Raw genomic sequence first — 288,358 nt, forward strand, 5'->3', positions numbered from 1 at the left:
GTTGTGTGAGTTATTCTATAGAGTGTGTCTGAACTAAATGGCCATATGCCCTATCCTGGTGTGAAGTGTGTTTATCTGTGCAGCAAGCAAGCGTTTAATGAGTAACTACTATGGTAATATAGGTAAAGAATAATGTGATTAAAAAAAGAGGAAGGAAAAAAACAACAAAAACCATGAAATTTAACACTGCATTAGAATGTTCTCTGAAAAACATTTCAACCTTCGTTCTTTCACCTCAAAGTCAGCCTCCAAACACAGAGAAAACAACATGCTTTAAAAGCAAACAAAAAAACAAACAATAGAAATATTCATAGAAACTAAATTCAATTCAATTTAAAAAAGAGTGCAACAAAACAATTGTTCTAATTGAGAGAGGGCACCTTGAAACAGAGTATTTTGAATTTGAAGCACATATGCTTTACTGGGGTATAAAAAATTATTAAAATTGGGGTTATCGGAGAGGATGGTGTGTCAGGTTATTTTTGGCAATTCATTCAAAATAGACTTATCAAAATATTGCATAACTAAAAAGCACATGAATGGCTTTTCTAACCTTTGAATAGAGACATTGAATAACAGGTATTGTTCACCCCCTTTAAAAAAGTAATTTTTCGACCCTTATGGCCAGACTTAGAAAAGCCCTTATAATCAAACTGTAACATTCTCAAACTTTTGCCAATGTGAATAGGTTGCAACACAAAGAAGTTGTGTTATTAAATGGCTTTGGCAAATCTGACCCCTTGATTGGACAGCAACACACAAAAGCATTTGATAAACACAAGCTGTATCCAATCCAGGCCAACACCACAGAGATGAAGTCAGTGCTTCAGAGGTACAGCGAAACAAGACATAGGTGAAGAACAGAAACCAAACAAAGCAGTCAGTGTTTTTATCCATTTTGGTATTTTTGAATAAAATGATAGGAATTGCTAAAAAAGAACAAGGGTGCATACAATTATTTAGCATTTCTATCTAAAATGTTTTAAGGATGTCTTCATTAACTTCCTGTATCTATGGAAATGTGTCACCATTCAATCTATAGTGAAATTTGATTAAAGTTTGAATAAAAACTAATAAAACATAATCACTCCCACAGCTCAATCAGCAGTTGGCATGGGTTAATGTCAGTACAACCAATGACCTCACATATACACAAACAGGTCTGAAACCCTCTCATATGACAGCTGTAAAGTCACATGCCAACATCAGGAGCTTAAAAACACCCAGGCAAAGACCAGCTCAAACTAGCAAATGGCAAGTATGGGCTTCCAAATGGTTCTTTTTATATGAGCTAGTCAAACCTAATCTAATCTAATCTTTTTTTTTTTTTTCACATTTTTGAGTACTATAATCGTAGGTTTAGTCTAATTTGCATGGCTTTGTACACACTAAAAGGGTCCTTAAAGCAATTGTTCACCCAAAAATGAACATTCTCTCATCATTTACCCTAATGCCTTTCTAGATGTGTATGACTTTTGTTCTTCTGATGAACACAGATTTTTAGAAGAATATCTCAGCTCTGTAAATCCATACAATGCAAGTGAATGGTGACCAGAACTTTGAAGGTCCAAAAATCACATAAAGCAGCATAAAAGTAATCCATATGACTCCAGTGGTTAAATCTATATCTTAAGAAGCTATATGATTTTTGAGAAAAAGTTCAATATTTAATATCTTTTTTACTGTAAAATCTCCTTGTGCCCAGAATGTGGCGATATGCTCAAAGAAAGTGAATCGGCAAAAACAAAAGAATGTGAAAGAGAAAGTGGAGATTTATAGTTTAAAAAGTTTACTGTAAATATTGATCTGTTTCTCACCCACACTTATATAGCTTCTGAAGACATAGATTTAACCACTGGAGTCATATGGATTACTTTTATGCTGCTTTATGTGATTTTTGGACCTTCAAAGTTCTGGTCACAATTCACTTGTATTGTATGGACCTACAGAGATATTTTTCTTAAAATCTTCATTTGTGTTCAATAGAAAAAAGAAGAAGAATTTATTTTTATAAAAATCACATCTGGGATGGCATGGGGGTGAGTAAATGATGAGAGAATTAACATTTTTTGGGTGAACTATCCCTTAAATATTAGATCTGCTTTGCATAAAGGCCAATTTTGAAGTATAAGAAAATTTGTTGCACAAAGATTTCAGTAATAGGCCAAGTTGCATAGCTGATGTTACAAAGTTTCAGATCATTTCAAAATTACTCTTAGTGTTTCACTACTAGTTTGATTTTAAACTAAAAAGCTTGATTGAGCTGTTATCCAGGGTTGCAAACCATTGCAGACTGACATAACTGCACATCACCCATCAGTGCAATACATTTTAAATTCACAAGCTGTTTCCGATATTAAACATGCCATGTATCAATTGATGTCACTAGAATGAAAATGGAATTAAGGAAGAAATATGCAGCAACTGTATTCTAGTGCCTCATCCCTGAAGAGGTTGCCAGCCCTTACTGAGAAGAGAAGTAGCAAAGATCTGGGCACAAGTTTACAATTTATATCTACCTCACCCATGCAAACTTTATGATATTGCAAGCTTTCAATGACACCAACCACAAAAGGAAACATTACAGTGAAACACTCAAGCACGTTGAATTCCCTCAAATCCTTTTTATGCCAATGGGTGAATGTAAAGTAGGAAAACTGGACTATGAAAACAAGCATTATATGCAATTGAACATTTAACATTCTATTCAGTAGAATTACACGTGTCATTAACTAATTAAAGTGCCTGGACCTTGGAATTGGAAACAATCTTTTCAGTGATGCAAGCAAGCACATTACGTCAATTCTGCTAAATACAGGTATGAATATCTTACCGAAACAGTGGAAGATCACGCCACAACAGGTCACATACTGTAAACCCACATCCTGTCTACTACCTCATATCTGCAACAGGTGCCTGGGTCAACCGAAGCACTGCGTTTGAACATTCAGCTCTAGGTTGAATCCAGGAAGGCACAGGAAGAGTGAGGTTTCACATCCTGCTAGTATATATAGTTCTGTTCATTCACACTGCTGCATATAACTATCAATCAAACGAGGTAATGCAACTGATTGTCAGAAGGTGGTTCAAGAAAATGTCTACACATGCCTTAACCCCAATAATCCAATATGGCTGACCTCAGAGGTTTGAAACATAACGGTCCAAGCTGGTAGACCAGGTCTCACGTGGAAAAGATATTTTAATCTTAAGAGACTAACCTGGTAAAATAAAGATATAAATAATAAAAAATAAGAGCATCTCGGACCAGCTACAAACACGCTACCAGGTGGTCATACATACTAGTCGATGGTGGCTGGTCGTCCAGCAAATGAGAAGATTGAACCAGCTGATAACCAGCTTGGACCAGAAAGAAACCAGCTCTCATGGATTCAGCGAGTTTAGAAAGCTGGCATGATTTCAGTGTCTTAAAAGGGTAAATTTATTACACAAATTAATGAATCATATAAATGACATAAAAGGCAAACACAAAAGGGTGCCAATCAAGCAGCTGAGATCTCTCTCGCTTTCTTGCATTCTCATACTTAGTCTCTGTGCATCATGATATACGAAGGCTGAGAAATATCCACAGAGAAGCAACTATTAAAAAAGAAGTATTATTAGACTATGTTTCACAACCAGATTATCTAGTGCACTCTTCCAAATAAAAGTACAGGAAAAAAAAAGTGGGTTTGAAGATTATGAAGCTTGCGTGAAAATAACAAAATAAGTGCAGAACTTTAAAATAACTCAAAGATTACAAAAAGAAAAGTGGCAATGTTATCAGCATAAAACCTCTCAAGGCTTGGTGAAGATGTTGGCTCTGTTTAAAATGACGACAAGTGATGCTGAATATACTGGAGCCTGTATTTTCTGAGCAATATAAAACCTTTTAACTGTGTGAAAGTGTGTGGTAATATTATACTTTCCAACAGCAGATCCTTTAGAAGGAGCTTTCAAATTATTCTGTGGCTTAGCCACAAGCTTATGACTACTAAATCCAAACATACAAACAAAAACATATTTTTCTCATACAAAAAGAACGTTTTATGTACAGTGAAACCCCCTCCCTCCTCTACTTGATATACGGTAAGCATTTATACACAAGATAACTGTGTTCGAAATTTCAATAAGCATAAAAATGATAAATCACAGCTCTATAAAAATATTAGTCAAGGGTTTCGAAATAAAACTGTGAAATACATTTATTTTTTACATGCATCAGCTCAAATGCATCATCAATGTCACAGCAAGTTCAATCATCACCTGTGGCCACTTTAAAAAGCACACATTAGGGGTTACGACCCGTTCTTGTGAAGTGTTTCGACTTGTCTGTCTTGTGTAGCTAAATTTATTGAATACAAAAAGCAAACACAGAAAAAGACGGCATGCTTACAGAGCTCTCTCCAGAGCCCCTGTGCTGGCAAAACCATGATCAGACCCCTGTTCTACTGAGCCCACAATGTCACCCTGGCCAGAGTATTGACAGCTTTAGAAAGATGAAAATGGTGCAGTGCAAATCTTCACAGGACAGGCGGTGGGCTGTGCAAGTCTAAACTGGAGAGTTGCTTCAACTAGACTGGGGCTAAGACTGATTGGAGGGCCCTGAAAACATTTATATTTTAATGTTTAAAGGTGCACATAGTATTTTTTTGTTTATGTCATTATGGACTTATACTGACATCTAGACACAAATGCAGCATCAGCAAAAGCAAAGGCATTCAGTTGCTGATGCCATTGTAGAAATGCATTTTCACAGTTTGCCATGGTTAAATTATTCTGTGAACAAAAGTGTCTGATGAAAAAGGGGTTACTGAGATAAAATTAGTAGTATTCAGCTGGCCATGTGATCTCAGAATCATGAGGAAGGCCAGATCCATTTAAAATAAAGCAGCTTTTATTAAGCTACTGATATGACTAATTAGACATCTTCCATCTCATGTGAGTGTACATATTTTTCAAAAGTACAATCAAAACTTTTTTAATGATGAAAAATGGAAGGAGTTTGCCAAAAATGTCAGAATAATAAAGAATCATGCATTTGCATGAAATGATTCCAATATTGTTCCTTTTCATTCATCAATTACATGTTGTCATAACTGAGGATGCAACAGGGTTAATCAGACCCAGAATCACAGTTTATTCACAGTAATTGTGCAATCAATCTCAACTCCAAGGCAGACCCCTGGCCCCATCGCCTGTCCAGTTAAACACAAGGAAAATTGCTTGCTGAATGAGGCTAGCACTTCTGCAAAAGTTTGGATCATGGGAAAGATGGAATGCCAATATGCATTTAGCACTCCAATTCAACCAGGGTGACAAAAGGTGGGCTCACAAATCTCTTGCGCCAAGATCTTACAATGGGCATTCTTTGTCATTCAACTTAAACTTAAATAGCTACCAGCAAATTGTATTAGCTACCAGCATTGAAATATCCATTGCAGAAACAATACTGTACACTGCATCACAAACTACTACATGGCCTTTCCTGATCCAGCTCCAAAAATACATAATATCTTCTCTTCTGCATTATACTCCCCTGACATATCTGTACGAAATTATAAATGATCTCCTACTATATAATTTTCTTAAAAAGAAGAAGAAGCATCCTGGTGTATTAACTCATTTTCTAAGACACAAAGTCAGCAGTTATTTTGCTTTTCTTGTGTCTATACACTGAATTGGACAAATACATTTAATCTAATCTCTATATTTATGTGTTCTACAATTAATGTATGGAGATATACAAAGGACTTGGTTAGTCAAAACAACTTAATCACTAATTAAAGAAATAATCGGTCACACATTACTGTACATTCTATTGCAGCCAGTGTTATAGAACCATCACAAGTTAACATTTTAGACCAAATGCACCTAGGTCTTAAAGGGATAGTTCACCCAAAAATTTAAATTCTGTTATCATTTACTCACCCTCATGTCGTAGTTTGCCTTCAGAAGACTTGGAATATTATACACGAGTCACATGGACCACTTTTATGACACTTGTGGATGCTTTTTTTAAACTTTAAAGTGAGTCACTATCACCTGGCATTGTATGGAAATCAGGGATTGCAACAATCATTGTTAAGTATCTAATTTTGTGTTCCACAGATGAAAGCAAGTCATATGAGTCCAAGAGTGAGTAAATTTGACATTTAAGATTTTGTGGTGAACTGAACCTTTAAGTGTAATGAAATAATGTAAAAGATATGTAAATTTGACTCTCTGAAGAAAAACAATCTGGAAACTCCTCGTCACTTCTGTCATGGGTAAAAACTCTGTTGTGACATTGAGACACAAGATAACATACACTATAAGATAGCAATCATTACAACCCTAAAAATGAACAGGGAATCAAAAAATCAGCTCAGAGCTGATATGGAGAGACTTTGAGATTTTGTCACTTCCTTATTACACTAATGACTTGAGAAAAATCAAATGTTAACAAAATGTTAAAATGTAGGGAGGATTTCAAGCCATGGGAATACATCTACAGTGCTTTAAATGAAGAAAGAAGATAAAATAAGCCTATATCACCTATCTGAAACAACAGCTAATGGGTAACCTGTTAGTCTTAATCTGATCATGACAGGCAGTTAAACATGCAGCATTTTTTTCCTCTGTGAAACTGGTTACATCAAAATAGACAAATTAATAAACTTTAAAATGATGTATTATTTTTCTTAACTAAAGGCAAGGCACATAATATGCTTTATAAAATATCGTGCAAAATAGAAAATGGATCGTTGGATAAAATTCAAAACCAATGTGGTACAAAGGTAATATCCATCCGTGTCATTGGAAGTTGGGGAGCATTTAGCTTCAGAGTTAATACTAAGATTATCTGCCATGCGCCCATGTCAGTGATATGGTGGTTGTTTGAGCTTAATTCTCATGATTTTACTTCAGAAAGCACCATGCAGTTATATATAATTCATATATAGAGATTTCCATGTAATTTTCATATCAGCACCATTAAAACAAGTCATGTTGTATGTATTCTGGGTCTCACTATGGTCAACTCAACAAAATTTGTATGCAAAGCCATATAAAAGGTTAGCTTAAGCATCAGGAGTGTGTGGATATTATTCTTTATCAATGTATGTATTTGAGTGGGTACCTATTGAAGCTCTCATATGTATTGATTTTGTCATGTTCCGGCAGATTACAAGGGGGTAAAATGTGTGTATTTTGATTTCCATAGCCGTCTGTGTTTCTGAAGTTTTAGCCCATGCTAAGTACAGCTGATAAGGCTTGGGGGCTTGCTAGGTCATTCAAATTTCTCCCTGGGTGTAAAAAACCACCCGTCTATGTCTACAACAACCCAAAGTAGATGAAGCAAACTTCCAAGTCTTAAAAAAGCACAAAACATTTTCATAAAAAAAGAATTCAAATGAAAATCTTGCAATGTCTCAGGCACTTTTCATGGCTTCATGATTTGGATTCGGTAGCGTTGCAGAGTAAGCCCTGATGTTATTTCATTAGAACAAATCAACACATTGATTCAACCCATTTCTCAAGCAACCAAGTCACCAACCAGCCATTGGAGACTGGAAGCCACCTCCCAACAAACTGGGCAGCACAGTCACAGACTGGTTTTCTTTTCTTACAGTCATTGTAGAACATTATAGCCCTAGCCTTACTGCTGTGCATCAAATATCCAAATCACTGACATTCCTACAGATTGTGTATAATTTGCTTAAAAATAAAAATAAGTTTCCTGCAATAGAAACATGTGGAAAAGGATAGCCTGCTTGTTTACTTTTGTCTTAAATTACACTGTATGTATAGCACGCCTAAACCATGAGAATCGTTAAAAAAAAAGTAATCACATAAACATGGAGACATTTACAAGATCCGTGTAAATGACTTATACATAAAAATGTTGGATTGTTCTGATCAGCTCCTTAGCTAATAGGAAACCAACCCTCATCTACCCTGCGATCAGAACATGACAAAAAAAAAATTAAATATCTTCGACTTGCAGCATTCCATGTGATTAGGCCAAAAGGGATTTTGCCAACAAGGAAAAATAAAAAATTCAAAGTAGTGCAATGCCTGTAATTTCCAATGCATTTAAACAAGTTACACATAGAGAGAGAAAAAACTATCCTCTATACCCAATACTGTCTTAGTAGTGACAGAACTATATTTCAACTCCCTTTGTCACTCTGTGGAAAAATATCCACTTATCTACATGAATCAAAAACCCTATTCTGTGAAGTCACAGAGATGAATAAGGGACTACCAATGTGAATGAATCAAACACAGGCACACACAAACACACACTTACAGCAGAGTCCAGGAAATACGGGGCTTACATATTGCGAAGAGAAGGTGCTAATTTACCCCAGTATTCCCTGGTTCATCATATGAAGGCTGTATTACAGCTCACACACACCTAGTGTAGCATTTAACAGTACATGCCATTGCTCTGAAGCCTTTATATAGGTGTGTTTGTACATAAGTGTGTGTGTGTGTGTGTGTGTGTGTGTGTGTATGTATGTGTGTATAATCTCTGACTGTAATGTATAATGTCACAGAGGTATCACTAATCATCCTCCGACATACAAAAACATGACAGGCTTCCACCAAAAAGTGGACTCCGTTATAAATGGTAGAGAATGCGATTTAGAAAATATCACCCTCAGAACAAAATCAAGGACGCAGATACATGATTGTCAATAAAATTGGATGAAAAGTAGCCTTTTCGTGCTCCTTGTCAAAATGTGAACGGAAGCATCGACCCGTCGAAACCTTTTTGTTTCTTTTTCTGCTTCATGTTGCCCGAAATTCAGCACACTTAAAAAAGAAAATAAAAGCAGACCGTGCTCACCTCCAAACCTGTGGCAAAATTCTAGCGGAAAACCCCTTCCTCTAGGTTGTCTCTTTCTTGTTTGTTAAGAAAATAAAGGATACTTGTTTTGCATATAGGAGGAAGCTGCACCTGTAGCAGAAGGAGGGGGTTGAGGAGAGGCATTCCATGAGGCAGGGAGTCAGGATGGGCCCTTTCTATATGTCCGTGAATGTACGCTATAGTTCAGGCTGCGCCCTCCAGAAAAAAAAACATCCTTGTTTAATCTCTCCTCGTTTCTCTCCTTTTCTTCCGTTCCATCTATGGCCTTTCTCTCTTACGTTCTTCTCCGTTTCCATTGTATTTTCAAAAAAGTGTATTGAAGCATCTTATACGTTGTTATGCATATATAAATATGTGTGCACATATATCTATACACACATATTGTGTATATTTATATATGTGTGTGTATATATACAATATATTGCATATATATCTGATTTTCCCGCTTGCATCTTGTTCACAATTAGTTTTTTTGTAAATTCCACAAAAAAAATGTTTGAATCTCGAATCCATGTCCGTGCCTTCTCGAGTTTGTCAGTGTGTGTGGGTTTATCAGTTCCCCAGATACCAGGACTGCAAGAGAAAAAGAGAGTCAGAGAGAATAAAAATGATTAAGACATCTGTACAAAAACAAGTAATACAATAGGAGAAGCAGAATGAGATATCCACCTTATGAGAGGAAAATCAGTTTACAGTCTTGTCAATCAGTTTCATCTAAAGTGAATATCTCAGCTTATTAATGCAATTATCTAATCAGTTAATGGTGTGGCAGCAGTGCAATGCGTAAAATCATTCATATACGGGTCAGGAGCTTCAGTTAATGTTTGCATCAACCATCAGAATCTCATTGATTTTGACTGTGGCATGATTGTTGGTACCAGACATGCTGGATTGAGTATTTCTGTAACTGCTGATCTCCAGGGATTTCGAACACATCGAACACTGAGGTGTATGGGCTAAAACTGCAGAGGACCACGTAGGGCACTTTATTAGGACCATAGAGTTCCTAATAAAGTGCTTAGTGAGTGTATAACAAAAAAAATAATCACACAAGTAGTATTTTAAAGAAAGATAGCACCAAAAAAAAAAGTGTGGCTGTGACAGAGGGGCAGTATGTAGTGTCCTGTCCATTAGGACCTAAATATTGCAAAATATTGGACTTGTTCAGGTTCACTGCAATCAGTATCTTATCGGTTAACAGGCAGCAGATACTTAGTCAGCGCCCAGTATGAAGTAATCTATTAAAACTAATGCGGAGTTAAAGATATGAGCGCCAGACATACAGAGAAAGAGAGAGAAAAGAGAAAGAGCTCAGCGGGATCCCACCCAAACCTTTTAAAAAGCATAACAGGATTTTGGCTTCCACTCACAGACCACTGAAGACTTTTTAAATTTGACAAGGTTTAAAAACAGAAAAAGGAGTTCATGCCATAAGCCTCTGGCTCAATATTTTCCACAATGGTTTAAGTAATTTAACAGCAGTCCAACAGACGTCTTTAACTACACCCAGATGTATTGATTTAATAATGCTTGAAAAACACAAAAATTTGTTTCTTTTCCCTATTGAAAAGTTTGTATACATCAGACTGTTGGTTTGATACTTGTGCAGCACCAAACCACAACCTAATGACTCCCCAAATCCACACACAAATATAGTGTACAGATATTATATATTAGCATAAGTTAAGTTGAATTAATTTGACACATTTCAGTATTTAAAAACAGTGTACTCGGCAGTGGTGGCGCCGAGAAGTTTTGGCTATTAGTGCTCATTGATCATTGGTCATGCGACTCCAAAGTGTGTTCATAGCATTAGCATTAAAATGACTAATTACAATTACATCCCTTTTACTCTCAATAGTAATAGATTTCAAAGAAAGGAGTGATTTATAACAGAAAAAGGACAACTTAAGCAATATCTTACAAGCAAGAGTGTAAAGGCAAAAAAGCAACTTTTGTGTAATTCTAAATAGAGGAAGGCAATGGCTTGGAAATGAGAGCATGAACTAAAGTAGAACTCGTAATTTTAAAGATGCAGAACTCTGATGAGATTCTTTACTTTGTTTTCCATCTCTAATGTCCTTGCAAAGCATCCTTAACATCAGTTACTTTTGAAAGAGATGCAGAAGTGAACGTGAATTGGAGCTTAGTTTCACCTTAGACAACCCAGGGCACTTCAACATTTAATAAAAACATTGCCAGGAATTGAGACAAGCATATAATGACAGCAGATGCTGCTGGGAAATGCAAAAATGTTGTTTTTGAGTGATTACTACAGTTTCAGGAGGAAATTTTTCCCAAATCACATTTTGCGTTGATTACTGGATCAAATCTGAGCCCAGGAGAGTGCATGGGCAGTGTGGGAATTGAATTTGTTTTTATGCCTTTTGAGTTTGACAGCACAATTACAGCCACTTCTTTTGTCAAAATTAATTTAATCTGAAGCCAAAAGGGAACTAAAGTTTCCCATTGAATACTAAGGAGGGAAAATTGAATGTTTAAATATATTCTGGAATAATACATATATTTCAGAGCTCTGGATTTCATCTGGACTTTGCGTTATAGTGACCGCATGGCATTTTAGCATATTGTAAATGTCTCTTGATGAAATAAATACACAATCCTTAACCTCTAGAGAGGCAAGATGTGATTTAATATATTTCCAGTTTATGTTTTCGAAACTCAATCCTTTCGTCAGAAGGAAAATGAGCCGCAACATGGCATGTCTCTCTTCTTGGTTGAGACATTTTTGCGATAATCTCCTGTCCCACCTCAAAGACGATTGGCCTGCTTAGTATTTACACTTAAATATGATCAAAACTGCTTATGAGAAGATGTCATGTGTAGCATGTGTTCTTATTATTTATTTGATTAATGTGGCAAAGGTCGACAGATATGGGATAAGAAGTGGGCAGTCATTATCAGATCCATCTATTCAAGTGCTGATACATGCAAACCATTGCAAAACCAAATTAGGCAGATATTTGACATTACCCATCTGTGCCCTGCACACATGAAATCCTACACTGAACTATTTGTTTTCTTTATTGGAGTTCTCTGTGGCCAGCTGAATTACATGAAACTAATTAAGACTGAATGGTAGTAAAATAAATAAATGGTGTAGTGGAAGGTTGGTATGAACAAAAGAACAAAATCCCATACAGGATTAATGACTAGCTAAACTGGGAGCTACTTCATTATAAAACATTTGTTACAATGTTGTTATTAAAACACTTATTGATAAAATAATATTATTGATAAAATCCACTATACATTTTTTGTTCCATTAAAATAGTCTCTAAAAATCTGAATTCAGCCATACTCCAGATATGAAAATTATACAAGGTGAACATTTGTGAATATTATAATTCCTAAAGTATGAATGTATCATTTCCTTTGCAGAATGGCACACAACTGTAATTTTCAATGTGCAAAACTGTGAAGATAGCAAGCAAGTTCAGGTCCAGGTAATAAAATAATATTCAGAGAGTTTATCCATTCCAGCTTGATCTCATCACACTGGTTAGAGTCTAGCATTCCAGGCTTTTTTGCCAGCTGCCAATGTGATATTTTAATTTTGCACCAAGGTGCTATACTGCGGAAACTTTCTCACAGTTTTGGTTTGTTCTGAGGACACCTTATTCATGATAGCGCCATTTTGAGGCTATGAGGGATAGACTTACCATCTCTTTAATGGCCTGCACTACAGTTTAAAGTGTTTTTGGATCATTCTGCAGACAAAACATTGATAAAGTATCTGTCCAAGAACATTCAATAGACAAAAACTCCAGACAACATGAGTTGTGGAAAATCAGATGTGATCTAGGAGCTTTATAAAGCTTTATACCGTGCATGGCATTGAAGAGACTTTTAGTCATTCCCATTAAAAATCAAAGATGGTGCTAGTGTGAATGAGGTCTATGACCAGTAGAACACAAGTCAAGGCTAACAGTGGGTTGGCACAGCTAATTTTTTACACAGTTTTTTGTTTTAGTAACAGTTTTAGCCTTTTGATGAAAATGTCCTTTAAAATGAGTCAATATTTTGTCATGTCATATTCATTCATTTTAGTCATTTTTACACTGACTAAAAACGCACATAATTTTAGTCAACAAAAATAATATCTTTTAGTTGAAGGTAATGTGCAAAATGACAAATATGTGTAACAGACCAAACTTTAATAAAATATTCAAACATTAAATATAAATAAATTAGTTAATTAATTAATTAATACATTTTATATATATATATATATATATATATATATATATATATATATATAAAATATGTAGGAACACCTGTTCAATTTCTCATTAATGCAATTATCTAATCAACCAATCACATGGCAGTTGCTTCAATGCATTTAGGGGTGTGGTCCTGGTCAAGACAATCTCCTGAACTCCAAACTGAATGTCAGAATGGGAAAGAAAGGTGATTTAAGCAATTTTGAGCGTGGCATGGTTGTTGGTGCCAGACGGGCCGGTCTGAGAATTTCACAATCTGCTCAGTTACTGGGATTTTCAATCACAACCATTTCTAGGGTTTACAAAGAATAGTGTGAAGAGGGAAAAACATCCAGTATGTGGCAGTCCTGTGGGCGAAAATGCCTTGTTGATGCTAGAGGTCAGAGGAGAATGGGCCGACTGATTCAAGCTGATAGAAGAGCAACTTTGCCTGAAATAACCACTCGTTACAACCGAGGTATGCAGCAAAGCATTTGTGAAGCCACAACACGCACAACCTTGAGGCGGATGGGCTACAACAGCAGAAGACCCCACCGGGTACCACTCATCTCCACTACAAATAGGAAAAAGAGGCTACAATTTGCAAGAGCTAACCAAAATTGGACAGTTGAAGACTGGAAAAATGTTGCCTGGTCTGATGAGTCTCGATTTCTGTTGAGACATTCAGATGGTAGAGTCAGAATTTGGCGTAAACAGAATGAGAACATGGATCCATCATGCCTTGTTACCACTGTTCAGGCTGGTGGTGGTGGTGTAATGGTGTGGGGATGTTTTCTTGGCACACTTTAGGCCCCTTAGTGCCAATTGGGCATCGTTTAAATGCCACGGCCTACCTGAGCATTGTTTCTGACCATGTCCATCCCTTTATGGCCACCATGTACCCATCCTCTGATGGCTACTTCCAGCAGGATAATGCACCATGTCACAAAGCTCGAATCATTTCAAATTGGTTTCTTGAACATGACAATGAGTTCACTGTAATAAAATGGCCCCCACAGTCACCAGATCTCAACCCAATAGAGCATCTTTGGGATGTGGTGGAACGGGAGCTTCGTGCCCTGGATGTGCATCCCACAAATCTCCATCAACTGCAAGATGCTATCCTATCAATATGGGCCAACATTTCTAAAGAATGTTTTCAGCACCTTGTTGAATCAATGCCACATAGAATTAAGGCAGTTCTGAAGGCGAAAGGGGGTCAAACACAGTATTAGTATGGTGTTCCTAATAATCCTTTAGGTGAGTGTATGTATATATATATATATATATATATATATATATATATATATATATATATATATATATGAAGAATATATCCGGGCCAATTTGGTTGCTTAGGAGACCTGGCTGGAGTCACTCCCGAACTCGTGACTCCAGGGGTGGTAGTCTGCGTCATTACTCCCTTAGCAACCCCTGGCCCCCAGATGTTCTTCATATTTTTAGTTGTAAAAATAGTAGTACAGTCAGTCGCAAAATTTTTTTGAATCATGATTAATCGCATAATGTTTTGTGGTTAATTGCGACACAATTTTAAAATCGTGATTAATCGCATATTTTTGTAGTTAATTGCGATTAATTCGCATTTGAAAATGCTGAAATTTTATTTCAGCATCAAATTTGACACCATATATACTTCTTGACAAAATGCATTTATGTCCAACGCGTTTTAATTAATTCAATTAATTCAACTTTTTTAATTAATCGCATGCGTTAACGCGTTAATTCTGACAGGTCTAAAATACCTAATCTTTTGCACATTTCTCCCTGTTTACCTCATAAGAATGAATAGATGTGGTAACAGGGCTTTGCTTTCCATCACAAGTGTGCAGGGCCTCTTTGCCAACTGAAACTTTAAGCAAAGATGGCAGATTTTTTTAATTTTTTATCTTTTTAATTATTCCAGGGGATCCTGCACCAATCGAACAACTGCCTTTGAATTGAATGGGCAAGAGATGGCTAATAGATTGTTCAGGTATTATAGACCTTCTTGGTGCAAATCGAATGTGAGACAGAGAGCTCAGTGTTAAATGGGACATGTGGGTCATATATAATACAAATCAAGCTGAATTTCATTCAGGATATGACACACTTAGACAATTAGTTGCATATTTAGCAGACATTCTTTGGTCATTTCTGAGGTAATTTATTTGATATGAAAAGATAAATGGTGTAATGGTGTGGGGGATGTTTTCTTGGCACACTTTAGGCCCCTTAGTGCCAATTGGGCATCGTTTAAATGCCACAGCCTACCTGAGCATTGTTTCTGACCATGTCCATCCCTTTATGGCCACCATGTACCCATCCTCTGATGGCTACTTCCAGCAGGATAATGCACCATGTCACAAAGCTCGAATCATTTCAAATTGGTTTCTTGAACATGACAATGAGTTCACTGTACTAAAACGGCCCCCACAGTCACCAGATCTCAACCCAATAGAGCATCTTTGGGATGTGGTGGAACGGGAGCTTCGTGCCCTGGATGTGCATCCCACAAATCTCCATCAACTGCAAGATGCTATCCTATCAATATGGGCCAACATTTCTAAAGAATGCTTTCAGTACCTTGTTGAATCAATGCCAAGTAGAATTAAGGCAGTTCTGAAGGCGAAAGGGGGTCAAACACAGTATTAGTATGGTGTTCCTAATAATCCTTTAGGTGAGTGTATATTAAACATATAAAAGGTAGGCTACATAAAAAATACAAGTTGTGAAAACATGAGCTGCTGATATAACAGCTCAATGAATATAATGAAGTATTAGCTACTTTATTCTGAATTCTTCATGTTATAGAGACTGTTATTCATTATCAATTTTTAGCTATTGTGTGGTGAATGTTTTTTTACGAAAACAGCATATTCACAATGCAAGTTATGCATTTATTGACTAGCGCAAATGCGTACCCAGTGCTGGGTGGATTGCTTGTGAATTGTAATCAGGTACTGATTACAAATTACATGAAAAAAATGCAATCAGTAACACAATCACATAGATTACAGTAACAGTATAGAGATGGGCAAGGAGGATAGAGGAACTGGACGAACTATCAAAGTAATATTGAATGAAAACTTAAACAAAAAGACACAAGCATAAAGATAAACACACACGGCAGCTGTGTATGGCTCTCTCTCTCTCGAACTGCTGCATCTGGCTGCATTTATCCCTCTCCTCGGTTGATTAGCCCGATTGGGGGCTGGGTGTGCATAGTCATGGCCTGGCCCGACCCTACCCTTCTCCTCGTCACAATTACATTTTGGGGTAATCTAATCCGATTATTTTGGATTACTTTTGTCAATTCTATTTTATGTCATATGCATTTGAGTAGAATAATAATTTTAACACTAGAATGTACATTTCCTGAAGAAAATGTGAGTGGTGCTTGCAGTGGCAAAACTCGTCAAATAGCATGATATAACTTGAAAAGAACTAAAATTATGGTCATAAAACGTTGCTGGCATGTGTTATTCATGATGGTTGCATGTAGGTGTTATGTTTGTGTTAACATGATGTTAGCAAGTTTTTAGCATGTTTTAGCACTTCGCTAGGTGATGCTAGCATGTGTTAGCATGTTGCTAACACATTTTTAGCATGTTTTAGCATTTCACTAGGCAATGCTAGCATTATTTAACATGATGTTAACACATTTTTAGCATGTTAGAGCACTTCGCTAGGCGATGCTGCATGTGTTAGCATGATGATAACAAGTTTTTAGCATTTTTTAGCACTTCGCTAGGCGATGCTAACATGTGTTATCATGATGATAACAAGTTTTTAGCATTTTTTAACACTTCGCTAGGCGATGCTAGCATGTTTTTAGCATGTTTTAGCACTTTGCTAGGCGATGCTAGCATGTGTTAGCATAATGCTAGCACATTTTTAGCATGTTAGAACACTTCCCTAGGCGATGCTAACATGTGTTAGCATGATGCTAGCACGTTTTAGCATGTTTTAGCACTTCGCTAGGCGATGCTAGCATGTGTTAGCATGATGATAACAAGTTTTTAGCATTTTTTAGCACTTCGCTAGGCGATGCTAGCATGTGTTATCATGATGATAACAAGTTTTTAGCATTTTTTAACACTTCGCTAGGCGATGGTAGCATGTTTTTAGCATGTTTTAACACTTCGCTAGGCGATGCTAGCATGTGTTAGCATAATGCTAGCACATTTTTAGCATGTTAGAACACTTCCCTAGGCGATGCTAACATGTGTTAGCATGATGCTAGCACGTTTTAGCATGTTTTAGCACTTCGCTAGGCGATGCTAGCATGTGTTAGCATGATGCTAGCATGTTTTTAACATGTTTTTGCACTTCGCTAGGCGATGCTAGCATGTGTTAGCATGATCTTAGCACACTTTTAGCATGTTTTAACATTAGGTTAGGCGATGCTAACGTGTGTTAACATGATGCCAGCATGTTTTTAGCATGTTTTATTACTTCGCTAGGCGATGCTAGGATGTGTTAGCATGATGCTAGCAAGTTTTTAGCATGTTTTAGCACATCGCTAGGCGATGCTAGCATGTGTTAGCATGATGCTAGCATGTTTTTAGCATGCTGTAGCACTTCGCTATGAAGAATTTAGGTCATTACTTATTGGCTGCTTGATAATATAAATCCTCTGACGAAGAGAGAGAGGGAGAGGCGCAGGGCTGTCAGGCCCTTTTTGTCTGTGTGTGTGTGTGAAAACGTGAAAAATAGCACACCTCTCCTGAATGAGCCGCACGATTTGACACCTCACTGGTCTGTGACAAAAGCTGCGGGAGGAGTAGTGCGCCAAACTTTGTGTGGAATAATAATAAGAAGAAGAAGAAAAATAAGTATGCAAGAGAACAATAGTGATGCTTTGCCTTTGGCAAGCACCACTAATAAATGTACAAAGAGGAAGAAAATGCATTCCATTCTTTATTACTATCAAGAAGAGACATTTTTAAAAAGTTCATAAAAAATGACATGAATGAAATAAATATTAAATCTAACAGCAATGACATTCAGGGTTCGTACAGATGCTTCAAAGTTAAATTCAAGGACTTTTCAAGCACATTTTTATTTGTTTTCAAGGACTATGCTCCAGATGTCATTGAAACAAATGTTAATATTAAATAAAAATATTTTATTTATTCTGTTAATTTATTTTTATAAACCACCAAGTAAAACATATCTCAATGAGCATCTTTAACTACAAATTCTTAGTAACAATTCTTGATTCATTCATGACAAAATTGATGTGCAATTGTATTGTGCTCCCTTAAAACGCACTTTGCTTTCCAACAAAAGTGAATAACTGGGTCCGTAAACAGTAGTCCATATGACGCATGTGTTATGTTACATGTTTTCTAATGCCACACAACAGATTTATGTGAGGAACTGACTGAAATTGCAAATGGGTCATTCTCAAAAAAATTTGACTTTCCAACTTACAAAATATTGACATTTTTCATTCAGTTAAGCTTTTGCCTATAAACTGAGGGTAAACATGTTGGGGGTAATTTGATAAAAGTAACGAATGTTACATAATCAAATTACTTTTTTCAAGTATCGAGTAAATTAACACAATATTTTTATTTTAGACCATAATATCTGAGTTACTTTTTAAATAAAGTAATGTGCTGCTTTTATACACCCCTACTCCTTGACTGCAAAAAATCAGGAGTAAAAGTGTGCAAACTTCATGGAGATGACATAGTGCATGATTGGCATTGTTATTCTACCATGTGTGAGCCCAGAGACTATTTAGCAGAGAGAAACAAATCACTTCTATTTAATGAATGGGAGAAATTAGAATGCCCAACCAACGGTCAATGGTTGTAGAAAGGAAGACCCGCCTTGCAGGTAAAAGAGCCTATCACCTTTTAGATACAGATATTGCCTGTCAATCAACTCGATAACACGCATGCACATTTCGTGTACTGGAGTAATATGAGGTCAACATATGGTTGAGTGAAATGCGGTTGATTCACGTGTTAATACTCACTGCATTAAATAAAATCAGTAAATGCATTTAGGCAGAGGGATTATAAGACTAGTCTTCCACTAGCTACGGCATGATACACAGGGTGAAATACTCGCTCAATTACCTGACTTATGCAGCCAAACTGCTCCGTGTAAGAGCTCCCTGTAACACCGTGTCCTAACTACACGCGACGCGATAAAATTCCAGCGACAGCAAGTGTGTCTGTCCACACTAGACGCGATGCGACTGTGAGACGCCACACGAAAATCAAAAATCACAGCCATTCAGAACAGCGTGTGGGCGGAGTCTCTCTGTGAAAGCGCACTGCTGGCCCGCACTCGCATTGGAAATGGTGTGCACAGCTCGGACTACTGTCATTGTCATTGCGACTCCCCACCCTGCCTGTATTTCAGTAGATTGTCTGGAATGACACCCCTGGATACAGGGACACAAATCGTCATGCCTATTCACTCTACTTTACATTGAAAATAAAGCGGAATTTGTTTTATACAGGTTGATGCTTCATTAGTAGCCTACTATAGCTAAATGCTTCATTCATTCGCTGTAGATGAAAGTCTAAACTTAACTTACCATGTGTATTCAATGCTTCAGCTATACTTTTCCAGACGGAATCCTTTTTCCTGATGTCTTTGTGGAATTTGTGGGATTTATCGTAGAGAATTGAATGCCTTTGAACTTCGACAATCAGTTCCTCGTCGTCCATGTTTGATGATTAAATATTCATGACACGCAGAACTTCCATCCAATGAGATCTCTGTGTGGGCGGATCTGTCAGCCGCGACGTCGCAGAAATAGGAACCGTTTCTAAATTAGAAACTTGGCGTGTCGCCGTCGCGTCTGGTTAGGACAAAAACTCTGATTAACATGGAAAAGATACCTTTTATCGCGTGCCGCGGCGTCGCGTCGCGTGTAGTTAGGACACGGTGTAACTGGGAGAATGGGATGAGAAAAGCTGACTCTGGATCAGTGGCTCTGAGCAACGTTTTATATCGTATGCAGAGAAAACGTCTTAAGTTTCTAAACATTTTCTACATTTATGTTTTATAACAGAAAAATACTTTGATTAATGAAACAAACCGTTTTTGTGACATTTTGGTTGCATTAACAACTATGACATTCAAGTTGTATCAAAAGGCGCTTTTGAAGTTGTGGCGTCTGTACTCACCGTGGATCAAACTCAAAACAAGCGTGCACTGAGATGACTTCATCTTTCAGAGAGAAATTCAGACTTATTCCTTGAACATTTTTGACTGGCATTCCTCACTGAATTTTATCCTGACTTTTGAAAAACATCTTAAGTTGACTTTGACATTTTCGCTGGGCAAAGCACATGATGACATATATGATGCAGGTCCAAGTGTTGGACTTTGCTGCTTTAGGAAAGACAGTGGTTACACTTCATTATTCATATTGACTGCCATGTTGATGGAAAAACAAATAATACATATTCATTTTACTGATTCTTTATTAAAAATATGACGTTAAGACCTTCTTTCTAAATATCTGTTTGTTCAGTATGTTGTTTTGACATAAGTGTTGTACAGTAGCTATTATGACCTGTAATGCATGGCTTATTTGTATGGAATGCATAGCATAGCAGAAGAGAAAGTGACCGTGAGAAAATGTAATGCAAAAGTAAAGCTTTAGTTTCCATAAAAAAATTTTTTTTTAATTAAGTTACTTTTTTAAGGAGTAACGCAATAGTCTAACGAGTAACTTTTAAAAGTAATGTTACCCAACACTGCATGTTGACATTATTTTTACTCATAAAGGACAACATTATGAATAAAAGACTTAAAGACTTGTTCTTTCTTTCATTATTTAATTTTGTTAACACTAATGAGTATGTTTGTGTGAAAATATTAGTTAAAATGTGAATTAATAACTTTTTAACATGCTGGGGAAAATCACTATATGATATTTAAGAAGCATCTGAACTTTGACCTTAAAAATAATTTTCCACAACTTTTTGTATTTAATTTTTTTTTTTAAAACATTACAAAGATTTTAACATTGATAACCCTAATGCCATGAAATCAAGGGACAAACGTTCATTTTAAATTATTAATAATAATTTTGTTTAGCATTTCTGTACACTTCTTCGATCTTGCACTAATGCTTGTATTAAAAATGTTAAAAGTTCAAAATAAACACATAAACAACTTTAAATGTCATAGAAGTGGTGTACCAGATGAAGGGGACAAGGATTATTTTCAGGCAATTGACAATTTCAAATATATTTTCTAAAAAATTAGCAAAACAGAGTCAAGCCATTTCATATCATTAAAGGTTAGGTTATAGAATTATATCTTTTTAAAAAAATGTTGTGCTATTTGAAAGATTTTTCATGACTACAAAAGTCAAGGGACATGTTTGTCAACATATTTTAATATTGACCCAAATGTTGTCAGAAATAACCTATTTTGTGAGACACAAAGCTTTCTTTACACAAGGGGGCGCTAGATTGCTCACAAATCTGAATCCGCCCTTGATCTACAGTCCAATCTCAGAACGTTTTACATCTAAAATCATTTCTGCACCCTGGAGAGTAATTTTTAATTAAAACTGATAGTTGCAAGGATTCATACTTGATAAATCCGTCACAGCAGTATCTATAAAATATATTTATTAAATGATTTAAGCAACGTATATTATGATTTTCTATAATTCAAAAACGTTTTAAGCACCACTTGGTAAAAATGGCTATTTTCAAGGGTTTTCCTAGACTTAAATTTGAAAAAGCCAAATTCAAGACACAATTACTTTTAACCCTTAATAATTACTGATAGTCCGTCGCCTATTCCTTAGCTGAGGTGCATATCTTACTGTCGAAATATAAAAGTACAACATGCTATGTTTTAATTTAGTTCAAATTCACGTTTCTTTGGTCCATTTTCTGTGCAGATGTAAATTGTGAAATTACATACTGTATATGTTGTGGATATAGTGATTAATCTAATATATAAATAGGATGTATTTTAGTGAGGAAATGAACCAATTTTAAACTGGTTCATTTTGCTGGTGTTCAGCCCGTTCGCCTCATGCTACTAAAGCTGGGAATTCCAAGGCATACTGGATTATTGGATTAAATTAATCCATATCTAATGTCTTTTTCTATAAACAGATGTTTTTCATCAACAATATGCTTTATTAAAATCGTTTAATTAGCATCATTATCGTTAACGAATCAAAAAACTTTGCCAACTAAGGTTTTCATCAGTGATTTCCTTGACGAGATTACCACTGGTTAGGCGTTCACTCCAAACTAAATATTTAGTTGCCTATAAAAGCTGAAGTCTTTGTCTTGGTGACAGGTGGTTTAGGTTATGAAAATATAAACTGAAACGAGGGCAGACATATTAGACCACAAGGGCCTAACAAATGACAGTCGCTCTCTTTAATTACAAGGCTTCGGTGGAGCTTGGAGGTGAGGCTGAAATGCGAGCGTCCATAAACAAAGACTGTTAGTAGGGTACCAGAGAAAAGAAAACAACAGAAGTCTGTTAAATTTAATTCAAAGACAGAGCAAGAGAGAAATAGGAAGAAAGAAAGAAAGAATGAAAGAAAGAACAAATGAGAGAAAAGAGAGTAATAGGAAGAGGAAAGAAAGAAAAAAATAATGAAGGAATGAACAAAACAAACAAACAAAAGAAACAAAGATTGAATATAAAAGACAGAAATGAATGAAGTAACCAAAGAAACAAAAAACAAACAACAGAAACAAAGTCTGAAAGAAAGAAAAAAAATTATTGAACAAACAAAAAATGAAATGACGAACAAACAAACAAAAGAAACAAATGCTGAAAGAAAAAAGATGAACAAACTAATGAACAAAGAAAAAGACTGAAAGAAAAAAATATATATTTTTTTTTAAAAGAAACAAAGACTGAAAGAAAGAAAGATGACTGAACTAATTAACAAACAAAAACATAACAACCAAACAGAAGATGGAGAGAAAGAAAAGAGATAGAGAGAAGAAAAGAGAGACTAAAATGCATACAAGACCATATTACCCAAAAAAGTCTGGGGAATCGATGATTCACAATCCAGTCTTGGGAAAACCAGAACAGACATCAGTTTGATTGGTCTGTATTGGACTCTTCTATTTCCACTCCCTCAAGCCGAGGTTCATCTGATAATTACATCATGTCTGGTTCCCCTAGCAACCAGACAGCCTTGGACGTGACCATCTCGGAGCAAGTGAACAGGACTTGTTCTCCCCCCCTTTATTCAGTTCAATTATTCTTTTCCCCTCTCTCTCACTTGTCTCTCTCCTCACAGGAGCTCTGCTCATGATACTCTCACAGGGACACAGACAACCGTCTAGTCGAGATCCAGAAAAGTTTTGATTGTCTTTAGTGTACGACTGGAATGAAACATCAATATAACAACAGTAACAAAAGAACGTTAACGGCACTTTCTGTCTATTTGTTGGTTGTTGAGCTGAATGTTTTCATATTTGCAGTTCCATGGAAAATGACTCCACACTCACAGGTATACATATATACACTGTTCTACCCATGCATATTAAAGACAAACATATTTATAAAAGCTAGTCTTCATCGCTCTGTAAAACGGCACCAGTCACAAAAATGCAAAGATGAACAATGACGCTTCTGTACCTAATACCGGTATATTAGTTTTGTTCGCTTAATGTGAGAAACATTTCACATATGTGTTACTTCATTGAATTCTTCTAAATGCATCCTAGATAAACTTCTGATGTTAAATCTTTCAGCGAGGGAGAAGTCATTAGATGGCTTGTGAGTCACAACAGATGTTTCTGTATTAGATGATAGACTGTGTCTGTTAATTTATTTGAATCGCTTGCGTCAATTACATAATCGAGGGTCAGACTGTTATTCTTACCCTTCGACTTTCAATGTTGTAGTTCCTTATAAAGTTAACAGCCACATTTGCAGAGTGGTATTTTTGGAAACTTCTTCAAATATCAACACTAATACACACAAGTACTCGTTGCTCAGTGATCTCTCTTTGTCTCTCTCTCTCTCTCTCTCTCTCTCTCTCTCTCTCTCTCTTATTGCATGCCACAGAGAAGTGCAGTTACACTTTTTTTTACACTTTCTTTATGGAGATGAAAGCACTGCAATGCAGCAGTGTGCTCGGACTCTTGAGCCCTGCAGTTCAGGCTCAACCAAGAAGCACCTCACACTCTTTAGATTGTGTCTTTGCTGCATTCCCCAGCCAAATCAAATGCAACTGCAGTCATTACTTAAGTTAGGAAGAGCTTTCAAGTATTAATATTTGGGGACTGATTTCCTATAGGATTCACAAAGAATCACAAAAGCTTCTAATGCTATTTCGTACCTTGTTAAATTATGATAAATTAGGTTTGGGACTTTGCTGAGCATGCAAAAGTTTAACTGTGTTGGACTGCCGGTAGCTTATAAATATGAAGTTAAGGCTACATTAATAGGATTTTATAGTGTGTAATTCTTCACATCAATGAGTGCTTCAAGCTTTAAGATGGTTTCAAGTGTTAATAGTTTAGCCTTGAATCTGGCCGCAAATCAATTTTCACTCTCTGAATTTTGGTTTGGCTTTTAATGTTCTCCCATCATTTTCTTAAAGGATTGTTAAATAGTAGCCTATATTTCTATTCCACACAGCTATTACAGGCCTAACAGACTAAGGTAGCCTAGGTGATGACAACAAACAAGCCTGTGTTCTTGCATCAATCAAAAAGATTTACAGATATGGTACTGGCTCCCAATGGAGAACATCATTTGGCTAGTGACCCCCCAGTAATTTGAGGCCCTTGGCTTTAGACACAGATTTATGCATGTTCTACATATGGTTAAAATGTTAGTATCTACATTTATTTGCTCTATATTTCATGTGGAAGACTACTGCTGAGGGTCCAGCAGTATAAATACAGTATCTGCTCAACTCTGATCTATTATTGAACACAGAAGGATTTGGTCTCTCAGAGAGTCCAGACCAGCAGACCAGGTGGACTATTTCCTCAGGGCACAGAGATCAAGGGAAATATTCAAGTACTGCTTGAAATCAAGACTGAATTTTGAAAATGCTTGGGTTTCATAATGTTATCATGGACAAGTAAAACTTCCCAGTAGTTAAAATGCAGTTATTCCATAAGTCTATAGTAAGCATTACATTTGAAATTGAGGTGTGGATGAAATTTGTTTTTCTGTGTATAGAGGATTGTGTCGTTATACCTGTGCCTGGTAAAGACTGGCAGGGTCTCGAGATCCAATTCCTACGAAGGAGCGGTTGGCAGGTGGCGTCCCGGGAGCAGAGTATGCTGAGAGAGGGAGAGAGATAAATAATAAAATATTGTTTATGTCTGGACACTGGCCATTAGTTCTAATTCATTTCTATATGTCAGCGCTGTTTCAACGGCCAAGGAAGTAGAGCAGAATTTCTCGAGCCAATCAGAATCCGCAGTAAACTGCAGAGTCCTTTTTTATAGACTATGTGAAGTGCATTATATTAAGAAACCTTAGAGATGGGGTGTTCAAAATCAGCTCGTCAACCATGTTTGAGACTATGTATGGCGTCCCTGTGTTACACACAGATGTTGTACTGATGCAGCATATGGGGCACAGTTTCTGTGATTGTTACTGTCAGATTGTGGAAATAAATATACTGTCTGGTGGAGGCGCATGTGGTCTGGGCTCTGTCTGGTTATGTAAATCCAGCCTCTTGTTAGTGAATGTATGCTGTAGACTAAATAGAGTGCAACAGTTGGGTTAAGGAAGTATACATCTTATTCATTTACTTTACTGTGAAATAGATTTTTAGTGATAATGTATAAACCTTTCAAGACACACCAACCAAGACTTCCGAGGTTGATCAGGGATGATGTATGCATCTAATAAATCCCAAAGCAAGTGTGATTTCAATGTAATTAAATAATAAAAGAAATGTATTGCCAAATTACAGGTAAAGAACTACAGTATCCATAATCCATAGGAGAGATCCACCAATCAGAGAAGTCGCTGTTACCATAGAAATTTAAATGGCTGCAAAAACGTTCACAACAGTAATTGTCCACTAGGCATGTGACGGTACAACATTTTTACATCAAGATAATTGCTGAAGCTTTAATCAATGTATACGGTATTATCATGGTATTAAATTACATTACAAAGACGGGTTGAAAGATTAACACATTTTATTGTTGTTCTCTAATAACAAGTTTAACAACTTTTTCAATACCAAACTAGCCTTTTAAATTAACAGATAACAAAGAACTTTGAAAAGAACACGAACATTTAAAAAATTACACCAAAAAGTTTTTAATAATATATAATATTAATATTTATATAAATATTTTTTTTTAACAAATGTATAAATAAATATTTTAAAATGAAAATTAAGTCAAATAGTCTGTCTCTGTCTTAAAGTGCAAAGCTGAAAAACCTGCAAACAAGTCTCTTTCTGAACAATCACAGTGTTACATTATTTGTAAAATTTACAAATAAAAATCTGTCGTAGTCCTTTTAGTACAGATTAAAATGCAAATGCTTCTCGTACACGTTGTTGTTTTTTTGTTTTTTACATCACAGTGTACATTGTATAATGTTGCGAAATTAGAACTCTTCAAATAAATTAAATGCATTTTTGAACTCCCTATGGAGAAAATGAATAGGAAAAATACTTTCAGATCCAAGACTGCTGAAAAAGTAGGTGGTCACTGTTACGCTCTATTGTAAACATTATATGAGCAATTACAAAGGCTGATGTGCTATCTCATGTAAGACTTTGTTTATTGGGAAATCCCCCCCAACAAATAAGGAATATACACATTAAAAATGTGTTTTGCTTAGTAACAATCTATTCATCCATCTTTATCAAACTGGTCTAATGGCTGACATGATTATGGGACTGATTCTAGCCGAATAATCATAGTGAGCATTGACCATGTGAGATGGTGTACAGAGGCGATTGATCATGGAGGAAATCTGCAGTACAGTGGTCGGTGACCATATTGAGCTGTTCTCTGCATTTCTTAATTAAATTAGAATGATTAATGGACAGGGCAGTGAGCTTTGGCCCATTAAAGCTGATCGACTTGTCCTCTATAAAGTATCTGTGTTTACAGGCTTTTCTGATGCAAAGACACTAGCTGTGTTTCTCTCACACTAAAATCAACATATTCGCCAAAATGTATACAAAAGTGACGTAAAGTGATTTTACCACAGTTAATGGGGTTTTCGTAACTCCGTCTAGCTTTAGGCACACCCCTTAACTGCTGTAAAATCACTGTAAAGCACAGTCTCTCATGGTTTATTGCATTATTTTTGTATATATAGGTTTTGCATTAAAGTATAAACAACAGATGATAAAGTTATGTTAATGATGTAATCCATGTAAATCATGCAATCCAATTAAAAGCAGCCAATACTCTATTAAGGTAGTGATGACCACACCAAAAAGATTAAGTGTTGTTTGTCTTTGTTACTGTTTCAGTGGTTTGTGACATGAGCCAGGCCACGTACTCTGAGCCAGCCATTTTTTCTTTGCTTATTAGATTATCAGATCACTGGTGTAAAGGTTGCAAAGCATTGATGCATCTATGAAGTTATGTTATTCAATTTAACATACCACTTTTTAAGACAGCCCTGCTATTGGTTTCTAGTTCTAATTAGTCTTTTAATAATTTAAAAAGTATATTGTATATGACCATGAGGTTTAACTGTAAAGTGTGTGTGTGTTTGTGTGGGGGGCTAAAGATATGGTGTCCTAGTTGTGGCCCTGTCAGAGGTGGGACAGAGAGGGCGAGCGAACGGATGGGCGTTACAAGTGTCCCACTTACTGGGGGAGGTGGGTGAGCTGGCGCCTGCATCTGCAGAAGTGGTGCTGGGTTTGGACTCGGGGGGTAGCGTCAGTCGGGGCAGGCCAGGGGGAGGCGGGGGGGCCAGCATCTGAGAGGAGATGTAGTGACTGGATACCTTCACCTGACCACTGCCATTCAGCTGCAGAGGAAGAGAGGGCAACAATCAGCCATGGTGGGCAGGGACACCTCACTGCCTCTACACAGCTAACATCATAATACATGCATTTACTGTCTCTGTGTGTAAGTGTCTCTCTCTACCTCTTGAATAAAATTGCATTATCATATGAAGCTTCCCCCTTATCTCTGATCTCTACATTTAGAATTAGAGCTGAATCATGACTGACATCACAGCAGATTGCAACAGTTTTACAGAAGTCAACATGAAATTAAACATTTTACTTTTCAAAATTGAGAATTATTAACTTTTTTAATACATGTTCCTGGTCTTATTCTAAATGATTTATCATTATTCCAAAGAATTACATTTTGTAATAGTCTTTCATCACAATGTATGGTAATAACTTGCTCTGCCTCTAAAAAAGCTCTCTTTTGTCATGTAGAGACAACTTTTAATAATACAATCAATTCCCGATGGATGTAATATACTATTTCACTTAATCACATTACGGAGGTAAAATGGGTTGCAAACTTGTCTTAAGTGAACTATTGCTACTTCCCATTTAACTAGGAAAGTTGGAATTCGAAACTTCTTACTTGGAAATGTGCCATACACATCGACTTTTAACTTGGAAACTTGTGCAAAAATGTTCAAACTCAACTAGTATGAGGTTGTATTGCGTCGCATGTAACACCCAGAGATCCTTTATGTACACAGTTAATGATTAACATTCACTTTTAAAGGGGTAGTTCTCCCAAAATGTAAAATCCTTTCATGATTTACTTACCTTTACGCTATCCCAGATGTGTATGACTTTCCTTCTTCAGGAGAACCGAAGTGAAGATTTTTATAAGTACATTTCAACTCTTTTTGTCCATATAATACAAGCAAACAGATGCCATTAGGTTGCTGGATATTTGGCGGTCCAAAAGTCATATTTAGGCAGCATAAAAGTAATCCACACGGATAGGTTGTGTAAGAAACAAACCAATAATTAAAACGTTCTTAATTTTAAATTGTTGCTTCCGGTTGCTGTTAGTGACGTTCGTTCCTCTGTTATATACAAAGCACACGCTTCCGACTTCTCACATAAACACGCCATTGCGCTTATGTCACTAATGCTTCAACTGCTGGCAGAAAGCAATTTAAAAAAGTTAATAAAGTTTTAATTTTCGATTTATTATTAACACAATCCTATCGATTTGCTTCAGAAGAATTTTATTGATCAACTGGAGTCGTGTGGATTCCTTTTATGCTGCCTAAATATGCCTTTTGGACTCTCAAACAGCCAGCAGACTGATGGTACCTGTATACTTCCACTGTATGACAAAAAAAGCTAAAATGTGCTTAGAAAAATCTTCACTTTGGATCTGCTAAAGAAAGAAAGTCATACAAATCTGGGATAACTTAAAGGTAAGTAAATCATGAGAGTATTCTTTGGGTGAACTAACCCTTTAAGCAAATAAAATGCATAAATGTGCCAAGGTTTATAAAATGTTGGCAGAGACAACCTGAATTCTTTCTGTTGATAATTATACACCTGTAATAAAATATGATTTAGCTTTTTTATAAGTCATTTTCTGAGCATTGGACAACACTATTGTCAGACGCCAGATAATGGAATAAAGCAAAAGCAATTACATGTCTACTTTCACTGGCTCTTACTTGTCTTCCTAAACATTCATTATGAGAGCATTGGCCTCTCTGCTGCCCCCACCTGCTCTGAAGCACCAATTGTGTTTATATGATGTTATTACAGGTGTTACATGAACGTGAGTACATCGTTTTAAACATATCTTTCTTTCTTTCTTCCTTTCTCCATCAGAGATTTTAGCGAATATCCCATTATGCATTGCTTGTTCGTTCTTTGGCCGTGAATTCACACAACCTTTCATCATGCTCCATTTCTCTCTCAGAGGGTTTGGCTCCAAGTTGCATTCTCTCCTGTTAAAACTGCACACTCACTGCCCTGCACAACAATAGCTGCTGAGTGAGTCAGCAGCATTGTGGGTCTGTGCAGCTGTTCTTTGTGACTGTTTGGCTATGGTCAGACTGCAGTAGGGGGAATTTCAATGAGTCTGCAGAAATCAACGGAGCCTGGCTGCCACAGGGCAAGATTCATAAATACGTCTCTCTCTCTTCTCTTCTCTCACACATTCACGATTTCCCTATTTCTATCTCTTCCCCCATTTCGGTGCCAACATCAGCATCACCCCAAGACACAGAGATCTTCTCCCTCTGGGCTGTATTTCCTGTTTCTCTTTCTGACCAATGTAGTAATAGCATATGATCTCTAACGGGAAGCCCTAAAGAGGTCATTCATACTTGTGTTAGCTCCTGTCATTATCAATATGACGTGATTCGGCCAGGGATATTTCTTGATTCACAGTCAGAACTGCTTACCCATCTAATGATATGAGTTATAGGACAACTGCCCATAGGCAAAGCATGTGTAGGGGCTGTTCACAATGAACACCTTTTTGTGTCTGTCTGCACTGTTTGTTTTAAGTGTTTAGCTAGATGGTCATCTTTTGTACGTAACAGCGCATCTCACCGTTATTTGCAGAACCTCACACAGGAGTGTCACGTTTTTTAGATGTTTTGGCAGGTTACCTGTGTTTTGTTCTATTTAATGCTCTGCATCTTGCTTTTTCCCCCTATGGCTGGGGAAACCTTAAGGCTTTGATACAATCACTTTGCTTATAGCTAGAAACAAGGTTGAACAGATGAGCAATGGTACACTATTTACAAATTTTCAAAAACCACCCACACATCTGGGGTCTGCATTTAGATGAGTATTTAATTATGCACTGTCGTCAACAGACTGCATGTAAAACATTGATCAATTTGACAGTAAAATGTGTTATCAATTAGAGGTAGACTGATATGTCGGTTTCACCAATTAATCGGTGCCAATAGTTGCCAATCTTTTTTTAGTTCCACTTTGGCCTCTAAAGGTGAAATAAAATCAATCACTGACAGGCAATATTAATTAATATTTTTATCCTCACTTCAGGGCAAATTTAGTTATTTTGATTAGTTAATAAAGTGTTCTAAATTGAAGCAAGGGCATATAAAGAAAAATCGGACTAAATAGAAACATGCCTTCATAAAATTAAGACATTTTATTCATTAAACTAAAATGATTTAAAATGAATGATTTTGATCATTCTTTTTAGAAAATATTTATATTTTTGGATTAAAACATATTTAATATTATATTAAAATGTCATATAAGTATGTAAAAGTACTGTTATATCAATATCCACATTCAACAATTGAAATAATAATTATAATTTGAGCATATTGTATGGGGTGTGTATTCTGTACACTAAGTAATATGACCTGTAAATATGAGATCTTTTGGCTCCAGAAGGCAGGAAATCTATTTTAAATGTGTTTAAAAAAAATTCTTAGGTATGAAGGACTATACACTTCCACTTCCACTTCTTTGACTTTTAGATTATCCCTGCAGTTAGAGCATCCTCCACCTATTCAATTGCTTAAGACATCCATTGTAAAAAAAAACTAGGCTCATGGCTCCCAGAGAATTAAATCTGGAGATGAGAGTAACACATATACTGAGGAAGCTTTAACTGAGAGGGGAACTCTGATCGAGATAGACTGACTGTTCCTACAAGGCAGCGATCAGCTTTCTTTGGCTCAGATTACATAGGCTATGATCATGTAGGGCACATGATAGCAATCTGTCACTCATCCATCAATCTTTCTGTCCGTCTTGCTCTCTCTCTTGTACACACAAACACACACAGTGGGGCAGAAAGAAAGGAGTCAATCTCTTAATTCACACCTTGTCATTTTACAATAATTGAAATACAGATTCAAACTCTTTTTTAATTCTGCATGCTAACAAAACCAGTGCTGGATATGAATATGAATGAACACGGCAGGCTCAGAGCTATGCTTGGCTCATGTCCCATATTGAGTCCCATCAGAATTAGGGCTGCTGAATTATTGGTTAAGCTGATCAAGTGAGGCTGAGGATTGGGTTATATGCATCATATAGCTTTATATTTGACTGGTGTGAATGAATGGTGAAAGTCATATAACAGGGTGATATAGGAGTGATCTTACCGGGCTGGGCTGTTGATTGGAAGGGTCACAGGCCAGAGAAACCAGGTCCTTGAGCGGATCTTGAGAGCTGAGGTGCGGGGGGTACCGGATGGCCGTGTGTGGGAAGTAAGTAGAGGCAGTCTGGGGGAGTAAGGGGCCACCGAAATGCAGAGACGAGGAGGGATGTGGACTCCGAGAGATACCTGAGCGAGACAAAAGACATTCTACCATTAAGGAATTATTCACTAAAATTCTTACCATCCGTCATAGCTCTCAAATCTCACTTGTGTTCAAATTCGGCTTGTCACGTTTGGTTATATGATGCTGGGTGCTACTGACCTCAAACACGATGCAACAAGTCCTAAATTTAGATATGTGAATGCGCAAATGAGATTTAAGAGCTGTAAAAGAGGGGAAGACTATCAGTAAATAATGATTTAAAGGGGCAGTTCACCCAAAAAGGAAAATTCGGTCATCGTTTACTCACCCTCATGTTGTTTTTTACTTTCTTTTCTTCCATGGAAGACAAAAGTGATGTTAGACAGAAAGTTAACCTCAGTCACATTCCATTTCATTCCATCTTTGTTTGGAATGACATGAAGGTGAGTAATAACGACATAATTTTTATTTTTGGGTGAACTATCCCTTTAAATTTGGTCTGTTAATCACACAAAGTTATTGTATGTCTTCTGAAGACTTGGAATATAGCGCACAAGTCATATGGGCTAATTTGATGGTGCTTTTAGTCCTTTTGGAGCTTTACAGCCTGTGCTCACTGCATCATTTTGTTGTATGGAAAAAGAGCATTGAGAACATTCTTAAAAACATATTTTGTGTTCGACGGAAAATGAAAAGCCATACAGGTTTGGAATGACATGAAAGTGAGTAAACAATAGCAGAATATTGAAATGTCCCTTTAGTTCACGACTTAAAATACAAATTATTTTATTAAACACATCCAAAAATAGAAAAACATCCACCCTTTTTAGTGACATCCCTGTGAAAAGGGACCAGTTTAGACCAGCATTAATTTCAATGCTGTTCAAGGATGGTTTTGCAGTCAGTACTGGTTTAACCTTCTGGTCAACCAGCATGGTTAATATTGGGTGACCAAAGAAGTTATGCTATTTAAGCTAGTTAAAAGCCCTCTTGGATACACCAGCACACCAGCATCCAGACACAACATATGCCAGTCTTTTCAGCAGGAATGTTTAACAATACAACACATAACGCACATCTTAATTAACAAGCTTTGTTCAGATGTCACATCCTGTCAAATTTAACAATCATAACTCTCTAAAGAGTACTTTGTATGCTGTAACACATTGGGCAAGGCCCAGCAGAGGTTGTTTCTGTGCAGGCAGCATATGGCTGTCATGCTCCACATATTCATCAGAACAGCCAGGCTAATTGCTTTATCATAACTCAACTGGCTGTGAGATGACCGATCACTCCTCAGTCTCCCATAAGCAATGACCTGACAGGGACAGTAATGCTGTCGGTTCGACTCTGTTCTCAGCCCAATATAAAGTGTGTACTTCAATGCAATTCACTAGAGGAATTCTAACTGCTTTCAAACTCACAGGGACCAAACGTTAACATGAACAGGTTGTGGATGAACTTAGGGGAGATGGTAGTGATACATTTACAGAAGATGTGTGTCATTTTATGCAGAGAAAACTATGAGTAAGCCATTTGTAGGTTAATTTCCACCAAAAGTGTAAACACTGTGGATCTTTCAAAATATTGCTTTCTTTGTCTGAGTATCTCCATTAGCCTGACAGTGGCTCAACCAATGGTGTGAATCTGAGGTGGAACTTTTTGTTTTCTGCCCAATGACAGATGGGGGATTGTTTTGGGAATGAAATTATTTATTCAAATTTAATTTAGTAAAACTAATGGCATAAATATAATTCAAATGATATAATTGGCAAACTGATGCAAAACATGTACATACGTTTTTGTTTATCAACATCAAGATATTAGGTTCAAAATTATAAGACTACATAAGGGAAAGTGTACGTTTATGTTTTGATTGGTCACAATTTTATATCACCTTTTGACTTCACTTTTTAAATGGTTCTTCAGTTTGAAATATTCATTTTTAAACGTAGAAATATTTAATATAATCTTTAAATTAGTATGGAGGTCCTAAAAGCTGCCCTGCGATGGACTGGCGACCTGTCCAGGGTGTCCCCCGCCTTTCGCCCAATGTTAGCTGGGATAGGCTCCAGCCTGTACACAGGATAAGCGGTTGACGATGGATGGATGGATGGATGGTCCTAAAAGCTGAATGCATAGTAATTTAATTAATAATTATTAAAAAAAAATAATAAAAAGAATAAACAAAAATGCTGTTTAAAAGGTTTCAAATGGAGTACAGCATGTCACACTGCAGGACGCCTAAACTTATGCTCCATACCAAAAGTATTTTATGTCAACTATCCATTTGCTTCCCTAAAAATGGTGACTAGTATTTTGTGAGTCTGCAGTTTTGAGTCGCTAATGACAGAGGCGGCGGCAGTCGATTTTGCCGGGACTTCAGCCCCGAATGATTTGAGTGTAGCCCCGAATGTATTTTGAAAAGTTGACTGACAAATATGAAACCGGACAATAGCTTATGTAAACCCCCGAAATCATAAGCTGCCTTATTTCATTGTGCTTTGGCTTTGCACATACTGCATACAGCCTGTAAAAATAGACAAAGGCATAATCTAGCCTATAGAATAAGTTCCTTTGCTGTCGGTAGCCTATGGGCCACTCCGTTTCTTCCTCTCTGTTGAATATGCAGCAGGTAGGGGAGGAGCTTGCACAGTCGTTGACATCAACTAACGTTACTTAATGGCGAGTTAACAGCAGTTAGCAGGAAAGACAGCAAAAATTAAGCAAATGAGGCTTTGGGGATTTTTCCGAAATAAGTCAGTGGGTAAGAATTCACATTTGTTTTTGTCCTTAAAGTCTGAAGATCATCATCTAGCTGGCTTTCACCCACAGTAGGCTAAACCTCAAGAGGTCCACTACCGACTGTCATTACATGTTGTAGCCTCTAGCCGCCTCGTTAGGGCATCCGCCTCTCACGCCGGAGACGTCGGTTTGAGTCCCGTTCGGAGTATACTTTTCTTGTTTATCAGGTGTTGTTTTCTCTAAGGATAACCAATAAGCATTAGCATAAAATGTATGTGTGACTTGTTTTGTGATATTAGTTTGTAGTAAATATACACTTTGATTTGATTAAATGGTTTTGTAGAGTGTAGCAAAGATGAGCTACAGACTGAGGAGCAGCAGCTGTGCCAGAATCAGGCATGGAAACTGGTAACAATTAATAAGTCACTTTACTTTAGAGAAAGTTAAAAGTGAAACATTGTTTATCCCAATGATCCTAATGAAAGGATTTTGAACATGATGAACATGGAGAATTATATACAGTTCGATGACATGGTGTGTCAATGAACTTAGACTAAAGTAATTCATGTATTGCTTTAATTTAGGATCGTATACATCATTTTGACTATTTATGTCAAAAAATATTAATTATTTATATTAAAAAATTAGTTTTACTTCACTTTACTCACTATAATATAACTCTTTTGTGATGAATTTATGGTAATGTACATGAAAATTCAAGAATCATGATAGATCTTAGGGCAATCCCACTGATCTGCTCTTCCCAATACATTTTCTTCAATGGTATTTGTCCACAATTTCAAATATGTAGCACTTGATGAATTAGTTGTTTGAAGCTGATTTGCAATGTGTTATGTGCTGTATCTGTTCTTCTGCATCACAGATGATTCAGGGAGGAGAGAGGATGAGTTAGTCGAGGATAGTACTAGAGTGGAAGATTTAGGAACTGTACAAACAGGCCCAGCAAGAGCAAAACTCAAAGAATACCCTCTCACCAGCTTTGGACTACAGAGAAGTGGTTGCTAGTGTGAAAATAAAATTGCTAAGCCCCGGATGTCCTACAATGCTGGAAATGCCTCTGGCTAATGACACACAAATGTTACATGCATGTGTATGTGTGTGCTGTCCCCTCACCGCTGTGCACGGCAATGACAGGTCTGTGGTGCTGTGTGAAGCCGAGGCGTGGTGAGCTCTCCTGAGGAGATGGACTATCCATCTCTGTCTTCTTAACAGTAGGGGAGATTCCTGAGTGAAAGAGAGAGAAAAGTCGAAAAAGGTGAAGGAGGGGTTGAAAGAGAGCTCACTTTACTTATACAGAATACGGCAAATTCAGCTCCATTGTTCTACACAAGGACAAACTTTTGAGTATAAAGGAATACTTAGTCAGCTATTTAATGAGCACTGCGTGGTAACTCTCACTACCTCTGTCAGCTCACAGTCACTGCTTGCAATCACTATAACTGACCACAAGGTGGTACTAAGGGGACTAATGTTTACCCTGGTGCTGCAGTGCTTTACAGAGAGTGCAAGTGACTTTCTTTTCTTCTTCAGTCAAGACCAGAGGGATTGTAAGAAAATAAGTCTACAACTGATGATCCATGGTCGTTATTTAAGGTAAAATCCAATATAGTCTCCATATGGATTTTTACAGGGTTCTCAATAATAATACCACATTTAGAACCTTCCCTATATGGATGTTTTTCCTAATAAGAGCATCATATATGTCTTGAGTTCCCAGTAATTGCTTTGTATTTAAAGTATCATATGTGGAGATCTTTCATTCACTGTACTTTCATATTGGTTGTGGTTCATGTGTCATCATTTAAGGACACAAATCATAAAATTCCCCTTAAAATCTCATTTTAAAATGACATATTCATTCCACTGGTTGAGGTTTATAAGTGTGAGTGAGTGAGACAAAATGTGGCTAGTTTTTTCAGTGGCATTTCAATTCTGCAGATCTTAAAAAAAAAAAAAAATATTTACAATGTATTCACCCTCATGTTGTTACAAACCCATATTACTTTTTTTTTAAAATTTATACTTTGTGGAACACAAAAGGGAAATTTTTTGAGGAGTCTACTGATCATTCTTTCTTCAGACAGACGACTGAGGCAGTCAAGCCCCAAAATGACAAAGAAAGCACCATAAAAGTGTCTTAAGAGTGGTCCACACAACTCTATCACCACATTTAAGACTTCTGAAGCCATACAACAACTTTGTGTGAAGAAAAAAGCAGAAACGTATGTCATTATTAACTGAAAATCTTGACATCTATGGGAGTTCATGAGAGAAGTAGCCATGTCCGATTCCAAAGTCCGAGCCTGAAGTTTTCATTGAATATGTTAATCCAGTTCATAAAACTGCTCTGAATGATTTGTTAACAAATTGGACTGATCCGGCTCTCAAGTTCAACTCAATGGTCGCAGCAGTTAACAGCACACTAGAGGGGAAGATTATCAATGAATAATGTTTTCAATTTCAGTCTGTTCCTCACTCAGCCATTGCATGACTTCAGAAAGCTTGAAATACTATGCATGGGGGCCTGGGTAGCTCAGGGAGTAAAGCTGCTGACTACCACCCTTGGAGTCATGAGTTCGAATCCAGGGCATGCTCAGTGACTCCAACCAGGTCTCATAAGAAACCAAACAAATTGCTAGGGAGGGTAGAGTCACATGGAGTACCCTCCTTGTGGTGGCTATAATGTGGTTCGTTCTTGGTGGGGCACATGGTGAGTTGTGCGCGGAGAAAAGCTTGAAGCCTCCATACACGCTATGTCGCCACGTTAACGCGTTTAACAAGCCACGTGATAAGATGTGCGGGTTGGTGTTCTCAGATGCGGAGGCAACTGAGATTCGTCCTCTGCCACCCGGATTGAGGCGAGTCACTACACCACCACGAGGACTTAGAGCACATTGGGAATTGGGCATTCCAAATCGGGGAGAAAAAGGGGAAATGAGAATTAAAAAAATACAAATAAATATATATATATATTTATTAAGCATGAGCAGCAATGTTGGGTGTATCTGATTACAACATAGTTAGTTACAGGATTAGTAACCCAAATATACAATGAAAGCAAATGGGTGCCGTGAGGCTGCTGGCTGTTTGACAGTCCTAAAGGCATATTTAGGAAGCATAAAATGAATCCACATGACTCCAGTTGATCAATGAATGTCTTCTGAAGCAAATTGATAGGATTGTGTAAGAAACAAATCGCTAATTATTTTTTTTTTTAACTTTAAATCGTTGCTTCCGCCCACAGCTGTACTTCTGTTTGAAATGACCTAACTCTCGAGTGACGTTCATTCCTCTGTTGTATACAAAGCACGTGCCTCTGACTTCTCGCATGAACGCACCATTGCGCTTACGTCACATGACAGCTACGTGATGGGTCGACTATTAGCAGGAAGCATTTTTTAAAAGTTGGTAAAGTTTTAATTATCAATTTATTTTTTACACAAACCTATCGACTGGAGTCATGTGGATTACTTTTATGCTGACCAAATATGACTTTTGGACCATCAAACAGCCAGCAGCGTCATGGCACACATTCGTTTTCATTGTATCGACAAACAGAGTTGAAACGTGTTTATCATTTTTTTTTATTTTGTTCTGCTAATGAAGGAAAGTCATACACATCTGTGATTTCTTAAAGGTAAGTAAATAATGAGCTATCCCTTTAATCAAATATCTTTTTAGTAAAAAAACCTGAATGTAACATTATATTTTAAATTCTTGTAATCAGATTACAGTTACTGACATTAAGTGCATTACTTGTGCTAAAGTAATATGCATAATACTTTTAAAATATGAATTAATATGTTCGTGTGTTAGGATTTCTGTGACAGCTGAGGGGTGTGCGACAATGAGTAGGAAATACAGACATTATGAATTATGAAACCAAAAATGTTTCTAGGAAAAGTTATTTAGAAACTAACATAAAAGTAAAATAATTAATAATGTATATTTTTAGAGAAGTATTTAATAATTTGTAGTGGAATACTTATTTTGAGTAACCCAACACCGATGTGTAGTATGGACCACTTTTTGAGGCTTAACAGGCACAGTCTACATTCAATTTATTTTATGTAAATGAGTGGCCAGGATATTCTTCAATAACCCTTATGTTTCCCACGGAAGAAAAAACAGTAAAACAGGTTTAGAACGACATGCAATAAGTATATAATAACAGAATTAAAATTTTTGGGTTAACTATTCCTTTAAGCCACATGTACCTGTAAAGGTAAGGGATAAGCCTTAACCCTGAAAAATCAGCTGGGGGATTGCTAAAGAGAAGCTTGTTCTGAATGTCTAGACAGGAAGTGAGATGGGTAGGGATGGTCCCCCACATGGGCCTTCAGCTGTGCATATTGTGAGTCTCTGATCTGAGACCAGTTTTGTCATTTCATTCATAATATATGGAGTTCAGATGCCAGCTGGTTATAGATCAGTGGGGAGGGGTTATGCAGGTCTCCTGAGATCTTTAGTAACAGTTTTGCCTGGAGGGTTAATGGATATTCACAAGGGTGTGACAGAAGTCCTATGTTATGCAAGGCATATAACGCAAACTCAGCAATTTCCTCATCTCGCAATAAGCTCTGAGGGTTTTAGTCAGATCAGGAGCTACAAACTTGCAGGCTTGTTCACTCTTTTCTCAAAGAATAAATATTAAACTGTATGACCTTTAAAACATTTATGTCTGCACATGAATTTTAAATGTATGAATTTTGTTCCTTTAGGACATTAAAAAAAATAAAAAATGTGACTCTTAATTATAAAGTACTATCAGCAAAATCACACACTAAAAATATATTTCAGCACAAAATGCACAATGTATGCCATTAAAGGCCAAGCCTAATGTTGTTACAAATCCATATGACTATCTGCGCAACACAACAGGAGAGATCAGGAAGAATGTTAGGGACTGACAGCCTCAATCACCATTCACTCTCATTGCATCTTTTTTTCCCTACAAAGAGAGTGAATGGTCACTGAAGCTGTTAGTTCTCAACATTTGGTCTAACATCTCCTCTTGGCTTATATGGAAGAAAGCAAGTCAAATGGTTTGCAAGAACATTAGGGTGAGTAAACAATGACAACATTTTCATATTTCTAGGTGAACTTTCCCTTTAAAACTACACATGCACATAAGAACCACACAAATTCTCCTGACTCATTGTTCTCCATATGTTCTGATGCTTTCTAAAAACTGAACTCCCCCTACACAGATTGCTTATCAAAACGTTCCCCATAAACACCCTCAGAAGTGGATTACAGTATGGTTTCTATACCTACTGCATGCCCTACTTTATCAGCAGTAACTCTAGCTTCCTCAGCATTATAAAAAGAGCTGTCTAAAACGGTTTTAAGTGTTTGCTTAGGGCCTATATGGTATGTTGATGGCTGTCAAAACCTCTTTTAGAAACACTGACGTTTCATACCTGTTTTATTCATTTGTTATGCATTAACATCAAGAGTTATCATTCTCTGTTTTGGCATTCATTGTAACACATGAGTTATTCCCAATGCCCATCTGCCACCTCCGAATAAATAAAAAAACCTCTCTATAATAGAACAAAAAAAAAAAACATAGATTTACATTACAATCAAAGCAGTTAACCAGCCAAACCACTTATTCCAGTCATGAGTCATTTAATTAGATGCACATCACAAAGGATGTTCATGTATATTATGCACAAATTAAGTGATTGAATAGATAATGAATCCCAATGGTCTACTAGTCATCCATCAACCCACTAGTGGATTAGTAAATTCAACTAGTTTATCTAAATCTTTTCAAATTTTTTTTTTTTTTTATAGTTTTTATATTTTTTGAGGCAGTGCTTTAATTAGCTGACAGCGAAGTATGTCTTTGCATGGTACAAACTTTCCATGGTTTGCGTCTTGAAATGATCCCCTTTATAACAAAACCACTAAAGCCATTTAGACCACTACAACCACATTTACACAGATGCCCGTAGTCGTTCAGTCAGCATGTCTAATTAAAAATAGTCAATCTTTTAAAAACCTGCATTGAGACCACTGGATTCTGTTTGAATTCTTGGCAAGATGTCTTCTGTAAATGCCCCCTAAGAAACACGTCTGACCATGGGCAGGTGAACCCAAAACCAACCTGATTATAAAGGGATAATTTGTGACTGATTAGTCAGGCAACTGACTAACTATTCGATTTTGAAAATATGTAGTTTTGCACATAATAATGGGAGGGTCAAAGGTCAAATACTTGAGCACAGTAGAGTGTACAAAAATGGCAGGTACAGGAATTACTGCCACGCTGTGCTACATTTGGAAAATTCTGCTTCAAGATACAGAGAGGACAGCAGAACTGCTTTCTGCAGACTTTCACAAAACTGCGAGTTCATGAATTAATAAAGGATTTGGCACTACATTAAGGAAATTCAAATCCAATTCCACCCTAAGCCTGTGATTTTAGACTTCCTCTACTGGAGTTGAAAACCTGATATGTTTGTCATTCACATTCTTCAAAAGTGAGGACCACAACTGCCTATGGAGATGAAAGTGCACAAGAGGATGCAGCTCAGTGGATGGAGTGCATGAAACCTTAGGTTCAATTCCTAGCATCTCCAAAAGGAACTTGGGGTCAGTGGGGTGGTGTAGTGGTTAAGGCTCAGAACTAGCAAATGCAAGGTTGCTGGATCAATCGGTAATTGGAGGACCATGAGATATCACCAATGTGTTTAAAAGGGATGGTACACCCAAAAATTCCCTTCTCATTTAACCACCCTCATTTCATCCCAGATGTGTATGACTTTCTTACTTCTGCAGAACACAAAGATTTTCAAAAGAATATCTCAGCTCTGTAGGTCCTTACTATACAAGTGAATGCTGATCAGACTTTTGAAGCTCCAAAAATCACAAAGGCAGCATAAAAGTAATCCATTGGAGTCCAGTGGTTTAATCCATGTCTTCAGAAGCATTATGATGTGAGAAACAGATAACAAATGTAAGTCCTTTTTACAATAAACTCTCCACGAATATATGTGAGAGTAAAATGCGAATCACCAAAAACACAAGAGTGCTTAGGAAAGTGAATGTGGAGAATCTATAATGAAAAAGGCCTTAAATATTGATCACACCCACACCAATTATATCGCTTCAGAAGAGAGATTTAACCATTTGAGTCTTATGGATTACTTTTATGATGATGTTATGTGCTTTTTGGAGCTTCAAATATCTGGTCACCATTCACTTGCATGGACCTGCATAGCTGAAATACACTTCTACTACTGTAATAAATTCATAGAGCAGGGCTATGGTGAAAAAAACTGCAACTTCAAGGTGCATCTGTGTTTATATTGCACTGACACAAAACTAATGATACTCAGTTACTGATGTAATTGTAAAAATGCACTCATCACAGCCAGCTATAATGAATTTATTCCGTGAGTGAAATAAATGAAAAAGGGGATTTTTTTAGATAAAGCGAATAATATTAGGTTGGTCATATGATCTCAACAGGCGTCATTTAATTTAATATGTGCCCAGCACCATATGTAGAAAAAATCATCTTTAAAAGCAAATAGACCCATAAACTCTCAAGTACTTTTTACTTGCTTACTCAAGTACTTTTTACTTTTTACTCAAGTACTTTTTACTTGCTTTTACTTTTCAAAATTTCTATGTTCATAAAACTGAACTTACCTCCTTCCATGTCCTCCGGCCAGTTGCGTGAACTGCTGGCCGGCGAGTTGGGAGAGGTGTAGTACTCGCCCCCTGGGCTGGTATCTATATCGTCCTCCATGGATCCTGACTTGTGTCTCTTACTTCTGTGTCAGTAAAAGAGTAATAGGAGGGGGGAGAGAGGGGGCAGGGGAGAAAGAATAAATAATGGAGAAAAGCATTGTTTATTCCAACCACATTTCTTCAAACATTTAACATAATTCTTCACGTGTAACACACAGAAATACACACACCCTCACAAACTGTCTGGCCATGGCTTATGGATGTCCCCCAGCCCTGCTTTTCCCAAGCACTCAGCAACATAGAGCAGATTGCCAACATTCTCCTTTTGTTTTAGCTTTGCAGTGCGTTAAATGGAAAATAAAAGCATTAATCAGGACTGGGGTTTTGGCCAACCACAAATGCAAATAAATCAAATAAACTGCCCTCAGCTGAACAGCAGACATGAACAAGGAGCTTTATATACTGTGTACAGTATACACACTCACTCATTATTCGCAGGTGCATGTAGGGATATAATTCTGTGATGGCTTTATACAGTGTTGTGCTCGGCTGAGGTATGTCCCCCAGTGAAGCTAACAACTTTAGCTCAAAAGGTGTTTGGCTCCCTCTGTCTAATTCTGCAAATATAGCAATTGTGAACGCTGAAATGTGAATTTCTGCACTACTAGCATCAACAAACTAGTTTCTTGAACAGTCCCCAATGGTCACACAAACAGATAATTCTGCCCCTAAATCATCCCATTTGTTGAGCTAATGTTGCTGTGGGTTGGTTGGGATGCTCAAAGAAACAGAGTAATGTTTTAACAACCAAAGTGACTTTAAGAGTCAAAGTCTTTCACTTTTCACTTCACACAGCCAGCATTTATCATGGCAAGATGTTAACAGGCGCATTTGAAACTCTCAAAGCCTTGCCTAACCACCCTGAAATCTCAAGTGCCGCATCCTCATTTCGCTCCTCAGTTTCAGCCTGGTTCTGATAAGTAGGCCAAACCGACTCTAGTTTGGACCAATCAGCAACTGCAGCAGTTTCAATCATGGCAACAAAGAGGACCACCAAACTCAAAACAACAGCTGGAGGACAAAAATCTACATGTAGCCGCTCGCAGTAACTCCTGGTATTGAGGTAGTAAGGTTGGATGTCCCTGCAGCATTGGTTTCAGCCAAAGATGCAAGCTAAATCAACATTAAAAGAACACTCAGAGCTGTTTATTGTGGCAGGAACATTACAAAAAAATTGTCTAAAGCTATAATGCTATAAAGCTGTAATCCTTGTTTTAATCCAAGAGAATTCTGCTTTGAACAAACAGATGTTGCTTCATTTTTGTGTCCTTTTCATTCTTTTTAAAATCACAAAAATGCATTCCTGCAGAAAAGAACAGCTTACACCAGCATGCATTTTTATGTTGGTTCTGGCTGGTTTATGCTAGTTTGGTGCTAGCTGGTGGACCAGCATAATCATTCTTATCACCTATAAAAAATGCTGGTCAACCAGTATGCTCTTCCTAATGAAGCTAGTTAAAAGCCTTGTGGGGACACCAGCACCCCAAGAAGGGGACCAGCACACAAAACACAACATATGCTGGTATTTTTAGCAGGCATGCAGACACGCATATCATGGTGGTGACTTTCCATTTACTTCTATTGTTTTGAGTTAATGATACAATATATCTCCTAAACATACCCCTAAATCTGCCCCTGTATTTTTTAATTTTCATTAAGACATAATTTAATATTTATTAACCTGTTTTCGATTTAAACTATCCTTGTGGGGACTGGACACATACGCACGCATGCACACGCGCGTTAGATTTAATCACCGTCAAAAGTAGCTCAAGGACACAGTGCCTTTGACAAGAGGATATATGCATGCTGCAGCCAGATGTGTGGTTGTGTGTGTGAGCATGCATGCATGCAGGTTTGTAAATGTGCATGTGTGTGTACAGTAAGCATGAGAGTACTGACCCACTAGAGGAGGTGCTGGGTAGGGTTCTTCTCATTCCTACACCTGAAGGATTCAAATCGTAAGCAAGATGCCCTTGCAGCTCTCCGAGAGAGAAGTTCGGCCCTGTACCCGTCACCACCGGTGCTGCACCCACACAGAATTCATGATAAGAACATAATAGTAAACAAAAAATAAGCACATAAAGAGTCAGTCATTAAAAAAATTAACCATTGCAGTTTAAACTTAAAGTGGGTGTTTTAAAAAAAAAAATTATGTTCAATAATTTTTTTCCTTTTCTAGCATAATATGCAGACAACTTTAGTATGCTTCTGCAGTAAGACATTCATAGGAAAATGTATCTAAAGGAAGTGTAACACTGTGGCTCTGTGGAGTTATCAAAACATCGCTCTGCAACCCGACCATCCCGACACAGCAACACTGGCTCAACCAATGGCGTGAGTTTGGGGCAGGACTATCTGTTTGGGGAGAGTTCAGGAAACCTGTACATTTTATTAAAACAGATATACAATTTATGAAAACAATAATTATTTTTGCAACTCTGTTTGGTGACACTAGTGGCACAAAAATTCCACGCTTAAGCTTAAACGCAAACAAATGTACCTTGGTATTTTTATGTTTTTTTTAATGTTATGGTACAATGGTAATACCATGGTATTCTTTGCAATTTTACCATAGTATACAAGTCATTCAGGTAGTCAGTACTCAGTATTCAGTACCATGGTCTATATCGTGCCATTGCATGCCTATGCTTACATGAGCTTACACATTTCTGCTACAATTGCAATACTTTGTGTTTGATTGTACATTGATGGGTTGGTCTATTTGGACAAGGCTGTATTGTATGTGTTTAGCTATCTCTGAATGTTTTATTAGCAAATACAGTGTGGGAAAAATGTGCCTGTTGTTCCAGCATGTACAGTATGACTATTCCCTCCACATGCATTTGTATAACAAAGTGTGAACTCTTATTTTCAATGTTATGTAGGATTAAATCTGGCCTAGTTTGAGGATGCTGGTAAATTGATGATAAAACTAGTAAGCATGCAGTCATGCTTACATTTACTTTATTTGGTTTAATTACGTATTCTTGGAAAAATGGTCAACAAAGGGTTTGGCGTTTAGAGAAAACCAGCATGTCTCTTATGCATAATCATTCTCAAATTAGAACAGTCTGAAAATAAACACATTACACTGTATATGTCAGTCCAAAGCCTCCTGGGCCAGATAATGAGAACTTGAGTCTAAAATGACTAAAAAGTACTTCTAAGCATTCATGTCTCTATTGGTAAACCACTGTCGACAAGCATGAAACCACAACATATTGTTTCTTCCTCAAACAGATGCATTGTCACTATGACATTAGAGTATTCAAACATAAAGAATAAGGCATTTTATTTATATCGGTCCAGCTAACAGATGAATTATGATTCTTTTTTATATATGTTTTCATTCACAATCCATCAATCCTTTTATTAATAAGTAAAACACTGTGATCACACACAGGTGTGAGGTGGAATATACAGCAATCCCATTAGGGCACTTATCTTATTACCAGACAACAGGAAGCCAACTTGGGAGCAAGAAAAAAATTTCAGCTAAATACAATCCATTATGTTGGACAGACTGGCAGCAATCCTTCCCTTCTAAAGAGGTACGGTCAGACCTGACATGAATCAGCTGTGAAAAGTTTCAGATGTGTCTAATATAAAGACAAGGCTGTGTGGGAGATGGGAGGGGAGAGTTAAGGTGCGAGGAGAAGAAAATAAGACAACATACTCAGGTGTTTGATATGCGGCTGAACAAATGCTAAAATAAATCATACCTCCCATTGCTGCTTGAGAAAGCAGAAAAAACATTTTAGGAGAGTGCATTTGAACCAAGCATGCTCGGTTGTTATTTAAAAACAGCGGTGTATCGTTTTGTCACGCTTGGGGTGACCATTCCTGATAAATCACTAAGAAATGTAAATGATTCCTGGTTTATGAACAATTGTTCAAGGTTTGGCTAGGTAGTGTGGCCAGTTAGCCCCTGCTGGTAGATGTCGTCATTACACCATCTGACTTCAAAAAGCTTGTTTCTCCATTGACAGTATTTATGCATTTTTGCAAGCCTTACATAAATCACAAACACTAGCATAGCAGATGTTTTGCCAGTGCCTGTTCTTTTGGAGGTCATATAAAATAAAAATTTATATAATTTAGTTAAAAATGCAGTTTAAAGTGCAAAAATCTGTATAACAGATTTTCTTTCCTATATATATATATATATATATATATCTGTTGTATATATATATATATATACACACTCACCTAAAGGATTATTAGGAACACCTGTTCAATTTCTCATTAATGCAATTATCTAATCAACCAATCACATGGCAGTTGCTTCAATGCATTTAGGGGTGTGGTCCTGGTCAAGACAATCTCCTGAACTCCAAACTGAATGTCAGAATGGGAAAGAAAGGTGATTTAAGCAATTTTGAGCGTGGCATGGTTGTTGGTGCCAGACGGGCCGGTCTGAGTATTTCACAATCTGCTCAGTTACTGGGATTTTCACGCACAACCATTTCTAGGGTTTACAAAGAATGGTGTGAAAAGGGAAAAACATCCAGTATGTGGCAGTCCTGTGGGCGAAAATGCCTTGTTGATGCTAGAGGTAAGAGGAGAATGGGCCGACTGATTCAAGCTGATAGAAGAGCAACTTTGCCTGAAATAACCACTCGTTACAACCGAGGTATGCAGCAAAGCATTTGTGAAGCCACAACACGCACAACCTTGAGGCGGATGGGCTACAACAGCAGAAGACCCCACCGGGTACCACTCATCTCCACTACAAATAGGAAAAAGAGGCTACAATTTGCAAGAGCTCACCAAAATTGGACAGTTGAAGACTGGAAAAATGTTGCCTGGTCTGATGAGTCTCGATTTCTGTTGAGACATTCAGATGGTAGAGTCAGAATTTGGCGTAAACAGAATGAGAACATGGATCCATCATGCCTTGTTACCACTGTTCAGGCTGGTGGTGGTGGTGTAATGGTGTGGGGGATGTTTTCTTGGCACACTTTAGGCCCCTTAGTGCCAATTGGGCATCGTTTAAATGCCACGGCCTACCTGAGCATTGTTTCTGACCATGTCCATCCCTTTATGGCCACCATGTACCCATCCTCTGATGGCTACTTCCAGCAGGATAATGCACCATGTCACAAAGCTCGAATCATTTCAAATTGGTTTCTTGAACATGACAATGAGTTCACTGTAATAAAATGGCCCCCACAGTCACCAGATCTCAACCCAATAGAGCATCTTTGGGATGTGGTGGAACAGGAGCTTCGTGCCCTGGATGTGCATCCCACAAATCTCCATCAACTGCAAGATGCTATCCTATCAATATGGGCCAACATTTCTAAAGAATGTTTTCAGCACCTTGTTGAATCAATGCCACATAGAATTAAGGCAGTTCTGAAGGCTGAAAGGGGTCAAACACAGTATTAGTATGGTGTTCCTAATAATCCTTTAGGTGAGTGTATGTGTATATATATATATATATATATATATATATATATATATATATGAAGAATATATCCGGGCCAATTTGGTTGCTTAGGAGACCTGGCTGGAGTCACTCCGAACTTCGTGACTCCAGGGGTGGTAGTCTGCGTCATTACTCCCTTAGCAACCCCTGGCCCCCAGATGTTCTTCATATTTTTAGTTGTAAAAATAGTAGTACAGTCAGTCGCAAAAATTTTTTGAATCATGATTAATCGCATAATGTTTTGTGGTTAATTGCGACACAATTTTAAAATCGTGATTAATCGCATATTTTTGTAGTTAATTGCGATTAATTCGCATTTGAAAATGCTGAAATTTTATTTCAGCATCAAATTTGACACCATATATACTTCTTGACAAAATGCATTTATGTCCAACGCGTTTTAATTAATTCAACTTTTTAAATTAATCGCATGCGTTAATGCGTTAATTCTGACAGGTCTAAAATACCTAATCTTTTGCACATTTCTCCCTGTTTACCTCATAAGAATGAATAGATGTGGTAACAGGGCTTTGCTTTCCATCACAAGTGTGCAGGGCCTCTTTGCCAACTGAAACTTTAAGCAAAGATGGCAGATTTTTTTAATTTTTTATCTTTTTAATTATTCCAGGGGATCCTGCACCAATCGAACAACTGCCTTTGAATTGAATGGGCAAGAGATGGCTAATAGATTGTTCAGGTATTATAGACCTTCTTGGTGCAAATCGAATGTGAGACAGAGAGCTCAGTGTTAAATGGGACATGTGGGTCATATATAATACAAATCAAGCTGAATTTCATTCAGGATATGACACACTTAGACAATTAGTTGCATATTTAGCAGACATTCTTTGGTCATTTCTGAGGTAATTTATTTGATATGAAAAGATAAATAGACATGTATCCCAAAGACAGCAAAAGCATATTACAAAAATAACTGAAGGAATCTCACTTCTTGATACTTGCACCAACTCTGTTACACTGAAGACTCCCGAAGTAACAAAGCTCTCTTGAAACTCTGGAGCATCTGTAAAACAAAAGAAAACATGGAATAAATGATAGAGCAATGATTACATTTAGTTTTAATTTGCAAGTATCTTTGGATAAAAGCATTTGCTATTTGAGTAAATGTAAATACAGTATAAATGTATTACATGAGGGGAATTTGGGGGCATAATTAATTACAAATGGGAAGTTTTGATCATATTTTAAATAGTTGTCACTGATATTGACAAACACAAGTACCACAAGAACCACAAGCTATCCCATCATCCTCATAATCATCCCACAAAATGGACAAGACTGACACACTGTTCAAAATATCTAGTCTTCCAGTCTTGCAAAGCTGTTGTTCAACTAGTTTACAGTAACTGATCGGCCAGTTGGTTTCCCAGCTGACAAGTGCCCAAAACCACTCTAAAACCAGTGAAGAGACCAGCGCTAAGACCAGTAAACTATCTTAGGCTGGTTTAAGATGTTTTTGTCAGCAGGCCAAGACACCAACCAGGTCCAAGACACACAACATTTGGCTCATATCTAGTGAATTTCAGAGACAGACTTTTATTCACATGTGATACAGAGAAACTGGTGCCTTTTCAGATCCGCTCTGTTGAAACAGCCCTGTGGGTTGGAGTGTGACATAAACTGGGCAGAGAGAGAGAGGAAGAGATGTCTGTGGGTGTGGGTTTGTGTATGTAGGTTGCGTTGGGTAAACAGGATGTTTGTATAGTGCAGGAGAGAACGCTTACAGGACCGCACTGCACTGTACAAATTCTGCAGTGTATGCATGTTTACTGCATGTATTCCTGTATGCGTGGTTGTAAGTATAATCCTGTAAGTGTGTGTTCACATGTGCTCTCTTACCCACGGTGGCTGCTCGACTGTCCTCCTGATCTGAACCGATGCCTGTGCGAGGACTGCTGCTCTGTTCTGCCTCTGAGAAAGAGAGAAAGATAGAGAGTGAGTGAGTGAGGGAGAGAGATAGGAAGAGAGAGATAAGTCCCCACTCAGCATATTTTCTTTATAGATATAGAAAGGCCAAGGGGCCTGCAGAGTTCAGGTCAATGTTCTAGTTTTGCACAGTAATCCCAAACACACAATAGTTAATTAAAGGGATAGCTCAAACAAAAATGTTAAATCTCTCATCATATACTCACCCTCATGCTATCACAGATGTTAATGACTTTCTTCTGCTGAACACAAATGAAGATTTTTAGAAGAATATTTCACAAAGCAAGTGAATGGGTACCAAAATTTGAAAGCTCCAAAACAACATAAAATCAGCTTAAAAGTAATCCATAGGACTCCAGTGGTTCAATCCATATCTTCTGATATCTTCTCATATCATCTTGCGTTATGATAGGTCTGGGTGAGAAACAGATCAATATTGAATCCTATTTTATTATCAATCTTAACTTTCACATTCTTCTTTTGTTTTTGGCAATTAAACATTTTTCATGCATATCGCCACCTACTGGGCAGGGAGGATATATTTGTCTGTTTCTCAACCCCACCTATCATATCGCTTCTGAAGATATAAATTTAACCACTGACTATATGTGCTTTTTGGAGCTTCAGAGTTTTGGTGCTCATTCACTTGCATTGTATGGACCTACAGAGCTGAGATATTCTTTTAAATCTTTTGTGTTCTGCAGAATAATGAAAGTCATACATATCTAGGATGGAATGAGGGTGAATGATAAGAGAATTCTACATTTTTGAACTATTTGGTGAACTATTCCTTTAATAGCTTTTTAAATGAGGTATTATTACACTTTTTATTATGTTTCACCAGGGTTTTCAACCAAGGATCTGTGGACCACTGGGGGCCCCTGAAGGCACTCCAGGGGGTCTGTAAAGAAGATATATAAAATATATAGAACTTTCTAAACTTTTTCTTTGTTTTAATCAGTTACGATTTATTTTAATAAATGATAGTAAATATTTCTGTAAATGTGCCAGTTTAGCTATTACAGCAAATGTTTTGCTGTAGTCTCTGGAAAGGTATTAATAAATAAATGAGAATAGGCTTCTCAACAAACTTTCTAACTTTTCAATGATCTGTTTAACACCATATAATGTAATACATGTTCTTTAAGAAAGTTTTTATAAAATGTTGCCAAGAAAATATAGTTTTTATTTTTAGGGCCCCTGAGTTCGGTAAAGGTTGAAAATCTATAACCCTGATCAATTACAATATAATTCTGTTATATAATAATGTGGTACAGCAAGACTAATGCATAAACTAATATTGGCCAATGCTTAAATCATATGAATATAATGAAATATTATGAATACAAAATATGACATGCAAATACAAAACACACAAAGAACATTCTGTAACTATGCACGGTTTCTATTATGGATGTACTTTGATATTTTGAGTTATTGCAATCATATGCAAACCACTGCAGCATTCATTCAAGACTCCGAGTTTTGGAGATGTGGTTGATCATGTCAGCGATAGCTTTCGTAATCTGACATAAGAACATGTTTCTGCATAAACAGCAGAGAGAAAGCGAATACTCAGTATGTTCTCATAGGTTACTGATACAGGATTACGCACTCTGATAGCCAACAAGGGCTTTGCCAAATGGCTCATAAGCCTCGTAAATGAGAAACACACTATATCAAAGTGCACCAAAACCATTCAAATATTCTCTTTCGTTTCAACTTGTTTAGCAAGGCCGAGCATAATCTCATTGAACCCTCTTCACAGGCAGAGCACTATAAGATTATATTGCCAAAGTGTAAACTTACTGAAGCGACACAATAATGACAAAACAACCTAATCCTAGCATCAAACCTTCCCATTTGTGCGTGTTCCAGCTCTTTGCCACATGGATGTAAGAGGAAAACGCAGATAAACACATAAAATAAATTTGAGTCAAGAAGCAGTGGAGGATTTTCTCAACAGGGAATGAAAGAATGGCAGGGTTACCGCAAGGACTCTGGCAGGCGTTCAAAGAAAAGACCATAAAAAGCTCAAGCTGGATAAATAAATAAGAACGCTCCCTATCAGATGGGCTGCACGCCACTACTAGTTCAAAGCTGATGAGAGTCCAACCGGCTGCACACGTCTGAATGCAACGCTTCATTACGACTCTCACACTCTTTATGGCCTGCAGGACTCTTAAGCCGACCACAAACTACTGCTCATGACACACATACAGCGCATGCAAACACACAAACACAGGCAGCGCCAACATTACAGCGATGCTCGACCAGAGCACTGCACTTATATATATTTTTTCAACAGTTAGCACGTTAATATCATGGCTGTTCTTTGATGTGCCTGCTTGGTGTATTTTTTGCCTGCCACAAAATATTAGATGTTTGCATAAAATATATATGGAAAGTAAACATTTGAATCACATGTCATTCCAAACCTGTATGACTTTCACATACTGAAATTGAAGTTGTTATTCACTGAGATATTTGCCTTTAAAATCTTTCTTGACAGCTGTAGTCACCATTCACTTTCTTGCTGAAAAGAGCAGCTTGAACATTCTATTATAAATAACTATTTTTGTGTTCCACAGAAGGAAAAGTCATGCTGGTTTTTAAAGAGTAAATGGTGAACCATTCCATTAAAAACCCTACATAACCTACATATCTTTTCAGACATTTCAAAGGAGGGCCATTTGCTTGTTGATGTTTTGATTATGAAAAATTGCAGAGGCCTACAACAGTAGGAGACAGATGGATACTGACAGGTCTGGATGCCGTTCCAGAGGAGCAATGTTTGAAAGTGCAGCAAATTATAAAAAATACGAAATAACCCAACACAAAAGCATAAACAAACATGTCTGTCATTGAGTGATTTTGTGCAGGCCAGGATGATTATCCTTGCCAGCTACACAGAGGGACTCACTCCAGTTCCCCCTCTCTTTCAGCTTTTCTCCTCCGTGATTATCTTCAATGTCCTATACATTCCTGCCAAAAGCTGCAGAGGTTTCTAGGCAAGCAGCCTTCAGACCAAAGGAACCGGGAAGGAAAAATAAAAGTGTCAGTTTGAGGGAGATATTGGCAACAAACACCTTAGTGTTAAAAAGGGCCCATGAAGCTGAGGACACCAAAACATAAATAAGAGAGGAATTGCTTCTGAACTCAACCAAGAGGTCCACATTTCATTGTTTCATATATAAACCTATGAACAAAGAAGTAGAAATGCAGATGGAAAATATGATGCAATAATATGCGCTTGAACAACATCCATTTTCTCTCGGCCAATAGAGTAAATGTACGCCATTTTGTAAAGAGATTTTCCAAAAAGATACACAAAACAACCTAATACTACCCAAAAATATGTCCTGTTTGTGCATATTCTAGATCTTTGTCAAACTGTTGTAAGGGGAAAATTAAGATAACATACACAACATACGTAAATAAGAGAGGAATTTCTTCTGATCACAACCGAGAACTCCTTGCTTAACTTTTTATACAAAAGAACCAGAAACAAAAAGTAGAAATGTAGATGTAAATTTGCTAAATTGTTCCAGTGCACTGAAACAATTTCCAGAATGCACTGTAAAAACCAAGGAGCTTCGTTGCTCACTTCCCTTACCGGAAACGTCCTCGTGTCTTCTTAAGTCTTTGAAGTCGTAAGAAAAAGAGCACAAGTGTAAAACTATGAAGTCAAAACCTTATTTTCTCTTTAAAAGAGATGCTGTTTGTCATTCATGAACATGTCTTTCATGACCATGAAAGGACAACAATCTTTTAAATACAGCATAATAGTTGTTAGAACAATTTTCAGAATACACTCTATATTTGTTATTCTTTTATTAATGCAATTTATCTTTCATAATAACACAGTACGTTTGAATATCTTCAATGAAAATGCATGACAGTTTCATTTATACAGCGATTTTTTGTTGATTAATACCAGATGTGCAAGCAGGTAATTGAGTCATAAGTGTTCAGTGGATGAACACCACTGACTGTGCCCGAAGTCGTGTTCAGTGGATGAACACCCTTGCCAGTACCTGAAGTCATGTTTGAATATACTGATTAACAACACAGAAAGCTAGGGAGCTGATTGAGATGCACCGATTTTCTATTTTCTCTGTGTACAAAGAAAGAGTACATCATTTTGGAAAGTGATTTTCCAAAAAGCGTCACAATAATAACAAATCATCTTAATCCAATCATTAAACCTTTCTATTTGTCTGTGCTACAGCTCTTTGTCACATGGCTGTAAAGAAATAACACAAATAACATTTGCAACATAAATAAGAGAGCAATCGCTACTCAGCCCAATCTAGAGGTCCACATTTTATCTTTTCATACATAAACCCAAGAAGTAGTAGTAGTATGTTTTATTTAATGCCATGTCAGCGATCAAAGCTATTTTCATGGCAAGAATTCAATTACAAAAACAAATATCATATAAATACAATAAAAACAAAACAAATATAAATAGCAAGTCATATTATACAATATTTTTTTTAAGATTAATATATGATAAGAAATCCAAAACCTTTACAGGCACAATTTCATTAAATAAGTCCTTTAACGAGGTCATAAACCCAAGAACAAAAAGTAGAAACGCAGTTGGAAAATATGATGCAAAAAAAGTAATTGAACATCGTCCATTTTCTTTCGGCCATTTCTCAAAAAACGTTCCCATTTGTGCCTATTCCCACTCTTTGTAACTCAAAACGAAGTGGAAACTGCAGTAACATGCGCAAAATAAACAAACAAGGAATTACCTCTGAGTTCAACCAAGAGCTCCATATTCCATTTTTCATACATGAACAAAAAAAAATCAGTACATGGACTTGATTTTAATATTTTTATTTGCCAAGCAGACACTTTTATCTAAACCAACTTATAATGCATTCAAGTATACATTTTATTAGTTCATGTGTTCCTTGGCAATCAAATCAATGAACTAGCCGTTGCTAGCGCAATGCTCTACCAGTAACGGGAGCAGAGATACAGAAACAAGTCTACTTTCTCAAGTTGAAATACAGATGGAAAATATGATGTAGCAATTTGTGCTTGAATAGTGTCTGTTTTCTATGTTTATGGAGTAAACGTCTGACATTTTGGGAAAGGCTTTTTCAAAATCAAAATTCCATTATAAAACGTTTTAGTAGTTTTCCTTCAAAAGGCACAACGGAAAGTCAGACTACAACCTGACGTGTGATCTGGACACGTGTTAGTCTAGTCGATTAGTAACCCAAAAAATATTCTCTGACCTATCAAGAGGATAGCTTCCCTCTCCTTCAACAAAACCATATTTTTTCTTGTGTCAAATATGTGCTTTGTTAATATCTTTAGCTTCTTCATGATTTAATGGCCCCAGCGTAAGATCTTTTCGTCCTTGTTTTCCATACTAAAACTGTCACTGCAGTAAAAGTGAGGTCACTTTTAGTGAACGTTGTTGCTATTTCTTTTCATGCAAGTTAAATTTCTAGCCAGGAATCTTTCATAGACATCCATGTAAGTTTTAATTTTTTTTGGCAGACATTTCACGAGCAGAGAGGAGTTTGCCATTGGCAGCCATTTTAGATTGCACTTTCGGCTCTCTCTCTATCTCCATCTCTCACACTAACTCTATCCCTCCCTCTTTCTTTCAAGATATAACACAACAAAGAATAAGTAACCCTACTGAAGGGCACCAGCATGCCCTGTGCAAACTCACTTTGTTCAGGGCAAAAGAGAGGAAGAGATACAGAGAGGCAAATGGCTGCTACTAAATAGTTGGCAGAGTCAGAGAGGATTCCAAAAGTTGGACTGGGCAGAGAGTGAAAGTCAGAGAGAAAGAGAGAGTGAAAGTTTGAGCTGTGGAAATGACCTTATGTAAAAGACATTCCTATGCACTGCCCCAGCTATTAGAGTGACTAACAGCTAAATAACAACATGAGGTATTACACAGACATGGCAGGAAGAGTGAGTGAACTTTCACTCTTTTGGACCTGCAAGAAAATAAACCGTAACGGCAGTTGAGTTTAGAAAGTCTGCAGAATTTTCCACAACAAATCCTGCATATCGACACACAGAAACTCAATTCCAAACACTCCAAATACACCAAATTCATAAGGGGCTGAATTATTAGACTTTCAAATACACAAGAAAGTAAACAACAAAAACAGACTCTTTTTTCAAAAGAGTGCACCAAAACCATTTAAATATTCTCTTTCGTTTCAACTTGTTTGGAAAGGCCGAGCATAATCTCATTGAAACCTCTTCACAGGCAGAGCACAATAAGATTATATTGCCAAAGTGTAAACTTACTGAAGTGACACAATAATGACAAAACAACCTAATCCTAGCATCAAACCTTCCCATTTGTGCATGATCCAGCTCTTTGCCACAAGGATGTAAGAGGAAAACGCAGATAAACACATAAAATAAATTTGAGTCAAGAAGCAGTGGAGGATTTTCTCAAAAGGAAAATTTACTCTTTTTTTTTTTTTTTGTTATTGACAATTTTTATTGATTCCATTCACAAGACAAACAAACACAAAATAAAATATGGAATTAATTACACATTACTACCCCCCCCCCCCACCCCCCATGACACAAACATGCACTACAGTGGTCCCCAACAATTAGAACATAAAACAACAACAACAAAAATAACATAAAAAAGTATTGTGGAGCGGAGGGATAAAGGCGGCCGGTGACGATGGTTCGAGAGAGAGAGAATTATGGGCATGTCTGTCGTGTGTGTTTGTTTATGTGTTTTGGTTTAAGTTTTCATTAAATTATCATTTATATTGACAAGCCGGTTCTCGCCTCCTCCTTGCCCATCCTTGAGCTATTTTACATTGGTGCCGAAAGCCGGGAAGGAGGAGGGATGCCCGTCGCAGAGTCCTCGACGCTGCCGTCCACCCTGGGGAGCGCCGCTGCCATCTTCCGGGTGGCGGAGTGGCCCGACCACCCGGATGCGGGGCAAATGGGGACTGGATAACCCGACTGCCTGGAGCGAGGGAGCCGCTGCCGGGGGCGGAGGAGTGCCCTGCCGTCCCCCGAGACGCGGAGGGGTCGAGGGAGACCGCCGTCCACGAGGGGAGGAGGGAATAATCTCTCCGACCGCCCGGAGCGGTAGAGCCGCTGCCCGGGGTTGGAGCGGCTGTCGTCCGCCTGAGTGTGGAGGAGTGTTCGAGGACCATGCGACGGTACATCGGAGAACCGTTGAGTGAGTTTTTTCCTCTCTCTCCTCTCTCTCTCCCTTTCGCACCGTGTTGGCCTTTTCCCTCGCCTATTTTGTTGTTTGTTTGTTTTTTTTTCTCCCTCTCCTCCCAGGGTGAGGAAGGCGGGATGACCACGCGGACGTAAGATACACCCCGCCCCAGGGATGGGGGTGTACGTCATGCCAGTGGCACCCCGGCCTGAGATAACGCCGGGAGGAGTGTGGAGCGGAGGGGGGGCGCGGCCGATCAGAATATCAGAGGGATAAAGGCGGCCGGTGACGATGGTTCGAGAGAGAGAGAATTATGGGCATGTCTGTCGTGTGTGTTTGTTTATGTGTTTTGGTTTAAGTTTTCATTAAATTATCATTTATATTGACAAGCCGGTTCTCGCCTCCTCCTTGCCCATCCTTGAGCTATTTTACAAGTATACTTTCAAAATACAACAAGAATGCACATGCACATTTAAACCAGAAATCCCTCTACACTGCCCCTCCCTGAGAACCCTCCAAAAAAGCCAAATATCCACTCCATTTCCTATCAAACAAATCCCATTTTCCCAGCCTTCTAAAAATCACCTCCTCAAATGCTGCCACCAAATGTCTGAGACCAAATGCATAATAATAAAACAAAAACTTGGGTAGGCCTAGCCCAACTTTGTCAATAAGCCTACGTAACTTAATGAAATGTAATCTGGGATGCTTACCATTCCGAATGAAGGAGGAGGGACATCTACAGGGAGAGATTGTAGCAGGTAGTTGAATTTTGGAATACAATTCATTTTAATAACATTAACCTTCCCAATCATTGATAAATGTAATGAAGCCCACCTGCCCACATTGCTCGAAAACCTTTTTATTTTAAAATATTCCCGAACCCATATATTTCCAAAATCTTAAAAAGATAATCCTAGTCTACCACATCAAATGCATTTTCGGTGTCAAGTGAGATGGCAGCGACCATAATCTGATAATTTGCCACTGACCACATAATATTGATGAAACGCCTAATGTTATCAGAAGACCTATGGCCCGAATAAACCCCACCTGATCTATATGCATAAGAGATGTCATAACTTTACTTAATAGACAACATTTTTGACAATATTTTTACATCTAGCTGGATCAGGGAAATTGGATGGCAACACTTACACTCGCTTGGATCTTTGTCCTTAATAAGAATCAGACTGATCCGGGCTTGTGACATGTTTGGTGGAAGCTTTCCATTCTTTAATGATTCCATATAGTCTTCTAACAAAAGTGGAGCCAGTTTTGTAGCATAAGATCTAAAAAATTCAGCGGCAAAGCCATCTGGCCCCGGAGCCTTGCCTGTAGGCAAGGCCTTAATTACATCGCCAAGCTCCTCCAAGGTTTTCTCAGAATCAAGAGAAATGTTTTGCTCAGTCATCAGTTTAGGGAGTTCTAATGGTTCCACAATATGTATAATATCTTTATCAGTAGACGAAGATGTGGAGCTATAGAGATCAAGATAGAATACTTTGAAAGCATTATTAATATCAATGGCCGTGGTAAAAATGTCACCACCAGAAGATTTCACTGAGGGAATGGTAGAAAAAGACACTCTGCTTTATAAATCTAGCCAAAATCTTCCCTGCTTTGTCCACTGACTCAAAGTATGAATGTCTTGGCCTGAATAGCCAATACTCCTTCTTCCGCGACAAAATAGTATTATATCTGTATTTCAATCTGGTAAATTCTCTGAGGCCATCAAACAACATTCGGCACTTCAGCTCTGCCTTGGCACTTGTAATATTCCCTTCCAACTCCACGAATTCTCGTGCTTTGGATTTTTTGATGAATGAGGCATACTGTTTGATCTGGCCCCTAAGAACCGCCTTACGTGCCTCCCAAGCCATGCCCTCAGAGGATACTGAGTACCAGTTGGTGTCCATATACATATTGATTTCAGCCTTTAACATTTTTTGGAATTCAGAATTTTGCAAAAGGGATACATGAAAGCCCCAACAATATGATTTATTTTTCTCTGTATGTGGCAACACCTCTAAACTCACCATCTGAGACTAAGATGTTTACAACTGACCAATCAACAACAGATGAAATGAGTTAGATTGAGACTTCTAGAATAAATCTTATGGACTGATGAAAAAAATGTATAGTCCCTAATGGATGGGTTCAAAAGTCTCCAAATAAGACCAAGATTTTCCTGTGAAGTGTTGCTTTAGGGGGCTTACACAATTTTTCTTCACAATGAGCAAGGATTTAAATTTGTAAAACAGAATTACACAACTGAATATAATCTATAAAACAAACCTCAGCCAATAGGTGGGATAAAAACAAAGAACATGTAGCTTCCTCCACATAACTGTCCAAAAGGTGTGTCCCTCCACAAAACAAGGTCCAACCTCTGGCAGAACCAGCATACGCACGCACGCACGCACGCACACACACACACACACAAACACACAAAGGCTGTTCGGTTTCTTCGGACAGTCAAACGAATGTTCAGTGAGCCGACCTATTCAACTGTTACATGAGTGCAACAAATGACCCAATCTCGCCAATGTCCAGCAAGCAAGCCTCCACAAAACAATCTACAACCAATAGGAGGAGTAAGCACAAAGAATGTACAGATTCATCCACAGCACTATCCCGAAGGAGTGCTGCTAAACAAAACAAACTCCAGCCGCTAGACGGAACCAGCACAAAAAGAAACAAAAAAGGTGCTCAGCTTCCTCGGGCGATCAAGTCGATATTCAGTGAGTCTGTTCACTTGGCTGCAACATGAGAACCATAAAATAACTTATGACTTTATGAAGGACATTGCTTACTGGTAACATGTAAATACTTTATGGCCATCCTTAGTATCTATTCTCAATTTGGCTGGGAACATCAGTGCAAAAGTGACCTTTTATTGATGTTAGAGTTTCTTGCATTCCTTGAATCAATCATGTTTCTCTCTTGTCGAATTCTTAAAGTCAGGGAACAAGAAAATGCTGTGGTTCTTCCAAGAAAGCCTTCCTTTACTCCTCGCGTAACAAAAGAGCTTTATCGGATGATCTCACAAATTTGGCCACAATTTATCGAGGCCTGTCTCCCTAGTGGATCGCCTAGCCAGGACCATGCGAGTTTGCTCAATTTCCAGCTTATGGCCTGTTATGTCAAGAAATTCGGAGAGAGCCCATCCTGGAATTCAACCATATTCTGACCCTCTGCTCCCTCAGGAATGACAACAATTTGGAAGTTATTCTGCCGGTTACGATTCTCTACATCCTCCAGCTTTTCCCAAACACACTCAAAATCTGCCTTGGTCGCTAGTAGCCTATTAGTAGCTAATTTCCTCTCTGATGACTCCAGATAATCGATCCATTTCTCGACATCCCCCACTCCTGTAACCACCTCAGTGAATTCCATCTCCATGGCCATGATCGATCGACGTATTACAGCAAGACCCTCCAAGTCAGCAATGACCTTTGTCAGCATTGCCGATAAGTTCAGCAATTCCAGCCGAATTTCTTTCACCTCTCTGGCCAAATCAACTCCCTGGTTTGAGGCCTCCAGAGCGGTAACAGCTTGAGCACACAAGTGTCTTTTAATGTCTCCAGGGCGTGAGTATTTTGAATTCTTTGACATATTGTCTTCCTAGAAAAGTTATGGATCATCAAATCTCACCGGTTTATGACACAAAAAAAATAAGAACTTGCAAAGTGTGCAGAGCTCGCCGTTCACACGTCTGAACCTTGCATGGTGTCACGTGACTCAAAAACTCTTGATACAAAAGCTCTATTGCAAAATCTAGCAATAGTAATTCTGCTATACCATTTATAATGCTGTAGATTTATGTGGGCAAGATTGCTTTATGTTCCTTATACATAAAAGCAATAAGAAACATTGGTTAATGTGAAAATACAGAGTGGGATGCATCTCAAACAAGTCAAGATGGTGTTGTTACAGAAGGTTAGTTGTGTACTTGCTACATTAACAGATAGACAGTACATAGATAAAATAATATGTGCTTACTGTATATTAGCTATTTTACAATCGCTTTGAATGTAGCTCATACAATCAAAATTTAGAATCAGAACTATCTGTCTTATAAAATCTGTTTTTGAGTGTTTAGTTTTTAACTTCTATTACATAATTTAAAGCTAGTTTCGAGCAGACACCAGAATTATAATTTATTAGTTATGAATAACAATCTTTTGGTTTGTGTCCATCAAGTTACAAATAAAAAAAGACAATAATCAAATGAGATGAAGTACATTTAATTTGTAAAGTATATAGTTTACTGGATTACCCATAAATAGGCATAACCACATAATTAAAATATAAAACATTTTGAAATTAAATTTCTAGCAAAAACAACTACATCGCGAAATATACAATAAATATAGTACAATTTCTCCCTACATTTCCCACTATGTTTCTTTCTGTATCACTCTAGCTGTGTACTATAAGACATACACTATGCACTCAGGCATCTACTGTATACATTTTCAATGTGTATTACGGTCCCAAATGGAACACTAACAATTTATTACTATACAGAAGCATGTGCTGTTTTTGGGTGACAGAAGTGATACTTCATCCGCACATGATGTGTTGCCACTAGATTTAGTGCATCAGCCAAACTCAGTTCAACACTTATCTCTCAAATACAGCACATACTCACACAGTGTGGGGTGATGCAAAAGAATTCAACTCAAATTGTAAGAAGCTGTCTTAACAGATGTTTCACTAGTTTCCATATTCACAACTGTTTTGTCATGCCAGCATCGTGGCCAGGTAACCTCACCCCTTCAACTATGTAGCGCAAGTAGTGACCACTGAGTACATGAAGTGTCCAATGTTACACATTCTGTTTTTCATTTCCGGTTAAAATATATAATCTGGATACTTGTAGTGCACTTCCTTTTGGTGCATTTTCTTTGTGAATATACTACTTGCACTACTTTCTCTACAAAATAGCGTAGAATAGTGAAGAATGTGATTTGGGAAGGACCTTCTGTCATTTCTTCCATCTCTTTCATCTCTCAAGATCATTTTCACAGATCTGAATTCATCGCTGATCATTTTTCTGGCCAAACAGTAAATGCAAATCACTATAAAACTCTCTCTTTCCTGTTCTGTCTGCTTCTCTTTTTCTCTCTCTGGTGAGTGTGAGAGCTGTCGGGTTACGAGTTATTGATCCTGACCATCACTGTCTGAGTCACCCAATATGTCTTTAACATTTAGCGAAGAACTAAAGGAGAATGTTAGATTTAGGAGGAGTGATTTTAAAAGAAACAGAGAGAGAAACATAAAGAGAGGCATCGGGAGGGGTTTCTTTGCTTATACAGAAGTCTGGTGAACTGCACTGGCCCCCAGGCCTTCATGGATATGAATCTACTGAAAAACTTTTAATGGGTAATCTTAATATCTTACAAACATCAGTGTTCGGCTAAATTCATTGCAGACCCTATAAAGTGGATGGAGCCATGTTAAAACAGACGTATAGCACAAGAGTGTCAACAAACGCTACTGATGTAAAATATCTGTTTGACAAATATTTGCTGAATCAGGAATCTTACACCCGACAAGAAATGATAGAGATTTTCAAAATCGACTAGTCAGTGGCTTGTCTGAATAACTAGTCGACTAATCGGCCCGAACCTTGTGCAACCCCACGTCCACATGCATAGACATTCTATTTTTGCTTCGCTATACACAACGCATAATTAAAATGAATAAAAACTGACTACGGTTCACAAAACTCTTGACTGTCATTTAAAGGGTTCACTTCGGCCGCACAGTGTCACGTGACACAAAAGCATGCTGTCAAATAAAAGCATATACAAATATAAAAACTAAAAAAGAATGCTAAAAAATCTACAGTAAATAAACTAGTCAACCTTACTTAAAGACTAGATGGTTGTTGGACAACTAGTCAACCATTGTGACCCATCCCAATAGAAAAGGTTGGAGAAACAGGAAGTGCTCAGAGAAAGTGAACAAGAGTGTAGTGTACACTACAAGAGCAAGAAAAAAAGAGATATAAAAGGAGGAAGAAAGAGAGAGAGGGAATGTCTGCTCTTAAACCTTTCTGGGAAGTTGCTGAAGTAAGCAGAACAGGGTCGATGCCGCACAGCTGTCGTTTAATGAAGGAAGCCTTTACTTTTATATGGTCCAACACACTGGTGTCCTATATAGAGTAAGAGAGAGAGGTAAAGAAGATGGGAGGATGGTAACAGTCCTATTTATAAAAACAAATGGTTATTCTCTCAATAATACAAAACACAAAACAAATGCAAAAAAAACCTTCCCAATCTAGATCTTCAGAGCACAGATGTGGAGACAGGATGAATGAAAAATAATGAAAAAGGAATCAAATAATGTAAACATAACTAGGGGTCTTGATGGTCGGCTAGTCGACCAATCATTCAACAAGTGACTAGTCGTTTAGTGGTCGACAATTGTATAGTTTTTCCTTTTTTTAGTTTTGGTAGTTTTAGCGGCAGTGCTTTAATCAATATGCTGACAATTTGCACGATACAACCAACATGGATTATGTCTTTAAATTCTATCCTTGTAGCAGTGCCACTACAGAAATACACATGCAGTCAGACATCTTTAGCCACTTCGTTGTGACCTGTGCTGTTTTTGAGAGCCTCGCGCAATAAGCATAGCATTTTTATGACACTGTGTCTAGTAACAATAGCTCATAATTAGGGCTGTCGATTTAACACGTTAATTCAGTGTGATTAATTTTATTAAAAATAACCCGTTAAAAAAACATTTAATTAAATACAGCACAAAACAGACATTCGTTACGTTCCTGCGTTCAAAACACTTGGAGCGCAAATTCGAATTAAGGGATCTCAAGATGTGTTGTAAGTATTAAACTATATTTAACTTGAAACAGTGACCTAAACGTTTTATGTTTATGACACAACGCACCCGAGAGGCTACACAAGCATGTCTGATGCTTGTTAAAACTGACGTGTTCCTAAACAAGCCCTTATAATAAATCTCAAACTGATTGAAAAATTCACTTGTGAAATGGATTGCTGTGAACTGTATGCCAATGACTGACTTATGATCAATAATATGGTAGTAAACAATACATTGTATTCTAAAGCGAATTTTGTCTTGTCTTATCAATGATTAACTCTTCTGCCACAAGAAAATAATGCATTTGAATTATATGAATATATATCTATATGCAATTAAATGTGATTAATCGTGATTAATTAATCGGGACATGTAATTAATTTGATTAAAAATTTTAATCGATTGACAGCCCTACTCATAATAGATCAATCCGTTTTTGACAGGCTTCCTTAAAGGTGAAGTGTATAATTTCTGTTTTACTAGTGCAACAAATGGAATTACAAAAATAAATGATGTTTATTCCTTTGCCAACACCCCTCATCATTTCACTCTCACAGATTCCCCAAGAACAAATAAGCCATACTGAAAAATGTTTACATTTCGTAATGAACAATACCACTATAACATCTACACACCGGCCAGAAAGCATGGTAGAGGAATCAGGTTGTCCGATAGCATCGCCGGATTGATCAGCAGCTAGGTGAGCATGGGATCCAGCAAATAAAGAAGGACGGTTCTTCTGGTAATTAGTAAGCGGAACGATACATATTCATATTATCTAACAAATTTATCTGGAGCTTGACAGTAATGAGCTAACTTGTGTGGCAATACCTTGAGTGTAGCTTACCTGGCGAGAAGCAAATCGGCAAGTTTGGTATCTCCATCGATACCCCCAAAATTCCCTCAAAGTCCTCCTCGTTGTAACTGCGACATCAATGTTCTCTGGTTTTACTCCGTTCTCTGTCTCTGCATCTTTTAGAAAGTCTTCCAATTTTAGCTTTAACGTCTGAAGACCAAGCTAAATTTCTTTTTGTTGTGTACATTTCTGCCATGGATGTTCATATTCTCCCGGCTGAACAGCTTACTAAAAGTAGCCATGCCCCAAACTCATGGTATTGGTTGAGCTAGAAAGGGATGGGTGTGGCTATGCGGGTCGCTCTAAATATTAACATGAATGTTTGATAGTGCCTAGGAGGCTCAGTGTTTATACTTTTGGGGGAGTTACTGTAACCCCACAAACTGCTTACATATAGTTGTTAATGAACAATAATCTGGGATAGTAGAACATATTTTGACATCCAAAAAATTACATACTTCACCTTTAAAACAGATTAGTTGACTATAGTCATTCAAGCAACCTGCCAACTAGTCGATTTTGAAAATATGTAGTTTTGCCCATCATTGAAAGAACACACAGAAAAACAACAAAATTAGGTAAAAGGAACTACTACAGTATGTTCTGCATATGACTGAAAAACAATATTCAGTGAGGACAATCCCTCACAAATATGCAACAGAAGAGCAGAGGGCAACGTCTAACAGCTGCAAAAGCCAAATGACAGTCTTTACTGTACCAACTTCTGGGGGGCCTGCGAGGAAGGAGTGGGCGTGGAATGGTGAGAGGGACTCACTGTGGGGAAAATGGTAGGTGGGTGTAATTGGTCCAGCTGACCTTTTCTGCAAGATTGCAGCTTCCTGTGGCAGAGGGGCATTATGGGGCTGCCGGAGTCTGACAGTAATAACACACCGTAGCTATTTGCTCAATCTAAATGCCTGGACAAATCACTGCCAGCTGGAGGAAAACAGGGAGGGCTATACAAGTCACACTGCAGGTGCAAACACACATACAGACACATACTGTATGCACACACTGCACATGTTATGTCCTAACAATGACACCTAAGAAGCATATCTATTCTGGATTCTCAAATCTACCCTGAACTCATCTCTATAAAAAAAAACACTTGAAAAATTAAGGCATATATTATTAACGAGAACAAATTAAAAGTTTACAACTGCTTTCAATACAATGACAATCTCTCAATCTTAATATACAATGACAATCACTCGCTCTGCTTGTTTTATAAAAAGCATATCACCTTTTAAACTGAAAACACATACCTAAATTAATTTAGAAAATAAAACCAGGAACATCTGTTGATAACGGTTTCATCAGTTAAAATGCATAAGCTTAATAAATATGCATTGCAATATTAATCATTGCAAAGTGGTGCTTTTCAAATATTTTCATCATATAAAAATGTACTTCTGTTTATTTAGTAAAAGTAACACAAAGAAGTAAGCAATGAATATTCCAGTATTAATAGATGAGCAGAAGGTAATACAGATGACATTGTATTCAAAAAAATTAATGATCTAAATTGCAAATAAGTAAATAATAATAAAAAATTTTATTAATTTTCCTTGATGCTTTCCGAAACAAGGGGGTTTAGGTTCATATCCCATTAAGTGAAATCTCATTTGAACCCTGAGAAGAACCTCTCTGCATGCCTGCATGCATGGTGTTTCCCTAAAACTATCCTGGGCGGATGACTTATCACCCCACACAAACCTAAATAAAAACAAAAGAATGCATTCAAATAGACCAGGTGTGTAAATAAAGTGATGTTTTCTGATGAGACCTATTTTTAGACAACATTACCTGCATCATCAATTGACACCTCACATTCATGAGTGCTCTAGGTGTTATAGCAGCTCAGGAGGCCCTGTACTCTGACTCAGAGTGCTAATAAACAACTATATTTTACATTTACATTTATGCATTTGGCAGACGCTTTTATCCAAAGCGACTTACAGTGCAATTATTACAGGGACAATCCCCCTGGAACAACCTGGAGTTAAGTGCCTTGCTCAAGGACACAATGGTGGTGGCCGTGGGGTTAAAACCAGCAACCATCTGATTAACAGCCCTGCTCTTTAGCCACTACGCCACCACCACTCCACTATAGCTGCAGCCTCCATAACTATAGTTATGGAGGCTGCAGTTGAAGAGGGCACTGTGGGCTTCAGTTGCATTGTGAGTATAGAATTATAAAGCTCCTATTTTTTCTGCTGTTCCACAAGCCACAATATAAAAACCAGATGTGAATGGCGTATCCCTTTCAAGTTATATTTGGATGAGTTTCATAGACATATTAAAATATATATTTATATAAAATGGCTTAAATCACCCACCATAGCCTTTGGAACAGCTATAAAGCACTCTCCCTGCAATTTGAGCATAGCATGTCATTTGTGAGGACCCATGCAGAGTGCACACACGCTGGCACGTGATATAATGATGTTAAATGTTCATTAAAACATATAGTATTTATGCATAGTATGCACACATGCAGTTGTATGCATTTGCATAATATGCATATAAACATGTGCATGCATAGGCACTCAAACACGGACACCAATACCACAAAATCAGTATCCTAACTGTTCCAATACCATGCCCAATGTGTGTGGGAAAGCCTTTAGTGGCTACTAGTTCCTGCCTCCGCCATCCACTATTTCCATGATTACGGGGACGGAATTGAGAAAGACTTAGTATGGGCTTCCATCAAAACATATGCTGACATCTCTAATTGGCCATTGGAGCTAACAAGAGAGTGGAGACTACAGTAGGTCATGGCAGGTGGGCAGATCTCGCAGGGCACACATCCCAGCTCTCCATTCCGAGAGTGGAAGCAGGGCAGGGCTGTCTGGGTGGGCGCTGGGAGGGTGTTTGGTTTGGAGAGGGCTCTAAGGCCAAAGTCGTGCCAGGACCCTCAACACAATGGCCTCACCCTCTGGGCTGCTTCCATCACCCTCCCTGTCTCTTCTCAGCACAGAATTCTTTTCAAATGGCGGCTTCTTAGGCCCAGTGATGCGGTCAGAGATCCATAATAAATAGGAATGTTCCTCCTCTGAGGTCTGAGAGGCTGCAATCCCCTCTGACACCCGTGTCTCCGGTTCCAGCTCTGCTGTAGTGGACTTTACTGGAATGGGCCGGCTGCAGAACTAAAGCCAGTGCACTGAATGTAAAAAAATGCAACTTCAGAGACCACAACAGTACTTGCAGATAACGTGTCTTTTAAATATATAAATATCTTGCCAGTGAAATTTCTCAACTTAGAGTAGATACCCCTCCACCAATGTCAATTGCTGTCTTAAGCAGTGCTTCTTAACTGGTGGGTCAAGACCTAAAAATTGTCTGCATGTCTGTTCTCATAAGGTTGTAGACAGCAATACTGTGGGAATACATTTTGGTACTGTGTTCCCATGTTCAATGTAAAATTTGATTCCTGAAGTAAAACCAGTTGACCTCTCAACTTTTTTGTCTCCAAGAAACCCATGCCCCAATCAACAGATTAAAATTCTGAAACACAATTAATTCAAGAAGTTTCAGAAACTGTCAGTTTATATGTTGTAGGTATACAGTACATATTAAGTTAGAACTTGGAAGTTTGCTGAGGCCCCCTAATGGGCCCTTGCTCCCTGGTTGAGAACCACTGGTCTAAACGATCTTAAATAGCATTAGGTAGTTATTTCGGTTTCAAATTATCTTGATCACATTCGCATTTATGTGAGTGTGTAGTGGAATGTGTGCGAGAGGGCATGGTCACCAATAGGGGGCAGCGTCGGTGGAGCCAGTGCCATATTGATAGATGGTGAAAAGTGTGTGAAGGTGTGCAAAACTACCCCACATTTTTTTTCCCTAGGACTAATATTAAGTTCCACAGGATGTTATTGATCTGCAATATCTCTGCAATTTGTCTTTGGTGTCCTTTGTAACAAAGTACATATATAAAATAACTAAAAATGGCTCTATGCAAATTCAATTCAGTTTCTTTCAACAAAATTAGTTAACGTATTGTTTATGCTTTTATGTCTATTCCAGGAAAAAAAACGAAAAACAAAACCTGCAATAGCCTCATAAACAGCACACAGAAATTTGTCATGCTTGTGCCACATGTCATGTTATGTTTATTCCTCATGTGAATTGGGGGGGAACTATAAAATCAGGCCGGGTGTCTGAGGGTGCGCTAACCACCCTGGGTGGCTTGTATTGTGGTGGAGAAAGTGGTTGTGCTCCTTGTTTGTAACACAAATACACACTGGCCTAATCTCTGTGTCTTTCTCTCTCGCTCTGCCTCTGGGTTGTTTGATCCTCCAGTCCTCATGTGGCAGCCTTCACTGCTTCAGTGTGGCTTGGCTGCCTGCAACAAGCCCTTCGTTCAGCACTGATGAGGGCTTTCCTCATTCAGAAGGCTGGAAATGTACACAGATGGACGTGCAGCCCTAAGAAGTCCTCTTTATTGTTTTGTCTTTTCAAAGCAAATATTTTAGGTCAAATTGAAAGGCCAATAATAGAGATTCAACAATTGAATAGTTTGAAAGAAAAGTTCATTACAGTCTTCAAAGAACCTATTAAATGGCTTTGCGTGTGGTTTTCTTTCCTGACGTAACATATTTCTTAGGTAAAAAAGATTGGGTGGGAAATACAAAGGGTTTCATCCTAATCCATATATATATCCATATATATCCATATATAAACACACGTACACACTGGTGGCCAAAAGTTTGGAATAATGTACAGATTTTGCTGTTTCGGAAGGACTTTAATTCACCAAAGTGAAATTCGACTGATCACAAAGGATAGTCAGGACATTACAACTGATGTAAAAAAACAACATCATCACTATTTTTAAAAAGTAAATTTTTATCAAATCTAGACAGGCCCCATTTCCATCAGCCATCACTCCAACACCTTATCCTTGAGTAATCACGCTAAATGTTTAATTAGGAACTAAAAAAATCTCTTGCCAAGCAATTATTTCATTAAATGAAGCTTAACAATGTCTTTGTGTTTGTTTTTGAGTTGCCACTGTATGCAATAGACTAGCATGTCTTGAAGTCAAATATGGCAAAAAAGAAACAGCTTTCTCTAGAAACTCGTCAGTCAATCATTGTTTTGAGGAATGAAGGCTGAATTCTACCTGCTCAACATCAGTTTCATGTACAACAGTAAAGAGAAGACTCAGGGGGGCAGGCCTTATGGGAAGAATTGCTAAGAAAAAGCCATTTTTTAAACAGAAAAACAAAATGAAAATGTTAGAGTGGGCAAAGAAACACAGACAACAGATAATTGGAAAAGAGTGTTATGGATCTGAACTCCATTGAGCATTTGTGGGATCAGCTAGACTGTAAGATGCATGAGAAGTGCCCGACAAGACAGCAACAACTGTGGCAAGTGCTACAGGAAGCGTGGGGTGAAATCTCATCCGAGTATCTGAACAAACTGACAGCTAGAATGCCAAGGATCTGCAAAGCTGTCATTGTTGCACGTGTATGATTTTTTGATGAGAACTCTTTGAAGCAGTTTAAAAAGTTCTGAAATATTTTTTTCAAACTGTAAAAGTACATTTTCACATTATTAATGTCCTGACTATACATTGTGATCAGTTGAATGCCACATTGGTGAAGAAAAGTTCCAACTTCTTTCCATAAGAGCAAAATCTATGCATTATTCCAAACTTTTGGCCACAAAACATATATATATATATATATATATATATATATATATATATATATATATATATATATATATATATATATTAGGGCTGTCAATCGATTCAAATTTTTAATTGAATTAATTACACGGTGTCCGATTAATTAATCACGATTAATTGCATTTAATTGCATATACAAATATTTGCTGAGAAAGCCCCTCATATAACAATAACTCAATATATAATGATTATACATATTTATATCAATATATAATTATACATAGTTATCGATAAATATTGAAAAATTATATATATATAAATATTCAGATAATTAAAATGCTTTACATTCCTGTAGCAGAAGAGTTAATCATTGATAAGACAATACAAAAAGCGGCTTTAGAATACAATGTATTGTTTACTACCGTATTATTGACCATAAGTCAATCATTGGCAAACAGTTCACAGCAATCCATTTCACAAGTGAATTTGTCAATCAGTTGGAGATTTATTATGAGGGCTTGTTTAAGGGCCCATCAATTTACACCTACGTCAGATGTCTCAGGTGTTTTGCATCATAAACATAAAATGTTTAGGTCACTGTGTCAAGTTAAATATAGTTTAATACTCAATCTTTAAACACATCTTGAGATCCCTTAGGATGCATTTGCGCTCCTTCAAATGTTTTGAACGCAAGAACGTTACGCATGTTTGTGTTCTGCCAACTGAAGTGTTTTCTTCACTGTATAAACTGCGCGTTGCTCACACAGCTGAAGTTTCACTTACTGCCCTCTGGAGTAAACAGGTGGTACTACAAACTTGCATTTCTCAGGAATCTTCCTTATTATGGTCCGGTGGCATTGTGATTAATTGCGTAAAATTTTTTAGCGCGTTATTTTTTGTCAAATTATTCGCACCGAATTAAAGCGTTAAATCGACAGCTCTAATATATATATATATAGGCTTTAGTTTACATCACAGAGATGAACCATGATTTGCTACTTGCTGTTGCTAGTCAATTGCAGGTGGTATTTGGGACTTTTTCATTCTAAAGAGCATTTGTTTGGACAAAATTTTTGAGTGCAAGATGAGTCTGAGTGCAAGATGGGTCATCAATATTTTTAGTCAGTTTTCACAAAAAAGAAAGAACACATTTATAAATGTTAACTTTATTAACTTTTAGGAGTATGCTAACATAAAGATGGCCACAAAGCAAACACACATGGAGTAAAAGCCAAAAAACTCAAATTTAGTAGTAAATATTTATTGTCCTTTCAAAGGGCAATTTTGATTTCATGAGTCTATGCTTCCTGTAGGCCTCAAAACAGAAACGGCTTAGTGGTTTCTTCAAAAACCCACAAGCTTTTAATATATCGGTCCAACAGTGGTACAGTCACGTATCTGAAGGATGACAGTTATCTCTTGCCCCCCATTTTTCACTTTTCACTCTGTCTGGGCCTTGACTTGTGCATCACATCTCTGCAGGTTTCAGGGCGGGTCGACTATCAGGCCAGACAGTGTACTTATCCAGGACTCTGTTCTATCTCTGATTACACTGACAGCACGTTGCAACCGAATGTCTATCTGATTTAGTAGAATTAGGCACCCACAAATCCCCAATCCTGTTGCATGTATAAACAATTTAATTTAAACTAAACCATATACACAACCAAAAAAAAAAATCACTTTGAGCAGTATTTTTTGTCTTCTTTTCCATTAAAATATCAACCACATTGGACAATTGTATTTTCTTATTTTAAGATTAAGAATTATACTTAAAAATATAAAAAAATGCCAATGGGGTAAGAAAAATTAATTTAGGATTACATATTTTTTATAAGAAATTTTACTACAAAAAGTATTTTTTTGCAGTATATGTACAGTATCAAATCCAACAAGTGAACAGCAATGCGACTCTATATAAAGCCTGGCATTGTAAAGAGCTGTACTAAATTCCAAAGGTGGCATTTACAATATGGGTTAAGGAGAACTCTATATACTAACATCCCAACAATGTCAGCTGTAACTTCATAGTGGCTGTGAATATATGCCATTGGCATGGACTATCGTGGGTGCCCCAGAGTGTGACGTGGCACTAGAGTGATTCGGTCCACTCTCATGCTCATTTTAAAACTCTGTCTGCAACATAAAGTGGTAATATATCACAATGAACCGAGTTTGAACTCAGTGGATGTGTTGGTACTGTCAGCAACCATTATATGCAGAGAGAATATGTATTTGTATATTAAATATGATACCGTTCCATTTAACTGGAGACAGAAAAGTGTGTGAGAGACAGGAAGAGCAAACTGCACAGAGATTACAACAGTGACGTAGCACGGCTGTCCTCGCATGCCCTTTCTTCAGTAGAGCCTTTCTCTGCCCCTCCTTTAGCTCACTTTCCCTCACACTCCATCCCATCCATTTTACCTCACTCCCTCTTTTGTTTTTTTATGATATGCTCTCTGCTACAATGCAGCAATGTGGCAAACATTAACATTAACCTCAAGCCATCTGGACTACTCATTATAAAAGAGCGATATCTGCTTTTCACCCCCTCTCCCTCACTCTCTTTTCCTCACTGTTTTGCTCCATTATATTTTCCCTCAAATCCACATTAACCCACTTCAGCAGTTTCCTGAACTTTGTCCAAGTGAACACTGCAATTGATGAAAACAGAAAGAATGATATATCATGAAACGCTTTAAATGCAAGAGTCAATAAGGCTAAATACCATCAATGGTGACTGCTTAATGTGTGTGTGTAAACAACATCATTGCACTCTAAAAGTGCAGTGTTCAGATTTTATATTCAAAGTAAAATACGACTCCCAGCAAATGCATCAAATGATAAGCAACAAGTTACATCCCAAATGTATGAATCTTAAGCACATTTGTTAACTGTTAAAGCTAACTAATAATGTAGCTAATGATTAGCACAAGGCAGGGTAATGGCTAACACCTTAACCACTCTCTGGCTATGATTTAGGCTAACCAAAGGAATAGTGAACATTCTGTTATCATTTACCCACCTTCCAAACCCCTGTGACTTCTCTCTTCAATGGAACAAAAGTTTATCCTGGCTGCTTTTTTCCATACAAAAAACTAAAAGTCTTCTGAACCCATATTATAAAGTCTTCTACACACAAACAACAACAACATGGATTTTTGCTGCTTGATTAATTTATTTAACAAAAATTTAAAAACGAAAGGAAAAACAATTCTAGAACATTTTGTCAACTTGATATTATTGTGTTCTATCCATTTAAATTTGTAAAACGGAAGTTTACTTTATCCATTTGAGTTGGGACTACATGAATGCTTTACATGGGACTGGATAGAGAGAATATGTGTTGAAATTCATTTATAAAATTGTTTTTTTTTTATTAATTGCTAATTCTTTTGAGCAAGGTGTGAATAGGAATTTTTGTGAATGTTAATGTTCTGTTATATAGTTTTTTTTAAAAGAGTGTCTGTTATGCTGGAGGTTACCACTTTGAGGTTACCACTGTTATGAACAATGGCGGTTGTGCTTAGGTTGAAGATGGACTTTGACTTCTGAGTGATACTTGATTTGAGTGCTGCTTAGCTCAGTTGCTTTTAAATTGAAAGAGCAACAGTTTCACTGTCCTTACACTTGTTTACCTGGCATATACTACTGATGAATAAAATAAATTGTGTTCAACATAAGAAAATATATTAAATAAACCTTAGTAAATAGAGTTTGAAAAACCTAATGAAGTTGACTTATAACTACTATAGTACATTAATTTGATGTAATACAACTAAATTATGTTGGCTCAATGAAACTGACTTAATCTTAAAGTAAATAAATATTTTTTGAGCGCATATAGTAATATGCATTATTCAAAGTCTTCTGATGGCTTTGTGTCGAGTTTTGGTCTGTTTGTCACTCAAAGCTGTTGTATGGTTTCAGAAGACTATCATTTGAAATCTAGCATGCTGTTTGTTATTTGTCATTTTGAAGCTTGACAACCCCAGTCCCCTTTCATGTTCTTTATTTAGAATAAAGGGGCCAAGATATATATAAAAAAACCAAATAATAAAAAACACAAAAGTCATATGGGTTTGGAACAGCATGAAGGTGAGTAAATGATGATGATAAACTATCTAAAGCTTTAAGCAGATTTTGTCTGTGGAACATTTCAGTGCAATTTTCCACTTATCACCACAGAGTGTGTTTTCAATGTGGCCTCCATCACTGGTGAGTAATGTGCAGTGGAGCGGACATAACGGTTGAGAGTTATGCCCCTATAGGAGTTTAGGGGCCGGTCCTACAGAGTGCTGCAGGGACCTGAGCAGCAGCACACTGAGTTATAAATAGCACGGAAAACCCTGATCAATATTAGAGAGACAGACAGCAAGAGTCAGCCAAGAAACTTAATCTCTGGCCTCATGCGACATCTGGTCATGTGCACCTCGGCTCCGGCAAACACATGCGCTCACACATGCACAAACATTTGAACACAAACACACATAGCCCTGGAGCATTAAATATTGTGCAGAATTTCAGTTGCCATCTGACGTGGGGTGTGGCTCTCTTGATCCTGTACAGCTTCACCATGGTATAACTACAGCAATTTTTCACATACACAGAAACGGAAAGATGCACCTAGCGCTCTCAACTTTAAAGACCCATTGAAATGGCTTAGTGAGCACAGTTTTATTCCTATGTTGAAATATTTCCTATTGAAACATGAAGTTGGAACGGGGCATTTCAAAGGGCTGGTCCCTTTGTTTTTTAAACAGTAAATAGCATATATTTTAAGTCACAGCTGATGATCTGCACTTTTTATTGCTAGCAGTGGCAGGAGGTATTAGGGGGAGGGATATTCTAATTATAAAAAGCACTTTAATATATAAAACACAGTGGCGAATTCTCAGGGCCAGCAAAGCCTTCTCTGCTGGCCCAACATGCCAAATAAATAAACATTTTTCATCCTTTCATTCCCAATTACTTTTTTTGCATATGTATTTTTAATTGATTTCCACTCTTAATTAATCTACAAACAAATAGAGAAAAATTAAAAGTTTATCCAGTCAGAATTTATTCCTTGATACTTACAAGCAAAGTGTGACAACTGTTTCACAAATCACATGCCCAAAGCACCTCATGGGAGCTCCACCCCCTCAGGCCTTCAGAATTTCATCAGAATTCCTCAACAGTGCATATGAATGAGCAACTAAAATCAGATTGTCAGATTCATCAGCCAATCAGATTGATTTATTTGTTCTTGGTGGGTGTGATCTGATATAGCTGGCCTTGAGTGAGACAATCACGCTTTAAGTGACGTAATTTGAAAACGAGCGCGAGATCGTTATCACTGCTGCTATCACCATTGAGAAAGAGATCCTTATGGATTTACAAACATGAGATGTTCTGCATGACCGTGTGATTGCTTAATTTATTAAACAGGAAAGGAGGACTGATTTTCACTTCAAGTAAATTGGTAAGTGCTTTGTTATAGCAACATCAGGAGTTTTCTAAGTGTAAATTAGGCTGCTGGAGCATTCAGTGTCAGATCAAATTTAAATTCAATCAACAAGTATATTACTTTGTACATCATTAATGGTTATTTTGATTGTTTTGCATTCTTTGCAACAATGTATATACACTCACCGGCCACTTTTTTGTATTAGGTTCACCGGTATATCTACTTATTCATGCGATTATCTAATCAGCCAATCGTGTGGCAGCAGTGTAATTTATAAAATCATGCATATATGGGTCAGGAGCTTCAGTTAATGTTCACATCAACCATCAAAATGGGGGAAAAATGTGATCTCAGTGATTTAGACCGTGGCATGATTGTTGGTGCCAGATGGGCTGGTTTGAATATTTCTGTAACTGCTGATCTCCTGGGATTTTCATGCACAACAGTCTTTAGAGTGTATAGAGAATGGTTAGAAAAACAAAAAACAACCAGTGAGCTGCAGTTCTATGGACGAAAAAGACTTGATGAGAGAGGTCAATGGAGAATGAACAGACTCGTTCAAACTAACAGAAAGGCTACGGTAACTCAGATAAACACTCTGTACAATTGTAGTGAGCAGAATAGCATCTCAGAATGCACACCATGTCGAACCTTGAAGCGGATGATCTACAACACAATAAAGGGAATATGACTAAAATTTCCATTAATTTCAATTCATACAGTCAAGTTTCCTCTGGGCTGTTATCTATCTAGCATGCAGTTTCAGAGCAATTGATGGGGCAGAAATACCCAGAACAGGCTGAGGGTTTGAGCGAAGCTTTGCAGGTGGGGAGAGAGCGTTTCGGAGGAGCTCAGATGTGTAACTCAACCCTCCGAAACAGCTGGTGCCAGATTTTCTCTCTCTACCTAATCCCCCAGAATGCCATTTTACTCAAAATAAACAGCCGTAGAAAATGTTCTATATTTTTCAGGGTGGGCTTTAGCAACTGAGCATAGTTAGGCATAGTTTTCCCTGCCTTCAATCAATTTAATAAGAAATATGACTGAGGGTGAATGTGAGAGAGAGAGAGAGAAAGAGTGGAAAGAGTGACCCTGTCTTTCCAGGCCAATAGTTTTTGGGTCTCTTGGCTGATGCCTATAAAATGTGATCTGGATTATGTAAAGAAAAGTTAAATTGCTCCCTCGAAACACTGTGTAAATGGGACCCTCACACTAGAAACACAAACCCCCACAATTAAGCAAGTAAAATGCTGGGGAGGTAAAATATGTATTTATGACTTTAAATCTCAAAATGTTTCCTGAATTCTTGAATTTCACTGCGTGTGCCAACATCAACAAAATATTTTTATATTCTTTCCTGATTTAAGCAGTCTGTTCTTGCTTAAGACTATTTAAATGCAGCCTGTCAATTAAATAATCTTTTGATGTTTGAAGACATCACCCTCCCACACACACCTGTTGTTTTCCTTTTTGGCTAACGTAAGTAACAAACAAACAACATACGAACATACAAATTATGGATTGATGGATGGATGGTAATACCACTGTTCCATGTCCAAAAAATGTTGTTTATGTTGTTATTGTTAATGAAAGTTTCACTTCACTAAAGGGGGAAGTCTTCATCTGTAGAGCTCATCACCACCAATAACTGCGAAAAGCATGAGTAACCTAATATTACTGAAGAATAATGATTTAGATACACCTTTGTTCAGGTAAATAAGGCATGGTGAAAAACTTTCTCTTCCAAGAAAAGGACATGACAGAATTGCTTTTTCTACAGTATCTTTATTTTTCTTATGCTGTTCTGCTGGGGGCAGGGGAGGTGAGACAAACTGACTTTAAACGAAGCTTCATATTACCAGTCTGTATGTAGATACCTCTCTATGGCATATTAAATCTCTCACTTTATCACTCTCTCTCTCATACACAAACACAGACAGACCAACAATACAATTTCAAGCACTTTTTTTCTTTTCTACCACAGTTGCTGACTGTGATAAAATAGACAGGACAATAAATAATAGGGAAAAGAAGGGCAAACAGCACTAGAAAATTATGCGAGCTGGACTCGAACTCACATTGTCTGCATGAGCACCACAGCTCAACGTGTGGGAGCATGTGTGATGTCTGGTAGGCCATGGCCCGATCTAAAATTTTACGGCTAGAATTCCAACAGCACATTGTGGCTGCAATTCATTAAGAATTAATTGCACCCACTGATAGCATTGTTTATTCGCTGTCTGTGTTGTTTTAGCACCTGATTCAATGAATTCAAGGAATTATCCAAAACAGGTAACGGTGCAAACGTGCCAACAAAATTAGCTCTGAATGGCACAAATTCCCATCTTGCTGGCTGATTATGCTTGCTTGGTAGTGGAGAATGCAATAAACTTCTAGAATCTGGTATACTCTTCTGGGAATGTACAGCATCTGCTCCACCACTGTGGTCCAGCCACCTGAGTTGGCTATTTTAAAATGCTGAAAGTGCTCTCTACTACAGCACGCGTCTGGATATATGCCTGGTTTTAACATTGTTCTCCATCATTTGATGAATAAGCGCTGCCATGATCAATAGAAAATCTGAACAACTTCTATCTTCAAATTAAAGTTTTGTGAATAAGGCTGATTCTTTCAATTTGCATCAAAAGGAGGCATGTTTGTGCTGAAAAGAATTACAATTATTACATTTTAATACTCATGGTGCAGCAGTATTTCATTGCATTTAGCACCTGGTTATACTGAATTGCTGATGGTAGTGAACGTGACATGAACTACTACACACTAAAGTGATGCAACTGTTTCTTGAATTTGTCAAAATAAATATTAATGTTGCAGCATTATTTCAGCGTATTTAGCACTTGGTTACATTGGATAGTTAGGTAGTTAGTAAATCACTCAGGTTTTTACAAGGAAATACTGTGCGCTAAAGTGAAGAAAGTGTTGTGAATTTGCCCCAGTGATTATTCGATTACTTGACTTCTGTTATTAGCTCATTCAGTTTATTATGTTGTTGTGATTTTCTAAGGTCTTTGGGACAGATCCCCACCAGAACCTGTGGTTCAGCTCAGTGTCATCTACAATAAATGGTGTGATGTTCGGATTTGGTTCATGGCGTCACACATAAAACCTCCATAGAACGGCTGGGGGATTCCCTTTGCTCGTTAATATAGATGCAAAAAATCTGACAAAGACGTAGACTGTAGAGTGGGTCTGCTATAGAGCAGTGTAAATGAACAGCAGGATGAAAGCACAGAGCGTGCTCGGGAGTGTATGGCGCACCAGCCTGTCTCTGGAGGGGTCACTAGAATCTCCTCTCTCTCATCCCTGCCCTGTCACTTCCAGGTCCCCCTTTGTTTTCCTCTGTTTCATCCAACTCTCAAAGTAGAAGGACGGGCCGAGTGCCAATCATGCCATCAGAGGCGCTATCATTGTCTTAGTGCCACTAGTGATGCCAGGCAGGCAGCTGTCTGTGGGCAGGGAGCAGAAGGCAAGGGAGGGAACTGGGGATGATTACACATGGCACAAAGAGACTATTGAATGTAACCGGCAGCGCAGAGTTTAACTAAATGATCATGTAAATGGAATGTTTTGTGGGATGTCGGATGGTTAAAGTGGTCTTTCAATGTATTCACACAGAGAAACATTAGTTTATTTCAATGGTACAGTCAATAGAGAACGTAGTGAGTATAATGCTTAATCATTTTATTTTGTACACTTCCACTTAAAAGGTCAAGGACACACCTAATCGTTCTTTATCATAAAATAATAGTGAAGTCATCAAAACTATAAAATAACAAAAGATCGAAGTATAGGAATTATGTAGTGACCTAAAAAGTTCAAAAACAATCAACACTCTTTAGCTTCTTTAAAGTAGCCACCCTTTGACTGGATTCCAGCTTTGTGCACTCTGGGCATTCTCTGAATTTTTATGGAATCTAGTCCAAATCATCCATTTAAAAACTACACTTTTTTTTTATTAATGATTAATCATAAGAAACATAAATCCAGCCACGTGTGTCCACGTTTTTGACTGGTAATGTACATTTAAAAAACAGCACATCATATGCATGCAAACTAATCGTTTATGAGCGCATACCTGACGCCAACAATGGTGCAAGTGTGTTGCTAATGAGCAACTGCTATCTTTTGCAACTGCTCTCGATATGTCCCAAAGCAGATGGACAGCCAACAGCACTTCTGTCCTGTGTAGAGTGCCTGAAATCAGGGCCCTGACTCCTTTAAACCAGCCTGTTTATATGCGAGTGTATAGAATAACAGCATGCAGCGCATCTGTTGAGCATCTCGTCCCTGATTAAGTAATTTTTTGATAACTTAAGAGAAAAACAAAAGACGTATTCAACTGTATTAAATTACAAATGCACAGAAAAAGTATTAAACAACACATGCCTCTATCTTTGTGTGCATGTTCATGAAGATCTATTTGCCTCGGGAGCAGCATCAATCTCTGTCTTATTTAGGCTCATTTAGAATAACGCATTCTATCAAGAAACCTGCTTGATGGGCTCACTGTTACACACATACAAATATTTTTTTGATTTTCTTTTCTGCTGGGGACTTTCCATTAATGTCGATGTATCTCCTACAGCACAGAATGTAATGAAATGCAGATAAAACAATGCAATGCTGAAATAATGTCTGCATTTGTTTTGAATGTTAAAATTCACTTATATAAAATATTATTCTCTATGTTCAAATGTGTGTTTATTACAAACACTAAGATAAGAAAAGAGAGTTTCAATCCTACAAACTTTAGCATGAGAGCCCAGCTTTTCTCTACTCCACACCATCCTCTATAACTTTAAAGGCATGTCATATATAATAACAACAAAACAAGCACATATATATTTCATTATGCTTATTAGAGTTTTTTTTTCTTTTTTAATTAAACCACTTAATTTTAGTCTATTACCAACTAGCCCCACGATAGTATGGGTCATTCTGGTTGGATACCTACTGTACCTCACTATAACACAAAGCTTTCTGCATTTTTTTTGTTTTCTTTAATTATTTAGTGCGCTCATCAAACCATTTTACTTGTGAGGACCATTGGCTGGTCCACACAATGTAGGTGATTTCAGATTTGACCATCCTTGTTTAATATTTGGTCCTCACAACGTAGGTCAAACCAGTTTTACTTATCTAAATGGGGACATACTATAGACTTTTGTTTTTATATAAAACCTAATTACTATATTACTATAATTTTAATTACTATAGACTAAACATAAACCACAACTTAAAGGTGCATTCAGTCATTTTTTTTAATTTGTCATGTTGGACCTAACAGCGTGGATGCAGCATCATTCAAACACAATAGTTTTCAGGCACGGATGCCTTTGTAGACATTTAATATTCACAGTCAGCCATGGTTAATTTAATCAATGAATAACAGGACGGTAACTGAGATTAAGCGAGTATAATTCTGGTCACGTGATTCAAACATGGCAGCCCCCATGTGCGGACCCTCTCCATGTAGAATAAAACAGCTTTTAAAAGGTTAAGGATATGACTGAATTCCTCATTTAATGTGATTGGTTATGATTTTATACATTTGTTTCAAAATTACAATTAATTTATTTTGGAGTAAAACTTTTTTAATAAGGAAAAAATGACTAAGTGCACCTTTAAGCCTACCTTAAAAAAAAAAATGCATTTCAGAATTTAGAGATAAGTATCTGATTTTCCTATGAGGATGTTAATCAAATATTACATCAAATATATCAGTCTGCATTATTTCAACTTCATTCTTAAAATATTATGTTTAATAGAGGAAATCCTGGCAAAGAACAGAAAATATCCACCAATCATAGTCAACCTAAACAAACAGCTGCAAACGAACGCTGCAGCGACCGCCCACTCCTTTGATGCACTTTAAATGACGCAATAGAGTCGTTCTCCCTAAACGTACACTTTACATTTTTTTATAAATCTGCATATTTTGAAATTAACTTAAAATGTATTGTTTCTAGGTGATAATCAACCATTTCAAATGGCTGGCTACTGTTACAATCACTAACTAAGGGGGGGGGTGTTAGACACAGCACAGCTTCCTACCAGCTGGCTACTGTTACACTATGCTAAATGGGATTGTATTTCATTCCCTCATTAAAAATGTTAAGTACACAGTCTTGAACCTTTGTTTTTTTGTCAGATTTTCAAATGCTTTTTGCTTCAAATCAAAGCTTGTAATGCTTTGATTTATCTCAGAGCTGATATGTTTGCTTAATGGCTTAGAACGCTTTAATGAAGAATTTTATGCAATCCCTATGGAAATATTGAATGTGAAAATACTTCTGGAAACAAGACGACCGAAAAAGTGGGCAGGCACTGTGATTCCTGACATTAATGACTACCCCCACCCTCTCATGACTTTACCCTCACAGTACCTTTGGTCCTATTTTATGGCTCCGCCCCTCTCTATACCATTTACCCAGCATACTTTAGGTGCAACGCCAACTACCAATTCGTTCCATCCCACAAACTACTCTCCCTCATTAGAACCAAGAGGACAGCCGTGGCAACCGCAGGCGCTATTAGCGAGAAGGGCAGTTTGGGTTCTAGTACTGGGGTTAGAGTTTAAGCTGCAGGGAGCAGATTGTTTCCAGCACATGTCATTCCTTTAAAACATGTTCCAAGTGCTACAATATAGAGCTACAAAATGGAAGTGCATTTAGGGACCCACACACGGCGCTTGGCGCCGAGTTTTAATGGAGAGCACGATCTTAATGAGCCTTTTCAACGTAAATACGGCATATGCTTGAGTGATGGTAGGAATAACAGACTTTGGCGTGACCGCAGTGGCTCAGCAACAATATTTTGCCACGTTTATCGGTATTGTTATATTTGACTCGAGCTCTCTGTATTTATTGCCTCATTTAAAACTCAATATTGACAATATATCTATCGCCTGTTAGCCCCAAAAACAAAGATGGAAAAAAGGACACTTTAGTACAACCCATTAGTACAACCGTGTATTCCCCTGCAAGAGGCGAAGGGGAAGAGAGAAAAAAATTTTATTCAGAGAGGCAGATGAATAAAAAAGGAGGAATAAAAAACATATTAGAAGACAGGCTGTGAAAAAAGGTAGCTAGGATTGGCATGGAGAAAAAGACCACATGAGGATGGAACAGGGAAAGAAACACAAATAGAGTGAGGGCAGGGAAAATATGATCAAAGCCCTCCATGTGAACTTCCTTTTCTCACATGGGGCGACTTACCAATGCCGCTGCCCATGATGTGACCTCAGGGTTGCTATGACAAGAGTGGCAGCTCCCTATTGAGAGAGGTTAGTCTCTCAACAGGCCAATCATCACACAAGGAGAGATAGATTGATGGTAGGGTGAGGAGCTGTCAATCAAAGTGCATTCTGAGAGAAGATTATGGGCCGAAAAATTTAATGATATAAAGTTTTATTTTCTAGAGGCAATGGTGGCAAACGATATAAAATTACAGCAATTTTGCCCTTAAAAGTGCTGTAAATGCTAGTGTAAGAAAGGAGAAAGCCAGACATCCTGAGTTTCAAACAAAAAAAGAAAACAAATATACTACAATAATGTTCCAGTTTGCAGTCATTATTTGTATTGTACTGTTTACAATTTGAATAATTAAGAGAATGATAAGAGTATTAAAAGGTATAATCTGGGTTTAACAGATATTAAGCTCAATTGACAGCATTTGTGGCAAAAACATTTATTACTGCAAAAATAAATTGGCTTGCCCCTCCTTTTCTTTAAAAAAAAACAAAACATCTAGGTTCCAGCGAGGAACTTACAATGGAAAAACTGGCCCCATTTACTTCCCCTGTAATTGCCTCACTGTAACCTCGGTTTTTGCTTTAAATTGAAATGAATTTTTATGGTAATAAACATTATGCTGCAAATGCTGTCGATTGAGCTTAACTTGTATTGAACCTGAAATATTCTTTAAGAATAATTAAGCTGACAAACATTTGTTTTTATTTAAAGGGACATTGATGGTTAAATAATATCGATCAACAGCATCAGTGGCATGACGTCATTTTCTCCAGAAAATTATTTCAACTCATCACTCAGTTTGTAAAAACAAAAAAATGTGTTGACAGTCACACAGTTACAATGGAAGTCAATGGTGCAAGTGTACAAGAGTACTTCCATTGTAAATGTATTTCTGACACTTTTTTGTGAGTTGAAAGCATTTTCTGATGCTATCGATAAGAGCTTTACTTGCACTAACCTTCAATATTCCTTTAATCTTTAAACAGATTGAATGTACAGCAAATGAATGACGTAATAATGACATTTCTTTTGAAATGATGCAGCCTAATCTTGAATGTATATTTTAAACTGTGAATTCCTGAGAAGAGATCAGAGCAGCTTGCTGATGTCAGACAGGGGTTGACTGATGGCAGCCTGCTCTGTGTGAAAGTCATTGTGAAAAACTCACATTGCTGCAGAGCCAGGGACGGTAAATTAAAGCGACAGTTTGGGTACGTCATACCAACAAACCAGATCGCTCTTGCCCCTGCCAACAGTATGAAGTGCAATCCGTTCAAACCCTGTGTGCAAAATGAGCAAAGGATATGGATTAAGATCTCACAGGATGCTTGCCAAGCATTAGAGAGAGGAGGCGGAGCTGCCTGGTAGAGTAATTGCATTTGAAGTCTGCAAAGACGTTAATTAAGTTTGACTTCCTTTAACATATAATGTGGTTTGAACTATAAATCAGGCAATATGGACTGCATGGAATGGAAAGGGCAGCTGATTTTACCGATAAGGTAATGGTAATGAGTAAAGTATAAAAGAAAAGGGAAAGCCCTTTTGATATCTGATTTCAAGGATCTGCAATATCCTGTGGTAAACATTGTTATTGCGAATGATTTCTACACTGACTTTCCAATGTGAACGATACGTCATGGAATCAGCATTCATACAAACCAGAACATCTGGTCAAGCTTCAAGATCTAGTCCCATTATCAAAAAATAAATAAATGACTGATAATGGAAATGGCAGAAGGGATGAGTTGTGGCGACAAGGAGAGGAATATCAGGGATGGGAAGACAAGCAAGGTTGAAAGAGGAGGGATGGTTCCCATCTGTGCAGTCCGGAAAATTTTGCCATAAAGAACCCTATACTGTTTTGACATCTTCAAGGCTTCAGGTGCATCGTAGGGCACATATACTATACAATACATGTTTTTAAGAATTGTTCCACAAAAATGAAAATTCTGTCATTATTTACTTATATGTTGTTCCAAACCCATAAGCATTTTTCTCTCTCCATGGAACACAAAATGAGAATTTAAAAAATATTTCTCACATAGACCTTGTCTGTCACCATATAAGTAAAGTAGTCCTCACGACTCATGCTCTACATTCAGAGTCTTCAGAAGAAATATGATAACTTAATGTGAGGAACAGATTGAAATTCAAGTCATTATTCACTGAAAATCTTCCCCACGGCTCTAGCTCTCAAAAGTCATGACATTTGGTTACGAGCCACTTAGAAAACAAAGTTTGTAACCAACATCCAGTCTGCATCATCTGGGTGAACTATTCCTTTAAGAAAATAATCCAGAATGTCCAGAATGGGTGATACTGTGTTCAGTAAAAAGTGATGATCAATAAATCTATTATACAAAATGTTACGTCTTTGCTACTAAGTGTGGATTAAAGGTGAATGTAGTAAAAAGCCATTAATCGACCCCTGGAAGACATATAAAAGAGAATCAATAACTAATGCAAGTTTGATACACACATATACTGCTTACGGTCTTTATTCTAGAAGAACAGTTCTTCACGTTTGATCTTCGCACACACTTCATGCAGAGTTTGCCAAAATTCACTGAGTCTGACCCACTCAAGAAAGTCTGGCCAAGCTATTTCAAATGGGGCTCCCACTCCAAAACAACCACTTATGCGTCATTTGGCCGTCAAAGCAGTGGGCAATCTCCCTCTCTAACTGTGGGGATTAAAGCCAGCCTCTTAATTGCTTCCTTTGAGGGAAGGGTGGATTAGATCAGAGGCAATGGTGAGGTGATGAGGACCCCGGCGCCTAAACTGGGTCAAGACTACGGTTCTCCCAGGACTGCCCTGTGCGATTCACTGTGCACGAAGCAATCATTAGGCATGAGACCCAAAAAGGACTTCTGGGAAATCATTTCAAATACCTACAGTATGAGGCATCACTGCTGTCACAGAGCTATTTAAAGTTGATAAACTTTAAGAGTTATGTGCTACGTGACAGTTAGGGGAACTGGTTGTTGAACACTTCAAACTGTACTTTTAAGATGGGCTAGCAATATAGGCTGGTAATCAAAATGTTGTTGGTTCAAACCCTACATGTAATGATCAATAAACTATACTTAAAGGGGTACTTAATGGGATAGTTTATCCAAAAATGAGAATTCTGACATCACTTACTCACCCTCATGTTGTTTCAAAACCGTATGACATTCTTTCTTTCGTGGAACACTAAAGGAGATCTTAGGAAGAATAACAGCCTCAGTCACCATTTACTTTTATTGTATATAAAAAGGTTACACTGTTGCAATGGTGACAGACTAGCATACTGCCTAGCATCTGTTAATTGTCTTCTCCATGGAAGAATGAAACTTTTTGACAACAGATATTTCTTTTTGCATGCTTTGGTGTAAATGTTACATTTAAAATGTAAAAAAATGTGTCCAGGTTACATGTCCCTTAATTAAGCGCACTGCAAGTTGCTTCAGCTAGCAAGCTAAATGTCAAATTAGTAATTAGTAAATTTTATTATAGCTTGCAACAGACACAAAATCCCACATCCTGATCAGGGTGCTACAATGGAGATGGTAACGTACTGTAGTAGAAAGTTATGTTTGGGTGTGCGGTTTAAGTTAGGGGTGGGTAGATGTCCTTTAGTTTCATGCTGCTGCTAGAGAAGGCAGAATACAAGACATTATATAAGTCAAAACCCACTACACAGACACCATGTGTGCTGAAAGAGAAATACACACATCAGATGTGACACAATGGCACCATTTAAAACTACTTGAAAGTAACTTCTTGATTTGTTTTAGACACAAAGAAGTAAATAAATCTGACCTTCCACTGAGATAATATATACAGTATCTTACAAAATTGAGTACACTCCTCATATTTTTGTCAATATTTGATTATATCTTTTCATGTGACAACACTGAAGAAATGACACTTTGCTACAATTTAAAGTAGTGAGTGTACAGCTTGTATAACAGCGTAAATTTGCTGTCCCCTCAAAATAACTCAACACACAGCCATTAATGTCTAAACAGCTGGCAACAAAAGTGAGTACACCCCTAAGTGAAAATGTCCAAATTGGCCCAATTAGCCATTTTCCCTCCCTGGTGTCATGTGACTCGTTAGTGTTACAAGGTCTCAGGTGTGAATGGGGAGCAGGTGTGTTAAATTTGGTGTCATCGCTCTCACACTCCCTCAAACTGGTCACTGGAAGTTCAACATGGCACCTTATGGCAAAGAACTCTGAGGATCTGAAAAGAAGAATTGTTGCTCTACATAAAAACATAAAAACTATTTTACGATGTTATACAAGCTGTACACTCACTACTTTACATTGTAGTAAAGTGTCATTTCTTCAGTGTTGTCACCTAAAAAGATATAATCAAATATTTACAAAAATGTGAGGGGTGTACTCACTTTTGTGAGATACTGTGTATTTTATATACACATATACACACATAAGTTGAAGTCAGAAGTTTACATACACTTTGTTAGTATTTGGTAGCATTGCCTTTAAATTGTTTAACTTGGGTCAAATGTTTTGGGGAGCCTTCCACAAACTTATCAAAATACATTGCTGGAATTTTGACCCATTCCTCCAGACAGAACTGATGTAACTCAGTCAGGTTTCTAGGCCTCCTTGCTGGAACACGCTTTTTCAGTTCTGGACACAGATCTTCTATCGGACTGAGGTCAGAGCTTTGTGATGGCCACTCCAATACCTTGACTGTGTTGTCCTTAAGCCATTTTTGTTCTTTGGCATTCAATCTTTACCCTTTTTCCTCCAAATATAACGATGGTCATTATGGCCAAACAGTTACATTTTTGTTTCATCAGACAAGAGACTAATTTCTCCAAAAAGTAACATCATTGTTCCGATGTGCACTTTTGTTTTTTTTTTATGGTTTTGGAGCAGTGGCTTCTTCCATGCTGAGCAAGGTTATGCCGATATAGGACTTGTTTTACTGTGGATATACATACTTTTCTACCCGTTTCCTCCAGCATCTTCACAAGGTCCTTTTCTGTTGTTCTGAGATTGATTTGCACTTTTTGCATCAAACTGCATTCATCTCTAAGAAACAGAAAGTGTCTTTCCTGAGCGGTATGATGGCTGCATGGTCCCATGGTGTTTATACTTATGTACTATTGATTATAAAGATGAACGTGGTACCTTCAAGCATTTGGAAATTGCTCCCAAGGATGAATCAGACTTGTGGAGGTCCACAGTTTGTTTTCTGAGGTCTTGGCTGATATCTTTTGATTTTCCCATGATGTCAAGCAAAGAGGCACTGTGTTTGAAGGTAGGCCTTAAATTACATCCAAGGGTACACCTTCAATTGACTCCAATTAGCCTATCAGAAGCTAATTGGCCAATTGCCTAAAGGCTTGACATCATTTCCAAGCTGATTAAAGGCAAAGTTAACTTGGTGTATGTAAACTTCTGACCCACTGGAATTGTGATATAGTCTATTAAATGTGAAACAATTTGTCTGTAAACAATTGCTCGAAAAATAACTCTTGTCATGCACAAAGTAGATGTCCTAAATGACTTGCCAAAACTATAGTTTGCTACTATAAAATCAGTGGAATGGTTAATTTTTTTTGATGACTTCAACCTAAGTGTATGTAAACTTCTGACTTCAACTGCATAGATATATATATATTATATATATATAAAATATTCAACCCCCCCCTGGCCAGCAATACATTCTGGTGCTGTGAATTAAAACACAACAACTAAAACCTCAGTAAACAGTCAAAGTTTTTAATACACATTTGGGTGATTTTGAGTTCAGTTTACCCAAATTTAAAAATAAAAAATAACTAATTCTCTCCACAAATGTCATCAAAAACATCCAACTTTTTGAGACAACATATCCCTTGGTGAAGTTTTGCTTTCTTCCACACCCCAAGAAGGTTGCTGTTGTACCATATTTAAAAATTTTATGAATGGTGCTGCCAACTTTGTCTATTGTAAATTGAAGTGCCTTGGAAATGTACTTTTAGCCATGACCTTTCTTGTGTAATGAAATAATCTCCTCTACTATCTTTTGAGACAGTTTATTTTTAATTGCATTTTTTGCATAGAAATACACTTTTGCTTACAACGCTAAACTTTTGAAGTTTATATATATATATCGCTATGAAATATTTGTGATTTAAATGTTGCTTGCACTAAATGTTGTTTCGTCAGGGTACACTGTTACTTTTCAAAACTTGATCTGACACTGAATGCTCAAGCAGCATGATTTACAATTAGAAAACTCCTGATGTTGTTATAACAATGCAAAAAGCACTTACCAATTTACTTGAAGTGAAAATCAGTCCTCCTTTCCTGTTTAATTAATCAATCGCACGATCATGCAATGGGTTTTTAAATCCATAAGGATCTCTTTCTCAATGGCAATAACAGCAGCGATGACAGCTGACTCGTCAGCATCGCATGCTCTTTGATTTCAGATTATGTACATCACTTAAAGCGTGATTGAGTCACTTAAGGCCAGCTAAAAGGCCTGGACTGGGACATATCCTAAAGACCACACCCACCAAGAACAAATAAATCAATATGATTGGCTGATGAATCTGGCAATCTGACTTTAGATGCCCATTTATTTGTACTGTTGAGGGATTCTGTGGGACTCATGCGTTGCTTCGGCTAAGGAGCGTGTGGCATGTGGTTTGTGAAACAGTTGTCACACTTCGCTTGTAAGCATCGAGGAATAAATTGTATTATTATTGAACAAGAAAAATTCTAAATGGAAGCATTTTACTTTGACTTTGGAACCCATTGTAAAACCCTCAAACTTTAAGGTGCTGTAAGCAAATTTAGCTATTCCCTGAAAGATATAAATGAAATAAGTGTTGTAGGATATCTCACCTGTCAGCACTGTGACTGTGACAGCACTAGACACCATAAACAGCAAACACAAATGTGTCTGCAGGCTGTGGTCAGTGCTGCTTTCTGCCTGTCAATCATTTTGCACATTCTCATATTGTAGTTGCAGCTAATTATTGAGGCTTAATGCATTTAATAGGCCATTTTGCTCATAACAGCTGCTGTTGCATTTGACAACCATTTCTGCATGACGTTGATCTAAATAAAGCTCATTTGGTGTCTTTGTAGTGCAGTTTTGGAAAGAGGAGGTGTGGCTTATCAAATGGCTAAGCATGTGGAAATTATTGAATGGCTAAAATCACTTACAGCACATTTAAGAAAGTGCATACAGTATATGACATTAAAAGTGAAATGAGGATTGTGTGTGATGCCAAGAGAGGATGCCAGTCTTGTCTGGTCTGGGAGGTTCTGCCCTCCTCACTCTCCTCCCTGTCTTTCATCTGTCACTTCTCTCTTTCAGCACTTTGATCTGCTGTTCTCTGTCAAACATCTCTCAGCCTTAAGATCTCATTCCTCATTGAGCAATACAAAACACTGGCTTCAAAGTCAGCCAGAGAGAGAGAGAGAGAGAGTGAGAGCGAGAGAACTAGAGTTTCTTTTATCACCTTCCCCTAGCTGAGTAACTGTAAAATATACAATAAATCACAGACATCACAACTACTGTAACTATAGACACTGCAGACCGAAGATGAATGTTGTCAACAGACGGTTTTCCTGTCAATCAACCAGATCAACTAGAAACAACCAATATATTTAAAAAAATATGTAAGAAAGACGAGTATGCATCTCAGATACAGTCACACATTCTGCAGATCATTCGCATGACTAAACACTCGCATGACTGTCGCACTAGCATGACCTTTTTCCTGTGCAACACAATAGGAGTTTTTATCGAAATGTCAAAGCTACTCTGTTCCATTTTCATGCGTGGCGATTAATCAATGCGTCAATATGCGATTAAAAGGTTTGATTTCAGGAAGACTAAAACAATAATTTTATTTGTTAGGCTTTGGCTGTCAAAATCAATTGTCATTTTTCTTTGTTAATTTAAAAGAATACTATATATTAATTTGGGATTTGAAATCAGGTCAAAGACTTTACAACAATACTAACACATCTTAAACTTTAGGGGTGGGTAATATGACCTAAACTCTATATCACGGAGCAAGTAATTGTATATCATGATAATGGTATATATCACGATATAGTTTCCTTTTGGAAAATCAACAACACTATTAAATATCCATGTAACAGGGGTGGGTGATAAGCAAAAAATTATAGGTTGTTATAAAAGTTTTGGTTGATAAATATGAAGATAGGCCTATAGCCTACATTTACATCTATTTTGATGTAAACGATACCCAAAGTAGCCTAATGGTACACCTGCCATGTCCATTGCGATGAAAAAAACTCTCAATCAATAAACTATTATTAAAATAATATTTTATATTCTATGTATTGTTTTTCAATCCATGCAACAACAACAACAACAACAACAACAAAAACAACAAAAAAGAAAAGTTAAAAGAAAAAGGGGCTTCTCTGTAATTGAACATCAGAATTGTTTTCATTTTATTCAGGTTTTTGTTTTAAATTTAGCCTTCCACTGGACAGTGGAAAACCTTTTGGTAACTATTTAACCTGCTAGATATAAATGCACGGTTGACTAAGGTGTCATTTATTGAATAGTTCCTGAAGGAATTTACTCCGTGTGATCACTTCTCTTTATGTGTTTGTGGAGGTACAGATGCAGGTAGGAAAGCTTGATGATGTCAGCAACACTATAAAGAGCAGGAGGGTAAATTTCACACCACGGAGAACGCAGTGTTTTATTACTACACACTTTTGCTGCAAAATCGTCCGGACACATACCACTTTTCTATATTTGGCTAATTCGTATGATCACGTACGAATTTCACTACAGCCAATGAAGTCGCTGGACAACGTTTCCATTTAATACGTGACAATTACTTGCTTCTGTCACACACAATAGCTTCCTACCATGTTTACACACTCTACTGATCGGTTAGGTTTAGATAAGGGGTTTGGGTAAATGCATAATATTAATAGGCATGTCCTTAATTCATCATGCGCGAAACTCGTGCTTAATTCCACATTAGACATCCGGGGATTTGCACTAGGGATGTTAGTCGAACACTCGAGTATTCGTTTTGCGAAAAAGTAAAAATACCATTTTGAATTTCACAAAATGTTGCTTTGCTGGCCAAAAATACAGTGATATGCATGTGAAATCCTGAACACACAAAATAAAACTCACAGTTATAACATAATACACTGTGTGGCGCTGTTGAGTGTGGACACATGTTGATCATATTTGATGTGCGAACCGTTCTGTCAGTATGTTGAGATGGACACCAAAAAGTGGGTTATTGTGAGAATGTGGCTTACTGGGAGAAAGCTGGTTCCTGTTTAAATTTACTGCATAATGCGGTAGCCCATTTCACCTTATTGCAGCCCATTTGTCCAAAATTCGTGGCCGGCCCTTTGGGAAAAGTCCCGGTTATCCTGATGGCCAGTCCGCCCCTGTCCGAGAAAGACTTTGCTAGTGGAGGGACATTCCATCACTGGTGTGTATAAATGAGTATAGTTTTCTGAGCATGTGGACATGCTTGTTTTTCTCCACAAAAACATGACATGAGATACAATATAAACATAACTATTATATGCAGAGTGTTTATAGTCATCCTGTACATTAATTGCGTCAGTCTACCAAGCACAGGACATAATATAAGCTTGTTTTGAATATAATTAGAAGCTTGTTTTTTTTTTTTAAAGGTGATGCAACCTTTATGACTAAAAACAATATTTTACAACGTCTCTTTCTCATTAATTATCTTAATTTAATTAACAGAATATTTGAGTATTACTTTTTTATTAGCTTAAAAATGTGAATACCAAATTATTGATGAATGCCCATCCATAATTTGCATGTGATGAAATCTTACAAATTTATATGAACGAACTTGTACAAAATCATACGAAATAGCCAACTTGTAAAATATGTAAACATTTTCATGAGCCTGAATTGTTTATTAACAAGCTCTTCCTCATTTTCTCTCGGGATGTAAAGTGATCCCTGCCACTGGTTCCCATTCAAAAGAAAAAACATGTGCATGACGCCCCAATCCTAAATTATAGATCCCTGCACATCCATTCAAAATAGCTAAAAGGAACGTTTTTCACAACCTCAGAGACATCAGGGGAAAATCCGATGAAGCCCCCTAAAATGTCAAATGACAAGCAGAAATGCCGGATTCATCAATTCAGCTAAAACAATGGCAAGAGAGGGAATTTTTAGGCTGAACAACATTTCATCAATAGTGCTGACATGACACACCACATTAAAGCAGAATACTGCTGTCATTAAGCAAAGCTTCTTGTAAACTTAAGACACTTGCGTCAGTGAGTGTAAAAGTGCGTCTTTCTGAAGTTTCATTTATGGCAAAGCAGTTTCAATAACGGCATTTCATTGGAGCTGTCAGCATTCAAGAAAAATTAGAGTGGTGCTTCCTGTTTGGGGAACGTCTTCCGTTGTCGTCATTTCAGACATCGTTCTGAGACAAGTTGAGTCAAGATGGAAAATGAAATGATTTAATTTCCCATTTGCGGTTGCAAAAGCATTAAATTAGAGGCATATTGAAAGTAAACTAAATAAAGGGGATTCCAACCCAACTTGAAAAAGCCTTCAAATCTGTTTGAAGTGTGAAACCTGGTTTCAGTCTATGTTTTCAGTTTTGATCCCAGGTTCTTAATGATAGCACCTTGCTTAGTGACTTCTATAGTCACATATTTGAGGTTTAGCATTTATTTTTTAGGTAAATTATGTTTTTTAATACTTCTAAAACTGACAGTTCTGGTCGTTGATGCTAGTTGGTCAATATAGCGTTCCACTCTTGCTAAAATACACAACATTAGAAGCTATGACAAAAAAACACCTGTTCACCTTGCAACTGTGCACAATGCTTCCTAGCACCCATAGAGGACAACTATTAATCTTAGTTTACATGTCATGGACTATATCTTACATTTACACATTTGGCAGACAATTTTATCCAACGTAACTTGCAGTGCATTCTGTGTATACATTTGATCAGCTTGTGTGCACCCGGGAATTGAACCCATCTTCTTGCTGTTGCTAGTGCCATCCTCTATCAGTTACTTAAATTGCTTAATTCAATCGCATTAAATTACATGGCAATTGTAATGTCAAGTAATGTAATGCCCATTCACTTCCATTATTTTTTAAAGGAGAGGGATGAGTCTAAATAATGTTTTGTGGTAATATACATTATACCACAAATGCTGTCGTCTGAGCTTACAATATTGAACCCGACATATTCAAATTGTTTTACCATGTAGTAACTGTTTAATAAGGTATTTAAGGCCATTACATACCGTATTAGATGATTATTACATAGTCTATGTTCAAAATATGGCATAGCCTCTCATTCGTTTTTGCTTAAATATTGCACATAATAAGTTGTTTTTTACAGAATCCCTGCATGAGTGCTTACATGTATGATAGTCTGTTTGCTGAACAACAGAACAGATTATAATATTTTGATTCTCAAAGGGAAATTCAGATGCAAAACAGACACATCAAACGCAAAGTGCACTAACAATAGCACTATACATAGACAAGTGCAAGACTCCCATTGCAGTTCCTGCGACACATTCATAGTGGTCACTGGCAGCTGTGCTGAGGTTAAGAAATGGAGCTGACACTTTCCTTTACACACACACACACACACACACACACACACACACACACACACACACACACACACACAAGCACACGCACACGCTCGCACACATGCATGAACGCACACACAGAGCCAGTAGTGAGCAAAGCAGGGTGGGTTAAGTCAAAGGAGTCGTCTATCTGCAGTGTAACAGCTGGGGCATCGGCATTTCAGAGGAAACATTTTTATAGGGCTTGAGGACACTGTCATTCTGTCTAGCACAAACTCTCGCTCTTTCTTTCTCTCTCTTCTAAATGTTCAAACAGATTCCTTGCAAATATTTACTCACTTTCTCTTCAATCTATCTGAAATTAAGAGTTAGTAACCCAAGACTCCCATAGAGGCTGACCCCCGCTAGAACCTCAAACTCTCACTCTATCTCTCTCTCTCTCTCACACACACACACACACTCCAATTAGTAGAGTAAGTGAGAGTGTGACCATGTTCTCTCATGCACGCAGAGTGCCATAAACATTGAGGATCATATAAAAGAATTCCTTTCATTTGCATCCTGACTACAATTATAAAACAGACAGACTGAAAAAATTGTGTGTGTGTGTGTGTGTGTGTGGGTGTGTTTCCAATCACAAACCTCCTGACCCACAGACAAATACACCAACTTGTCTCACACATACACAAATACATGTGGGTAGCTGATGCAACATGTGACGTCAACATAAACTTTTATTTTTGAATCTCCTTTTCTCCCCAATTTTGGAATGCCCAATTCCCACTACTTACTAGGTCCTCATGGTGGTGCGATTACTCACCTCAATCTGGGTGGGGGAGGACAAGTCTCAGTTGCCTCCATATCTTATCACGTGGCTTGTTGTGCATGACACCACGGAGACTCACAGCATGTGGAGGCTCTCCGCGATCCACGCACAACTTACCATGCACCCCATTGAGAGCGAGATGCACTTAATCACGACCACGAGGAGGTTACCCCATGTGACTCAACCCTCAATAGCAACCAGGCCAATTTGGTTGTTTAGGGCAGGGTTTCTCAACCGGTGGGTCGTTGATAATTCTGTAGGGGGTCGCAAGACTTCAGTGTTCACTAGCACAGGCTTCACAACAGGCTCATTGCAATACGTGCAAGTGCAACAAAATAATCCGTTAGTAAACGCATTGGCGGCTCAATCGGACTAAAAAGCCTTAACACCTAATCATATAAACGCGCACAGATTGAAACAAAAGTTGTGCATGTAAACATAGCCAGTCCTCCAACGAAGAGTTGGGAATGCGTGGCTTCGCGATCCTTTTTCAGTAGATCCAAGTGATGTGGATGTTGTACTCCCCATTAATTTGCAAACACAGTTAGTGGAACTTGCATCTGACGGCAGCCTGCAGCTTGCGTTTCGCACAACAGACCTGAGCTCATTCTGGATTCAAACCAGACACGAATATCCTGAACTTGCAGAACGTGCAACGAAGTTTCTCTTGCCATTTAGCACTACCTATCTTTGCGAGTCAGGATTTTCAACAGTGACTGCAACGAAAACAAAAAGCAGGAATAGGCTGACAACAGCTAGTTTGTGTGCGACACTACGAGTCACAATTTCCCAAATTCCACCGCGTCTGGATATGATTATTTCAGAGCGGCAGTCTCAAGTGTCACATTAACGTGAGTAAAAATTCAGTTTGCCTCATAGTCTGTCTATTGAAAATTTTTCTGTGTTTTTGTGAAATTAATTATAATAAACATAGGCCTACGGAGTAGTAGCCTGTATATCTAAGAGGCATTTCAGTTATTGAATTATTTCCAGCCTTAGTGGGTCGTATGACTAAAAAAAGTGGGTCGCAGTAGGCAAAAGGTTGAGAAACCCTGGTTTAGGGGACCTGTTTAGGGGACCTGGCTGGAGTCACTCAGCACACCCCGGATTCAAACTCATGACTCCAGGGGTGGTAGTCAGCGTCAATACTCGCTGAGCTACCCAGTCCCCAAAAGAAACTTTTTTTTTTAAATACTTTATTTGTTGCCATTTATATTAATAACAAGCTGCTAATTCATTTCACAATGATATTGATCAACATCCATTTAAAACATTCTAAAGAGGTTTTAATGAACATCATGATTTTACAATAAAATGTACAGTATACAAATGTATTAAAAAGGGATTTAGTGTATGTTCTGTATTTTAGGTGTTGTGATCAAGTTTTGGTTTTACTAGTTATTAGTTAGTTTGGCTTCACTAGTCTCTAAATTAATATGTTAATCAAAACTGAATGCATAATAATTATTAAAGTATTCACAAAATGCTGTTTGAAATAGTTGGAGTACAAATTCCCAACAGTATTTCATGTCATATATTTACATTTACTCATTTGGCTCATTTAGCTACTTAATATTTTGACTTGTATTATAAGAAATATACATCATAAGCGATTCATTTTAAGGAGACAGCAGAACAAAAAGGTTTCACTAGCATCAGAATAGTGGTATCAAAACTACCCATAAGCATGCATGAAAACATACAAAAGTTCACAAAGAAGCCATTAACTGTAGTACTGCTCATCACTGAGATCTTAGTATTGACAACATTGCCATCTCCATTGCCAATTTCGATAAAGTTTAAAGTTAAAACATCTGTCTGCCTGAGTTTCACACGCAGGACTGTGTTAATCCAAACCTCTGGTAAATTAGGCCTGCACAGCTGAGATAACTCAGGCGGCCTCTATTAAATCACCAATATGCAGAAATGCCAAAAGACTTCCAGATGGCAAAAACGACGGTGACATGTAACACAGTCTTCATCAGGGAGGCACTGTTTAATCAGTGAGGAGCCATGCCTGGTTATCATCTGTGCTCTTCAGGAGGCAATGTAAGGTCATGCATAGAGGCGTATGAGCACATGCTACTGATCGAGCTGATGTTAACCATCTCCCAAAAATGTTTGTTTAATATAGATTTACACATTGATTAAAGACTTCTATCAATGTGCAAAGCTTTACAACGCATCTATATTGTAATCACTATTGTGTCACCTGATGTTAATATTTATTAGCTAGAGCACAGAGGTTCAATATTTTATTAGAACATTTTTACAGATTAGAACCATATAATACTCACTCAAGCAACATAATTAGCCACACCTGCTAATGGCTGGTGAATTGAGAAAATTGAAAGGACTCTAAACTAATTTTGCCACCAGGTGGAGGATCGGTGATGATCTGGGTGTGCTTTAGCAAGGCTGGAATCAGGCAGATTCGTCTTTGTAAAGGATGCATGAATCAAGCCACGTACAAGGTTATCCTGCAAGAAAACATGCTTCCTTCTGCTCTGACAATGTTACCCAACTCTGAGGATTGGTTTCCAGTCAAGACAATGCTCCATGCCACACAGCCAGGTCAATCAAGGTGTGGATGGAGGGGCACCAGATCAAGACCCTGTCATGGCCAGCCCAATCTCCAGACCTGAACCCATTGAAAACCTCTGGAATGTGATCAAGAGTAAGATGGTTGGCCACAAGCAAATAAAGCCGAGCTGCTTGAATTTGTGTGCCAGGAGTGGCATAAAGTCACCCAACAGCATTGTGAAAGACTAGTAGAGCGCATGCCAAGACACATGAAAGCTGTGATTGTAAATCAGGGTTATTCCACCAAATATTTATTTCTGAACTCTTCCTAAGTTAAACATTAGTATTCTGTTGTTTAAAAATGTATATGAACTTGTTTTCTTTGCCATATTCGCGTTCTGAAAACACTGCATATTTTTTGTTATTTTGACCAGTTGTCATTTTCTGCAAATAAATGCTCTAAATGACAATATTTTTTATTTGTAATTTGGGAGAAATGTTGTAAATACTTTATAGAATAAAACTAAAATGTTAATTTTGGGGGCCTGGGTTGCTCAGCGAGTATTCATGCTGACCACCACCCCTGGAGTCGTGAGTTTGATTCCAGGGCATGCTGAGTGACTCTAGCCAGGTCTTCTAAGCAACCAAATTAGCCCGGTTTCTAGGGAGGGTAGAGTCACATGGGGTAACCTCCTTGTGGTTACTATAATGTGTGGTTTTCGCTCCCGGTGGGTGCGTGGATGCCGCGGAGAATAGCGTGAAGCCTCCACACGCATTATGTCCGCGGTAATGTGCTCAACAAGTCACGTGATAAGATGTGTGGATTAATGGTCTCAGACATGAAGGCAACTGAGATTCGTCCTCTGCCACCCGGATTGAGGCAAGTCACTATGCCACCATGAGGACCTACAGCACATTGGGTATTGGGCATTCCAAATTGGGGAGAAAAGGGGAGGGGGAAAAAAAGTTAATTTTTCAAGTTCAAAAGTTCCAAAAATTCTGCAGTGTTCTCTTAAGTTTATTAGGCTGCAAAATCTGGTTATTAGACTTCTAAAGACTTTAAATCTGGTTCATTATGGATTGCAAACAATGAATTACGTTGCAATTTGGTTAGTGGACAACTGTTAATTTTTTTATTTGCTTGAATGCTAAATTCTATTCATATTTGCTACTAGTCAAGTGTTAATTTTGGACCCTGGCTAAAATATTACTACTTAGTGTGTGCTGTTTCTTGGGTTTCCTGTCCTATTGTGGTCTCTGGGGGTGCTCAGTGTGTCTCATGAGAAGTGGGGCAGTGACTGTGTTGTGAACGGTTAGCACTATTAACTATATTCTGTCCACCTGCCCAACGCATTGATCTGACAGATTGATTACCATACAACTGCAATACTTCTGACTTTCATCTGTGACCTCTCTCAAGCATCCATCCATCCAACCAGTTCTTTCACTTCCAATTAACGTTACAATTTTAACTTTGGTCCCCCTAATCTTAAATGGTACTTACATGGTACTCTGTAGAACTTCTAGGAACACCATGGTATTACCATCACAGTAGTGTCCGAAAATAAAACAAAACCAAGTATTACCATTCATTTTGATGATTTATTTCATAGTAATACCACTTTTTGGTACATGGTAAAATACTCATACAGTATTACGATGCAAGTCCAAGAGAAATCAAAGCTCCATTAAGTTACTGAATATCCTCACATTCCAAGTCCAGTGGAGAGAGCAACTCCGTGGATTTCTCCCTTCAGACAGAGTGGCTACATATCTGACACAAAAGAGCTTACAAAAGTGCTCTCCCTCCACAGCACTGCTCAAAAAGAAAGACAGGACTGTGAGCAGCAAGAGGATTGGTTAACAGTTATTTACTGTAAATACCAGGCTACAGTCTTTCACAGAAACAGCTAAAGATTCAGTAAGGTGTGAAAAGTTCTGTGGTCGATGCAGATATCCAGAAAGCAGGGTGGCCGATAGGTGACCGACAATGCCAATAAATAACACAATTTAAAATAGTAACTAACGTAACATTGCTAAAAATAATAATAATAATAATAATAATAATAATAATAACAATAAACTCTTATTTAGCACTGTATTTACTCAATTTCACACAAAACTTTAACTTAGTAAAAATTTATCTAAAAAAAATTATATTGTATTTGAAATGGTATTTAGCAGTTTCTTCTGATATCTGTTTAGTCATCAAATTTGAGTAATTTATTTGCACACGAAGAAATAGTTAATACAGTTGAAGTCAGAAGTTTGCATACATTAGCCAAATACATTTAAACTCAGTTTTTCCACAATTCCTGACATTTAATAGTAGAAAACGTTCCCTGTCTTAGGTCAGATAGGATCACTACTTTACTTTAAGAATGTGAAATGACAGAATAAGAGTAGAGAGAATTATTTATTTCAGATTGTATTTCTTTCATCACATTTTCAGGTGGGTTAGAAGTTTACATACACTTTGTTAGTATTTGGCAGCATTTGGTTTTACTTGGGTAAAACGTTTTATGTAGTCTTAATTTTGGCCCATTCCTCCTGACAGAACTGGTGTCACTGAGTCAGGTTTGTAGGCCTTCTTGCTTGCACATGCTTTCTCAGTTCTGCCCAGAAATGTTCTATCCGATTGAGGTCAGGGCTTTGTGATGTCCACTCCAATACCTTGACTTTGTTGTCCTTCAGCTATTTTGCCACAACTTTGGAGGTATGCTTCGGTCATTTTCCATTTGAAAGACCCATTTGCTTTAACTTCCTGGCTGATGTCTTGAGATGTTGCTTCAATATATCCACTAAATTTTCCTTCATCATGATGCCATCTATTTTGTGAAGTGCACCAGTACTTCCTGCAAAAAAGCACTCCCATCATGATGCTGCCAACCCCATGCATCATGGCTGTGTTCTTCGGCATGCAAGCCTCACCCATTTTCCTCCAAACATAAAGATGTCATTATGGCAAAACAGTTTAATTTTTGATTCAATAGACCAGAAGACATTTCTCAAAAAAGTAAGAAAGACAAATCTTTGTCCCATCTTTTTTATGGTGGTTTTGGAGCAGTAGCTTCTTCCTTGCTGAGCAGCCTTTCAGGTTATGTCAATATAGGGCTTGTTTTAATGTGAATATAGATACTTGTCTACTTGTTTCCTTCAGCGTCTTCACAAGGTCCTTTGCTGTTGTTCTGGGATTCATTTCCACTTTTTGCACCAAACTGCATTCATCTCTAGGAGACAGAATGCATCTCCTTCCTGAGTGGTATGATGGCTGCATGGTCCCATAGTGTTTACACTTGTGTACTATTGATTGTACAGGTGAACATGGTACCTTCAGGCATTTGCAAATTGCTCCCAAGGATGAACCAGTCTTGTGGAGGTCCACATATTTTTTTTTCTGAGGTCTTGGCTGATTTGTTTTGATTTTCCCATAAAGTCATGCATAGAGGCACTAAGTTTGAAGTTAGGCCTTAAAAAACATCCACAGGTACACCTCCAATTCAGTACACCTCCGATCATAAGCTAATTGGTTAATTGTCTGAAGGCTTGGCATAAATAATTTTTTGGAATTTTAAAAGCTGCTTAAAGGCACAGTTAACTTAGTGTATATAAACTTCTGATCCACTGGAACTGTGATATAGTCAATTAAAAGTGAAACAATCTGTCTGTAAACAATTGTTGGAAAAAGTACTTGTTATGCATAAAGTAGATGTCCGAAATGATTTGCCATGACTGTGGTTCTAATTCTTTTAATGACTTCAACCAAATTGTAAGTAAACTTCTGACTTTAACTGTATATTAGGAAGAAGGTCATAAGAGTACAGCAACCATAGATGGCATGTCCACATTAGCAATAGCATTTTCAAAAAAAAAAAATACTGATTCAAATCAATTGTACATACAGTCCATATTGAATAAGACATTTACTCATAGCATATGTGAATCGCTTTTACCTTGAAGTTGCACCAGTGACTATTTATCAGAGACGGGCCACTTCAATAAAAATGAATGGGGAAAATTTGAATGCCCAACAGTCAGAGGATGTAGATAGGAAGTCCCAACTTACAGGTAAAAGAGTCGATCACCTTTTAGATACAGACATTGCCCTTTAATCAACTCAAGAATGTGCATGCCATTAGCCATAAAAGCTGGGAAAATAGCTTTTCTTTGGCGTAATCTGAGGTAAAGATGCACCATTTATGATACCTGTGTTGTCAGATTTTATTGCTGATTTGAAATATGTTCATTGATTGTAAACTTGATGGACCATTTTGGAGATTTTGGTCTTTCTCCATTCAAGTAAATAGGAGCTGCACTTTCATGACTGGAAGTCTCCTGAGAACGTTCCAAACATGGCCGACAGTGGACTGACTTGCTAGAAAGACTTTAGTCCAGCGCAAGTCTCAATCTCCTGTCAGTTTACACGGTCTGCATCGCCTGTTTGGATTGTTGTCATGATTTGTGAAGAGGAAATTTTATCCTTATTTTTAAGTTTTGATTCTGGCAGATAGAATACATGCTTCAGAGGAAGATATTAGATGAGCGCTCGACGGGAAGAAAACACTGGATTTTCGTGAGGTTCGTGGATTACATCTGTTTAAACAAGATAGCTGTATATTTGTAAACAGTATATAATAGGGGTGTGTGATATATCAGTAGACATGATAAAACGGCACCTCATTCTATTCACGTCACACATAAGTGGTACACATTCTGTCAGATAAATTGTGAAGGAAGGCAGGGCAACTTCACGTGAGACAGAGAATTGAAGAAACAGGGTTTTTCAGGTATGGACAATTCTTCAGCGGCTGCCCAAGCAAAATTTCTGGCCGCCAAAGCAAATTCAATTAATATTTGATTAGGAGATATACGCGTATTTGCAGATGGTATATGATATTAGTTTGATTGATATTTGCCTTTTTATCATTAGACAAGACAGTTAAAAGTTACAGGGAACTGTTGAGGAGAGAGAGGGAGAACGAAACAGGCGAGCACTTTAACATAATTAGCTCAAACGCATCTGCCGTGTTGCACATCGGCCTATTATTGTAGTAACACAATGGCACGTAACAACAAAATGCACTGCGACTGCTAGTTTACATGTCTCTTTACATGATGCTACATCAAGAAACATATTGGCCAAAGGGGAAAATGTATCGGCCGATGCCGACAATGAAAAAAGTTGTCCACTAGTTGACGTTTTCACACTTTGACGTTTCCCTTATAAGGCCCCAGGTTTCAGCCACAAGTGCGCAGGTCTTGTGATGTTTCAGGAAATCGTACCTTTAACTGTTAATCCTAATGTATAACTATTGATTTGTTTTAATATATACGTATATTCAAGGATGTAATCAATTCAGTTCAAGACTTGGGGAGACAAAAAGTACCACTAGTTTGAAAATGGTGAGGCATGCCCCTCTTAACATCTACAGTTTATGTCTATATTTGATGTTACATCTTAAATTATTATAATGTACAAAGTAACATCCGAATAGTAATTATTACTATAACATACATTGGAGTGGTTTTTTTTCTTCACTAAATCAAATGCAAGCAACTTTGTGACCATGGTAACTTCTTTTTTCAAAAAGGTCAGATTTCCTTGCTTCAATTTATGTACTCAAAATGCTTTTTGGAACATTTTCAAATCATGCTGGCATAACAGATGGAATCCATCCCATGCCAAAACGCATGCTGTCATTAAGGAAAGAAGGCATACCAAATCCAAAGACATTCTGTAATTTATTTTAATTTTCAACTTTACACACAAATTGTTATGCTGACAATCTTATTTGTCATTAAAAAACATTAAATTAATAAAGAACACACAGTATAAGTTGTTCCACTAGTAATATTAGACTTTTGGACCCCACAGTACATTAAAGTGAAAAATAATTGAACATCAGTATATTTTAACACTCAGACAAGCTTACATGCTATAAACAGCATGTGCTGGCCCTTTAAGAAGATAAGCATACCAAACACCTCCCCCTGTTGGAGGCCAGCAAAGCTGTGAACTTGACCTGAGCTGACCCCCTTTCTCCCACCCCTCCCAAATTTCCGCTTCCAGAGCACTGGAGCACATTCCAGCTTCACTGTGTTTACTGAACATGTGTATGTGTGCACGTGTGTGTTTGCATTTGTATGCCATGCATATTCCTGCTCAGCTGACTTACAGCACATACTCACATGTGAAACAAATAGAGAGAGACGAGCCTGCAAAACACAACGTTTTTGTGTCTCTTTGTTCACTGTACGTGAGATCTATGCAGGCCCGCAGAGCAAGAATTGGCCTGATATCTCTTCTTTTGCCAGGCACAAAACTTTTTGCCTGCCATCAAACCATCTTTGTTTTCCAGCTCGGTCAAACCACCATACTGTTTGTTTTGACAAGTGTAATATACCATATTTATTGCCTCAGCAAATCTTCAGAGCTTGAGATTGTGAGTTTTAAAAAAGATCACAGGAGGACTGGGGCCCGTGCCAGGTCATGTGACATGACTAGAAATCAATATAGCCTGAAACAAACAGCAGATAAACTTATATATATATACACTGGTTGCCTAATCTTTCAAAAATGCAATTAATTTGATAATTTTTTGAGGGATCTGTTTCACCCAAAGAGACTTGTGGTTGAAGCGTTTGTATAGCAATTAGTCTGAGAGAAAGAGGGCAGTAAGAGTAATGGCCACTGTTTCTCGGTCTGGCTGTCAAGCAGGACTCCCGCCCTGCCCTGCTCTTTGCTCCATTAGCAACGATACCATAACAAACAGCTGCATGTTTCAACACTCACACACACACACACACACACACACACACACACACACACACACACACACACACACACACACACACACACACACACACACACACAGTACAATACAAAAATTCTCTTTTTTTTGGCTTGTTTCCAATAAACTATCTAAACATCCTTAAAGATGCACTCAGTAAATTTGTGTGCAGTATCATTCAAACACAAACATTTTCAGTTACCCATACCATTGATGAATTACACTATTTACAGTCAGCCATGACTAATTTAATCTACGAGTGAAAATGTCCAATAACAGGGTGGTTACTGAGATTAAGCGAGTAGTATTTGGCTGGTCTTGTGATCATAACATGGCAGCCCCCATGAGGGGAGCCTCTTCAAGTAGAATAAAACAGCTTTTATAAGGTTACTGATATGAGTCTTGATCTCATGTGAGGGCTCATAATTTTATACATATGTTTAAAATGAATTTGTTAGGGAGTACAACTTTTCTGATGAGGAAAAAATTACCAACTGCACCTTTAAACAACAAAAATGTATTTGAGAGGCAAAATTGTGTTAAATACAGTAGTAAGACTTTGAATCTTGAATAAAGTTTATTTTTCTATTTTTTATTTATTTATTTATTTTGCCCATTTGTAATTAAGAATTGCCCACTTAAAAGAAAGAAATATATACTGTATATACATATACATACATACAATACCGGTCAAAACTTTTGAAACACTTGACTGAAATGTTTCTCATGATCTTAAAAATGTTTTGATCTGAAGCCTGTATGCTGTATGCTTAAATGTTTGAAATTTGTTTTGTAAACAAAAATATAATTGTGCCAACATATAACAAAAAAAAAATGCTTTTGACATTGGTGACTTGGACCAAATAATAAAGAAAATCAGCCAATAAGTGCCCAACATGGGAACTTCTTCAAGATTGTTTAAAACGCATCCCAGGGTGATTCCTCAAGAAGTTGGTTGAGAACATTTCTGCAAATTCTAGGCAAAGGGTGAATACTTTGAAGATGCTAAAATATAACAGTTTTTATTAATTTGAGATTTTGTTTAGTCACAACATAATTCCCATAGTTCCATTTATGTTGTTCCATAGTTTTGATGAATTTACTATTATTCTAATATGTGAAAAAAAATAAATAAATCTATATATCTATATATCTATATATCTCTCTATATATATATATATATATATATATATATATATATATATATATATATATATATATATATATATATATATATATATATATATTATAATAAAGAATGAATGTTTCAAAAATTTTGACCAGGTATGCATTTATACACGTATATAAAAGTGGCCAAACGTTTGGAATAATGTATAGATTTTGCAAATAAGGAAAGAAATTGGTACTTTTATTCACCAAAGTGGCATTCAACTGATCACAATGTATAGCCAGGACATTAATAACGTGAACAATTACTATTACAGTTTGAATTTTTTTTTCAGAACTTCTTAAACTACTTCAAAGAGTTGTCATCAAAAAATCCTCCATGTGCAACAATGACAGCTTTGCAGATCCATGGCATCCTAGCTGTCAGTTTGTTCAGATACTCGGATGACATTTCACCCCGCAATTCCTGTAGCACTTGCCACAGTTGTGGCTGTCTTGTCGGGCACTTCTCACGCACCTTACAGTCTAGCTGATTCCACAAATGCTAACACTCTTTTCCAATTATCTGTTGTCCAATGTCTTTGTTTCTTTGCCCATTCTAACATTTTCTTTTAGATTTTCTGTTTCAAAAGTGGCTTTTTCTTTGCAATTCTTCCCATAAGGCCTGCCCCCCTGAGTCTTCTCTTTACTGTTGTACATGAAACTGATGTTGAGCAGGTAGAATTCATTGCTGTCAGCTGAGGACATGTGAGGCATCTATTTCTCAAACTAGAGACTCTGATGTACTTTTGTTTAGTTGTACATCTGGCCTTCCACATTTCTTTCTGTACTTGTTTGAGTCAGTTGTCCTTTGACTTTGAAGACTGTAGTGTACAACTTTGTATGAAATCTTAATTTTTTTGGGGCAATTTCAAGCATTGTATAGCCTTCATTCCTCAAAACAATGATTGACTGATGATTTTCTAGAGAAAGCTGTTTCTTTTTTGCCATTTTGCCATTTTTTACAAAATATTGACCTTAAGACATGCCAGTCTATTGCATACTGTGTCTACTTAAAAACAAACACAAAGACAATGTTAAGCTACATTTAACAAACCAAATAGCTTTCAAATGTGTTTGATATAATGGCAAGTGATTTTCTAGTACCAAATCAGCAATTTAGCATGATTACTCAAGGAAAAGGTGTTGGAGAGATGGCTGCTGGAAATGGGGCCTAGATTTTTATCAAAAATTACATTTTTTTTTCAAATAGTAATGGTGCTGTTTTTTACATCAGTAATGTCCTGACTATACTTTGTGATCAGTTGAATGTCACTTTGGTGAATTGAAGTACCAATTTCCTTCCAAAACAGCTAAATCTGTACATTATTCCAAACTTTTGACCGCCAATGTGTGTGTGTGTGTGTGTGTGTGTGTGTGTGTGTGTGTGTGTGTGTGTAGTGTATGTATGTGTATACCATTAATTAAGAGTTTCACAATGAATAAGTATCATTACATGGCAGTCAACTAATAATACCAAGTGACATTTTAAAAACAAGTCCAAGCACAAAAGCCAGAACCAAGCTCTCTAATAATATTGTGTGTATGTTTTGATATTTTACTGGAAAAGACAGGTGCTGCAAAAATAATTTTCCTTATTTTAGTATTTTCTTTTATTGTTTTCCCTGTAAAAATATCCAAACCCATCCTTAAAATATACGTTTACATAAGTTTGTTTGTTTTTTTACTTTTTTTTAGAGAGAGAATATATATTGAATTAAGTCTGTTGGCCCATTGGCAAATAGGTTTTTCTTATTTTGAGCATACTATCAAACTTTAACGAGGTTTGTGCTCAAAACAAAAATACTGATTAAGAATATGATTTTTGTAACGTACACACACACAGCTATTGCTACATATCTAAACACTACTGGCCCTGTTCGACTTCATCAAGAGCGAACTAGAAGCAGGAAATTTGAGCTTGCCTTGCAAGTGAAAGATGGCCGTGCAAGTGTAAATGCTGACAGTATGCCTCTTTCACTCTCTCCTTTTTTCTGCCAATTCCCCTTTCCTTACCTTCACTCCCTCCCTCCTCCTCTGGTACTGCCGTTAGTAGGAGTGAGGGTGCGCGGACACAGTTCCTTATCGGAGTGTTTACAGCAAGGAGTTTGTAGGCTAGGCAGGTCAGGTGACATGCAGGCTGCCTGTCTGACCCATACAACTCAAGGTGAAGGTCAACCAAGGGGGTGGAGAGAGAAATGGGGTGGAAAAAAGAGAGGATGAGAGAGTTAAGAGAGTGAACAAAAGAAAAAAAAAGCAAGCTGCAGCTGTGGACAAGTGTTTAAATGCTTGGCAAGCATTTCTTTCTTTCATATTTACTTACTATGAGAGAACAGACTCTAAACTGTAAAAAAAAAAAAAAAGAAATAGAAAAGCAGCAAATATGGAGTTGTTACCTTTTGGAGCTATACTGTATTTACCTGACCTAAACCTTTAAAATGACTTGTTTAAAATAATGTGATCAGGTTGATTCAGTCCTAATAAATATTATTTTGGCTTAATACCTTAATTTAATATAAGAACACGTCAAATCCTACATCTAATTCATGCCTTACAGCTTTATAAAATGGTTACTATATAACATACAAATTAGCTTTATTTAAGCCAATTTTGTTTAATTTTGTGTCATCCTTTCACTAGAAGTAATAGTCCCTATTATCAATAGCCATCTACACGAAAAGTACAGTAGTTAAGTGAACAGGTGTTTAACGTATGTCATGTTATATGTGTATTCGTTTTAGCACAGCTGGATCGATGTATTCACCAATCAGGATCAAAGATTGGAACTATTCGTTTTATAATTTTGAATTAGCTGATCCAGTGTGAAGTTGTATGCATCAAAGTATGCTTGTTGTTTACGTCTGCTTGTTGTGCATATATTTTAAGTTTCACTTTGTGATACACCAACACACAAACACTAGATGAAGGGAAGGAGGATGCTGTGAAAAACAGGATAAATGTAATTCCTAAAACACAATAATTGAATAATACAGTTAGAACACATTATACAATGCAAAGGGAATTCATGATGCTTTCTTATATACACAGAATGCTGAGTCACTCTGGCTGCTTCTTTACTGAGCAACACACACACACTATCATTCTGACACACTGACCCCTCAACTCATAACGTCAAAGTACCTCAGAATTCACTCAAGGATCCATTTCCTGGCTGGATAGGCAAACTAAAACATTTTACTTCACCCAAAAATGTCTAACCTATTCCCATTAATTTTATTTTATGGTAAAAGTAGCCAGGATATAATCAGAAAATTCAGATCAGTTATTATTTTTGTAATGCCAAATAGAAAATGAGTGGAAAATTTAACTTTCAGTAAATTTGTTTCAATAAAATCAAATTCTACAAAGATTACATTTAACCACAATATAAAAATATAATCTATATCCTTCTAAATTCAATATCCTTCACTATATAAGTTTTCCTGTTTAGGCTAAACTCTGCAGACATGTATCCTCTGAATACTTCCAAAGTTATTATGTTGTCACATTTTAGCAGAGTTGTCTGAGGTGAGAGTTTAGAGGTGGGGGATGCAAGGGTAAAATGGTACATTAGAGAAGAGCAATGGGCCTGTGTGTGTTTGCCAACAGCATTCAGAGAGGATGCGACTTGGCTGGCGCAAGCAGTAAGAGCATCAGCTGACTTCCAGCATTGCTAACAAACAACCAGCCTACCTTCTTTCATACAATACAGTAAATTGAAACACATGCACCTGCCTGCCAGAGCAGACCCACTTATTTTGAACGATTTACAGTGTTAGAGCTTGGCTCTGTTAAAGTCTTAATGAGTGTTCAAACACAGCGATGGTCGGCAGTGACAGAAAAACCTTAAGTCATTCAATAATCACTGAGAGTTGCCGATTTCCAGGAACATAAGCAACAGCATCTGTTAGTGATGCGACAAAGTAGAGCTATGCTGACTACCAATGAGAGTGAAGACAGTGATCTGCCCCCTATTTTATTTAAATACTGCTCTGTTTCTGTCTCTCTGGTTAAACCCTTCTTAATGCAAGTCTTTGTGGTTCAAACGGCACAGTTCTGGTTGAAAAGCTTTACTAGTGTGGTGCCTTATGGTGCATTCTGAGACCTGCAGCAAAGATGAACAGAAGATGAGTCAACAGCTTTCTCAGAAGAATGAGCCAGAGCATCTTCTGTGACTTACACCACAGAGTAAAACAGCATGCTTTGGGTTTCTTTGTACACAACAAGGCTTCCCAGTATTGCCGTCACATTTCAGTGGAGGTGTCGTTCCAAAAATCATCCACTATCCTGTAAGGTGATTGCTGATGTCACCCATACTCAATGGACATGAATTCATTCAAACACACACTTACAGAAATAACGGCTATGTTCAATCCGTTCAAGCGCCGTGTCAATTTGTGCATTAGTCATGAATAACGCCTGTAACCATAGTGACAAAGTATATTCCAAAGGTTGTAACTTCTATAAAAAGTCTTATAAAAATGGCACAATGTTATTTAATAAACAAGTTTAAACACAGCACAATTTCATCTGTCAAATCTTAATTAACCGTCAGCTGTAGCAACAGAACGTGACAAATGCACTATAGATGACACACTTTACTAGGTGTGGCTATCACGCTATACTGGATGTCCAGTGTGTTTCAATTTACCATGGCTGCTACTGCCAACTACTGTTATGGCTGAGCCACAGTTTGAAATTAATATTGCTGAGCAAGTAAGTTTAAGTTAATATAATACAGTATATTTATAGCAACTTTCCAGAATAATAACACGACCAGTTTAATGGCACAGATGTTTGAAGATAACTATGACTCCCGCTTGAGTACTTAGGTTTGTTTCAGCCACAGTAACCAAAGAACTCACATTAAGCATGTTTAACTGGAATGTGCGTTAGCAATGCGGTTGCAAAGCGCTCGTATTTATGAGTATGTTTCTGCCTTAAAACCATATTATCCTGCTGTGTAAACATAGCCAGTGTAGAATTAACATTAATATAGTAGACTAGTAAGCTAACTCACCTCTCTCCTGCACGAAGTAGGCGAGGTAGAGGTCTAGCTCTTTGACGGACACGCTGATGTGATGGGGCTGAACGCATAGGATAGGATTTGAACAGTGGCCACCTTTGATCAGTCGCTCCCCGTCTGTGCTCTCCAGTGGGATGCCCTTGAACAGAATCACCATCACCAGGTCCAGACGCCAGACTTTATCTGCCTGTCTCAGACAATCTATGCGCCTCATCTTCCCCTTCTGGTCCGGATTTGAGAGGACGCAACATGGTTGCTTTTTCCCTGTGATGGACAGCACAAAGTCCTCCCGACACTCTGGCCGTATGTCTTTGCGGAGCTTGGCAAGGAGGCGTGACGCCCACTTCTGTTTGACCTCTGCCTTTTCACCCAGGAGTTCGTCTTTGACGGCGCGCTCCTCGTCCTTGGTCATCCGTTTCTCATGCTTTTTAAAATATTTGCGCTTGCGGGCTTGCAGGTTGAACCAGGTGTAGGCGAAGGCACGCACATGCGGCAGCAGCGCCTCAATGAATGGATGGAATTCATCCTGAAAGAGGAGAGAAAGGGTGGATTATTCATAGACTCAAACTGTTTTCTGAAAACCAATTTCAAATCAACTCAAAAGCAATTTCTGTGCCTCTTGCAGCACCAAACGGAACTGCAAAAATAATGACAGTTTTCAAGCAGGTTTCACAAACATTCGCCACATCAGAAGCTTGGCCTCCCTAAACTAACATCATTGGTTAAGCCAATGTTAATGTGTCGGGCTTGTCTGGATATTCAAACAAACAGAGCAATGTTTTGATCGTACCAGAGAGCCACAGTGTTCACACTTTTTGAGGAAATCAAACTACTGTAAAAATGGCTTACTTAAAGTTGTTTTTGTACATTAAGCTAGTATAGGAAAAATACATAAAAAAAAATTCTTCACCTCAATAAAACAGATGGGATTCATCTTGAGAAGACAAAAGATGAAATTGATCTACTCAAGCTGTTCATTCAAAGTCTATTTGCAAAAACCAACAAACAAAAGCCACCTCTGCAGTCAACTACAAAGGGGAAATGAATCATTCTGGCTCTTTTCTGTATTGATGCACTTCATTGAAATAAATTTTTTCCATTCACTGTTGTTTAGCCAAACAGACAGTGTGAATTCCAGCGTTTTATTTATAAGTCTCAATGATATTCTACAGATTTCACAGTTCGCAGAGTTTTGAGACAATCTATTGCTTCCACAGTCCTCCATTGTGTTCATGCTCACTGAAGCACCATGTGTAGTCATCATTTATCCAATTATGTCTTGTTGACTATTTTCACTTTCAGTGGTAAGTTTTCAACAACAACAACTCACACATATGTACCTCCCAGGCACGTTGTGAACCACAGTCCCTTAACTGTTTAGGGCAGGATAATTCTGCAGCATTCATTTGGTCTGACTAATTACTTCCATATTTGACCATCTCTAAAACCCTAAACTACCACCAGACCATGCTATAAATGTTACTAAAACCCCAACTGAACATTAAACATGCACATCTATCAATTATCAAAACAAGACTTAAAGCTCATCACACACTGCTGTGGACATTTGTGTGTGCGCATGAAACAGTCATAATGAGATTTGTGTTCTGAAGTTCTGTGATAATAATCAGGCACAAAATCCCCACATGCGGATGAAGTTATGTTCAATAGGAGGATTTTGCACTCATGGCAAAATAATGAAACTCAGACTCACACTGAATGATGTCAGCTGTGGGATCAATATAGCATGACATAGTTACCAGCGTGTCACTTTTACTTAGGTATAATGAAACCACAAAGAGTGAGAAAGATGGCTAAGAGCCACTTGACCACAACTATTCAAACGGAGAGAAATAAAAGAAAGAAAAAAGAGAAGAACCGAGCACCCCTCGGTCTGATTGTACTGCAAGCGGAGAGCAGGTTACAGAGAAACATAATTAGTTGGGCTGTGAATCTATCACATTTTTTTAATAATTAATTGCACAGTTTTCTCTGATTCATAACAATTAATCAAGGAACAGTACATGTAAGCCAGTGGACATGCTATAATTAATTTGGTCAAAATCCTCTGCCGTTTTCCAGTGGAATTTTTTTAATAATAGGATTAAGTTTACATTGCCAATGCATTATTAGACACTTCACATACAGATATAAAACAAATTTAATGCTGAAATTAAATTTGCTGAAGTTTAAAATCTCAAAACTATTGTTTTTTTCTGGCTGTCGTTGTCTTCCGCACACATGCTGGGTCTCTCTCACACTCTTTTGCTTTTAACATTTGTTCAGATGACAGCGAATTGGCTTTTTCGGGCAATGCAAAGAGTTATGACAGCTTGCCCGTATCTCTCCCACACCTAGCTTACCACTGGCAAGTGATATTCTCTGTACAGTAAGTCCGCTCCCAATATTGCCACAAGAAGTGGAAAAAACATTAAAGTTAAAGTAAAAAAAATGGATACTGCATTACTATTAATAGCAGAAATTAACGTGTTAAATTTCCCAGCCATAATAATCAGATATGACTTCATGCGATAAGCCCATTCTGTATAAGCGATACTGTACTTGACAGTAAAGCCCCATCTGGTGCACAGAACGCACCACAACAAATCCATTAAAACACCACTTGTAACAACAACCATCTCTAGACTCTCACCCTAAACACTTCTCAATAGAAACTACCCTCAATATATCCCACTCACTTTAAACAACACCTTGAACATATCCCAGTCATCCTAAACACCTCTCTATAGACACCAGCATTAACAAACTCCAATCACCTTCATCTTCACCCTCAAAACATCCCAATCATCTTAAAAACCTCTCTTTAGATACCACACTCCACATACCCCACTCACCATAAACACCACCCTCAACACACCCCAATCATCCTAAACACCTATCTATAGACACCACCTTTCACAAACCCCAATCACCTTAAACACCACCCTAAAAACATTTAATTCACCCTAAACACCTCTTTATAGACATCACCTTTCGCAAACTCCACTCACCTTAAACACAATGCTCAACACATCCTAATCATCCTATACACCTCTCTATATACACCACCCTCCACAAACACCACTCACCTTAAACACCATCCTCAACACATCCCATTCACCCTAAACACAAACTTTCACAAACTCCACTCACCTTAAACACCACACTCAACACATCCCAATTATCTTAAACCACTCCCACCAAACACCACCCACCACACCTTCCAAATCCTGACCCTTTAAACAACCTCTTTTGTACATGCCTCGAAACTAAAACATTTCCATCAACAGGTTAACACCACCCTTATCAAACCTGGCTCATCCTAAAGCATAATTCAAACAACACCCACAATACTTACCCTTTACCATAAACACCTCAATCTAAAGAAACCCCACCATATGACTTCTAAACCACCACCCTTAACAATATCTGCTCACCCTAAACACCTCAATCTAAACAACACCCTCAATACAACTACTTTACACTAAACACCATTTTCCATTTACCCCCTTCACCCTAAACACCACCCTCCACACCAACATCTAACCTAAATCAACCCCACTAAACACCCTCAATGCAACCTGCTTACTCTAGACACTTTAAATGTAAACACAAACCTCATTACACATGCCACTATTGGCCAAAATCACGTGTACAATACACTAATTTAACACCACTGGTTGTACAAATTTCACAAGGGTTTGTGATTTTAGATATTTAAGTCTTTAAGTGCCGAAAACATTTTAAGTGCATTTCATAACACACTACCCTGAAAATATTATAAAATGTACTCCTTTAAGAGTCCTCTCACTGAGCTGGACTACAGCTGGACTGAAAAAAGAAATCCACATTTAACATCTTTTTCAACACAAGAGCAACAGCAGGGCAAAATATGTTTTTATTTCCAGTTATTTAAACTTTTATGCTGGAAACAGCTAAAATCAAACAGAGTGCAGTAATTGGATGGTTGAGAGGGCCCTGACCAGTGCACTACACACACTCACATCTGTAATCAGTCGGCTCACAGGACTGACTCAAGCAGAACCAATACAGTTACTGAGTACACTTTCCAAAGCTTTACTGAAAAACACAGAAAGAAAGACAGTACAATGTCCAAAGATTTACTAAAACCTTCTCCTCATTTTGTTTCACTGTGATAGTATTTAAAATTAATTGCTGTGAAAATTGAATATGGGTGCATTGGACAAGACATTCTAGCAAGATTGAATAATTTAGAAGAGTCTGGACACAATTTGTACTCTCTAACTGCACAGGTTTCCCAAAGTCCAGGAGAAAATAGCACATTCAAGAATAACGACCACATAGAGATGGGCCTGTGTCCCTGCAGATGTCTTTAAATGTATTTTCTCTCAGTCTTTAGGATAGAGCTCCTCTTATTATAGCTTCTGCACCAACAAATCCACCAACCACTCCTCCTGCAAAAATAAACATTTGTTGGGCCTTTTTTCCTTCTCACAATTATATAGAACGCTCAAAAGGCAGTTGAAATGGGACTGGACCAGGCTGTAGCACCTGTACACTCTGCTCTATAATGTGTAAATACACTATGTCCTTGACTGCAGATTGTTACCATACAGTGGAAACTTTGTATCCATTCTTTAAATTTGTATTTATTTTTGACACTTTTATGACAGTGGTAGTTGAGCAAAGGTTTCTTAAATTCTTACAGTATGTCATGATGAGTAATGCAGTGACTAAAAATGGTTCGTATATTAAATAACCATTTTTATTGCCTATCCAGTTTATTTAAAAAAAATAAGCATGAAATGTACTTCACCTAATTTGTTAATTTCTTTATTTTTATTTTGGAACTTGACGGTCACAAACTAGAAGATAAGATTATTCAGATGATAAGAAATTCTGATTGGATGAGGCACGTTAAAAGTCATTGTAAAACATCAGTCACAATTCTGTGACAACACATCAATTGAATTCTATATTAAGGGGCAGTTCACACTGAACTTGTCCGTGCACTAAATAAAGCTAGATGAAGAGCCACAAACAGACCAGAAAGCAGGTGTCTTGAGATGCATTTTTTAAAAGTTGAAGTTCTATTTAATTTGACACAATGTCAAAAAACATGGTGTTCCAGCACAAGATGCTGAAAAACAGCAAGGTGTGGTGCAACGATCAAAGGTGTTTGTCTAGCACATGTTTACATAGGAAAACAATTGAAAACATTGCTTACAGATGAAAAACATGTTGTGTAAATGGCCCTTAAAATAGGCCTATTCAACAGTAAAGTGAAACCTGCACTGTATATACCGTCCTTCTAATCAGCCCTAGTTGAGAGTGAACAGGAAATGATGTTGGAAAAGGGGGGGAAATGGGATTGGGAAATTACAATCTCGAGCCTCACATCTCAATGTATCAGAGCATGTGCACTAACTAGTGTTGTCACGGTACCAAAATTTCAGTAGTCGGTACCAATACCAGTGAAATTTCACGGTACACGATACCATTTTTGGTACCAAAGCAAAAAGAGGTTACTAAACAACACTCTTTTATTAACAAAGTTAACAAAACATTAGCAGCAGGACTAAGAACAGAAATATGCCATTGAACAACACTTTAATTTAAATATATTATTTTTGAATTATAACAAAACTGTACAATGTATGCTTAAAGTATTTTTGAACACTTATATAAGATTTGCTTCAACTTTTGCAACTTTTACTTTAAGTTTTTACCAAGTACTAAAAAAAAGCCTAAATAAACAAGCATACAACAGAATGAATAAAAAACAATTTCCAAACTAATGTGCAAAGTGCACTCGTATTAATAAAGCTGCACATTGTCATTTTTCTTCACGATACGAAATGCACAGTGACATATATTATGATTAAATACGTTGCGAGTAATCGCGTTCTAATCTAGCTGCATTAAGTATGCGCGCTCGAGGGACGAGCGTCCCCGAGGCAGAGTCTCTCTCAGCCGCGTGCAGTTTCAATCTCTCCCCCTTAGATCGGGACATTCGCGCAACTCATTGAAGAGGCGCTTACCACACAGAGAAATGACAGTTTCTGAGTTCATAGTTATTAACATGATCTGCTTCTGTATTATTTTAACTTTAATAAAGCTATAACACATTAAATATAACTGCATTTGTAATGCTGGGATGTTTCCTTTAAAGAGCTCCGGCTCCGCTTATTCCACGAGAGTGCTTCTGAATTTACTTTTCTTTTTTTATATAATTCCCTAATACTTTGGGATCTACATAAGAAGAAGCTGTGAAAGTTTAGAGTGCATCTGTACCATGATCTGTGTAATTATTCCTCTCCTCCGTCAGGCATGAACTGCAGTGCTGCTCTTGTGCGTCATTAGTTTAATATGATTTCATTTTACGTTAAATGATATAAAACGACTATTCGACAATGACAATTGTCTCGTCATTTTTTTATTTTCGACATTGTCGATAATGTCAACTAATCGTTTCAGCCCTAATGCAAATGATAATATGCTTTTAAACTAACCTGCTTTGGTTGCTAGAACTAATCTGGGTGTCTTGTCTTTCAGGTGCTTTATTAAGTTTGATGTGTTTCCTCCTTTCATCAGAAAATTTTGAAAGCAGCGTTTACAAATAGGTTTTTGCTGATCTATGATTGTTTCCCTTTTCATCAGCCTCAAATACAAAGAATTTCCAAACCTGGCTTTATCCACTTTTCGACAAGATTCAGTTGAGACTCCACAGCAGCTTTGCTTGTCGCCATCTTTTGCTTGTTGTGAGAGTTCAAAAGTTCCAGAATCTGCATAGGTACCGGGTAGACCCGGTACTCGGGTACCTTCAGAAATTCTGGTATCGTAAAAAAAAAAATTGGTTTCAGTACCGACTTGGTACCGGAGTACCGGTATTTTTGACAACACTAGCACAAACCACTACGTCACGGCTCCAACCTAGAAATGTATGTTAAATCCTGGAAGTTCCTTATTGCTTACCGGTACTATTTACAACACCAACATGAAGTCATTTAGCATTAAAATGAGAAGCTTATTGCATTTCTCTGTTTCATCTCCCTCTTACTTTTCCTTTTTCCATATTAGGCCTGGATGTGCTCCAACGGAATGCTCTGCTTTCACTGCAATCAGTTTGAGAAGACTGCCTTGACTGAATTTCACGTCTACTTTAAGGATGAGAATGTTATTGCTAAACACAGCTGGTGAATGGCTTCATTATGGCAGATGAGCTAAGGCTCTTTGATCAGACGCAGGCTGATGGCAGAGTGGCTGTGACAGCACAGCTGAGTTCAGACCGAGGCTTTAGCATGAGGGAATGGTGACCAATGAACTGTCCTGAAAAAGCCAGGCTTACTAGCTCTACTACTCTCTTTCTCTCTCTCTTTCTGTTAGCCACACACACAGCTGTATTTATACAGTAATTGAATCATTTTGTTATTGCGGCACTCAGGGAAATGTGTTTTTATTCCTTTCCGTTGCTCAGATACGGATCTTTATTATGTCTTAAACAGAGAATGAGACCTTTTTTTTTTTTTTTAGCTAATTGTTTTCTGAGTTGAGACAGAGAGAGGAAAATATTTTCAAAATGATGAGAAAATGGGGGTGCTGTGGTCACACACACCCACACAAAGTGTTGCTATGGTCACCACGAGTGTCACAAGAATTGTCACAGATGGTCAGAGCTTTTCCTTGACAGTTTTTCCCAAAATTGTGTGGTGAGGAGAAATTAGGAAAGACTGACTCCAGTCCTAAAAATGTTCAAGATTTTCCAAGGCATATAATTAACAATAAATAAAAAGACAATAATAAACAACAATACAAATAGCTGCTGGCTTTTTAAAACTACTATGATAAACAAGCCATATGTACAGATCAATTACAAACCTCTGAAAATTGTGATTAACCTTTCACCATGTGCAGAGTGCACCATGCCAAGGAAAGAAAATGCCAGAGAGTCTTTAATTTTTGTAACATTGTAATTTACCCAGAATGCACTCTGAGGCAATGCCCTCATTAGACATTCTCCCCCACCCTTCCTGCACTATTGCCAAAATCACTTTTCCTTTCTTTCTACTGGTTGGCTAAGAAAAATAAAGTAGTGGATTGTGTAGTATCTGGGTACTGTATTCAACTTTCAACACACTTATAAGGCCAATCCACCAAAACAGGGAAGAGCAGGCATGCTCCTGTTTGAGATACATAAAGAATGTTATATTGGATTCCTTTGCCTCACTTTCTGTATACACTGTTGCCAATTCTCATAGCAATACTATAAATGTATAAAGAGACCCCCTTCACGTCAACAAGCATACATTAATTTAAGGTTACAGTTTATACATATGAACAGTAAAAGAGAAAGTGTACTGTATATTTCACATACTGGAACTGGTCACCATTTCTTTTAAAGTTGAAGTGTGTGTTAAAATACTTTCTCCTAACCCAGCTTAATATACAGATATAGCTATAAGTCAGCCATTAATGGGTCAATTTCCCTTAAAAATGTAAACACTGTGGCTCTTTGGCAAAGCATTGCTATGTTTGTTTGAGAATCCCAACCAGCGCAACACAGCAACATTAGCTCACAATGGTGTGAGTTTTATGCAGGGTTATATGTTTGGTACACCAATGGCAGATGGGGGGTGCGTTCATGAAACCAGTTTTAAAATACTCATTATGTTTGCAATTCCGCAAATGCATAGTGAAGTGTGTACCTTTTTCAGTGTTAAAATACTTTCTCCTATCCCAACTTAATATGCAGAGAAAACTATGAATAAGCTATTTGTAGGTTCATTTTCTCAAAAACGGTAAACACTATGTCTTAGTGCTGCTATGAAAATTCCACTGTTTTGACACAACCACATTGACTCAACCAATGGCGTGTGTTTGGGGCAGGACTATCTGTTAGTTCGACCAATGGCAGATGAAGGGTGTATTAAGAAAGAAAACAAAATGTATTAGTGCAATTTCATGCAATTTAAACTGCACTTCAAACACATTTGCAGTTTAACCATGACAAGTTACAGCTCTATAGTCCTCGGTGTTTCCCTTTCTAAACACTATTGGATACACCTGATACATTGGATGCATTCTTTATCAAAGACACAGAACACTAAGCTGCAGTCAGGGTTATTCCTCTGTGCCCAGTGAGCTGATGGAAGATGAGGTTCTGAATGCTAAGTGGATCAAAGTGGATGTTATGCGAGTCACACTGCCTATTTCTTTTCCCCTCTCTGTCTCTTCTGCACAATTGCTGAGTCAGCCTTTAGCCATGCAGCACCCTAATGGAGGGAGGGGGTGCTGGGTAACCATCCTCTTTTAAGAGAAAATGTGGTGTGTGGAGGATGTGCTGCAGAGGTATTAGTGTTATGATGTTCACTTTCTCAATTTAACAGTGTTGCTGTTGTTTTCTAGCTCTTATGATACCTTGAAAAATCATATTTTTTAGAAAGATATAAAAAAATAAAAAAAAGTTTATTTTTTAGAAAAGACATCTGAAATTATAATTATATAACATATATAAAAGCTGCTGTTGTTTTTTCTTTCTTTCTTTTTTATATGTGTACTTTGTATAGTGTATACCTCACTGAAATGTATCAATTATATCAGCTTATTTTAAAGCGACCCTGAGCTAAGGAAAACTCCCCCTAATACTACCTACTCCTGACAAGAAATAACAAGTAGAAAATCAAGGTTCAAGGATATGGCATAAACTAAACAATATTAACTTTTTTTTTTTTAAAGTGGGGACAAACCCTAATATGTCCAGCCCTAACTTCCTATTTTAATAGAAAATACGTCAACACAGGAAAGAAAAGTGCGTTTGTCAAGTGATTTCAGGGGGTTGTTAAGTGAACAGCAAGAAATATAAAAATGATGGGGAAAACTTTTAAGTAAGAAATGTTGGCATTCCAATACATTTACCTATAATCTTCATACTATGCATATACCTTAATACTTTTTTTTTTTATTTGGAACTTATTAAATTGGTAAATACTAGTTTAACTACAGTACTATAGTTTAACTACTGAAAAAAAAAGTGTCTTTTGATAAAATGGGGCAAAAAGATGGTGGGAAATTTCATAAGCACAAAGAGAAAAACAAGAATTTATCTCTTTTTAAAGCATAGGCTACTATGAAAGGATGAAGAGCCATTATTGCTTGTGACACTCAATCATAGAGTCACAGGGTTCATGTTCCCATGAAAGCTAAATGCACCTGTTTTACTAGCATCTGAAATGTCATGAACCTCCCATTAATGGAACACAGAAAGGGTTTATTTACTTAAGATTTGAAACAAAGAGGGAGCAGCATAATTATGCACGATTCAATCCACGGAACAATTAGTGCCTCACATCCACTAGATCTTCAGGCCTCCTGTCTCCTGAAGCTTACTGAAAAAATGGTCTCTGGTGGATTTGAGGGGATTGGGGGAAAGAGGAATGTGTCTTTAATGTCTTCACTAAAGACATTGTTTAAAACATGAGAAATGCAGGAACTAAGTTGCTGCCTATGTTTGTGAGCGCATCCACTTTTGTGTGAGTATGTGAGTCTTAATGAATGGTACTTAACCATTCAAATCTGATGTGAAGATATAATTGTGTCTATGAGGAGTTTCATAAGCTCCAAATAACATTAAGGAATAGTTAATTCAAAATAATTCTCTCATCATTTACTCAACCTTATGCCATCTAAAATTCAACTTTATTTGTACTGCAGAACACAAAGATATTTGAAGGGTATGTGATGACTGTTGTACCACACAATGCAAGTCATTGGGGTCGAAAACTTCCAAGCTCCAAAACAGACATAAAAGGCAGCTAAATCTTAAATGTATATTTATTTTAATTTTTTTATTCAGTTTATGTCAATGTTTTCATTTAATTTATATATTCAATTATGCAAAAACTATATATTGGAAAACCCATACTGGTCAACCCCTAGATCTTACCCACCCAGTATTGAAGTATTCAAAGCAACCTAATTTAAACAATCTCCAGTGCCCTGATTTTTGCAGAGATTGGTGTTAATGAAACACAAAAGTATAACTGTGCATGCAAAGAATTCTGTGTTGTATGGTTATTTCCACTCAGCAGTTGCTTGATTCATTTGCAAGGTGGCCTGTCAGTTGTAAAATGTCCCCAAGTTTCCTGGTTTCTAAATGACTGTGAACAATCAAATAAAGTGTTGAAAGGTGTCAGACACCTCACACTTAACCTACGCAAACAAAAACTACAACTTTACTGTGATAATCCACAAAAGGTCAAACTTTTTCCCTGAAATAATCAAACAATATTTCTTTCTTGCTTTAAAGTATTGATATCTCTGTTTTTCTTCACTCATTGGGCCTCATTCAAGATATACAGTTGAGGTTTCCATACACCTTAGCCAAATACATTTAAACTTGTTTTTTAAAACATTCCCTGTCTTATGTCAGTTAGGATCACTAATGTATTTTAAGAATGTGAAATGTCAGAACAATAATAGAGGGAATGATTTATTTCAGATTTTATTTCTTTCATCACATTCCCAGTGGGTCAGAAGTTTACATACACTTTGTTATAATTTGGCAGCATTGCCTTTAAATTGTTTAACTTTGGTCAAACGTATTGGGTAGCCTTCCACAAGCTTCTCACAATAAGTTGTTGGAATTTTGGCTCATACCTCCAGACAGAACTGGAGTAACTGAGACAGGTTTGTAGGCCTCTTTGCTTGCACACTCTTTTTCAATTCTGCCCATCAGATTGAAGTCAGGGCTTTGTGATGGCCAATACAAAACGTTGACTTAAGCCATTTTGCCACAACTTTGGAGGTATGCTTCAGGTCATTGTCCATTTGGAAGACCCATTTACACCCAAGCTTTAACTTCCTGGCTCATGTCTTGAGATGTTGCTTTAATATATCCACATAATTTCCTTCCTCATGACGCACCAGTCCCTCCTGCAGCAAAGCACCCCCCACAACATGATGATGCCACCCCTATGCTTCACGGTTGTGATGGTGTTCTTCGGCTTGCAAACCTCACCTTTTTGTTTCAGAGGCAAAGTTATTACATTTTGATCAAATGTTTATTTCTTCAGAACACGCACCGATTAATCATTCCTAATAAGACCAGGGACATTCATTAAGAAAGCAAAAAGGGTCTATTTTTGATTGTTTATGAATGAAAAATGTTGTCATGTTGTCTTTAATCACCCCATTCCAACAAATATACTGGCTACTAATTATCAATCCACTGTCTAGCTATAGTCACCACATTCCTTCCCTCTACCCTTTCACAATTCCAGAGGAGGGGACAGCTGCAGCTTCATCTTCTTAACATACACTCTAACCACATTACAGCAATTACAAACAGCCCAGTGACAACAACCCTAAGCACTCCCTAACAGCCTGTTCTTAAGCTGTTTGATCATTGGGGAATACTACAAAAGGCATGATGGTACTCCTTGGTTTATCAGGGAAACAGCTGTGCCTTTGCAGAATTGATTTGGCCAGTGAATCACAAATCCACATTGAGCATTTGTCTATGCAACTTGCCACTTTCACTCTCTGCGTCTTTCTTCTTTATCTGATCTGTTGTCCGTTATAACTTTGAACTGCTACTAGATATTACTAGAGATGTGCAAAACAACCAATTTTCATAAGCGACTAGTTGGTCAGTCATTTGAATATCTAGTCTGTATTTAAGATAATAATGCATAATTAGGCTCCATTATGGTCATGTGACCCTGATAAGATGCCTTTAAGATATAGGGATATACGGATGCAAAGTGCAGCACTTCAATATGGTGACTAACAGATATTCAACAAATAAATAGGCTAAATAACTACAACATCTTATTGCACAAAACTATCAAAGTAAGAAAAGAAATTAGAGGATCCAATACAGAGCAGCACAAATCTGATTATGCACATCCTGAACACTTCAACATAACCAGAGTGCTTCAAGAGTCCTTGCTGAGCATTCAAAAGCACATACCTGCAATATAACTTTGCAGGTACATATCTATTTCATGACATCAAGCAGTTTAAACCTTTTTTTACCACAACTATTAATTTAGCGATATCAGACAGAATCAGAAAAAGACTAATCTTTCCACAACACCACACAAATAAAGGACTATTACTCACAGCAAAGGATTTCATGTTCAACAGTGATCATCTAGGAATTGTTGATGCACCATTTTGCTGTAACAAGAGTGCATAAAAAGTTTGTGTCTTTTAATTAATTTGAGAATTGCATTAAAACCATCACCACTTAATATTAATGTTAGTAGTAGTAGATGACTAGACGATAAGTCAACGACCCTGGCACATCCCTAGTTATTACCATAAAGTCAACTTGACATGGCATTAGCGTTGCATTTTACTTCCGGAATGTGATGCATTTCTGAGTAAAACAGGATATTCAAAAGGAAATAGGCAGTTTCCCAGACCCAGAGGGTGAATTAGAACAGAATTCTGTTTGGAAAATGCAATGCACCCACTGCACTTGAGCTATGACCTTTGCATGCTGGAACAATAGGCATCCATTATAGAGGATTAGAGAGGCTTGCTGGGTCACTCAAACAACGAGTCCAATAATTTTTGCATGAATCTGAATCTCAATTTCTCCACAGACAGGCCCTACTGCCCTGCTGAGACCAGCTTCATGCTTCACTCTGTCTCAATGGCCAATTATCAGAGATCATGAACCCTGGATTCTCTTGTCAGACATAAATGAAAGCATCAATCTATTTATAATGAACAAATCTGATTAGATTAACAATCAAATATAATAATTTACAACTTTTCTTGGTTAAGCATATTCAAACATTTGTGGTTTTTAGTCAGCTTTGAGGCCATAATAATAAATAAAAAGAAATTGTGGACCTCCACAAGTCTGGTTCATCCTTGGGAGCAATGTCCAAATGCCTGAAGGTACCATGTTCATCTGTACAAACAACAATAAGTGAGTAAAAACACCATGGGACCACGCAGCCATCATACCGCTGAGGAAGAATATGAATTCTGTCTCCTAAAGATGAACATATCCACAGTAAAACAAGTCTTATGAGCAACAAAGGCTGCTCAGCAAGGAAGAAGCCACTGCTCCAAAACCACCATAAGAAAGCACGACTACAGTTTGTAAGTGCATATAGGGACATAGATCTTACTTTTTAGAGAAATGTCCAAAAACATTTCCAAAAACAGGGTCTGATATAATAAATTTTACAGTTTGGCCATAATGACCATTGTTATGCTAGGAGGAAAAAGGATGAGGCTTGCAAGCAGAAGAACACCATCCCAACCATCATGAATGGGGTTGGCAGCATCATGTGGTGGGGGTGCTTTCTTGCAGAAAAAGCACCCCCACAAATTCACAAAACTGATGGCATCATGAAGAAGGAAAATTATGTGGATATATTGAAGCAACAACAAATGCAAATGGGTCTTCCAAATGGACAATGACCACAAGCATACCTCCAAAGTTGTGGCAAAATGGCTTAGTCAAGGTTTTGGAGTGGTCATCACAAAGCCCTGACCTCAATCCGATGGGCAGAACTGAAAAATAGTGTGTGAGCAAAGAGGCCTACAAACCTGACTCCGTTTCATCAGTTCTGTCTGGAGGAATGGGCCAAAAGTCCAGCAACTTATTGTGAGAAGCTTGTGGAAGGCTACCCAAAACGTTTGACCCAAGTTAAACAATTTAACGCAATGCTACCAAATACTAACAAAGTCTATGCAAACTTCTGACCCACTGTGAATATGATAAAATAAATAAAACCTGAAATACATCATTCTCTCTACTATTTCCCATTCTTAAATTAAAACTAAGACAGGGAATGTTTTCTAAGATTAAATATCAGGAATTGTGAAATACTTATTGAATTTGGCTAAGGTGTATGTAAACTTCTGACTTCAACTGTACATATATCAAAGCGCATTCCTAAACATTGACAGCATTCACTTTTGGCAACATTTAAAATATACAGACTTTCTCTTCTGGGACAATGTACCAAAACTGTAAATGTCCAATCAAATGCTCTCTTGAATGAGAATGTCCTTCCCCCAATACCACCTGCCACAAACAAGCAAATCATGGTTCATGACTGTGAACTAACTAAAGCCTATTAACTATTAAAAAAGTGCTTCGATATGTCCTGGCCAAACGTCTTCTTTAAATAGGAACAATGCCCATCAAGCAATTTCATGGATAATCAAAGTTTTGAAATTATATTCTCCAATTGTGAATGCCAAGTATTTACTTTTAACATAACTGGAACGTTTAAATTTAAGTTTTACATTTACTTTATTAACTTGGAATTTATAAATACAGTGGCAATAAACATTGGGGAAGATACATAGACTCATGCTCTTCAAGATACTAAATAGAAAAATGAGAGTGTGAGATGTTTTAAGTATGTACCAAAGTGAGAGAGAGAGAATGTGATGCATAGAGGGCATATGGGCATGAAAAAATATTCCGCCACGAGGCGTCTGCAAATAATTACATAGTTACTGGGCCCCGGTCTGAGACACTAATACGTATTCAATCAGGTTGATAGTGGAGATCTTGTAAAGCCCAGACCAGGCACGTGCACACATAGACATCAAAGGGGGCTTGAGTACCAGCCCTTTATCTTCCCTGAGAGAAAGTGCCCATTTTTCTGGGGTGCTTTCTTTAAATGTATTTATTTTTTAAACAAATGTATATATACACAGTGCATCCGGAAAGTATTCACAGCGCTTCACTTTTTCCACATTTTGTTATGTTACAGCCTTATTCCAAAATGGATTAAATACATTATTTTCCTCAAAATTCTACAAACAACACCCAATAATGGCTGTGTGATTAGGGTCGTTGTCCTGTTGGAAGATGAACCTTCTCCTCAGTCTGAGGTCCAGAGCGCTCTGGAGCAGGTTTTCATAAGGATGTCTCTGTACATTGCTGCATTCATCTTTCCCTCAATCCTGACCAGTCTCCCAGTTCCTGCTGCTGAAAAACATCCCTCCAGCATGATGCTGCCACCACCATGCTTCACTTTAGGGATGGTATTGGCCAGGTGATGAATGGTGCCTGGTTTCCTCCAGACATGGCATTTGCATTCAGGGCAAAGAGATCAATCTTTGTTTCATCAGACAAGAGAATCTTGTTTCTCATGGTCTGAGAGTCCTTCAGGTACCTTTTGGCAAACTCCAGGCAGGCTGTCATGTGCCTTTTACTGAGGAGTGGCTTCCATCTGGCCACTCTACCATATAGGTGGAGTGCTGCAGAGATTGTTGTTCTTCTGGAAGGTTCTCCTCTCTCCAGAGAGAAATGCTGGAGCTCAGTCAGGGAGGTGACCAAGAACCAAATGGTCACACTGACAAAGGCCCTTCTCCACTGATTGCTCAGTTTGGCCAGGCGGCCAGCTGTTGGAAGAGTCCTCGTGGTTCCAAACTTCTTGCATTTACGGATGATGGAGGCCACTGTGCTCCTTGGGACCTTCAATGCTGCAGAAATTTTTCTGTACCCTTCCCCAGATCTGTGCCTCGATACAATCCTGTCTCGGAGGTCTACAGACAATTCCTTGGACTTCATGGCTTGGTTTGTGCTCTGACATGCACTGTTAACTGTGGGACCTTATATAGACAGGTGTTTGCCTTTCTAAATCATGTCCAATCAACTGAATTTACCACAGGTGGACTCCAATCAAGTTATAGAAACATCTCAAGGATGATCAGTGGAAACAGGATGCACCTGAGCTCAATTTTGAGTGTCATGGCAAAGGCTGTGAATACTTATGTACATTTTGTTTTGTTTTTTGTTTTTAATAAATTTGCAAAGATTTCAAACAAATTTATTTCATGTTGTCATTATGGGGTATTATTTGTAGAATTATGAGGAAAATAATGAATTTAATCCATTTTGGAATAAGACTGTAACATAACAAAATGTCGAAAAAGTGAAGTGCTGGGAATACTTTCCAGATGCACTATATATATATATATATATATATATATATATATATATATATATATATATATATATATATATATATATATATATATATATATACACTCACCTAAAGGATTATTAGGAACACCTGTTCAATTTCTCATTAATGCAATTATCTAATCAACCAATCACATGGCAGTTGCTTCAATGCATTTAGGGGTGTGGTCCTGGTCAAGACAATCTCCTGAACTCCAAACTGAATGTCAGAATGGGAAAGAAAGGTGATTTAAGCAATTTTGAGCGTGGCATGGTTGTTGGTGCCAAGACGGGCCGGTCTGAGTATTTCACAATCTGCTCAGTTACTGGGATTTTCACGCACAACCATTTCTAGGGTTTACAAAGAATGGTGTGAAAAGGGAAAAACATCCAGTATGCGGCAGTCCTGTGGGCTGAAAATGCCTTGTTGATGCTAGAGGTCAGAGGAGAATGGGCCGACTGATTCAAGCTGATAGAAGAGCAACTTTGCCTGAAATAACCACTCGTTACAACCGAGGTATGCAGCAAAGCATTTGTGAAGCCACAACACGCACAACCTTGAGGCGGATGGGCTACAACAGCAGAAGACCCCACCGGTACCACTCATCTCCACTACAAATAGGAAAAAGAGGCTACAATTTGCAAGAGCTCACCAAAATTGGACAGTTGAAGACTGGAAAAATGTTGCCTGGTCTGATGAGTCTCGATTTCTGTTGAGACATTCAGATGGTAGAGTCAGAATTTGGCGTAAACAGAATGAGAACATGGATCCATCATGCCTGTACCATGTGCAGGATGGTGGTGGTGGTGTAATGGTGTAGGGGATGTTTTCTTGGCACACTTTAGGCCCCTTAGTGCCAATTGGGCATCGCTTAAATGCCACGGCCTACCTGAGCATTGTTTCTGACCATGTCCATCCCTTTATGGCCACCATGTACCCATCCTCTGATGGCTACTTCCAGCAGGATAATGCACCATGTCACAAAGCTCGAATCATTTCAAATTGGTTTCTTGAACATGACAATGAGTTCACTGTACTAAAATGGCCCCCACAGTCACCAGATCTCAACCCAATAGAGCATCTTTGGGATGTGGTGGAACGGGAGCTTCGTGCCCTGGATGTGCATCCCACAAATCTCCATCAACTGCAAGATGCTATCCTATCAATATGGGCCAACATTTCTAAAGAATGCTTTCAGCACCTTGTTGAATCAATGCCACATAGAATTAAGGCAGTTCTGAAGGCGAAAGGGGGTCAAACACAGTATTAGTATGGTGTTCCTAATAATCCTTTAGGTGAGTGTATATATACACATACATATACACACATATATTCCTTTTTGCCCACAGCTTCCCTGTCAACAAATATATTTATTGAATAAAAGAATCTAAATATCAGGTCAGGAGATGAGACTTTGTCGAGTTGTCGAGACTTTTTTTTAATAATTTCAGTTAAGTTGCTGTATTTTTGTATTTTGTCAATCATTTTTTGCAGTGTTTTTCCTGTAAAATTAACAAAATAGCAGCAACAGCCTTTTCAGTTTAGTGTGACGATTTTTGTTGAACATCAAAAGAATTCAAACGATTTATTGCCTTGTGCAAAATAAACTTGCACAAAATATTAGTGAAACTATGTCCCTCTCCTTGGTGCAGTCATTTATTCTAAATATATACTTGAAACTAGAAGGATAGAAAACATGCACATTGTGGCATAGTTTCCTTTGCCTTTGCCTGCTCTTGTGATAAACCTAGTAAATACTAAAGTCTATAGTCTCTGTGAGAACTGATTATTTTGTAGAAATCTGTTGAGTATGAAATGTGAGGGAATTCAAATAAATTGGTAAGAAAGTCAAGAGTTGTGTTAATAAATTTAATGTTTTGTTCAACAAAAACAAATATAAATATTTTTTTAAATAATTATGAGAAGTGCCACTTTTTTCCACTTGAGCCCCTACCCCCCAAAATGTCTGTGCATGTCCCAGGCCCAGACACTGTGACACACCATTCAGTGACAGCCATAGAACCTTAATCCCTCAGTTCAACATGAGAAAATGTTTGGATACAATAAATCCAGCTGTTAGACACATATAATCATTACACACTTTCAATTAGACAAGGACAGCTTTAAACTTTACTCTGTAATGTTGACAATAAAGGCCAGTGTGTGCAGATTTAACATCTTTTTTAAAGTTTAGTTCAGGTTTCCTGAGGCCTTACATGTACAGAACGGTTTGAAGGGGTTTTATCAATAGTACAGGCCAACCTGCCTATGTCTCACTCATGGGTTCTTCACATTCACTTTGTCAGGTACACAAAGTTCAATTGTGTACCTGAATATGAGTTTGACTCAATATCCTTCTTAACATTTATCTTACATATAAAGATTAACAACATTAGTGGTGTCAAATATAACTTTGAAACAAGTTACTTTGATAAGCAAAACTGTTTAAGATGATAAGATTTGTTTTTCAGAGAGTATATCTTGAATGAATTTATTATTCTTACCCCTGTGGCAAATTACTTTTACTTGTTTAAATAAACCTCACACCATTTTTTAAATACATTTATGCTTACCACATCAGCCAGTTGTTTTTTTCTTGTTTTAATATGACAAAGAAACGAATTAAGATAAAAATAAAATGCTGCTGTCCATTGACGTATGTGTGGTTTGGCTCAAATGTAAATATCAGTTGTATGCATCCACATGAATAAATTAATAAAAAAAAAATCTTGTTAATTAGATAGTTAAAAAGCATCATATCAGGAGCTTAAAGTTCTTCATGGGAAGACACAAATTTTCAGATAAATGTTTTTAAATGCAATTTTATCATTTATCATTTAATTTAATTTATTTTGTATGACTCAAATGGAAGCTATATTACAATAGACTCCAACAACAGTCTGAATATGTTTTGTCATTAGATTGTTTTGGTAATTTTATAACTATCTTTTCAAGGTTTCCATATATGGATTCAATGGGAAAGAAATGAGCGCTGATACACATCACATTTTCCAATTCAAGTGTATAATTGCATAATTTATCATTTCATATTTTCAGTAAAATTATTCTGAAAATTATATCTCTCTATGGTCTATTTCTTTCAGCATATACAATACAACATTTGTTTAACATGCTCATAAAACCAGATGTGATATACAGATCAAAGAACAGCCAGATCCATGGCCAAAGGTGCTGAATTTACATTTTCCAAATAGAATGACAGAAAAACAATAGCCCAACATTTACAGGCAAATAATTATGAATGGTTATGAGGTACCCAAACAAGAGCACATGATTGGAGTATGAAAAGCTGTTTAAACATACTGGTAAAATGGACAGATAATTCGCCCTTCAAACGGTAATGTAGCTTAGAGACCACTAAGCAACTCAAATGCTTCAGAACAGGTAATACTCTTGACCATGACCGGTGAAATCAAAACCTAATAAACCTAATTCAATCAATCTTTTTCAGATGTAATATAAAACCAGAAACTTTTTAGCAGGAAACAGGAAACTTTTTAAAAGAACTAAAAGTAAAAATGACTAGCGCTCGAATAAAATGAGTCTAATGATACTGAGTTTTAGAAAACATACTGTATATAAATTTAATTTAATTATTAAATTTAATTTAAACTTAATTATTGCCAATACAATTGCATTTTAATAATTCATTATTTTTTTATACAAATATTTACCCAAAATTCACTAAAATATAAAAGAATATACTAATATTTTTGTCTATATGCTAAATATTTGAAATCAGAAAATGTACAATAGCCTTTCTATTGAAAAGACTGTTAATAGATTTTGGAAGTGACACTATGCAGAATGAACACTTTTATTAATTGACAAAATCTATTGCCAAATATTGGCATATTAATAGGCATGGCCGATTTATTGGTCTTTCATTGAAAATTAAATGCCTATTTCACTTTTTGCCAATTGCCCAAACAGGATGTTTTATACAGTCTTTCTAGAATCATTCTTGTAAAAACAGAACAAAAAAAGTGACTAAAGAAAAGAGAAACGGGTGATTTGACATACCAAATCAGAGCAGTTATTAAGGAAATGATGACAGGGGAAGGGTAGCATTTGATGGAGCCTTTGGTTGGTCTGCCGGGTCTTGGACACTGGCTGACCAGACCAAAGCAGAGCAGGACACCATGTCTGTCTCTCTGTGGGTTTAATTACATTAGCCCTGTAATTGAATTTAGTTGAAGCTTCAGCTCACTCTCTGACAGCACAATTCTAATCTTGGAGAATCCTGGGAAAATTAACTGGGTCTTCCCTTACCCTCTTAATCACCCTCCCTCTCTTTTGGTCTCTTTGTGCTATGGGAGCAGATCAAATCTAAAGATCCCAAATCAAATTAAATCTACTTACAATCGGAATGAATAATTTATCAGCCAAAAAAGAAGCTACAGAACACTTAAATTATTTAAGATTCAAAACCGAATTTCAGGATAATATAGTTACAGTGAGGAAAATAAGTATTTGAACACCCTGCTATTTTGCAAGTTCTCCCACTTAGAAATCATGGAGGGGTCTGAAATTGTCATCGTAGGTGCATGTCCACTGTGAGAGAGATAATAATAAAAAAAAATCCAGAAATCACAATGTATGATTTTTTAACTATTTATTTGTATGATACAGCTGCAAATAAGTATTTGAACACCTGAGAAAATCAATGTTAATATTTGGTACAGTAGCCTTTGTTTGCAATTACAGAGGTCAAACGTTTCCTGTAGTTTTTCACCAGGTTTGCACACACTGCAGGAGGGATTTTGGCCCACTCCTCCACACAGATCTTCTCTAGATCAGTCAGGTTTCTGGGCTGTCGCTGAGAAACACAGAGTTTGAGCTCCCTCCAAAGATTCTCTATTGGGTTTAGGTCTGGAGACTGGCTAGGCCACGCCAGAACCTTGATAAGCTTCTTACAGAGCCACTCCTTGGTTATCCTGGCTGTGTGCTTCGGGTCATTGTCATGTTGGAAGACCCAGCCTCGACCCATCTTCAATGCTCTAACTGAGGGAAGGAGGTTGTTCCCCAAAATCTCACTAATACATGGCCCCGGTCATCCTCTCCTTAATACAGTGCAGTCAGCCCTGTCCCATGTGCAGAAAAACACCCCCAAAGCATGATGCTACCACCCCCATGCTTCACAGTAGGGATGGTGTTCTTGGGATGGTACTCATCATTCTTCTTCCTCCAAACACGGTTAGTGAAATTATGACCAAAAAGTTCTATTTTGGTCTCATCTGACTACATGACTTTCTCCCATGACTCCTCTGGATCATCCAAATGGTCATTGGCAAACTTAAGACGGGCAAACTTTGACATGTGCTGGTTTAAGCAGGGGAACCTTCCGTGCCATGCATGATTTCAAACCATGACGTCTTAGTGTATTACCAACAGTAACCTTGGAAACGGTGGTCCCAGCTCTTTTCAGGTCATTGACCAGCTCCTCCCGTGTAGTTCTGGGCTGATTTCTCACCTTTCTTAGGATCATTGACCCCAGTCCGAGGGAGATTGACAGTCATGTTTAGCTTCTTCCATTTTCTAATGATTGCTCCAACAGTGGACCTTTTTTCACCAAGCTGCTTGGCAATTTCCCCCGTAGCCCTTTCCAGCCTTGTGGAGGTGTACAATTTTGTCTCTAGTGTCTTTGGACAGCGCTTTGGTCTTGGCCATGTTAGTAGTTGGATTCTTACTGATTGTATGGTGTGGACCGGTGTCTTTATGCAGCTAACGACCTCAAACAGGTGCATCTAATTTAGGATAATAAATGGAGTGGAGGTGGACATTTTAAAGGCAGACTAAAAGGTCTTTGAGGGTCAGAATTCTAGCTGATAGACAGGTGTTCAAATACTTATTTGCAGCTGTATCATACAAATAAATAGTTTAAAAATCCTATATTGTGATTTCTGGATTTTTTTTTTTTTTAGATTATGTCTCTCACAGTGGACATGCACCTACGATGACAATTTCAGACCCCTCCATGATTTCCAAGTGGGAGAACTTGCAAAATAGCAGGGTGTTCAAATACTTATTTTCCTCACTGTAACTCTTGTTCAGCCTAGTTTGGTGCCTCAGACAGAGGTGAAAGGGTTAAATGTGTGTATTTTCAGTGTTTGCAGTTAGGTTCTGTCTCACAAAGGGAATAGTTAATTTGTCTGATAGACAATAGGCAGTTCTGAAAAAGGCTGTCACTCAGAGCATTAATTGTTCTTGTATCGACTAACTCTTGCAGTTAATCCACATTTCTGTTTGTCGGTGGCTAAGATTCTGCATTGTTTACTTCTTACAGTAGTCACTTCATGGCCCAAAAGCATATTTGAAAATAGAAATATCTAAGGGATAGTTCACCCAAAAAATTTACATTTACTCACCCTCATGCCATCCCAGACGTATATAACTTTCTTCTGCTGAACACAAACAAAGATTTTTACAAGAATATCTCAGCTCTGTAGGTACATACAATGCTAGCGAATGGTGACCAAAACTTTGAAGCTCCAAAAAGCAGATTAAGTCAACATAACATCAAACTCCTGTGGTTTAATCAATGCCTTCTGAAGCAATCCAGTTGTATTTTTGGTGAGAACAGACCAAAATGTATTTTTTTTTTGCATTTCTTGACAACAGCCTTTTTAGTAAACATGATTTTGAGCACGATTACTATTCCCATAGTGCCATCTAGCGCTCTGCGCATACATCAAGTGCTAGGAAGTGTGATTGAGCTTGAAATCATGATTGTAACTAAAGACTGCAATTTACAGTGAAAAGGGAGATACATTTTATTTGTATTTTACTGGATCGCTTTCAAAGACATTGATTAAACCACTGGAGTCTTCTGGATTATTTTATGCTGATTTAATACTCCGTTTGGGGCTTTTGGAGTTTTGGTCACCATTCACTTGCATTGTATGGACCTACAGAGCTGAGATATTCTTCTAATAATCTTTGTTTGTGTTCAGCAGAAGAAAGTCATATACATCTGGTATTGCATGAGGGTAAGTAAAAGATTAGAGAATTTTCATTTTGGGGTGAACAATCCCTTGAACTCATTAAGAAATATGAAACAATACTTCCAGTTTGCGTAAATGACCAAGTAATGACATTGAACAGATGTTAAGCCGAATAACAATAAGCCTTTTGTAAAAGCTCCCTTTCCCACCATTAAGTTACATTCAAATGTGACTATTTGTCAAAAAAACATTTATTCTCTTCAAAAGCTCTCTAGAAATCCACATATAAGCAGAATTTTTCATAATGCTCCATAATGTCTTTGGGAAGGAAACGGATAGTGCATTTTTACTAAATCATTCCAATATATCACTGTAGACAACAGAATTTTCTGATTACATTTTAAGAGAATGTTTACACATGACAAAAGTCTATTTTGGGGAAATGTTGGTGCAATTGTTCTGCTATTCTATAATTCTGAAAATGCTATTTATCTCTGCACTCTAAAATTGCCTTGTAACCAATTCTAAATGACTATTTCAAGATCTGATTCAGGTGTTTGTATCACAGTTGTAGAGCAATGCTATACAGTCCCAGTAAAGTATGCCAGATCACAGCAGTCTCCAGCATCCTTCACAACCTACAGTAAAAATCTGAACCGGCCAGCAACATGGGCAATAGTGCTGTGAAAACTAGGTTCAGTTCTACATTTTTGGTTTTGTTATCACAGTTAACTGATTTGCATATAACCTAGTTAATCAGGTGCTAAAACAACACAGATAGCGCATGCAAATAAACAACTCGATCAGTGGGTGCAATTTTCTAAGTGAATTCCCTCCTTCACATTATATTTGCATTTCAGTTTAACATTCCACAGAGACATCCACACAACCAAATCAATCTTTCACCTTTAGTGTGACTTGTGTTTCACAGAAACTACTACTTGCAGATGAGGTGAACATTGTTCACAATGATACAGATTTTAAGACTCGTCAGTTCTCTCTCAAGTGCGAAGCGAGAAAGATTTCTGAGACTTGCGGAAACTCCTTGACCTGAGCTCTGAGAGTGCATGAACTCTTGCGTTTCCTCCCTGAGACACAAAGCGAGAGGAAGCCAAAACCTTCATGACCCTTTTCTGACCTTACATCACCCCTACAAAAAACATATAAAGTCCTTCCAAGTCCTCTCATTCTCTCTTACTCTCTCCCCTAATCTCTGTCTGTCTCTTTTGCTCATGTTTTCTTTCTCTTCCTCGCTCTCCTCACTGTTACATTCAATTACATAACCAGCTAGCCTGCTAATCTCCATAATCCGAATCATGCCACAACAGGGCCCCGGCTCAAAGCTCAAGAACAAAGCCTGCACAAAAAACTCTCTCATCTTCCACTGTGAGAGTCAAGGAGTGCAGAACAATGCACTGTAAAAGCTCTACAAAAATGTATTCTTACACTCAGGTGACTGCCTGCCAACAAATAACACCATCTTTTTTCACTGATGACATGTGTTATAGCAAAAAGAGCTTTGCAAATTCCTCTCAGCCTCATTATATGCTCAAAGGTGCAGCTACTTATATTAGAAGTAGAGGTTGAAAAATCTATTCATTCACAGATTCCTTCCGCAAACTACTGTCCTCCAAATAATGTTCAAATCCGTTTAAGAAAAAGCTTGCAGGAAATTCCTAAAACAATTTTCGACATGGCACACATCTATTTCAGAAATTCAGCAACAGCAAACAACAAATGGAACTGCATATACCCCAACTAAAATGTTAACACCCTTTTAGTGTATATTAATTAGGGCTGTCAATCGCTTAAATTTTTTAATCAAATTAATTACATGGTGTCCCAATTAATTTATCGCGATTAATCGCATATACAAATATTTACAGAGAAAGCCCCTCACATAACAATAATTCAATATATAAAGATTATATATATTTATATCAATATATAATCATACATAGTTATTTTTAAATATTTAAAATTATATATATATATATATATATATATATATATATATAAAATAAAAAATATTCAGATAATTAAAATGCATTACATTCTTGTAGCAGAAGAGTTAATCATTAATAAGACAATACAAAAAGCGGCTTTAGAATACAATGTATTGTTTACCACCATATTTTTGATCATAAGTCAATCATTGGCAAACAGTTCACAGCAATCCATTTCACAAGTGAATTTGTCAATCAGTTGGAGATTTATTATGAGGGCTTGTTTAAGGGCCCGTCAATTTACACCTACGTCAGATGTTTCGGGTGCGTTGCATCATAAACATAAAATGTTTAGGTCACTGTGTCAAGTTAAATATAGTTTAATACTCAATCTTTAAACACATCTTGAGATCCCCTAGTTCGCATTTGCGCTCCTTCGAGTGTTTTGAATGCAAGAACATTACGCATGTTTGTGTTCTGCCAACTGAAGTGTTTTCTTCACTGTATAAACTGTGCGTTGCTCATACAGCTGATATTTCACTTACTGCCCTCTGGAGTAAACAGGTGGTACTTCAAGCTTGCATTTCTCAGTAATCTTCCTTATTATGGTGCGATTAATTGCGTTAATTTTTTTAGTGCGTTATTTTTTGTAAAATTAATCGCACTGAATTAACGTGTTAAATCGACAGCCTTAATATTAATACACAAGAAAAAAATCTAAAACATTCAGAGCTGAGAATAACTATGCATTTACTAATTAATTTTCCATAAAATTTCCAGGAACTTTTAAGATCGTATAAAATTCCATTACTTTTCCATGACCGTGGAAACCCTTATAATAAAACAATTAAACATCATCAATAAACTGGTACCCTGATCAGGACCCGAGCTGCTTAGAAAAGTGGCTGCTCTGTTTTTGTCATGTAGCTGTCATGTAGTCAGAGTCATATTAGGTCATAGCCAAGTGTTGATGTGTCCTCTTGCGTTCCCAGCTCTGCACTGTTTGGCTCTGATCCCAATTCATAAAGATATCTGTCTAGGCCTGTAGAGAGCAAAAACGCAAACGCACACATAATATATATATATATATATATATATGAGGTCTATAACCTGTGTCCTCTTTCAGCTTTGACACCTTTGAAGCTTGTTTATCCATGCTTGTGAATGTGCATGTGTGAAAGTCAAGGACGAAACACATTCACAGTCACCTCAAATCTGAGACAGAGGCTGAAGAGCAAGACCTCAGGATGAACTTCAACATCTGCGAGAGAGGAATAGATGAACTCTGTACACTAATGATCTTTATCTCTCGTGGAGGGAGAGAGATTAACTAAACAATTCTATCAGACTATAAGCAAGTGAGAACTAGAGGGCATTTGAAAGTGTTTGATTGATTTGACTGATACAAAAACATTTCACCAATCAATATATAGTATATTCACAAATTTATTTTTTTGGCCTTTAAATTTACAAAAAGCATCATTAGACTTCTTTCACGATCTTTATTTCAAACTGTCCATTTCATACCTTTACATTGGTCAAGTCAAGTCAAGTGGTTTTTATTGTCGTTTCAACCATATACAGTTAGTACAGTACACAGCAAATGAGACAACGTTCCTCCAGGACCATGGTGCTACATAAAAACAACATAGGACCAACACATGACCACATGAGACAACACAACAAAATAAAATACCTATATAAAAAACCTATATATACCTATATAAAGTGCACGTGCAAACATGTGCAAAAAGTACGGGACAGTACAACAAGTTTCTGACAATGAACAGGACAATAGACAGTGCAGCGCCGACCAGTACTCGGTAGTGCAAAAAGATGACAGTTTCTAAAAATGTAAACATAACATACTATGAGATAGTGTTCTATGCACATAGCAGTTATTGAGGTAGCAGACAGTTATAAAGTGACAGTAATTAAAGTGCAACTCAGGACACGTGTGTGTGTCAAACCAGTCTCTGAGTATTGAGGAGTCTGATGGCTTGGGGGAAGAAGCTGTTACACAGTCTGGCCGTGAGGGCCCGAATGCTTCGGTACCTCTTGCCAGACGGGAGGAGGGTAAAGAGTTTGTGTGAGGGGTGTGTGGGGTCGTCCACAATGCTGGTTGCTTTGTGGATACAGTGTTTTTGTAAATGTCTTTGATGGAGGGAAAAGAGACCCCAATGATCTTCTCAGCTGTCCTCACTATCCTCTGCAGGGCTTTGCGGTCCGAAACGGTGCAAGTCCCAAACCAGGCAGTGATGCAGCTGCTCAGGATGCTCTCAATAGTCCCTCTATAGAATGTAGTGAGGATGGGGGTTGGGAGATGTGCTTTCCTCAGCCTTCGAAGAAAGTAGAGACGCTGCTGGGCTTTCTTGGTGATAGAGCTGGTGTTGAGGGACCAGGTGAGGTTCTCCGCCAAGTGAACACCAAGGAATTTGGTGCTTTTGACGATCTCCACATAGGAGCCGTCGATGTTCAGCGGAGTGTGTTCACCTTGTGCTCTCCTAAAGTCAACAACCATCTCTTTTGTTTTGTCGACATTCAGGGACAGGTTGTTGGCTCTACACCAGTTCGTCAGCCGCTGCACCTCCTCTCTGTATGCTGACTCGTCATTCTTGCTGATGAGACCCACCACGGTCGTGTCATCGGCGAACTTGATGATGTGATTTGAGCTGTGCATTGCTGCACAGTCGTGAGTCAGCAGAGTGAACAGCAGTGGACTGAGCACACAGCCCTGGGGGGCCCCAGTGCTCAGTGCGGTGGTGGTGGAGATGCTGTTCCCGATCCGGACTGACTGAGGTCTCCCAGTCAGGAAGTCCAGGATCCAGTTGCAGAGGGAGGTGTCCAGGCCCAGCAGGTTCAGCTTTCCAATCAGGTGCTGGGGAATGATTGTGTTGAATGCTGAGCTGAAATCTATGAACAGCATTCGAACGTATGAGTCCTTATTGTCTAGGTGGGTGAGGGCCAGATGGAGGGTTGTGGTGATGGCATCGTCCGTTGAACGGTTTGAACGATCACGCAAACTGCAGTGGGTCTAGTGAGGGGGCAGCTGGGTCTTAATCTGCCTCATGACGAGCCTCTCGAAGCACTTCATGATGATGGGTGTAAGTCGCGACGGGACGGTAGTCGTTGAGGCAGGACACTGAAGACTTCTTTGGCATGGGGATGATGGTGGTGGCCTTGAAGCACGTTGGAACGACTGCGCTGCTCAGAGAGATGTTGAAGATGTCGGTAAGAACATCTGCTAGCTGGTCTGCACATCCTCTGAGCACTCTGCCAGGAATGTTGTCTGGTCCAGCAGCCTTCCGTGGGTTGACTCTACGTAGAGTTTTCCTCACATCTGCCGTGGTAAGACAGAGCACCTGGTCGTTGGGAGGAGGGGTGGACTTCCTCGCCATCACGTCGTTCTGCACTTCAAACGGAGCGTAGAAGTCGTTCAGCGCATCTGGAAGGGAGGCATCTTTGTCACAGGCAACTGATGTTGTCCTGTAGTTGGTGATGGCCTGGATGCCCTGCCACATGCGCCGCGTGTCACCGCTGTCCTGGAAGTGACTGTGGATTCTCTGGGCGTGTGCGCGCTTTGCCTCTCTGATGTCTGGTGCATTTAAATCAAAATCATTATATGAAAAACTGTAAGGCAATCAACATTGTTTTTATCTACATTTTTACTGCATTTTACTTCTTGCATTAAACGGTTTCAGAGCATATACATTATTGAGATATATATTGCATATCATCAAAGCACTGAGAAATATTGAGATGATTTTTGTAGCCATATCATCAAGACCTAATCTTAGGTCAAAACCTCTGGCTTTAGATCACCAAACCTCCTGCACCTCAGTAATACAAAATTGCTCTCCTGTGCCTTTACTGGAAATTATTGCATGTAGGTACATTCTTAACTCCAACACAAATCTCAGATTGTGATAAAGTGCTGCTCTGGTGTGATTTAAGCAGCTCCTGCCCTTTATCAAAATAATGGATTGATGTCACCACATCCCAAAATGCAAAAGCAGGAAATAATTTACCTATGATTTGACTTTAATATTTCTTTGTTGGAGCAGCATAACAAATTTATCTCGTATCTGGGCTGCGTGCCTAGTACATGTTTTTAGGTCCGCAGAGAGATAGATAGATAGAGAGATAGAGAGATAGACAGATAGAGAGAGAAAATTAGAGAGTTTCCAATGCCACAAAGTCCAGTGGGCTATTCATACTGCTTTCTCCATCTATTTGTCTTGTTTCTAGACACAAGGAGCTTCTCAAGTGATGTCAGACATTTATGAAGTGATTCCATCTAATTAATCACAAGTCCATAGAAAAAAAAATCTTTATATGCAAAGCTTTATATGCAACTTTGTCATAAGAACCAGGAATGATCTACATTGAGTCTACATTCTCAAGGAAATTCCATAACAAAAAAAGAGATTTGTTTGTTTTGTCACTCAGAAACATTCGCAATGAAACGCTGTTATAAATCAGAGTTGAACAGTTTTAAGAGATAAGATGGCGGTTTAACATGAGAGTGCAACTGAGAAAGCAAGTATGCCACAAGTTTCAGCCTATTTCAAGTTCCTTTAAAACCAAACTAAATGCATTGCCAGGGGTCGTTATTCAATTGCGTGTCAGCGAAACAATGAACAATGTGTCAGAACCCCAACGGCATACCTTAAGAACTGAGAATGCTGTTTGCTGCTTCGCTTTCCTAATATATCAGGATTGTCATTTTTCATAAAGGTGTCCTAACCTGCACTCAGAGGGAGTATGTGGACACATATGTGGCTTTGTGCGTGTGCACGTTCCGTGATAAACATTGTCATTATTGTCTTGGCTGAGAACTTGAAAGTCCATCAGGGAGGATCCATCAACTCCATGTAAAATAACACATTCTGTCTTCTCAAGAGGTGGTTGAAAAATCGATATTGTGATATTTTCCTCACAATAAAGTATCAATATCTAATACAAAGAACAAAAACTAATTTTTCACATTCATATGTTTGGGAATAAAGAGCAAGTATGTGAGAAGACTAAACATACAGCTCCATAGGGTCAATGCACATTCAAGTATTTTAATGCAACCAAAATGCAATCATAGTCTCATGACAACTCGTAATAATTCGTACAACTTGGTGAAATCATAAAATACAGTACAAACTTACAACTACAGTATTCTCATAGAGACCAACTAATCAACAAACAGAATTTCAAATTGATAAAAACCAGATATAAACTTTTAGCTAGCCTCCTATCAAACACTTTATTTTACGACATGAATTTTCATAATTATTTAGGCTATGCAATACAAATGGCTGATTTATTATTTTTCTCTATGGGAGTAAAAGTTGTGTTTTGTAAGCCATTTTGCTCTATTAAAATGACTTGCCACTTGTCATGAGACAAGGCTGAACTAGATGTCTATAACTTGTGTAATTTCTAACAATGTCCGTCCGAACTTGCATACAGCTACACTGCAAGGGTTTTTTGACGTGAACTGAAAAACACGTTCAAACTAATATACACTATTCCCTCTTGTCATTTTGCTCTTCACTACCGATGCTCTTTTTCACTACTTCTATAACTCTACAATGAAGTAAAGCAGGGCGTTCAGCACTTGTTGGGAAAGCACTGAAGTCTAATGAATATGATTAAAAAACAAGAGCGTAAAGGATTGCAATATATCTTACAATATAATTTTTAGTTTTATTGCAATATAAAACAAAGAATCACAATATAATTGTATCGCAACCCAGCCATCGATATATAATAATATGGTTTTGCCAGATTCCTGCCGGTTCCACCCCATTAACAAGTTAACAAGCTATACAGTACACTCAATCCGCAAAGTTAGCTCTACTCTAGGACAGATTGAACTCTTCTTGATTTTATTGACCTGTTATAGAGCTGGAAATGAAAGAGGGCTTGGTGTTTTTCTCTGCCTGTGTGCAGTACAGACAAGCCGTCCTCAAACTGAAAGCCCAGCTCTGGTCCAGGCCACAGGGATCCTGGACTTTGCCTTCAATGCACAATAGCAGAGGCAAAAAAGCAAGTTGCTTATCTTGCAGTATTAGAGAGTCTCCATTACACCATGCACAGGCACTGTGGCATCCTCCTCCAGTTGCGGTCCAGATACACACATACACAGAGAGTGGAAGATGGTGAAAGATTGCTCAACGACCCTTTAAAAACATTTTCAGAGATCCATTGCAAGATTATCTCTTGATGGATTATGGTTCTAAGGAATGCATACAGTGAAGTGATGTGTCTTTGTGACTTGTTTACCATTCAATATGCAGATGCTCAGGACATCAGTAAAATGATTCTCAATTTTCAAAACTGAAAGGGTTAGGTCACCAAAAATGAAAATTCTGTCATAATTTACCTCATGTCATTCCAAAACCTTGCAGCTCTTTTTTCCATTCAACGTGTTCACTTGTTGGTCTAGGGGCATGATTCTCACTTTGGCCAGCCAATCATTCACCTTATACAGTACAGTTTTCCTTTAGCTCAACTGGTAGAGCACAGCACTACCAATGCCAAGGTCGTTGGTTCGATTTCCAAAAAGAGTATAAATGGTTCGATTTATTACGTAAAACGTATACCATGAATTCACTTTAAGTCGCTTAAATATAAAAGCATCTGCCAAATGAATACATTTAAATGAACAATGAAAGAGAATAGGGATTGAAGCAGCAAGTCCCAAACATCGTCAAACATCTCCTTTTGTGTTCAATTAAAGAAAGTCATACAAATTTAGAACAACATGAGGGTGAATAAATGATTACAGAATTTTCATATTTGGGGGAACTACCCATTTAAAAACAAATAGGAGCTAGTAGAGTTACTGTGAAACAAAACAAAAGAAAAACATTTCTTAACCTGACTTTTAAGAGCGCCTATGCTCATAATGTTCAATAGTCTATAGCTGGCCATTCAAAGCATTTGTCTGCATACATGTCTGCAAGTATTTCTGCACCAGAGAATGAAAAACAAAAGTAAATCTATCCAAGAATAAACAAACACAGAGTCATTTTTCATACAGAGCCTCCGAAGCAAAGAAACAGAGCTTGTAATGGCAATTCTGCATAAGTGCAAAAGAGCTGGTCTATCCATTCACAATTTATTTGCATGCCTCGTCACAAACAAGGGATTCATATCGCGCAGCGTTCCAACTGCAGAGTTCTGGATAGCAGCAGAGAGGTGTAAATCAGACACCACAAGCTGCCTGCAGTACTAGTGCACAGGCAATGAAGAGCGAAAAAATACTGCATCTATTAAAACTCAAACACAGTGTACGTTAAAGCAGTTAAATATATTCCAGTTATATTTTTTCTTCCAAAAAATACACAATGGAATGGTTCATATAAATATTTTAATAAACCGTTATGGATTGCTAATTAACGGATGTAATATTTTCTACAAAATATATTATTTCTATATTTTTGTAAAAACATCTGCTCTTTCTCTAAGAGCATGCAAATATGTAGAACATTTGATTCTAATATACAATATGAACAACGTACAAAACAAACATTTCCTCATCACGAGTTGTAATTTAAAATTGAATCAAGTACAACGTTTATAGCAAAAATCAAATCCGGTTATCAAAACATTTGGAAAAGCATAGCCACAGTAGTGGAGAAGCAGAGGTAGATTTAGAGAGCTTTTAAATAAACAGCCCACTGCACCCTGCCATGCCAACACTGCTCTTCTTGATCGCTTTCCAGTTGGACACATTTCTTAAAGCTTTCCCAGTAGAGGTGACTGCCAAGAGCAGAGGTTCTTCTCAAAATGTCCTACTACTGTGACTCTAAATCCTGGGGCAGAAGACGAAGACACTCTCCCTGCTGGTAAGAACCGGCATCTGAACCCATAATATAATTATTTTTTTTTTAAATGATGCAGAGGTCCAAAAAAAACTGAGCATGAATGGTTCTCTTGTCAGAACATTCAGACTGATTTGAAATATGAATTATATAATGTTTTTTTTTTTTACAAAGATCTTCAGATGTACACATGTACACAGGTCCTTTCAGAACGGAATAAGCTTATTTTGTCTTTGTATGGTTGATTGAGCTATTTCCCGAGGTCTGAGCTGTTCTTTGTAAGCCTCATTTCTAAAACGAGACTCTGGAGGGTGTTTCAGGCGCAACCATATAATTCTAGAAAACAACAAAAACAAACATTTTTTCCCCCCTTGTCACAGGTTGGCATGGATTGGAGTGAGGCCGCAAGCTCAGGTGGAATCCAAATACATATTTATAAAGTAAATATTTAGGGTTGCTCACCATTCTCCCCGCAGAGGAACCTGGGTGTGATATGAAACGCAGCCAACCTTCCACAGACATCTCCAGCCCTGGCCACATGAAGTCCTCCACTCATGCCAAGAGCTCGGGCCTTTATAACTGAGGCTTCTCTTTGTGTCCTACTCCCCTCCCCTCCTCGCCTCTCCCCTCCCCTAAACTCTCCTCAATGTCTTCTAATGAATATCAGCCATCAGAATCAACACATGAAAGCTAACACTCCACTTGAGATTTCTGACCCCTTTTTCCAAAACGCTCCCTGACACAAATAAGCGAACTCATATCTAAAAAAGTTGCGATAAATGACAGCCGGATGGAAAACGTGGGAGAGCGGGTGATCAGAACAGCTTAATTAATCTGTTAACGGGGCACATGGGGAGCTATCGCGCTGGGACACGACCATGACTGTGCCACTCAGGACTGTCAGACGAAAGTGGGGCATGCATATCTAAACAGAGCGAAAGAGAAAATACTCCCTCCTGACAAAAAAAATACCCTCAGGCAGGCAAGCAAACACATACAGCGGACTGAGCGAGGACCAGTGGAATACACTGCAGGGTGTTCTGGGCCATTTGAGAGCCCAATAGCGGCACTTCAAACTCAAAGTGCCCAACCATAGAAAGGGGTGGAGAACATTTCAGTGCTCATTACATCAGGTCCTAGTTAGACTGCCTTCTCATGCAGACACATCCAATGGTGAGGAGCAAAACTATTATACTAGTGTCAATAGTGAAAATATACTGTATAACAGCTTGTGTGTGCATATATTTAGTTTAAAAGGTCTACTAAAAATGTTTATTTGATGGACCAGCCATTTCAAGCTCATCTAAGAGAAAAGGGTCTCTCTGCTCTGTTAATGTTAGGAATAATTTCACAGATGTGGAAACTTTAAAAAGCCAATGCAGTGCAGGTCTCACTATCAGCACAATTGCAGAAGATATAGTATTTTGTCGGTCAGCGTGGTCAAGAGAGTGTCTCAGAAAGGCTCGGCACTCGAATCGGCCCTACTCTCCTTTCCCGAGGTGGGACTAATTGCGGCTCTAACGGAATGCATCGATGAGGAATGGGGGCAGGACAGCATGTTGCCAGCTCAGGGGAATAGAGTCTCTCTCAAATCTCCCACTGATACAACTCTAGTGTTGGCAAATATGCTCCAAACTGAGACTGTCAAAACTCAGTAAATACATATAAGTGTGGGTCTGGATTAAAATAAAAAAGCACAGAAATGGCTGGCAGTTGGCCCCATTACTTTTATATAATACTAATGTTAGTTCTACAAATAAATAAAATAAATTGTGATCATTTCATGCACTAAAATAGTAACAATTTTTGCATTTTGCACAGCTGCTTTGACATGCTATGAATTCTTAATAGTCTCACTATGGCCCAAAATATTTTGCAATAACTAGTTTGCAGATAATAATAATATTAATAATAATAATAACAGTAATAATATATCAGTAGTAACCAAATGTTTTTACCGTTTTTAATTTAGCTATTATTTTAATATATTTAAACTAATATGGTGCATATATAAAAATATATATATATATATATATGTATGCATGCAAACATGCACACACACACACACATACAGCAGAGGGAAAGCTAGTTATACTACTGTATGAAGGATTTGTGTTGAGTGGGATCCGAGCGAAAGACCCCCTCAAGCTGCCAGCAGGGCTGCGGTGGAGTCTGGCACACACCTTGCCTGCCCCTCTTGCTCTCTCTCTTCGCCCAACACACTCACAGACTACGGACAGAACCTCTATGCACACGCTGTGCTCTCCCGCAAGAGCTAAAATTCTAATATTTCCACTGCAAATTGTAGATCAAATCCACTCTAAAGTGAGCACAGGGTAAACTATTTTACACATTCTAAGATGTTATGGCTTACTGTGGAGATTGTGCAAGTGGATTGTGCATGCTAATTTACCTTAAACTTTCACTAAAACTGAAATTGAGAAGGTTGCAAAACTGCAAAAGTGGACTATGGATATAGATGCATTTCTTCAGCTTTCAACAGAATTTACAGAGTTTACTAATCCAAAGACTGAAATAACCGTCTGGCATAATGAATCCAAAAACAAAGTGAGCACTGAAACATAGCCCCATCCAATTAATTTAATAATAAATTAAAGCGCTGGAGGCTGAGGCGTTTGTTTGTACTGTTACCTGTTTGAACACATTCACTAAGAGCAGAAAAGTAGAATACATATTTGTGGGACTTAAAAGCCTAAATCCCAAATGTTTCCCAAGCAGTTGTTTAGACAGTGTTCAATATAGAATTGAATTATAACCATTTGCTACAAAACCCAACTTTCAACCAAAAAAAGTTTGAGAATTATAAAGTGCCAATTTGACATCTATAATAGAGTGGCATGATAGTTGCCCGTAATTTTTGTTTGGTTTTTTTAATCAATCATATAAACAGCTCTAATGTAAAACTGAATCTTTTTCAAACCTTAATTTCTCTCCTCACAAAAACGTATTTCTCACCTACTGTACAATTGCTAAACTGCAATAACATGTAGGCTTTATAATTTCTATATATTTTAAATTATCATAATTATATTTTTTGGAGAAAATGAAAACTGTGGTTGTGCAGTGAAGGGGCAATTTGCTATATATAAAAAGTAAGTTTAAAGCAAACACATAAAGCAAAAATATTTAATATTCCTGCAACTCTCTCATCAGTAAGGTTAAAAAAGTCATCCGCCATCTAAAATCCCACTGACTCATGTCAATATACATTAAGGCAATTTGAGACAATAAAATGACCTTAAAACCCCTCTGTGCTCAATTCAGACTGCTGACAAAAATGCTTTAAAATAGTCACAAGTCTGCGCACTATCACTGTACATTAAATGTTAAGATATTTTCTGATTACTTTATATAAGAAGGAATGCTGTTGTAGATTTTCAATTAAATGATAATTAATTAGAGGCAAAGGGCCGATGTCTCGCTAGTCAACGTTATTCTTTCTAGAATGCTCTTAAGTTTTCAAGTTTACCTCTTTGAAAGTGACTGGCTCCCTGTAAAATATGAATACACTTAAAAAGACACAAATAAGCAAACTTTTACAGTATCAGTTCAATTATGAAAATCCACATTGGCTACAATAAAAGAGCTGATACTGATAAAGTACGTTTGGTATTAATATTATCCTAACTTTCCCTCAACACAACTCTATATATTTTATAACCAATAAAATTGTCGAAATAAACGTTTTAACAGTAGTGACAAAATATCAACTTTACTAAATACACTGTCTGGGCTCTTAAGGCACGTTGCAAGAAATGATATAAGCCCGACCCGTGTGCTTTTGCCCCAGACACCGGCAGTTGATATCTACAGTATTTGCACATATAATCATCTTGTCCATTTTGAATCCAAACCATATACTATCCACAAAAGTATTAGTCTTTATATGAGCTACAAACTCAAAGCTTCAAGAACTAAATATATTATAAAAAAAATAAAAAAGTTTATTAAAACTGAAAAATGACCATCATTTACACCAACTTTTCCCTCCACTTTATGATCAACTGAAGCAGATGACAGTGCATTTACTTTACTTTTCTTCTGAACAAACTCTATATTAAAGTTGCATATATAAACCGAAAAACAACCATTTATATTCTTCATCAAATTTGCCGCTTGTATTGTTTTTAGATAGCAACCGTTTCATAAGAGGAATTTGCGTCAAACAAACAAATATAGGCTACACATGTAAACAGTACGGTGTTGAATATGAATGGATGATGAACGCTTAAAGAGAAGAACGGGTCCAGTTCTTAAAGTGGACAGCGCTCAGCCCGCCCTTTTATGAACTGAAATCTCGTCGTGAGTTATCGACAGAAAGACACAAACAAGCTCTTTACCTGAGTTAAACTGAGAGGAGAGTACATCATGTTGAAAGGGAGCGCGTGATTAGAAAAGTGGCAAAACACCGACCAGTTACTGGATCATTTTTCACAGTTAATCATGGTAAGCCTCATCATGATTAACACTTCCACCGCTGCCACCTCTGACTTCCACTTCAAGTCCGTTAAAGTGTCTGCCGTCCAAAAGTCAAGGGACGCGTAAAAAAAGAAACACGCGAACTGTATACAAGTCTGAAATCAAACTTTGCTGGCAAGAGAACGCGTGGGGTGGTGCAATCTGTTCCATTTAGGAAATGGTGGGAGAAAGAATCAAAGAAAGAGAAAATGAAAAAGAGGGAGGAATGAAATGACGTTATGAATATAGCCCATCCCATAGAAAGTGCTTGGAGGAGCAAGAGAGGCTAACTCGGGTTTACAATGTCCAGGAGCATCCGTTGAGTCCACGATATTAACACATCCGTGATTTGCCTCGTTTTTGGAGCTCATATGGTATGACCGGGTTGAAACAAAGCGGCAAATGACTTTCTTCTCTCCTCACCAGGGCGCATGGCACCGCATTTTCCTCGAGCCGATCCAGTTCGGTGCGCAGTAATGTTAAGCGCGCTTTACCCGCGCGCGCATTCCAAACAAATTTACTGTGGCATGCACTGCTACAAAGTACAAACTAGCGATTACAGCCAAGCTGGCACGGACATTGCGTCATAGAGATCGCACATGCATGCATTTATTCATGCCAGACTGTTCGAGGCTTATCGCTTCATGCGATTTGACTTGTTTGAGTGAATAAAAAAATATAAAAAATAAAAACAATCCGCGAAAAATATTATAGGCAATGGTAAACAGTTAATCGCGTCTTTATATAATGCATGATAAGGCAATATCAACGTTTCTAGCCAAGTCTAGAGTAAAAAAGGATGGGATGACTTGTCAGTCACTTAAACTCCTGAACAACGTCATAAATTATGATTATATACAGGGAACATCAATACAGCTTTAAGACTGACTAAACGTGTTCATTGAATTGTGCAATTCTCGTACTGTATTTCATATTTGAATGATCACAAACTTTTATCAACGTGCCTTGGTGTCTTAATGCTGGCTTCTACAAAGTTGCTCTGCAGCAGATGGTCGGACGTTGCAACCCAAGTCAAGACTTAAAACATTTGCTTGCAGAGGTTTGGCTTTTTGTAAACACTTTGTTGAAAAGAAACCGCAAAGTTTCACTTTGCTGGAGTGATCACAAAAAAAAAAAAAAGGCTTCAACAGATTTAAATTAAGTGGCAAAATGGGCAGACTATAAAAACTCTTGTTATTTCTCTATATTGTGCACCGAACGCACTGTGGTGTCCTTCCAAAGTCTGATCATTATAATCATAATGTTCCTTACTTATCTTTGCTTACTTGTGCAAATGCTTAAAACTGCACTAGCCTACATTTTAACTTTACATATTATTTGAAAAGCATAAAAAGCATTTAAATATTAACTAATCGTCTTAGACAAACCAATATCAAAAGCCTGAGCTAATTTCAAACTCACTGCAACTGTCTAGGTTGCATGATTTAGCCTACTGTTATTAACCCCAAACTAACCAGAAAAGAAACTGAAAATAGCCCTGCAGAGAACAGATATTGGAGTGTTGTAACTCATAGATTATCATAATTATTGTTGTTAATTTGCAGTGCAAATTAGCAGGTAACAATAATGAAAGCAGCTAATATATTACTAAGTGTGATACCGATGTATTAGGCTCTCGAGTTTAATATATCGAGTTTATTTAGATTAAAGTGACTGTTTATTGGTTCAAAGTTAACCTGGCTCAATTACTTTTGTTTTGGCCTTGTCTCGTAAAAGCCTATTAACATTGTTGTATTTCCAAGTTAAGTTTACACCCCGTAAAAGCATGTTATAGCCACACGAACAAGGAAAGTGACTGCAGGGTCAGGCAGTTTTGAAGCACTGCCGAACTCCCGGTTTGTGCGGCTGTGTGACTACGGCATACTGTCTGAGACTTCTCCAGGGAGGGAGCGCCTCTGCCGGCGTAGATGTCAAATTCATGCCGGCGAGCCTGCGGCTCTGGCTGCGGCCATTTTCTGCTGAGCAAACTATCCTGTTGGCTAGTAAAAGCCTCCTCTGGCTTTAAACTTCAACTTGGCCTTCGGAGTGCCGTGGTTAACACACATCTTGCACCACTTTTTCTTCAGCTGGCAAAGGGCTAATAACTTTCACTATGGGAGAACAGCCAAATCGCTGGGTGTCTTAATTACTGCGCGTCTCTATAGCATAAATAACACGCGACGCCAACATTTGTAAGCCTTTCCCACAAACCTTACGTTTGGCTGAAACCCAACGAGAAAAATGAGTAACTGGCTGGTAAGAGAGGAAGCAGGGGGAAAACCTAAACACACAGCGACTGTTTGATGATGATTATCTCATTTGATTTTAAGAGTGCACAACTCGTGATCTCTCTCGCTTGAACGTCTTCTGGAGCAACGACAAATAATGATGAAATTGATTTGATAACGTACCATTTCAAAGCGAAACTGCCAACCTCCCCAAAAAAGTTACAGCGTAGCGGGTTTTGTAGAACTGCGATTCAACGCCTGTTCATAGCGTCGGGTGATTTTATAACTCCGTGTCCTTTTAGCTTCACGAAGAAGTAATCCGTGCTCTTCGGATGGAATAAACCCGGACACTGACTAAACACAAACGTCCCACTTGAAGTATTACAGCCTCGTCCGATCCGATATCCCCGTTACAAGGTACAGAACGACAAAATAAAGATTTTACACTAATGCACGACATCTGGCATGGCTGTTAGCTGCAGATAGTGCACTGGTTGAAGGTGCTGTTTTTTGGTCGTGTATCTTTAATTTACAGTGCTGAAACGTCGCTCTTATAGCTTTGCAGCATTGCACATGCAGCACTAGTAGATGTCCTTGTGTATAGAGAGCAATCGATGCCTCGTCTTTTCTTTTGTTTCTTGCGACACAAACCAGTGTTTGTTTTGGTCGACGTGCTCCACACACATTTTACAGTCCTCGCGGAGAAGGGATTCATGAAATACATGGGCGGCGTGTGTGTGTGCAATGAGGGCACTAGTATTTAAAGAAATGCACTTGATGGCGTATTACTTAATTATAATGTAAAACCGGTGATAATAGATAAACCTACATGTGTATTAATATTTTATATTTATTCAAACATATAAGAATACTATATTAGAAATGACCACTTGAACACATCGATCAGCCACAACATTAAAACCACCTGCCTAATATTGTTTAGGTCCCCCTGTTGCCGTCAAAACAGCGCCAACCCGCATATCAGAATAGCATTATGAGATGCTATTCGTCTCACCACAATTGTACAGAGCGGTTATCTGAGTTACTGTAGACTTTGTCTGTTCGAACCAGTCTGGCCATTTTCTGTTGACCTCTCTTATCAGCAAGGCATTTCCGTCTACAGAACTGCTGCTCACTGGATGTTTTTTTTTTTTTTTGTCAACAGACAAAACTTTGTCTGAGTAAATTCCAGGAGATCAGCAGTTACAGAAAAACTCAAACCAGCCCATCTGGCACCATCAATCATCCATGCCATTATCTGATCAGCCAATCGTGGGGTAGTAGTGCATAAAATCATGCAGATACGGTTCAGGAGCTTCAGTTAATTTTCACATCAACTATCAGAATGAGGAAAAAATGTGATCAGTGATTTGGAGCATGGCATTATTGAAGATGCCAGACGGGCTGGTTTGAGTATTTCTGTAACTGCTGATCTCCTGGGATTTTCTCGCACAACAGCCTGTAGAGTTTACTCCGAATGGTGCCAAAAAAAAAAAAAAAGATCTATACACCAAAAACAACAGACTGGTGTGCCACCCCTGTCTCCAAGTTAGAAGAACCTGGCATGTGACTATACACCAAAAACTATGGACTGGTGTGCTATACCTGTCTTCAAGATAGTCATATGTGTTTGATCTGAGTTCACATGATTGGGAGTTCCCTTTAGAGAAGCCTAAAAGAGACTTGGTTAACCACTCTTTAGGTAGGCCCTAATAATAAAAGTGGAATAAATTCATTATCCTCAAATAGCACAAAAATTATCTATTCCTTTCATTACAGAACAAAATTACGTTTTAGAGCATCTATTTTAAGTTATTAGTGTTCAGCCAATTACTGTGTCCTTAAGTGACTCCCAAACACTTAATTCTTACTGTCATTTTAAAGAGTCACAATATGACGGATCGACTTTTAAGAACATTAAAAAGTGATACATAAGTAGTCTAGAGAACGAGAGGCCTTTTTAGGCCTGTCTGCAGCAACTGAATAACTACAGTTGAAGTCAGAAGTTTACATAAACCTTAGCCAAATACATTTAAACTCAGTTTTTCACAATGCCTGACATTTAATAGTAGAAAACATTCCCTGTCTTAGGTCAGTTAGTATCACTGTTTTATTTTAAGAATGTGAAATCTAGAGAAAGAATGTTTTTTTTTTTCAGCTTTTATTACTTTCATCACATTCCCAGTGGGTCAGAAGTTTACATACACTTTGTTAGTATTTGGTAGCATTGCCTTTAAATTGTTTAACTTGTGCCAAACATTTTGGGGAGCCTTCCACAAGCTTCTCACAATAAGTTGCTGGAATGTTGGCCCATTTCTCCAGACAGAACTGGTGTTACTGAGTCAGGTTTGTAGGCTTCCTTGCTCGCACATGCTTTTTCAGTTCTGCCCACAAATTTTCTAACGGATTGAGCCCAGGGCTTTGGAGGACTTTGGAGGTATGCTTGGCATCATTGTCCATTTGGTAGACCCATTTGCGACTGAGATTTAACTTACTGGCTGATGTCTTGAGATGTTGCTTCAATACATTAAAATAATTTTCCTTCCTCATGATGCCATCTATTTTGTGATGTGCACCAGTCCCTCCTGCAGCAAAGCACATCCACAACATGATGCTACCACCATCATGTTTAATGGTTGGGATGGTGTTCTTCGGCTTGCCAGCCTCACTCTTTTTCCTCCAAACATAACAATGGTCATTATGGCCAAACAGTTAAATTTTTGTTCATCAGACCAGAGGAAAGATATTTGTCCCCATGTGCACTTGCAAACTGTAGTCTGGCTTTTTTATTGTACTTTTGGAGCAGTGGCTTCTTCCTTGCAGAGCAACCTTTCAGGTTATGTTGATATAGGACTTGTTTTACTGTGGATATAGATACTTGTCTACTTGTTTTTTCCAGCATCTTCACAAGGTCCTTTGCTGTGGTTTTGGAATTTATTTGCACTTTTCACAACAAACTATGTTCATCTCTTGGAGACAGAATGCATCTCCTTCCTGAGTGGCATGGTGGCTGCGTGGTCCCATGGTGTTTATACTTACATACTAATGTTTGTAGAGATAAATGTGGTACCTTCAGGCATTTGCAAATTGCTCCCAAAGGATGAACCAGACTTGTGGAGATCAACTATTTTTTTTTATTTTCTTTAGGTCTTATAAAAGAGGCACCGAGTTTGAATTTAGGCCTTAAAATACATCCACAGGTACACCTCCAATTCAGTACACCTCCTATCAGAAGCTAATTGTCTAAAGTCTTGACATCATTTTCTGGAAATTTCCAAGCTGACACAGTTTTGATTTTCCCATGATGTCAAACAATGAGGCACTGAGTTTGAACGTAGGCCTTAAAATACATCCACAGGTGCACCTCCAATCAGAAGTTAATTGTCTAAAGTCTTGACATCATTTTCTGGAATTTTCCTAAAAGCACAGTTAACTTAATGTAAACGACTGACCCATTGGAATTGTGATATAGTCAATTAAAAGTGAACCAATCTGTCTGAAAAAAATTGTTGGAAAAATGACTTGTGTCATGCTCAAAGTAGATGTCCTAAACAACTTGCCAAAACTATAGTTTGCTAATATGAAATCTGTGGAGTGGTTAAAAAAATGAGTTTTAATGACTTCAACCAAAGTGTTTGTAAGTTTCTGACTTCAACTGTACTTATCATACCAGCAGTAGCCTACAATGTATTATAGTTTTGCTGGCACAGAGTACAATGGTTTACTGAAATGAAGGTCTTGCAGTAGCCTTATGCTTTTTCATAAATGCATGAAACGTGCGGCCTACCTGCATAAAAGCATATCATAAAAACAATCATAAAGTAGAGCAATCTGTATTTTTATAGCTTATTTTCACATTCGAGTTCCTGATGTTAAACGATTGGTCAGAGAGCCAACAATGATAATTACATACATTTTGCTCTCGGAAGAAGTGCTTTAGGAAAAGCTACGATATTACATTCAGGTGATTTGATTTAAACATTTGGGCTGTCTTTTCCACTTGTTGAAAGCACTTTTCAATAGATATGTTTTCCTCGCTGCTTCAAATTGCGGTAGCGTTTAACGGAAAATACCTGATTCGGGAGTCAAAGTTTAGCAGTTTTAAGTAGTTGAACGACAATAAAATTAAAGCAAATAATGGTTAAAGTGCACTGCAGTGTTCTAGAGTGTCCGTATAGTCTATATTACAGCACCGAGCACTAAACGGCAACGATAATGATGTTTGAATGCACAAATTGCGCTTGAAAGAAACTACCTAGCATTTATCACCTAAGTTGTTAGCACTTTTTCTGACAAATCAGTGCTTTATTTTATTTATGTATTTATTTAAGGTACATTTATATTATTTTTTTAAATTGCACCAAGGCTAAATATTTGCAATACACAAGTGCAATACATGTTATGAAGCAGGCTAATTTACATAGAAAGAAGCTACATTAAATCTATTTGTCATAGGCCTACACGGTGGCAAAAATTTTAAATCCCATATTTAAGCTATATGAAATCAACTATTTATATGTAGACATGCAAGGAAATAATTTTGAAACGTCAATGTAATAATAAATTGAACACAAATTAAATGTAATTTCCCCAAATAAATACAACATTATTTTTTACTTCGTGAAATAATTTCTAATCGGTATGACTGGTAAACTCTCCAAATAAATAAATAAATACATTATGTCTATATAAGGTTAAACTTTATTAAACGTCCCTCCAATTTGTAAGATTTTGACAAACATTAATCCTACTTTAAAGAATCCGACGAAACATTATTCTTCCGTCAGGAGTTACATGTTAGACGCTGTCACGTGTTTGGATCCCTAAGAACAAGTCGATTAATTCTTCAGGCGCTCTTTTTTGCTTCAAAATAAAAAAAAATGTTTGAGTAAAAAAATAACGACTTATGCTCGACTCGAAACAAACATGTTTTGTCAAATATTTCAGTTGTTCTCTTATATTTGTATCAGTTACAATAATAGTCTCACATATGCATTTTATACATATTCATTTTAACCTGTTGTCAGACAACACATAGGCACAAGCTTTCACAGGCCTAACATACACACACAAATTAGTTTAACTTGCTGACATACTCAAACGGACTTATCATGTATTATTACATCAAGCATTGTTAAGACAAAGAACAGACATTGAATCCAGAGAGCAATGGGAAAAGAGACCAGCACTGGCCACAGAAGGGTAGATACTTGCTAACAGGAAAGTTTACCAGGCTTGCTGAGTAAGCTGCCCTGGCATGCCATCTGCCTCAGGTACAATACACAGAGAGAGAAAGAAGAACCAGCCAACTCTTCATATGAATCATAGAGTTTTTGAGGAAAGGTTAGCTTGCAGCAATGAGACATAGTATAATTGCAATGATAACTTTTATTCAAATGAAAAAATATTTTCTTTGAATTTTCAGTAGTTATTTTAATGTTGTTGTAATTTAGTTTTTAACTTCTTATTTTTAAATTGCACAGAAAGCAGATGCCAAAATGATTTTACAGAGATGACAAATAACTGATTTTATGAATAATATATATATATATATATATATATATATATTATTTTATGTTTTTACCTGCACTGAAAATACAACCTTCAACAGGACAGGTATGTGCTCTGGCTTGGACAAACTAAAATGATATGCAAACAGCTCACCAGAGGAACAATGAGTGAAAAATGAACTAAATGACCCTCCTTTTTTTAATATTTCTTTTTGCATTGGGAAAAATCACAAATTAAACATTCATAAATTCCATGGCTAAATCAACTTCACAGGTTTATTTTGTTTAACATTAGACTTTTCATTCAGATAATTTCAATCACACTAATAATTTTAAAATGTTTGGGGGAAACTGATTTAGTCTCTTATAGCATAGCATAACATAATCTCTGAACAAACAGCCTGCGGATAAGTAATTTGTCTGAAGTATAAAAGTATCCTCAATAAGGCAGAGCAAAAATATATTTCAGTTACAATATTGTTTTGTGGAAAACATTAAAATCCCATGGAATTGTTTACCAGAATTTAATCCATGGCATATGAAAGTATGAAGTTATATGTTTTCCATTATGATATATGCATTCATACAATAAGTAATCACATTTAATAAAATAAAAAATTGTGAAAAGATAATAACATATCAGGGAAATTGTCTATTCCGAACAAATTTAAAAGATTAGAACTAAATGAATTAAAATAAATTAACATAAAGTTTCATAAAATGGGTAAAGAAGAAAACCCTTAAATGCTGAATTGCATTTTTTCTGTTAAATTTTTTTGAAAAATAAATATTAACATTAACCATGTGTGCATATGGTTATTTTCACTGTGAAAGGACTGGAACAGCTAGTTCAGATAGTATTACAGAAGAGGTCTTTAGTGTACAATGAGTACAGAGTATCAATTACAGTCCCTATCAAGTTTTCAGTGAAGTGCCTTTAGATGTGTCTCGACTACAATACTTTAAAAAGTCTAATGTTATCACAATAACATCTCAAATAATCAATCTAATTGCTAGTTAACTTCCTATTTACTGCTATTTAAGTGCCTGCCTTGCAAATGTAACGTCATATGTGTTTTATTCTGTTTTCCTATCAAAGTGCATTATTGTAGTTGCAGTAAAGATACTTGGCACATGTGGAACTTGCTGTTATGTGGCTATGTTTCTATGTCATGAAATCACATGTGGGTGATGGTTAAACATGGTTGACTTGTTCCACTGACACCCCTACTGCCCAAGGCAAATCTCAGTCTCCAATACAGGTTCACTTTTCCAAACTACCGCACTATAAGGGGTGTCTGGAAACTCTTTCTCAAGACACAGATCCAAGCCAAGCAGACCAATGCCAAGACTTTGCTTTATTTCTTTACAGAGAGGAACAACTTTTCTTTCACTGCTCTTGCCATCTGTGTGCTTACTATGTGCAAATTGTGCATAATTTCCCCATTTTGGACCATTTGTGGTACATTACATTCACCTTTGGGTGAGCCAAGCGATTCCACCAAAAACACATGGTTCACATCAAGCCAGCCTTAATAGTGTAGATTTTATTCAGATTCACATTTTATCCAATGGTACGGTTTGTAAACTTAAATATATCTAATAGCTGTATTTTGTCCTACATGACATTGTATATGCAATTTGATTCCCTTCACTCAGAGCTTGATGTTTATTGAAAGTGCCAGAGGGGAGCTGACAGATTGCCAGTCAGTTTACTCATTCCACTGTAAAGCCCAATGTGCAATATGCACATCAAAAATAATCAATGTTGTACATAGAGCTGAAGGCAAGAAAACAACAACACCCTGGCCTTCAGCTGACACATGGATCCATAATAAACTATATCCCACCATGTTGACTACCATGACTCTAGAAGCCATGATTGAAATTATGAAGAAAAAATATAATCACATATCTTCAATTTGCATGAAGTTGTATTTTAATGTATCACCGAATCCTCTGTGGGAGTCCACTAATGGCTATTAGAAAATGATTACACAGCAGTAATCTGGCAGTGATTATGCTGTGTTAAACTAATGACCCTGCACCCTACAGGAGAGACCAATATCTCTAATTACGTGCAGATTACTAAACACATGTCAGGACCTTAGGACATGTTCACATATTCAACACTGAATGCTGTTATCAAAGCTAATGATCTCTTCATTAATTGAGTGATATTTATTACATTCAGGATGGACTGGCTGATGATGATTTTAAGTCATGAAAATTTAGTGTCAAATAAAATTGATGTCATTTTTGTGTATTAGAGCAGGGCTAAAACCTCCTTTTGCTATTCTAAGTAACAACAAAAAGAAAATCAGATCAAAACAAAAAGTAATTGAATGATAACGTGCTTCAATAATTTACCCATAAATAGAGCAAATGAATCAGAGGATTAGGATTACCTTTTAATATATTCTATTGCTGTAATAAAGGTAAGTGTGTTGAAGGGATAGTTCACACAAAAATGGAAATTCTCTCATCATTTACTCATCCTCGTGCCAGCCAAGATGCGTATGAATTTCTTTCTTCTGAACAACACAAACAAGGATTTTTAGAAGGATATTTAAGCTCTGTGTATAAGCAATATTATTGGTGTGGGTAAGAAACGGATTCATATTTAAGTTTTTTTTACTATAAATCTCCACTTTCACTTTCTTTCACACAAAGTCTTATTGATCTGTTTCTCACCCGCACCTATCATATCGCCTCTGAGGACATCGATTTAACAACTAGATTTTTTTGTTTTACTTTTATGCTGCCTTTATGTGATTTTTGGAGCTTCAAAGTTTTGGTCACAATTCACTTGTATTGCAAGGACCCACAGAGCTGAGATATTCTTCTAAAAGTCTTTGTTTTCAGCAGAAAAAAGAAAGTCACTCATTTGGGATGCCATGAATGTGAGTAAATGATAAGAGAACTATTCCTTTAACATGAATGTCTATACAGATAACACAATTACAGAGAGTTGTGAATTAACTAAATTAAAAATCTGTTTTGTCATCAGCTCTATTAGCTTTACTGAAAAAAGATAAAGAGCCTTAGAACATTTAAAACAAATGATATTGTTCATTCAGTTACAAAGGTTAAAGTTTAAAAAGTTTTGAACACCACTGAATTTGTTTCTTTTGTTGAATAATATTGATTTCAAAAAAAATATTTTACTTTTCCCTCCTTTATTTAGAAAAAAAGCAAAAATTGTAGATACCCCAAGGCACTTGCAATGAATGTAAATGTATAGTATAGCCACAAGACATACTACTAATCTTACTAATCACTTACTAACCATGTGTGAAATTGTATCCAATATTACTCTGTTATTCCGGTATTGGATATAACTTCACACAGATAAGGTAAGTCAGCAATTCTATCTCTCTAAAATCATGTTAACACGTAAAATGTTTACATTATACTTGAAACTGTATATTTTAATGTTTATGGTCTGGCGCCATTCACTTCCATTGTAAACTTTTTTGTAATGATGGATGAGTCAAAATAATTTTTTGTAGTAACCAACATTGACACAAATGCTGCTGACCAAGTTTAACATATATTAAACTTTTAACATTCCTTTAAATACCTATTGATCTAAAGCTTCTGCTTAAAAGCCTGAAATTAGCTTTTAGACAATTATTAAAAAGGATCCGTTATTTCATCCCAAATTTAAACTCTGTCATGCCATTCCAGATGTGTTTGACTTACTTTGTTCTGCTGAACACAAACAAAGATTTTTTGAAAAATATCTCAGCTCTCTAGGTCCATACAATACAACTGAATGGTGGAAGAACTTTGAAGGTCCAAAAAGAAGATAAGGTCAACATAAACATAATCCAGAAGATTCCAGTAGTTTAACCAATATTTTATGAAGTGATCCAATCGGATTTGGGTGAGAACAGACTAAAATAAAACCCATTTTTCACGTTAAATCTTGACAGCAGTCTCCTGGGCGATCAGGATTTCAAGCTTGATTACACTTCTTATAGTGCCATCTAGCGCTCTATGCATGCTTCAAGCACTGAAGTGTAATTGAGCTTCAAATCATGATCGCAATCATCTTTAAAAACATATGAATTCACATTTGATTCATTTCCAAGTACTTACTGACTTACAGCAAAACACATTTTTGTAGATGCTTAGGCTTCCAAGAAAGCACAAGCTATTGTCACACTATGCAACCATGGATAAAAACAACAACAAGCAGTCTGAGTGAAATTGTTTGCGAAGCGCTTTGGCATAAAACAATCCATCCAAGAAGTATAAATGCTTTGGAGTGAGTGTTTGAAAAGAACATGAAAACAATCTAGAAAATCCAGTCCTGATTGGTTGTCTTAGTTCAAGTCCACAGCACACACTCGGATTTAATAAAATATAAATTATTATTATGACCTAACAGCTTAACCTCACACACATAATAGCTATTCAATTACGGTTGATGTTCAGTCAGTGGGGGTTGATAAGGCAATATGAGAAGTTTGTTCCAGAGATCAAAATAGTCCTTTATCAGTGCTTTATCCCACTGTATGATTCATGTGCTTTGCATTTCATTTTGGACACACCTCAAGGCTTAATGCCATTTTCTTACACAGATAAACAGGAAGATAGTAACACTTGTTTATAGTACTTCTAGAATAATACATGAGGTTTGGATTTTGTTAAGCTGACTCAAGCCATGATTCTGCAATGTTTAGGATTAGGACGTTGTTGTTCGCCTTGGATGGGGTAGAACCTGATTGGCTGGATTTGTTCTCAAACAGAGCAATATAGAATGACAGCACTAAATGATTAGTACCATTGTGTAATAAAAGTCCCTTAATTATGACAGCATAACTCACTGAGCTGTCAGTGCTCAACCACACAATAAAATAAGCAACGTTTGTGGAAAGTAAATATTGGAGGGGCCTGTTTGCATTTGTCCTAAACATTGCCCATTTAAGGACAAATTTGTTTTACCAGCAATTCATTAGTCTTTCTTTTTTTGTGTGTGCAGCTAAAACTAATATTGAACTTCAAAACAAGTAAACACTTACAGAATATCATCACACTTTATGAAAAGGAAGTACTTTATGAAATTAAGTCAAATATGCTGACTATTAGAAAAAAAATCACAGTTATAAAACAATTCAAAATTATATTTAATCATACTTATTATTATACTTAATTTTTCATGATTTCTGTGGATTTTCTTTTTCTTTGAAAAAATTTAAATCAAACCCACGTTCTAAAAAGTAGTGGAGAAAGTAATGCGCTGCCCCCCTCTTGTGGTGCTAAAAAGTATTTCACCCTTAACAGATTTCGGCATCTTATATGGGTCATGGACTTTGACAAATGTGATTTCTTTTTTTAAATTACAAATGTCCCATATACTGCATGTGTTTTGGTGAGGTCAACAATTAATTTGCTATGATATGTTATATTTGTGAAACATACAGTCTATGTACAATATTCAGTTCAAACTGACCCTGCTGTGATTTTGATTGTCATCCAAATGCTAACCAATAAACCTTACACACAGGGCCATAGCTAGTGGTGTGAAAGGTGGTAACAATTCTAGGGGCCCAAAGTTCCAGGGGGCCCTCAACAAATTTTAAACTTAATTTTTTTAATAGGTAAGGGGCCAGAGCAATATGCAGTCAGGGGGGGTCAGAATTCCTTGCTATGGCCCTGCTTACACATATGTCCAAATATCAATATGTTACATTACATTGCTGTCTACCACATAACTGGACTGCATACTGAATCAAGTAGGTATTCTGGGTACTAAAGCAATGCACTGCAGGAAATAACCAAACGACTGAGAGTGTAGACACAACATTGCGTGCAGCTGTCTGAAGATCCCCCTCACAGATGGTTTCAGGATTATACTGGACGACTGGCAGGCAAAACGCAATACAAAATATTTTCCCATTTTAAGGTGGTGGATTATCAGCGCATTAGATTGCCTTTCAGTGCCTCTGCTCTGTGCTTCATTAACAGACTCACCAAAGCTTTAAGATCCACTTGGCATGACAGGAAATGTTTAATTGTGTGGTAGTAAGATTTTATTAAGTTGCTTGGCAGTGAAAGTTGCTTTTGCATTGTTGAAGATGAAAACATGAAGTGCAATATTAATTATAGTAGCAGCAACCAGACAATTAGAAATTACATTGATACTAGATTAGAAATTCCAAATTGGAGTCAATTGCAAGTGTAAGTCACCAATGTGTTCATTGTTGTCTACCAACAGCGGGAAAGCACTGATTTCAAGGTGCTATTCATTTCCGTTCAGGCAATATTTTAGCTAAACTACTTTTAATGTGTGCACCAGAAGCGCACATATTTTCATGGCACCCCCCATTTTCCCCTGTTCCAAGGAAGAATGTAAATATAGTATGTCCGGGAATGTATTTACTGTTTAATACACACCTGCATACCTAAAAACAATACTTCAACGCAGGGGCGAAAATTTCATCAAAATGTTGGGGGGGACAATAAACAACAATTCTCAAGAGCAATTTTTGAAGGGGACACCAAGGGGTTTTTTGTTGTTGCCCTGTTTGCATTTGTATTACTTTATTTCTTAAACAATTATTTTAAGAATATATCATTATATTATTTACAATACACATATTTTAATGATATTTTGGGGGGGGACAACCCTCAGATAGGGGGTCCTGACCCTCCTGACTCCCGCGATTTCCACCTATGCTTCAACGGTTGTGAAGTTGATTCTTCATTGAATGATTACAATCACTTTAACTACATGAGTGAAGTGTAGTGTTTATTAGCTTTGTGGTGATGCATTATATTTCTGAGTTTGCTGGTTGTTAGTTTTAGTTCCTATAGTAACAGTTACATCCACACCTCTGTGCACAAGGTCTCAGGTTACGTGATCTCAAATATGGGATATTGTTAAAAGGAACATTACACCCTCCTCAGGTCAGGCAAGTTACTCTGGTGCTGACTAGCTGCATCTGACTGTGAGGGCTGTTAGTGTGTCTCCTCAATGACCATTCTCTCTAATTTTAGCTTCTATGCTCTCTCGACTGCTGGGAATGATTCATGTCAGTTTCCAGACGTCTGAAGTAATGGACTGGACCACAGCGACTGAGCTGTCCCACTCACACCATGCAGTAGAAAATTACTACAGGGAGAAGATTCATGGGCTATGTTACAAATTTGACCATCCACTCTGTTTAAATTCACCATCAAACTCTGCTCTTTAATGGGGTTTGAGAGTATAAACTCGAGGCAAGCATCCTTTCTAAAGTGTCATGCATGCTGGTGTTCATATTATATGCCTTTATGACGTGACTGCACTGTCACGGCGGTGGATAAGTGTAGAGGGAGATTGGCAACAAAAATGGTCTATTCTCAGCTTGAAATCACGCAACTTATTTGTCATGTTTTCATCAGAATAACAAGGATACATCTCAAATGGAATATTTAGAATACTGTTTTTATCTTTTACTAGACCTTTACTTGGTCATTGCTGAGCAAAGTACCTGTAATTTTCAAAAATGAATCTGTGGCATTGGGGGGCGTGGTCATGTGTCGGTCTGCGGGAGAGAGAGTGTGGTAAGGCTCGTCACCTGGTTCATAACTGTCTCTTAACACCTGTCTCTCATAATTTCTTTGGCAAAATATACTTGATTTTATTGTTGGAAATGTTGATGAAAATTTTACATTAGTGGAAAGATGTTCTTTTAGGTATTATTGTAAACTCCAAAGATAAACAAACCCACACTTATTTTATAATTTAGTTTATTTTAATGGCTAAATTTCACATTCATAATTGTAAATTTTCAGGAAAAAAATATTTTTTTTATATAGTATTTAAAAATGAAGAGAAGCATTATATTGAGTCAATATTGCCCTCAAAGAAAGAAAAAGCTATACGAGATTTACAAGCATGTACACTTTTTAAAATATTCTTATAATATTATTTATACCTCCCCCTAGTATTTGAAATGTTATATTGTTTGTTTTGATATTTTCTTCAATAATAATAATAAAAAAAAATAAAAAAAAACCTGTCCCTCATCACAATGAAAAGACATGGAGTTTGTAGGCACTGGAGGAGGTTCAAGGTCAGTTGCTTTAATTATGAACACTGTGTTTAGTTCCACGTCCAAACATAACATTTATAAAACAACTTAAAGTAACTCTCTTTGGTTTGATGAGCTTCCTGGGTGCTCTCTCTTCCTCTCTGTGCTCTGGCGTGCCTTTTAAGTCTCCCTCCACCATCACTATAATGAGAGACAGGTGTTAGAGACAGTTATGAACCAGGTGACAAGCCTTAACACTCTCTGTCCCACAGAGCGACACATGGCCACGCCCCCCAATGCCACAGAATCATTTTGTGACTCTTAACCTAGAGTAAAATCTCTGTTGGCCCATTAAACTGACCTTACACAAAAAAGACGTTAAAGGTGAAGTGTGTAATTTCTGTGTCATTAATGTTACCAAAAGGAATTGCAGATATAATGACTGTTTTCAAAAACGGTTCCCAAACTCTCCCTTCATCTGCCATTGGTTGGAAAAAACAGATAGTCCTGATGATAGTCTGATGTAAAGGGAACCCCATCTATTGCATAACTGCATTATACAGTGAACAGCACTTTTGTTTCTTCAGCAGCTTTCACGCATTGAACAGCTTTCTGAAGTATGTGTAAATCAGCTTTTATTATTTATTATCCACACAAATTATTACCTCACCCCCTGCGTACTGTCATTAATGACAGCTATGTATTGATGAACACTGATATGCGACATAGTTACTACAGTTTCGGGAAACAGACATGACTAGCTAGTTAATTTCTCCAATGATGCATTGTAATATGATGGTTAAAAAGTGAGTTACATTGTTTTAAAGGAAATGCACCCCTGGTCCGTATGCTCTGACAAACACAGCAATATTTTGATAGCTCCACAGGTTGCATTTGTTTTAGGAAAATGAATCTACAGATGGCTTACTAATATTAGACTCTGCATATTCAGCTGGGATAGGAGAAACCACTTTTCACCTTTAAGAAAATATTGTGATTGCTCTAATGGAGAATAGTCTTTCAAACCCAAATGTCTGATTTATCCTGAGCTTTAGCCCAGCTGTAATACTGCAAAAGCCTGAAGTCCAACAAAGTTTTGCTAATGCAAATGTTTGTATTTAATTTCCAAACCCACATTAGACATTACAGCCAAATCTAATCTCCTCTCCACAATTTAGGGCCCTACTTAAGGAAATCCCAAATTCGTCTGAGATGTTCCTTTGATTAAGTTTTTCCCTTCCTCTTCTTTTGAGTGCTCTGAGCATGAGGGAATCAGATTTGACCGTAGCCAAAATCTACAATGATTTGCCCAGTTCTGTGAAATTCGGGACTTGGATGTTAGATTTTCCAACTAGATATAAAATAAAATATTTGTCCATTAGTTATAATGAATAAAATTATTGTTTCTGAGCTGTAAATTGCCACACACACACACACACACACACGCGCATCCCACTGGTTTATACATAACACATCTGGCATATCTGTGCCATAAGACACCAAATAAGCACAAACCTAAATCTATAAGCCTATATATAAATCACTTCATTGACCTTGTTTATATGAAAACCTCCAGCATTGAAGTTATGAATAGGAGGCCTATAAAGGAGCTAAGTGAGCATAAACCTTTCCACCCACAAGTAAAAGGCAAGACTTAAGATGAATTACAATCACTTTGAAAAATGTTGCTGCTCCCTGTTGTACGTTGATTTTCATTTCCCGCTTGTCCGATTTCAAAATGTTGTGGCTACAACAGCAAAACATGTGTAACCCACCCACATGTCCTGAGCTGGGCAATTCGAGTCAAGAATTCACATATACAAAATCAGTATCACAAAGCAGTTTTTGCATTCAACATGCTCTCCAAGATGCATTATACCTGATATACTGCATGCTACTAAATGCAACTGCATTGTACAGGTTGATCCTTCATGATTTTCCCAAATCCCATGAAAACTGATTATTAAAAAAATAATTTCACTTCTGTTTGGATTCTCAAAGAGAATTCTGAATGATATACACACTGGAGGCATACACTTAGGCCAAATACTGTATCTTATTTATTTGTTTTACAGAAATAATTTGTATTTCTATTCCATGTTATTTTCTTCAATACGTTTTGTTGGAATCAAATTGACCCCAAACAGAAACAAGGTTACTATATTTGATTAGAATCACATTTTTCAAGCGCATGTATATTTTGTGATATTACAGCGGTAAAAAACCTAGATAATTTCTGTGTCATTGGTTTAATTTGGTCAAAGGATCATTTTATAAAGAATTTGATTTCATTTTTACACATTTATCATTTGAGTCTCTGGGATCCCAATCATAAAGACAGTATAAAGTCAATCTCAACAGAACACAGGGGTTAACTTTTCCAAAAAGAGCAGCAGGTTTGATTTAAAAAGAATTTGAAGAATACTCATCTAAAGAGAAAGTTTTGAGATACAAGTGGAACAGAAAGAGCACAGTTTACAGGCAGGATCAAAGCAAGTGAAAAGAGAGATTGAGTGAGTGAATGAGAGAACATGTGTGAAACACCGGCACTGAGACCATATGGCCATTTCTCAAACTAAGCTTGACAAACAATCAAACCCCTTCAATGTGATTAGTTATTAGTAAAGGCTCATAGCAAATGCTAATTGCCAAGTTAATTTAAACAAAAGTGTGGGTGGCAAACGCGATAAAGACAGAAAAGGATTGAGAACAGAAAGAAAAAGAGAGTGAAAAAGATTGAAAGAAAGAGAAGAGTAGGGGTGGGGGGAGGAAAATGGAAATCTCTTTTATAATAACAGAGAAGGACCAAGGAATAGAATCAATCCATTATAGATGAATAAATAAGCAAAACTGGAGAACTGAACATTAAGCAAACAAAGAGCATTCCAATAAAACTGGCAGAGAGAAGAAAAGAGCTCTCCAGCTCTGGAGAATTCAGTAAATTAGTGCTAAAAAGAAAGCATACAGGAACAAAACAGTCAAAATGGAGTAATAGAGTTAAAACAACTTCATGTGCTAATGATGTAGTGAAACAAACAAAATCAGTTTGTCGAAAAGTTGCTGTGCGGTTTTAGACACACTGTAACATTCAAATAAAATTCAAAGCATACTCTTTCAAAATAGCTTGATCAAATGACACATGTAGCACTTTTTTAATGATTTTGAAAGACATTTGTAAATATGTAATCAGGGATGTATTCAGTCATAGCTAAGTGCCTATAATCTTAAAAGAAACGTTTGGCCTATATATGTATCCTTTAAATAAATGTGTCTTTCACAATGACAAGTGTGAGCAGTCTTTGATAGCACTGTTTTAATGATTACACAAAGCAGAAATTATGCTTTAATAACACTGAAGAAATTATGATTTAATAACACTGAAGAAATTATGATTTAATAACACTGAGAGACACTTAAATTATATTGGCTATTGAAATTAAGCTTTCAAGCTAATCTGTACATTTTATACATTTTAATGCATTTTGATTAAAGAGAAAACAGGTGAAATTTCAAACTTACTAAAGCTATAAAATATTCAGAAATTCTCTACATCTTTTAAAAATACAATCATTAAAAACCACACAAAATCGGCTCGATTCTACCAATATGAATTCAGCTACAGTATCTGCCAAAAGTCATCTGAGGTTACCTGTTGACCACACACACTACAAATAGCATAGCGTCAGACCATTCAAAGCATTACTTTGCAACCAATTACACAATGAATGCCTTACAAAAGAGAATGGAAGGATGTTCTTACCAAAACTCACAGCAAATGGCAACAGGTAGAACATGCGAAAGCAGCTTAACGTGACTTGTGAAGCAACACTGCTGAATTAAGTGTGAAAGCCACGTGAAGTTATTTAAGGCACACTCACCATCCACCAGGTCTTGGCTGTCATATCATAACACAGCTGCCATTTCACCGCGTTCTCTGCCACGGTGCCACTCGTGTGTGTGATGCTGGGGAGCTCCATAAAGAGAGACAGATACAGGAAGCAAAATAGAGAAAGATGGAGATATATGGGGGTTCTCAGAGCAGTCCCAAACTCTGCCAAACAGCAGGAACAAAAGTGCATATCAGCTGCCTCTTTCTTGCTCTCATCTTTAACCTCCCTGTGTGGCACATAGAGAGATAGGACAGTTGAGTGAGTGAGAGAGTGTGTGAGAGAGAGAGAGAGAGAGAGAGAGAGAGGGAGCACAAGGATTAAGATTTCGACAACAGTTCCCACTGAAGAGTCCACACTCTTTGAACAGACCATGTAGACACACAGACCACACCACGGGCTGCTAGACAGACCAGCTAATGCCAGCTGTGCTAACAGTCACACACACACACCCGCATAAATCCACTCACACAAAACCACAATGCTTTGGTTTTATAAAGCACATGTAAGGAAAAACATTGGGTGATGATGCCAAAAATACATGCAATCGTAATCCCTATTACAACATATGTACACTACTCTGCAAAGTCAAAATGCAGTAACTGTGCCAATATTGACACTCAGGAAAAATGGCTTCAAAGGTTTTTGGTTTTAGTGTGGATATGGTAATTACTGGAATTTCATACTACGATTTCTCTGACTCTAAGGATTGTTGAGTCAATCCCATCTGTAACGGGACAGATCATAACTAAGAGACCTGATTTGGGTCATTACTTAATTTTGACTAAATCTGTAGTTACTGCTTTTTCCCTTTGCTTGGAAAACAAAAAGTAAATCCTACGTCAAGACCTTGCCACAATGATGTCATCAAACATCACCACCTGTAGATAAGATCTGTAGTGGAACTACATATTGAAAAGTCACAGAAGCCCCATGTTCATTTAGTAGTATGAATCTCCCTCATTGAGACCACACAGCTGGCATCAATTACCAGGGCTGGCCAACTTATTCAGTCTTCTTCATCACCTTTGATTCACACAGCGTTTAATAAAAAAACATTAGTCTTGTCATTGGGAGAAGGCAGCGAAGGCGGCATTCTTTCCTCTTAAATGGAAATTAAAATGTTTTTTCCACCACCTCCAACAACCACATGGCTGTGAGAAGTCCGGCCCTCGCTTGGCCGCAGAAGTGCTGAGTCTCTGTGGGGGAGATGTGGGCAGTATTTGTTTTGTTTCCATGCTTTTTCTTTTCCATGTTTTATTTTACATACTTTTACATTTTTATTATTGTGTATCAAAGGACCAAGTTTAAAAACATAAGTCCTCTCACATCTTTGCATATGCTTTAGATCAAAAACCACAACACTGGAATATTTCTAATAGCTGTTACTATTATGTAAAGGAAATGTATTATTAGCAGCAGCAAGTGGATAAAATGTAAAAATAAATAATAAAATAGTAGGTGACTTTGAATATGATATTGTGAGTAAAATAAGATATGGGAAGTTGACATTAATACTTTTGGGAAATTTACTCCTATACTAACCTAAAACTGTTTTAAACAGCATTTTGCTAGTTCTTTAAAATGATTAATAGTTAAGATAATTAATAATTATAACAATAATAATAATAATAATTATAATTATTATTACTAAGAGGCTAAATTGAATATTTTTTAACTTAAAAAAAAACAACGTCATACTGTGGGTCCATTTAAAATGAAATGAAACTTAATTTTCAAATGGTGATTAAAATGGTAAAAAATTAAATGTTATATGTCAGCTACACATTTTCAAGCTATTAAATCAAAAGAATTTTAGAAGTTGAGAAAAGCTTTCCTTTAAAGGTGCAGTGTGTGACATTCAGAAACCATTGTTATTAATGACACCTGTGGCCGTTAAGTGAACTGCAGCCATCTACCTGTTGCTCGTGCTAATGCTCGCTCACACACACCATAGAGACGCGAGCAAGCATGGACCAAAACAATGACATAATGTACAAAGAGGCTGAACGTGATTCACTGGCATCATGCTGACAGATGAGGTAGCATAATTAAAATTACACAGTTATGATTGTTTTACTACAAACTTTGAGACTGTATATCTCTCCAGTGCTGGAACAGGGCTAAAACAAAGTATGGATATAAGTCTGACTATGCGAGACTGTAGTTTGAAGTAATCACTTTTCTTAGCATGATACATTGACCGCATTGACTGATAGCCTATGTCGGCATTAGCTAGCTAGCCAGCTTTATCAATAGCTGTTAGCTAAATTTGGTGGATTATGACTGTAGCTGTTTATAAAATAGACTGTACATTATAAATATGTTGACAGTTCAGTATTGATGTGATTCCATCACAACTTTCATTTTGATATATCGATGTAGCCTACTGTTGTTTTATAATATTTCTGTATAACCAAGTTACGTTACACAAATGAATGGGTCTTTTTGAATTTCTTGAACATTGTCTAGCATTCATTTCATGTGTTATTGTAGTTTAGCTAAAATTACACAGATTGATCCTTATGGCACTATATTTCACATGCTTTGCAGTTATGTAACCTTACCTGTCCAATAAGAAGAACGCCAATTCAGGGTCGGGTTTGATCCCCAAAACCGAACAAAGGTCCCTCCAGGAATCAAATGCCCTGCCAATGTTCACTCTAATTTTCGCTCGACCACGATCACGTTCTCTCTTAGCCATAAATGTTGTTGTTTTTGTTGTTTTTTTTGGCTTACTCAGTTTGTGTTGTGGGGAGCAGGACGTTTGCTGGATTGCATCTCAAAGATAACGTTACCTTGTGTTGAATAGCTGAAGAGAAGCACTGAGTCAAGGCTCTCGTGAGCACGCATAAACGTCACATACTTTGGATTTTCCCGGCAAAAACGACCCGCTTCCTTCACATGAAAATCAGTCTACAGGCTTTAATAGGCAACCTAGGAAGTCCGGTAAGGAATCATTTTTTAAGTTGCCGTTCACACATTGGCAAAAAAAAAAAATGACATGAACATTATTACGTACTGCACCTTTAAATAAACTAATTTGACCCCCACAATTTAAAATTAAACAAAGATTCTTTGGTAGGGTACATGGAGCTAAAGGAACACCTTAAGGAAAATTAGCTTTTTTCTGGTCACAAAATGCATCAAGATTGAAACAATGTATTTCTTCTTTTTATTTGATATTGATGGAGCAACATCATTTGTGTGAAAGGAAGTAAAAACGGAAGGTTGTTTTGATTCAAATTCAGTTAAAAAACAAAAAAAGGTGGTGAGGGAGCCTTTTGCCCCACACTTGGGGTAAAAGGCCCCTAGGGGGTTTAAAGTGATATAGTGTAGATATAGGGGTAATAGTTATAGAGCAACATTTGTCAACTAATGCAAAAAATTAAGATAATGCTTATTCAAAATAACTACTTCAGAAAAGGATGCACAATTTCCTTTTAATTTCAAACACATTTGGCATTTTATAACATCTCAAATATTCTATTAACAAAATCTCATTTGTGATCGGATCAGTCAATGTGAGCCCACTTTGTTTTTTAAAGTCAGGGGAATAGATTTGTTCTAAAAAAAAAAGATCAATGTGTTTTATAGGGGCTTTTAGCCCCTGCAACAGTGCTGTGGTAGTTTTAGTTGCTATTTAGTGTATTGGGAGAAAATAAAATCAGTGGAGCCTTTTACCCCGCACTGCCTTGAGCCCCGTTGTACCCTAACACTTTACAATAAGGTTCGATTTGTTAACATTAGATATTACATGGCGGCTTAGAATAATGGATTCTGATTGGTCAGTGGTGCCATCTAGTGGTCTGTTGTTGCTCTTGTAACAAATGCAGCTCCATGTATCAGGCCGCTCATACGGATCCTTGCGACCCGTCACTCCTGTTGCTTTGATAACTTTGTGATCTCTTCAACTAAGGTAATAAAATATTTTCAACTCAAATCAATGTTTCCTGTTCATTTATTTGTTTATTTAGCAAGTAGTCTTGTAATCGCCTGGATACTGAGGAGGCAGACGGCCATTTTCGCAAAATAAACACCAACAGAAAATGCAAACCAGAGGTTAATTTCAGCTTTTCAGCTATTTCATACTTCTCAAGTAACATCATTTCAATGCAAATTAATATTTTATGTCCATGTATTAATTTGTTTGGTTAGCCATGTAATAAGCGGGATAATGTGGTTTTTATTGCAAAATAATCCCTTTCTGGGTGATACAAGACCCTTCCGCTTCGCGTCGGGGTCCTGATAACCGTGTCAGGGTTTATTGTGTGATAGCAACAGCTGACTGCACATTATCCTTTAATTAATGCATTAGGTGTCATGAACTAACAATGAACAATATATATATTTACAGCATTTATTTATCTTTGTTAAAGGTGCTATAGGTACAGTAAGTGTGGCAGGCCGGTTCTCACCTTCACCTTTCCATGAATCCATTTACACTGTGCCGAAACCCAGGAAGAAGGAGGGATGCACCGCAGTAGAGTCCTCGCCACTACCATCCACCTCAAAGGAGCAGCCGTGGCCATCTGCCGGGGGACGGAGGCCAGGTCATGATGCTACACACCCGGCCCCTAATCAGGTTAATCGAGCTTCCGAGAGGGATAAGGACCAACCAGAGACGGCAGTGAGAGATAGAGAGAGAGAGCGAGAGAGAAATTTACGGGCAGCTGCCCAACACCTGTGTGTGTTTGTGTCTTTTTGGTTCAGTTCTTCATTAAATATTATTTATATTATCAAGCCGGTCCTCACTTTTTTCTATTAATCCCTTTACAGTAAGATTGACAACAAGCGTTTGAAATAGGTACTGCTGTCCAAATTCTAAATATTGGGAGAGTTGTCTGCCCTACCCCAGACTCTAAGCTCATGCGGGTAGACGGATGGCGAGGCTTTTTAGGTCAGGTGGAATCTGTTATCTCTAATCTAGTTTGTTTGCTGACATCCATGGCTGCAGCACGCAGTGATGTTTGCCTGCAAACTTCTTCAAATCTGGCAACCCAGCGGTGTCAAATTACTATTGATGAGTGGGCAGTGGGTGGGATCACACAGGCCAAAACATAAACAGAAATGAATGGCCGGAATTGAAAACTTCAAAGTAGAATATACTGGCTGTAGCATTGTTATCAGAGAAGCCAGTACTTCAACTTAGCATGTTTCCTTATTTTCTAATGACATATTATGGTCATTTTATTATTTAGTACAGTAAACATATTACATATAGCAACTTTAATGTTAGCTCATAAAAACAACATTTTCATTGTTAGTTCTAAGTGCATTAACTTATGTTAAAATATACAACTTTTGAATTTAAAAATGTATTACTATATGTTCAAATTAATATAATCAAAGGTTAATAAATGCTGTTAAAGTATTGTTCATATTTAGTTCATGTTAACTATTGTTGTTAACAAATGGAACCTTATTCTTCCATATTAATATGTTTGAAAAATTGGAAGCCACAACAGGTTAAAATCAGAACAAATATCTTGTTTTTATAGGAACTTGTTGGTCTCCAAGAGACATAAAAATTCTACTGACTTACACTCACAACATGAACACTTTCTTAGGAACACTATGGTCCAAATAAAGTGCCCGACATGGTCTTCTACTTTTGTAGCTGTCCGCCTCAAGGTTTGACATGTTGTGCATTCTGAGATGCTATTCTGCTCACTACAATTGTACAGAGGGGTTATCCGAGTTACGGTAGCCTTTCTGTTAGTTTGAACCAGCCTAAACATTCTCTGTTGAGCTCTCTCATCAAGAAGGTGTTTCCATCTTCAGAACTGCTGCTCACTGGATGATTTTTGTTTTTGGCACCATTTTGAGTAAACTCTACAGACTGTTGTGTGTGAAAATCTCAGGAGATCAGTAGGTACAAAAATACTTAAACCATCCTGTCTTGCACCAAAAATCATGCCACGGTGAAATCACTGAGATCAAAATGTTCCCCCATTCTATTGGTTGATGTGAACATTAACTGAAGCTCCTGAAGCGTATCTGCATGAATGAATGCATTGCACTTCTGCCACGATTGGCTGATTAGATAATCGCATGAATCAGTAGATGTACAGGTATTCCTAATAAAGTGCTCATTGGGTGTATATTCACCCAGAAAGCAGTATAGTCCAACCACAGTTCTGTATGGACAGGATATTAAGTCAGACATTTCAGGTCGCATCCAGCATGATGAAGAAAACGAAGCTCTCTGTGATGTTAAAATGTACCACATGAACCATGCTTAATCTTTGACTTTAGAAAAGGGCATAACAATAGACAAAGAGCAAACCTCAGACGAGAATGTGAACTAACCTTAATGATAGTGTGGCCAGATCTACTGACTGCATGAGTAGAAATGAGTAGTCTATTTTATAAACAGCTATAGTCATAATCCACCAAATTTAGCTAACAGCTATTGATAAAGCTGGCTAGCTAGCTAATGCCGACATAGGCTATCAGTCAATGCAGTCAATGTATCATGCTAAGAAAAGTGATTACTTCAAACTACAGTCTCGCATAGAAATGAGTAGACTGCTAAATGCTGATGTTTTTTATACCATCACCAGTGACAGATTGGCCTAGCTTGATTAAAAATGATTTGTCATGGAACATCAGCCACAATGCACTATCATGGCAGTTGAGGTCTGTGTGAATAAATCACGGGTTATACCAAAAAAGCAGCATTGCAGGTCAGAACAGCAGCTGATCCTTGACGGATTCAAGTCCAGTTCCAAAAGGTCCGAGCCAGGCCTCCATCCCAGCTGGGGGCTGGAATGATCACTCATGTACATTCTTTGGTCATCCACAATGATTCATGATCTGTCCTTATTCTGACAATAATCACATGTTCTCTGCCAGTAACCTTTACTCTCTCTCTAATTGCCTTCTCTTAAAGGTTTTTCATGATTTTTGAAAGAGAGTGTGGTGAAACTGCAGTCACTCTTAAGGACAATTTAAGTGCCCACATATTCTTCCATCAGAATAAAAGCCTTTCGAAATGCTAAGTTTGCTGTTGAAACATCTAGGTTATACTAGTGTTTAAATAAACAGCCCAACGAGAAACTAGGTTTTAAATACATTTCTAAATGGTCAACATGGTGTTGTGCCACAGGAGTGCTAAATGTCAAGTTTCTGTTTATATGCACGTTTGAGATGCGCATTGTAATTTCCTAAGCCATATAGGAGATTTTTTTGGGGGGCGTCCAGTTTGGAAGAACACGACAGCCAGGAGAGTGACAGCAAGGCTATCTTTCTCCTTTTTTCCCTAACTCCACAAAAAGCACAATGTGAAAAATGTGGAATATTTACTTTCAGTACTGTAGTTACGACAGCTATTGTTACTAAAATAAAAATTGGTAGCCTATTAATTTAGAATGATTGAACACCCTCTTAAAGATGGTTTGTCTTAAAAGGTTTAACAGAAGAATTCATGCATGTGCTTTTATAATACTACAAGTTTCACATTTCTGCCTTTAAATCCACCAAAAATTGGCCCTATTCATTTTCACTGTAAGTGACTTACTGTCGAAATATTTTGTGTGTGTGTGATAATCAACACTATGCCACAAAGGCTGTCGATTGAGTTTAACTTATATTGAACCGGGAATATTAATTTAAAAAGAAATGAGTCTCGGGAAACTTGCATTCTGTTCTATATGTTGGGCTGCAGTTAGATTTTGTATATGTCTTTAAATACTATTTACTAACATTAGTACAATAAAAGGTATTTATTGTGTAACTACTAATTGCTCTGCAAAATTTCACATTTGCTGCTAGCTACTCCAGTTGAGGTACAGGTAGGTTTAGGAGTAGTGTTAGGGGTAGGGTGACCACCTGTCCTGCATTTTGTAAGACTTTGTCCTGAATTCTTCTAGTCATAAGCAGTGTCCCAATTTTCAATAATTTTTCTATATTATTATTTTAAATGACACATTAACAGTGCACTTTATTTAATCTTCCCAAAATTACAATCCCACAAAAAATTATAAATAAATTAGAAACTATGATTGCCATTTAAAAATAGATTTGTGCAGCCGTCATTTTCTGGATAGAGGGGGGAAAGTTGAAATAGATGAAAATACACATCTCCCTGCTCGAAGCTGCCAGATCTGACAAAAAGTACAAGTTTAACATGCATTTAATCTGGCCAGAATGCATTTAATCTTTGTTCGTTCTAATAAAGGAGCGGAACCTAGTCACTTCTTAAGACATTAATTTAGCATAAAATGTGATTTTCAATGACTACCCTGTCATAGCACATTATTTTTACTAGATTGAATAGATCCTGTGCTGTTAAAAGTAGATTGTATCACTCGAGCCTGGGCAAATTGAGTGCTGGTCACAGAGCACTGCTTTAAAATGAACATTTCATAAAGCTTAGTGACATCCAACATCACAGCAAATTGGAGTTTCGTCTAATAGAAAATTAATATATACATAGTCTAATTATAGTAACCCATGTGTCCCGCATAGTCCCGCAAATCACTTCTGCTGTCCTGCAACAGAGCAATAACCAGGTGGTCACCCTAGTTGGGGTAGGCGTTAGGTTTAGGATTAGGGGTAAGGTTAACACTAACTGCAGATATAATGAAATGCAGGACTTTAAATGTAAGCAACACCTATGTACTGTACATAATAAGTACATTGTATCAAATGTAAATAGAAGTTTAAGACACCTAATAAAGTAGGTACTTTTTCTTTTCTTCTTTTTCCACAAGAACAAGTTTGTGAACATGTAGTCAAATAGTTTGCCGTCGCTTGGTGGTCAGAAGTCCTAAGCTTCCAGATGTCAATTAAACGGTTTAGAAAATTCAGCAGTAATAATAACTGAACCCTATCGGCTACAGCCACATTTTTGATAATTGCTCTAAAACAGCATACAAAGTAAATGATTTTGCAGCTTGTATGCAATTTGCTTGACCTCTCTGAAACTCTCCATAAAGTAGTCTTACTACAACACCCCTACTTTCCTTGGGTGGCTGACCCCTACCTCTGCTCCCCTTACGATGTAGGCCTAATCTTATATCATTCACACCACCACTCTGCCTCTATCCAAATACAGGCCATGGTCCTGACTCCAATTAGTGGTTACACTAACAGGCGGAGATGACGCCTGCCCCTCAAATTACCCACAGCAGTATGTTTAAAGACTACAAGGGAGGTATTGCTGGCACACCGTGGGTAGATACCCAGGAGTCAGGCAGCTCTGGTTTAATTAAAGGGTGATATCGCATTTGTTTCTGCTGGTTGTGTTTGAGACATTTCTTTAAAATGCAAATGCCACCCATTATTGTGACCTCATTGTGCTCAGGTATGATTATGGGAAGGCATTAAATAACTGCATAGCTCCAGGAGGGCTACAGGTCTGTAATCTAAAGAATTAGAGACTGAATACAATAGGACAAAATAATTAATTGTGTTGTCAGATTTCCATTGTTTATTCTTCCACATTTTTAATTACAGTATATACATAATGTATAGTCATAATGTTGAATTAAGTTATTTTTATTTGTATCAAACACTACTTTGGGGGATTCCAATTGAAAGGGATCATCCCTATGCCCTACTCATGCCAAAGAACAGAGCTCTTGATGTGGGCACTCTGAAGGGAGCATCGAACTACTGTACCCTTAGCTAACAGTCTTCTGTAAGGGCTCTTCATTAAAAAAAAAATTCCCTCAGTGCCCTTCAAAGATGTCATTTTTCTTTGTCAATGCGTTCCAAAATCCACAGTAGCACCACTGCTTTGACATGTCTCCCTCTAGTGGATGAGAATATAAAATGCAATGGTTCCACCCACTGGTAAACACAAATGCCAAAGCTTGTAGTACTACAGTGTCTGATAAGCTAGCATGTTCTAAAAAGTGTAAATGTTAGAAAATTAACCAATAAAGAATATTTGGCTCCTAGTCCATGGAAAGCAGATGTGGTGAGTGAGATAACTCAGTGGTAACATATAAGACAGCACAAGATAAAACTATTGCTGTAGGAATTGCTTTTAGTTGTAGGAAAATTTAGATGAATCCATTAAAAGGATCACACTTAACAACAGTACAGGCACAACTGCCCAAACAAGTTTTACTTCACACATTTTTTATATTGTAATTAAATTAATGCACTCTGTGTACACAGAAGTAAGATACAGTACATGATGACAGAAGTTTACATAAGATGAAGACACCTCTGAGCAAGGCACTCAACCGCAGGTTGCTCTAGGTGGATTGTCACTGTTGTAAATGCATTGTAAGTCAATTTGGACAAATGAGCCAAATGAAGGCAGTGTTTGGAAATATGAATCTCTTAACAGTTTCAAGCAAATAAAGTTCTAGAACTTTCAAGAATTGTTAGTAATTGTCAAGAGTGTAAACACTGGCTCCCTCGCACTATCAAAACATTACGCTCTTTGTTTAAAGGGGCCATGACATAAGGAATAACATTTTCCTTGATATTTTACAAATAAGAGGTCATTATACAAAATAATTAAATAAATAAATACTGTAAATTTCAGAACTCAAAATGTAATTCCCAAAGCAACAAAAGCATTTATTGAAACCAAGCTGCAAAAAACATCTCATTCTCTACTTCTGTGACTTCCCTACGTCACTAGCATGTCCATTAATTCTTGACTACCTCTACAGCATAAAAACATCAATGCCTACTTAATATCATCACACCCTCTGCCCCGCCCACTGTCAATCCATTCGTAAACAAAGAGAGAGAGAGAGCAGGACAGACTGGCCTAGTTTGGCCTCACAATTCCTGAACATCAAAGGGGACCCATCTGGACTTTTTTTAATTATTCATGTATAGAAACATGCACTACACAGATGTCTTTGACCATAGTCATGTATCTCGTGCCACTTTTAAAAGATCCAGTGTCAAGTTACAACTCTGAAAATGAGATGCAATTATTTGTCATTCAGCTGCTGCTTCTTGCACTATTTTTAACTGTTGGAGTATGAAAACATGCTCTAGATCAGGGCAACTCAACTTCGGAAAGGTAAGGGGCCACAAAGCTGGATCCCTGTACCCTCGAGGATCGGTTTCACACCTAGTTCGTTTGAGCACTCCAAGCACTCTCAGAGGGGTACAACGTGTATATGTGAACAACTCAAGTGTTTTTTTCACAATTCCTGACATTTAATCATAGAAATAGGTCAGTAAGGATCACAACTTTATTTTAAGAATGTGAAGTGTCAGAATAATAGTAGAGAGAATTGTTTATTTCAGATTGTATTTCTTTCATCACATTCCCAGTGGGTCAGAAGTTTACATACACTTTGTTAGTATTTGGTAGCATTGCCTTTAAATTATTTATCTTGGGTCAAAAGTTTTGGGTAGCCTTCCACAAGCTTCTCACAATAACTTGCTGGAATTTGGCCCATTCCTCCAGCCAGAACTTGTATAATTGAGTCAGGTTTGTAGGCCTCCTTGCTCACACATGCTTTTTCAGTTCTGTCCACAAAGTTTATAATGGATTGAAGTCAGGGCTTTGTGATGGCCACTCCATTGTCCATTTGGAGGACCCATTTGTGACCGAACTTAAATTTTCTGGCTGATGTCTTGAGATGTTACTTCAGTATATTCACAAAATGTTCCTTCCTCATGATGCCATCTATTTTGTGAAGTGCACCAGTCCCTCCTGCAGCAAAGCACCCCCACAACATGATGCTGCCAATAAGGGCTTGTAGGTTGACTTAGGAGAGCCTTAACATAACGTGAGTGTGAAGAATTTAGGACTGAAATACAGTATACTTTATTACTATTGCGTAATGTAATATAATTGGCGGTGTTGTCTGGGTTGCATAAATAATGTAGCATATAAATTATTATTTTTTTTTTTAATTATATTCTTTAAAGCCTTAAAAGTAATTATGTAGCCCCATTTTATTTTATGATTTCAAGTTAAACATCAATAAATTACTACTTAAGGTGTAGGCCTATCTGTAATAAACATACGTGAACCTTAAGAAGTATGACAATTTGGCTACCACCCTGTTCGATTCCCAGGGCATGCTGAGTGACTCTAGCCAGGTCTCCTAATCAACCAAATTGGCACGGTTGCTAGGGAGGGTAGAGTCACATGGGGAAACCTCCTTGTGGTCGCTATAATTTGGTTCGTTCTCAGAGGGGTGAGCTGAGCAGATACCACGGTGGATGGCGTGAAGCATGTCTCTGTGTCACACAATTCATACAGATTTGGCTGCAGATAAATATATTTCTGATGATGATATCATAGCACTGGCCACAAAAGATTAGTGATGGGCATTCTGGCTCTTTTCAGTGAGCCGGCTCATTCGGCTCAGCTCACCAAAAAGAGCCGGATCTTTTGGCTCCCAGATGGCTATTTAAAAAAATAAAAAATGCTTTGTATTTTTTCAAGTCAGACATTTAGTTTGACTATGATTGGTGTTAAAACAATTCTAATTAAATTATTAAATGAAATCATAATCTACCTTAACCACAATGTATTTATAAATGCATTGGTTTGCGTTTGCATTTAAAGGATAACTTGTTTTTTTTACTGTATATAAACATTCAAAATGAATTCAATCTGAACAGCATAATAGAATATTGCACCACATTAAAGAAAAATAAATAACAATTTGCAAAACTGCAGCATTCCACAAATTGAAATAAATGTAAAAAAGATGGATGATATTACACACGTGCATTCAAAGTATAACTTTTTTATGTATATAAACAGTGCATATAAATGTAACAATTCAAAACGAATACAATCTGAACAACATAATAAGTTGGCTCCGCCCTCCCTCACGCATCTTTGGTTAATTGGTTGACACTGCGTGTCTGATTGACAGGAACAACAGGTGAGGCTGTTAGTCTGAGCAGACAGTCAGAACGAATGTGTGTGGGCTTGAGCGTTTAGGCCTATATTATTTTATTTATTTTTTCGTTCTTTAAATTCGTTAATTCTATTCATTCATATCTTAATTTTGTGTTATTTTATAAATAGATTCGGCTCTTCTGATATGCGAGCCGGCCTCCAACGTTCACATACAAGAGCCGACACGTTCGTGAATGACCCATCAATACAAAAGATCGCTGGAGGGCCGCATATGGCCCATGGGCAGCGTGTTGAGTAGCGCTTCACTAGATGGATGTTTTTGACCGTTGTGATGTGTTTCCAGCGATGTGCGCGAGTTGTGTGTGTGTGTTTCACTGCTTGGCGCTCTCTGTTGGTTTATGTCTGGTAGATTGAACCAGTCATAATACGATTCAAGCTTTGCAAAAGAACTGGTATTGAAGGATGGGGCAGTTAAAAACACTTGGACACGATGGTAAAAGTAAACAGTTCCATTCATGAATATTTCAAATGACATGACTGTTTGATAGTTTGTGGTGTTGTTGTAGCCTACTTACAGTAAGTGAACAGTTTAATATATTCGGATTATGGCTGTCAATCGCTAAAAAAAATTAATCTAATTAATTACATGGTGTCCCGATTAATTAATCGCGATTAATCGCATATACAAATATTTGCTGAGAAAGCCCCTCATATAACAATAATTCAATATATAATGATTATACATATTTATATCAATATATATATAATTATATATAGTTATCTTTAAATATTTAAAATTATATATATATATATATATATATATATATATATATATATATATATATATATAATTAAAAAAATCAGATAATTAAAATGCATTACATTCTTGTGGCACAAGAGTTCATCATTGATAAGACAATACAAAAAGCAGCTTTAGAATACAATGTATTGTTTACTACCATATTATTGATCGTAATCCAATCATTGGCAAACAGTTCACAGCAATCCATTTCACAAGTGAATTTGTCAATCAGTTGGAGATTTATTATGATTTCTTTAAATTAATGCTTAAAAACTTTTACATCTAGAGCCAAGAGGTATATTAAAACAAACAACATCAAAAAGGAAAATAAATAAACAGTTTAAATAAAAATATCTAATTGTTTACATATTTCAATACACTTTACAGCTTTCTTGTTACTCAAATTGGAAATTGTTCTTAGGTATTGCTGAATTAACCTCTGAATTAAAAATTAAATCTAATGGTTTATAACCACCATACTTACATGTATGAATACTAAATTTTGCCAACAAAAGCAGAACATTAATCAAATAATATTCCTTATGAAGAGACATGTCATAGCTAAAATAAACCCGAATAAAACATGTAGGGACGAGTAGGGACAACTCCAAAATAAATGAAAAAATGTTTCCGCCTGCAGACCACAAAATGTACAGAATATATCGACATCACAATTAAATCTCTCTACAAGAAAATAATTTGTGAGGTAGTAGATTTTAATTGTGATTAGATATTTATGGGGTAATTTCCAAATTTTGCACCATCTCAATCCAGCCACACCCTGCGTCAGACATGCTTGTGTCGTGTCTCGGGTGTGTTGCATCATAAACATAAAATGTTTAGGTCATTGTATCAAGTTAAATATAGTTTAATACTCAATTTTTAAACGCATCTTGAGATCCCTTCGTGTGTTTTGAACGCAAGAACGCCTACTGAAGTGTTTTCTTCACTGTAATAAAGTGCGCGTTGCTCATACAGCTGAAGTTTCACTTACTGCCCTCTGGAGTAAACAGGTGGTACTACAAGCTTGCATTTTTCAGTAATCTTCCTAATTATGGTCTGGGGGAGGAAATGCGATTAAATCGCACTGAATTAACGCGTTAAATCGACAGCCCTAATTCGGATACAATGTGTTGGATGTGTGTTATGTGTAAAACGTAAAATGTAGTTTTATTATATTGTGGAGCTTGTTCATTCTCTTTCGATTGAGTTTCAAATATGGCTGTATTTGAGGGGCTGCACCATGTTAGCCAATCATAATTGTGGTCGTTTACATTGAAGTTTAACTCTTTCCCCGCCAGCGTTTTTAAAAAAAGTTGCCAGTCACCGCCAGGGTTTTTGACGATTTTCGCTAAACTTTAATGGCCCGCAGAATATTTTCTTCCATGAATATATGAAGATGGTATATATCAAAATAAAGATCTGAGCCTCTGCTTTTAGGCAAAAAAGCATTTTATTTTATCTTCATTTGTTCTTTTTTTATTGCCACTTGAACAGAGGTAGGTTTTGTCAAAAACAACATTTCGGACAAAAAGCTGATAAAAAGGCATGTTTATCAAACAAGTGCTTTAGTATTAGTATGGTGTTCCACTTCACGTTTGAGACGATCGCAGTCTGTTTCTTTGATCAAAGAGTTGCGTACTCTTTCAAAACACTTCCTTACCGTATACCACCTAAAACACGGATACCCGGAAAATTCCGTGTTTGGCGGGGAAGCGTTTTTTCATAAAACCCGGAAAATTCCGTGTTTGGCGGGGAAAGAGTTAAAGGAGGCACTTTTGTAACCAGTGCTGCTTGACCCACTCCGAACAGGATTTGAACTGGCGTCTCCGACATGGGAGATGGGTGCTGAGGCCAGGGAGTGAGGCTTACACACTTGCACCGCACGTAGCAGCTGGCTACCGTTACACTCATTCCCCTAATCCTTAATCCGGGTCATGCCACCACTATAACCAGTCCTGCTCGACCCGCTCCAAATGGAATTTGAACCAACGGGTGCGCTAACAAGGAGGCTAATGGCTACAGCTTCTAGCTTCAGTCGCTAGTGTGCCTCTTGAGGCCAGGGGATCGGTTTATACACACTGCACAGCACGTACCAGCTGGTTACCACACTATGTACTACACTTTGGCCAAAACAGAGCATTTCAGACAAAGGGCCAGAGACAGAGTGGAAAATTATCATATATTACAAAATTATGACTGTTTTGGTGCAAAAATAAAAACCTTTATTTTTATTCCTCTGATAACTAACATTATCAGAGGACCTCAGGGAAAATAATAAACAAAAAAAAAATGATGTCATGTCCCCTTTAAGAAACCAGCCCGGCATAGTAACATTGGCTCAACTAAGTATTAGTTGATGCTAGTGGAGCAGAAATTGTACTGTTCACCTTTAACTTTTGTAACATTTTCCTACAAACTAAATTTGTTTTCCATCTCAACTGGAATTTTAAAAGAATTTCAGCAGAGCAGAACTTCCACATGTCTCTTGAATGTGTCATGTAATTGCTGCCTTATTTGAGACATCTCTCCATGTGACAGACCTGAGCTCATATTTTAAAATACGACACACAAAGACTGTCTTGAGAATCAAAGAACAATGCAGAAACTTGCATATCTAAAGTGCTGAAACAGGCACTCGTGACCACAGCACATTTTTGGATCTTCCTTATTCCTGGTAAGTGACAAAATAGAACACATCGTTCTCTCTGCAGTGCATCCTGATCAGCCACAGTGTGCTGATTGTTTACAATTGCAAGAGTCCATCAGTTTAATCTTCCATTGACCCTACAGCTGTTTGTTTCTTCTTCGTGTGTACCCATCAAGCCTGTGATGACGGCCAGACCTGAGGAGAAAAAAATTAATGTATAATTAAGAAGAAAAGCAACAAAATCTTTTATCTGCTTGGTCAAAGTGAAAAATACTGTGCTGTAGAGGATGGAGGTTCCAATTTTATGAATAACCATATGAGCAGATGAAGCATTTATCAAGCAGTACTGCGTCATGCAAATCCAATACAATGATTGATTAGACATGGTAATCATAGGCGGAAATCGGGGGTGTATCTGAGGGTTGTCCCCCTAAAATATCATTAAAATATGTGTATTGTAAATAATGTGTTTTTTTTTTATTATTATTTGATGTACCTTATACCTATAGGTATTCTTTGAAGTACTTTGGTGTACCATGTAAATACCATGGTATATGAATATGGTAACCATTCAGTACCATGGTATTACCAACTAATACCATTATTGTACCATGGTACTGCAACAGCATTTTTTTTAAATGAGGTGCACCAATTCTGCCAACAGAATTTCCCTTTTACACATATCTGGTTTCACCAGGTAAACTACTACTACCTTTTAATCAAGAGCAGAGATCAACATCTGACAGAAAGGTATGCAGTGTTGCCAAGCTATAATGTCCACCATTCAGGCTGGGGCAGATTTTAGAGGTTAAACAATAAATTAGTGTGTGACTCGTGATTCGAAGAAGGTTAAAAAAAAATACCAAGACTCACGTCTGCGAATTGTGATTGGCCAGATGATGATGGTACAGAGACAGAGAGCTGCAACACCCGCCACGCCCCCAGTAACAATCACCATGACATTGTGGTAGAACCACATGCAATTGGATTCCTGTGTACTGTGCAAAATAATGATATCTGTCAGATGCCGTACAGAAATCAGACAAGACACACTATTTGTTTAAGACTTGGCAAGTGTAATACTGCAACATACACATTATTACAATCACAGCACAACTACTGAAGTCATTATGACTTTAGGAAGGCTTTTAAAAGTTCTACATTAAAGTCCACTATGGTCTAGCTAGTTGTAAAAGTGCTGGATTCAACTCACTGACAGGGGTGTAAAGCCTGTATTATCATAACTCCAAGTCCATTGGCCACCTTATCTGTGAAGCTCATTGCACCGTAAACAAAGGCACCACTTTGCTGTAAAAAAAATAATATATAATTAACATTATCCCATTAGCCATCAATGCCATTGAAAACTAGAGTTACTATCTATCATATTGTTGATTCAAATAGTTTTTATATATACAGCTGCACAGCTGTATTTCCAACTGTATAGGCCACCTTTTATAGACAATTTGTCTAATTAAGACAGATGAATATCGAAGCTCTTCGAGATAACTTTATAACCCTTTCCAGCATAATGCAAAGCAACAATTCTTGATCATAGGTCTTCTGAGATCTCTTTTTTGCGAGGCATGATCCACGTCAGCAAATGCTTCTTGTGAACAGAAAACTCAAAATTTTTGAGTGCTTTTTTAATTTATTTATTTTTTAAGTCAAAGCAGCTCTAACCAACAACTCCAATCTTGTTTCATTAATTGGATGCCAGGTTTTCCAACTCCTGATTCTGATTAGCTTTTGTTGATGGCCTTGGGGTTCACATACTTTTTCCACAACACTGTGAATTTTTAATGGGCTGTGTTCAATAAAGACATAAAATATTATAATTGTTTGCATGTTGTTAGCTTAAGCACATTGTGTTTGTCTATAATTGTGACTTTGATGAAGATGAGATCACATTTTATGACCAATTAATGCAGAAACTTGCCACTAAATGATATCATGGCATACCGTTTGATCTCCAATGAGATTGGCGGTCATGGATAGTGACATAACCAGAATGACAGCAGATCCAGCACCCAGCAGCACGGCAGCTCCATAAACCCCTCTGCCCATGTTCATGTCCAGCAACACCCAGTAGGAAAACGCCATAATTGGCACAAGGCCAGCAAAATAAGTCATCTGTAAAGGCAGAAATTACATACAATGCACTTTGATCCACTTCGATTCATAGTGTATTGAACCGGTGAGAGAATTAGTGAAACACTCACAGAGGTGCCGATCCGTTTACTGACAGGCTTCATAACCAGAGAAGACACAAACCCACAGACATACATGACCAGGGGAATAGTTGCAATGTAGTTCTGAAAAGAAGTGTTTTTATTATTTAATATTTTAAACATATTATTCCGTATTCCTTACAATGAAAATGAATGGGGACCAGGGACTGTTAAGCTCCAAAAAGAACAAAACTAAAAGCATTTATAAAAGTAGTGCACATGACTTATGCACCATATCAGGGCCAGCCCATCCCACAGGTGGCATCGGTGGGTGCCTAGAGCCCACCAATAAGAAACTTGTGGCTCGAAGTGTTATTTACCTCATGTATTTCCATCGGTCAATGCGAATGGACTTCATCATTTAACATCCGAATCACAATGATGGTGATAACAAAAACAACATATTAAGAATAAGATGAGCTTTGAATCACCACCTAATGACAAATAACTGAAATGTACAACATTTACGATAATCGCAGTCTATACAAAACTGGCAAACAGTAAAGCTAAAAACAGTACACAGTAAAAAGTATCATTTATTTGTACTGCAATGCATTACTGGGAACTCATGTGCTTCTAATCACAGTATTATTAGACACAGATCACACACTTTCCTGAATAATGCTGACTCCTGACAGAAGAAAAAAAAATACTTTGTGGCTATTTTGAGTCTTTGAAGCTGACTTTGTTTAAAGGATGGCAGAAACACCATTTGTCAAAGCATATGGATTGTCACGTTTTGTCAGGAATAATCTGCGGATGGAATTCAGACACACAAAGACTCAACCAGAGTGAAAATATTAACAATTAATCTGCAAAATACACAACATTTTCGCTCTAAGAAGTATGTTTATACTTTGCATTTATTAATATTTTATTATCTATTTTTTTGAGGTGATGTGAATTTTTTGAATAGGATGTTTATAGGTCCTATTTAAAATATGTAATTAGTGGTGCTTGCAAAGCATCACTATTGTAATCTCACATACTTATTATTATACTTTTTATTTTTATTTTTATTTTTATTTTTATATCTCTTAACAAAACTTCGGCACCTAACTCGTCCCGCAGACCGTTTGGCGTAGACCCACGAATGAGGTGTCAAATCGAACGGCCTATTGAGGACACATGTGCTATGACTTTTATAAGCGATCGGGGTACGGTATTTGCCCCAGGGGCAAAAAAGCGGCCGAAAAACCCATAGACTTAACATTGAGACAAACTTTGACGCGTCACAGCTCCAAGCGAGGATTTCAGTAGAAACGTGTGATTTGCCACATTTGAAGAGGCTGGCAGGCTCTGTAAGAGCATACCTCAATATGGGGTAAAAGTTGCACCCCTGGGGGGCAGGAGCTGCCCAAAAATGCCCCAATTGACTTATAATGGTGTAGGACGGCCCATGAAATGAAAAGGCATAGGGATTTGTATTGAACATAGCTCTGGATCACAGTGTCATAGAGACGAGGGGTGGGCTCATTTTACTCAGACAACCAATCAGTCTCTCTGGATCATTGTGAAGCTATCAAGCCACGCCCTAGCAACCATTAAGAGCACCTTAGCAACAAGTCCCATAGACTTCTATTGAAAAAGATCAAAGGGATATCTCCGGATAGAAGTGTCATAGAAACACAAGGGTGGTCTCGTTTGACTCGGGACAGCAAACAGCCAATCATGCATCACTTCAACACTTCCTAGCCCCTCCCTAGCAACCATTGTCGAGCACCTTAACAACCAAAATCCATAGAGGGATATCTTCCATTCTGAATGTCACAGAGGCATGGGAGTTGGTTTATATCATTCATACTGACAAGCAGCCTTTGGAGATTCATGATTGGCAGCTGCCAAGCCACTCCCTAGCAACTACACAGAGTACCCTAGCAACCGCTTAGCAGTAACTATATCTCTGCACCAGAAAATCAGAGAGACTTCTGGGTTGATTTATTTCAATCAGGATGGCAAGGACACTTGATAAGTATCACTATGTTAACTGCCTAGCAACCAGATGGGGTTACCCTAGCAACCGAGTAACAAATCACATATCTCTGCATCAGAAAAACGTAGAGACTTCCGGGTTGACTTATTTCAATCAGGATGGCAAGGACACTTCATTAGTATCACTATGGTAACTGCCTAGCAACCAGATGGGCTTACCCTAGCAACCGAGTAACAAATCACATATCTCTGCATCACAAAAACATAGAGACTTCCGGGTTGACTTATTTCAATCAGGATGGCAAGGACACTTGATAAGTATCACTATGTTAACTTCCTAGCAACCAGATGGGGTTACCCTAGCAACCGAGTAACAAATCACATATCTCTGCATCAGAAAAACGTAGACACTTCCGGGTTGACTTATTTCAATCAGGATGGCAAGGACACTTCATTACTATCACTATGGTAACTGCCTAGCAACCACATGAGCTTACCCTAGCAACCGAGTAACAAATCACATATCTCTGCATCAGAAAAACGTACAGACTTCCGAGTTGACTTATTTCAATCAGGATGGCAAGGACACTTGATTAGTATCACTATGATTACTGCCTAGCAACCAGATGGGGTTACCCTAGCAACCGAGTAACAAATCACATATCTCTGCACCAGAAAATAGTACTGACTTCCGGGTTGATTTATTTCACTCAGGATGGCAAGGACACTTCATTACTATCACTATGGTAACTGCCTAGCAACCAGATGGGGTTACCCTAGCAACCGAGAAACAAATCACATATCTCGGCACCAGAAAAGACTACAGACTTCCAGGTTGATTTATTTCAACCAGGATGGCAAGGACACTTCATTAGTATCAATATGGTTACTGCCTAGCAACCACATGGGGTTACCCTAGCAACCGAGTAACAAATCACATATCACTGCATCAGAAAAACGTAGATACTTCTGGGTTGACTTATTTCAATCAGGATGGCAAGGACACTTGATTACTATCACTATGGTAACTGCCTAGCAACCAGATGGGGTTACCCTAGCAACCAAGTAACAAATCACATATCTCTGCACCACAAAAGAGTACTGACTTCCGGGTTGATTTATTTCACTCAGGATCGCAAGGACACTTGATTACTATCACTATGGTAACTGCCTAGCAACCAGATGGGGTTACCCTAGCAACCGAGAAACAAATCACATATCTCGGCACCAGAAAAGAGTACAGACTTCCGGGTTGATTTATTTCACTCAGGATCGCAAGGACACTTGATTACTATCACTATGGTAACTGCCTAGCAACCAGATGGGGTTACCCTAGCAACCGAGAAACAAATCACATATCTCGGCACCAGAAAAGAGTACAGACTTCCGGGTTGATTTATTTCAACCAGGATGGCAAGGACACTTCATTAGTATCAATATGGTAACTGCCTAGCAACCAGATGGGGTTACACTAGCAACCGAGTAACAAATCACATATCTCTGCACCAGAAAACACTACAGACTTCCGGGTTGACTTATTTCAATCAGGATGGAAAGGAGCCATGTATTGTATTACCTTGGTAACTGCATAGCAACCACATGGGCTTACCCTAGCAACCGAGTAAAAAATCACATATTTCTGCACCAGAAAATCGTACAGACTTCTGGGCTGATTTATTTATGACCATAATTTTTTTTCTTTTCCAGTTACAACATGCTGTTTGACGAGTTTTGCCACGGCAAGCACCACTCACATTTTCTTCAGGAAATGTACCTATCTAGTTTTATTTATAATTTTTGTTTTGTAGCTACCTGATTTTCACCATTTTATTTATTTTTGAACATATTCTGACCAACTTTTGTTTTTATTGATTTATTGCACTCAATAAACATTTACGCATAGTTATGAGGGTAGTGAAATGAAAAGCACTGTCCGCAGTGTCCTCCTGTATGTCTTCATCTAAAATTATTTTAAACAGCATTTTCTTATTTCGTATACTGTAATGGTAACACTTTATAATATGGTAGTATATGATAACATAAGCTAATACATTATTTAACATGAACTAACAATGAACAATTCTTTTTACAGCATTGATTAATCTTGGTTAATTTTAATTTTAACATACACTGATCATCCTCAACATTAAAACCACCTGCCTAATAGTGGATAGGTCCCCATCATGCCGCCAAAACAGTTTTCACCCGCATCTTAGAAAAGCATTCTGAGATTAAATTCTTCTCAGACTATTGCTTGAATATCCCAGGAGATCAGCAGTTATAGAAATACTCAAACCAGCCTATCTGGTACAAACAATCAGCCAATCTAATCAGCCAATCTTGTGGCTGTAGTGCAGTGCATAAAATCATGCAGATACGGGTCAAGAGCTTCAACTAATGTTTACATTAACCATCAGAATGGGGAAAAATGTGGTCTCAATGATTTGGACTGTGGCATGATTGTTTGTACCAGATGGGCTGGTTTGAGTATTTCTATAACTACTGATCTCCTGGGATATTCAAGCAACAGTCTCTACAATTTAATCCAAATGGTGCCAAAAAAATAAATAAACATCCAGTGAGCGGCAGTTCTGTGCCTTGTTGATGAGAGAGGTCAACAGAGAATGGCCAGACTGGTTCGAACTGACAAAGTCTACAGTAACTCAGATAACCACTCTGTACAATTGTGGTGAGAAGGTTTGGTGCTGTTTTAACTGTAAGGTTCTATTTATTAACATTAGTAAATGCATTAGGTATTATAAACTGTCATAAAGTGTTACCCTGTAATTATTATACTTGCAATTTTCAGGACCTCATATTAATTGAGACACTAGTTTATTTGTACTTCTAGAAAAAAGTGGAAAGGTGATTAAAATGGTGAAAATCTTAATAAACAGTGAAGAGATGTTGACTTGTCACAGCACCTAAAAAACATACTTTCCTTTTTTATTTCCAATTATGCAATTTATTTCATGTACATTATATCCTAACATCTTCATATTAGGGGAAAAAGTTCTTGGACACATTATTTGTCGTCTACTGAGTTATAGAATGCTTATATTTTTTAGTGCTTTCTCTTAGGCCCGGCCCTCAACATATTACAGGCCTTCTTATTTAAGTCATTATACTCACTAAAAAGGTTGCCTTTAAAATCTTGTATGGAAAAGAGAAGTTTTGACATATTACTATAAATAACTCATTTTGTGTTCCAGTAAATGGTGAATTTAAATTTTTGGGTGAACTATCCATTGAAATCTGTAGTGTAGTCTTGTCAATATGAAACACTGCCTTTTGGGCACAAATAAATCACTGATTTAACTGAAAAATGGTTATGGTTACCTAGCAACCCTTCTACCTGCTATGGCATAGAATAGTTTAAAATGAAGAATGATTAAATTGACAAAAATGAGCATAGGTGTGCTGGGAAGTGTGAACTTCCATACCTTTGGCAGTGATAAAGAGTTTGTCAAATACATTGGGATGTAAGCTTGGGACAAATTTACAATCAGTCTAGTGCACATATATAGTCCGGCAACCTGAGGAGAGGGAAGAAAAATTAAATCACTCTATAATTATATGTTTTGTTACATAGCACTTGTTTACTAACTTTGACTAATTAGCAATGAAATAGTAAATTGTGTATTACTTTATTAGATGGTCATTTCAATAGTTGTCCTCAATAGTCTAAAAGGGTAGCAATGTTGTCTGTGTGTTATTCATTGTGAAATTCCAAAAAAGTGAGAGATCCTCATGATATCACCTGATAGAAGGCAGGCTCCACAAGCCAGTGTTTCCACTGGAGCAAAAGGCTGGATTTCGGGGAAGAGCGAGGAATTAGAGGCTGATGCTCCCCTGCAACTGGTGCACTCACATGAGGCTGGACTCTCTCTTTTGTTCCCAGGTGAAAAATGATGGAGAAAACAGTACCGATGCTCCACACAATCAGGGCCAGATACTATGACATCAAGAACAGAGCAGACAAAGAGATACAAAGAACAAATTAAAATGTACATTACATACTAACTTTAACTTCTTATCTTGTATGTAGTAATCAATGTTTTTCAGCTCACTCTGAATGTGGCAACATCGACCCAACCCAGATTCTGAGAGGCAGATGGATCATCCATCTGTTGTGATTGAAATTGAAACAACAGCCATGCCACAGCATATACAGTGATATTGGCCACCACTGTAAAAGCATATCTTTATAGAAAAGAGGAAAGCAACCAAGCTTAGCTACACTCACACACACACACACAGTGATGCTGACTTTATTTTAGTAGCATATCTTGTTCTACATAGATTATTTTTGTTGCAGGAGGTAGTGATACCTGTATGATGTAAGTTCCACTTTGGCATGCTCACATGTGACCAGCTCAGGAATGAGCGACAAGTGGGATATCTGGGTGGCAGCCCAGCCAAACTGGAAGATGATGATAAATGGGATTACATAAATGAGCCCCGCCATCTGTGGGGTGCCCTCATCACATCCGATACAGGGGTTGAATATGAAGAGGAAGGAGGTGAAAACACTTAATGTTCCTGTAGGAAAATGGATAGTAAACTGAGCTAAATCCCTATCTTTGACTCTTGCTCCATTGCCTCCATTATTTCACTATAAAACAAACAGTTCCAACTATATTATGATTTGATAACTTTTGCAACTGGCTGCTGTGTTATGGTTGGTTGACATGTGCCATTCCTTAATTGTAAAACACTTTGGTTCAACTTATGTTGTTTTCAGACGTGCTTTATAAATAAAGTTGAATTGATTGCTTTTTTTATGATTATTAAACATGCGATTTATAAGGTCATTTTATTTAGAAAATTACATGGAATAGCCTATTTGTTCTTAAAAAATAAATTTAAAAAAAATAAATCACACCGCAGGACCATTTAAAATTAACCATTGAAGGCAAAAATGTTATTAAGATGGTGGACACCTTAAAAGAAATGGTGACCAGTTACAGCAGCTAAAATAGTCTATATTCTTTCATATAAATTCTACCCTAAAGTCGTGATGTCGATTAAAACAAAACTCTACAACGTCGAGTAATCAAATAGGTGAATTCTATATTAATACACATGTTGCTATGTTGTTTCGCAGCCACAAACAACCTAATGATATAGGCTAATTCACTATAATGGACGTTCTCTGCAAGCACATTACTATCTTTTACAATACTAGCTCTATGAAACTTGAAGCAGGTACTGCCCTTGATTTATATTTAAACCAACCCGAATGAAAAAGACCACAGTTTCCTCGTCAGCTGTAGTCAGGAAACTGTCACAGTTCATTGATTGACTAAGCTCATTTGTCATGGTGTTACTCACCACCGACCATTAATAACGTTTTAATAATACTGTGGATACTTAACACATAAATTAATTTAGACTACTACTTATAACACTTGATACATATTTCTTTTAATGACAGATTTTCGTGTTTTTGAAAAACCGCTGGACGCAGCGCAACAGAACGCAGGAGTGTTGAGACACGCTGAAGTTCTTTGACACGGCGTCTAAAAAGCGCAGAGGTGCGATCTAAGACATCCGCTTGCTCAGGTTTACATTCCAAAACAATTAAAATACAGAGCAAACGAACGCAAGAAAAAAAAAGGAAAAATAAAGAAAGTGTGTTCAAAGGTCCCCCAAAGTTGTAAAGTTAGTTTTAGATAAGATATTCGGTTGATATTCGCCAATGGCGTGTAAGGGACCGTCTAAAATGTTCACTGCGCTAAAACGAAGGTGGCGTCCAAGCGATCGTTCAATTGACTTGCACGTTGCACAAACCAATTGCAAACGTATATGTATGTATGTATGTATGTATGTATGTATGTATGTGTAATATATATATATATATATATATATACACACACACACATATACATATAAGGGCATAGGTTTGGTTTGAAAGTTGTAGGGACATAATACAAAGAGGATTCTATTCAAAATGTTGGTTTTATGAAAATGCAAGAACGTCATTCTGGCCATATAGGCAAAATAACATTATTTCCTTATACATGGAACAAGTCACATTTTAATCTGGCCCACCACATAAAATATTAACCTGATTAATTAATTAATTTACTTTTAAGATTAAAACAGGTTTAGAACTGACCGCCATGGCTGCATGATATTACGGAAAAATGCCATATGTAAAACTAAATAAAATAAAATACTTGTTATATGTGTTATATTACCCTAAGATATATAACCCTGTGTTATATTAACCTAAGATTAATGTCTCAAATTAATGTCTCAAAAAATCAATTGTATTTTTAGTAGATTTATATTGAGAAAACTATGATACCCAAGGGCCATAAAGTGACAGTCTGTAAAATGTATTTATACAGCATTAAACATGTGAAAAATGACATCTCAAGATAAGACAAATTATGGGGGAAATCCTTTTTTCTTCCACTTTATACTTTCCAACTCCCCTCTCTCCTAATCATTTCATTCAATTACCTGGCACAGTAGTTCAAATTCTAAGGTGTCTTCATTTAGAGGGTGCTTACCAGAGGTAAAGACAGAATCCACCATATGGCCACATGCAAAACTCAGGACTTATAACTAAAGGGCAAATAAACATTTATACATGAAAAGTCTATGTGGTAATATTTGTTGGTGGGGGACATTTCTGATTTTCTAAAAGTTGATAGGGACATGTCCATACAACCCCTAAATAAACCTACTCCTCTGTATAAATAAAGCAGCATTTTCACATTCAAATGGTTGTAATACTGCATTTGCATAATTTTACATACTGAAAACTACTACAACCTTTGGAATGTGTAAGAAACATGGTGGTGAATTATAGTGTTTTTTTAAATAATTGAAAGTATGTACAATTCAACATTCTGGGGAAATAACATCTGAAGTAAGTCATGCATCCCACAAGGAGCCTCCAAACTCTTTTTGAATGTGAAAATATAATTTTGGTGAATGTGATTTTTTCCCCTAAAATAATTGAATACTATATGTTTAATTAGACATATAAGAAAAATAGCATCTGTAGTAAGCCAGCCTTTCCTATGGGAACCGAATACAATCTTTGGATTGTGAAAGTAAAATTTTTTTCTAAAAATAATATTTGAATACTGTATACATATAATTAGACATTTTAGGGAAATAACACCTGTAGTAAGTGATGCATCCCACTAGGAGCCTACTCTTAACCATTTGAATGTGAAAATATAAAAAAAATTTCTCCCCAATATGGAATGCCCAATTCCCAAAGTCCTCATGGAGGCTTAATGACGCTCAGTTGCCACCGTGTCTGAGACCATCAATCAGCGATTTAAAAAAAATCAATTAATTAATAATAAAAAAAAGAACAATGTATACATATAAGTCATGCATCCAACTAGGAGCCTACTTTTAACCATTTGAATGTGAAAATGTAATTTCATTTTACTATAATAACTGTATACTTTATACATAAACATATAATTGGACATATTGGAAAATATATATTTTTTCATTAATAACTAACACATCAGTTGAGAGAATGCCTGGACAACGCTGATGTGGATGGAATTTTCAGACGGTCCCTTAAGTACGCTAGGCTATGAAAGCGCATCAGGGCATTTTCGGGCATATTCTGAAGTTACAACAGTTTAAATTTTACAGCAGTTTCGACTATTTTGAGTACAATGGTTTATAGCAATCGAGTATAGTTATATACTATTTAACTTAACAGTGCCCTAATTATATCTTTGTATGACTTCAGCACCGAGAGAGCGCGGGTAAGGGAAAGGATCAACGAATGTCGAATCTAAATTACCGCGCTACGGTAACACATATTTCACACTCTTACCCACTAAATGCCAGGTTTTTCTTTTTCCATACGTCCCACATCCTGAAGTCCGATCGGATTCATAGCCGATGAGAGGCGTGCAGATCCCATCCGCGATCTGCCCCACCAGCAGCAGCGCACCTGCGTTAGTGTCCTGGAAACCGAGAACCGAGTGGTAATACACCAGAAAATAGGTAAACCACATGGACGCGCAGAGATCGTTGAAGAAGTGTCCCATGGCGTACGTAAGTCTCCTACAGACGGGTAAAGTCACTGGCTCATCCGACATTGTGAGAGAGCTGTTTTGTCTACGGACTGATACTGAAACTTAAATCTTCACTCCGCAAGATTCACCAACAGACGTTTCTGCAAAATATTTGAGCTTTTCCAACAAGCACACCCAAGACTTTCTGGAGTTTACGTAGACACAAATTGAAATCGTTTCTCTCAATAATTATTTGCATCCAGCAGCCTCTGTTTTCAGTTTTAATTCTACAGGTCACTCCCACGTTATTCTGGGGAAGGGGAAGTTTCATAATGATTATTTCATAGACAGCAAATGCACTCTTCGAGAAGTGGAAAAATAAAAGGCCAGTGTACATTCCTTTTTTAAGGAGTACCCTTGGCTTGTGTGCGTACAGTATATGGCCACATATAATTTGTATTTTGAATTGACACCTCCTGACCTTCTTACAGAATTGTTTGTGCTCAGACCCTTAAAATGTTTTATCACGATAACTACAGTTTCTACCAAAATACAATAGATACAATTATTGACATTAAAATAAATCTGTACAAAAAATAATAAAGGCTACAAAATTCTTGCACTTTTTAAAGAAAAGATATTTGATTTTATAGTAACAATACATGTAGTAACCATTGTACACTCTTTTAAAGGGGATTAACCTGTCAGACATTGTAAATATGTTTTAAAGATTTCCTTATTCGTTTTTTTCCCCCATAACCATATGGGACAAATTGAAACAGTGTTCCCTCATTTTGTTCCAAACCTGAATGATTTTCTTCTGTGGAATAGTAAAGATGTTTAGGTGCAGAATGCTAGGGACTAACCGTCTCAATTACCATTCACTTTCTCTGTATTGACAAAAAGATGCAATGAAACTGCTGGGATACTGAACCTATTTAGTCCTTAACATTCTCCCTTACATCTCCTTTTGCGTTCCATAGGAGAAAGTCATACCAATTTGGAGCGACATAAGGGTGAGTGAATGATGACAGAATTTTTGTGTGAACAAACCCTTTAAATAAATGTTCCAAGTCAAGTTCAATCTACAGCATTTGTGGTAAAATGTTGAAACAAAAATCACGGTTACAGTAAGGCACTTACAATGAAAGTGAATAGGGCCAATCCATACACATTAATATACACACTGTTTCCAAATTATAGCCACAAGATATAAACATTTCCTGTGTTAAAATGATTTATTAACCTTATCAGTGTAAAGTTTTAGCCAATATTAAGTAATATTATGTCACAAAGGCTGTTTGATGAGCTTAACCTGTATTGAACCTGGAACATTCCTTTAGGCTGACAAAAAGAAAATTGTATGCACTGAGGACCAGTAACATGGTCATCAGCATGTTATTAGACATTTTTTTTACAATGTTTAACAAAATGTAGATGATATTCCAGTAACAATATAATTATAGTAATTAATATCATTTATCAGCATTTCATTTCCATAACCCAAATTTGGAATCTATTAATAATAGTCACTTGACAACTATAAATACTGTTTTTTTTTTTTTAACCCTCACAAGCTGCAATGCACACAGTTTGGGTCTGAACATGATCTTGCAATCACATGACAAGTAGCAATACAACAACGTAGTGATGAGATGTCTTAAAAGAGTAGGCTATAAATTAAACTTAGTTAGCAGGACTTGGGTCACTACTGGGAATTGATGGGACTTTGATGTTGAAGACAAAATATGTTAATCAATGAGTCAGCACTTCATGGCTGGCAAGCACAAGCCTGCAGGTATGTACTTCAGAAGCAGGATTAATGTTTTGCCCTTCAAGGGGGAATTACAGTCAGACAACATGCTTTACCAGTTTCAGAGGTAACACTACAATAAGGTTCCATTTGTTAACATTAGCTAACATGAACTAACAATGAACAATACTTTTATACAAGGTTGCAGATTTGTTTAAAACATTGTGTGTGTGTGTGTGTGTGGGGGGCTTTCAATACTAAAAATGTTAACTTGCAATACGAACAACTGTATTTTGATTAACTTGCATTAACAAATCTTAATAAATGCTGAATTTGTTTTCCATTGTTAGTTCATTATACCAAATGCATTAACTTGTTAACAAATGAAACCTTACTGTAATGTGTTACCATTTCAGATATCATGCTGGGTTGAATACATCTGAGCATCATTCAAACTGCTTAAAAAAAAAAAAAAAAAAAAAGAGGGCTTGTCACTTTTTGCCCTGCATAAGTATGCAGAAATCAGTGTAAATGGAGATGTTACGAAATCAAGCTCAATTCCAATCATTGTGAGTGAGAACAAGTAAGCAAAAAGTGTAAAATTAGGCTGTTAGCTTTTGATACTCAATTCTAAAGGTTGTACATGTTTTAGATACATAGTTGTCAAATTACATTGCAGTTGTACCAATCATTCTGCTATGTATAGTTAAACTATAATGTGCACCAATGATCTGATCTGCACAAATGTGCCTGCAGATCCCATTAAGAATACCTTATACCTTTTGTTCAACATATAATCATTTGATTTAATATAAACTGCTCATTTATAAGCCACCTGACTGATTTAGAACAGTGATATTTAGCCTGTAAAGGGTTTTAACTCGCCTGAAAAGAGCTGATTATTATACAATAAAAACCAGCCAAGGTTAGAGGTCATTTGGTGAAGCTGTACACACACCTGCAATAACCATTCACTTCCAAAATGAGTGATTGACAACATGCACACAACCAAAGCAACCACTCACCACAAAATGTGATTACAGGACACTTGCTTACATTTTAAACATTTTACTTGGAAAGGCACAAACTATGATTTCCTGGTAAATAAATTTTATGTGAGAAATAAAATTGAAGTAAATTTTTTCTTCTTTTCCTTAAACGGTCCTTGGACAGATAAGAGCCCTGTGCGGGAATGCTCCCAAATCAGTTTTTATAGTTTGTAGTTTTTCTCGTCGGTTAATTTAAAGCCTACTGTGTTGTCTTCTTTTTTTCCAAAAGTGCAATAACAACAGCGACAAGAGAATAATATCATTTGTCTCTGTCCCCCACAGTACCTGAGTCCAGAAACTGTGCTACAGAGTCCACGTTGACAGAAAATAAAAGAAATGAAAGAATCTATCTATATATATATAAAAAAAAAAATGTGACAAAAAAAAAGCATATCCAGGACACTACAACTGCTTTACAACCCAGGGAATCCTCTGAAAACAAAAAAAATAAAATAAAATTGAAGAAAAACAAACGACTCCACAGTCTGGTTGAGATGAAATGTGTCCTGTTACTTTTGTCATTTTGTGGGTGACATTCTGTCATTCCCAATGCAGAGTTGACTCCTGCCCTCCTGCTTGTCACAATAAGAACTATTTCTAAGAAAAACTTAAATCATTCAGCCCATTGAGGTTTCGTCCCCTGATCAATGGAGAATGAACAATAAACGTTCAGCATGGAATCTAGAAAACACCAACATCTTTTTTTTTGTTCACAACACTGAGGTCGTGTATCATCATTACTGGATTACACGTTCATTCCATCTTCTTCAGAGTTTTTGTGTGATTTCTTTTTACACATCTTATGTATCTTCCTTTATTCTCTTTTTTTGAAGAAACTAGAGTCTTTTGGACAGTCAACAACATTCCTTTGCACTCCATTAAGTGGTGAAGCATCTATAAAAGAAAGTGTGATGAGGACAGAAAGAGAGAGAAAAAGACAGAGAGAACTGTGTATTTGCTTGCATTCCAAACTTAACAGTGACCAGAAAGTTTCAAGTCGTTTTCAAAGAGTGCTCTTCACTTGTGCCTCTGGAGGGCTTTCCTCTTTCTCCGCTTAAAGAAACAACAGCACCTGCACGAAAATCAAAACCAAACGATTACATCTAGTGAAGACCATTTAAATGCAGATGTCATGGATCATTGGAATTACACTGTATTAGAGAGCACTGAGGTGTAATCAGGTCAAAGCTGCCAATTGTGGACACCAACAACTTATCCATTAAATCAGTAAAGGAGTGGTTCTCCTTTCACCTCCAGAATGTTACATTTTAGCAGCAAGAAAATAAATTCCTTATCAAATTCAAATGAAATCTTATTTTTAAGTAATTTGTTTTTAAAAAGCAATGGCCAGTTGTGACCCACCAATAACTTCATTTTAGTCAAAATATTGTAGAGAGCAGTCACTCAAAAATAAATTCACTCTGTGACCAAATGGCTGTCAATAGCTGCATTTCAAATATCGAGCCAAATGAGGGTGTTCTAGCACATGCCAGGGCCAGTTGTGTTCTCACTATTACTTCTGGGGCTTCACCGTGCCTCCTTGTGGCGAACTGTTAAGCGCCTTTGGCCCGGCGTTTACCGTATTTTCCGGAAATAAAGTCGTACCTGACTGTCTCACCGAGTAAAAATTGTTGAGAGGAAAAAAAAAAACAGATAAAAGACACATATGTATATAGGTGTAGAATGTATGGCTAAGGCATGATTAAGTACTATAGATTGTTGCCAAACTTGCGAAATTGTTTATCCAGCACACAACATTACAGGTTTGGGAAAATAAAAAGAATTGCAGGCACAAATCCATGTTCATTTGATGGCTAGCTAGTTTCCAGAGTCTGATACCTCAGCATGAGTTTTCCTCTTGCTTGTGAAATATTGGCACCAGTGTGGTCTAATAAGGGTAGGTTCTAGGGCAACACTGCAGGGCTATTGCCCCGATGATGGAAATGCAAATCGATTTTGTTCTTGCGGTTCGAGGACCGAGGCTATTAGCCCTGGCTGACCAGTTGATAGCATGGCTCGCACTGGCCCGATGGTGGAAAAGCAGCTATGGAGAACTTAAGAAGGGGATTTCATACTTACTTTGTGTCGTCTGCCACCTCTACCTCAGCAGTTGCCGTAATGGGAGCATTGGAGTGTCCTGCGGTTGGGTCGTCCGTGTTCAGCTCACCATTTGTAGAGCTCATGACCTGCACAGGAACACAAAAAGAAACAATAAGACCAAAACCAAATCATTTACTCCAGTGTGTGAATTCACACATGAGTCTTATGAGCACTGTAAAAGGAAACTATTGAGAACATGAGATGTATACGGCTATTCCATCAAATATATAACAAATATTTGTTACAGGAAAATGAATCTAGGACAATGTTGCCAGCTACTAGGGCTGGGGAAAAACATTATTCTGTTACAAATCACGATTCTTGAGCCAAATCATTTTAAATTAGTCTTCCTACTGAAAAATCTATTTTTTATTTAATAAAAATAATACATGTTTATATTAATGCTACAATGATAAATAGATAAACATAGGAAGTTATATTTGTTCCACACTGAGAGAAGTTTTGTCTCTTTAATTCTTTATGTTTAGTCTTTTACAGCTGTTTACACCGCTGTTACAGCCGTCAAGCGCCGTTTGTTCATTCCTCTACTGTGATCAATGTTCCTGTTATTATGCATAACACAAAAGTTTATTTGAGAGGTGTATTGACACTGCTTTAATAAATAGTAACTGTAAAAAGTCTTATCAAACTGTCGGATGCCGTAAACTACAGGTCACGTCCCCGCAATATTCATAAACAGCCATGGTATTCATGCGCAGTGGCAGGTAATTTAGCATATTTACCCGCCATGTCGAAAAGAAATGCCGCTAGACACAAAGATGCATGCTTGAGGAAATAGTAATAATGAGGAGTGGAGGTGGCGTAGTGGGCTAAAGCAGTAAACTCTTAAGCAGAAGGTTGTCGGTTTGATCCCCACAGCCACCACCCTTGTGTCTTTGAGCAAGGCACTTAACTCCAGGTTGCACCGGGGGGGATTGTCCCTGTAATAAGTGCACTGTAAGTCGCTTTGGATAAAAGCGTCTGCCAAAGGCATAAATGTAAATGTAAATACACGTGATTATATTTTGAAGAACTGACAAAAGAAATGCTAGCGATGAGCATGTCTGATTGGGTTTTTTGTTCAGAAGTTCATTTGCGCTTTGGCACCAATGTTTATTCCAAAATTCAACTACCTGGTACAATTTCTACCTGTAGATGTCCCCCTCTCTTCAATTTCGTAGCATAGCGAAGTCCTTAATTTTTGAATGGTAATCGTCCCAGATTACATTTCGATAAGTTACATTGACAAAAGGTAGGCTAGGCCTACCCAAGATTTTGTTTTATTTTTGTGCATTCGGTCTTAGACATTCGTCTCATTGGTTGCTTCCACCTGAAAGAGCCCCTCCCTGGTTTTGTTGAACAGGAAGTTCTTGCCCCTATTTGCCATTGCAAAGCCTTTCTAGTAAACTAACCAGAGAAGTTACACCCCGTTATTTCGCATTTGCATGCAGTATTCACTATGGACAAAACTGTCCAGAGCGTTTAATTCAGACATTTATTTAAATGTTGGCTCAAGCATATGGCTGAACCCAAAATTATGTATTAAGAAGTACCCTTTCTGTTGGTCAGAGTGGATTGTGAGGGAGGTTAATGTGCTCGGTGACTTATATGAGAGTGGAGTGTTGTGATCCTTTGAAAATATGGTTCAACATTTAAAGGTTCCCAGATTTCAGTTCTTTAGGTATTTACAGCTGTGCCACCTGCTCTGTACTATTTTGGGGAGTAACATACACCCCCCTAAAGCAGCAGATACTCTGGGAGTGGTGATTACTGCTTTTGGAAAAGGTCATGAGGCATCAGTGTATTACTCTCTGAATATTCAGAATCTGGGGTACAGAACTTCAACTTCTCTCAAGAGATTATGGGAGAAAGATTTAAACTTTGTATTGGAGGGAGTTTGGGCTTGGATTCTAAAAAACTTCAAGTCTACATCAAGGGATGCAAGGGCGCATCTGATGCAATTTAATATTTTACATCGATTCTACTGGACCCCCCTCTAGATAGTATAGGCTTGGTCTTAAAAGACACACCACCTAAGAAGATGGGGATACAACACATATTTTTTGGTGGTGTGTTAAGATCCAAGAATTGAGTGTTCAGTGTTTTATGTGTGATGTATTGGGCACTAAAATTTAACTTTGCCCCACACTCTATGCCTGTATTCTAGGCAATGGGACAGTCATTAATATAGGGGATGGGTACATAAAAAATTGTGTCCTGGCTGGTGTTATGATCAGAAGACAGGTCATCCTTAGGGGATAGAAGTCGGCTGGAGCACCCTCATTTCAGGAGTGGTGCATGGTGATGGACTGGGTGGCGGCATTTGAGGAGATGGCATATATAAGGCTGGGCAACATGGATTTATTTAAAAAAAAATGGGGCAGTTATTTTGACTTTTTGGAGGATCCTCAGTGGGAGGCAGTGGAGGGATATAAATAACATTAAATGTGTGGGTGCGCATTCTTGTTTTTTTAAGTATATATATTTTCTAAATATTTTCTGTTGATTTATTGTTTATTTATGTGTCTTTATCAGACCACTGAGGTGACTCCTAAGCAACAAAATTGGCCCAGTTGCTAGGGAAGGTAGAATCACATGTGATAACTTCCTTGTCACAGAGAATAGCATGAGTCTCCACATGCTATGAGTCTCTGCGATGTCATTCACAGCGAGCCACATGACAAGAGGCGCAGGCTGACTATCTCTGAGACTTGTCCTCCACCACCTGGAATGAGGTGAGAAACCGCACCACCCTGAGGACCTAGTAAGCAGTGGGAATTGTGTATTCCAAATTGGGGAGAAAAGGCAAATAATAATAATAATAATAAAAATAAAAAAAAGTTACAAAATATTATATCAGGGTTCCCACTCTTCATGGCACAATTTTCCAAGTCATGATGTATAATGTTGTTGTTGAACGTATTTTTTTATTTTTTTCTGAATTCACTCCACATTTATTTTGAAGCACGGCACACATGCAGATTATATATTTATTTAATAAAATTGCAGCCTTTCGTAGTAAAATTATCAGCTAATGACATTTTTTATGACTGGATTCAGTGATTCCGTCCTGATTTTCACATAGCAGAAATCATAATGTGAAAACCACAGTATAATCAGACTTGGAATGTTCATTAATTGAAAATTAATTCACATCGAGTTGTAAAGGCCACATCAAGGCCGAATTTGTGTATGACACCTATTCTAGGGCTGCAAAATTAACCGAAAACTAATTGCAATTACGATTACGACTGCCACGATTATGTAATCGTGAAAATTGACAATTACAGCATTCAATTAAAGTCTGCTCCTTTTGCGTCAATGGTTTATATTTACCGCGTACAGTGCATCTGGAAGGTTTGTTTTGTCGTGTTAATAAGTAGGCCAATGTGAATTTGATTGTACAAAAGAGCAATAAAATAATTTGGCTTAACGGTTCTAAGTGTATTTTGGAGGTGTAACCAACATAAAGAATATGGCATGAATGGCATATTTCAGGAATCACTGTCATTGTTATCGCATCTGCTCTAATAAGACCCATTTGCCACGCAGATTGGTAAATTTAACATTTTAACGAATCGCACAATCTCCAATAGCATATACAGTTTTTAATTTCTAAAGTGCAACCACTGAGGCCAAAAATGCTCTAACGATGATCTTACATGAACAAGATTGCCATTGAAGATCTAACAGGATGAATGGTCCCCTGTCTAGCCACCTAAGGGCTTATCGAACGGAGTAACTTGGTCATTTTAAATCAGCTGTTAATAAGTTTGAATATTGAATATGCAATATTATTTACTGTATGTGGACTAATAATTTAAGCAGTAATTCAATTTATTCTATACCATAGATATCCATTCAAAATATTTTTTTATTTGCCTTACCTTAAACATTATTACAATATAAAAATACACTATAATTCTTAAAAGATGCGCAGCTCATATCCACCACTGAAATATTCTACTCTGAAGAACCACACGGTTGCTTGCTTTGTGACGTCATGGTAATTTAATATTTTAATCAACATTAATAATCGCGATTACAATATCAAGGGCAATAATCAACAATTATGATTTTTGCTATAATCGTGCAGCCCTAACCTGGTAGTCCTGATCATTAGCATGTTTTTGAGCATGTAACAAAAACAATGCAACCAACACAATCAAACATTTTCCAGGAAAAATAATTATTTTCCAGGATATTTAGGTATTTGTCTCATTTTCCATGACCTTTCGATGACTGGAAAACTGCATTGCAAAATTCCAGGTTTTCCAGGACACGTGGGTACCTTGTTACTTGCAGGGTACAAAATTAACTTTCTGCCTCACCTGCAAATTGTGAGTGAATTGAGAAAATGTATTGGGCATAAATATTTCTTAACCGCCATTAAACTTTACTTTTATTTATTTATTTTTTATTTCAAAAGCGCATTTTGTCTCTATATGACAATTGGACAAGTTTGCTTGTGACAAACAGTGCAGGTCATGGTGACACAAGCAGCATCATAAACCAGATGAGCCAGTGGACAATGAAACTGCACCCGTCACAAAAATGTGCCGGGACATTGTGAATTTGTTCCTCATTATTGTTATGGTGGCTTATTGTGAAGAATATCTTCGTATTTGACACCAAACATCAGACGGTGACTTTTTTTCTCTTAGAAGACATACAATTCACAACAGCTGTTTTACTTATAGACTTTTTGTATTTGTTCAAATTTCAGTTTGTTTTGTTATTTTAATTGTTCATTTAAAGAGAGTTTTCATTCTTAGAATTTGACAAACCATGTAATGTTTAAATAAAAACATTTTACTTACACACTTCAACTTCACTCAATTAAATTTTTACTCTCATTTTGCACTTTGCTAGTGTTAGTGTATGACAATGTAAACATGTCATAATCCCAACAATTTGTAAACTTCACCACACATCCCAGAGACCTTGCCTCTGTAAGCTAGAAGAAAACCATCCTCCTATGGAAAAAGGAGGAAGCACAAAATCCTGCTTTCTGCAGAGATGTAGACAAGCCTAAGGCTATGAACAATGAATATGTGATAATTCATAGTCATTAACACCTGACACAAAGCATGTTATGTAGCCCTCTTAGGCAAAACACCCATGACTATACTGCATGTTTCCTGTTTTTAAAGGTCAACATTTTTGGTTTATAAAAAGTTGGACACCTGTTTGATTGCATTTTCTTATAAAAGGACAGAATTGTGCAACTGGCAACATTGTGCTAAAAAAAGATAATACTTAATCAGAAATAACCATCTCAAATAAATATGGGTTGAAAACCCATGACCATGTGAAATCATTCCAAAAACCAACACTAGGTGGCACACGTGTATCATCAAGTGGCTTGCAAAAACAACATGTAACAAAAAGTTTGTACTGGAGAGAAATTATGAAGCCAATGGCATATCCTAAGTTTATATCTTCGGTCTATCAGCATCCATTAGATACTATCACAATGTGAGCTGCTATCCAACTTGCTTGATGGCTTCCATTTAAACTGCACACCATCTCTCAGGAATGGCACTGCAGCCATCTGTAGAGTGCTCAGTCCAAAAGGAGGCAAACTGAGCTTCACAGATGAATGAGTGTGCGGAAGAGATTGAGCAGCAGCCAGAAAGGACAGACACATTCACACACAATCACTCAAATAGCAACATCATGCACAAGCATGTACCTGCACTGAGCCCCCCAGCCTTTCGGTTGTGAGATGCGACCCCAGCGTCTCCTTAATGGTCACTGGAGTGGGCTGAGACTCACTTCCTGTAGGCTCGGGCGACTGACCGACAGTGGAAGAGCATTATGAGTGGGGAAAGTGTGGAGAGTGGATGGGGTTGGTAGAGATTTTGAGATGTGATAGGAAGGGGGTCGGGTGGGTGAGTAAACATACAAACGAAAAATAAAACATTAAAAAGGAGACATCTCACATGCAGAAGCCTGCTCATAAGATTTAAGTTAATAGTGAATGACAAAAACTAATGGACGTAACGAAAAATCAAAGTGGAAAAAAATAAACAAAACTGTACAACCCAGCAAACATGCATAATTAAGAAAGGTTGCAATTAGAAAATGACGTTTTTGGAGCTTCAAAGTTTATCACCGTTCACTTTCATTGAAAGATCATACAGAGCCGAGATATTCTTCTAAAAATCATCTGGGATACACATCTGGGATGGCATGAGAGTGAGTAAACAATGAGAGAATTTTCATTTTAGGGTGAACTATTCCTTTAAAAAAACCTGAAAAATTAGGATGATTTAGAGTCATGTCCACAAGACACCAATCACACGTTTTTTTTTGTCAATATGGACACCAAGCACAGCCCTTCAAAAGGATAACAGACAGATATTCAACAATTAGACTAAATAAGTGGTTCTCAACCTTTTTGACTCCTTTTTTGACACCATTATATTTCCTCTGGTACTTCTGTTGTCATGATGACAAAGCTGCATTCTTTCAGATTTTATTAACAGGAACTAGGAACATCAACAGATTAAAATAATAAATGCAATTAATTTTGTGATTACAGAAGTTTCAAGAATTATATGTTCTTCAATAAATACGGTTATAGCATAGAGTGGTTGAATTAAGATAAGAAATATGATGTCAGTTTAGTTATTTTAGCTATCTTAGCACTTTTCGATGTATTATAGTAAATTAAATTACTAAATTATAGATTATTAATTTACTTTAAGTCATTTTAAGTCATCTTTTAAGCTTGCTAATGCCCAAGGGTGGGCCGTGGCCCTTGGTTGAGAACCACTGATCTAAATAACTAGCTTTTATTGCACAAAACCATCATAATCCTAACAAAACAATGGAGACCTACATATTATCCATAATACGTGAATAATACTCTCAGAAGGCAATTTCTGCATTCTGTGTTTTTTCTGAAATCTGTATTTTGATGACTGTAGTGGTGTGCTTAAAAAGGGAAGGTTCCCCATTACACTGTCAACATGCTAAAACTGTCTCAGAAAAGTTGCGTCTCTAAATGTATCCTCTTATTAGCACACAAAAAAAAAAATGTTAAAGCTTAAAAACAAATTATAAAAAGTTGACTGCACATAAACATGTTGGCCCATCCCCATTAAAACTAAATTAGAAATTAGTCAACAAGACTTTATTAAACCTTCAGCTGAAACTAAAAAAAAATACATCAAGTCACAAACCTGAAGTTTTAAAACCAAAAAAGTCTACCAAACGACAAACTAAAATACTTATCAAACAAACCAGATTTGTTTACACTGAGCAAGGCTCAACTAACCAGCCCTCCATCCCCATCATACTGCAGGATATTCAGAGATTGAATCGCACAACCTCAATACCATGTAAAACTTGAGTAACTCCTCTGACAACTTTCCAGAGTGTCACTAGTCATCTGACCTGTCACCTGACATCCAAAATTGTCATGCAGTAACAAAAATAATTGACTGCACGATCAAAGCACCCCACAATAAGTGCATCACATACACCAGGTATCTCGCACCAAGCTAGAGTATTGAAGTTATGTCCTGCACTTACCTAAGGAGATCCACTAAGCAGTTAATGTGTATACTACACTTACCTGGTTTTTGGTCTGAGGTTGTGCTTTGTCCCTGCTGCTGGGCTGAGGTGTGTCTGTGGGGATGGGGCCTATAGGTGTAGGCTGTCAAAGAAAACAATGATCTTACAGTTTACCAAGTACAGCATCTCACACAAACGCATTTACTTTCAATATACCCAACGCAGCATGACAAAGGTGTTTGTAGAAGTTCATGAGAAAAGAACAAAGGAAGTGGTTGCGAAGGAAACAAACACTCACTAGAGGCTTGCCGACCCAGTCGTACTCGTAATCAAAGACATAGCCGTTCCTGTCGAAAAGGTCTGTGAAGAGCTTCCTCAAGTAATCATAATCTGGTTTCTCAAAGAAGTCCAGTCTTCTCACGTATCTCAGATAGGTGGCCATCTCATCTGCAGTGAGTGAACAGTAACAGACATTTATTTGTTGATAGCTGGTTCACTGGAATGCTTCACACACCATAGTATTTATGTCTGAGGTGGATAGTATGACTAAAATATTATATCACAATATCAATAATTGGTAACGCTTTACAATAAGGTTCCACTTGTAAACATTAGTTATCAAAATTAATTAACAATACTTCTTAAACATTTATTAATCTTTGTTAAAGGTGCAGTATGTAAGATTCAGAAACCCTTGTTATTAATGACACCTGTGGTCATTAAGTGAACTGCAGACATCTACAAGTTGCTCGTGCACACACTCCATAGGGACATGAGCGAGCGTGCAAGCATCCAAAACAATGACATAATGTACAGAGACTGAACGTGATTCACTGGCATCATGCTGACAGATGAGTTAGCATAATTAGAAGTACACAGTTATGATTGTTTTACTACAAATTTTGAGACTAAACTGAAACTACTTTTCAGCTAACATAACATACCGATACACACATAGAGCTACATACTACCGAACTATACCAGACAGTTTACTGTTGAACTGTTATGTTGCACTATTGTATGTTTTGTATGTCATATGTTGTCCTATGAATAAGAAACCAGCGCATTTGCTTAAATTCATCCTGTATACCTGATTTTTAGTATAAAGAGAAGATTTTTGAAATTATTTCAAAGTTACAAAGCAAGGTAGGTCGTAATTTGTCAATGTTAGCAGGCAAGATCATGTTAGCTAAAATTAAACAGATCAATCCTAATGGCACTATATTTCACAAGCTTTGGAGTTATGTAAATTTACCTGTCCAATAAGAAGAACGCCAATTCGGGGTCGGTTTTGATCCCCAAAAACTAATGAAGGTCCCTACAGGAATCAAATGCTCTGCCGATGTTCACTCTAGTTTTCGCTAGACTGTATTCAGTAGATAAATGTTTTTTGCATTTTTGGCTTACTCAGAGTTCATGTAGGAGTCGGTGTTGTGCTGGGAGCAGGACATTTGCTGGATTCCATCTGTAAGGTAACGTTACCTAGTGTTGCAGACTGTCTGTTGACGCAGAAGAGAAGCTATTACGGAGACAAAGCGCTCGGGAGCGCGCATAAACGTCACATCCTTTATATTTTCCTGGCAAAAGCGACCCGCTCCTTTCGCATGAACATCAGTCTACAGGCTTTAATAGGCAACCTAGGAAGTCCGGGAAGGGCTAATTTTTTAAGTTCCGTTACAAGCCGTTCACACAGGCGAACATTACATGAAAATTGTTACATATTGCACCTTTAAATGTTAATGATGTCAACATATACTAATAAATGTTTTCAATCAAAAGTTGTGTTTGTTAACATTAGTTAATACACTATGAACTAACAATTAACAATTTTATTTTTATTAACAAATATTAATAAATGCTGAAAACAATACAATGTTAATTGTTTGTTTGCGATACCTAATGCATTAAATAATGTTACCGAATGGAACCTTATTTTTAAGTGTAACAGAATAATTTTATATCACTGTAATAGTATAGTTCAAAATATAGTTGTTTTTGCTGGATGAAATGGTAGTTCATGTCTTAAATAATCATGTGGTAATGATGAGCTTTGGGTATTTAACTAAATGGATGACTAAATGCTTTCCAAATGAAAGGTACTCATTTGATTATTTTCTCTTTTTATTTGTAACTTGATAAGATAAGCTTATTCATAACAAAAGGGTAAGTCCAGCATCAGTGCAAAAACTGCTTCATATTTTGTAACACTGGAGTGAAAAATAAAAGATTTACAATGGTAAACTAATAGTGTAAAATGTATAGTTTCAACACGGATGAGCCACACTCAAAGCCATTATTAAAAAGACAATACATGCACCTGTGTTCGCAAATCATTTGAATTGTAAGGTAAAGTGGCAATGTTTCTCAGAAACCATAAAAAACTGCAGTTAGTGTCGCATTGTGGCTAAGAACACTACTTAAATGACACTTTCTTCCTCTTCATGAATCCCGTTCTGTCTGAACCATTTCTAGCATTGCACAGTATACACACACACACACACACACACACACACACACACACACACACACACACATGTTGTGTTTCCATGTTTTATGGGGACTTTCCATAGACATAATGGTTTTTATACTGTACAAACTTTATATTCTATCCCCTAAACCTAACCCTACCCCTAAACCTAACCCTCACAGAAAACTTTCTGCATTTTTACATTTTCAAAAAACATAATTTAGTATGATTTATAAGCTGTTTTCCTCATGGGGACCGACAAAATGTCCCCACAAGGTCAAAAATTTCGGGTTTTACTATCCTTATGGGGACATTTGGTCCCCACAAAGTGATAAATACACGCACACACACACACACACACACACACACACACACGGACAATGCTCCATGCCACACAGCCAGGTCAATCAAGGTGTGGATGGAGGGGTACCAGATCAAGACCCAGTCATGGCCAGCCCTATCTCCAGACCTGAACCCCATTGAAAACCTCTGGAATGTGAACAAGAGGAAGATGTATGGCCACAAGCCTTCAACAGCATTGTGAAAGACTGGTAGAGAGCATGCCAAGACGCATGAAAGCCATGATTGAAAAATCAGGGTCATTCCACCAAATATTGATTTCTAAACTCTTCCGAAGTTAAAACATTAGTAATGTGTTGCTTAAAAATGAATATGAACTTGTTTTCTTTGCATTATTCGAAGTCTGAAAACATGGCATATCTTTTTTTGTTATTTTGACCAGTTGTCATTTTCTGCAACTAAATGCTCTAAATGAAAATATTTTTATTTGGAATTTGGGAGAAATGTTGTAAGTACCTTATACTGTAGAATAAAATGAAAATGATCATTTTACTCAAACACACACCTCTAAATAGTAAATCCAGAGAAACTGATAGTTTGAGTGTTTTTTTCACCAGAGCTGTGTATATCTATCTATCTATCTACACACACACACACACACACACACACACACACACACACACAGCCAAGTCCTGGTTAAATACAAAAATGTCACCAAATAAATGGCACTAACCTGGAAAACTTTCACACAGAACTTCGATCTGTGTAGCCCGTTTGGTGTCCCCTATTTTTTGATAGCGCTCTTTCAATGTATCTGCCTGTTTCAGAAAAATTAGAAATTTGTGATTTCCCACCCACAATACTCCCATGAAAGACAAAAATCCAAATTTAATTAAACACATGCAACACACAAGTCCAGGGCAAGATTGAGCCTCAGGCTAGTTTTCTTGAATAGACAATGATGCACAAAAAGCAGTTGCATTAAAGGAAATGGCCATGTGACTTATTATCATGCTGCTCCTCTATGGCACATGGCTGAACAACTGAAGTCAAACACAGAGCATGTGAGCAGAGTGGTGATAATTCCACCTGAGCGGAGAGAGCCTTTTTGAAGGTACCGCTCCACTCACTCAGGCCGCTCGGTGCCGCTCGCTCAACCCACTCGCTTCCTGATATGCTGGTTTAGGAATGTGCAAAATAAGCAATAGGCCTGAGATTATGGAGCTCTAACATTGTTTTAGTGACATTGCAAACCTTATAGCCTAAAAAAATGCAAAGTATAAATCAAAGTTAAGAACGAAGAAATCAAAAGGGAGTGTGAAAAGACTGTGAATTAGCAAATATTCCTTTTGGAATCCACTTTGGAAAAGTGTCACATTGCCAGCGAGCACGAGGATAAGCTACACAAACATGTTAGTGCAGGTGCCAGCTAGATGCAGGCCTGGTTCTGCAGGATTGCGAACGTTAGATCACCCTCAATTGAATATGTAAGCTTAATAATACTGTATATTGGCAAAGCATTTTTCCTTGAATCCCGGCAACACAAAAAAAATCCCTACATCAAAAATAATAAACATGCATGATCTTGCAGATCAGTGTGTCCTAATTTGCAGGCGAAGCATTTTGCTTTCATGCCTTTATTGTACAATTGAGCATTTGATAAGTAAAGATTTTCACTCTCGTATAGAGAAATTCATAGCAGAATTAGCTGTTGCTTTTAATTTTTGCTTTGGGATAAACTGGCATATAATGACTGGTCAGTTTCCCAAAGCCAAATCCCCACCTTAACTTTCATTTGTGAATTAAATAATTTGTATTTGTTTTAGGATCATTAAACATGATTTCATATAATATATATTGTGGCAGGGCGGAGGGCGGAGCTGGGTCATGACACACCTGGCCCCTAATTAGGCTGATGAAGCCCGAGAGGGATAAGGGTGACCAGAGATGGCAGTGCGAGAGAGTGAGAGTTACAGACAGCGGTCTGACACCTGTGTGCGTTTGTCTTTTTGGTTCAGTTTCCAATTAAACTTATTTATATTGTCAAGCCGGTTCTCATCTCCTCCTTTCCATTGAACTATGTTAAATATGTAACTATGTAATTATGTAAAAAATATATTTTTCCTGGTATCAGCCCGTGTTTTCATTATTGCCATAAAGGACTCAAACAAACTTTAAAGTTGAAAAGATTTTTCTGGGTCGGTTGTATCACTCGGGTCCAGTTTAAACTGAAAAGCGCATATTTGGGCATATGCGAGTTTCTGTGCCAACGCACATATGTTTTATCACTTTTAAATTTTAAAGTAAATAAAGGTAATTTAGAATAACATTTTTTAAGGCATTATTTGAAGATGTTCAATAACATATGTGCTAACAGAGAAATATTTAATTGATTACAAATGATAACAAAGCTCTAGTAGACGGATTATCTAAGAGCAGTTGTAAACCAGTCCAAAATATACAGCGAGATTTTATATACAAAAACAACACTACAAATCACATCATTTCAGATGTTTACATAACTAATCATTTGATAAATGTTGGCCTATAGTCTATATTTCACCCAGAGGGGCACCTCAGCCCATGCGGGCAAAGGGGCAGTTGCTTGGGCCACTATAGCTACCCTCTGTGTACGTGCTTGGAACCAAATATACTACAGATAAATGTAATGTCGGAGCAGGATTTGAGCGAACGCTTTTTTACCGGTGAGCGTGAGTGGTACTTGAGCAGAGGTCCGCTTGGGCCGTGAGTGGTTGAGCGGAGCGCACACACATGGAGCGGGTTGTTAAGTGTGAGCACCGCTCTGCTTCGCTCACATGCTCTGGTCAAACAAGAGCAGCTGATATTTGCATTTGTTGCCATGTCATCACACTTTCTCAGTTACATGTGCAAGGAACAAAAAGACACTACTGCAACTAGTGAATAAAGGAATGTGAATTCTGTCATAATTTACTCACCTTCCAAACTTGTATTACCCTCTTCAGTGGAACACAAAAGAAGATTAAGCATAATGATAGTCTCAGTCACAATTCACTGTTATTACATATTTTTCCCATACAATGAAAGTGAATTGTCATTCTGCCTTGTGTGTTCCACAGAAAAAAGTTATATGGGTTTGGAACAGATTAAATGTGAGTAAATTATCAAATGATGATTGATTTTTTTAAGGTGTACTATACCTTTAAAAAAATCCAGCACAAAGAAAGGTTGCAAGGTCAAAACCATACACCTACATAATTGAGGCAGGGAAATTAAGCAAAATTTCAGTTGACAAATACATTGTTTAGAAAAAGAGGAAATGCAAACCTTCAAGCCCTGCCAAGGCAAACTGCCTCTCAGGAAATACATAAACATATGGCCCAGTGCTTCCAGGTCGTCCCTTCTGCTTTGTTCTGATAGAACAAAAACAACATTGTTACTAATATTACAGGTTGCCAACATTTTTTGCTATACAATCAGACTGATACATTAGAAACTGCATAATCAAAAGGGTTATACAGGGTGAAAAATAAAAGGCGAATGTTTTCATTTTTTTTTTCATTTATTCTGCAAGTCCAATTATAGAGGATTATTGAGATAAAGAGAGCAATATTTGGCTAGTCATATGATCTTAACATGGTGGTGCTCATGAATGTGCATGCAGCACCATATGTAGCACCAATAAAACGGCTTTTTCTCCAAGACTGATATGATTAGAATCATATTAAACATATTTATTAAAAATGTTCTACTTTTTTCATTTCCTTCTGTTTAGATGTGTATCAATTAGCAATAAATAATTCACAGAGAGCACCTTGAACGTTTTTGTGAACTAGCCACTGGGACTGGTCATTTTCAAATTTCATTGCAATTTTTCAATTCAAGCACAACTGAATATCCCCCCAAAAAAGCATCCAATAAGATAGTCACATCTTATTTTGTCAATATGTCAATTCAAGACATCTTACGGATTGCCTGTCTATAAGGAAAATCACTGCTATTGCACAAAAGGTAGCTACACTTGACTGGTGGTGGGTGTTAATTTCCCTCCCTGGTTACATAAATATGAATCACTCATGAAAAGGTACAGTGCAGTGAAAAATAATTTCCCCATTCTGATTTCTTCTATTTCAGTGTATATTTCATACTACATTTTTTCAGATCTTCAAACAACATAAAACATATAACAAAGGCAACCTGAGTAAACAAAAAATACAGTTTTTTTTTTTATGATAATTGTATTTATTGAAGCAAAAAAAGTTATCCAACAGCTCATCACTCACGAAAAGTAATTGCCACCCTAAATTAAATTGCTGGTTGTGCCACCTTTAACAGCAATAACTGTGACAAATTGCTTCCGATAAATGGAGATCAGTCTTTCATATCACTCTGGTGTAATTTTGGCCCACTCTTCTGTGCAGAACTGCTTTAGTTCAGCCACAATGGAGGGTTTTCGAGCATGAAATGGCTGTTTAAGTTTCTGCCACAGCATCTCAATGGGGTTTAAGTCAGAACTTTAAATAGGCCACTGCAAAACTTTAATTTTGTGTCTTTTGAGCCATTCAGAGGTGGACTGACTTCTATGCTTTGGATCATTGTATTGCTAGATAACCCAGTTGTTCTTGAGCTTCATCTCATGTACTGATGACCAGACATTCTCCTTTAGGATTTTCTGGTAGAGAGCAGAATTCATATTTTCCTCAATTATGGCAAGTCGCCCTGGACGTGACGATGCAAAGCATCCTCACACCATCACACTACCACCAAAATGTTTGACCGTAAGTATGATGTCCTTTTTGTGGAACTCTGTGTTTGGTTTATGCCAGATGTAACAGGACTCCTGTCTTCCAAACAGTTCCACTTTCATCTCATCAGACCACAAAGCATTCTCCCAAAAGGTTTAAGGATCATCAAGGTGTTTTGGTCAAATTTAGACAAGCCTTAATGTTCTTCTGTGTTAGCAGTGTTTATCTTCCAATGATGCCATTTTTGCCAATTGTCTTTCTGATAGTGAGGTCATGAACAGTGACCTTTATTGAGGTGAAAAATGTCTGCAGTTCCCTGGATGTTGTCCTTGGCTCTTTTGTGACTTCCTGGATGAGTTGTCGCTGTGCTCGTCAAGGAATTTAGGAAGGTCGGCCACTTCTGGGAAGGTTTACTACTGTGCCAAGTTTTCTCCATTTGAAGATAATAGCTCTCACTGTGGTTGTTTGGAGTCCCAGAGCCTTTAAAAGAGCTTTGTAACTTTTCCCAAACTAATACATTTCAATCACCACCTTCATCATCTCTTCTGGAATTTCTTTCGACATTGGCATAGTGTGCTACTGGCTGAGATATTTAGCCAACTTCATGCTGCTGGAAAAGTTATATTTATATGATGTTTTGATTGAACAGGGGTGGCAGTAATCAGGCATGCATGTGTCTAGTCCAGCTGAACCCAGTTATCAATGCAGTTTCATAGATTTAGGAATTTAGTAACTAAGGGAAAATGCTCTTGTTTTTTTAGTTTTTTTTTCACAGTTGGTATCGGATAACTTTTTTGATTTAATAAAAAACACCATTTAAAACTGTATTTTGTGTTTACTCAGATTGCCTTTGTGTCGTTACATTTTGTACTCATACCTGAAACAATTTAGCATGAGATATACACAAAAAAAAGAGGAAATCAGGATACAAATTTAAGGTGAGTTGTTACTTTTTTGATTGCTCCTTTCCCTGAGAGATCAAGTGTCTTTCTGATAGTGAGGTCATGAACAGTGACCTTTATTGAGGTGGGAAAAAAAAGTTCAGTAAATCACTTAGGAAACACAAAGGTGGTGATGACTCACCACCATTCAAGGTTTTACTAAGGAAAAGAAAAGTTGTTTTTTTTGTGAGGACATTGAACTCACCTTTCCCCAAGTGTGTGTTGATGCTCATGTATCGGGCAGTGCCAGTCAGGCTCTTATGCTCTCGGTATGGGATGTGTTTTTTGGTCTCAGGGTCTATGTATTCTTTGGCAAGCCCGAAGTCGATGATATGAATGGTGTGCTGCCTCTTGGAGCCCGGCCGCCCCACCAAGAAATTCTCTGGCTTGACGTCTCTGTATATCAAGCTCCGAGTGTGAACGAATTCCATCCGTGTTATCTGAAAAAACAAGGAAGGGAGGTCAGAACATTTTGGAACCAAAAACAAAACAAATAAATAAAAACCAAACAGACAATGCTGAATGATTCCAAGAAATTATTTGAAAATCACTGCAGCCAAAGAAATACTAAACATTTATTACAAGCCAAAATTGCTGAATGAGGCTATCTGGCTGTCTGACCACATGCTTACCAGTTGAATAGCTATCATTAGGACGGTCTTGAGGGAAAAGATGCGGTCACAGAGGTCAAACAGGTCCTCCAGACTAGGCCCAAGCAGTTCCAGAACCATAGCATTGTACTTTCCGCATGGCCCAAAGTAGAAAACCTGAGGAACTCCCTCTGCAATGACAGATGAGAGCACATACTGTATCAGCACAGTGAAAAACAAACTTATAAACATCTCAAACTTAACAGAGTCTGAGTTTTAAACATTTTGGATTTCAGTCGAAGTAGATGATTTCATTTGACATGAATGATAACAAGGCGGTAAGAGATGGAATTACAGTCCATTTAATAGATGTGTAAGTTGGTATCGATCATATACATTGGATCCAAGCTAAGTTTCCAGCAACATTTTTCTGTCCACCACACTCGCATGAAACATAACAATAACAACCAATCAATCAGATATTTGATGCTTAATGTACAGTTATGTGGAGCTGGATTTTGGACCAATGAGAATTCACATTGGGCGGGGTTACCCAGCTTGATGATCAGCATGCATTTGCGTTTAATACTTCTTTAGAGAAATGGATTTGTATTACGATTTACTCAACATCACCAAATGTTTTGCTTACCGTTCATAGACAGTACAGCCAAGTGTCTCTGATAGGACCCTTAATTACAACACCTTAAACAAAACATGACTAACAAACCCTTGGAGAGAGACAACATCAAGCATTTAGAGCAGAGAATTCCTCACCCTCACTGAGAGTATGCAGAGGGCTGTAAAACAGATAGCTCTCAAACACGCATACGTAAAGGCCCCACAGCACGTTTTGCTATAGTCCTGAATAGACAACCAGAATCATGGCACAGTCTATGTGATGGTGCTGGCTGATGACTTAAGTCCACACCAAATATGCACACTTCTTTCTTATTTTGCCACAGATTGAGGCAGTATTCTGTGAAATGGATTTAAATATGGTAAAATATTTTAAATGAAGCAGAGCATTACACTATTGTTGCTGACTGAAACACTATTTGCTTCAAGTCCAAAACTAAGAAAAAAATGCATAGAATTTGTTTATATAACTTATGCAAATAAAAAAAAATTATATTGAACTTTTTTGTAAGCTTGTGAATTAAATGCAAAGAGTGAGAATAACTGGGCACTGCCAAATAATACATTAAATATAAATAGTCAGTTATATATTTTTATTTCTCCTCACTGACTGCACGGAAAAAATATAGCTTATTGGTGAAAGAGTAAATCATGAATTTGGACAAACTGCAAATTATATGTGATTTGAAATGAGCTCGGAAACATTACGGTGTTAGGTGTACTTTTTAGAAGTAAAAAATTGAAAAGAAAAACAAAAGCGAAAACACAAAATGTTGGAAAAAGTATGTAAATTATATATGTTGGTGTAACCAGACTGCAAAAATAAAAACTTGTAAATCAAATATATTTGTACATAAAATGTATATACATTTAGCAAAAAATATATACATTAAACATGCAAGCAGGGTACATCATGAATGATGGGTAAGAATTGTGTATAAATCTGCAGAGATTTCAGGGGAATTCTAGAGGCGCAAATAAATTCCAAGCAGGTCTACTGCGACTTTGACATCATTAATTTTGCAGCCACAAACGCTGCTAATGATATATGGCACACTAAAACAAATCATCACACTGCTGAATGTGCATCGTTATGCACCACTCTTTTAGGCCAAAGCAAATAGTCTGGTACAAATAACAGATGTTGTGCAGGATTATATTTTTGATTCAATCCCCCAAAAAAAGTGTTGCTGTGACTTCACAAAAAGGACACACAATTCACACTGCCAGCATTTTCATTAAATTCTGTGCAAAAGCTTGTGTGTGTGTGTGTGTGTGTGCTAAAGATTCTTCACAATGGTTAAAAGTAGAGACACATACATACTGACAGCAAACCAAGGAAATACCAGCTCCAGGGAGGATTATGGAAGGATTTACCTGATAAGCCAAACGTCATTCCTATGGGTGGGGGGTGCAAAACACGCGCACACACCTGCCTGCACTTTAGCCAGCCGGATCTGTTTGGAAACCACAGTGATGACGGATGTGCCCACGGCAACAGTGCAGCCAAGAATCTGACTCATCAAAGTACCAAATCTGAAGTTTAAGCCCAACGCCAACTTGGCAATCAGAGGGACGATAATTACTACCATGCACGGTTGAAACACTTCCTTTGAATTGTAAACAAGGCAATCACAGGTTTTTAAATGTTCAAATAGAAGTGAAGGAATGATATATTTGAATAATTATAACAAAACCAGACAGCAAGCTTATGAAAGGAAGAACAGAATCCAATTTATCCATGCAGTATGAAAAAAACTGCACAACAAAAGATCTGTGATGCACTGGGCAGTCAACTTACCAATAAATATTGATATTTATATTATATATATCTTGATATTTATATTACTTAAGTTTATTCCCAAATGGCTTAACAGGAGGACGAATCTCAGTTGCCTCACTTCTGAGACAGTCTATCACGCGGCTTGCTGAGCTGTGTTTCTGCAGACACCTAGCACCTGTGAAGGCTCATGCTATTCACCGCAGCATCAACGCACAACTCACCACGCACCCCATCGAGAGCGAGAACCACCTAATAACATCCACAAGGAAGGTACCCCACGTGACTCTACCCATCCTAGCAACCGGGCCAATTGGTTACTTAGGAAGCCAGGCTGAAGTCACTCAGCACACCCTGGATTCAAACTCACGACTCCATTTTGGTAGTCCTCCCCACCAGATTTTGAAATAGCTTTCATCAGGTAAGAGTCTAATACAGAAGAAACATTTACAATATTTTAGCAGAAGTTTCCATTTTTCGTTTTTGTTTGTTATAATAAGTGCCGTTCCAGTGCTGGAGTTTGTTATTTATTCATGTTATAATGAGTGCTCACTGCGGCTGTTTTAAGATGGCGACTGGGCACAGCTGTCGCACAGCTCGAGCTCCTGTACAGATAAAATGCTCATGATAAACATCCACTGACGTTCAGATGCACTCTTTGTTTATTAAAATAAAATTGAATTGAAGGCGAAAACTTCACCATGAAACCAATCAGTCATTCTGCCTAAGGTTACAGATCCATGTAATTATCCACTGAACAATAAAATCCTAGTACTGATAGCTCTAGATATACAAATCAAGTCAAATTAATTATGAAAAACATATTACATTTACTAAAACTTAAATTATTAATCAAAGAATGTTTATCAAGCATAAAAGATTATTTAACATTATCTGCATATAACCTAATTAACGCTCATGAGTTTCACCATTCATGACGTCAACTAAAATGGAACAAGATTTTCTGTGTTTCTCAACATTCAAAACCCTCCACTCTCACATCACTAACAGAGCTCGATAGAAAACAACACAACTCATTGTTCATCAAACACATGTCCTCTGAGAGCAGACACACTGGGATCTCAAAATTTAGCACACATGCCTGACCGTGCCAGCACAGTGCAAGCTGCATATTAAAGATTCAGCACACAGCTAGAGAACAAAAAAACCCTGATTCCATTAGCTGGACAGTGGAGAAGATTCAGGGGCTGAAACATGATCGTTCCGTCCGGCACAGGTCCCAGTGAGAATCAGGAGATGAGAGGGCTTGCATTATCTTGCCTACTGTATCCACATGATGGTGCATGACCCTTTTATACATAAACCTCAGGGATTGAGAATAACTGTCTGAAATATTACTAGCCACAAAACAAACCGCACCATGAATCTCCAAACAAACACCTCAAAATAACTCAAAAAGGCTTTAATAAGGAGAACAGTAGTAATTAAACATTTAAATTAAGCAATTTATCACAAACCAAACGATCGTAGCATAGCAATTTTATTTCCTTCATTGCACTTTAAAGCTGGGCTCACGCTTTAAATAATTGATTGAAGCATAAAAATTGTAAGACATTCAAGTTAAAACTATACTGAAAGAGAAAAGAGATCCTATTCATGATAAAAGCAATATTGTGACATCAGAATATGCTTGTGAGCCCAGAGAGGCAGCCTAACATGAACTGGACTCTGAATTAACAACCTCCTTTAGCTGATGATTAAAAAGGTTCTCCTATGGCTTAAGACCAGTTTTCAAACTAAGGGTGCACCTACCCTTGCAGGCATCAGAGTGTCAGGGGAGGTGTAGAGAATGAAGATAAATTCACCAAGTAAAATCAAACGATAAATAAATCAAATAAAAATGCATTGTGAATATAAATTTAAATCAACAGCTTAGCCCATAGTCCAGCTTAATAGATCGTAGGACAAAACCTGATAAAACTTCAAATAAGTGGCCAGAATGTACTACTGTTTTTAGTGGAAGAAATATTTTGACATTTTGCATTGGCAAAATGTATTATTCACTTGGATATCGTAGGGTAGACATAGTACAGTTGTAACACTTGCAATAATGCAAAAATACAGATCAGAATAAACATGCACTTTTTTCACCTGGGATACCTTTATCAGTCTACCAACAAAATAAATGTCAAAAACATCCATACATTGTTCCTATTTTACACAATTAGTGTGAAGACAAGAAGTTCATTTGTAACAACTGTAACAGTTTGTTACTGTTGTAACAAACCTGACAGTTGTAACTCTCATTTGTAATGTGCTAAATAGGGCATTAGGCCTAACTTCATTGAAATATACTTTCAACTTAAATATTCTTATAATTAGTAAACAAATGATAATAATAATATATTATAATAGTAACATCTCAATCATGTACCTTAAACTTTTAAACCCTCACGCTTTTATTTTGACATTCTGAACTCTCTAGGAAGTCCTGTTAGTATGACTGTTTGTAGGAATTGAGCATCTACATCCGAGATGTTTTTCGTTAGTAGCACTAAAATATTGCGCACCACATGAAGGTTAAAAATAGCCACGAGTGTGTGTGTAAACAGCAGTGCCATTCAATGATGCGCTGGAGCAGTATTTTATATATTTACTTATTAAACACAGCCTTTTGTGATTCACAGAGATATTGCACGTCTTCAAGTGGCTTTGAATAAAATGCATGAGTCATACGAACTACTCTTATGTCATTTTTTGAGCTTGACAGTAAGGAACATGACTAACACACAGTATCGGATTTGGATCGGGCTAGTCGGACCGATACCCGATCCATCTAATAGCTTCCGCATCGGAGCCGATACCGATCCAGGTATCGCATCAGTGCATCCCTAATGCAAACAAACAGAAAATACACATTTACAATCATATTGTTGGACTAAATATACTTAGCAAAAACATTTTCATTGCATAATGTTTTATTTAATCAATCAATCAATCAATCAATCAATCAATCTATCTATCATATACAGTACTGTGCAAATGTTTTAGGCACTTGTGAAATATGTTGCATAGTGTGGATGTCTTCAAAAATAATGCCATAAATAGTTTTAATTTATCACTGAACATCATACAAAGTCCAGTAAACATAAAAAGCTAAATCAATATTTGGTGTGGCCATCTTTGCCTTTAAAACAGCCCCAATTCTCCTAGGTACACCTGGACACAGTTGTTGCCCTGTTCTTCTATTCTAATCTCTTCTATTTGCAAAAGTAATGTTTGGGAGTATAAAATGTATTTTTCCTATTGACACACTAAAGCTGAAGATATAAATACCTTCTTAAGTGCCTAAATCGTTTGCACAGTACTGTATATTCCATTTATCTTTCTATCTATCTATAATATACATTCACCTTCCACTCAAATAGGTACACCTGTGCATCTACTTATTCATGTGAATATCTAATCAGCCAATCGCGTGCTAGCCATTTATTGTATAAAATCATGCAGATATGGGTCAGGAGCTTCAGTTATTGTTCAACCATCAGAATAAGGATTGGCTGATTAGATAATCGCATAAATACGTAGATGTACAGGTCTACCTAATAAAGTGGCCGGTGAGTGTATATCTGTCTTTCTACCAATTAATTTATTAATTAATTTGTCTGGCTTATCAAATGTTTCTGACTGAAAACAATCTTACAAAACTCTAGAAAGAACATTTGCCACCATGTTCCTTATGCAGTGGGTACAGTTGTAACATTGGGTTGCATCTGTCCCCTGATCACTTTGCATGTTTGCTTGATTTTCTCAGTGACCTTACATCCTAACATGTCCCACATGTCTCACAGGGGGCTTACTGTTAAAGGCTTTAAAAACACCTTGTTTAAAACATTCTACACAAGGATAGATCTTCTAAAAGTATTTTAAGCTGGAAAGCTGGAGGTTCTGGTTTGGTTACATATTACGGTTATTACATAATAGCCTGAATGAAATTATTTGAAACAAGTTTAAAGAAAACTGCACTCAAAGAAGTATAAATGCATCCTCGTGTGTGTGTATAAAATATAAAATATAAACAAGGCTTAAATGTGGCTTCATGTACATTGTGATTGCAAATCACTCAGTTTTACTAGTAATGATACAAATTATGTGATTGTCAAGAATTTAGGGCAAAAAATGTATTTGGCAAAATAACATTGTAATAAATAATAATTATAATAATATAATTCAATATAATATTTAGCTTGGATGGGTTAAAAAAAACAACACTATGAATTGAAAGTGGACTAAGACTAACATGGATAAAAAAAAAAATACATATTTTAGACAATTATTCATATTTAAAATATGATTAAAGTAATTCTACATATGCTATGTTTCAACATGAACAAACTAAAGATGAATATGTATTCAGCTTGACAATTAAATCATTAAATGCAATTCTTTGTATGACAAAGCAAAGTTCACTATGAAGTCATGGTAATGCATCATCCGAAGGCAAGGTTGTGCAAGACCAAAGTGATCCATCTCATATTCAAAGCCAAGTGGTCTTTTGTCCGTCTCAGCATATCAGTAGGCTATATCCCGGGTCTGTATCCTGTGTTTAGGGTCTTGGACCTAGGCTCAGGATGAATTATATGCACCAGAAAAATGGGAAGACACTACCACTCTCTGAACCACAAGTTAAATAATCAATCCAAAGCAACCAAGCAAAAGAAGAGCCAATTTCAAAGTTAATGTTTTAAGATGCAACTAAAAAATGTAAACAAAGATTATACAAGTTGTTTACAATTTTTACAGATACAAAATCTGTACATTCTGTCAATAAAAGACAAAATAGTCAATAAAATCACAGAATTGTCAATGGAATAAACCCGAGAATATCTGATGCAATAACAAAAAGTATCAGAATGAATAGACAAAAGACAAACAAACAGGACCAGTTATTTCCTGGTTCCTCCCTTCAGCTTTGTGAAAGATATAATTTCAACCAAAGCTAGATCATAACAGCAGTACCAACCTAAACATGATGGGAGGCAATGTTTATTTTCTCTTAGTGCACTATTAGAGATAATGCTTTCTTCTCATGAGGAACCAGTCACGTGCTGGACATTCGATAATGGCAACCCAGCCATGAAGAGTCGTGTAGCTATAAATATAGTGGGCCTGCCCTGCTGGCTATTAATGCTGCAGCGGCAGCAGCACTGGCTCCAGTGAGCTGGCAGGGGATCAGATCCCGGTCTGGAGACATGTGATCTCAGTGAATGAGATCATAGCATTGCAGAGTGGTAGTGTGTGAGTGGTGGCTACGTGTCAATGTGAATAAGAGATGCACTTATGTTAATGTTTGTGTGCGAGTGGGGATTCATGCCAGTCAAGCTTCCGGGCCAGTGATCAAATGGATGGATGGATGCACCAAGGATTTGTACAAGCTGCTCATCCTTTTCATTCAAGGGCTTCAATGGATCAAAGTTCAGCCTTTTGTCTCTGTAACATGTATGGTAATTACAATAGAAATGGCTAGGGGTAGCGCTCAAACCCCAAAACTCAGATTTAATCCAATATACCCTTATTCATAAAGCAAGAGATAATTTATTTCCAAGATGGGGAAGACGCATTTATGAGCCATTACGCAATAAGTAAGATCTTACAGAAATGATAAGCAGCGGAGATAGATGGGCAAACAAGACTAGGGCTGGGCAATATATTGAATATACACAATATTAGGGCTGAGCGATTTGGCCGAAAATCGATTTGCAATTATTAAAACAAACTACGGTCAACCGGAAATACTGTTCTAGAAAGGGTATTCACTAAGGATGCACCGATACCACTTTTTCTCTTCCGATCTGATTCCAATATCAGAAATCTCAGTATCGGCCGATACAATCTTAATCCAATACCATCACAAGTGTTGTTTTTTTGCATAATCGGTTTAAAACATTTGTACATTATTGTGCACACAAATTGGGAGTACTCTTTAATATGTAAAGAAACACAAACCCCTAACTACACATAATGATGGCTTGCTTCACTGATAGTGACAGCTCTTTGGATCTCATATTGAGAGTTGACAGCAACAGATTCCAAATGCAAATAGCACACTTGAAATGAACTCTGGACCTTTTATCTGCTCCTTGTAAATGGGATAATGAGGGAACAACACACACCTGGCCATGGAACAGTTGAGCAGCCAATTGTCCCATTACATTTGGTCCCTTAAAAGTGGGAGGCACATATACAAACTGTTGTAATTCCTACACCGTTCACCTGATTTGGATGTAAATACCTTCAAATTAAAGCTGAAAGTCTGCAGTTAAAGCACATCTTGTTCATTTCATTTCAAATCCATTGTGGTGGTGTATAGAGCCAAAAAGATTAGAATTGTGTCGATGTCCCAATATTTATTGGCCTGACTGTACCTGTCTTCATTATTGCCTGCAAGTATCATAAGACTGTTGTGAGTTATCTTTTCATCGTGTCTATACCATGTCTGGATATTACTCACCTGCTGTTTGCCACTCTGCTCAACTGGATTTACTCACAATGTTTCAATCATCTGTTCAATAAACCCTGCTACAGAGTTCACAATTCTGCGAGTCTTTCCGTGACCTATAACTTTTTAAAACCTAACGCTTTTATTTGACATTCTGAACTCTCCAGGAAGTCTTGTATGTGTCTGTTTGTAGGCAAGTTCACAGTAGTTTAATTCACTTATTGAAAGTCTGGTAAAAAAAAAAAAAAAAAAAAAAACATGTTCTAAATGCATATTATAAGCGAACCAAATTATTGAGCATCTACATCCGAGATGTTCGTGAGTATTGCGCATGGTGTGAAGGTTAAAATTAGCAATGAGTATGTGTGTAAACAGAGCAGCGCCATTCAATAACCCACTGGAGCTGCGCGTGCATTTTATATATTTACTTATTAAACACAACCTTTTGAGATTCACAGAGCTATCGTGTATATGTGTGTATGTGTATACACACACACATACAGGCGGCCAAAAGATAGGAGTAATGTACAGATTTAGCCGTTTCAGAAAGAAATTGGTAATTTAATTCACCAAAGTGACATTCAACTGATCACAAAGTATAGTCAGGACATTACTGATATAAAAAACAGCACCATCACTATTTGAAAAAGTCATTTTTGATCAAATCTTGACAGGCCCCTAGACAGATGCACAAGAAACCCACAGTTTGCTGAAGACAAGCAGACTAAGGACATGGATTACTGGAACCATGTCCTGTGGTCTGATGAGACAAAGATAAACTTATTTGGTTCAGATGGTGTCAAGATTATGTTAGTGGAAACCAGGTGAGGAGTACAAAGACAAGTGTGTCTAGCCTACAGTCAAGCATGGCGGTGGGAGTGTCATGATCTGGGGCTGCATGAGTGATGCCGCCACTGGGGAGCTACAATTCATTGAGGGAACCATGAACGCCAACATGTACTGTGACATACCGAGGCGGAGCATGATCCGGAGACTGGGCCGCAGGGCAGTATTCCAGCATGATAACGACCCCAAACACACCTCCAAGACGACCACTGACTTGCTAAAGAAGCTGAGGGTGAAGGTGATTGACTGGCCAAGCATGTCTCCAGACCTAAACCCTATTGAGCATCTGTGGGTTATCCTCAAACGGAAGGTGGAGGAGCACAAGGTCTCTAACATCCACCAGCTCCGTGATGTCATCATGGAGGAGTGGAAGAGGACTCCAGTGGCAACCTGTGAAGCTCTGGTGAACTCCATGCCCAAGAGGTTTAAAGCAGTGCTGGAAAATAATGGTGGCCACACAAAATATTGACACTTTGGGCCCAATTTGGGCATTTTCACATAGGGGTGTACTCACTTTTGTTGCCAGCAGTTTAGACATTAATGGCTGTGTGTTGAGTTATTTTGAGGGGACAGCAAATTTATGCTGTTATACAAGCTGTACACTCACTACTTTAGATTGTAGCAAAGTGTCATTTCTTCAGTCTTGTCACATGAAAAGATATAATAAAATATTGACAAAAATGTGAGGGGTGTACTCACTTTTGTGAGATACTGTATGTATGTATGCATGTATAATGTATAATATATATATATATATAATATTGCCAATAGGCTAAAAAAAACATATTTCTTAGCTAAACCCCAGGGGCTAAACACAACAGTGATCAAAAACAGACGCAATGCATCTTTATATGTTGGAGACTGACGCAAACACGGCAAATCCACAGAACGAGTAACAATGCCTTATGTGTAGTGTGGAGTTCCCCTGGGTAACCACTCACCCCTGATACCCTGTTAATCTCAATCCCATCTCTTAGACCCTCCTTTTTACTGTCACAAACTGCTGATAAGTGAAGCAGCCACATCAAAGGCTGGAGTTCACCGCCCCCATAGTTCTCAGCACACAGTTTAAGGAAGCTCAGTCTCACACAGGATGAGGAGGTGGCGGCTTGTCATAAATCATCTAATACATGATTCTGAAACGGCTGCAATGCTTACCTGAACTTCCAAGCTGTTTATAAAATCTATACTCCAAATGGAGCTGTGGCGCTCTAGATTTGATTGGCTCCTGAAAGAGAAAAGAAACAAAGACTAGGCATTAGGGGATTTTGAGAATACAGTCAGCCAAAAAATATAAACAAACATACAAATGTGAAAATAATCTTCAGCTTTAGGATGGTAAAAGCTAAAGATAATTTTACATCACATAATTGCTAGACAAATAAAAGCACACAGAGTAAATCAACACTGAGCTTTATCTATGCATCTATGATAAGAATTACATAATCTTCCTATAAATGAGCCACCATGCTAAAAACATAAAATGTTTATCAGATGTATCTTACCACAGCTCTTCTAGAGTAATCATAAAAGGTAATTACATAACTTGGCTTTTATTTTGCACAATTGTGTCAATCATCAGCTTGGCCAACAGAGCACATTTTTTTCTTTGCATTTCATAGGTCACATCATTATTATGTGGACTTTTTTTCATAGGTCACATGCATACATTTTGGGTGTGACAACCACACAGGACTGCATTCCTAAATGACCATTCAGTGTGTGTGGAATACTTAGTCACTTCCTAAATCTCTAAGGTTGACACACTGATAACCAAAACGATGTTTGACATCAAGAAACATAGCCCCGTTTACACCTGGTAGTAAGATATCTTTTGTGCATTCCAATCACAAGTGAGACACATCACTGTTTAGACCTGGTCATAAATTGAGTCTCTTGACCACTTGTATTCTGATTGTGCAGGCAGGATATCTGTATCACGTAATTTCTCGTGTGAACTTGCCAACACGCTTACGTCACATGAGAGTCAGAGTAAACTGAGTCCCATCATGGACGCGAGTAAATTGAGTCTTATTGTTCCAGTGTACCATCTATTCATTATTATAGGCTGTTATAAAATAATACATTACAAAATGTATAAAATATTGCATAATCAAAATATAATGCATCATATTTTGTCATTATGTGAAGATTCACAGCCCAACTCTGAAAGAATGAGCACAACGCGCCTGTCTGTTCTTCCTTCAGGTTACCGTAGTAATCTTAGTAAGAGAACACCAGTTTTTTTTAGTGACTGTCTGAACAGTCTATTTATAAATAACAGGAGACGTCATAACCATTGTGTTTTAATATGCGTTTTAAGTTGAAGTTCATTTTTGAGGATGCTGCATTGTGTTCCATTTAGCTGCACTCTGTCTAGCTGTTTGAAACACTCGCCAGCTCTGTGTGTGTTTCAGCAAATGTTCGCTCTTGTGAGGAAAGCCACGATGTTCTGTATTGTTGTTGCTGTGATTCATGAAGCATTCCATTAAACTTGGGAGTCTAAATTTCCACCTTTCTGGGGAAAAACTGGGGAAAGTGCAATGGAATGACAATTCATATCAGACATCTAACTTGGAAACTCATGCGGAAATCTACATTCATGCAGGTGTGTGTTATGTCAGGCAGGGCAGGGAGGTTTACAGTCAGTGACATTCACTTTTATTACATAATATCCATTAACGAGTCAAAGTTCTTACATTAAATCATAATAAAACGTGTTTAGCAAACATTAAGTGAAAAGTCACATCATGCGTGATCACTACCCATCATCATTTGCATGATCGATCATTGCTGTCATGTCTGAAAAGCCGAGTACTCGTGCTCATCCCTAGTGAAAAGGACTTAAATATTGATCAGACTCATCAACGTGATCGTTTCGCTTAAGACATTAATTTAATCACTGGAGTCCAATAGATTACTTTTCAGTGGACATTCCACGAGATTGCCCTGCTGTCTGTCACTGAGACAGGTGAAAGGTGCATCTAGATCATCCATTCTACTGGCCCTATCTACAGCCTTTGATACGGTCAGCCATCAGATCCTCATGTCCATCCTCTCTACTCTGGGCATCACAGGAACTGTGCTTGGCTGGTTCAAGTACTATCTCTCAGGTTGGCTGGAGATAGTAGCCTGGAGAGGTGGTGTCCAAGTCACATCAGCTACTTACTGGTGTACCTCGAGGGCTCAGTCCTTGGACCACTTCTCTTCTCTGTATACACAACATCACTGGGAACCATCATTCAAGCACATGGGTTCTCTTACCACTGCTATGCAGATGAAACTCAGCTCTACTTGTCTTTCCAGCCAAATGACCCCATGGTGATGGCTCGAATCTCTGCCTGTTTGGCAGACATTTCAGCCTGGATGAAGGATCATCACCTGCACCTCAACCTAGCAAAAACGGAGCTCCTCGACTTTCCAGCCAACCCTGCTGTGGAGCACAACATCTCCTTCAAGCTGGGCTCGTCTACAAGATCACCTTTAAAATGGTCAGAAATCTTGGGGTAGCCATCGGCAACCAACTCAATTTCACAAATCATACCTAAAAGACAGCACAATCATGTAGATTTGCACTCTACAACATCAGAAAAATAAGACCTTCCTCTCAGAACATGCACACAACTCCTTGTTCAGCCACTTGTCATAACTAGGACTGGATTACTCTAATGCTCTCATTGCTGGCCTTCCAGCATGCACAATTAGGCCTCTGCAAATGATTCGAAATCCAGCAGCAGCATGTCTGGTCTTCAACAAACCGAAGATGGTGCATGTTACACCACTCCTTGTCTCTCTACACCGGCTGCCGGTTGCTGCAGGTATCAAGTTCAAGGCTCTGAAGCTGGCATACAGAACAGTCACTTGATCTGCTCCAGCTTATCTAAAATCATTCCTGCAGAGCTATGTTTCCACCAGAAGCCTGCAGTCGGCTAATAAGTGGCAAGTGCCCACAAAGAGGCAACAAATCACTTTCCTGGACTTTCAGCTTCACTGTATCACGTTGGTGGAATGACCTCCCCAATTCCATCTATGAAGTACACTCACTCTCCATTTTCAAAAAAATGGCGAAAGATACATCTTTTCCATGAGCACTTGTCCAAGCATGTATAAAAATATATATTTTTTTAATATATATTCTTGTTGCACTGTAATCTGTCTTGGATACTATTTTTCTGATGCGACTGAAACTTTGTAATGCGGAACTTTTCATACTACTTAAGTCTCCTTAAGATAAATCGCTTATGACAATCCCATTTAGCTGCCGTGTGCTAATGGGCCATAGAGAAATTGTTGGGAAAAAAAGTCAGGTGAAGGTGGATTTTGATAATTCATCCATATCTGGGACAAGAGAGATGGCACATGTGCTGTGCTGAAAATTGAAGTGGGAAGTTAATGCCAACAACACAACTGTATCCGTTCTCATGGGCCAGGATAGCAGAGTGTGTGTGGTTACCCTCCCACATTTTCTCTGTGTGATTACCCTCCCACATTTTCTCTTTGCTGTAAGAATCCACCCCTGCACCCATTATAAAAGTAGAGAGAGACTGCTTGGAAAACTTTCCATTGGTTACTGGCCTGTGACAAAGAACACACTGAGCAAGTCATCAATCAGGTCTGGCCTGGGTGTTCAGCAGCCTAGCCTCTTGATCTCCCAGGGCCTGCTAACACCCAGTGTATCCACCGGAGCACAGATGTGTGAGCATACACAAGCCCAGGGTGATGAAAACATACCCTTAATAGCCTTGTGATTAAAGTTCTCGAGTGGTAATAAAGTCATGGGTTCAATCCTAGGTAGGTGTGACCCATGAACCGAGAGAGCCCCATAAACCCAAGTGCCCTTGAATAAAGCATTTAACTACAGGCTGCTCCAGGGGGATTGTCATTGCAGTTAGTGCACTGATAGTCGAATTTGGATGACGAGCATCTGCAAAATGATGAGTAGCCTGTTTGCGGTGTTTGCATGGAAGGTTAAAATGGGAAATGTTTGATATAAACTAGGGTTCTGTGATAGCAAAAAGTCTCAATATTAAACATATATTCAAATATATATAAGCTTCAAATAAGTTTTAAAATGGCTTAAAGTGTGTTTTAAACATAAGAGGAACCATCGAAGAACTCAAAATACAGTAAAAATCGAGCTAAAAACAATACACAGCAATAAACAACATTTATTGTAGAACTACTCATAATTATACAAAAATATTTTAGTATAGCCATAGTCAGGTGTATAAAGGAACGAATTAGAAATATTCACTTTACTGTAAGTAGTTTTTCCCAGGAATTTAAGTTGTTTAAAATTATAATAATAATGCGGGTCTGCACCTAAATGATCAAATACACTTTATAATTCTGCCAATGCCAATCTTGATAAGGCATTAATGTAAACGCAGTTGGCTTGGTCTAAAGTGAATGTAAACAGTGGGACAAAAATAGTATTTGTATCCAAATGTTGGACTTGAAGTGTACATCTCACAAAAGTGAGTACACCCCTCAAATTTGTGTAAATATTTGATTATATCTTGTCATGTGACAACACTGAAGAAATGACACTTTGCTACAATGTAAAGTAGTGAGTGTACAGCTTGTATAACAGCGTAAATTTGCTGTCCCCTCAAAATAACTCAACACACAGCCATTAATGTCTAAACTGCTGGCAACAAAATTGAGTACACCCCTAGGTGAAAATGTCTAAATTGGGCTCAATTAGCCATTTTCCCTTCCCGGTGTCATGTGACTCATTAGTGTTACAAAGTCTCAGGTGTGAATGGGGAGCAGGTGTGTTAAATTTGGTGTCATCGCTCACTCATACTGGTCACTGGAATTTCAACATGGCACCTCATGGCAAAGAACTCTGAGGATTTTAAAAAAAGAATTGTGCTCTACATAAAGATGGCCAGGCTATAAGAAGATTACCAAGACCCTGACACTGAGCTGCAGCATGGTGGCCAAGAACATACAGTGGTTTAACACGACAGGTTCGACTCCGAACAGGCCTCGCCATGGTCGAAAAAAGAAGTTGAGTGCACGTGCTCAGCGTCATATCCAGAGGTCATCTTTGGGAAATAGACTTATGAGTGCTGCCAGCATTGCTGCAGAGGTTGAAGGGGTGGTGGGGGGTCAGCCTGTCAGTGCTCAGACCATACACCACTCACTGCATCAAATTGGTCTGCTTGGCGGTCATCCCAGAAGGAAGCCTCTTCTAAAGATGATGCACAAGAAAGCCTGCAAACAGTTTGCTGAAGACAAGCAGACTAAGGACATGGATTACTGGAACCATGTCCTGTGGTCTGATGAGACCAAGATAAACTTATTTGGTTCAGATGGTGTCAAGATTATGTTAGTGGAAACCAGGTGAGGAGTACAAAGACAAGTGTGTCTAGCCTACAGTCAAGCATGGCGGTGGGAGTGTCATGATCTGGGGCTGCATGAGTGCTGCCGGCACTGGGGAGCTACAGTTCATTGAGGGAACCATGAACGCCAACATGTACTGTGACATACTGAAGCAGAGCATGATCCCCTCCCTTCAGAGACTGAGCCGCAAGGCAGTATTCCAGCATGATAACGACCACAAACACATCTCCAAGATGACCAGTGCCTTGTTAAAGAAGCTGAGGGTGAAGGACTGGCTAAGCATGTCTCCAGACCTAAACCCTATTGAGCATCTGTGGGGTGAGTGGAAGAGGACTTCAGTGGCAACCTTTGAAGCTCTGGTGAACTCCATGCCCAAGAGGTTTAAAGCAGTGCTGGAAGATAATGGTGGCAACACAAATTATTGACACTTTGGACCCAATTTGGACATTTTCACTTAGGAGTGTACTCACTTTTGTTGCCAGCGGTTTAGACATTAATGGCTGTGTGTGTAGTAATTTTGAGGGGACAGCAAATTTGCGCTGTTATACAAGCTGTACACTCACTAATTTACATTGTAGCAAAGTGTCATTTCTTCAGTGTTGTCACCTGACAAGATATAATCAAATATTTACAAAAATGTGAGGGGTGTACTTACATATACAGTACATTGAGCACTGTCTAGTTGGCATGTCATATAAAGGCTATTAATCGAACAACAAAAACAAGAAAGAGAAAACCACTCACTACTTTTGGCTGAATAACTTGAGCTTTAAAAGCATTAATGTATTAATACATTTAATAATAATAATAATAATAATAATAATAATAATAATAATAATATATATATATTTATTTTATTTTTTTAGAATACCAACCCCTGATGTAGAGTGTGTGTTAATTTGTATAATAAATTACCAGGAAAGTAGAGATGATAAAATTATTTATAATTATGCTTAGCTTTTATAATGTTTTTCTAATGCCATATAAAAAAAGTATAAACCTTTGTAGAGTAGGGCTGCACGATTTGGGGAAAATGTCATATTGCGATTATTGAGGTTAATATTGCGATATGCGATATAATAAACAAATAGTATCATGAGTCAACTTGCTTGGTTATCAAGGAAAATGAACAAATAGATTAATGATAATGCTGAAATGTGTATTTTTCAACTCAAACATACAAACTAGCAACAACATAAACTATAAATACACAGTGTTTTCAAATTAAAATATTTGTACAAAATTAAATAACATCTTTGCATTACTGCAAACTTGTTATTTTCTCAATATTACACCTAAATAAAATAGAACAATAAATAAGAACATACACATTTTCACGAAAATAAGATTGTCCAAACAAACAGGGACATTTAAGCAGGATGTAACATGTCTTTTAAAAAGGAAACTGGATAAAAAAAAAAGTGTGGTTCACTCAATCAAACCACTAAAACTGTTGTTGTTGGGTGTGTGTGTGTGTGTGTGTGTGTGTATATACAGTGCATCCGTAATGTCTTCACAGCTCTTCACTTTTTCCACATTGTGTTATGTTACAGCCTTATTCAGAAATGGATTAAATTCATTACGTTCCTCAAAATTCTACAAACAATACCCCATAATGACAACTTGAAAGAAGTTGGTTTGAAATCTTTGCAAATTTATTACAAATAAAAAAACGGATTTTTTTTTTTACATGTACCTAAGTATTACTAGCCTTTGCCATGACACTCAAAATTGAGCTCAGGTTCATCCGGTTTCCACTGATCATCCTTGAGATGTTTCTACAACTTGATTGGAGTCCATCTGTGGTTAATTCAGTTGACTGGACATGATTTGGAAAGGCAAACACCTGTCTATATAAGGTCCCACAGTTAACAGTGCATGTCAGAGCTCAAACCAAGCCATGAAGTCCAAGGAATAGTCTGTAGACCTCCGAGACATGATTGTATCAAGGCACAGATCTGGGGAAGGGTACAGAAACATTTCTGCAGCATTGAAGGTCCCAATGAGCACAGTGGCCTCCATCATCCGTAAATGGAAGTTTGGAACCACCAGGACTCTTCCTAGAGTTGGCCGCCCGGCCAAACTGAGCGATCGGGGGAGAAGGGCCTTAGTCAGGGAGATGACCAAGAACCCGAAGGTCACTCTGACAGAGCTCCAGCATTTCTCTGTGGAGAGAGGAGAACCTTCCAGAAGAACAACCATCTCTGCCACACTCCACCAATCAGGCCTGTATGGTTGAGTGGCCAGACGGAAGCCACTCCTCAGTAAAAGGCACATGACAGCCCGCCTGGAGTTTGCCAAAAGGCACTTGAAGAACTTGGACCATGAGAAACAAAATATTGAACTCTTCGGCCTGAATGGCAAACATCATGTCTGGAGGAAATCAGGCAACGCTCATCACCTGGCCAATACATCCCCATACTGTGGGGATGTTTTTCAGCAGCAGGAACTGGGAGACTAGTCAGGATCAAGGGAAAGATGAATGTAGAAATGTACTGAGACATCCTTGATGAAAACCTGCTCCAGAGCGCTCTGGACCTCAGACTGGGGTGAAGGTTAATCTTCCAAAAGGACAACAACCCTAAGCACACAGCCAAGATAACAAAGGTGTGGCTACGGGACAACTCTGTGAATGTCCCTGAGTGGCCCAGGCAGTGCCCAGACTTGAACCCGATTCAACATCTCTGGAGAGATCTGAAAATGGCTGTGCACTGACGCTCCCCGTCCAACCTGATGGAGCTTGAGAGGTCCTGCAAAGAAGAATGGGAGAAACTGCCCAAAAATAGGTGTGCCAAGCTTGTAGCATCATACACAAAAAGAGGCTGTAATTGGTGCCAAAGGTGCTTCAACAAAGTATTGAGCAAAAGCTGTTAATACTTATGTACATACATTTTCAAAGATTTCATACAAACTTCTTTTATGTTGTCATTATGGGGTATTGTTTGTAGACTTTTTATGAAAATAATGAATTTAATCCATTTTGGAAGAAGGCTGTAACATAACAAAATGTGGAAAAAGTGAAGCGCTGTGAATACTTTCCGGATGCACTGTACACACACACACACACACACACACACACACACACACACACACACACACACACACACACACACACACACACACACACACACACACACACACACACACACACACACACACACACACAATTTTTGCTAGAAATTCTTCTCCCTGCCCAATAGATGGCAATATGCATGAAGAATGTGAATCACCAAAACCAAAAGAAGAAGAAGGTGAAAGTTAAAGTGGAGATTGACTGAGCAGGGAGGAGAATTTATAGTAAAAATGTACTTCAGTATTGATCGGTTTCTCACCCAACCTATCATATCTCTTCTGAACACATGGATTTAACCACTGGGTCACATGGAATAGGCTACTTTTATGCTGATTTATGTGATTTTTGGAGCTTCCAAATTTTGGCACCCATTCACTTGCATTGTATGAACCAAAAGAGCTAACATATTTTTCAAAAAAATCTTAATTTGTGTTCTGCTTAAGAAAGAAAGTTATACACATCCAGGGTGGCATAAGGGTGACTAAATGATGAGAGAATTTTGAAGCCCGATGTGGCCCCTGTACCAAACTACTGCTCTACCCCCTCTATTGCGCGGGACATAACGCACAAGTGACCATGCTTTTATAATGGGTTTTCTTTTTTTTTTTGCATTCCTTGCATTGTTTTGAACATGTTTTATGCACAACACTAACTCTCTCTTTTGGCATTAAGGAAAATTTAGACCCTACACATAAACTGATTTTAATGTAATTGTTTCATACATTATGATATTGAAAATTACTTTCATCTTTTCATTTCTGTAATTATGACACCCTTTTATTTTATTTTTTTAATCCGTTTCATGTAGTGTTTACAGTATCATAGATAAGTGATGTATTTTAAAAGTTGTCAAATCACAAACACCTATAAAATACCTATATTTTTTATTCTTTCTAGCAAATAGCCATAAAAGGGAATGTAAATTACGGTATGTGTGCAACCTTTTTAAATAGCAGCATCAAGTTTTTATTATAAAGGGGAATAGATTTCGCAACTCAGTACACTCATAAGTACTTTTAAATGAGCTACTCTTTTACTCTTATTGAGTAGATTTTAGGACAGGTACTTTTACTCTACTCATACTACATTATGTATTATTTTTTTAGTACTCTTTCCATCCCTGGCCGTAGCTGCATACTGTTAAGAGTACCAAAGATGACCCATCCACCGTCAAAAGGGCCTATAATGGAACATGAGCATCGGAATTGGACCTTGGAGCAGTAAAAGGTCACTTGGTCCATTTTATATCACGTGGACAGTCGTGTACGTCGTTTACCTGGGGAAGTGAATGCACCAGGAAGACAACAAGCCATTGGAGGGAGTGTGATGCTCTGGGCAATGTTCTGCTGGCAACCCTGGGTCTGGCCTTTCATATGGACGTCAGTTTTGCACGTGCCACCTACCGAAATATCGTTGCAGACTAGGTACACCCCTTCATGGTAATGGTATTCCCTGATGGCAGTGACATCTTTCAGCAGGATAATGCACCCTGCCACAGTGCACACATTAGCTGCATTTCCATCAAACTATTTTTATGCACATATTGAAAATGTGCATAAGAAATCCTGAATTGAAACACTTGATATGTGAATAAACTCTTAAAATTCACATAACATTTAATGCGCTAGGAGGTGGATTTTCTAGAGTTTCAAATTAGTTAAAATGTGCATTAAAGTGATCAGCTTATTCGCATGAACGATGACGTGCCATGACCATTTGCACAGCAGTCTTGCTTACACCGAAAGTCTCGCCAACAACTCTGTACAAGTTGTGAGCTTGTAAAGTGCGATGGTATGTGTGCAAGAGCTTGATGTGACTGGCTCAACTAAAGGACTGACCATGGCACATAATTCTTCAAACTTAGCCCGTTTAGTCAAAGGTGCTACACCCACAGATCATCATTAAAGTGGTCCTCAAAATCCAACAAAACTGTTTTGAGTGCGGGCGCTCCCAGGTATATGGAGGTTGTCTGCGAATGGAAATAGCCATTTGAGCCATCATTATGTGAGCTATTACACTTATTCTGCAACGTCTCCTGGCAGCATTTATTAACATAATATACAATTGATTTATTACAGTAAAACTCTCCCTAAGGCAAAGAGTTCATTCAGCTGTTCCATGACAAAAAGGCGGGCTCCCTAAAGATAATATGCATTTACAGTTCAATCACATGATGTTTCACATTTTCTTTAGTCTAATTTTCAGAAATGCACATTAAAAATGCAAAAAATTTATGGAAACTTTTGTGCAAATGTTCTTTCAGGCAAACCGTCATGAATATGTTTTTATAGAAGTTAAATTAAATAATAGACAAATAAATAGTGAAATTAACCAAAAAAAAATTGTAAATCAGTAACAAGAAAAAAGCTTCGCTTTCTTTTTAATTCATAGCCTATACTTATATAGAAACTTCTCTTAGTGCTTGAATAAATTTTTTCAAAGTATATTTTTTCCCAAACCTGCTTATCTACAAACCAACAGAAGTGCTTGATATGGGGTGAAAGGTTCATGGAAGATGCAGTTTGCATTTGATTTTTAATTTAGTTATTGATTTGGTATAGGCACCGTTAAATCACGTTCAGTTGATAAAGTGTGGTCAAAGCTAATGTTGATCAATCTATAAATAAACATTGCGGGCAGGTGCGTACACAATACAATGGGAAAAAATAGAAAAGGCCTGGACATTGTTGTATAGCTTGCTATTCTGTAATATCTCACAGCGTTTCGGTCAAAGATCTTCTTCAGGCATTATATTAATTTCTGATGTTTTACAAATTATTCTGGTGATGCTCTGCGAACCTCCTCCCGGCATGAACTGACATATTTTTTAGTTATGTCAAACAATTTTTATTGAATTCTTGAACTGTTTAAATCACAAAAGTTGAAAAGATGAAGCAAAAACATGCAATGACAACGTCCTCGCTTCCTTCGATACGCTACGGTGCTTGCTAAATCAACATTTTACAATGTGAATGCACTTCATTCATATAAATGATTCCATTACTGTTCCACATAGATGTTAACAGCATTTACCAGCGAGTCTAGTGCCTGCCTTATATGGCGTTTTCATGGGCATGGATTATACTTTTGAATGAACGTGCACACACCCCCGCTTTACAAATGTTTGGAATTCACTAACACACACACACCTTTTACTAACAAATCTGAGGAGTACAAAGCATTTGTAAATATGGCAGAACGTTTTTGGGAAGGTCCGTTTTATGCGCAAATTACTCTGAATTCATCATATATTAACGAAAGTTTTATGAATGAGGCCCATTGTTCGAGAATAGTTTGAGGAACATGATGAAGATTTCGAGTCGCCCTGGCCTCCAAATTCCCCAGATCTCAATCTGATTGAGCATCTGTGGGATATGCTGGACCAAAAAGACTGATCCATGGCAACTCCACCTCACAACTTACAGGACTTGAAAGATCTGCTGCTTGGGTCTTGTAGAGTCCATGCCATGGTGGGAAAAAGGTGAAATGTGCTTTGTGCCACCTACCGTACCAGGGTAAAATTGCTAGTCAATTAGCGCCACATTTGTAAAGGCATGACTGTGCTAACCACGATCATTTGCCTCGCTTTTTATGTGAAAGGGCCATTCGCAGGTGATTCGTTTTGCATTATCACATCTCTAGTGAGCAAAGACCTCAAGAGGGCTCTCTGCTCTGGGTTCTAATGGTTCACTGCAGATTATGTTACTCACTCTGGAAACAGGCAGATACAGCGGCGCAGAGCTGCATCTGTTCAGCAGTGATGTAACAGTGGTCTCACACGCACCGCTTTTCCAGGAAGAAGAGTAAAGGGATCGCACAGAGAATGTCTATTAAAATCTCACAGTTTAAAGGAAGTGGGGGAAATTATGTAAACTTCTGGTAAACAACTAAACACTATTGAAATAAAACATTAAGCTAGTAAAACATTAAACTATTCCAAAACAGACAATCACTATAAAGTAGAAATCAGTTTATATAAGAGAGTAAGTTATAATTAACTAAAATTAATAATGACTAACCACTGCTACACCATGTAATTGTGTGCTTTGTGTAAATGTGTTAAAATCCAGACTTGTGACGTACTTCTGTTTAAGACTGAAACATTCCCTTAATGGGTTTCCTGTAGCTCAACTGGTAGAGCATGGTGCTAGCAACTCCATGATCATAGCTTTGATTCCCAGGGAACAAACAAACTGATAAAACGTATACCACGAATCCACTGTAAGTCACTTTGGATAGAAGTATCTGCCAAATGCATAAATGTAAATGTTTCCTACATTGTTCTGTTAAATGAGGTGTAGATGATTTAAAGCAGTTTGTGTATTCTATGCAAACTTTCAACACACTAAGTTTCTGTTCATGCAAATAAGCAACATAATGGATCTCTGGAATAAACAAAACTGCAGTCGCACAGATTCTTACTGAAAGCACTGTATTCACCCTGCCCTTCTCAAATACAAGAAATCAAAGCCCTGTCCCAATAGTCATGGAAAGCTCCACCCAAAACCACAAACATGACCAAGACAGAAGCAAATACTTTTACTACCAGAAATTGTGGTGTAGACTAGCAAAACAATCTACACAGAGCGCCATTATTTTTGTCCATGTAAATCGCTGTGCTAATGACAGAAATTGTGTAATCTTAAATATTTATTTTTAATGTCATACATTCTTCTAATACTGAAACTTTGTTTAATTTGTAGGTTTCTTTTAGATAAGACTCAGCCTTTTAAACTCACAATGTGTTTATGTTTGATCTTTTCCCTTAATAATGTCGTTTTGAGAGGGAGTCGAGTGGCTCCATGTAGTTTTTAATTATTTTTGTGTTTAAAACCGGTGAGATTTGATACACCCTGCTACATAACTGTTCTTAGAAGTCAACATGTCAAAGAATTCAAAATCCTTTGTTCTGGAGATATTAAAAGACCGATACCCCAGACAGGGCCGCAGACCAGGGACTCGTTTGGATGGTGCGGCGGGAGCGGTCAAGCATGTCTGTAATGCTGTCATGGGTCGTGGCGGACTTGGAGGATCTTGCGGTAATAAGTCAAACGATCAATTCAATGGAGGCGAAATTCTCACGTGGTCACAAGATTCGGGGATGTCGAGAAACAAAGATTTTCTGGAGTCATTGGAGAGGGAGTTAGCTGCTAATCCGCTAGCGACCAAGGCAGATTTGGAACGCCTATGGGAAAAGATGGAAGACCTTGAGAATTGTAATTGGCTAAACGACATACAAACTGTTGTAATTCCTGAGCATGAGGAAGACCAGGATATGATGAAATCCCTAGTCGAGCTCTTCTAGAGTCTGCTCAACGTAACAGGCCATAAACTGGAAATCGAGCAAGCTCACAGAGTTCCGGCTCAGAGATCTGCTGAGGGAGACAGGCCCCAATCAATTCTGGCCAAATTTCTGAGATCGTCCGATAAAGATCTTGTTACGCAAAGCAAGGAGTAAAGGAAGGCTTTCTTGGAAAAACTACAGCATTTTCTTGTTCCCAGACTTTGCAAATTATTCAAGAGAGTAATTGGATCGATTCAAGGAATGCAAGGAACTCATATGGGGCTTTTCCACTGCACGGTACAACTCAACTCTGCATGCTTTTTTGGGGGTATTCCACTGTGGATAGTACCTGGTACCTGATACTTTTTTTAGTACCACCTCGGTCGAGGTTCCAAGCGAGCCGAGCCGATACTAACTGTGACGTCAAAATCCCGCAGATCAACGATTGGTCAGGGAGAATAGTCACTACCAGCGTCACTGGATTTCTGACAAGCAACATCAACCCACAAGTTTTAAAGTTAGCAACAGTTATAACAGTATAATTTGTTCACGCGACTTTCGAATTGTGAAACAATAAATGGCTGTGCGCAAAACCACGCCGTGGACAATAAACGAGGTGCAGACGGTCCACTCGTTAGCGATGAGCGAAATGGAAAAAGTCTCTTAAAAAGTGTATCAGCTGTTGGCAACACACAACTACCACCGGACCTACCAACAGTGTAGGGAAATGTAAAAAAAACTTAAGTGACTACAGAACCATCAAGGGGAAGTGGTTTGACCAAATGGACGCTATCTAAACCGGGCTGGCGTTGATCCAAGACGGAGGATGGTATGTTTTGTTATGTTAACTCTATACTCTGCTTGAAAGCTTCACTTTATTTAGTTGACCAGATACTGGAAGCTTGCTTCTAAAACAACCAGGCCATTTAACTGTTACACTTGTGTAAAATCACCATGCAACAACAGCTTTATGCAGCACAATGAGCTAGTAGCTAACAGCTAGCGGTCGTGCTATTGTTTTGGTCAGTTCGTGTCGTGTTTAAGATGTCACGGCAGTAGAGGTGGTGCAAGCTCAGAAAAGTAAAGCGAGTAGAGTTGAGGCAGTTCTGTCTGATTCTTAAAAAGACAAAGATCCAAGCAAGTGTAAGAGTTATCAAATTTCCCTGATCCAGCTAGACATTAAAATGTTGTCCAACGTTTTGGCTAACTGATTAAGTTATGACATCTCTTATACATCTAGATCAGGTGGGGTTTATTCGGGGCCGCAGCTCTTCTGATAACATCAGGCATCACGTCAATATCATGTGGTCCGTGGCGAATGAGCAGACTCCAGTCGCAGCCATCTCTCTTGACGCTGAAAAGGCGTTTGATATGGTAGAATAGGATTATCTTTTTAAGATTTTGGAAATATACAGGTACGGGAATACTTTTATTGTATGGATTAAATTACATTATAGACACCAAGTAGCAGCGGTACAAACAAATGGAATAATATCAGATTATTTTACTTATTATTTAATAAGATATTTTTCACCATTATTGTTCTGTCTTGCCCAGGAACCATTAGCAGTCACGATAAGAAGGGAAGATGATTTTCCAGGGGTGGTGGCGAGCGACCCCACTAGATCTATGCTTTGCCATCACAAAATTATTAATTCCTTTACAGTTTTCAGGATACAGAGTCAATTGGTCTACATCCAAAGCTTTGGCTCTGACAGCATACTGCCCAGTAACAGCTTTTCAGCCAGGCGCCTTCAAGTGGCCCAAACAGGGCATTAAGTAATTGGGCATTTTATTCCCAGCAAATATGTCTGATTTAGTTAGAGTTAATTTTGATCACTTCATATTGATTCTGGTTGAAGGTTCAGAGTCTTGTGTGTGACATGGTGGGCACTCGGGTTCTATTTGCCCCAGACACCAGGCGATGAGGTGGTCATTGATATGGGGAATAGTCACAGAGAATTGGGTGCTGACCTGTGTGATGAAAGCCAGGCAGATTTTTTTGAGGGGTTGGAGGTAAGCTGGTGCGCCCCCATTTTGGGAGTGGTGCACAAAGATGGGGAGGGTGGCGGCTAGGGTTGCAACGGTATGAGATTTTCACGGTACGATAACCGTCTCAGAAAATATCAGGGTATCACAGTATTACACAATTACTATTATTAGTGAAAACAGAAGGGTTATTTTATTTATCTATTTATTTTTGAGCAAACACTTTATTATAATTGAAACCATTTATTTTATTGAAGTATGCGTAAAAAAAAAAGTCTCCCTTTTGAAAATAAAATAAATAGAAAAAAATAATAAAGCTAACAGAATTATAATAAACAGAATTATAAACATGATAAAAAACATTGCATGTAACTATCACATGTTATGTAACTAAAGCATGTTAGTTTACATGTTATCATAGCATGTTATTTTAAATACTAAATGAAAAATAACATCAGCTGTGTGAGCTTTTGAAGTAATGTCCTATGATTATTAACATTTAACATATACTGTAGGTGCGTGACAGCACAGACAGACTGCTCCTGTCTGTACCTTTAACTCAGTGCTTATCAACTGGTTTTGCTTCAGGAAACATTGGACATCAAGTGTCGACCTGTCATAGATTAAACATAACCTGTATTTAATGTATCCTGGGTTGCATTTCTTTTTATGTTGTATAGTTTTGTTCATGGTTTTCCAGTACAAGGACATGCATCAAGTGCCAGTCTTTTTGTTGTTGATGTCAAAATCTACAGGAAGTTGTCTCTCTCCCTTTTAAAAATTGAAGAGCATATTTACTTATATGGGCCCATTATCATCCCATTTGTTACCTAATATTAAATATTTATACACATATTACACAGAAGGAAAGGCTCCTCATTACCATGGTTAGGTCAGTGTGCTAGTCTTAAATAATAGTAATAATAATAATAATAAATAATGTATTTATGAAAAATAAATACTAGCTGAAACACATCTTGAAACTTTAACTACAACTGCCACTGTTGATATAAAATGAGGTCTAATAGATTCTACCTTTAGATTATTTCATATGAAACTATAACATTTTGTCCAAATATAACAGTTACTTTTACTCATGTACAATCCTGAAACAAATTTGTAAAGGTGATGGTGTGTAATTTAAAAATGTTTTTGGCGCATAGCACAGTGTTGATCTTTTCCTCCTCTGTTTGAGAGGTTCGAATTGACAATCTCCGTAACACTTTAAACTAGAAGTCTCGCTAGAATTGAAATTGGTCACAGTTTTGATGTCTGCGCTCCGCAATATCAAGGGAAGCCCAGTTGTTGAACGTGCGTGCCAGCAGAGAGAAGAGCAGATCATGATCGCGAGCTCGTTACACTCGCGAAAGTGCAGATTAGAAGTCTTTAGCTGTTTGCGAGATTATCATTAAATCTGCCTCGGCAGTCCTAAATAGTTGATCACTTGGCGGCCGCCGAAATATCTTCAATGGGAGAAGTTACCATGGCATTGTTATTTCCCTCCTGTCCGCGACCCAGTCCGAATAGACCAGTTGAGAAACACTGCTTTAACTCACACACACACTCTTGTCAGACCGCCTCGCTTCTCTCTTGACATCTGCTGCATGTGTGTGTGTGTGGTGCAAGTTGACGAGTCTGACAGACAGTCGAGAAGGAAAGGAAATGAGCCGCGCATGTGAGAATCTCCATCCGGTTGCATTTTTTTCTCAATACCGTAGATAAGCAAATTTACATGGTATGATAACCGTCAATTTTCAAACCGTGGTATACCGTGAAATTGAAGGCTATTGAAGAGGTGTCATTTGGAAGATGGGGTAACTTAGATTTGATTGTTGGGAAATGGGGCAATTATTTAGAGTTTTGGAGGGCTATTGGGGTGGGGTGTGGAGAGAGTAGCGTAGTTCTGGTCAAGTATGAATATAATCTTTTTATATATTAATATGTTTGATATTTTTCCAGTATATTTACTCATGTGTGACCATTGGGGGTGTTTGTTTGGGGGCAGGGTTGAGGACTATCGCAAGCGATCTAGTAACAGATGTGCCCTGTTTTATTGACAGGAGGCCTATGTGTGTGTGTGTGCTGAACCTGCATGTGCTCTGAAAATGCTTATGCACACTGAATGGTGAAATATATTTCAAAATTCCAGTAAAATGCCCATCTTGGTGAGGTATTCATGTAAACACAGAGTGATGTCAAAAGTGAATGTAAACAGTGGAGAAAAAAAAAAGCAGATTTTTATTAAACTGTCAGACTTGTAGTATAAATGTAAGCTAACAGACCTGTTGCCGTCTAGTGTCATTACAATAATCAAAACAACCATAATAAAAAATAAAAAAAACACTCAACTGATCTTGACTGAGTAACTTTAGTAGCTTTAAAAAGTTTGAATGTATTATAATCATACAGTGAAGACCAGAAGTAGTTTAATGTTGCATTTCATTCTGAATGTTTACTTGAACACCTTTTAAAAGGTGTTAAAAAGCAAATAAGTTTTTACATTTATATTTTGTGTTCTATTATTTTTAATCTATTTCTATTAATTGCGGTTACTTATTGTTATTTTATAACTGACTGTTTTCTAGTCTTGGATAATTAAGAACTTGAAACCATTCTTCCGTAATTAACATATTAGCGTTATTATTTGTTGTAGTTTTGAAGATGTATTGAGAATCGTAGAAATTTTGGTATTGTGGTATGTATAGCCTTTATTGTACATGGTAGATCTTGCTGCAATAACATGATGAAAAAATAGATCTCATTCCATAGAACTATGAGCATCCCTGCTGTTAATGGTGTTCATTGAGGCTTTTCTTTATTTGACTACCATACGTGACATAAAATAATTATCATATGACAATAGCTTCCTCCCCTAGTGCAGTTTACATTTCTGTCACAGAGAATGGAGTTAATTGCATAGGTACACTATTAGGTTGGTATCGGTCATAATTTTAGAAAAATATACAACATAAACTTTGACATGTTACTTGAGTATGTAACTTAAATGTCCTTGACATTAAAACTTTTTATACTCTGACAAGTGAATGACCAATTTATTTAATTCCAGAGGACAAGCACTTGACAATGCTTAATGTTGAGCCCTGGCTCAAATGTACGCTAGTCGATTTTGTGTTTTCACCATTTGTGAAATGCGTTTAACTCTGACTCATTTACCATGCTTTGTGGGTGTGACTTTACCATGACATCATGATTCATATCTATTCAACCAATGTGTTTATGATTAAATTACTACTAGAGCACAAAATTGTTTACAAGAGTACAAAGTTCTTCATAGATCTAGCCTCTTAATTTTGCTCTCAAATTGCACTTGATTGATGCATTTAACTTTAAAATGTACAAACTTTTCTTATGGGAGACCATGCCCCCGGACCCCCCTAGAGGGTCTAAGGTCCACCCACCATAGTCTCCCAAAATCCTGTTGGAAACACTGATTATATTCACTATTCATGTAACCTACCCTTGATTAGGCTATTCAAATGTGTAAACTTGTACACAGCCAGTTTGTCTAGTGTAACTTACACAACATTAATCACAAAAAATTTAAGTTTAAATCAGTCAAACCACAGACAGGGGTCAGAAATCACATCCTTTGACTTTCCAACTGACTGACTGGGCTTTGAGTAATGTAGGACAATGTAGGGAATTTAGAGGTGGCTGTTACGTCCCTGTGTGACGTTAATGGACTTCTTTTGGAGTTTTTTTTTCCTCTCCCTTTCTCCTCTTAGTTTCTGTCTTAAACTTTTCGCAGATTCTGGTTGGTTTACTCTACTGCCAATCATCAGAGTTGATGACCTCACCATGATGCCTACGCCCATAACCGGAAGCCCGCAATCATTTAAAAAGGGCACGCAGACGCCAACCCAGGGAGCTCGCTCCGCATTCAGATTCTTCAGAATGCTTTTTGAATGTCTCTCTTGATGTTCCGATTGACTGAGTTTTGACCGGGTAAACTTATTTTTGGACTGTTTCAATGTGCTTGTGCTGGCTGGGTGGAAAAAGGAGTAGGTAAGTTCGGTCACGTGATATACATTTTTGCTCACGTAGAACAAATTACTGTATAAATCACACTAGGTTAGGGGCAAGTGCCACCCGCTGTATTTCTATTTCGGTCAGTTAGTATAGTATAGATACGACGTCACGGACGTTGAAGATTTTTGTTTCAACCTTTTCTTTTTCTGCGTTAGGTAGGCTTACTAAACCAAAAGATTAGGAAGATTGGATGTTTTGTTTTTATTCATTTCTTTGATTTGGCACTATCCAGTTCCCTTTTTCCTCCCCACCTGCAGTGTTCGATGTGCACAGTGAAATATAGTAAAACATAACCATTCTTTCTGAAAGGTTTCATATTGTAAATGGTACAAGGTTGGTATTGTAATAAATCTGTGAATATACTTTTACTACACTGTTTCCGTCTACCTCATTCACCCTCTCCCACTGTATAAACGGTGTGTTTTGTGCTTTCAGTGGGACAATGTCGCTCTCCCCACTACCTATACAACGATAAACAGGGGAGGGATGTAACAGTGGCAAATGTGAACAGCAATACTAAGTGAAGTTTTAAATGTCATTTCTAAGCCCAGTGTACAATAAATTATAATTTTTCACTGAAATATTACTAAAATTCAAATTATATTCAAATTAAATTTGAATTTTAAATACATTATTTCAGGTACCGGTAGAAATTTGCAAGACATCTGATTTTTTTAATCTATGTTGTCTCTTATGACCACAAGAGAGAGCAACGAATCAATATAAACCTATCAGCATGTCATAGCTATTGTTTATCACAAAGAACATATCTGGCCGTTCACTAAAGTGCGTAAATTGATAAAGTCATAAGATTTAGCCAGTTCATGGATACAAGCTTAATCAAAACGGTGGTATCACAATGTTTTCCATTAAATACAGTTATATGTACGTACCTAATGCTTATACAGCGAAACGCTCATAGGAACAAGGCACAGTCAAGACACAACCACCAAAGACCTCCACCTAAGGGGCCTGTCATTCCGAACGGGAGTCGTTTTCCGTGAAAGGCTTGACGGACATCTTTGACTGTTGCACCGTATCTCCCTGTTTTTTCAGCATCATGTGCAGGAGCAATGCATTTTTTTAGATGCCGTGTCAAACAAATAAATAAATTCAGCCTGTTAAACATCTCCCAAGAATGTGTACTTGCCAAACCAAAATTTGAATAGCATTCTAATGTGCATTTTTCTCTTAAAATTGACAAATATTAAAATAACGAATTATAGACAGCTTTAAGACTCCATGTTCTCATTTTAATGTAATGCCTGGGCCTTTACACTTATGCCATTATGAAAGACATAATCCAAAAAGCAACTGAGTAAAGCTCAACGGAGTTAATCCTTGTCAGTTGTAATCGATGATTTCATCTGCTGCGTTAGAGGATTTTATTAAATCTGAACATGGGGTGATACAGCTTCACTGGCTACAGGCATTACTTAATTACAAAACCACTTTCAGTGGGAGTAAATTTATGATGAGATGCAAAGCACAATTTTTTTTTACAGCTATGCAATTAGTCTGGAAATTGGCACTATATCATTAAGTGTTTGTCTATAACCTTCTGAACGAATAATACATTAAAAGGATTCCACAGTGGATACATTTCTATAGTTCATGTTAGACTGAGGAGTGATTTCATAAATACTAGCCATCCACTGCCCTGAAAAACCCTACAATTTGTGAGATTCATAATTTAATGTCCTTCAAGACTGAGATTATACATAATCTGTGCCTTAATCTGTAACTCTGAAACCATATTGACATAACTAATGCACAAGTGGACAAAAGAATTAAAGTAGGAGACTTGCGAATTAAGGTGCATAACAACAGTCTCATGAGAACTGATCGCAATACTATGACGTGGCAAATTCGTACCATTTCACTTCACAAACACGTGTTCGGAAACCGGAAGTCACATTAGGCCTTTTAACATACGGTAAGTATTATGGTTATGTTTACGATCTGGGTATGGTAAGGTCTTATCTTGTCTATGGTTACGAAGGGGTTACGAAAACACTGTTTTGGATTAACATGGAACAAACGCCTCATCAGGAACAACAAGGACAAGAGGTACACGTCTTTCATTGGGGTGTATAACAAGTATGAACCACCTTGTAATATTGTGATGAATTCTCATGAGATCAAGTTAGTGCATAAACAAAATTTTGTAAAAATGTGCCTGCAAACTAAATTAGCAAGCACGTCTGGGCTCAAGGAACACCTGACATGCCAATTGTGTGGGTATGTTTTGATGATGTGTAAAAAAAGCCAGGTGGCGATCCATCATTACTGCTTACACAGGACGAAGATGGCAGGTTGCACAGCTAGCAGGCCAAAGAATGAGGTGCTATGGATTTTTTGATAGTTAACATCAGACTCTGCACTTTATATCCAGAACACTCCACGACTCTCAAAATAAGGCATAAATATGTTTGCCATGACATGTATTTCTAAGCTCAAAATACATTTTTGCAAGTCTTTTGGAAAGTACGTGCTTTAGAAAATCAGCACTTAAAGACAACACGAAATTGCATTCATAACTGATATGGACATTCCAGAGTGAAACAGAATATTCTGTAGGAGATAATATAGGGAAGGGCTTGATTTTAATCCATTAGGATTTGATATGATCTAGATAAACCAGGCTATTATATTATTGGCTAATATTTGTCCCCACTAATGATGAGGTGTAAGATACATTAACAGTAAATTTGTTACAGAAGCAGTGAAAGTTAATACATTTTGATGAAAAATAAAATGCATTTCTTTAGAATAACATGCAGGGATGAGCCCTGCACAACAGCAATAGAAACATTTACAAATAAAGTAAAAAAGGGCAATTTTGACTTATGTAAATTTAAAAGGAATAGTTCACCCAACACAAAAAAAAAAAAATAATAAATTCAGTCATTCAGACTAGAAATATAGTGCACATGTAATTTAATTACTTTTACTGTGGTTTTATGGTTTTTTTTTGTCCTGTTCAATATTCACTTACATTATATGGCAAGCAAACACTTTGAAGCCTTTCAGCTTTTGTGTTCCACAGACAAAAAAGGGTTTGGAGCGACATTAGGGTGAATAAAAAAAATGACCCTATTTTTATTAAGGGGTGAACTATTCCTTTAAGACAAGTTGGAAAATACTAAAATGATATATTTCTCTTGAAAGACTTGAAGCAAAAGGTACAACATGATACTACAGCAATAGCCTTTATGGGCAAAGGTGTCGAGGAGTCTGGATAAGACAGAAACAGCTTGTCTGTGTCCAGCTCCTTAAAGCCCTCCGTTTCAGATCAGATTTCAGGGTTCCAGATGGAGAGAGAACAGCTGCAGATGTCTAACAGCAGAGCCTCATACACAGACTGGTACCAGTGTCACTAGTGTGACCAGCCTGAGAAAGACGAGGGAGGATTCAAGAGCAGGCAGTAATTCCCAATGCAGTTGAGAAGCAAATGTGACAGGCCTTATCTACTCTGATTAAATCAATCATTTGCTTATGGACAGGACACTAGTGTCAAGTCCTTTCATTTTCTTATGAAACTATATGACATGCCTGGATGCGTCTACGATCAACATGATCTTATACTGTTCTGGAACAAACACCAATACATGCAATTGTTGGAAATCAGACAGAGTAAATATTTGAACAAAACAAAAGAGCATATGTCTAGAACATAAACAAAAATACACAAATCTAAAACTAATGTACATTTAACTTTAAACACATCTGTTCCTGACTTCCCTTCATAGATGAAGAATAGGGATGTATGGCTTGGTGGTATGACTATACTGTGCAATGGAAGACATGTCAACCAGTAGATATGTTGTTATACCATAGTAGATATATTTGCACAGCTATCAGTGGTTAGGGCAGCATACGTTATTTACATGTGACAGCAATGTGGAGTGAAACATGGATTAATAAAAAACCAATACAGAGCATGTCCGAAACATGTCGAGACAAACTTGTTATTATGGACTGTTGTCAAGCACAGCGCAATGTAGACATTAGCCTAGTTATTTAATGTTACCGGCAAATGTCGCTACTTGACGCATTCATATAGAATTGAACTGCTGTGCTGTCACAGGAAATAAATACTTTAAATATTTTACAATGGCTTAGAACAGGGGAACTCATTAAGCTGGTAGGCCAGAGAGCAGATTCATTTAGCCTTGAGGGCTGTACTTTTTTTTTTTTTTATAATGTATTAAAAACATATTTTAATAACTTTATTATTTTAATGAGGCGAGGAGACTATGCTATATGCCATTTAATACGTCACGGACACATGGAATTAACACAAATAAAATATTATATATATAGTAAAATTCTTGTAAAAGTGTGATTCTATAAAAAATGTAAACTGTGACATACTATTATTATAATGATCATATATAGGCCAATGTTTTTTGTTTGTTTATTTTAAAATATTCACACTTTTAAAAGTAGGCCATACTGTTGTTGAATGCACCATTCTAAAAAAATGACAATGTATAATTAAAATGTATTTTGAGAAAGGTCAAAAAAATTTGCCACTGTCAAAAATTGTCACAACACTGGCCATCTAGAGAACAGGCACACGCGCACACACACGAGATACAGTGCCTCAATACAATCCATTTATATCCAATACTAGCTCCAAAAGTGTTTCAGTGAGGCATTGTTAAATATTCATTATCTATTACCCTCTTTTCAGAGTTATTTTAGGTAAGTAACGCAAATCATTTAAAATTATGCATTTGGGAAAAGATGTCTCAACTCCGTTATTGCAGAATTACCCTTTTTTTCCCTCCTGTTATCGAGCAAGTATCTCTGTTGAGTTTGTTTGTCACCCGACAATCGGTTGATTTGATGGCAGTGACGAGCAGGTGTGGAAGAGAGACTCTGTACATGCATGATTAAAGTGAATGAGACCAATGTACGTGTGCAGACTTGCACTCATGTTAAAGTGGCTTATAATCACATTTATATTCACGGATTTGTAGTTTAATTCATTATTTTTACCCAATTGCCATTTATTTTCCTCTATAACAGTTCATCAATAATTTTATGTGATGACAACTGCACCTGGGCCACAAAATGACGGTTTGTGGGCTGGATGCGGGTGCCTGTTGAGTACCATAGACATAGAATGTGGCTTAAACAATCAGAATTTAGAGTCGGTAAAAAACATTTGTTTTAAACTGTAGTACAATGTGAAGTTGTGTATCCACTGATGCCAGACTTCCCCCTGGATTTGATTTTCAGAGGCATTATATACCTTTTATAGGGCTGTACCAATTCAATCGTTTATAGATATATCGAAATAGATTTTCTCACGATATTGTATCCATTCCTTAAATCCCTGCATCAATATTTTTATTCATCGATTTGTTTATTGATATCATGTTCAACAGTTCAATAATGAAGAAGCAGGTCATCTAAATAAACGCAAACTCTGAAAACAGAGTTTATCTGTGCGGTTAAAGGTGAAAGAGAAAGATGAACCCGATGAATCACTCTTTCTTGCGTTTGGCACGATTTCCAATCACAATACCATTATGATGTATTGCGATATATCGAATTGTGACATTTGTATCAAGATACGCAAAATAATATTTCTAACCAAACAAAAAAAGGTGTCATCGTTTTAATGTAAAATTAACATAAATTCTCAATTTGAATAACTGGATTGTAAATGAATGGCTCCTTACCCATAAAATTATGGGTAAGGGGCTTACTTATACTTGTATAATAACAAGTATAATTAGGCTTAAAAAGAGGAATTATTGGGGCATAATCTGCCCCTATATTTAGAATTTCAGGGGCATGTTGTCAATTACAGTGGCATTTTTGCCCTGAGCCCCCCATAATTTCTTACCCTACACCAAACACAGAATGAAAAATATCTAATAATGTTGTAAAAAGTGCCCTGGTTACTGTCAATCATGTGACAGAAGCCGTCAATTACTGGATCAGAGATTCAGTGTTTCATTACTAAGCAAGCGCTAATGGAGACCCCGACAAAACCAATCTTCTTTCCTAGACACCTGCCAATTTATCAGTTTGTCCGGGAAACATGTCCGTTTCTCACATTGACAAGATTTTCTCTCTCAACAAATGATAAATGGATGAATGAGAGTGCACAATGAAAGACATACTAGATCCAAGTGGGGTTCAAGAGAATCATATTGCAAAAAGAGCTTGGCTGCATAAGCTTTGACAATACGAATGTACCAATAATTGTAATGTAAAAAAGCACATTAAAACTAAAACTGAGAGAAATCAAATACACAGGGCAAAGTACAAGCATCCTAGGATCTCTCTTACATTGAGATCTGTAGCCACATGTACAATCAAACAAACTAGAGCTTGCATATTACTACAAAGTAGTTGTTTTGGAAGCTGGCATACATGCATTACACAACTGGAATCCCCAGTCTAAGTGTGTGTGTGTGTATGACATTTCCACTCTGCTCTGGGTCCCTGCAGCACTATGGCTATGTTCAGACTGACACTAAAAATCAAATTTTTTGCATATCCAGATTGTATCCAGATGAGTTTTGATAGTCTGGACAGCAAAAAAAAACACATGAAATTAGATTTTTCCAAATCTGATTCAAACCACATCGGGAGGTGGTTTCAAATGCAATTTAAATCAGATTTGTTTCATATACCTCTCAGTCCGGATGCTCTGGCTGCTCAAATCGAATTTCAAATGGTCTTTTGCATCACTCTTAACGTAACACACAACAATGACGTAACAAATCTGAGTTATCGTTGTTACCAAAGCAGCCCATGCAGATAGGTTGGTTATGTTTAAACGCTTTTCATGTCTGCCTGAAAAGATCTGATGTGAGAAATAAAATCAGATTTGCCTGCAGTCTGAACATAGCCTATGTAGACAAGAACCAGGATACAAAGAGAACCATTCATCAGCTATATTCTCGCTCTCTCTTTCTATTCTCTCCTGTTGTTTTTTTTTAAACTCCCCTCCTTCATTTTATTTCTTCCCCTACTCTTGCTGTTCCAGTGACTTCAACAGAGGGCAGAACCTGACTGTGCCCTTTTTTGTTCTCTCATTCTCACATGTTAGGAAACCGTGACATTCACCTTTACTCCAGGTGCAGCCACCACAAAAAATGCTGCAAGAGGTTGTTAAAGGAACAAACAAACAAAAGAAGAACTATAAAATCTAAAATGCACCTGTCAGGGGTGCTTATCAAATGGCAGCAGAAATCAATCTGCCATGAAAGGATCACAAAAGTAGAGGTTAGGTTGAATGTTTGGGGCTAACACCCTCAGTCCCCCTTTGCTTTCTAGGTGTGTAAATCGCAAGTTTCATCATGATGCAATATTAGATTGATTCTCTGAGGCAGCAATTCGATGATTGCCGATACCTCAAAGTCTGCAGCGATGCAATTTCATTTCGATTCGATTAAGGGGCCTGTGATTGCTATTACGATATTATGTGCCTATTTTACACAATATATTACATTATCACACAAATGCAACCAAAATGTAACTTGAATATTTTATTGAGCTTTCTAAAAAGTCCAGTAGGCACAGTGGGACATCTACAACAATATAAGGCACTTCAGTTGTTGGAAAAAAATACAGAAAAAGAAAATGATATAAAAGTCACATTTGTGATCATCAATTGTTTGATGACAGCTCATTGCCTTGTGGAATGAGGTAAACACTTCAGGTTACAATTTATCATATCTACAACAGTCTAGCAAGTTTTTCAATCCAAAATACTCACATAGATTATGACAGGAGGGTATGTGCTATCTTTGTATTTTCTTGGCCACAACTTCCACAGTTGTATTAAGAAATTGTTACAATTTACTGTGATTAATGTTAGTAAGTGTGTTGATGTTAAGATGTGAAAACACTTGTAATTGATGTTGCTGCAGGGCAGGAGTTCTCTTTTCCTCGTCAGCGCTGTTCAGAACATTGTTCATTGTTTAAAGGGGTCATGACATGAGAAACCAAATTTGCCTTGATATTTTGGTATATAAGAGGTCTTTGTATCATTAAAACGTCCTGCAAGTTTAATATTTTAAGACGTCCTCCCCATTCTAAACGAATCATTTATTTAATCAAGCTCAAAATACAGCTCGTTCTGGATTCATGGTTAGAAGTGACGTGTCGGTTAGAAGTGACGTAACAGCGTTTGCATATGACCGCCTCCAGCACAAGATAACTACGCTTTAAGCGCCAAGACAACTACGCTCATTTCAGTATCGCCGTCGCCTCACAAGTGTTCAGTCGATGGACAGCGAGCTCTGACAGAGACTACTTGTGCACAGGAAAATTACGATGCCACACAGATGTGCTGTTCCTGGCTGTGGTCAAACAAAACCTCTGAATAAGCTGTCGAAAGATCCAGACGTCAGGGAAAAATGGATGCAGTTTATTTTTTGCGGACGTCCCAGTCACGGCAGTGTTAACTTAAGCGTTTGTTCTGTACATTTTAAGGATGACTGTTTTGAGAACAAATCTCAATATGATGCTGGCTTTGCCAGAAAACTGTTGCTCAAAGATAAGTCCGTGCCGACTATTCTGGGAACAAAGACGACGCAAACTGTAAGTAATCTATTTTAAACTTTAAACTACTTTTTAAAGCGCAATTTCATTCATTATGAATAATCACAGTGTTTTTACTTAGTTTACTTGCATATTGTTCTGGCTGGAGGCGTCAATAATTGATACATAGGCACTGACGTTAGCCAATCATAACAGTGGGCGTTAACACTGAAGTCTTAAATGGAAAACGCCCCCAAAACAGACTGTTTGAATCAGAGGATGAGAAACAGGGTGGGAAAAGGTCATAAATCACTAGATTTTAAAAGTTTTTCTTAAAAAAAAATATATTAATACTATAATTGCACCTAAGGGAACATAATAATACAATAAAAAAAACCATGTCATGACCCCTTTAAAATTGCTGAATTGCTCCATAGCACTTTAAAATGAAAACTTCTCATGTAGAATTCAAATGGTTGCATGCGTTATGATACAAAGGGAAGCCCGATTTATGCTATCCTGTCACTGGAGCTTGCAGCCCTGTTGATGGGCATCTTTACTTGCTGAGCTATCCTGGCCCCCTGGCATTAATGTTAAAATAAATGTTTATCTTAAAAAAAAAAAGATGCATCGTTTTTTTACTAATTGAATCGATGACATTGCATAATTGGTGATTTGATTGATTCAGATCGATGGATCATTACACCCCCTATAACTTTCATTGCATCTATTTTCATACAATGAAAGTGAATGTAAACTGAGGCTGTAATTCTGCCTAAAGGATCAGGTTTACTTAGTTTTTCCACGTGCCCGATCATCTTGCAAACAGTCGAGCGCTCAGCCTTTCAAAATAAATTATGCCATATAAATGATGGTGGGTGAACTATCTCTGAATTAATTCTGAACATGCAGCAATAAATACGGAGCAAAGATTCCAATAAGTCAGTTATTTTCAGGCTTTATCAAACTTGTGTCAAGATCAAAACAACAACGAGAATGTTTAACGGACTATGCAAACTTGTGGTGTACTCATTAAATAAGCAACAGGCAGCTGGTGAGGACTGTGGGTATTTTGAGGTTTGGTGCTCAGTGAAAAACAAACATGCAACGTTCTGCTTCAGTTTGCTTTAGTATACAAATGTCCAATAATGTTCTTCAATCTCTTGAAAATAAGCTGGGCAATAATGAATATTCACCATGATTTTGTTGCCGATAAGGAACTAAGCAACACATATTTTTACTTGCTGTTTAGGTTTCGTAAACACTAGTTTAGTAATTATTTCTTACCTAGCTACTGCTAAGAAAATGATATAATAGTAATATTTTAAAAGCGACTCAGATATAAACTTCAGTACAATAGCGGTTAGGTCAAAACGATGGTTCCTTTTAAGCCATTTCAGGGCAAATACACAAGTCAAGACAGTTGAAAATGATGACAGAAATGCACTGGCATGAGTGCATCATCATACACAACTAATTTTAGCTCTAGCTTCAAAATTACAGTGCTTCACTTAGCATTTTGAGAATGCTTTGATAGGCAACGATGCAAAGATAATAAAGCCCTTGACATTACTAATGCAAAGATAATCATATCCTTTACTGAAGAATCTGGGAGGAGGGCGACTAACTGCGACTGTGTGCACACGCCATCTATGACAATCCCTTTCTCAAGGTGCCAAGTTACTTATTAACAGCTTAATATCCTCCCTATAAAACTCCAATCGAATAATAAAACAAAACATGGACTTTAAATATCAGTGGAATTTGAGCGCAACCCGAATCAAAAATTTTAGCGTACTTACATAAGTCAAGTACATATCTGTGAAAAGAACTATTTCAAAGAATACCAAACCCAAATCTGGATGACAGTCTCCAGAGGCAATACATTCACTTCACACCTCTGTCCCAAAGTGTCCCACAGAAAAACATTATTTTGGACACCCATTTCCTTGTCATGTTTACTTATGTTTTAGAAGCAAACTTGGAGCCCACAAAGAGTGTCAGGAGATGCCATGTCACAATGATCACCCATCAATAAATCTGTCAAAATGAACTGCATCTTAAGAATATACTGAATGTTTTTTTTGGAAGTAAAGCTTTAACACACACTCGGGAGTCATTAACAGAGTAGCATTTGTTGTAGAGGCCCAAAGCAGTCCAACTGTGGTTACTTTTCATTTCACTTTTTGTACCTTTCACAGACAGCCAGCCAAAGATATAAACATAACTGCTATCAACTTTCTTGCAAATTAAATTTCCATAATTTCACACATAACTAAGCTTTTTATTTGTGTATTAAGAGGAAATAAAAATCATGTCAACAAACTGTCATCCAAATTTATTATACTGGTTTAAAGTTGAACAGGGAAAGCCCTTTGTGCTCTCACTATTAGATATTGCCCAATTCTATTTCCAAAGTTACACTAGCTATGTTTTTTAAAGTTGCCCTAATAAGGACAGCTGATTCACTATGCATAACAGAGATGCACAGGACTTCGCAATAGTTATAATAAGGATATCTACATTAACAACTTTGAAATAAAGTCCAGTACATAAACTAACCAGGTCTTATATTACAATATGCAACATTTAAAAATATTGCAAAGTGAATGCTCCTTCTGAAACTGAAACCAGAATTTTAAGCTTAATTTGTTTCATGTAAAGTGGATTAAAATTACTAAAAATTATATTAACCAACATAAACGTGAAATTTTCCAACACTTTTCATTATACAAGGATTCTTACCAGTTTGATGGCCACATATTCATTGGTGTATAGGTTCTTGCCCAGCCGCAGTTCGCCAAAGTTTCCACAGCCAATCTTCTTCCCAACCCTGAAGTTGGGGCCAACCATGAGAACCCCAGAGTTTGTCCCCGTTCCCCGGCCCCCATGTCCAGTCCTACTACTGGCTGCTTTGGACATCCTTTTACCTTCCTCAGTCTCCCCCTTCCCACCTCTTTTCTCAAAATCCATAAGCTTGTGATACCCTGGCCTCTCCACGGTTACTCCCCTGCCATGCAAAATAGAGAGGTTCCAAAACAACCCGCAGGGAATGTGTGGGGACAGTGGTACGAAGCCAAAACAGGTGAGTGGGTTTAAAAGTATCTAAATACTGCTGATTTTAGAGGAGCAGAAACTGATGTCTTCTGCAGACGCAGTGGGTATCACCGAACAAGTCGTTGCATTAATCCTCGGGTGGATGGGACTTCTTTTCCGTATGGTTCCCCTCAGTGTAGCATGTCACTGCCTGAAGCAGGCAGGTTATGCTAGCATACGCATACATACAGACACACACACAGGCATGCACACATCCACCCACACGTGCACCTCAACACTTTACACATACACAATTCCTGCTAGTGGAACCAAAGCGCAACCAGTAAACGTCCTCTTGTGCTCCTCATGGTTTCCTTGAAGTCAGTCTTGGGTAATACAGTGAACATTCTTCATGTTCTAACACTGCTGTAAGCGGGCGGATGCAGTAACAGGTTTGAGCAGCAGGATCCTTTTATCTCTTAATACCTGAAAGACATTGAAAAGAGAAGTAGATTACCAATTAGAATAGCAAAAACTAATGCCCCCGTTTGTGCATCAGGGTCAATGACGTGATGCTCATTTTCTTTTGTCCACTCAAGATCTATTAAAATCACTCAAAAATACATAAATGCAATTCACAAAAACAAAATTACTTGAATACAACTCTTTTATGATAACATGTTTTTAATTTTTATGTTTTTTCTGGGGCTTAAAGCAAAAAATGTAATGTGGTGTAACAGTACGATAAAAGTCTCTTAAAAGCTGAACATCTGGACTCAAAATTCATATTTGTAAAAAATATATTTATCACCTTGAAAAATGTGTTTAAAAACTTTTGAAATGAATGATTCAGTTGTATACACTCATGTATTCAAGGTGCAAGGAAAGTACTTTAATTCCTTTTACCATACCTTTTTTTAAGTCACTAATTTTTCTTTTTGTAGAAAAAGCTATAAATGTTTTTCAAAAATGTATGAAACCAAATTGAACAAAGACTACAATACTAAAACTTGACATGTTTTAAAACAGATTTTTAAAAGAATACAAATGTGTATCACCTTGGACAACCTTTTTTGTCAATTATCCATCTGAGGGTTTTCACAAGTAAATACTCACTATAGTCTGAGAGTGAAATATGCCTATGGCATTCCTGAATCCTTTCCAAAAATATATGAAACATGACTATCCAATCTGTATACCGTTTTATCGATTCCGTTTTAAAGCAGCGACTATGATCATATTCCAGAAATTATTAATTTATCAGGAAATTAAAAAGCAATAAGAGTTTGTCAGATTGCCTATATGTTTTGTGTCCAGATTTTAAGATAAAAACACCAATTATGTGTCAGTTTGCTAGCTGATTAGTAAGGTGCTATAGTCAAATGCAAAAGGTCAAATTTTCAGTTATTCCATCAGCTGTTAATTATTGGTTAACATCATTTGCCCAGAAACTCAATATAAGTGCATTGCTAAATTGCTAAAATGAATTTTATACCTTTTTTATATAGAAAATAATTGACCAAATGATCAAGACGAGGATCTAATTTTATGTGCAATAAGTACAAAATATTACTTTTTAATGGCCATCCAGTCATGCTCTACAATTAAATGCACTAATAACACATGCAGCATATAATGCTGGAATGAGGCATCATCGGATCCTCTACACAGACACTAATCCTGGTTCACAATGTTTATCCATTTTCAGATTACCTCAAGGTCCAATAAAACTAATCAATAATAGCATGAGAGAGAGAGAGAGAGCGAGAGAGAGAAAGAGAGAGAGAGAGACTGCATGCTGCACACTAGAAAAATATGAGCATGATGAGACTGCATCCTCACTAAGCAACCACAATTGAGAAGGAAATGGCTGAAGTTTCTTAATGGAAAAAGTCACAAATTTATTAGCCTGAACAATGGGGGCTTGTTCATGAGATTTTGCTGATCTGCCTTAAAGTCATGGGATTTTCAAAGTGTGGAACAGAACGGTTGAGAATTGCATGCCTAATAGTGCTGGTATCACTTTCCAATTCCAAAAAGGAGCTTTGACGACACCTGTGTGGTTGATAATTGGGGGGTAGAAGGTCAAAGATCTGTATTTTACACCTCCCCCCACTGCTGTTAATGTAAATGTAAAGTCAGAGCAGGTAATGCAAGAACTACTGGAAAGATGGCTGTTCTTTCCTTCAGAAAATGCACTTAACCCGATCAATGGCTGTCTGACACTGGAACAGTCTTAGACTGTCTGTAAAAGGATACCCGAACAGAGCTGATGAGCAATATGCAATCAGCTCAGTGGAAAACAATCTGACACATTATTACGGGATTTTTGGTCTTTATCTGAAACATCATTGGAACAGTTTGCTCAGCAACAGACAATGCTTCAGTGCTTAAAGGGATAGTTCCCCCAAAAATGAAAATTCTGTCAACATTATTATTCACCCTAATGCTCCAAAACCATATGAATGTATTTCTTCTGTGGAACACAAAAGGATATATTTTAAAGAATGGCATGAATAAACCAATTGGGTCTTGTGTCATAATGGCAGGTCACGAGATGCACAAGATCCAATGCGGTTTGATGTTATCGATGTGTTGCCATCATTTATTTGGGCTCTGTATACTTATATTGATCAATGATTTGAATTGATTTGAAAGGGAATAACAACAAATTTCAGTCTGAAATGATGTAAAAGTCACATGGACAATTTTAACGCTTTAAGCTCTGATGGGCCAGCCATTGTCAAAAATAGGTATCATTTGAAAGCTTAGAAGCATGCAGTCATACTGAACAAGTGCTTTGAAATATGTAGACAAATCAGAAGTGTTGCGTTTTGATCATTTATTAAAATAAATCACACTGTACACATTATAGCGATCAGTTAAAACATCAAACTGCTCGAATAGCCATTTGTAATGTGCAGGGTCCGAAATTAACAACTGCCAAGGGCCAAATGCAGGTAAATTTTCTATTTGGCTGGTGAATTTCGTGGTGTCATGCGCCACTCTGGCAGGCTCCTTTTTTCTTTCTCTACCAGTTTGTTTCAGGTTGTAAATTAATGTTCCAGTTTTGTCCTCAAGGGGGCTCTGTATGCCTGCAGTCAGTAAGGTTGCAGGAGTTTGCATAGAACCGCTCGCAGTAGCTAGTCCCGCTGCTCATCGAACGTCTCAGTTAGCAAGTAGGGATATCTCTATTACATTGTAAAGCATGTGATCTCTGTTGTAATATGAAAGTTATTCTTGTACATGCCATTTGTTGATAATAAAGCCTAAAAAAAAAAAATTTTGCAGTAGGGATAACGCAATCTTGTACTTGTATGTGTGGAGCCAGGGTTGTGCTGACTTTGGCTGCTCTTACGAGCTCCTGGTCTCACACTGACATGCTCTGTTTGTAGCAGATTACCACGAGCAGATCACAAATTCAGTTCTTACAGACTACATATTTAATTAATTAAATAGCAGCCATTTGCAGTTTAATAATCACTTTGAGTCAAGTAATAACCAGCTTTTATGGAGGTGATAACATCCGTTAAAACAAACAGAAACGGAAAGGGCTTTTACTGGAATACCACTACTAGGCCTAATTCTAATAAATCAATAGTAATTGTATAATATTTAAGCAGTATCTCTCACTTATGATGCTCTGTTATGCGGCATTTTATTTGACAAAAATAACTCCAATGTTTTATTTTGGATTGTGCTGTGAGGTTCTGAATAGAAGCACTTAATTTGAAATCATTTGGAAATACTTGTTCCATTTTGATTTGATAAAAGTTTTATTGATTCATTTATGTAGACACCATTTTGAAGATAAAATTTAAATAAACTGTTGACATGAATTTCAGAAAAAAATAAAACAAATAAACAGGTATCGGTATTGGTACTCACGTCATCCCTGGTTAACAGTAAATCTAGGAGCAGGCTCTCTTTATTCTTTCAGACATGGGGCTGAATTAATTGAATTGACAATTGATTTATTAATTGACAAATAAACAAAGAACTGTTACTGTGTTGTGTGTACTTAAAGCTCATCAGACTCATGAGAGTTACAAACTGGTTTTTCATAGGACCATGTAGTTTTTCATGTAGTTTAAAATACAAATTTAGTTTTGTTGTAATAAGTGAATAATCTGAAAAAGAATTCTAAATGGACAATCTGGCAAATACATATTTCATAAATAATTATTCAAAGAACTTCCCTTTTAAACATACTAATAGTATTGTTTATTGTTCTCTTGTGTCTATAAAATCCACTTTAATAAAGTGCAATTAATTAAATAAACAAAACAAATTGTCCGGTAAGAAATCTGACTGGCTGGTAAATTTTTTCATCTACCAGCCACCTTGGCAGCCTATTTGGTTTACTCACAGCAAGCTGCAATGCTCTGTGTGTCCTGACACCTTTCCATCATGGCCAGCATTACGTTTTTCAGCAATTTGTGCTACAGTAGCTCTTCTGTGGGATCGGACCAGATGGGCTAGCCTTCGCTCCCCACATGAATCAGTGAGTCTTGGGCACCCATGAACCTGTTGCCGGTTCACCAGTTGTCCTTCATTGGACCACTTTTGGTAGGTACTAACTAGGGGTGTAACGGTTCTCGGTAAAAAGAAAAAACTAAAACGTACGGTTCACCATCGGTTCCATGGTTTACAGCTTCCAAATATTGAATATATGTTGAGATGAGTTTGAAGTGCACTTTATGTTGATGCATGTCGTGTAATAGTGCAGGTTACCAAGTTAAAATGTTGATTTAATAATTAGAGAATTCTTTTTTTTTTTTTGTCAAGGACCCTGACAAAAATTAACCATGGTTTTAATATTGTAGTAACCATGACTGCTGTAACCATGGTATTCTGTGTATACAATTAACCATGGTTTTATAACAGTAACACGGTTTTAAAAAATAATTTATTATAATCTATATCATTAAATTTGAATAATTTTCTTACAATGATACCAAACACTTGACACTGCTTTTTTTTTATTTTATATTTTTTTGTCAATTTATAAGCCTTATGAGTTTGTGCTGTATGCGATTAAGTAAATGATGAGAGTTGAATTTTTTGGGGTGAGGCACGATCTACTGCTTTTGTATGGAAATCAGAGATCACGTCATTCTTTAAAATATTTCCTTTTGTGTTCTGCAGAAGACAGACACTCATACAGGTTTGGAACAACATTAAGGCTATTCAGTGGTGACAATGTATATTTGGGTGAAATAGTCCTTTAAAGCCACAGATTAGATGAAAATGCTTTGCATTATGAAAACAAAATAATTCCCTGTCATTTATCCTTATCATTTAAGTGCATCTCCAATTAAGTAGGCTTCGTTTTTGTAACATTTATGGAGCTCTCTCTTTTTATATGGATTTTCAGGCATCAAGCAAAAACCAGGGGAATTCTCAGTACCAGATAAATCATTACAGCAAACACTTACAGGAATGCTTAAAAAAAAACTACAGCCTAATCTTAATTACACATTGTCTTATGGTAGATGCTATAAGAGTGAATAATAAAAAGAGGTTATTACCAATTTATAATAGAAAGAAAGTGACAACACATACTCTGCTCTCTATGCAACTAACATAAAATGTGAGTCTTGTTTGATCTGTAAAAAGTAGGCCTATAACCTTAAAATTTGAACAACCGCAAGGGTGGAAAGCAAATGGCAGTTTCCAAAAGTCCAATACTGGCACATAGAGTAATACATTCTGACGGGTTAGGATTAGGGCTGGGTGTTATGACCATATATATTGTGGCGACAATATATGTGTCTGATGTGTGCCTCCAGCTCACAAAAATTGCATCAATTAATTAAAATAAGTGTTTAGTATTAAAATATGATACATTTTGTACAATATAGTATATTATCTAATAAAAATAATTTGATGTGTTTCTGTTTTTTCCTTTGGCTTTTAGGATTCAACAATTAAATTAGACTTAAATAATTTGTAATGATTAATATATTATACATGGGTAGCTCAGCGAGTATTGACAATGAATACCATCTCGGGAGTCACGTGTTCGAATCCAGAGTGTGCTGAGTGACTCCAGCCAGGTCTCCTAAGCAGCCAAATTGGCCCGGTTGCAAGGGAGGGTAGAGTCATATGGGGTAACCTCCTCGTGGTCGCGATTAGTGGTTCTCGCTCTCAATGTGTCACGTGGCAAGTTGTGCGTGGATTGTGGAGAGCAGCATGAGCCTCCACATGCTTGGAGTCTCTGCAGTGTCATGCACAGTGAGCCATGTGATAAGATGCACGGATTGATGGTCTCAGAAGTGAATGCAACGGAGACTTGTCCGTTGCGGATTGAGGTGCGTAACTGCACCACCACAAGGACCTAGTAAGTAGTGGGAACTGGGCATTCCAAATTAGGAGGAAAGCGGATGATAAAAAAATAATATTATATATATATATATGGAATTATATTATAGTAATGGCTATAGGGCTGAAACGTTTAGTCGACATCAACAATAATAAATTGTCAACAAAAATGTTCGCTGTCGAATAGTCGTTTGATTTCATTTAACGTAACATGAGATCACATTAAACTCTAATGATGACATATAAGAGCAGCACTGCAGTTCACGCCAGACTGAGGAGAGGAAGAATTACACAGTCCAGATGCACTCTAAACTTTCCAAACAGCTTCAGGTGATGTAGATTGTAAGTATGAGGGAATTATATGCAAAAATACAAAATAAGTAAATACAGAAGCACTCTCGTTGTGGAGCCAGAGCTGCCACTCTGCTGAAGCTAAACTTGTTTGTCGAACATCTTTAAAGGAAACACCCTGGCATTACATCTTAAATGCAGTTATATTTAATGCATTATAATCATAATTTTTTGTGAGTTAAAGATGGATTGGAGTGAACAGAAAGGTGAGTGAGGGTAGTCTTCACCCCATTATACACTGCATCAAAATACGTTTTTGATTTGTTTTGGCTTGTTTTTCAATATAAATATCTAAAACGCCTTTAAAACAATGTACAATTATTTTAGAGAATACAAAAAAATTACTATGCCATGATACATCTCGTTATCATGATATAAAATTATTTATATCATGATATAAGATTTTGGTCATATCGCCCACCCCTAGCTAGCCTGTTGTATCTGATGATGGTTTGTTGGTCACAACTCCACACATCAATGTAAAAATGCTGATGTCTGTTATCCCATTACATGTTGATTACAAGCTCATACAAGGCCGAAATGGAAAACTATGCCATAAGGCAACAGTCAGACAAGCATCAGAAATAATTACAAGATATGGACCAGAAATAGCATACAAGTGCTGATTATGGGGCATGTTTCCCTTCATAAGTTGATTTATACTTTTCTTTAGAGCCAATTCAGAAACCATTGCTTGTCATTGCTTTAACTTGTATGAAAATGAAGAAGCTTCACCATAAGGCCATGTGGACTCTGGCTTCAACTTCAAATTTATAGCCATGAAATCACCTTACCTAAAAAAAAAAGTGCATCAAACAAAGCCATAATGATGACTATAATGCCACATAATCTGGTATTTGAAGTGTGAGTAATGTTGCTTGCCATGTTCACAAATTTAGTGCAAGCACATGTTTTGAGTCACTCTGCTCACACAAACCGCCTGATAACAATCGGTTTACCCTTTATCACTACTCTCCTGGAAAATTAAAAAATTAACAGAATCATAAAAGGAAACCAAGTAGTAGCATGCTTGTCATCATTGAGCAAAGACAACCTTGTTAGACAAAGTTAAACTAAGTGCACTTTGAACTCTTTAACAGGAAACATGCAAGTGTTAAGAGTATGTGAAAAACCAAGACATTTACTTCTACATTCTAAGATGGGCAAAAGGGAGAAGTTGGTGCTATTAACTTGTTTGTGCGTTTGATATTTTAGAGGCTAATGTTGTTGATATGTGCTAAAGAGAGAAAGAGAGCTGTCTAGCCATTTATTTCCTTAGGCACAGTATGATTTTACATACTAAACTGTTAGTAAAACGAGGGGATACAGTTTAATGCTCCTCTTGTTTGCTGACACCTTTACAGTCTGATAAGTGACTAAAGTAGGGCAACAACTTGCCATTTTAAGATGTGAATCAGTCGTAGTTTACATAATCTGTCATACATTATAAACACTTAGCACACTGACAAATTCGGATAAGATAATACCTTAATTGTTTCAAATTGAACAGATGATTTTAATAGCGTCCAAAGCAGACGAGGTCGTTTTCATTTGCTCTGAACGTGTCTCAATTTTACATCAAATGTTTCATCTCACAAGATGAAGGGTTATTTCTACAGAGCTTCCTGTCTTGGCCTAACAAGAATACATACTTCAATATGAACCGCCACGCATAATATGTCTAAACAAACGCATTAAGATGTTTTATTGACTAGTGGCATAAAACCACCTTAAAACTAGTCACTGTCAATCGTATCTGTCAAACATCCAGCAAATACTAGTCGAACTTAATTTAATTTAACATTTAAAGCAACAGCTTCCTTTTCATGGCATAAAAACAGAGGAAATACCGAAAAACCAACCAAACAACTCCAAGCCTTGTTAGACAAACATGACAATAATCCTCCACAAATGAACTAGCTTAGCAATCCACCGGCTAAGCTAACATCATATTAGCTGTTTAGCAGCTAACCTCCCAGTCTTTCGATTAAAACGTCGTGGAATGTTTTTCTTTAGGAAACACAAATATGATTCTTACCTCCGTATGAGTCACCTATTTAGTAAGCAGAGGCATGGTCCTTTATTTGTAGAGTTGAAGTGATTTAATTTTTCACTTAAGACAAGCCCGGCTTCGATGTTGTCTCTTTAAGCCTCCCGTTTCAGTGAGCGAACCTCCGGCGTCAACCGACACTCCCATTGCTGTGGCTACGCTCACAAATTTGCGTATCTCGAGTGTAGAATATGCCCACACGGAGCCCCCTACCACCCCCACACGGCGAAGAAATATAAGGTTTTGTCAGTATCAACAGTTGGGGTACTATGCCATCTTTTGGAGTACAATTATATAAATATTTAAACTCTGGTTCTTGTTCAATTCAAGTTCAACTCAATCGACAGCATTTGTGGCATAATGTTGATTAATTAAAAATGTTTACCTTTAAAAATCGAGGTTTCAGTGAGGCGCTTACAATGGAAGTGAATGGAACCAAGGATTAACTCTTATATGCATGGGACTTTCACCAAACACTCTTAGATATTCTGGTCTTTAGAGACCCGGCACTTATACATATCAAAAATGTATCTACAAAATTCCCAGATAGTGTAAAAAATTTCCAAATATTTTCAAGACAAATCAAAAATGATAAAATACAATATATTTTGATGTTTTATTGAGTTAATGCAACAAATCAGGACAAATCCAGAACAGGACTAATTACTTTCACTCTGAAATATCATGATACAACTGGCTGTCAAAAACATATAGCGCTACACAAAACACTTTTTGAGTCTAAATAGATGCACAACTTACATAATTTCAGCAGTACACCCAAATGAAAATAGCCATATCAAACTGTTCATGTTGTTTCTTCATCAAATAACAATTTCAAATGTAAATCAAGTCAATCACTGAAACAACAGCACCACCATGAGTAAGAAATAGCATGTATAATATTTATAATTTACCACTGTTGCACAGAAAATTTTTATTTGTATGAATATAGTACTCATTTCTCTTGTCATAAACAACTAGATATCCTGTGATAGTAAATGTATATAGATATGAAAATCATAAAAAATATAATTTGCGGAAGTGCAAAAAAAAAAAAAAAAAAAAGAGAGAGAAAAAAAAAGACACTATTACACACCTAGGGTATATATATGGCTCTGTGTGTGTGTGTGTGTGTGTGTGTGTATGTGTGTGTTACACCATTTAGAAGATATAGCTTGAGGAATAATTCTAAAGAGGTGTGGGCACAATTTTTAAAAAATGGATAAGGGGGTGAAATGAGGTCCCAGGTCTCTAAACACCCGAGGTATGCATTTTAAGGTTAAATGCAGAAATGTGAAGCTTGTAATTTTATAAAAGCACTTTCATAATTTTTTTCTGTTAAAATAAATGTATTATTTGAGATGTCAAATTGTTAAATTTTAATTTTTACTGTCATTTTAGGGTTTGTTGACATTATATTGTCATGGCAAAGTTGCAAAATTGGTTATAACTTTACATAGAAAACATTAGTAAGTGATTTTATCACAATAAAATCATGTTAACGCACATTGTTCATGTCTTGTGGAAATAATTTTGAAATAGTATTTTAATGTTTACAGATTGGCCCCATTCACTTCCACTGTAAGTGCCTCACTGGAACATAGAATTTTGCTTTCTTTTTTTTATTTTATAAAGAATAGGAGGGGCAACTCCAAATAAATTTGTGATAATCTGTATTATGCCACAAATGCTGTTGATTGATCTTAAACTGTTTTGAACCCGGAATGTTCTTTTAACAGGGAAGTAAGTAAATTCAAAGGAGGATGTTGATTGTAATTTTTTTATTTTTGCCATTTATTTACCTTGGAAATTTTATTGGAAATTGACATGAGAAGCCTTTTACACTATTGCGACAGATTCCTGTAATATACAGGTGTTCAGTGTGACTATATTTAACCAAAAATACTACTGAGGGCAAAGATTATAAGAAATTGTATTTTCACATTCCATTTCAACATTGACTGGGATCTGGGAACTTGCACCAAGAAATGTGAATGTTTTAATCCTTTTCGCATTTGAAAAATGTATGGCTCAGAAATTTACTGAACAAGAATATGAATGAACAAAAATTACTTATAAAAAAATATATTGTTACTGTACACAAATGTAGCTAATGCTGTAAATGGTCTACAGGCTACTTAAAGTCAGGGTTTGGCTACATTTTTTATTACATTAACAAATATTAAAATCCAAAACACAAGTGCAATCTCATGACTGGGTTACAGAGCAGATATGATGCCAGATCACACCATTAGATTACATTCTTTAAACATCAAATCATAGCATGTTTAGGTTACACTTTATGCAACTGTATTCATGTCAAGTAATTTATATACTGAATACAAGTGTTTTTCCATGACATGTTCATGTGTATTCACAAATTTCATATGAGATGCATATTAAAATCTAAAAAGTGCTCAAATGTGTGTGCAACACAATAGTTTTACTTATAGTTTTATGTTTCCTAATGTAAAAGCAACACGAATAGCTGATGAGCTCATGTATTAGTCTGTTTTTGTACAAATACAAATCAAGACTACTTAATTTAATAAAACTTAACAGAAAAAAAAAAAAAAATCATAATCCAAACCTTTTCCCCAGGTTTTGTGGTGGCTGAAGGATGCAAGAACACATTACCCTGTTTGCATCCAAATTTGGACAACTGCCTCAGTGGGGCCAGTTCTTGGTTGGTGGTATGTCTACATGTCCAGGTGGTGGTAAACTGTGGATTTGGATTGACAGGCAGTCTAAAGCATGAGATTTCTGCATTTTCCAACTGGCACAAGATTGGCAGGCGTGATGTGCTGCTGCATTATGGGTAAATATGCAGGAGAACATGGCAGACCTGCAGACAGCAGCCCAAGTGCATGAGGCACTGGTTGTTGGTAATGTTCTCCAGTAATGAAAGGAAGAATGGCAGAGGAGAGCAATTTGGGGTGGGGCTGAAGGTGAATAGTGTCCGCTGGGGAAGGAATGTTGGAATTGACATTAATGTCCCGGATAGAGGATGGAGACTTTGAATTTGAGACTCTCTCATGTTCCTTCATTTCTTCCTTTGGCTTACTGGCACAGCGAGACACTTGGCTTTCTTCTTTGGGAATGGGAGCGATGCGCTGGCCTTTTCGAAACTTGGCACGTCTGTTTTTGAACCACACCTGAAGAAAGATACTCTGTTAATCTTAGACATTTTATTTAAAGCAAGTAATCCAAGCCTGACTGTTTTCTAAATGAAGATTAAATGTATGTAAATTAAATCAATTAATATTTAGAAGCGTTTTGTTTTTTTTAGTCGGATTGTCCTGTTGCTCTCACCTGGATACGGGCCTCTGGGAGGTTGATGCAGACTGCAAGCCGCTCTCTCATGCCCACATCTGGATACTGGGTTTGCTGAAAGGCCTTTTCAAGCGCTTGTAACTGGGACACACTAAAGGCTGTGCGGCTACGACGCTGCTTTTGCTGGTTTCCATAGCGTGCTTCGAGGATGAGTTCTAAATTAAGAGGATATTTAAACTTTACACATATTTCATATTTGGGTTATAATAGACCTATATATTGACTTATGACAATGAAGCTTATATTTAGGAGCATTAAGATTTTTTGGATATCGTTTTCTTTTGATTTTAAATATAAATCAGACCAGGAAAGGTTTGATGAGAATCAACCCATATATGTAATTGTAACTAATTATAATAGTTAGTACATATCACATGTACAATGTACAATGTACAACATACATGCTGTTGTACGAGAAATTTGATTGACTTAATACCCACATAATTACACTTTACCATGAACACTAATGTAAATTACATTAATTGGCAACACTTTACAATAAGGTTCCATTTGTTATCATTAGTTACTGCTTTGGCTATCATGAACTAACAATGAACAAAATATTTTACATTTATGAATTTGTTAATACTAGTTAATTGTTAGTTCATGTTTGTCCATAGTGCATTAACTAATGTTTACATATACAAATTTTTATAAAAAAAATATTTATAGTATATGCTGAAATTAAAATTAACCATGATTAGTAAATGCTGTGAAAGTATTGTTCATTGTTAATTCATGTTAACTAATATTTTTAACTAACGTTAACAAATGGAATTATTGTAAAGTGTTACCCATTCGAGTTAAAGCCCATTGCTTTATAAAAGCTGAGACAATTTGAAAACTAAACTGTAATTATTTTATAAATGCTGCATTTACAATGATCCGCTTCATTCATTTGCTGGGTCTCTAAAGTGAAGACCGCATCTTTACCTGCCAGGCGCTCCGCCACTGTGAAAGTTTGCATGGATGACGGACTGCCCGCTGAATGAATCTGATACTGCGGCGTCATCTGCTGGTGAGCGTCGTAAAATAACGAATTCACGCGTAATGGAAAGGCCTCACGGTCGCTTCTCGGTCCAAAAAAGTACACAGAATTCATTCTGCTGGCTGTGAGCATACAATATAAATTATAGAATCAGCACAGGGAGTTTAGAAATCCACATTCAAAGGGGAATACGAACATAAAAATATCAGAAAGGAAAATTATAAGACGTTGTCTGTATTCAAAATAGAATTGAACACAATGTAGGCTACTTACGACTTCCGACGAGTTGTCAATTGTAGGCCTACGCGTATCTCAAGTGCGCACACTGATGATTATTTCACTCATATGATACAAAATTCTAAAGGTAACTTCTCACAGAAGCTGAGAAAAACCCCAGAAATATTACTATTAGGATAGTCCTTTGACGAGCAACGTTGACTCAGCGCTCCATGCGTTTTGAAGGATCGGTTGAGGGTCCCTCCGGCTACGTTTCCACTATTTAAGAGGCATTAACTTCAGCTTCCTTCAACCATTAGCCAATAGAAAGAAAGGTATTAGCCTGGATTAAGTGGAATGAGAGAGAGAGAAAGGGGGATCTCGGGGCTCAAGTTTTTGAAACTATTGAACTTGGGAGATTTAGGCAAAGCATCTCCCTTCAATGAGCGGGGCAATGCGCTCCCTCCCTTTAAAACAATTAAAACAATGTGCTCCGATAATCTCTGGGGTTGGGCAGATGAAAACAACAGCCTTTGATTGTCCGTTGTTTTCTTCCCTCTTTCTTCACCGTTCACCAGCTTTTGTTAGTATTAACTCCAAGGGGGGTGTATGGTAGGCTGGTTTGTTTTGCTAACTGGACCCATATTTTGCCCAGAAAATGTCAACTTAAAAATGTACTCTGGAAGTGGCCTATTAGGCTAATTTCTTAGGGCTAAATGTACCAGAAATCTTTTCTTCTGATAAACACGTCCCTAAAAGAAGGATTTAAGACATTAGCGTTTCAAAATAAATAAAATAATATGAGACATAGGCCTATAAAGTTTTAAGACAAAGCCGTTTGTCTGCTGTGGTGTCTAATTGTAGGTCTAAATACAGTGCATACACTGAAAAAATAGATTATTTGTGTGGTAACATCTACATTAACTGTTTTTATTCAAGTCAAAAATATGATTTAACACTACTTAATCAAATTTAATACATAAGGTTACATCAACAAAACAAATTTTAAGGGTTATATCAAATAGACACTGCAGGTACATTCTGGTTGGTTCACGAAAATCTGACAAAAACTTGTTTTTAGACAATTATGAATCAAACAAATCAGCCAATATGATTCTTAGCAAAATGGCTCTCCCTGATGTTATCCCACCAGCCATCTCTCAACACCCTCTCACATTCAGCTGAACCACCAGTGAAACCTTAGTCATCTCAGATCAGATCATCCTCAGCCGCTCCAAAACTGCAGCTGAGCGGCTGGGAGCGTACAGAGATGTAAATTCCGCTAAATCCTGACACTGTGCAGCTCAGGGCCAGGAAGGCGAAGCATGTGGAGATCTAGATTATGTTTCCCACGGGTATCAGCGCAGTTGCATACTCCTCTCTCTCTCTCTCTCTCTCTCTCTCTCTCTCTCTCTCTCTCTCTCTCTCTCTGTGTGTGTGTGTGTGTGTGTGCCCAAAAGGGCAACACAAGAACCAAAGACAGCAGCCAAACACAGTAGCTGTACCACTGGCATGAGACTGGCACACACACACACACACACACAAACACAAAATAAACCTTCACCTCACTGTTCCACTCATTTCCTGATGTAAGGGTTTGTTTCTAGCGATCATGGAATCCTAGTCTTTACCAGAAAGGCAGATTTGCACTAAAAATATTTATTTATATCTTTATCATAGGATTTTTTTTTTTTCGCACAGTGCAGATTATTATGTGAATGACAAATCCGCAAAACCATATCAAGACCAATATGTTTTGGGCTTCTGATATTTTTACACTTGACTGACTTTTCAAACAACCAGCACAGAATTGTGAATCTTTGTCTCCCTGTGTTTAAGGTTCTGCTTTTTTTCTCCCTTTGCGATGTTCTTGCCTGTCAAGCTATATTAGTGTCTGCTCAAAATAAGTCATTTAGAAGAACCTTAGCTGAGCAGCCTCTGAACCCCATTAAAAGCTTGGAGCTCAGGGCCCAGAAGCCTTTGTCTCTTCAGCCTGTGGGATTAGTGGAGATTTGCTGCTAAGAAAAAAAATTAGTTATTTCATGGCACTTTCATGATGAAACCTGGCCAAAGCTGTGTTGGCTGGGAGGATTAGAGCCACACAAAGACACTGGTTGTGAGTTACCCCCTCCCTGAAAACCACAGCCCCCAAACACACACTATCCCCACCTCATCACTCCGTAATGAGGGCCGTATTTCCATCTTCAGCCCACTAAAAATGCGTTTCATCTTGACTCCAGCCTACTCACTGGGCACACAGAGACCACAAAGTGGTGGATACCGCTGGAATTTTTTCATCCCCTCTCAATATTCAGATGTTTATTTACATTGGTGTAATTTGATGCAAACCCCTTAATTTGTTTTAGTGCAGAGCTATTGGCAAGCTTAAAGCTTTGAAGGTTTAGGTGCTGTCCCTAAAGTTTAAGGGATTTAGAGGATGTTTGCTAGTGGATCCACTTACATCCACACAGATTAGCAATATCAAAAACACAGGCCAGACTAGACCAAATTCATTACGAGGCATGAGGCTCAAAACCATGGAAATTGCTTAATATCTTGCTTACTGTAATACTTAATCAGTTTTGATCAGTTTAATCATACAAACATAAAAATGCTGAACCAAAAATAAACAGATATCTATTAACCCGTAAAAAGGTAATAAAACACATACTGTAAAAAGTTTCCATCTACCTGAACTTAAAAACTTAAGTTTAATTGCTGCCCTTAAGTTTTAAGTAAAAGATTTCAACTCATTATTTTACATCTAGCCTTAAAAACAGACAAGATGTAAAATTATGAGTTGCAATCATTTGTAAAGCCTCACTGACGTTGCTTAAACTTTAAGGCAGCAATTAAACTATTTTAAGTTGAAGTGGATGGATTTTATTTTACGATTCGGATACATTTGACTGAATTTCTCATGGTCTTAAAATCCTTTTGATCTAAATGCTTATGTTGAAATGCTTGAAATTAGCTTTGTAGATTAGTTATAAAATGCCTATGAATTTCTTTGCCATGAACAAATCTCCTCCTATTCTCATCTTGCTCAAAAATACATAAAATAATATTTAATTTCAACATTTGTTCACCACATACAAAGCACGCAGGGAAATGGAAATCCCCTGCCCATACACAAGTCATGTAGTCCAAATGTTTCACTTTTTATTAGATAGAACGCAATGAAATTATGTTGAGACAAAATATTCTAGAATTGTGTTGCTTTAGTTCATTTTAATTAAGTTACTGAACAACATGCCAAAATCCTTTTTGGATGTATTTAAAGGCATCCTATGTACCAGTGCCACCTTATGAAGATGGTTAAGAGAATGCTCATTGTATGTAGAGAAACAATGAAATTGAATAGTGAGAGTTGGTGACAAAATAATTAATTTACTTCCCTTTTTGTCAATTAATAGATTTGTGGAAATTTGGAAAATTGTAATAACATTGAATGAGACGATGTGTCCAGATGTCTGACTTTTAGTGTGAATAGAACTGATATGAACTATATGATAGTATTTAGAAATACACGTGACCAGGGCTGGACTGGTAATCTGGCATACCGGGCATTTTCCCAGTGGGCCGACGCACTTTGGGGCCGATCAAGGGGGGACTGGCCATCGGGAGAACCGAGCGGGCCGGTGGGTCAGCGGCGAAACGCGTCGAATGGTCCTCGATAAGCTAAAACGAGCCGCTGTGTTATGCAGAACGGACCACAAAGCGGCGCCGCGATATGCAGAAAAGAACAGTGAACAATCCCCCGCTCAACTTTTGCTCTAGTTGCTATGTAAAATCCCAGGCCAATTTCTCTTCCCAGTCCAGCCCTGCACATGACATAATGTATGTAAGGTTTCTATAGCACATTTCATTTACAATGGTAATTCAAACAAAGAAATGACGAAGAGAAAGAAAGCAAGTATGTAAAAGCCCATTCAAATCACTTACAAGAAACAAAAATAAAATGAAAAGGAAGAAATAAAAATGTTGATTTAAAATTGTATTGAAATCAATAGTAAAAATAATAATAGTAAAAATAATACAGTGCAATCAGTAAAGTGCAGCACAGTGCCCAGTCAGTAAATGCAGAGCAGAAAGACAAGGCTAGTTTAGTCTTTAATCCACAGAAGAAATTAATTGTGTACAATTATTTTATTGAGTATTTCTTTGGAACTTGATTCTAGCAACAACAATGTTTGAGGAAAAACTGTGTGCTCCTTTAAGGACCAGAATGCCTTTTATAACAGAAGTGCACCTTTTATCTCTATGGATGTTCTAGAGCTGCCATTCACTGAAAGCGTTTTAATATGCTTTGGATTGGTTTTAAACTTTAGGGGGGCTCTAGAAGAGGACAGAGGGGGTTAATTTAGTCTTTTGAAAGGTTTTGTTTACAGGTCCTGTTTAACAGATGTTGGAGTGAGGAGCAGAATGCTCTCCCTTTCTTTAATTACTTATCAATAGTGGAAATTTGTATTGACAAGCACCTGTCAAGAGGAGAGCTTTGTAGTTGTCAGTTACCTCAGAGAGCGCTGCTTAACCAAGAGGCCCCTTGGACACTTGCTGGATCGATCCCGGTGCAGCACAATTGGCTCTCCAGGCAGCTCAGTGTGGACAGGAGTGTGTGAGGGGGCCACAGGAGAAGCGCTGTGGGGCTAAAGACTTCTTTATAGGGGGAAATCGATGTGGCTAGATTGGCCTCTGACCCTGCACAGTGAGGGTCCAGAAGCACAAGGTCAACGGCACAGTTTAAGCTCCAGTAAGAGGCACCCGGAACAATTCTTAAAAGCGCTTCAAAACACACAAGCACAAAAGCTATCGAACTCCAAAAAAAAAGAAAAGAAGAAAAAGCTGCAGGAGTAAAAGGTACACCAGGTTTTTTATCCATGTAATGAACCGACCCTCACTTATTTACTGTTTATCTAACAGTTGACATTTTATTAAAACTAGTCAAAGTTTTAAACAAAGTTCCCCTCATAGTGTTGATTTCATTATCTGTGTATTAAAAACATTTTTGAATAAAAATCGATCCACACATTTACATACTCAACATACCCCTGTTGTTTGCAAATTCAAAATTAAGAACAGCAATATAAAAACTTAGTTTATAATTAGTGATTCACTGATCAAATTAAACTGCATATGCAGAAAAATACACTCTCTGAGCACTTCATTAGGAAGACCTGTACTTATTCGTGGGATTAGCTAATCAGCCAATTTGGCTGTGGCAGCAGTGCAGTGCATAAAATCATGCAGATACAGGTCAGGAGATTCAGTTAATCACATCAACCATCAGAATGGGGGAAAATGTGATCTCAGTGATTTAGATCATCGCATGATTGTTGGTGCCAGACGGGCTGATTAAAATTTTTCTGTAACTGCTGATCTCCTGAGATTTTCATGCGCAACAGTCTCTAAAGTTTACTCAGAATGGTGCCAAAAATAAAAACATCCAGAGAGCGGCAGTTCTGCGGACGAAAACGCCTTGTTGATGAGATCACTGGAGAATGGCCAGAATGTTTCATGCTGACATAAAGGCTATGGTAACTCAGATAACTCCTCTGTACAACTGTAGTAAGCAGAATAGCTTCTCAAATTGCACAACATATTGAACCTTGAGGCAGATTGGCTATAACAGCAGAAGACCATGTAGGGCACTATATTAAGACCATAGTGTTCCTAATAAAGTACTCAGCGAGTATTTATAAGCAATAAATATTTAAATCCCACTGGCTTGCACTGAAGATAAATTCATTACTGTGCATGAATCTGAAAACAACATTTGTTTTTGTGTCCTTTGCTAGACCATGTATGTCCCAAAAATAGGCTAGCAACAAAAACAAAAGGACCAATTCATGTACCAATGTAGACCCATCAGACACAAAGAATCAATTCTAACAACTTGTCCACACTAGTGTTTTTGTATGAAAATGCATTGATTTAGCTTTTTTAAGCCTCTCATTCACACTGAAACAGCGTTTAAGTGTGGATTAGTGTATTAGTATTAGGGTGTATTAGTGTGGATGTGGCCTTAGTGTAGTCCTGCTCATTTAGTGTCTTAGATGAATACAAACATAGCAAAAGTCATGTATAATTAACATTTTGGATAAAAAAAAAAGGACCTTGAAATACTTTGAAAGTAGAAAGTTACTTGACACTATCGGTGTGCATTCTTTTTTCTAACTAAACATACATATTTGGCTCAAGTAAATTGAACTTACTTTTTAAGTAATGTTTTTTATTTATTTTTTCTCTCCAATTAGGAATGCCTAATTCCCAATGCGCTCTAAATCCTCGTAGTGGTGTAGTGACTTGCCTCAATCCGGGTGGTGGAGGACGAATCTCAGTTGCCTCCGCGTCTGAGGCTGTCAATCCAGGCATTTTATCACGTGGCTTGTTCAGCGGATTACTGTGGAGACGTTGTGTGTGTGGAGGCCCACGCTACTCTCCGCAGTATCCAATACAATTCACCACATTCCCCACCGAGAGCGGTAACCACACATTATAGCAACCATGAGAAGGTTACCCGATGTGACTCTACCCTCCCTAGCAACCAGGTCAATTTGGTTGCTTAGGAGACCTGGCTGAAGTCACTTAGCACACCCTGGATTCGATCTTGCGAATACTAGCTGAGCTACACAGGCCCCAATTTTTTAAGTAATGTTAACTAGTTACAAGTAAAATAAAATCATCTGTGATTAAAGTATCATTGCTTTTATTTAATTATTTAAATTGAGTTATAGCATGTATAGCATGTAGCATAGGCTTTGTTCACACTGCATTTTTTTGAGTGACTGTTCAAACTGCAATTTATATGTGGCCAGATTAGATTTTTTTTCTGTTCAGACTACAGTAACATTTGCGATCACGTTCACATTGGCTGTCATGGTAATGCAGCAAACTTATATTTGCCATGTATGATATTTTAGCGATGGATGTTTTTTACCTTTGATTATGCTTTTCACGAGGGCAGTATCCCAATATGAATATGAATACAATATGCATATGCCACCATTAAAAATGGTGGCATATGCAATGTTTGTTGCAGCTAGTGTTGTTGCTGCCTGTTTTAGCTGGGACATCCTGTATTTTGGCCCAAATTACGACATCCCATACGGGATGCCTTTTATCTTGGGGTCCTGTATTTTAGCAGAGAGCGAAACATCCCATATTGAAGGATTTGTGTCCCGTATTAAAGCATAAAATGGTCAGGGGTGAGACGAAGACCCACGTCTTGTGATGAAATGCTCAAAATTCTCAAGCGTCCCTAATTCGCGTGACATTCAATACTTTATCGCGTTGTGGTTTCTCGCAACCGGTATGGTTTACTACACCTTAGCGCATCTCTTTGGGTAAGTTAAGCCAATGTCTGTATTATTATTATAAGAGGTTTGCAGTGCTTTGAGTGCCCTGTAACAGTAAAATATAAATGACTTAGGGTGTGTTTCATTCAGAAGTGATGATCTCTATGCCCTGTTTACCTTCCACTGTGAGAGTTTTGTAGGGCTGAAATATGCAATAAAACAGGAGTTTACTTTTTACAGACTGAGACGTGTTAAGAAAAATCAAAATTTAATCAGATTACAAACCACATAAGAATGTGGTTTTGCTGAGGCTTGTAAAAATGTTATGTGTTTTTGTCCTGTTCATGTCATGGAATATTGAAGACTTTTTCTCTCTCTTGGTAAGAAAACTCTCGAAGTCAGGGGTTCCAGATTTCAAAGGTAAGACTTTATTGAGCAAAACAACAAAGTCAAGATCCCAGCTGTATTGTCTGATCCTCTCATTCAAAGCTTACTTGTTTATACACTTCTGTTATCACACATTACCTCATAAGCACAACCCTCCTGCTATCTTAACCAATAAGCGTGCTTCACTCTCCTTGTTCGCCACCATTACTTCACAGACTCTCTGACTTCTTTTTAATGGTGGAATTCTGGCAGTTAGTCTAATTTTAAAAATAAATTTTTAAATTAATTTATTATGAAAGTATACAATAACTTTAAAACAATAATGTACAATAACTGTGCCGTTCAGTGCTTGGAAGAGTACTCTCTCCCTAGTACCTTTCTGTCATGACTGAGTACCAGGATTTCTCCCAGCAAGGTCACGAATGATTTACATTCTCATCCTTATGTTCCTGGATTAAAATAATGCTCAAACTATTCTATATAAGAACTTTTTCTATGTTTGATATATATATATACAAATCTACTATATTCAGACCAATAAAACCTAAACGGATTTGAGCGAGTGTGTCTGTGTGAACATAGTCATACAATGTAAAGGAAATTATGACTGGACTCCAGGGCTTTCTTCACACAGGCAGTAGATAACCAGATTTTTCGGCCAATCCGACTCCGATCTGTTTCGGTTTTTGTAATCTGAACAGGACAAAAACACACACACAAAAAAACATATATTTACAAGCCTGATTAAAATCGTATTTTTCAGTCTGAATGGTCAGATCGGATTTCATGTGTTTTTTTTTCTTCTCTCCGATCATTCATGGTGAGCGATGGGTTGTTTCGTCAGGTGTTGCGATAAGAAGATATTGCATTCAAAATGGCATAAATCATGCCTTCGCGGTGCACTTATAAAACTATAATGGTGGCCATGCTGTAGGATCGTTACAAGAGAATTTTTTATAAAATTACTTAAAAAGTAACTTCACAATGACCGTTTTATAGTTGGGTGGGGAAAAAATTAAGCAAACAATTTTGCGTTCTCTCACAAAACATTGCGTTCCCCCTTTTGAGTTCAACAAGTGAGAGCCAGTGCAATGAAAGAATGAAGCCCATAAGACAATACTTAAGCAATTCATAATCTTCTATTTATGAATGTGTGAAAATAAAGAAAACACAGTTACAATTAGCATAAATTAGCATAGTGGTCTAATTATAATGGAATGCTGTGGCGCACAATTGAATTGCATATTATTGTTTTTGTTGTGATGGTGTTTACCTCTCCATTAATAAAGCAATAAATGCTTTATTTTGTGTTGTGACCAGGGGTGGAAAGAGTATGGAAAAATCATTCTCAAGTAGAAGTAATGTTACTTCCCAAAAAATGTAGTGTGAGTATAGTAAAAGTAGCTGTCCTAAAAACTACTCAAGTAAGAGTAAAAGAGTAGCTCATTTAAAAGTACTCATGAGTAGTGAGTATTGAGTACTAAGTTGCAAAACCTATGCCCCATTATAATGAACACTAAATGCCAACTTTCAAAATACATCACTTATCTATGATAAACAATACATGAATCTGATTCCAAAAATAAAAGGGAGACATTATAACAGAAATGAAAATATTAAAAAGTTATTTTCAGTACTCTGATCACCAATTTAAATCGTAATGTTTGAAACAATTACATTAAAATCAGTTTATGTGTCGAGTCTAAATTTCCCTTAATGCCGACAGAGCATTATTCTTGTGCATAAAACATGTTCAAACAATGTAAGGAATGCAAATAAATGCTAAATAAGCAGGATCACTCGGCACGTCATGTCCTGAACAACAGAGGAGATAGAGCAGAAATGGGAAAAGTTGTTTGGTACAGGGGCTACATCATGCTTAAAAAGGAATAATTCACCCAAAAATGAAAATTCTCTCATCATTTACTCACACTTATGCCATCTCAGATGTGTATGACTTTCTTTCTTCAGTAGAACACAAATTAAGATTTTTAGAAGAATATCTCAGCTCTTTTGGGCCATACAATGAAAGTGAATCGGTGCTAAAATATTGAAGCTCAATTGAAGCACAAATCACATAAAGTCAAAGTACAGTTACAGCACTTAAAATATACTCAAGTAAAAGTAACTAAAGTAACTAAAACTACTTAAAAAGTACAATTCTTGGGAAAAAGTAGATAATTACAGTAACGTGAGTATTTGTAATTCGTTACTTCACACCCCTGGTTGTGACTGAATGTTTTGGGCTTTAAAATAACTGCAATTCAGAACTCACTTTGAAATAATTCTTATTTGTGTTTGGAACAACCCTTTATTTTGGCCACCATGATTGCTCTCCCTTCAGAGTGCCCTGAGGGAGGCATCATTTATATGGTTTGGTATGTGACAATATTGAATGATTGATTCTCTCATACCAGAATTGTTGCCATCTGCTGGTGCATAATAAACGGCCACATAAACATACATACAAATAGTAGTTGATATTTGAGCATATGATATTCAAATTCTATTAGGCCTGTTGTTTGGGTAAACACGCTACGTTTATAAAAACAATCAGTTTTGCAGCATTCTTTTTTAATTTACATATATTGCATTTTTAATTGCATTTTGTTTTTTGTTTTTGCATATGCCATATATCAGATTTATGCATGATGAAATTATGCAATACAGAAAGGAGTCACTATATCTTCTCACTGTTTACAAGATACAATTTCCCACAAAAAGTAGGCACCGGCACCTGTCATCTCAACTTATCTCTCATAAATGCAGTAGCCTGCATAGCATTCTCGAGTGGGAATGCATATATGAGAGCACAAGTTTTGCGAAATAATGCATAATGATTTGTGAGAGAGTGCAGTTTCTCGGGGGAATGCAAAAGTTTTGCAAATGCATGCAAATTTGTCGGGGGAACACAAGTTTTTGCGAGAGAAAGCAAAAGCATTTGCTTATTTTTTTCCCCATGCCACTAATTTTCCCCCACCACCTTTGCCCTTTAGGGGCTCCATATTAGGCAGTAACTTTTGGGTGATCACCTTTTATCAGGTCTTATTCACTCATATATTTATGCAAATTGCTTAGCGGCTGGGTGCAGTCAAAACTACAGACTTCAAAAAAACATTTTTTACAGAAGTAAAAAAGAACCATTTTTCACAAAAGGCAAAACGTTGATGAAAACTGAACCTTCAAAGAAAATGCATAGGAAAATTTGCTTTTATTCTCCATTCTTTCCTGTAGTGCTCGTAAAAAGATTATGGGAATTGTAATTTAACTTGCCTATGCATAAATCCTGACAGTGTTCACTACATCATTCTCAATCCTGAGCATCATCAAATCAGTTTGTCCATAATTTTTAATGATTATTATCTGCACAATATCTGGTTCCTGTGTGCAAATGAATCTGTGCAGGATAAGGAAGGCACATTTTGCCCTCATTGAATGGGAGGATAATAACATTTGTAAAAAGAAAAAACAGACATAATGCTCTTTTTCAGTTTAAGGCTACATTTGTTTTGTGTAAAAAGACAGTTCTACTTTAGATTGCCATTTTTATCTTATGTGTGTTGAGACTTAGATCTAAATATTCTTTCTCAGTTTTAATAAACAATAACCATACTTTGTATGTTTTTATTTTAGAAAGTAAAGCTAATCAAAACCTATTTGTTAGTAGAGGATGTAAGGTCATATTTGTTCTTCAGCCAGATCTTAAGAAGGAATTTACTGCCAGAATTTACTTGAAAATGTTATTTTCAATAATAATAATAATAATAATACGTTTTTATAATATGTTTTTAATGTAAATAAACACATTATTAACTGTTTTGTTTTGACATGTTAACACATTAGTTACAATAAAAGTGTTAGTTAAGATAAATAGGGACAAATTTGGCCCCAGTCCAGTTTATAAATCCCCAATATTATTTACTTTTTTTTTTTTAAAGCATATGTTGCGAACAAAAACAGATTCAGAGTATATTTTATTGCCTAAATAGGCCACAAGATTGTATTTATGAGGGCTAATGACTTATGTGATGCAGTTAGCAATTATTTGTGCACAAGAGGTAAGATGTAGGTCAGACAGGTTCTTACTCAATTTATGTATGGTCAAAACCAAAAATGAACTGAAAACTGTCATTAAAACACCACAAAGGCTGCTTGTGGGCAATTCCCTTCCCAGCATGGGGTCCATTTTCCCAAGAGCACCAATCCTATCTCCAGCGACCTGCAGCAGTCATAGGTGATAAGAGGAGTGACCGGTCGAACTTGATAATGAAGAAGACTTTAAGCTGTTTCACTGCACATGCTCAGATTTTTAAATCACTCAATAAACACAAGGAAAGTTGCCCCCCTCCCGGCCACCCGCATATTGTGTGCAATATCGATTCTGCCATAGTTTTTAATATCTGAGGTTCCTATAAAGAGCAGGACTGTGAAAATGACAGGGGCCCAGGGTAAACACATGGGCCTGGGGTGAGAATGATACAATAGACCTCCCCTCTATCCCTCCACAGGCTCTTTGTGTCATTTTGTTGTCAGAGAAAACAGCTGCTGAAGAGAAAGTTCTTAGTCAGGCACCTGCTAAAAAGGGTCTCGTTTATAGACAAACAAAATAACTGGAGAAGAGGGTGAAGTGGAACAGACAGGAAAGATAAAAGATCAGAGAACAGGCCTGATTATGTGTGTATGGAAATTGACTTGGATGTGTTCACCTGTGCATTTGGCAGTGAAACAGGGCACATGCTGACACTGTTAGAGGTTTCAACTAAATTTCCTTTGATGACTTCAAATGGACTGCATTAATCATCCATAAAAAAATAAATACAATGGCCCTAAAAAGTAACTGGACACATAAGCCCTACTTAAAAATATATGAATGTCAGTGCATTAGAGGACAAAATATCAAACCCAATTGTTTTTAATTTTAAAGAACAATATTACAAGCTCACTTTTCAAGCAAAATAAGTCACAAAAATAACCATATTAGGTTCAAAATGTTGTGAAAGTATTTGGACACTTCCTGGTTGTCAAAATGTTTTTGAATATGTCTATCAGGGGAACAGATTTCATATTTTAAAATTACCTGCAGATCATGTTGGTTGAAAGTAACAATGGCTAAAAAAATGAAGTTAGATCTTAGGCAAGACCATGTTTGCAGATTCCACTTGGTTTGATATTTTATTATCTAGTGCAATTAAAGGCTGAGGTGGGTTTAAACAGACTATTTCGTTTTCATAAAAATGGGATAGTTTATTAATAGATTTTAATAGAAAACAAAACAGCTTTGATACAGTCTATTTACAGCTCATGGCATTATTGTCTGCCCATTTCAGAACATTAACAAAACACTGTACAACCATCTTGATCTTTACCTTTAACATTCACGTTTTTAAAAGTGAACATGTTTTCAGTAGCAGTTTCTGAAAGTGATGTTTTTAACATTGCAGGCAGCACTTTGCGTTTTTAAAAAATTATATGACATTTTGTTTAATATTTAACAAAGTACTGCATTTTCAAGCTTACAATGACTAAAAAACTCAAAGTAAACAGTTGTTTATTGTCTTTCATGAATTATTATAACAACCAATAACAAATTTGAACATGTTAACAAATGATCTCAAAATACAAGTAATAATTATAGTAGAGATAATAATACTGTCTGGGTTAACATGGCATATTGTCATGAAAATCACAGAAACATCTATTTTTTACATATTTGCAGCAAAAGACAGCATTTGTGAGTATGTGCATTGCTATACATTATTACTAGAGGAAGTGACATCACACCAGTGCTGAAAAACATAGTTTCAAGTATAATTGTGGATTTAATTTATAGCCAAATCAAAAATTTCATAAGTACAAACTTCTTTAGAGTGCAACACATAAACCTTTCAAAAAGGATACCTGGAGCCACATCGCCAAAATTGACCATTAAAACAGCATCAAAACTGAGCAGCTCGGGGGGGACAAAGCATTGATAACAAAATAAAAGCTTGGGGGTTTATCAAAAATGGAGAATACTGTTTTAACTCAACAAAAAGACAATTACCCTGCAATGAATTACAAATTCCATTTCAAAGATATAATTACCCCAAAAACAAAACAAAAATATCATAATTTACTCACCCCTCATGTTTTTCCAAATCTGTATGACTTGTTCTTTGGAACACAGAAGGAAATGTTAGGCAGAATGTTAGTCTTAGTCACCATTCACTTTCATTGCATCCTTTTTCCATATAATGAAAGTGAATGGTAACCAAGGCTGTCATTCTGCCTAGCTTCCATACTTTTTGAAGCTTAATAGCACAACATTTCTCATTATGTGTTCCACAGAAGAAAGTCATACGAGTTTGGAACAATATGGGAATGTCATTTGTGTGAAC

The 288,358-nt window shown here is 37.4% G+C and overlaps 5 protein-coding genes across 6 annotated transcripts in view; all 5 read right to left on the reverse strand.

Annotated features, from left to right (window-relative positions):
• Positions 1 to 1,905: 1,905 nt before the first annotated feature.
• On the reverse strand, positions 1,906 to 152,190 carry LOC127620774 (nuclear factor 1 C-type-like). 2 transcript variants are annotated; one of them, XM_052094006.1, is made up of 11 exons: positions 151,898 to 152,190; positions 111,337 to 111,868; positions 50,069 to 50,140; positions 49,158 to 49,232; positions 44,677 to 44,800; positions 42,673 to 42,797; positions 36,121 to 36,231; positions 32,104 to 32,285; positions 27,870 to 28,029; positions 25,267 to 25,352; positions 1,906 to 9,427 (listed from the first exon to the last, which is right to left on the reverse strand). In XM_052094006.1, exons 1-11 carry the CDS (start codon positions 151,898 to 151,900, stop codon positions 9,407 to 9,409), a joined length of 1,491 nt encoding a protein of 496 aa, XP_051949966.1. In that variant the 5' UTR covers positions 151,901 to 152,190; the 3' UTR covers positions 1,906 to 9,406. The 2 variants fall into 2 exon arrangements, with proteins under 2 accessions (XP_051949966.1, XP_051949965.1); XM_052094005.1 differs by lacking the exon at positions 151,898 to 152,190 and adding an exon at positions 149,369 to 149,928.
• Positions 152,191 to 182,985: 30,795 nt separating this feature from the next.
• LOC127621016 (major facilitator superfamily domain-containing protein 12-like) lies at positions 182,986 to 197,850 on the reverse strand. Its single transcript, XM_052094427.1, has 10 exons — positions 197,384 to 197,850; positions 193,893 to 194,103; positions 193,632 to 193,764; positions 193,322 to 193,516; positions 193,005 to 193,097; positions 187,621 to 187,713; positions 187,361 to 187,531; positions 186,612 to 186,706; positions 186,272 to 186,396; positions 182,986 to 185,593 (listed from the first exon to the last, which is right to left on the reverse strand). The coding sequence occupies exons 1-10, from the start codon at positions 197,649 to 197,651 to the stop codon at positions 185,514 to 185,516; spliced, it is 1,464 nt and encodes a 487-aa protein (XP_051950387.1). The 5' UTR covers positions 197,652 to 197,850; the 3' UTR covers positions 182,986 to 185,513.
• A 1,907-nt stretch (positions 197,851 to 199,757) lies between these two features.
• LOC127621150 (casein kinase I-like) lies at positions 199,758 to 269,886 on the reverse strand. Its single transcript, XM_052094639.1, has 11 exons — positions 269,748 to 269,886; positions 260,744 to 261,520; positions 229,896 to 229,965; positions 219,058 to 219,206; positions 218,631 to 218,865; positions 216,067 to 216,152; positions 213,494 to 213,578; positions 210,292 to 210,440; positions 210,055 to 210,135; positions 202,449 to 202,555; positions 199,758 to 201,441 (listed from the first exon to the last, which is right to left on the reverse strand). Exons 2-11 carry the CDS (start codon positions 260,969 to 260,971, stop codon positions 201,387 to 201,389), a joined length of 1,245 nt encoding a protein of 414 aa, XP_051950599.1. The 5' UTR covers positions 260,972 to 261,520; positions 269,748 to 269,886; the 3' UTR covers positions 199,758 to 201,386.
• Positions 269,887 to 272,506: 2,620 nt separating this feature from the next.
• On the reverse strand, positions 272,507 to 274,194 carry LOC127620721 (diencephalon/mesencephalon homeobox protein 1-like). The gene is made up of 3 exons (XM_052093922.1): positions 274,026 to 274,194; positions 273,072 to 273,247; positions 272,507 to 272,914 (listed from the first exon to the last, which is right to left on the reverse strand). The coding sequence occupies exons 1-3, from the start codon at positions 274,192 to 274,194 to the stop codon at positions 272,507 to 272,509; spliced, it is 753 nt and encodes a 250-aa protein (XP_051949882.1).
• Positions 274,195 to 287,224: 13,030 nt separating this feature from the next.
• The window catches only part of LOC127620981 (RNA exonuclease 1 homolog), a 17,146-nt gene continuing 16,012 nt past the window's right edge, over positions 287,225 to 288,358 (reverse strand). The window contains exon 16 of the mRNA XM_052094368.1: positions 287,225 to 288,358. This exon is cut by the window's right edge and continues 446 nt beyond it. The gene's annotated coding sequence lies outside the window, so the exon portion shown is untranslated.

The sequence above is a fragment of the Xyrauchen texanus genome, chromosome 27 (genome assembly GCF_025860055.1).
Source record: "Xyrauchen texanus isolate HMW12.3.18 chromosome 27, RBS_HiC_50CHRs, whole genome shotgun sequence".
Taxonomy (NCBI): Eukaryota; Metazoa; Chordata; class Actinopteri; order Cypriniformes; family Catostomidae; genus Xyrauchen; species Xyrauchen texanus.

Bases quoted from the DNA above. Each gene is read 5' to 3' on its own strand.
- LOC127621016 (XM_052094427.1), bottom strand. From the start codon at position 197,651: ATGTCGGATGAGCCAGTGACTTTACCCGTCTGTAGGAGACTTACGTAC. The intron at 193,517-193,631 runs GTGAGCTGAAAA...TTGATGTCATAG, and splicing joins TCGATGTTGCCACATTCAGA to TATCTGGCCCTGATTGTGTG. The intron at 186,397-186,611 runs GTGAGTTGAATC...TATTTTGCACAG, and splicing joins CAGGCTTTACACCCCTGTCA to TACACAGGAATCCAATTGCA.
- LOC127620721 (XM_052093922.1), bottom strand. From the start codon at position 274,194: ATGAATTCTGTGTACTTTTTTGGACCGAGAAGCGACCGTGAGGCCTTT. The intron at 273,248-274,025 runs GTAAAGATGCGG...CTCTTAATTTAG, and splicing joins AGTGGCGGAGCGCCTGGCAG to AACTCATCCTCGAAGCACGC. The intron at 272,915-273,071 runs GTGAGAGCAACA...ATCTTTCTTCAG, and splicing joins TCCCAGAGGCCCGTATCCAG to GTGTGGTTCAAAAACAGACG.
- LOC127620774 (XM_052094005.1), bottom strand. From the start codon at position 149,398: ATGATGTACTCTCCTCTCAGTTTAACTCAG. The intron at 111,869-149,368 runs GTAAAGAGCTTG...CTCCTCTTTCAG, and splicing joins CTCCTCTCAGTTTAACTCAG to GATGAATTCCATCCATTCAT. The intron at 49,233-50,068 runs GTAAGAGAGCAC...TTTGTTTTACAG, and splicing joins CAGTCGAGCAGCCACCGTGG to ATGCTCCAGAGTTTCAAGAG.
- LOC127621150 (XM_052094639.1), bottom strand. From the start codon at position 260,971: ATGGATTTTGAGAAAAGAGGTGGGAAGGGGGAGACTGAGGAAGGTAAA. The intron at 210,441-213,493 runs GTTAGTGCCATT...CACTCACTGCAG, and splicing joins TCTGTGTGAAAGTTTTCCAG to ATGAGATGGCCACCTATCTG. The intron at 210,136-210,291 runs GTGAGTGTTTGT...TTTCTTTGACAG, and splicing joins ACTGGGTCGGCAAGCCTCTA to CCTACACCTATAGGCCCCAT.